The 288,358-nt window shown below is 39.3% G+C and overlaps 2 protein-coding genes across 14 annotated transcripts; one reads left to right on the top strand and one right to left on the bottom strand.

Annotated features, from left to right (window-relative positions):
* Positions 1 to 134,794: 134,794 nt before the first annotated feature.
* Positions 134,795 to 179,987, top strand: GATB (glutamyl-tRNA amidotransferase subunit B). 2 transcript variants are annotated; one of them, XM_048303321.1, is made up of 13 exons: positions 134,795 to 134,966; positions 136,922 to 137,072; positions 151,425 to 151,538; positions 154,592 to 154,790; positions 155,768 to 155,890; positions 158,739 to 158,852; positions 159,878 to 159,962; positions 160,323 to 160,367; positions 162,285 to 162,474; positions 171,221 to 171,354; positions 171,726 to 171,804; positions 177,130 to 177,264; positions 179,538 to 179,987. In XM_048303321.1, the coding sequence occupies exons 1-13, from the start codon at positions 134,809 to 134,811 to the stop codon at positions 179,664 to 179,666; spliced, it is 1,656 nt and encodes a 551-aa protein (XP_048159278.1). In that variant the 5' UTR covers positions 134,795 to 134,808; the 3' UTR covers positions 179,667 to 179,987. The 2 variants fall into 2 exon arrangements, with proteins under 2 accessions (XP_048159278.1, XP_048159277.1); XM_048303320.1 differs by having other exon boundaries at positions 134,795 to 134,996.
* A 10,934-nt stretch (positions 179,988 to 190,921) lies between these two features.
* FHIP1A (FHF complex subunit HOOK interacting protein 1A) lies at positions 190,922 to 272,036 on the bottom strand. 12 transcript variants are annotated; one of them, XM_048303310.1, is made up of 14 exons: positions 271,735 to 272,036; positions 271,387 to 271,475; positions 257,360 to 257,477; positions 225,239 to 225,471; positions 223,226 to 223,852; positions 218,366 to 218,524; positions 216,146 to 216,232; positions 205,649 to 205,816; positions 203,431 to 203,510; positions 201,807 to 201,994; positions 200,264 to 201,304; positions 196,631 to 196,809; positions 196,202 to 196,340; positions 190,922 to 192,192 (listed from the first exon to the last, which is right to left on the bottom strand). In XM_048303310.1, exons 4-14 carry the CDS (start codon positions 225,338 to 225,340, stop codon positions 191,942 to 191,944), a joined length of 3,021 nt encoding a protein of 1,006 aa, XP_048159267.1. In that variant the 5' UTR covers positions 225,341 to 225,471; positions 257,360 to 257,477; positions 271,387 to 271,475; positions 271,735 to 272,036; the 3' UTR covers positions 190,922 to 191,941. The 12 variants fall into 12 exon arrangements, with proteins under 12 accessions (XP_048159267.1, XP_048159266.1, XP_048159271.1 ...); XM_048303309.1 differs by lacking the exon at positions 271,735 to 272,036 and adding an exon at positions 239,788 to 239,842 and having other exon boundaries at positions 271,387 to 271,683; XM_048303314.1 differs by lacking the exon at positions 271,387 to 271,475.
* Between the last annotated feature and the right edge of the window lie 16,322 nt (positions 272,037 to 288,358).

Below are 288,358 nucleotides of genomic sequence, written 5' to 3'. Positions count from 1 at the left end.
GCACACTCACAAACAGAAGCTATGTGCAGAGTGCTCAGTCAAATGACAACTATATATATATAAACCTGCCTACTTGTCAGTGGTAGTATACTAGACAATTAAATACAGCAAGAGACGCAATTAAATTTGCTTACAGTACATGAGGGGACTGACTCCTTTAGGCCAGTATGAGGATACTGGCCTAAAGGAGCACTGTTCACCTGAGAACAGAAAGGTATGCCTACAACCCATCTGACACCAAAGGATGTTATACTTAGCTATTAATAAATGCAACATGGTATTCATAGGGGCACTGCTAATAGTAAATGCATGCAATGAACTTACTGTCCAATCAGTGCAGCTCACACTGAGGAAATGAAACCAGATTTGGGCATCCGCCAGTACAAATTCCAGTTTGGATTGTGTGCCTTTTTCTTGTTTTCCAAATTCTGTTACCCTGCATGTGTGCTGTGTTTGAAGCATGTTGACACCCTCTGTCTTGACGCAGCTGGTACCCCAGATCAAGTCCCGGATGTCCAACTTGAAAGCACTTGAAAGGAAAACCACAGGGCAGGTGATATGGTTGGGCCTCAAGGCTGCTGGAGTCTGGCTGACCCAGCATAGATTCATCCCAGCAGAGTTCCTTTATTTTGTATCTCTTCTCTAAAAACCATGAACATTTGCTAATATCCTGCATACTAATTTGATTTTCCAGTAGCTATCACAACATCAACATCATAATTAAAAACATAATTTCCTAAGAAACACTCTGAACTTTGAAAGCAGCCTTTTTTTTTTTTTAATGCCTATATTTTAGTCCAACTACCTCCAATACTCAACTTCCTTTTGATACTCCCCTGCAGAGATGCCCAGAGTAGCACTCCTGCATGTTGGTGATTCTGACCAGCAACTGATAACACTATCAGCACTCAGACTTTATCTGGCTTTTGTTATAGCTCCTCACAAGCTAGTTTGGATTAAGGCACAGCCCGCTGCATGTACAGATAGATTAAAAGACTCCCAGTTTTTGTACATCTTAGCTAAAAAAGCAAACGATCACCACTCACTGCAGGAGTGACGGCTCTATTGAAGATGTGGCTTTCAGCTCTGATTCTGCAAACAAGCTCTATGGCAGTCAAATAGCTCCTGCTAAAAGCAGTTGATGAGCTTAGGCTGTCACTATCACTTAGATGCAGCAGCTCTGAAATGGGTGTGCAAAGTAAAGCCCTGCTTTCCACCACCCAAGGGGGACAGACTCCCATATTTCCAATGTGTAAAGACAATAATATCCTGCTCTATCTCAATACCAAATATTGTAGTGGCAACAGCACTTCTGAAGCCAGCTCTCACTGTTTCTCTGCTCTCCAGAGAGCCTCTCTTTAGATGTCAAGGTACACTAAAGTCCTGTGCCTGAAGCTTCATGTCAGTTCACAGTATTAATGAAGCCATTAGGGATTTTCATTTTAGAGAATGCTTTCTGATTTTGATACCTGGACTGCTTCTAATCAGGTAAATCCAATGTGAGGAAAAATTTTAAAAGTTGCTCTCTCTCATTGTTCATTTTGTCTGCATGTGGTCCTGCAGGGTAGTTTTATCTTTACTTAAACACTAATAAAAAGTGACACATTATGAATATCTCCTCATTCTTCATGCACAGCCAACATTTTTATATATTCATAGCCAACTTGAAGGCAAACATAAGGACCTGGCTACTAACATTTTTCATTGAGAGCTGAGTGAGCATCATTCTCCCCTTAATATTAAGTTTTGTCATGATTTAAAGGACACTGAGTTAAGAGGAACCTTTTGTCACTACTGTGCCACTACAGGAAAAAAACCTGCTTGTTATGCTGAAATACCTAATGACACTTTTCATTAATATTGAGTTCTTTGTACTCACTTCTCTCTGGTTCTGGCAGCAATTCCCTATGACCACTGCATAAGGTTTCATTATGATACTTATCCTTGAGAAGCACTTTCATTTGCCACAGAAATGACTAGAAAGATAACTTTGTCATTCAGTAGTGGGCTCTTCTCTCCCATCCCCTTCCTACTCCTTTTATTTAATTAAAGGAAAACAATAAGAGAGACTTAACTCCACTTTTTTCCCTCTCTTTCAGATATGATGAAAATAAGATAAAAAACCTGTCAGGTCTGTCACTGAAATTTCCATTTATTTATTATGAAATAACATTGTTTTTCCAAGGGAGCATGCTATTCAGCATCTCCTGTCATCATTATATACTAAGAGGGAAGGAGGATTACCTACTTTTGATCAATAAATTCTTTTGTGCCAATAAATGTGAAAATTTCAGGACAAAAATTTGTAAACAACCTACTGACTGGCTTATTTTTCCCCTATAGGAACCTCTGTGCACTACTGCCATTGCTGCTCAGAGAATTTCTAGAAGAGATAATAAAGAATCCTGACAACCATTTGGACATCTTTCCTCCCCCCACCCCACATCTCTTTTTGCCTTCTCTTGCCTAAAAAACATGTCCTCTTTCCCTTGGCTGTATTTTACATTCTGCTTTTTGTTTTCTTATCTGCCCCTTATTCTTTGTCCCCATCCTCCACAAGAGCTTGGGGGCTTTCCTCCCTCCCTCTCTCCCTCACTGTGAATATCATTACCCCAGGGACATCAGGAAATTTTTCAGATGTAAACAAAGACATAAATCCCTTTGCTTCTCTTTTCCTACTTTATTCTCTTCTCTATTTCCTTTCCCCCCCACTTCAGAAGTACTTTTGTATGTTTAGCCACCTGCAGAGACTGAGGGTGGAAGACACAAAATCAGAAGCAAACAAAACCTCTGCTTGCTTTAGCTTAGTCATTAATAGCACCATTAGCTTATTGAACTCCAGGATATATCATGTCACAGTTCATGATTCAGGGTCTCTCAATTGCTCCTGCATTGTTTATATCCTGAGTCAGAGTCTTTCAGATAATTTAGGCTTAATCATTCTTCTGCAACAACAGTCTTATGGGTGCCATTTAATCAAATCAATCAGTTATGCTCCGAGACATCTGGAGGTTTCAGAGGAATCACCAGACACTGCCTTAGCATTTATTTACTCACAGGAGCAAAAATGTTATTTGTGCCTCAGCTTAGTGAAAATGCTAAATGACAAGGAAGCTGAGTGAACCAAGCTATCTTGTTATGTCGGTTGGGGAAGAGGGAGCTCGACAAGAGAGCAGAAATACAGGAATGAGGAAAGAACCCTGACCTCAAACAGCAGTCATGAACCAACCACTCTGAGTTAGTGCACACATTTTGTTTGGCTTTCTTCTGTGACCAGACCAATGCAGACAGAAAACGAAGTAAGTAGTTATTAAAACGGTAAACGACAGAAAAAAAATCCTTATTCCAATGGGTTGCTACAGCATCTGTCATCTGAATGCTTTTGAGAAGTGTTTTACAACATGGATGTGATTATTCTTATGCTCCCCCTTCCTCTTTAATTGAAAACCTCAACAGCCTGAATGTGAGTTCATGTGTGGTCTACAAGTCTACCTTTTGCCACTTCAGTCTTGCAAAGTCATCAAAGCAAAATACTGGGGAAATGGTCTAAGAGCCCTTGTTGCAGGGAAGAGCTCTGCCCTTAACTTCAGATTTGTTTTCAAAGAATTAAGAATACTAAGGGAAGCTCCAATCCTTCAGTACAAATAGGGTTTTTAAGGTTTTTGTGTTGTTTTGTTGTTGTTGTTGTTGTTTTTTTAACATGAAGTCTTACTGTTGTTTTGTTGTAGGAAACATTACATTCAAGCAGTGGTTGGCAAGGAAACCAGGCTCTAATGTGTTGTCTGCCAATTCAGATACACAGTCAACACAGATACACATGTATCCTCTACAGTCCAAAAGAACAAAACTCAAGAAAATTTAATCTTCCATTGTTGTTATTTATGAAAATGGTACTTAAGCATTTTTTCTGCTTCTGATTGGATGGAGGAGTACCACATATGACCTGGCTCCTGGCATTACTAGGAAGTTTACTTAATTTAGATGAGAATTAATAATTTCCCAAATCTAATTCATATCACTCACACACTTTTTAAAAAATTGGTCAAATCCAATTCCTCCACAGTCTCACCTGACTGACAAATTTTAGAGAAGTACTATTAAGCAAACAACATCCTTTTTCATACTCTATACATATTACAGCAGGATGAGAAGCTTGTTCTCAAGAAAGAAATTTCTCAAGCTTTGTAGAACAAAATGTTCTACTTTTAAATCACATGAAACCTACAGACAGTTAAGCAATTTAATTCACTAGTATTTGCAAATTTCTCTAAAGCATAGAATACTATTAATCTTTGGATTATGGATAGGGAAACTAACACAGAAATAATCGAGCTTCCCAAAGTTCTTGCAGCAAAACAAAGAACATAACTAATACCTCAAAAGTAACAGCTATGTATCTGGAGCCTACAAACACCCTTTGCTAAAGTGTCTCCATGCTCCTATTCATGCACATGAAATAGTTTATGCAGCGTGTTACCCTCTGGGAGACAACTCGTTTTCACTTTTTAGAGAATCCTGTTTCCTGCTCAATACTGTTGCCTGGTCCTTGGGAGCTTCTCAACAGCTATCTGCTCTGAGTCCTTCCCTACCACCCTTTGAATTACAAGTATTACATTCATCTGGTTTGCTTTCAAACCCTGCATGACAGGCATATATATATCTATATCATCCAATTCCTCTTTTAATCCTGCACTAAGCCTCAGGTCTGTTTATCAACCATAGAGGGAGGACTCAGCATCCTGAGGTACCAGACTACATTCAGTGCTCTCCTCCGCAGTCCATCAAAGATACGAACTGACAACTCCTCCCAGACATAAAGAACTAAAAGCATGCTGCTGGCTCAACTCTGTTCTCCAATACCTGTTGCTTTTCACCTAGCCTATGTTTGCCTGGAGTCTGTTAGGTTGTAGCTGCTGTTCAAAAGCTGCTGGGTTTCTTTTGTTTGTTTGTTTGTTTTCATACAGTCCCACCTTGCCAATAGACCTAGTCAAGGTAGTTGTCCAAAATAGTAGTCAGGGGAAATTAAATAGGTGAGAATACTACCTTTAAGAGGAATTTCTTCAGGCTGAATCTCTGATCCTTTAAAAAGCAGAGGAAACTGTTAGGGAGGGTGTCTGCCTCATGTACTCTCTAGATGCCTTTGTTCTGCTGCTGTGCACTAAAAGATATTCTTGGTTTCACATTCTTTGTGTCCTGGAATGAATGAAAGCAAGCCTGCAGTGCTTTTTATCACCCCTAATCTAATTGGCCCTATCCTCAGTTTCACTTGCAGGCAGCTGACTATCACACACTAAGATGTTCCTAAAATGTACGTCTCAAAATTTTCCTGGCATATTTCACTACTTTTTAAAGAAAATACCCGTTTCTCTCTTCAATAACAGAAGTAAGAGAGCAGCACTTGCCAAACAGTAATATGCGCACACAGTGGACCTCACGGCTGTTTTCCAAAACAGGGTTTGCCACATTTGCTTTGACCACGTTTTGCTGTTTAGGAAGAACATGCTCACCATTATCTGAAGTGATGGAATGAAGAGGTTTTGAAGTAATTGGTCTAGGTGGGAAATAAAAAATGCCATTTAGTGTAGGTTAAGGGGGTTCTGGGGTCCTGTCGGGACGGCCGGACGTAGACGGTGACGGATGGAGACGAGAGATCTCTATAGGCAGGTCTTGGGACACAGCCGGTTTATTGTAAAGGGCGTGGGTATTGGGGCACTGCTCAGAGCTGGTAGACTCAGCTCTGAGCAGGCCCAAGAGAGCAAGAGAGTGAACGGGTGAGAGAGAGAGAGTGTAAGAGCAAGAGTAAGAGCAAGAATAGAAGTGGAAGAGAGAATGAGAATGTCTGAAGTCCTGGTTACAATACAATAAATCATCTTCTGCACTGAATATTCTAATTGTCACTAACCAATCTAATACAAGATACAAATCCTATAGCATTTACATACAGCCTATAAGAGTTCTTATATTACCATAGAGTGTTACATCTTAACTTCTAAAAACTACTCTTTGGACCCCGTCTGCTGAGCTAGTAGGGTCTGCTCTGACCCTTGGACCTGTTTGCAAGCAGAGGGTATTGTTCCATCAAGAGGGGATTACTTCAGTCGGCCATACCATTGTTTTCTAGTTGTTCAGTAACTAAGACCTGGTATTTCAAAAGTGGCTTTCATTTCGATGTTGCCTGTAGTTTTCATATTCCCAAAATCTTTTGTCAGGCAATATTTCCAAGGCTTTCCTGTTTCATCTTCCCCAACAATTTAGGAAACAGACAAGACACTACTTGTTTACACATCTGTTCAGAAACAAGCTCGCGCTTGCTCATTCACACCACCAACCTTGACCCATTGCTTAGCAGTGCAGTTGAGCATAAGTAATTCCGCTACCTGACCAGCATGTTACTCACCATGAAAACATTCATGACAGTGCCTGCCACTTTTGCTGGCCAAGAGGTAACATTAACAAGTAACCAGCACTCTCAGTTTCTACCTTAACTGTGGTGGTAGTGATGCCTTAAATTTTTATGTTAATTTCACAGGGTTTCAAGCACTGCTGAAAGTCTCATAACCATGAGTTGTGTATGTATCTATTTAGTGATGCTTTATAGCAAGTATATATATAAAAAAATACTCTTTGGTTGCTTAATGCTTTAAATAATTAATATTCATTTTTTTTCAAGATTCTAGATATTCTTGGAAACCTGTAATCTAGCTTTAGAAAATGTACTAGTTTGAAAAATTAGGTTCATAGGTTCATTTGTCACAATGCCAGAAACAACTTGGCCCATTAAAATCATGCCCATACACATCAAAGACACTGTCAAAGACTAGAATGACTTGAGTGAGATGCTGAAACATTGCAAACAGAGAGTATGCTGTGCTCTGACTACCATTACAGAAATAAAACACTTCTTTCAGAAGGCAAGGGCTCTAACAGGGGAGAGGCTGTGGAGAGGCACATCTGAGAAAACACTATGAATAATAAGGATAGTAAGGTAAGGAATAAGTTGCTTAAACTGTTCTCAAATGCCTACCCTACCATGCTACTTCCATAGGCAAATGTTTTTCAAGAATACTCAGATAAAGCTGAACCTGTTATGGAGCAGAGAAAAAAAATCTGACCACCTCCAGCCTTTCCTGGGAAAAGTTTCAGTGTAACCAACATCAGCTCCTTGCCAGTTTACTCTGCCTGCCTCATCACTCCTTATCCCCTGCTCCACCTGTCTCCAGTATGTGTACCTTCTTTTGGTGTTCATGCATCCTCAGCCTCACGCCCAACCTGCAGACCATGTGTCCTCCTGAAGCCCTGAAGGTACCTTCTCTCAGCAGTGCCTCAAAATTGGGATAGGACTATGAAGGTGGGGGCAAGAAAAAAAAGTTAAGAGTTGATGCTGAGGTCTCCTACCTTTGAGGTGTGGAGGAGATACGCTGCTGCTTCAACTTGGTTTTCTTTCAGACCGTGTCCCTTTGTGACCTCCTGGTAGCACTGCCTTTCTCTGACAGTAGAGTCATGGGTACACAGCCCAAGCTAGAAAGGCAGGAATAGCCTTTTACTTTGCTCTCTTGCCTGTCTTGGCTTTAGTTGGTGTTCCTCAGCAGGAAGAATGGATGGGCTAGGCAATCTCTCAGTATCTCGTTCAGCCATATTTCCATTATTCTTTCTCCTGTGATTTATTAACAATAAGATAGATGCATAAAAACTGAAAAAGAGACCAAAATGAAGGGAACATCCCTAAAATAAGTGTGTGGAGGAATTAAAAAGAGGAAAAGAAAGAAAATCTTTATTATAAAGAAACACAGTGGCCCAAACATTTAAACATGCCTGTTTAAAAAAATTTCCTGGAATCCTGAATTTTCTAAGTGCTGAGTACTTTCATCTGCCAGTAACCCTTACCTTGGTACTTGCAAGCCCTGTCATTGAATTAACTGCTCTGAAAAACAAGACTTATTTTTTCTTTCCAGTGCCTGAAGTGTCTGATGTGGATGCAGGTGTTTAATTTTAGGCACACACACTTGAAAAACACAAGTGATTAGTTCCAGGGTTAGTTCCCAGATAGATTCACTATAGCTAGACAAACCCCACAATCCATCTGCTTTACATTTTACTAGAAAAGTAGGCAGGTAAGATAAAGCTGGTTTAGTGAACTACTGGAGAGCCTTCACCCTGCAAAACCACCAGACTCTGGAACATCTCCCAGGTAACAGATATCTTGGTTTTAAATAACATAGAACCACTCTGCTCTTTCATAGTAATACGAAGCACTTTTTATCATTTAAGTATCACACAGCTACTCTCACATGTGTATGAGAGCCTGGGCAGAATTAGAAAGAGCTGTGACCACTGGATTCCCATTAAACAGAACTGTGGCTCCAGCCCCCTGTCTTTGATTGCTTAATAGGAAGGGGAATGGTTACCCTCTCTTTGGACTATACACCATATCTGTGCCAATAGGAAACCCTCTCCTAGAAACTTTATTTCAGCCTTAGATTTAAGTGCTTCTTTTATGTTCTCTAGCTCTAAGTATCTGACACATGCAGACCTTCTCCGTTTTAGAAACAGGCTTCAAATGCTTGGAGATGCAGATTAACTTGCCAAAGTTAACAAATATTGTGCATCTTGCATACTTCTGTGCTATATTAATAACCAATGATAATTTACAGCCCTTCAGTAGGGAAAGCTCCAACAGACCAAGCAACCCTGAAGCATTTGAGTGTGAAACCAACCGAACCTCTCCATGACAGCAAAATTCCCAAGGGACTTGTCTGATTTATGAAAAAGTTACCTGTTAGAAATAGAAAACCACCTTCTAGTTCAGACATAACTTTAGTCTATACTGCAGGGTGTCTGGCTTGTGTGCTCAGGAAATGAAACGTGGAGCTCTGGTGCATTTGCCTGTGCTCCGTGGGAGAACATTCTGACTGAAGAATCTCCTCTCATGGAGCTTCTGTCACTGACTCACTGATTCCAAAGTGCAAGGGGAAACTCTGGACGGAGTCAATGCCAGCTAGGAAAGCTTATTAGTCTATTTTGTAGTGCTATTTTTTCAGGAAAAAAAAAAAACAACGAGGGACATGACAAGAAAACAGCAATGACACGGGGAAGTAGCACGTTCAACTCTCTCAACTTTGAAGAGCACATTTTTTTAACCCTCTTGAGGGAATGCTTACTTTTTCCATCCAGTTTAATAAAACTGATCACAGAGAACTAATTTCTGCTAGGTAAATAGCAACTGGTACATCAATTTCCTGCCAGCAGCTGCAGTTCCAACAGTTTCATTCTTTCATTCAAATGTGTGAATGCTTTGCTTAAATTGCACATTTCTCATTTAGTGTACCTTGAAAATACATGCTGTCACTCATTCAATCTCTGAGAAGACTTTGGCTGTGCTGTGGCTTGCATAAAGCAGCAGTAGAGAGAATCATTCAAGCAGGTAAGAGGTGACATTAGAACACACACAGGTAGAGTTCAGGAAAATTTAAAAAAGCTTCTGACTACAATTCTGGGTAGCAAATGAAGCATCCAAGAGCAGAAGTTCTTAATCAGCTCACCAAATCCATCTGATTTCTCTCAAGGGTTAAAGGCCAACAACTCATGTTAAAAATAAAATATTGCACAGACTCAAGGACCTTGAAAAGATAAAAGATGTCTCTTAAAAAAAAGTCCAAGCTGGGAGTCTTGAATGCAGCAATGAATTAATGCAAATCTTTAGAAAATTCTCCCTTGCAGGCCAGTTCCTGTAAGTAACCTTTCTTTTTGTGTCCAACTGCTCCATTATATTGACAGGAGGAAACTAGGACGCCATTTACTTAACCTAGCTAATATTTCTCATTTGTAATTCCTGGAATACCAGTTCTCTTCCCCTCCAGCCTGAGAGCCATGTGATTTTGTGTGTTCTTACCACTGGCTGCTCCGGGGATTCCAGGCCTTCTCATGTACCACGCTGACATTTTGCAATCAGCCTTTTTTGGAGCCCAAGAACAAGTTACAAGGGAGAAAAAATTCCCAAATGTGGATTTGTATGGGTTTATTCTTTTTTTCCCCACTACATAATGCCTGTTCACAGGTATTTCGTCTTTTTACCATAGTAGTCAAATTGGAAAAAATATGCAGATTATGCTGCAAACAATTCTGTTTTCAAAACAATTACTCAAAATAAAACAAAATTTAATTTACATTTGAGTTAAAATAAGCCTAGTTTCTCTATGATAACACTGTTTTAGGAAGGCATTTCACAGACTTTCCCCCCAAAGTCTTCATTCTTATTTTTGCTTTGAGACAAGACAGACTTTAAAGACATGAAACTTCTTATAAAATGAAAACTCCAGTTTCTGCACTTTTAGAATAAATCTAGTTATCTAGTTATAAATCTATTAAAAATATATGGTGTTTGCCTGCCCTTGGTCTTCTTTGATGTGTAGTGACTACATGTGTATCCATATTATGGATGCAACATGATGCAAATCCTGTAAGCCAGGGACTTTCTAAACCTACCAGTATCAATAGGTTATCTGAAGTCATGGTTCATTAAGGATAGAGTTTGTGATCCCATAAAAGAGAGTAGGAGTTAAAAAGCGAGCATATAATTATACACACCACCATGACAAAACTTCAGTACACATCCTTTTCCTTTTTTTCTTTGTAACATGTTAACCAACATCTGAGTGTTTTTCTAACATGTAGATTTATACTCTGTCTGATTTCAAGCAGTACCCCAGCATTTACCTACCAGATGGCAGAGTTCCTGGGAAGAAAAAAGACTGAAGATCTGATAATCTGACCTCCCAGAAGCAGCACCACTTCATGTTTCAGCGAGAGCACTGCACGCAGTAGAAGTGTGAGTAGAGCTCACATGGCAGCTATGGGTGCACTCTTCAAGGATGTCATCGGTGATGTTTCAGTTCCGGCTGAGTGAGCAGGATGCTCCTTCCCAGCTACCTCACAATGTCTTTTCACACAATTGGTCATCCAGGGAGAAACCCTCCCCATTGGAACAGATGGTTCCTTAGTCAGTTGGTAACGAACTCAAAAACACAAGTCTTCCTAAAGCACCTTGCACCGCTAGTGCAAACCAGACAAGGCAAATCTCATGTTTTGAGCATGCAAAGCCATCATGGATGGAGATGTGCAGCTCAGAAAACAAATGAAAACACAGGCAAATCAGTAGTTCTGCTTAGGAGAAATTACATTTAGTAAGAAATCAGAATTATTTCTGGGTCTGATTTTGTCCTTACAAGAGATTTAAGAGAATGTGTGATTAGTGCCTCAACTAGGTTCACTTTCCCTGCTAATACCCATCCAAGAAAGAGGTTTTCACAGGCCAACATAATAGGAAAATGTTTCTACAGATCTTAAGGTTCTTCCCATTAACAACATTAATGCCAAGGTCACTATTAGTTCAGAAGCATATGAGATGAGGGGAAAGGGAAAGTTAAGCATTCAAAATTCTGTGACTAGTAGGTAGAAATAATTTTTTTTAAATGTATCTGGGAATGCTGGACGGAAATAGTTACCAATTAGTTACTAAATTTTTACAGACACCTAATATTTTCAAATTAAATTATTAATTCAGAATTACCATGGATTAAAAGTAACATTCTGTAAAGATCAATTGCTTAGCCCCATTGCTTAGTCTTTCTAGTCATTTGTTAACTGCTGCTAACAGTTCGCTAAACCTTAAAAAAACCTAACATATTCTACCACGAGTCAAGAAACATCTACACAAGGAAATTAAAAACCCATGAGGCCAAACTAAAAAAGGGAAATATTTCTACAGATTCAAAGCTTCTTTCCACTGACAACATTAATGTCAAGTTCAATACAATGGCTAAGACACGCATTCTCTCCATCCTCTCTATGGAGTTTCATTTGTGTGTGTCATTAGGAAGGACCTTAGGAAAAGGTAAAATGCTTTTTTCTTTCTTAATGAATGATGTTTGCTACTTCTGAAATGGGAGATGGGTGCTGCAGTGCCCTGTTACTCTTAGACAGTGGCATTAAGCTCCCTAGAAGGAAATCCTGGAATGACTGCAACAATTGTGCTCATTAGAAGAGGAACAGCTTCTATCAAGAGGAATTAATGTTGGTAGTCAACCGGAAAAGCAGAAAGAAGATGCTAAAGCTTATCAGACTCACACTGGCAGGCTTTTTTTCCAGTGAGGCTATGTATGACTAACAGGTGTTGCAGGACACAGCAAAGAATTTATCTTCAATAAGATTTGTTTTACCAACAGCAATTTGGTGTACAGGTGTCCAAGCAATCCCAAGAATCAACTGAAAAATCAGATTTGTCTTTTTAACAACCAAAATAAAAAAACATCAAAAACTTAATAGTCTCATAATATTCTTCATTTGTATGGAACAAAGAACTGCTGAATGTATAGATGTGTGAACACAGGAAAGTGTTTTGATTTTCCAAAATTCCTAGCTGAGAAGTATTAATATGGTGTTAAAATGCATATAAAGACCTCTAAAAGACTGGATTGAACCACTCTTAGGAAAAATAAAATGTGGGTATGTGTCTGACAACAAATTTTGGCAGCTGTCACAAACCTAGGTAAAGCTCTCATAATGCCTTCATAGCTGACATCACTAAATACATCTTGCTGCATGTAATATAAGCAAATCACAAAGCAAAAAGTTATATTGTCAACAAAGCATTCTTTTCCTCTAAAATGACATGCCATCATTAGCATCCATGCTGCTAGCCCTGAATGATGTGTAACCTACTGTTCTAGCTACTGAGCAGAGAGAAAAATGGGAGCGAGAAAAGGCTCCCTACAGTTCTGAATTGATCCTATAGTCTGCCCTGGCACACAGAAGGGAAATCTTTTCAGGCATGAAAATTGATTCAGGTATTTTAGTCTTCAGTTTGAACCAGAGCATCTGGAACTCCTTTGGGCTGATTTAGAGGCTGAGGTGCTCATGTCTTCTGGACATGGTTGCATTAGTAAGTGTCTCTTCAGAATTAAGAATGATTCCTTCCAGATCAAGCTGTGTGTCTTTCCGGAGAGCGCTGTTGGCAGGATCAAAGGACGGATTGAAACCCTAGGGGCCCTTAATAAAGTTACAAAATAAAACTAGTTTAAATACATACCAGAAATCCAAGAGGAAAAAACTCACCTGCTCTGGGCATTTAAATAAATGACTCTCTCATGCTACAACACTAAGCTGGAGTGTCAAACTAAACTGATTGTTACAGACCTTTAATTCTCAAACACAGCACTAGTTAGGATAAAAGAAACAGAAAATTCAGAGTACACATAAAAGCAAAGCCAGCCCATTTTCTTACAGTTCTTAGAATAAAGGTGTTTTGACTTCTTTCTCCACCTACCTTTCTACTAAATCACTTAGTGGAAAAACACAATTTTCTATTTCTCATTTCTTTCTTTGTGACACACCCAGTCATGGCTTGCTGTCATCACTAAAACTGTTCCACTGGCCAGTGGTACCCAACAGCAGCTTTACTTGATAGAGGAAATACGTACCTGTCTTCTGCAAAAGAGTCTCATTCTAGCTTCAAGCCATAAAATAACATGCCATTTCTGCACTCTTTCCTTTAGACATAACATTGCCTTTCATATCATCCAGTCCTGTGGTTGTCAAGCACAGAAGTCCTTTTTACTCTTTTGTCTTCTTCTACTGTTCACAAAAAGCCAAATATCTTTGCAATGAAAGATCTCACATTTGGCTGTATCCTGAGAGAGCTCTGTAATCTCTCACCAGCATCCTGGATTCAGGATGTCAGCTCTCACTGAATCATGAAGGCAGCTTAACAGCAAACTAGATTCTTCAAAATACTCTTTGCATATAAAAGCCCCCCAGAAATCAATGGTCTGCTTTTCCTCAACAATATATTTCTCTCTTAGGATGCAGTAAGTACTGTCCCATTCCTTTCTATATAAAAAGTTTTATATACAGTTCAGGCCCAATAAATAGACAAAGTAAGGCAAACTAGTCTCTTTTTCCAATTACCTAATCAAATTATCTTCTTTCTTTACTGGTTATGGTAGAGAAAATCACTTCTGATTCTAAAACTATAGAATACAACCAATTACACTGTGCAAGGGACATCAGGTAAGAAAGAGCCTCTATTCCTAAGAGACAATATTTTAGCCCTATTTATAAAACAGTGAGGTTATAAATAAACTAGCAAGAAAAACCCAGGAATTTAAATTATATTTGAATAAATATTTTGCTCCTCCTTTGGCAAAAGGTCTCTCAAGCGAAAAAAGAACATTCATAGACACAAAGCAGTAGCTTGTGCAGCAGGTCACATTCTGAGTTTCTTAGTTTTCAGGCCTCTCTGAAAGATTGCTTTCTCTTTGCCAGCCAGGCCTTTGATATGCTTGTCATGCATTTAAAGCTATTTATGGATGGATATATAATCCTGTCTAAACCGATTAGAAAAAATTAAATCAATCCACCAGCATCTACTATATTAAATCATGTACTCATTAGGAAACATTTCTGGAACATCAAACCCACCCATCAACAATCTTATTTGGGGGAAAAAAAGCTGGGGTAGAATCCTAGACAAGTTCTCTTTCTCTCATTTCTGTGAGTGAGAGAATTTAACAAGCAACTGTTTTCCAGCAGATGACCATGAAATGGATCATGTTTTATTTATTCTGCGCAAATGGCAAATCACAGCAAAGTGTAGCCTTGGGATTAATCAGTGGGCTTTTATCACTGGGGCACTGGTTGGACTTTGGTTCCTCTCAGAGTGCCTACAAATCACTCTGATTAGATGCCTGTCTGAAACATACATCATTTGACTTTGCTAGCTTCAGGCATAATAACTGGAAGACTGTATAAAGGGGATGAGCTTCTACAGAGTGGGTCACTAAGGCTTGATATAAAGGGTGAAAATTAGTGTGCCTGAGAGAAGGCTAATGAATAACAGCCAGCAATGCTGTGAAAGTCTAATCTAGAAAAAAAATACTTACAGAGCCTTGAAACACTGAACTGCCCCAATTCCTGGATAAAGGCTTGGCACTTTTACAGCTGAGTGCTGGTGGTAGTCCTGGGGGTCACACAAATTGCAGCTTTCCCATCTCCACTCAGAAGAAGAAAAAGAACCACTATGGAGACGAACCAAAATTCAACACAAACGTTATTGTAAAATTGATATTTGTTAAGATAATTTGTAATTGATTTAATGATACCAGATGTCTTCTCTACGGCATGCAGGAGCACCTGGCCTAATGAAACTACCCTGGAGACATTCAAGCCTGCAGCCTCAGTCATATGTCCGTGACTTGGTCTTTCTGGAAATGTAGGCAGAAGAGGACCTTAACATTTAGCAATCCCAAAAAAGAATATGTGTATTTTCTGCTCTCATTAAAATATGCCCAAATTTGGCCTAATTTAAACACATGAAACATCCTGTTTTAGATATGCTGAAGCTCTTATTAAGGCATTTATGTTTTTCTACATTCCATTTACATTGTACATCTTCCCCTCCACTGATGATACCATGGCAGGTTCAAATCCCAGTTGCTTGATTTTCCAGTTCCCAAATCCAGAAGCTTCTCTACACTACCTCCAGAATAGGTGTCCTTCCTGCGGTGCTGAGCAGCTCTCCATTATGACTCTTCACACAGAGTGATGATTTACCCCTGCTGCTGTCAGCAAAAGCAATACTAGTTGCAATCTGATAGTTACTGCATCAACGCAAAATAACAAAGGTTGTAAATCTTGCCCTGAAGCTTTGGATTCAAACCTTACATAGCATGCCATGCATTGTAATGGTTTGCTGAAATTGTATGTACTTAATTATTTGAAACAGGCTTCCTTTGATTGCTACACGATACACAAATTTGCGGAGTCAATTTCTGGCATTTGGGTTTCCTGATTCGGCTGTATGTTTTTCCTGCTTACACATACAGATCCTATACTGTCTATGAATTAAAAAAATACCTTGGGCTCAATCTGGATATGAGGTATATATTGATGTAAACCATTTTCATTTGGAAAAGTGAATACGACAGTAATATTACTTATTACCTCCTGCAAGAACATGATAGGTGTGTTTCCTCTTCCCTTTGCATATTACTCACTTGGTTCTGTTAGCTTCTTGTCAATACCCATATTCACAGCAGCTGCTTCTGTTCACTGAGCAGAAAGGAAAAGTATTTTTCTTTGAAGATGATGTAAACACTGTTCAATGAATCATTCAGCAAGTACTAGTGCAGCTCAGTCATCCTACAGGCCATATTAGACTCAGGACCCTTGAATCTATAGGCAAAATAACCCTTAGTATAGAATGTCTTCTGTAGTTAAGATAAGCAATAGCTTGCAAAGTATTAAGGGAAAATCCTATACTCTGATCTGAGGTATATTATAATAGGATCTACTTAATATTCAATACAGCGCTTTCAGCACACTTTCATTTTAAATACAATTAATGTATTGCAATCTCATATTTATCTCTCTGGAGACCCCAAGAATATTTTCTCCATTGTACTGCAAATGGAAAAGAATCCTTCGGTGTCCTGACACATTCCTTTGGAGATTTTCAGTGCTTTAAATCAAAGCACCAAAACAAGAGTTTATTGTAGCAACCCAGAGGGAAGCATCATCTCCAATATCCTGATTCTCTGCAGCTGCTCATTCAGCATGGATGCAAGCTGCTTATTAACACTAACAAATGAGGACTTCCTTTGGAGAAAGACTATCTAGATGTCCACACTGCATATTCTTTACATGTAAGAGGTATCCATAAAAATTTAGAAGCATTATATCCAGATGCATACCAGCTCATATATTCTCATATTTTATATATATGAAGTTCTCATTACAGGAAAAAAAAGTATGCAAGGTGAAAAAGGCCATCAAGATGAAGAGTCAAGAGTTCAGAACAGGCAATAACAGAAGTCTTAATTCCACTATACATAGAGCTATGATATTGTTATCAATTACATGCATGGAATTTTTCAATTGGACTCCTATCTCATTTGCACTCAGGATAGACAGAGCTCAGGAAGTGAGTTGTTATAACCCCTAGGTTACTTTCGCCCTAATTTTGGCCATCAGCCTTATTACTTTCACAACAGTCTTTCCTATGCTGACTATAGAGTTGTTAACTTTCCCCTGGTTGTTTCTACAGTATTCTCCCCTAAACACCTCAACTATTCTAATTAATTTGGTTACTGTCCCAATTTTTCAGACAAAGGAACCAAGGTATAGCAGAAGTGAAAACCACAAGAATTTGTATCCTAAATTGATAGCACAAACTTGTATTTGTCTGCTTATATAGCCTTTTAAAGCACTTTGTATTTCAAAGCAAAACTCCACTAGATATCAGCTGTGGTTGTGAGAGATCAGCACTTTTATAGCACTGAGCTAGGTTTTTAGAAAGTAAGATCTATATTAAGTGACAACTTATAAAAATTTAAGAAACTTCCCCAAATTATCTTGTGGCAGATGCAGGAAAAGACTACAAGGGATAAGAATGGCATTTATTTGCTTTATCCATGACATCATTCTCCTAACAAACCCTTCATTCTTTCACCACACACCTCACTTCTGGAACAATGAATGATAACATTTTTATTATATGTATTTAATGAGGCTAGAGCCTTTTGGAGGAAAGAATAGTGCATTATGATGTTTATGCACATGAATATCAATTTAAGATTGCAGAGAATACCAACTGCAGTATTTCTTGACTTTCGGCTTCCTAAGTTTTACAACATTAGCATTGGTTTAATGTATGAAATCACAGTAAAAGTGCCTAGGCTATTAATATAAATTTCTTTATGCAGAACAATACTTAATAGCGAGAGCTCTAGATACAGTTTACTACAAGCTTCTGCTGCTTGAATTAATGATGCTACAGAGGTAGCAGGCCATTATTTCTCAGGAGACTAAGTAGTAAGTGTATTTGGAAGACAGACCTTTAAAGTAGATTTCATAACCATTTACTAGTAATAGAGGATGCTAAAATTAAGAACTCTCCATCATTTTTCAAATGTCTCAGGTTTCAGGGGGAATATGCTCTAATTTGTTGCTTCCTTCTGTACTTTTTAGTCTTTCTTTCATACTTGGCATGATGCATGATATGTGCAAGGAGCAATTGGAGGAGAAGTTCTGATCAATCAATGTAATCCTGGGACTGCACGTATTCAAGGACATTGGGGCAGAATTAATTTATGTTAATTGCAGCTTGAGTAGTGCATCTTTCACAAAATTGAAAATATCAGATCTTCCTACCGAAAACAGAATCACAGATTTTGCCAGCAGTACTACCTGTAAAGGATCAAACATTCTACTTAATCTAAAAAAATTAAGAAATCCAGTGTAGGAAAATAGAGAGGCATGTTTTGGTGTACCAAGACTTAGTTACTTTGGGATTTCAACAGAGATGACATGAGGTACCTTTGCTTTAATTCAAGTGATTTAATTCCGTTTCTGAAGTAGTACTACATCTTAGATCTTGGAAGAAAACCTAGACAGCAGTAATGAAGCACCGTGCAGAAGAATTTTGCTGAGAGAGAGAGAGAAAATGAGAAAAAGAAAGCAAAAGGAGCAAGGCTAGGCCATACTTCTGATAAAACATATCAGAATTAATTCAAAATTTCTTCAGCTTATTCATTGCTGTTCAGGGTAGATTTATGAAGAGTATAGGCATTCTTAACTCCTGCAAAAAAATGACTCTTCAGGTACATATCTATGCTGCATGAAGAATATGGATGGTGCCGTATTTTAACTCTGATACTCAGAAAAACATCGTATTAGATTATCACAACTTAACTGAAATCAGAACAAACAGGATATATGAGGGATTGTTAGAATATAATTCAAATGTTTCTGTTCAGAAAAGCATAGAACTTCATGTAATGAGACACATTTGTTTTCTAATAAAACCATACATCTCACACAGAAAACAATCTACCTCTACTTCCACGTACATAAAACATCCATCTTAACAGCTGGAGAATGCTGCCAGGCATTGATGTGGGCCATAGGGAGCTTAGCAGTTGCATTCCTTTCCTGCCTCTCCCCTGCAAATACTCTTGGACCCAGATAAGCAAAGGAAAACAGGCAGATTGTAAAACAAGCCATGGGGCAGTAAGTTATTTCTGATGTAGAAGTATGTCTTTAACAAATGGAAAATAGTAGTATGATACTCGATACAACTTTATTTTCCCTTCTAAGTTATGGAAGCCTCCAATGTAGGATTACAAAAAAATCACAAGAATGTGATGCTAGCCCTCATCCCAACTAACAGCAATGGGGAAATTCACCATTCCACTCAGAGGCACTGAGATACTCTGACATGCATTACTATGTTCCCTGAAACCTGTAGTCTGCAGATATGTGTGTATTTTAGATGGAGACACAATCCCAAACTCAGCAGGGACACTGTCTCTTGCAGAGACAAAATATAGCCCACCAGGCGCCCTACGGAGGCAAAAGCTTCCTGCTTACTTAAAGTTACCTTGCTCCTCTGTACAGGGGCTCTTCCTACTCCACACCAGTTTGCTTCCAGCACTGTCAGGAACTGGCTGAAGAAGGAAGGGCTGCCCTGCTTGGAATGGCTGATCAGTACAAGCTACTCCTGCTCCAGCAGCAGTGGCTCCCACAGTTCCTGTAGGTACTTGCAGAGCCACCGCCTGCCAGGGAACAGGGGTAGAATGAAGCTTTTCAGGATAGAAGAACGGTGGCCTGGTGTAGAGCCTCCCATGCCCCATTTCAAATGCTACTTACAGCCAAGTTCAGCTGGCCCTGAATCTCACTCTCCCTCCAGATGGTGATTAGTGCCCACACATTGGTCTCGAGCCATAAGGCAGCACGATCAAGGAAGGCCTGTAGTGAGATGTTCGCAGTTGAAAAGAAGCAGAGCCAATCATTGCAGAAGGGGCAGACAGCTGAGAGAACAGCATGAAGCTGTGCTCCATGGTCTGAGCAGTGCTGCCTGTACAATTAAGCAGCTTCCAACAAATCTGACCTCTGTTCAGCTGACTGCAGAAAGCAGACAAAAAGTATCCTCCCCAGGAATAACTGCTCTGTTCTGCTACAACAATGCAGAAATTGGCTCTGCCTTACAGGTTGTTCCACCACTGAAACCTGTTCACCTTTATAAAGCACAGCAGAAGACTTCACAGTAGTGTTTAGTCAAAATCTAACCCAACTGGAAATGTGCTTATTAATAGAATGACCCTCCATGGATAGCTGTAATGTGTAAAAAGAAGTGATCATGGTCAGACACTGGACTGGCACGGACAAGGCTAAGGAGTAAGTGAAGTACTGTCACTTGCTAATGTCACTTGCTGATATCACAGGAAAGGCAGACAGAGATGCAGGTTTAAACACAAAGGTTTATAAATACTCTTATCACACCCCAGAGGACTTCATCCATCTCCCGCAAACATGATTTCCACTTCAACACTTACCAGTTCCATTGTTCGGGTGGAATACCATTGACATCATGATACTCTTCAAGAAATTTCTTATGAATCCATTTCGTTTTAAATTAAGTGCGGGGCCAAAAACTTGAATTCAACCTATAACTAAATAGATGGGGCATTAAGAAGGAAACTAATCCAGATGGGTTTTTTTAAAGTTTTCCTTGTAGAAAAAGTGCACAGCATTTTGCACTTAGTACATCTTCAGCCAAGTGCTCATCTCAAGTACTATGGATAACTTGCAGTGCCTACTGCTTGTTCTGGGTATAAAAACAAGTTAGCTTTTGCCCATCATTGCCATTTTAGTCCACATTGCATCAAAACTGTTGCTCCTGGTGTTGCAAAGAACCAGGAGAGAAGAGAGAAGAGACGGATAATGGTAGCCAGGAAAGCTGACAGCAGGTGACAACTGAGAGAAAAGAACAGAGCTGTGTCACCCTACTGAGACATTAAAGCCAAGACATGAAGGTCCACCCAAATAAAAAAAAAGAAACAAAAAAACCCTCAAAGCATGAAAACTTAATGAAAGAGAAAAAAAAGAAAAGTGTGATGAATCAAAAAAGCACTAAGAATGGCCCAAAATAAATTCTAGCAAAACAAAAGTGGTTTGATTTCATATTTGAATTCCTAAATCAGAAGTAATTTTAAGTACTGATGAATTGAGTACATTAATACTGTATGCACTCCATGCCTTTGATTATCAGGACATTTTTAACTATACACAAAATTTTAGACTATCATTTGCCTCTGTTTAAGCAATTAGGACTGGATTCCCATCTGTGTTCAAAGTTTGTTCAGATCTGTCTGTTACACTTCCTAAAATCTATACTTCCTATACTATACTACTTAACGCCCTTTCCTCAGAAAACAAGACAGAGCTGCTGATAAGCCCTGCCTTCCAATGTCAGGTATATCTGAAGTTGTCTGGTGTTCTATTTAAGGACTCCATCAGCTAACAGCCCCACACCACCTGCCATCAATCACTGGAAAACAGTTTACAGAGCAAGGATGGCTCAGATATTTTTGAAGTGACTATAGAGTATTTTCCAACCTTTAATGTATTTTATGCCACAAATTATTCTAAGATTCTTGCTGTACTGTTTTTTAAAAAAAGACAAGCATCTCAAATAAAGTTTACCTACTCTAGGAAGCCCCTGGCAGGGCTATAAGCTGAGTGGTGACCACGGAATACACACCTCCTTATCCAATGCATTATGTTCAGTACGTGATGCAGTATGATTCAACAGAAGCTTTGCTCACTGCAAGACGCAGTATCTGTTTCTATGGATTCAGATTCCAGTTTGTGCAGACTTCATTTCAAAATACATTTTGTGCTTTTCTGAATAAACAGGTTTGAATTAGGTCCGTAACTCAGCCTTTATAAATTTAACTGTAGCACATAATAGGATTATTTACCACTTTTATAAAGTGACAAGTGTCTGCTACACAATATTTGGGGAATTATACAGCTTGAATGCCTTCAGTTAAAGCCAGCCTCCAGCCTCCATATTTTTGTAAGATCAAAGCTAATATTTCTCTGTTTATCCCCCATTCAGAAAGATGATGTCAAATCTCAGCCAGAGTTTTTTGCATTCAGACTTTAACAGACACCGATTATCCCCTATCACAGTTAAAACTTCTGGAAGCTGTTTGGAAAAATCCTCATGTATCTTGCATTCCTCATGTATCTGTGCCTTCTTCAAAATGCCATGAAGGATGCCAAGGTAACTCCCAACCCAGAAGGGAGCTCAGGCCAAGGCTGCCCCACAACCTCCAACTCTTATGGCTGTCATGGAGACCCCCTCAACAATTCATACAGCATAACTTTATACTTGTTTCTGCAAGGATTCTCTGCACATACAGATCAAAGATGTGAAGCAGGTTAAGTGTGATCCTATATTTGCCTCTAAATTACTACCCTTTGCTCCCCCATAGATTCCAGAAACACAGTACTCCTTTTGGAGGGACTAACAAAGGATGGGGAGGAAGGCAGGTGGTGGAAGGAAATATCTCCATACTCCATGCAGAAGAGGCTCATCCTTTTTCCTTGTACAAGTCTAAGGAGAGGGGGTAGATGTCAGGTAAATTTTAGCCAGACAAATCTCTTATAAGGGTGGAAATGATCCCTTAGCCCACCGAGACTAGATCCCCACCATCATGGGCAAGAGTACTACAGATATCTTATTCACAACATCTGTTCCACACAACACCATAAATCATGTATTTCACACACACACAAAAAAAAAAACCACAGAAATTTACTGTGCAAAAGGAACAGAGTAGAAGAGACTAAGGTCCATGAAATGGCACTGGATTGTTTAGATAACGCTTTGAATAAATCTGAAAAAGCTCATGACTCACATTACAGAGCACCACAAAAACCAAACCAAACAGCTGAAAAACCCAAACAAAAAAATTCCACAAAAATCAAATAACAAACAGCAGTATCATGCTAGGAGCAAATTTCCTGCTGAGCCTAAATAAGACAATGACAGTCTAAAAAAACCACAGCAACCAAGTAATAATTCGGTGGCAGGAGGAGCAGCCATATACCCTGATTCCAACTCTTCTCTAGCTGAAACCATTCTAGTTGACTCAGGGGACAAGAGAAGGCAAACAAGCCTCAAGACAGGCACCCACTGCAACAGCCCTGTGCCTCACTGGGAAAGGGGCAGGAGAAATCCCTCCTGACCCACAGAAGAACATCAAGAACCCCTGGTTCCTTGATGCACAGGGCTAATAAAACATAAATCCTCCAAAACTCCAGTTATTCAGATTCCTTTCAAGGAAGATAACCTTTTGATCCAGGAAGATAACCTCTTTTGATCCAGGAAGATAACCTGTTTTCCAAGGGAAAACAAACAAAGTCAGATAAGCAGGGACCCACAACAAATTTCTTGTGCCAGAAATTTCTCTTTTGGTTATACACTTATATTTCCATAAGATGATTAAGACTCATTTAAGACATTTGCCTTCACAGTACTTGGGTGCAAGTGTTGATTTGCTGGAGGGCAGGAAGGTTCTGCAAATGGATCTAGACAGACTGGATCGATGACCCAAGGCCAATTGTATGAGGTTCAGTAAGGCAAAGTGCCAGGTCCTGCCCCTGGGTCACAACAACTCCAAGCATCCTGGCTTTTATCAGGAATAGTGTGGCCAACAGGACCAGGACAATGATTGTTCCTCTGTACTTGGCACTGGTAAGGCTGCACCTCAAATTCGGTGTTCATTTCTGGGCCCTTCGCTTTAAAAAGAACATTGAGGTGCTGGAGCGTGTCCAGAGAAGAGCAATGGAGCTGATGAAGGGTCTGGAGCTCAAGCCTTGTGAGGACTGGCTGAGGGATCTGGGGCTGTTTAGCCTGGAGAAAAGGAGTGACCTTATTGCTCTCTACAATCACCTGAAAGGAGCTTGTAACCAGGTCAGGGTTGGCCTCTTCTCCCAGGTAACCAGTGGCAGGACCAGAGGAAATGGCCTCAAGTTGTGCCAGGGGAGATTTATGTTGGACATCAGGAAGCATTTCTTCACTGAAAGGGTGGTCAGGCTTTGGAACAGGCTGCCCAGGGAAGTGGTGGAATCATCCTCCCTGCAAGTGTTACTAAAGGCATGTGGATGTGGCACTTGGGGACACAGTTTGTTGGTGAACACAGTGGTGCCAGGTTAATGGTTGGACTTGATGATCTTAGAGGCCTTTTCCAAACTTAAGAATTCTATTATTCAGAAGGCCAGTCTCAAATGTCTCCAAGTTTTGCTTTTTCAATAGTTCACAGGATTTTATCCAGAATCATTATAATAATTTTTATCATGTAGTATCAAATATTTTATCAAATGTCTTGGAACTTGAAACATGTCTCAAATCCATTTACAAAGGTGCAGGGAAACAACAAAATGGACTACTGAAAGTTAGACAAAATTAATTCCTCCCTAGGGCTTTGGTGGCAAAATAATCCTGAGATTACCAAGTCTTCTGATGAAACTGTCACTAAGCTCCCTACACACATATATTACTCTCTGTAAAAAACCCCCAAGTTTCTAAAAATTGGTTACGTACTTGTAGACAGAACAAAAAGTATCAATGTCACTTCATATAGTCATTTTAGCACAGAATATGGTGTATTGATTTTAATGTCTTGAAATATGTAAAATAAATGGATTTTTTCTAACTATGCACCACAGACATGCAAGGTATGTAACAGCTGTACAAATTAATGAAATGTCATCTAAGATCTGATCTGTGTGCAGTAAAGTTTGTGACAAATATTGAAATAATGGTACTGCTGCCTTTATATGTTGCATTAGGCAGATATGTAAAATATCTGTACAGCATCAAAATGGGTGAAAAATTAACCACAGTAATGCTGTTGCTGAAAAGATAAGCCTTTACCTTCTCTGCCTGCATGATTCCACTGCCTCCTTATCACTGGCAACAGAATGTTTATTTGGGCATGCCATCATCTAGATTCAAAAACTGAACTGACAAAAAAAAATAGTTCTGAAGGGGGGAAAAATAAAATAAATACAATCCCAACCAATAACAAATCCATTAGATTTTGATGAAATGAGCTCCCTAACCCTAGGTGCTATTACCAGGACAGGTAGGGGAGCAGAAGACCACCATCTCTCCATGCCTGTGTGAACTTGGAATACCCTAAACAGATCACAGAAATCACGCTTACTCTGGTGTGTGGAATGAAAATGTTCATTGGTATAAGCTGGACAATTTATAACATGGTTATAGAACCCAAGTCCTCCACCAATTTATCCAGCACAAGAATATGTAACATGTTTGATGAAACTTATACAAGGAAAAAGAAAAATCCTTATTAACAGCAGGGTCTTGCATTATTTAAGTTCCTTTCTTCCCTAGTATCAGGGTCAGCATCTTAAGAAAAACTGCTACATTGATGGCTCAGGGTAGTAGAAGTTGCACTTACATTCTTATTTTCAGATTATTATAGTAAAGCATTTAAGAAAACAAAAAAGGTCCTCTATGAAATCATGCCCATTAATCCAAGCTCTTGTAAAATGTTCTGTATGTTTTGCACTTGCATATCTTGTTCTTGCTAAAAGCATGGTAGCTGAGCATATGCACTAGTCAGCATTAAACAACTAGCTATTTTTAAATGTTAACTGTACATGGTAGGGTAAAATTACAAATGGTCAAAGATCCTGTGTTTTGGCCAGAAGGAAGGAAAATTATACAAATGTTAATAAGAGTCAGACTTTTTAAGGTCATACTTGTAAAATTATCCCAGTGCAAAGAAAATGTGCAGTTAATATTCTTACCTAATGCCCCATTCCCTCATCTCCCTGCTACTTCAGTTGTGTAGATCTTGGTCAATTTTTGAACCTAACTATTTGCAAAGCTCTTTGTGGGCTCTTTTCTCTCCTCATATTGCTTTTTAAAGGAAGCAAAATATACTTAAATTAACCTCTGTTGCAACTGCAGCTGAGTCAGTCAAATTACACTAGGGATTAATTTGTCTGTGTCTAACCATGCTCTGAGCAGAGTTCTCTGGTCTGCTCAGATGAACTTTTGCAGAGTTGCTTTGTGTTTGGGCTTTTTAGGTGAAACAGCATGTGCACTTAGGTGTCAAGGTCCACAGGCAGCAGGAACCATCCAAATGTAAGGTAGAGCTTAGGTTTAGAGGTAGGCCACTCGATGTAGTCTTCAGCTGCAGAACTCCCTTGGCTGCAGAAATCAGAGCTCATTCACCAAGCTCTGATGGTGAGCTCTCTCAAACACAAGACCTTCTCTCTGCAAAAGCTCTTCTGCAGTGACGCTATGTCATGGGTTGGCATCAACTCCCCCAAGACAAACAATCAGAAATATTTCAGAACCTCAAATCATTAAGCAAACAAGAAGGAAGCAATGATCCAAGTATGCCAACTGCGAAAATACAAGAGACAGATGGAGAACAGAGCTTTTCAGGCAGAGATCTATCTATGGAAGCATTAGGAAGACCTGGAATTCATAAACATGGAACCAGAATCCAGAAATAAGGATAAAGTAAAAAAAAGTGGATATAATATGCACAAGATTTATTTCTCTTTGTTTGAAACACAGATTTTAACTTGTAAATTGTGTTGACATGCAAGAAACAGCATTCCTACAAAAAAACCCACCCAGGTGAATTATGTCAGTATTGCTGGCATATAGCACAGTGAAAAAATGAGCAGTGATTCCCACAACTGCTGGCATATAGAAGAATTTCTAGCCTCAGGGCTGATGTGTTAAGTCCTTTCAATGCTAAGTGACAGTAATATACACAAGTTGCATACTCATACCCATTAGGATACAAATACCACAAATGAATTAACTGATCTGAAAACATTTTTTGGTGGTAGGAAACAAGCACAGGATCCAGGAACCATAGTCTCAAATTGCACATAGAAAGCTGATGTCTAAGAAGAACACACAGTACAAAAAGCTTAAAAGGAAAGAAAAAGAAAAAGGAAAATCCACTGCCTAAACACTGTGGTGGTAACTTACACGTCTCGCAACGCTTCCCATAGTCCCATATTCATAAAGTTTCTTTCGCATTCTCACTGCAAGCTCTTTCATTATATGTCCTTTCCAAATCAATTTCTTTAAAAAGACTTAAGCACGAACTGTTCTTGTTAAACTGTTTAACACTCCAATTAAAACAGTATGAATAAAAGAACATTTTGTAACTCAAGGTGACTGAAATCCCAAATGACTGTGTGATCGTAACTTCTAGTTCTTGCCTTTTTTTTTTTTTAATAGTTCTTCTTTCTCTTCTGAGATCCCTTCTTGTTCTCATCTTAATTTAAAACCCAGTCTGTCAACCTTCTGTATGATATCAATTGTCAGTAGGGTACTACTTGGTACAAATCAGTGTCAGATGAAACCCTTAAAGAAAAAAATGCCCGTTTTGAGAAGAGCTCTACATACACACAGCCAGGTAAGTGATAAGCATACCGTACTAAAAAGAGGCACCTAGGACTATTTTGTTGGGGCTTATCTGATTATCAGCTATAAATCAAGAAATTCTTCCTTTCTGACAGTATGTTGTAACAAATCCTATTCAGCACTCTCAATCCCTTAATCCAGTGGACTGCCTCACTTGCAGAATAACTTTAATAGAAAGGACATAAAATTCAATGATGAGATGAATAAATTAGGACCTTTCACAATAGAGTGTGTGTGAAATAAATCTGGTGAGGATGTGTTGGGACCAAAACAGCTCTCTCATTCTTGAAAGGAAAAACATAATAAATATTTACCTGAATTAACAGATTATCTACTTAATTCCTTTAGGTCCTTCCAGAGAATCTCATGATAGAAGACATCTGTAAAAACTGAAGGGAGTTTCATAGACAAGCAGTACATTACCAGAATGAGCTTCCTAGAATATTCATGAGATTAAACAAAAAACCCACCAAATAAATAAATCCAGATCCATATATACACTGCTACAATTACAAAAACACTTTCATGCTTATAGCAGGAATTAATCACAATTCTCTTTCTCTAATAAATTAATAACTGGAAGGCAGATTTGGCATTTAACTTATTTCCACATTTCAGCATGACCTGCTACCTGTACCTGAGACTATCATCTCTATTTTCCTTCTCCTGATTGTGCTATTTCTTCTTCCCTTTTCTGGCCAATACTGCCATCCTATGACCACCCCCTTACTCTCCATAATGCCTTCTTTCACCTGACTTTTGAACTCCATGCCTCCTCTGTGCTCTCTAATCCCTGATTCCCATGCAGCATCTCCACCTACAGAAAGTGCAATCTCTTCTTGTCCATTGGGTTAATCTTCTCTCTTCCTCCCCTTTTCACTACCAGACCACCCCACAATCAGTACTTCTAGTTAGGCCATAACTCCTGGTGAGTTATGGCTAAGTGAGTGAGGCATTATCCAAAGTAAACAAGCTGTCACAATTTAGAGACAAGTTAAGCAGCTTAACCTTCTAGAAAACAACCCAGAGCTGTGTCAGACAGCGGGGCTTAAAAACTACTGGTAATGTCTGTGAAGGTTTCACTTCGAATCACTAGGCTTGCCAGACCCCCAGCTTCTCCAGGAAAGACAATGATTCATCTTCAACCTTTGAAGTAGGTGCAGAGGAAGAAATCTCAGCAATTACAGTCCCAATGCTCCATTTGCAAGGCTAATTTTGGAAACAAAATGGAAAGTGGGGAAATGCATGTGGTTTTACAAAAACTAGATTAATTCTTAGTTTGATAGTTTGCAAAATGGCCTTCTTGGACTCCAAAGCCTGACTCTGCACCAAACCATAGCATAATGAATACCAGAGGCTTAAAGTAAAAAAAAGTAAAACTGAGAAAAACAAAAGGATTCCGTGTAAGAATATTAACAGATTTTAAAGTTAGCATGTACACGAACACCAAAGAAAATCTAAAAAGAGAATAAGAAATTATTTGCTAGCCTTTGCTCTGTCGGGGTCTTACTTTTGTTCCTAGTTTTCTGAAAGGTGGAGTCCATGCTATTGGTGACAGTTTTTTGTGGGAAGGAAGAGAGAGATTATTATCATCAACAAGAAATGCCACTGCCATGCCAGAACACGTATAGCTGAGTATTAATCATGCTAAAAGATACAGCTCCCTGCATCTAGACAAACCATTACAGAAAACAATTCCTTAATCTTAAAATGGCAAAAAAATATTTAAAATGCATGGGCTTGATACTGGTAAGTTAAACTATCTTGTTACCAAAAAGTGTGAGCAATGCAAGTGAAACATGTCTGCATGTGGAATTTGTCCCGCCAGTGGCTCACCTGAGCCATGGTTCTCCTCCCCTGGGACTATATACCCTCCACATACAATGGAAACAAGTCAGGTCTTGCATCAGTCGTACACCGTGACTGAAAGTATAGTAGAAACTAGGAGTTCATATAAACAGTAAGTACCTTAAGGTGAACTATTTAATACCAGAAAGCTGGATTTTTGTCATCTCACTGTTTCCTTTACTGCTCCTCTGTTAACAGTCAGTTGTCATTTAAGGCTCCTTAAAGGAACATGAATAAATAATGAAATGTTATTGCCTTCTGCCTGTTGCTAGAGTTAACAGCAAAAGGTAGCAGCCACCAACTGCCCAGCAGTTCAGGAAGAATTGCTAAAGGGTCAGAAAGGTAGCAGGAATTTCAGTCAAAGGCTAGACAATCTATCTCTTATCCCCAAAGTCCTTCAAAAGTAAACAAACTACCGCACTTAGAATTTTCCTTCTGGGAAGACAATCAGAAAGTAACAAACCACATATGTCAGATATCATGCACATCACTTGGCATCCTCTGGAAAGCATTCAGAGAAACTATGGTGATGAGTAAGGTATAAAAGCCTATATAAACTTTTTTGAAAATTGCAAAGAAAGTCGTAGCAAAACCTTGCTTGAAGGGAGCTTTCTTGTGGTTTATTTCCAGAAAGGTTTAGTCCAGAACAGAACCGAAAAATGATAAAACCAAATCAGATTTAAATGAAACTAGCATTTTCTATGAAGGAAAGCTGTTTTTTTCTGATTCTCCTGGACCTAGCCACACCACTGTTTAATAAAGAGCAGTTTCTGATAGAATTGCCTGTATTAACCCCTGAGCTCCTGAAAGAGATGCATCACTCTCAACTCTTTACAGATCTGCATAGGAATGATGAGACAGTGATTGTTTGCAGAAAATGAAGTCCATATACAGCAAGAAACTGTTTGGTACCAAGAAAGCTTTCTGCAACATGAATGTGTGTCTGGGTATGACAGCTTGAGTCAGCAACATCAACCTAAACTAAACTAGCACACAAAAAAGCCCCAGTTTTGGTTGGGTTTCTTCAAAAGCATCTTTAGACTTCCCTAGAGAAAGGCTCTGCCTACAAGTGATGACCATGCATGATTAAATAGCGTATGAATTTACTTAACTGCTCTTCATGGAATTCATGAAGTGCAGTTAAGTAAATTCATACGCTATTTAATAAAGATGTAAATGAGGAAAAAAACAGAGAGAGAACACCATAATGTTAGCAAAGTCACACCAGAATAAAAGGTTCCACTCCCAGTAAAACATCAAATCTAAGAGAAATAAATTACTTTATTGCTGACTCTAAAAAAGAGTGCAAGTGAAATTGTTATGTTCACCTCAAAATAAATTACATCCTAGTGAAGTTACAGTAAGTTATTTTGTCTCTGCAGTTAACTGTGAGGGTAAATTTCACATAAGTTTTGAAGCCAACTTTTCATATCATAAGTAGATCTAGGAATAACTATCAATACATCTACCTTAACTCATAAAAAGCCCCAAAACACCAGGACATTAAACAGAAGTTTGATTACAGCTGTTTTGTAGGGATTTGAAGATAGACTGTAATTAAGAGATAGTGGGGTTTCTAGAAGATCCTAGTAGATGATGCTTTGAAATTTTAACCAGAAGGGAATTAACAGATGAAAGAAAATTAAAAGATGATTAGCAAACAAATAATTAGCCATCAAGCAAGATTTTCCCTGCAGATTGTCTTGTTAAAACAGGTCAAACAACCAACAACAGTAACAAAAAAGCCCCAAAAACAAAACCAAAAAAACCCAAACAAAACCTACAAACAAACAAACAGCAACAAGCAGAAGTCTGCAACAGTTGCAGAGATGAAACAATTTTCCTCAGCTGAAAGACTTTATAAAAAATGATGTATACACCCAATGGACTGTACTGGAAGCTGTAACTGAGCAAACACATCATTCATAGCCTCTCATACTGCAAAACACCAACAGGACTACTGAGGCAGGGGACATCCCAGAATCTGTACAGGAAAAATAAGGTCCTATGAAAGGTCCATGGGCACTGGCCCAGCCAGTTTCTCCCACAGAGGAGACAGCAGGGTCAGAATGGAGTGAGGCATTATCCAAAGTAAGCAGTAGCAGCTGCTCCTCAGAAACAACTGGATCCTGCTCAAACAGGTTCCCATAAAATGAACTCATACTTAGAGACCTGGACCAATTCATGATTGGACCTGAGGTCAGGGACACAGTGCAAGGTATTATACTTCATCCATTATAACTCACTCCTGCATCAGAGGTTAGCCTTGAGCTAGTATAACAGTAAACTGATCCTGTTCACCTTCCGACAAGTAATAGCTGTATCTGGCCATGCCAAAAGGACATACGGCTTTCCAAAGCTAGGGAATGTAACCTAGCAGAATGGTGAAAACTTCTCCTTGATTAAGAAACAGTAAGTCCAAGTGGGTCTCATAAATAGCTCTGTGCTATAAAAAGAAATTGGGGTGCTAATATGAGTCAAATAGAGGCATAATTTTAATTTCTTCTCTGTTTAGTCATCTCTCCAAGCTTTACAACTGTGTTGAGTTTCCTAAATAAACATTATTATTTTCTTTCATCTACCATTGGAAATGCAAAGTAAAGGACAGCAATTGATCATAATCATCTTATTGGCAAGGTGAACCCATAATCAGGATTCTGGTCTAAGTAGAATCCAGTGCATTAGAAAGCTCTTCCCAGAAATCCCTGTGAACACAGTAACAAATCTAAACACTACAGAAAAAAACATGGCACCCACTAAAGATCTTAGAGGAAACACTGCCAGGAATTCTGATGATGACAGCCTTCGTCTTTGCTGATGAGAGCCAAAAAGTGCCCAAGGTTTCTGAAAAACTGTCTGGACCAGTGGGCTCAAAGGCTACTGGCCAACAGTTCAAAGTCCTACTGACTGGCAAATAGAAGTGCCATTCAAAATGAGTCACTTCTGGGGCTGCCACTGCCTCTCATCTGCAGCAACAACCTGATCAACAGGACAAGAGGACCTCCCCTCAGGAGCTTCTCAGGTGACACCAACTCAGAGGGAGCTGATGGCTGCTGGAAGGCCCCAGCCCTACAGAGGGACTCCTGGCACTGGTCCCTCCCTGTCACTGCTGGCTGCAGGGGTGACCTGCCAGCATGCCCAGGAAGCTCAAGGCACAGGCTGGGGCTGCAGGCCAGGGGCAGCCCTGCAGGGACGGGGCTGGAGCTCAGCAGGTGAGAGGGACAGCACGAGTTGGGAGTGGATCCTTGTTGTGCTGGAGGCCAACCACATCCTGAGCACGAGTGTGGCTGCCAAGCACAGGGAAGGGGCTGTGCCCTCGGCTCAGTAGCTCGTGAGGCTTCATCTGGAACACCCTGTGTCCAAATTTGGGAGCTCCTGGGACAAGACCAGTCTTGACAGCCAGGAGAAAATCCAGAGCAGGGCCCAAGGGTGGTGCAGCATAGGAAAGAGCAGGCTAAGGGGAGGGAATTTTTCCCTTCAAATGCCTGCCAGGAGCCACAGAGAAGACAGACTCTTCTCAGAGGTACATAGAGGAAAAGGACAGGAGCCAACAAGTTGGAGCAAGGGCAGAGTTGGCTGGGAATTGGGAAAAAAAAGTTTCCCAGAGAAGATAAGCCTTGAGTCAGGCTGTTGCAACTGAGGCTGCAGACAGTCCATCTCTGGAGACCCTCAAGACTTCATGGGAAAAGGTCCTGTGCCACTTGATTGAGCAGGGGGCTGAGCAGAGGCTTTCAGGGGTCCCTAGCAATCTGCATTCCTCCTTGAGTCTGCACTGGGTTGGTTTGTTTGCCTTTAAGAGGGTGAGCAAATATGGGGGGTGGGGAGTTGACAGAGGAACCTGTGAACCTTTTTGCTCTGAATGAGAGGTGTCTGTGACAGGTGCAGGCACAGGCATGAGCAAATGGATCCACATGTCAGAGGAGGTCTGTGAGCTCTGCCAGCAGTGCACATATCTGTTATGTCCAAGAATCTGGACACCTCTCTTTATCTCTTGCTATTTTCTTAAGGAACTTCCTCCCAAGGCTTCATATGCCATTTGCATAAGGGACTAATTATAACCAGGGCTGTGCGAGCAGCGAAGATGTGGGTAAGGGAAAACCTGTTTGATCATCAAAATTGCTCACTTTGGAGAGGAGGAGTTTAGATGATTACACATGCAGATATGTATGCATATACACAGGGGTTATTTTATTTTGCCTTTTAATATTTACTTTTATCATAAGGTGTATCCACACGTCCTTCTCAGGCTTCTGTGTTTAGTATAATTATTTGCAGAGTGGTCCCATGACTAGAAAATTTCAGAGGTCCCTCCCAATGCAGTATTTTCCCCAATCCCATCTGACATAAATCCTGTGGATGCTTATAAACACAAGAAAAAAAACACTTCAGTCATAACAGGCCAGAAGCCAGGGACAAGCTTCTAAATCTGTTGATAGCAGAGATAAGGCTTCAGGTAGAATGAAGAAAAGGAAGCCTTATCAGAGTATCAATCTTCTAGGACCTTCCAGTAGAAATTTTAGAGCAGTAAAGATGAATGGGCAAGTCCTTAGCTTCTGTGTCTTGCTGATAGTCAAAAAAGGATCCAATAGACAGTTCTTTTTGAATCCCAGAAATCACAAGAACATGTGAAATACTACAACATTTACACTGGCAATGCCAGGAGATTAAACAAACCCCAGTTACTTCAACAGTATAACATTTTTCAAGAACATACAGAGTTTCTCCCTGTACAGCCTCAATTGACAATGGCTGACTTTAGAAACTTTCCCTGAATCCTTCTAATCCCACATATAATTCTCATTCCCTTTGGGAAAATGAACATGGATACAATTAGCCTGTGCAAGAAGAATTTAGCAGAATATCAGACTCGGTACAGTAATAAATAGCTTCTCCCATTTCACCGAGGCCCTATCCTTACATCTCAAAAATGCCAAAGTAATAGCTGACAGAAACAATTTTTCCAGTTTGCAATATCCAAGAAGAAATTCAGACAATGAAGGGGCAAGTTTCACAACAAAACCCAGTCATGAACTTTATCGTTTACATGGATCAAGTTGCTGAAAGCTACAGTTTACCATTTCAAACAAATGACCTGGTCCAATGATTAAGCCAGACTTGATAGCAGATGCTGAAAAAACCCATCAGCCATGTCACAAAACCCTAGACCAGCAGCTGCTGTCTGCCTTATTTAACAATAAGGATTGCTACCAAAATCCACATGCTTCTCCCTGGTCACATTTCTCTGTAACCACCAAGACATAGGCATCTTAAACCCAGTAAAGTCCAGCTATGACAAGCTGTCCTTGACACCACACCATGTCCTAGATTTAATATAAAAGATAAAAGACATGGTGAGGCTGGCCCAAGAGAGCCTGCTAGGAACCAGCCTGATTAGCAGGAACAATACAACACAGCAGCCTAATTGAGGCTTGAAGCATTGCTGTTATTTCATTCAGCAAAACTGTTTTCGAATGTGATAGTTGAATAACTGGGTTAAGTGCATTGCCTATGTTATGAACCCGACAAGAGGAACCAGCTGGAAACTGAGCTGGAGCTGAAGCTCTTTATCATCACAAGTGAAAAAATCTAGATACCATGGGAGACAAACTGTCACAACAACAGAGGGACTAAGAAGATCAGATAGTAAAAATGTTTGCAGGTGTCTTTTGGCTATAATCCAGAATATTCAATCTAATTCAGCATGAAAACTAAAGAAAATCCACAAACTTACCTGCAACTCTATGCAGTGGGTACATTAGAAACTAAGGGTTGTCATTGAAAAAGACGGGAAAAATAATATTAGTAAGAAGATACAATTGGAAAATACCAAAGCTCCCTCCTACTGAACTGGAATGGGGCAACCCTGAATGTACATACAGACTGGGGAACGAGAGGCTGGAGAGCAGCGCTGCAGAAAGGGCCCTGGGGGTCCTGGTCCATGGCAAGCTGAACATGAGCCAGCAGTGCCCTGGCAGCCAGGAGGGCCAAGCGTGCCCTGGGGGGCATCAGGCACAGCATTGCCAGCCGGGCAGGGGAGGGGATTGTCCCACTCTGCTCTCCTCTGCTCTGGGGCAGCCTCCCCTCCAGTGCTGGGGGCAGGTCTGGGTGCCACAGGATAAAAATACATTAAGTTGTTAGAGAGTGTCCAGAGGAGGGCCATAAGAATGGTGAAGGACCCTGAGGGGAAGCTGTGTGAGGAGCAGCTGAGGTCACTTGGTCTGTTCAGCCTGGAGAGAGGGGAGACCTCATTGCAGTTACAACTTCCTCATGAGGGGAAGAGGAGGCGCAGGCACTGATCTCTGTGGTGCCCAGTGACAGGACCTGAGGGAATGGCCTGAAGCTGTGTAAGGGGAGGTTTAGGCTGGATATCAGGAAAAGGTTCTTCACCCAGAGGGTGAACAGGTTCCCCAGGGAAGCGGTCACAGCACCAAGGCTGACAGAGTTCAAGAAGCATTTGGACAATGCTCTCAGGCACATGATGTGACTCTTGGGGATGGTTCTGTGCAGGGCCAGGAGTTGGACTCAATGATCCTTGTGGGTCCCTTCCAACTCAGCATATTCTGTGATTTTGAGATTCTGCATTTATGCACACCAGGTAACAGTTCAGTTCCTTTCCTATGACACATGTTGAAAAGGGCCCAGGGAAAGTTCAATAAATAAGTAAACCAGTTTCTATCACATGAATTGACAGACTGGTTTAACTGATTCCAGGACTCCAGAAATTTTAACATTCTCAAGGCCTAAGCAAGTTAAATAGGAAGTCTGAGCTTCAGCCACTTTTCAGAGGATTAATACACCTTTATTCTCAGGGTCTGTATGTTGCTCTATACATAAGACAACGTTAATTCACCTTCGGTGTTGAGTTCTGCAATATGAATATAAATGCTTCAAATACTAACAAACCATAATAAACATGATTAAGTTTAGGACTCCTCTCAGATGGAAAACAAAATCATGCCTGAGAACAACATATAGCAGAACTAATGGAGATGCACCTTTGCTGTTTCAAGCAAAGCTGCTGTCTTTAATAAATCTTATAACTTTACAGAGAATTACACTGATGTATTATTTTTTTAAATAGTGCCTGGAAATGAAGACAGATATTTTATTAATTTTTCTTACAGGAAACTGTGTGCAGTCTGTATTACAGTTACAATTTCAAATCAGCATTGCAAAACAGACTACTACATCTCCATATGAATCAGCAATGAAGCCAATCATTGCTGCAAAAGGTAAAATCTGAGAAACAGCATCAAAACTGAAGAGAGGCTCCAATATTCTCAGTGCATTCTGTCAAAGTGCAATAGTTGCCCAGCTGTGTTCTGTACAGGTTACGTACATAAAGACAGTGCAAAAATTATATACAAAGGGCTTCTTCAAGTTGATCCGCTTACTCTGTGAGATGAAAATTCAGTAGAAAACAGCACAAACTAATACTTACAGGAATAAGTTCAAGTACACAGACTTCAGACAAGGAACATAACAGACATGCCCACAAATGGACAAAAAGGGATTTGTAATTTGAAACAAGCCCCTAAGACACAGCGAAGATTTTTATTTTTGATTAATCCTTTGCAGAAGTCCCTGCAACTAGAATATTATGACAGTTGTGCTGAAACATGAAAACAGAGACTCTTAAAAATCACACAGAACAAGAACATGCAATCAGAACTAGAGACGTAAGTATGGAGGTATTTTCCAAGCACTTTACAAACCAGCACACTCTCCCTTCATGTCACTGGTCTACAAATATTCTCTTTTCTGTGATAATCAGCAACTGAAGAGTCCATAATTCTATCAACCCAAGAGGCCAAGCAGGCACAACTAGGTGAACACCACCATGTTGCTTGGTGCAACACCTACAGCACACAAACTCTTTTCCACCTGATCTTTCACAAATTACCTGTCTAAATTTACAATACTGAAACATGACTGACACAGCAAGTGTGTGCTTCGGCATAATTTAATTTCAGGTTTCTCTGTTCAACAAAAACTCTGGCAGAAGGGCATTATGTGGAAAGGTGAACAGAGAAAAGTCCATTTGTATCAAATGTTTACAAATTTTATCTCCTTAGTTCAGGTATCTATGAAACACCAACTCATTGAAGCATAAAACACCAAATACCTTCCCTTTAAAACCCATTCTTTGAATTAACACCATTCTATGACACAAGAGTATGATCTGCTACTCTTGGAGTTACCAGTCTTACATATCCCATTGTGTCTCAGTCATTAAAATCAGGTAGGTTTTTTTTTTTTTAGAGTTCATGCTATTCAGTTGTTCACCTCAATTTTTTACCATAAGCAGAAGCCCTAAGAATACTGAACTACTCAAAAGTGTTTGTAGATTGAATATACATCTATTTACCAATTACTTTTGTTACATTTACCAGGCATCTCGCAATGTTACAGGAGAATAACCTGCTAATACACTGCAGACTGAGTGCATGGGAAAAAAACAGCAAAGAAAAATCCACAAGTGACATCTATCATCTAGGTATGATTTCTCTCCGTGTAAAGCTAACAGAATCATAAGCTACTATTGACACAGAGCCAGCTGAAAATGTGAACTGCAGCAAGAGACATAATGCAGATAAATGTCCCTTTTTTGTGCTTTAAAGAGTTCCACAGGCTCTTTCTTCTAAATCCTTTCATTAATTACACTGTCTAGTAGAATCCAACATTTTTGGCAGAGGTTAACTTTTTCTTGTCACATATTGAGCCTGCTTTCCCCTTCCCCAGCCCCATCAGCTTTAAGAGAGAATGATTATTCTGTGAAAGAATATGGAATCTACATCCAGACACATGCTCTGGGCAGTAAACAAAATTACTATGGGCTACAAGTTGTACCTAACAAGTTGTTACACAGGAATTAGTTCAAACTTCTCAGCACTCAAATATGCATTTTTATGTAACAGTACACTGATTACAGTTACTGTTACCATCTCCTTCTAGAGCCAGATTTGCTGCTATTTTAAGGTCTAGTTGTATGATTACATCTTCTGACACAATGAAATCATCATCACTCAGTTCTTTTAGGCATACACATTACAGGAAGGTACAGTAAGTACAGCTAGGCTTCATTTGTGTAATTATTGAGGATTTTTGGCATGGTAGTTTAGATACAGTTTCTAAGAGAGCAACAATACCTTTGGGAGGAAATATTCCTCCACCATCAAATTCGTTGGTAAATGGAGACAAGTGCAATACCATAGACACCTGCATGTTCATAAGCAGAGCCTTGCTCAGTTGTAGAAAAAAGTGATGACAGCTTTTACAAGCAGAGGTGGCTAATCTCAAATCTGGGGATACTACAACACTCAGTTATAAACAGGCTTTGCTGAGGTGAATGTCACTATTGCAGTGGCACAGGACTGACTTTGTGCTCACTGGAGCAGCAGTTCTTCAGTGAAGGGAACCGATTTGTTAAACACCGCTGAAGGAACACGGCATAGACGTGGGTGTTCAGTGCTCTGATTTAACAGTCATTTGAAATGAGTATGAACAGACAGCATTACAAATCAGCAAGCTGTGCCTCAACTGAGGAATTAATCAGTGTGTTGTGATTTCTGGAAAGTAGCACTTACTTCAGTGGACAGGGAACTGCCCCAAAACGAAAGGATGTAAGAGGAAGGGAAGGGAGAACCTCTGTAGACTAATGTCTCTCTTGTCAGTCACAAAGGAAAATTAATATATTTTTATTCCTTTAGAAGTCTTTCAAGCAATTAAATCCCGTTTACTTTGGTGCCAAACAGTGCTTGCTAGAGTCAGGCCTCTTCCCATGCAAACAGCAGTACTCTTTAGCCTGCAAGTTTCAAGGTCACACACTATTAAACTCGCAAACACATTGGCACAAAGAAGGTAATAGATGTTGTCAACAATACTGACATATCTTCCTGAAATAATCCATCTTTTAATTTTCATATTCATTAGAAAATTCAAATGACTTTTAAATGTGTCATGACACAAAACAGAGCCCATAAACCTACACGTTTCTCAGTTAGGGAGAAGTTATTCTTATCTGTGAGCTACTTAGAAATCTGATAACAACTAAAATAAGTACTGTCATTTGACAGAAAAAGGAACCCAAGACATACAAATGAAAAAATCTTCTACCTTAAATAGACAGAAGATATGCTTGAACTGTACAGTGTTCTGGGATCTGCACAGAATGCACACACTCCTCTGTCTTAGACGGCCCAGCGCACAAAGTTCAGTATGGTGCATCTGAACACCAGCCAGTTCAACATAGTCTCTTTCTCAAGCAGTCACGGTTTAAATGCAGATTTATGCAATTTTTTAATGTAAATCTTTTAATACACATTCAATACTTCCTTCTTCTGTACTTTCTGTGCCCCTTATAGTACAAGCAAATCTAACTAAACCCATCTTCATTTTTTTGGCATTGTGAGGTCAGAGACTGTATGAACTCAAATCAATGATTAACAATTATTCTTGAAGTGAAGCAAATCAGTTTCAATAATTATAGCTCACAAAATTCAGTAAATTTGCCCTGTCCCTTTTCAGTGCAGTTGATCAAGTTTTACGTCTGTTTCCATGTTAAAATAAATTGTTTTGATTATATACATTTGAGGTTTTTTCCCTTTATTAAGTGAATTGTAGCTATCTAGAAATCACTGCATCTTGAACCTGGAAAACCATAAAACAATGGATCCCTATCTCAGTATCCCATTGCTCTTCGGAACAATTAAAAATTAATTCTGTTTTGATTTGGTTGTTCAATATATTAAATTAGCACTTCATTCCACAGGAAGAGAGGCCCCTGGATAGAGGGAAACTTTTTTGCTTATGCAAGTTGATACCTAAAGCATTTCAAAAGATTTCCTTGCCTACGAGGTCTGGGATGAAAAGTAACTTTTTATAAATATGTACATTTAACCTTAAAATATTGTGGATAAGAAGTGTATACAACAATAAAAGCTGGAAAAACAGTTTCCCAGTTTTAATCTGGACAAGACAAAATCCCATTCGGTCTCCAAAAAGTGAAGTTATCCAATTTTTACTTATATTGCACTCTCAGGGGCTTTTGTATCCCAGAACTCACTACTGGGCTGTAGTCTGTGGAAAGAATTCCTCCAGAAAATCCCAAAGGATGGAATGAAAAAGGCAGCAAAATTGTAACCAAGTAGAAAACACTGAACATTGCAAGAAGCATCACAAATACATACAGCTGGGTTTGTGTTTTTAATAAATTAGGGCTGGCCACTTTGTCTGCTTTGCTCAGTTTCTTTTTTATCCTCTCAGCTTTGCAGCTTTGGCTCTTTTCCTATCAACTCCCCAAACTAAAGCTAAATGGCAGTGATATTTGATAGCTGAATTGCAGTTCCCAAGGGCAGTCTGGATATAAATTCAGATCCAAAGTCCAACCCAAAACAGTAAAAATCTCTCAGAAGTCTCACAGAAATAACTCTGGTTATTTCTATGTCTTTCCCTTCTAACACCACTCTTGTCGTTTTCTGGCAGATTCATTTATGTTTACCACTACTCCACTATTAATATCATCTTTTGTTGAAGTCCCACACAACCAGGGTTCCTCACAATAAAGCACCAGTCAGTATTTTCTATAGAACATGTGGGCAGTTAAATGAATATTACTCTGAGATTTTAGAGACAGAAAGGTCCTAAAGTTAAGGATATTCATGAACATTATACACAGGAGAAAAACAGGCGAAAATTTCTCATTATTTAGTTATAAAGTTGCAACCTAGACTTGTATTCTAAAACCCAGAGTCTTCATAGTCCTTAAGAATCTGACTACAAACACTGTTCTTCCAAACATGATAGACAAAGGATAGCACAAAGGACTTGACTTAGGTTACAATGCAAGATGCAATCAAAAGTATGTATTCTATCACCATCTGTTAAAACCAGGTGGGGCAGTGTTCTTTATCTCTTCTGTGACATGTCCCTGATAACTCCCTCCGGAGAGATATTTTTCTGTTAATGGGCTATCAAGCCTCACTGCATGACTTATAATTGACATTGTGAGATGCTCCGCCCAGGGGGAGGAACGAAGCATTCCATCCTGGATATAATCTGAGGTTTGGAACACCACACTCAGCCCTTACCTACTGGATTCCCAAAGGACAAGAGCTACCACTGGACCTACAGGTGAAGCCCAGACCCTTCTACAGGATCACTGCTTCAATAGGACCACTTCATCTGGACTGCTACCACCACCCTGACTAACAGGGTGTCAGGTTGTATCCTGCCTCTGTCAGTGTGCTTGTACTATTGCATTTATTTTAATTTTCCTATTAAATTATAATTCTGACTTGCAAGCTCCCACTGGTTTGTTTTCAAACTAGTACAGGGGCTGAGAAACGGAATCACTCTTAAGAAAGACCCGCCCCAAGCAGGAAAAAATGTAAGGAGTTTTCTTGCAGTAGCTTTGGGCGTTTTTGTTATGTGCACATTTTCTTTGATTCATCTATGCTAGGAGAATGATGCACCATACACGCAATGCCAATGTTTTGTTTGCCCACTATTGGGTCAAACAAATGTGCCTGTGTGGAGTTTTTATTGAAAATCTCATGTAACTAAAATGTTTGCATGGCAGCACAAAGATACAAGGCTGAGTACAGAGACACACTACAGTTTATTCTGCCTTACTAACCAAGTACAATGAGTAGATTAAGGAAGGATTGTCATATAAGAATATGTTACACTCTGTTATTAAAGTAACTGTCCAAAGCTACATATCAAAATTATTAAACAAACAGTTTAGTGTTACAGTCTTACAGACTCAGAAAATATCCTAATAGACCAGTTTACTTTTTAACTATAAAAAAAAAAAAATAGAAAAAATAGAAGACAACAACTGGATCAAATAAGTCGATTACTCAGTTGTTGGTAAAGGACTGAAGAATAGTTTTCGTAATTTGCCATTTTGAGCCTGGACTAGACAATTCAACTATTTGGGTTCGTATATCACTTGTCCTTCAAATAAATTCCTAAGGAATTTTCCCCATCGTTAAATTTCCAACTCACATTTCTCAACATTCTCCTCTCTCTCATTACTATTTTTTTCTATATAAAAGTATTAAAGCCCATAATAACAGAACAAACCTTGGCAGACTCATTCTTTATCATTTGATGGCTGTTTTCTATAAATACATTTAACTCATGCACATAGCATCTCCCCTGATTTCAACTCATTCAAATTGCTGAACTTTAAAATGAGGACTGTGATCTGGGACAGTCTAGCTTTAACTGAAAAACCATCACTTCTTCTTGAATAAAGACATTGCATAACATAAAGAATTACATTGCTCTTGATATCTGTTGGAAACATAATCCATGGCTGAGCTCTGCACTGAGCTAACTACTAGTAACAGGTAAGTTCCAGCCTAAAAATGGTATCACAGTTTTCATAAATGCTTTGTCAGAAGAAGAGATTAATTATAAATAGAATGCACTATAAACATGATAGCAAGCCATGAAATTCTTGCTAAATTTCTCTTAAGGAAAAATGTTGAGCTTCAGTAAGATTTATGAACAAGCATAAACACAGAAAAACCCAAATGAAACTTCCAATTTGAACTATGCACTGATTTTAATTTTGATGAGGACTGAAAATATCAACCTTGCCTCTTTCTCAGATGTCAGTCACTATTTTGTCAACAACACAGACGCTCTGCAGAACCTAGAGTACATTCAGTGATACTAAACCAAGCCCACAATGTTTTTCAGTTAGCTACCAGTTTAAGCAGAGAGACTGAGAACTGCAAAATGTGGCAAGAAGCAGACTCCTATTTGTGAGTATTCCTGTAAAAGTTTTCATAGCATTCAAAAAACATGAAAAAAATCTTCTGCTTTATGTCTTATTCAGGTCATGTTATTAGGTTAGTAATTTTTATGGGAATCTTGAATGCTCTTTGTGTGTGTCGGGATTGCTTCTTTTGTGTTGTACATACGGTGCTTTTGAGGAATGCCTCATTCACTTGAAAACATAGTTCTAGAAACAATGTCTTGTCTCCTACTCTGCCCCTTGTCATGTTGCTTTAGAAGCAGAGAAGGAGAGTTGATTCAGACAGGGATAGCTTCCTAGTACTTTTCCTTTTGATTAAAGACAATATTATTCCATTCTATGCGGTAGGCAAAAAAATTCTGCTCTATTAACAGTCTATAGCACCCTAATGAACTCTGGCAGAACACAGAAGGAAAACCAGGTCCCTGCTAAGTTCTCTGAAGGAGCCCTAGTCAACCAAAGGAAAAACACGGGCAAGACGTTAAGCAGAAGAGCTCAGACACAAACCTGACTACAAAGAAAAATGAAAAGCTTATTCTAAGGGGGAAAAGTTTTCTATTATAAATAATAATAGGACACTTTCAGTGAAGGCTTATTAAACATGTTTTTTCTGCACCATTTGTGAGTCAGATTCCCTTGTCTATTACTATAAACATAGTGTCACCAGTTAGTTTTGCCTAAGTAGCCCCCACTGTCTTGTTTAAACTGGAGCATTCCTTTTTAAAGACTCATTTCTTTTTTAGTTACTTTGCATGCAGTGCGAAACAGTGCATGCTCTGCTAAAACAGAGCTGCACAGGAGGAGGCCAACTGCATAATAATTCTTGAAGAGACTGACAGTAGCTGGAATTAAATTATGCTTTCATTTTTCTTATGTGTTTCAATTTGATTTGTCTTAATAGCAAGTTTGCAACATGTTAATTATCAGGACTTGACACTGTACAGTTGGTATTTAGTAGAAGAGTGATTTGACTAGGAAAGTGAAATCATCTAAATAACTTATATGCACACAAATGCTTGGCAAAAAATCAGATTTGCAATTAAGCAATCTTTACTGCATTACCTACAAACTCAGAATTTCTAAAAATGACCATCATAAACCACCGTGTCTAAGATATCCTTTCATTTGTCTAGTGGTCCTACAAAATCACTAGAGACAACCTACACTGCACAAAAATCTACCCATTAAATAAAAGCCAAATGAACAGGTAAGAGCAAAAAATCCACAGAGAAACCTCCGAGCTGAGCTGAGACCTGTTACTGTGCTGTGTGCAATCCTGTCATTGGCCAGTCAATGGGAGTGAGACCCCATACCAAAAGCAGCACAGCATTAATCTAAAGTCAGTGTAGCTGCACCTTACTGCAGCTCTGAGTTTGGCTCACTAAGGTACAGAATGCACCAGGGAGGTGACAGGAGCAAATCTCAAGTGCTGAAAGTAACATATTCATGCATTCCTCAAGTAATCAGAAATTAGACTAAAATGTTATTTAAACAAAGAAGTGAGAAAGAACTTGCTGACATCAGTTTGTCCTTGAAATATCTTTAGGTAACATAAAAGGCTTGCCATGATACTTCTATGAATTGTCTCTCTCACCCAGATGCTGGCTATCAACTAGTCTCAGTTTCAAATATATTCCAAATGAAACACTTTGCACATCCTCCCTGAATGTATTCTTTTTGGAGTGGGTGTGCTGGGCAGTTTGGCAGAAAGCATTTGCTGTAATTAGACAAACACTTCAGGAGAAACAGCTGAATAGGTTTTCAAGGAACTGCTGTACCTAGTCAGATTTGTGCTTCTGCTAATAACAACCTCTACCAGCTTCAACCCTAAAGATCAGAGATGCAAGACAGCATGAATAATTCAGCAAGCGTGGGGTCCTGAACCCACCTTTCCTCTCATAAAGAGAGAAGTAATGCACCTCAGGTATAAAGTTTTACTCTAACAGGGCTTAATCTTTCGTTCTCTTTCAGTGCTTTGTTACTAAGTGCTGTGTAGGTGTGAAAAGCCTTATTACCATGTAATTTTGTTGGGATCAGACTTCCAACTACCTGCTTTGCTTCATGTTCATTTACACAGAATGATCAAAATCCGTTTTATTTCCTAACAATAGCAAATTTTGCTATAATTATTTTTAAATGGCAAATTTAAGGAATAGTGCCCTGGTTAATTCACACATGGCACCTATCCACACATGAATAAAATACCATATTATTTACTACCTTTCTCATAATGAACTTTGTAATAAACAACTGAAAAACTAATTTGTTTTTTGACAATGCCGAACCTTTGAATAGAGAAAATCACAGAGTCGAACACAGAGTGCAGTCCTGTGTGGCAAGTGGTCTCCATAGCAACCAATAGATTTTATGCTAAGTCTGGCCTTTAAAAACATTTCACGTTTACCACTGAGAAAAAGATGGCCTTGATTTAAAAATGATACAACAAGTATCTTGAATGTTCATGCTTTCTCTTCTCTCCTGCAAATAAAATTAGCAGACGTCCCTTTAACACTAAATCCTCTGAGAGCTGTGTGTCATCATTGACGTATGTGTGGGCCTCCTTTAGGCTTGGAAATTTTTTTTCCTTGCATATCATTGCAAGACTTGAAGCCCTTTCCCCCCCTATTTCCCCCTCCTTGTTTTTCTCTATCCAGAACAAAAATAGAACATCAAGTTCTTATCTCAGTCAGTGATCATGGTGACAGTGAAAATATTATTGCATGCTTATCTATAGCAGTTTCAATCATACAAGCTTATAATAACTTGCAATAATGGAAGAAGTAGTAACTATAGCTGCAACGCCTGCTACAGCCTAATTTACTTTCACTCCACATTCAAGTGACTGAAGCCCCTAAAAGGAAATGTATTTTTAATAAAGAAAGATTCCAACTTAAGAATGTGTGTATGTAATTACTGACCACGATATGCTATAAAGAGTTGTATGATTATAATCATTATCACTTAATGAGAATTTTTGTTTGCAGCACTGAAATTTGCGTAACAGGACATGAGGGTAGATGTAGAGAATTATAACTGAATTTATCGTTACCTTTTCAATTCTTATTACCTGACAATACAGGGTACGTGGCTTTAACATTTAATCCAAAGCAGAGCTTGCATGCTGAGGTTATTCTTCTTGGCACGGGTGTGGGATGCCTGCTTTTCGTTGATTAGGAATGCAGCCTTGAGAGCTTTGGATGAGTAGGAGGGGAAGATACAGAGATCATTTGTTGCTATTCCTGTAAAGGTAATTTCAACATGCATTCAGTCATCATCGTGACAGTAATAGCACTTCATACATAGCCTTTCACATCATCAAATGTTTGGTCTCTGTGTTCCATTCCATCACAAATGCAGTAAAAGCATCACTCTCCTACCACGCTGATTCCTTTCTCCACAATTTCCTTTGTGCAAAGTACACTTTCTTTTCACTCTAACTTTAGAAAGGTCCTGTGTTGAGCCTCAGTGAAGAAGGGATCAAAGAGTCAAGTTCTGTTTGCCACGAAGTAAGACAATATAACAGAATTTATTACCCTTTTTGTTTCTTTCTACTATGTGCTATTAGACTTAGGTTTCTCCAAAGATGATCATCAGTGCAGCAACAAAAATTAGAGCCTCCACTGTGAAGAAAACAGGCAACAAAACAGAAGCTAAAAGCTTTTGTATGAAGAAGCATGATCCCCAGTACATCTCTAGAGAAGATAGAGGTTTGCCCCCTGTAGAAAATAAATATGCTACACATCTAGCGAAGATACAGACAGCGCAGCCACAACAAGGCCAAAGAATTCTCAGGTACCGTGGTAGGGAAAGGCAGGGTAAACACTGCCTGTCATTCATTTTATTTCTTGCATCAGGATCCATGAAGAACACGGAGGGGAATAATTAATCACAATAACAATGCGTTACGGAACGAAATCTTGCTTGCGGTGAATGTTGTAGCATTAGCGTATCCTCACCACCGCCACCACCCCCTCCTCCCATGCTCTTTTCTTCCTCACAGATGGAGAAACACCATGCCAGAGTTATGATTAGCATAGGGTTGTAGTCATCAGAAACAACTGAGCAGTTCCTGACAGACCACTTTGCTTACTTAGAAGAGAAATCAGAAAGACACATACTGCAACTTCATTGCAAAAAGGTGAAAGATGCAAGCAGAATGCTCCAAGAGAGGGTCCTACCTGCCAAACACTTCCCTTGGTTCCTGATGTGCAGACAGACCTCCATGGAACTGGTAAAAACCATGGTGAGAACCTAAGATGCACATTCCAGACCTAGCAGCACCACAATTTCCCTGGGAGTTGTGATCCTACAGCCTGCCTTCATGCCCTGCTTTGAAGGGAAAAAGCGAGTATTAATGCTATGGGATGCAGCAGCATTTCCAGAAAGTTAACAGGCAAACCTAGGGATACCACTGCAAAAAGACATCTTATGCAAAACTCAGGATAAAGATGATGGTACTGTATTAGCATGCCTCCTACCCAGAACCTCTTTCCTTCACATACGCCTAAAAACTAATTTGCTTCATTTTGGATTTGTTTTTTTTAAAAGCACTTACTCTCTTATCATCATATGTACTTTCAGCATAACATGTACTTTTCCCTAGTTCTCTAAGAGAAAAAGTTTCACATGGTCAGTTTTAAAATGGAAGAGAATTGATGTGTTCTGAATTAAATATCTGCTCTTGTTTTGTATTATTTAGAGAGACATACATACCAGTCAGAAGTGTTCTCCTAATGTAGGAGTTTCTAATATTGAATATTCTTCTAATATTGAATATCTATTCTAGTGAATAAGCCTGAAGGTCTGTGTTTGGGGAAAATGAAATGGGTAAAACACCTGAAGCTCTCGTAAGGCAGATTCAACAGCTTTTTTTTTCTTGTTTCTAAATGGAGACGCAGAAATGAGATCTTTTCTCAAGCATGGCAGCATACTGATCATATTTGAAAGTGGCAACTTGTCATTAAATACCTGTCAAATATTCCAGCTTCCACAGTTAATTACAATATAATATTCACTGCCTTCAGAGAAAAAAATGTCAACATAAATTTGAATTGGGGGCTGAGAGGGAGCAAGACAGCAGGCACAGCCACTAACCTTCGAAGCCTACACACCAAAAGTCCACCAGCTGTTGTCCAGGATAAAAACAGTCACTCAGAACTATTTTGATAGATATTATAAAACCTTGTAAATGGACCCAACCTAGAGGTTCTATTTTATTATGACACTGCCTCTTCCACACAGAGAAAATGTGATTGTTCTAATAAAAACAGCTGATTGTTTTACATAATGAAATATCCTAGACCCTATCAACTTTTACATATAAACTGTTTGCATGTAGATGTGTCAGGAATCTGAAAATAATGCCTAGTGACAGCTCTAGGATTAAGCTCTTCTCACTTAGTTAGAATTGCTAACTTTGATTGTAAATTGCTTTTAAAGAGCAAAGCATATACTGTAAGTCCTCCCAATGCCTCCTACTAACTGACATCAACAAGGCATCTGGGACAAGTGTATGCTAGTAATTCATCTTAATAATCTGTCAGCAAAGCTGTCCTAATAGGATGTGTCTTTCATTTTGATTAAAATGACCCTCTGAAATGTGGTCCTCATAGAAAGTTGACAAGCAGAGGCAAATTTTGAACAGTCTGGCACTTCTAATTTTATCTCTGGAAACTGAAAGTGCTGTTAAATACTCTTACATAACTACTCCCTCTGTTTGGCTCTCTTTGCTCAGCTTCCACATGAAAAACCTGTTCATACCTCTTTGATGATCAATAATAAATAGTCCTCTTTGGTCTGTGTGACATTCTTTTTAATTTTTATTTTCTGCCTCCATGGCATGATTTTTAGTGTTACTTGAGATTGTCAGTAATTCAGTATTGGAGTTAAATGAACTACATGTTTTCTTAAACATATAGCCATGCTATGAAAACACTTCTCATGCCATCTGGAAGGTTTTAATCTTGGGATTTTTTTAATGTATGAGCTGATGGGGTACATCATGTTGTCCCAATAGTCATACACATTAAACTCTTTAATATCAGATTTTTATTGTGCTTCCGTAACATGGTATTTCTTTAGGAATCTCGTTTGTCCTATGTCCTAGGACCTATCATCTTGAGTTGGTACCAAAACCAGATCTAACATTTACTGTAAGAATCTAAGACCACAGATTTGACATTAAAGTTGTCAACACAGACTTTCATAAGTTTTCTCTTTGGACCATAATACATTTCACTTTATGATTCCTGCCACACATAAAATGCAATTTCAGTATTACTATTCTAGGTCAAGTTGTGTGTACATTAGATTGATAGTACCCTTAGAAGCTAGTTTTAGGCATCAGGTAGACCAAAAGTTGCATCAAGCAAAGAGCCCTGACTTGGAAAGACAGCTGGGGAAAGAAAATGTTGCCAGTAGGCTGTCAGTAGGAAGACAATCACTGAGTAAATAGTAACACCAACTGAAAAATCCATTTTAAAAAATCCACCAATTTTTTGCTTTTCAACTACCTCTCACAAATTGTTAGAGAGAAAAAATAGGTTCTAACATTTCAGCTAGCTCAAATGGGAAAAAAAAGAACAAGATACACAAGTATTTTTGAGGGGTTTATGCAAATTTCTTCCTCCACAATTTTGGAAGGGCTAGTTGGTAATTTCATTCATGCTCTACTTAAAATAATGGGAGAGTTTGGGCACATTCCAAGACAATGTGATATAATGCAAAACATATGTTTCATCTAAAATATACACATGCCGTATTCCCTGTTTTACTTTTCTAATCCCATACCTCTATCCTGTCAGCATCAGCCTCAAAAATAAAAATGATGAGACAAAACATTATCCTACAAATTCTGATTTACTGTCTTTGCACATGAAGACTAATGATTGATAAGGTTTTGAATAATAATTCAATACCAGGAGCATGGAAATATGGGAGAGAAAAAGAGAAGAAATACGAAAGTTCAGGTAGCTGTTTTAGTACGATCTGCCTTCCTAGACAGATCAGCTAAAGCCAGCTTGAAACACTTTTTCTCCCTCTTCTGTTCTAAAACTTGAGTTGTTCTCTCTAATGTGCAAGACAATTCCTTAACCATCATTTCATCTTTGGGTCAACTGGAGAGAAAGGTTCATATGTATCACATACAAGAAGTTCCAGATTCCCCAGCTCCATATTAGATAACGACATGTGAGTCCCAGAATCAGGCTTTGTACACCTCAATCCTATACTACAATAGTAATATGTTACCACTCCTCCATAGTGTAGCTTTCCTTGGTAAAGGACTGGGACCTTGCCTTTTCTCCTACATAGCTATGCAACATAAAACGGGATTTTGTCAGAAACCAAAGGAAAAAAGTATTTCCTTCCATCTCGTCCAGATTCACCTTCTTGTTGTAGCCTCCACTCTGCCCCTTCCTTTTGGCCAGCCTTTCAGGATCCGAGCCAAAATATGCTGGGCAGGGGTGGTGCATGTGTGGGTGTGTGTTTGGAGGGGGGTTAGTTCTAAGGACAAATAAGGATCTTCAGTGCCTTTTAGTCAGAGATGTACCAATTAAAGGAAAAAAGCTGGGAACACAGCCAAGGTGAAAGCAAAAGCAGGGACCACAACTTGTCATAGGAACATGCACAAAACTGCACCAAAGACAGTGAGCAAAAGAATGGAGCAGAAAAAGGCATAAAACTTCCTTTTCTATGTTTCGGGGTTTTTAATAAAGGCAGCAGTCTGATATTAAGCTGGATTTTCATATCTGTTTCCAGTATTCCAATTCTGAATGAGTGCTAAGATCAGATTTTGGATGAATACCTAGAGTATTCAATGGAATGTTCTACCCCTGCATGTATTCCACTTCTTTTGTCTGGCCTAGGATATCAAAACCCATCCTGAACACCGTATGGTACATTTCTTGTCATAAATCACACACAGATACTTGAAGCAGTAAACCAATACTGTTCCTGCCCTCTGCAAGAGGAACAGGAGGCTTACATAACCTCAGAGCAAAAGGGGAAACCTGCCAGCCTGCCCTGAACAGGACTCCCAAGCATCAGATTCACAGTCGCTGCAAGTTACCTCATTTGGCAGAAATTAAAAAAAAATTTTAAAATGCTACTTCTACCGACATTTCCCCTCTCCACAGAAACTGATTGTGTTTGTAGCATGTAACTTTCATAGACTGGCATCAACTTTCCTGTTCTTCAGAGAAAAAGACAGGTAGTAGAAAAAAGTAGACCACTGAAGGAGCAAGGGAGAAGCCAAGTGTGGCCTGCTCCAAAAGGCAAAAGGGAACTAAAAAAAAAAAGAAGGGAAAAAAAAAAAAAAGAGCCACTGATTCCACCTTCACAGATAAACTAGAAGTGCTTGTTGTCACAATCACTTCACAAAAGTAAAAAATTTATGAGGGAACAGGCAAAGCAGCAGAATTGATGTTCTCTGAAGTACTCAGTCCTCCAAGTAGCTTGCCAGTAAGTTAAGCAGAACTGTGTGAAATTGTACATTCCAGGTGATATTTAGCAATATTGCGGCATTTTTCAATTCAATTTCATCAAATGGCTTAAGGGGAAAAAAGGATCTTAAAAAAAAATCATAAAAGCTCAACTGTTTGAGCAACATTTTCTACATATCTTTTTAATTATTATTCAGATTTACTTATTTTGAATTTTCCTTCCATTTATATTAAAGAAGACCTTCAAATATCAAAAACCAATCAAATGAGAAATAAAACTATTTACTAAAGGCTCATTTAACCCCCTAAATAAGTGAGATAGATTTCAAAATTGCAAAGAGATTAAATATTTGTCATCATTCCAGCTCCAGCACTGACAGGCTAACACAACTCTTTTCTTTCTTCCCTTCTACCACAGAAAAGCTAGGAACATTAATCCCTGAATTGTATTAGCAAGAAGGTGCTTGGTCCCCAACCCCAAAGGCACAGAAACAAATTGTCCTTTACATTTGAGAGGATGAATCCTAGGAGACATATTGGCTCTAAGAGCATAGCATGCGAGGGCAGAGACAATTCATGTTTACTTCAGAACAAAGCATGTAAAGAGGAAAGGAAAACCTTTTCATCAAATAGAATGAGCCACACCGGAGCTCAGAAATCAGTTTTCTGGTTTTGGCTCTACCTTCATGCACCCTGGGAATATGGGCAAGTTCTTTGAATTTCTGCCTGCTTTGACTTAGCCCCATTTTAAAAAAAAAAGTACGATAATTCCTTGACAAAACAATTCAAGGCGTACAGGTGAAAAACTCTGTAACAGATTCTAGAAGATTTTCTGCATTTTGCCTAAGATCCAGAGTCTTAAAACCTTCTTTAATTCACAGTTCAGTGAATTATCCTGAAACATTAAAAGTCTTTGGATAAAAACATTTGCATTTAGATACATTTAACCTTACATTAAAACCAAAAGATGAATAATCCTTTAATGCTCCTGTCATATTTATTAGCTCTGCTCAAGGTGAGCAAAAGCTCTTGGGAACAGCTGTGCCAGACATTCTTTCCCTTCCCCCATTCACTATTTTTTCCCTTCTTTGACTGCAGGAGTTCAGTTCTAGCACTGTTTTTTCATACTAAGTTTTTTCCCTCCTGGCACAAAAATCAGAATGCAGCAAAGACATAAGGGATGAAGGATAAAAGAAATAAGACTTACACTAAATTAACTGTATACAGAGTGAAAGAGACACTAAGCTCATTGTTCAGAGATATATTCTGACCTACTGTATCATGAATCTCATAATTTAAATCCAAAGATTCTCTCCCAAATCTCAGCCCAATTATTGCTTCTACTTGTGTTCACAGAATCATTTAGGTTGGAAGGGAGCTCTTAAAGGCACCTAGTCCAACCCACTGCTCAAGCAGGGTTACCTGGAGCAGGTTGCTCAGAGAGGTGCTCAGCCACATTTTGAGTATCAACAAGGCCAGAGATTCCACAATCCCTCTAGACAACCTATTCCAATGTTGGACCACATGTGCAATAAAAGGTGTTTTCTTGTGCCCATTGTCACTTGTTGTATCACTGGGTGCCACTGAGAAGATTAACTCCCTCATCTGTATTCCCTCCCTTAAAGGTATGTATATAGGTTTATGAGATCCCCTCCAAGCCTTCTCTTCCCCAGGCTAAACAGTCCTGGCTTTCTCAGGCTCTCCTCACAGTAGGTATGCTCCAGTCCCTTAATCATCTTCACAGTTCTTGCTAGACTTGCTCCTGGAAGTCTGTATCTTTCTTGTGTGGGCAAGCCCAGAACCGGACACAGCACTCCAGCTCTGTAGAGGGGAAGCATTGCAACCCTTGGCTTGCTGGCAAGAGTCTTCCTAACACAGCCCAGGATTCTGTTGGCCTTCTTTGCCCCAAGGGTGCATTGCTGGTTGTCAGCCCACCATCTATCAAGACCCCACAGTCCACTCCACTGCAGAGCTGTTTTCCAGCCAGTCAGCCCCTGCACGTGCCAAAGGCTGCTCCTTCTCAGATGTAGGACTTGGCACTTCCCTTTGCTGATCACAGCCCATTTCACCAGCCTACTGAGGTTCATCTGAATGACAGCACCATCATCTGGTGTATCAACCTCTCCTCCCAATTTTGTGTAACTTGCTAATTTGGAAAGGGTGCAAATCTGTCCTATCACCCAGGTCATTAACGAAGATGTTAAACAGCATTGACCTCCATACATGTCCTAGGGTCCTTTATGCTGCTGATTGCAATCCTCTGTTCAACCAGTTTTACACCTCACTGCCCATTTATCTAACCTGTACTTTGTCCACTTTTCCACAAGGAAGTTGGAGGAAACAGTCAAAAACCTCACTTAGGGTAAGAGAAGGGCAACAGAGTGGGAGAAGGGTCTGGAGAGTAAATCACCTGAGTGGCTGAGGGAGCTGGGGCTGTTTAGCCTGGAGAAAAGGAGGCTCAGGAGAGACCTTGTAGCTCTAGACAACTACCTGGGATTTTTTTGCTCAGAAATCTCTCACCCACCATCATTCCTAAGGCTTGATGGTGCTTTATAAAGTACATCTGGTAGTTTCATGAACATAGTTATTGAAGGTAAAACCAGTTGTGCCTCTGGAGTTGAGAGATGAGTAACCAACATTTTACAGTGCATTAATTATGATACTGTGCAAGCAAGTGGATAATGCTGCTACATTACCATGGCACACTGATGACAACATTTGTACAAGTGATTCTACCAGCTCCAGGAATCCATGAAAGAGAGCCTCAGTTTGGGCCTAATGCTGCAGTATTATGCACATTATCACTGCTAAGCTCTTTTTGCAACAGTGAAACCAACTTGTTTGGGGGGTATCAACAAGTGTTTCTTTTAGGAATTGTACCTGTTTATTGATGCAGTGAATGAGAATACTTGGAACTGCAATGCACTTTCCCATACTCCTGAACATCCACAGACAGGATACTGGTGATACACTGCTCTGTATATCTGCTGGTGAAAATAGAAACTGTACAAACAATTGTCAGAAGCTGAACGGCAAACTTACGTATCTTGAAAAACCTACATCATAAAAGTCATTGAGAAACAACCTATGGAGAATACATAGACACTCAGGTTAACTTTATTTCCTTTCACAGGCCTCAGAATACATTCTGAGGAAGAGTCTGCTTGTTCCATAATATTTACCTGAATCCTTGCAAAGCTTTATGCATGTCACTACAACAAAAGGGAAGGAAACACAGAGTAAAAGAAACAATTAGGAGATTATACTACACTGACTCATTGCTGGGCAACAGCTCTACTTATGCAAAAGAAGTACTGGGGAAAAACATTATGAAGAGAATGCGAAGAGGAAACAAAATGAGAAAAAACTGTGGTGGAAGATGGAAGAATGAGCATGTCACCAGCATGAGAAAGGAACAAGGACAACTTAGCACAGACTGTCTTCTGGCTATGATCGGCTAAGGTCTTGCAGCTTACTTACTTTCCAAAATCTGTTTGTTACAGCTATTTCTTTTTCTTTTATGACAGCTACAGAGTACTGCTAAGACAACATCTACACCAAAAAGCCCTCAAAATACTCCTCATTCCTTCTCATTTTTCGCTTCTGTTTAGACTATTAGAGATGCGCTCAGAGTCTCACAACACACTGTGATCCCACTTTTCCACACTTGGAAAAGTGGGGTCCCATTCCTGACTGCAGAGAATATACAATCTTCAACTGGAAGTTTTTCATCAGCTACAGTGTACTAGCATCCATTATGACTAATTTGGTTCTTTGTACTGGTACTGTAATCAGGGTTAAAATAGCCCCTATTTTTACTGCTGTTATTGCCAATCAAACCAGTAGTCTGGAGCACTGTCTCCTATCACAGAAGTCCATCTGCCTCTAATCTATTACCAGAAATGACTAATAATTGAATGCTTAACACTATCTACCAAGATATGTTAACTGAGCACTGATCACCTTCAGGCTTTCCCCAGGCTGCTCATCATTGTCCCTACCTCCTTCCCACCATCTCCCTTGGCAGAAGGTATATCTTCCTACGGTTGCCACAGGGCACAGTTGTACCTTGAGGTGCTTCCTAGCAAGGCTGTTCCAGAAGTATTTGGCTTAGTTTGGATATACTCTAAATTAGTTTTTCTATTTTGAATAATATTGACTGAAAAACACGACAGAACATTTACATGTTCAGTCATGGAAGCTGATCAGACAGGACTGAATCCTACTAACCTGTCCTGAATTCAGTAAGAATATTATGTCTAACTGCAATCTCACTAGCAGTAGTAACCTTCTACATTAACTCACCCTTGCCATCTGCTAGACAAAATGAATAAAGGGCTTTTCTAGCAAGTATTTTTGTGTGATGGGTAATGGGCATTTAACTTCTGCATTCCCCCTAAAAGCTCATTCTCTGTATAATGAGCCTGACTTCAGCATCTGATTTGCATATCTAGACTTAGTATGAGTACTCACCATAACAGATCTGTAGCTGTAGCATGATTTCACATTTAAACTTAAGATGAAGAGAGCAGCTGGTGGCATACTGGGTGTACAGACATAGCAAGGTGCTCTGTCTTTATCTCAAAACCTTGAGTATTTTCATGCTGCTGCTGAGAATGAAGACAGAGAGCATTAGGGTGGGCAGCTGGCTAAGGCCAACCTGGCACTGAACCAAGTCTGAGACAGAAAACACAATGATGATGATACCAGAATTTGTAATTCATACTAACAAAACAAAACACTGGCCATAGAGCTTAACCTTGACTACATGCATTCCAACGTATTAAGGAGTATAAACAATATTTGTTGTTAGAGCTGTGCTGCAGGTCTATGGTTTCACATGGCAGAATTCAGAGCTTGCTCTTTGGTGGGAATGTTTGTTTGGATAGCATCATGAATGCCATCTCATTGGGAAGCACTTTTGAAAATTCACATTTGATGGGAATTTATTTCTGAAAAAATCTTAAGGTTCACTTCTGTTCTGGTCAAAGAAGCCAAAAACTTAAAAGTGAGCAACATTACTAAGACCTACTCTGAGGCATGAAACCCTTTTCAGTAAGGCATTAATATTTAAAAAAAAAATTATATTTAAAAGTTTCTGCTGCAATGGCAAGTGCAAAGAAAACAAAACGTGAGGTTTGCCTGATACATAATAAATACATATTCTACTCTCAGTTATGTTGCTTTAAAACCAAACTAATCCAATAGACCAGCAATGTTTCCCTGGCATGTACTGGTACAAGAAGGATGGAGGGGAAGAGCAAAAAGAAATGCAGAGAGATGGCCAAACAATATCATATGACTTAATGCCAACTGTGTCCTCCCTGAACAGAATAAGTTTAAGAGATATAATTTTTATGTCACCTGGCATTAAGTTTAACGACACAAATTTTGGTAGCCTGTTTTGCTAGTACAGAGTTCATCACCGTTTTTTGACATACACAGTGGAAGACATTGAAGGCCCTTTATTTTTTTGGAAGCAGCCCTGCCAGCTGTATTATATGCAAGAAACCCTTTCATTAATATTCCAGAATGAATTCCAAGTTTGCCAATTTACCAAATCTTTTTCCATTTGAATGTCAAGAGGAAAGCAAGACACACACAAAACCCAAACAAAAATAAAGAAAACCAAAACTCAAATCCAAATCTAAAATACTGTCATAAAACCCCAAGTCCAAGGTTACTACCCCCTCCCATGTCCTTTTCAAGAGGATGAAGCATCTTTGACAGTTTTACTGTTGCTTTCTTTAAATTTAATGTAGCTATATGTTTAGAGTTGCATCAAGCTGATCTCAAGAAGGATGACATCAGGATTTCTTTTCACATTTTGAATGCTGCATGTAGCCACCTCTGTGAAGCACTCTAACAAAAAAGACTTTCAGAGAAGAGACCTCAGTCTTATACTTAAAAAAATCTTTGAGGTTCACCCAGTATTCTGTGGCACGGCATTCTGTTTTATACCTGAGACCTAAAATACTAGAAGAATGCAAAAAAATAAAAAAATTTACTAGATCTTATAAGTGATCTCCTCTCCTGAGCAAAAAAGTATGGTTTTCATGGTATTCTCCCACCCTGAAATGTTTACCTTTTAAAGAAGTTAAAATGTAGGGAAATGAAAGGTGTCTCCCTTTCTTAGTCACACATACACAAAAAATCTATTCCTTCCCTCTGTTCCCCGAAGGCTGTGAATAAGGAATAAAGTCTAGTAACAGGAAAGAGCAGGAAATATTGAAGAGACCTAATGAGAATGAAGAGTTGCAACCAGAGGGCCGCAGTTGCTGAGCACAGACTCCACTGCACACATATCACTGGTAGGTCTTACATTCCACTACTCACAAAGCAACTCCAGCACCATACAGGAGGTGTGGACTCTGCTGCCTCTGCAGTGGCAGTCCTAGCAAAGGGCTCATGTCATAAAACTACCTTTGCTGGCACAGAAAGCAATACCCCATTCTGAATATACTCTCAGGGGTTTCTAGGTGTATTATATCTCAAAATATATTAGAAGTCCTTGCTTTCTGATAGACCTATGCATTTAGCTTAGGATTTGAAAGTCATGCTAAAAGCACGTTAATTATAATAATAAGGTGCTTTAAGTAGCGGGAAGCTATCACGTGGAAACCTGTCTGCATTCAGTAGTAACCCTGGTGAGCCTTGTAAATATTCAGCTGAACATCAGGACACAGGACACTGAACACACACAAAAAAATAAAAGCCCTAATGAACAGCCGTGCAAATTTTGCATTTACTTCTACGCACTCTCTAAATACTGCTGAGACTCAGTTACCCTACCATTTAATGAACTCTGCACCTGAAGAATTTACTGTGCTCTTGGGAATGGTATCTACACAAACACATGATCATGTCAATCAGCACCCTAACATATGCCAGACCACAACATTCCAGTATTGTAATAATTATTTCATTGGTGTTGTAATAATTATTTCATTTGACCATACCAACTAACAGTTTTTAAAGCTGTTAATAACATTAATCAGCAAAAAAATTGAGACTTCCTATTTCAGGTGATATGGTCTAAAAGGTAAAGCAGACAGATTTCCTTTTCTTAGTTTAAATCTAAGAAAGGAAATTGTTTACCAATTATTTTTTTTTTAAATAGTAACTTTTGAGTTAGCATTTTCTAGGGATTAGTAACACTTTTATGGTGACAGATAAACACATACAAGAATAATTTACTAAGTTCTTTAGTATCATGGAAATTTAATTAATCTGTTACAACTGATCTTTCACCTTACTATATATTTAGCTGTCCTATCCATTTGTAACCTGATGAAATATTATCCTAACATTGAATGCTGCTTTGGTGGATGTTTTGGCTAAATAGCTGAGGATACTGTAGCACAGAATTGTATCATATATCCTGTTTACTACAGCCCAAAGACAAAATTACAGGTCCTGGTATTTCAGTTATCTGGTATTCCTGTGCTCAGGAATTTTCCCATGGCTGTTTCTAATGCAGACAGTCTTTAGCAAGTTGGCCATACATTACTCTGGATGTAACTACGCCGAGTCTACAGCTTTGGCACAAGAACTTAAAGTATCTCCATGGCCAAATTTTGGCCAAATTCTGAGGAGAGTGATCACATTATTTTACTAGAAGCCTGATATAACAACAGAACCCTCACACTTGGCTAATTGCTCAGCAACCCTGAGCAAACTAATGGAGTTAAGACCAAAGATTCTTGTTCTTCTATCACTTGCCGGATATGTTATTCTTCAAGTTCTAACAAACTTATACACTAATACATTAAGTGTTTTGCTGAAAGTCACACATTATAGTAGGAGGGAAAAGCATGTTCTGAGACACTTCAGACAGATTAGTATCAATTCTCCTTCATAAACAGTGAAATAAAGAATTAGCCCTAGCAGTGGAAGAAGAGAGAATTTCTATAATATTCTTCTGCTTCGTGTGCTTTTATTATGGATCAGCTGTGGTCTGTGATCTTTCAGAAGTATTTCACACGTGCTGTGTGGGTATTAATGTTGAGGCCAACAACAGAGAAATGCAAACTGGGTGCATACTTCACCCCATGTGTCAAGCCAATCTAGAACACACCATGTTAGCAAAACCGCAGTTTTATGACATTTAAATTGTCTATAGTCTATAATTGCACATGCAGTTATTCTAAAATAAAGTCTTACACAGAAGAAACCAAGCCTCAGCTGTGAATGTAACATGCATTTATTTTGAAAAGTAACAATGTCATATTTTGAATCACAAGTTCTAAAGGCAGAGCTGAATTCATCTATACATGTCAGAATTAATCAATATAAGGAATTTGCAATATTTACGCAAGAAAATCAGAAACAGTCAGACATGTAAAGATACAGGAGCCATACTGTTGCCCACAAAGCAACCATGAATACAACACCAGTTTGATTCAAGCCTTAGTTATACCAAATTGCTTTGTTCTTTACAAAAGCATCAGGCTGAAATGATGAAAGCCCCTGTCTTAACTATCTGGGTGGCTTGTCACTTTGCATGGGAGGAGTTTGAAACCATGATACATTGTAGCTTCCAAAGGACTTGTGCATTTAGCATACAAGGCAAATCAAGAAACACTGTAGAAATTTGGGTTATTTTTAGTCAGCTATACTCTCATACTGCTATAAAACACTGCTAATAAACAAAGAACCGAATATGCTGCATATTGCACAAAGCTTTCATGTTTAAGAATTACAATCTATAAGACAAGAAGTAGATGATTGGGGGTTATAAGATCAGTAGGACACCAGTTTAATATGCAGTGCTCTTGGTTCTGTGAGAAAATGTTACCTCTTTTTTTTACAGGCATCCTGACAGAGAACTTAAGACAGGGTTTGAAATATGATTAGAAGGTGGCTTTATGGATAATTATATGAAGTACCTTCTAATCACAAGAAACACTCAGAGAAAGCAGAAAGTGCTTGTGTAGAAATGAACGAGTGACAAGGCAGACCAGCAGCACCAGACAACAGGTGCCTCAAAAACCAAATTAAATACAGTAGATAGGGAAGTGGATAGCCCTGAAGGTCTTGAAAGCAACAACTTTCAGGAACAATCTGGAAAATGATTCTCTAAGTTGGTTCTACCAAGAAAGTAAGGTGTTATTTTTCAGGGAATTACTACTTCAGCTGTACAAAATTACGTAAGAGTATCACATAGCTTTTTCTTTCCACACATCTCTCTTCTTTAAGAGGCTTAGAAAAGAGAGATAGCCACGAGCCACTCACTTTCTTTATTGGACTCAAATCTTTCTGATTTAAAAGAGAGATAAATGGAAGAAGGCAAAAAGTAAAGAATTCTGTCCTGCCTCTAATGACAGCAGTTAGGACTTTTGAACAGCTCAAGTTGCTGCAGCCTCCAAAATGCACTTCCACAATCACCTGGTTTGACAAGATATGGAGTTTAAAAAAAAAAAAAACAGTGAGAAAGCTTAGCAAGACAATTCTCTAAAGTTCTGTTATGGTTGAAAGCATAGACAACAACAACAACCATCACTTTCACACACTTGCAACAAGAACAACATGTTACAGCAGAACTCAACTGTGTTGAGTTGTAAGGATACAAAGACCTCCTTACAAAATAATTGCAATAAGATTTTACCTATTAATATCTTACCCATATTCCAACTAAGTTACAGTCTAAGTCTACAGTGGGACAGTATCTAACACACCAAACCTTCCAATATACCAAGTAATTGCACTTCAGTAATCAATTAGCTTAGATATGTCTGGGGGAAAGTTTGGGATTGGCTTTTTGTGGTTTTAGAGATTTTTGGGGTCTTTTGGTTGCTGTTTTTTTGCTTGGGTTTTGTTTGTAAGGGTTTTTTTTGGTTGTTGGGGGTTTTCCATAATTTTAAATTTATTGAAATTATTATTTTATTTAGGTGCCATTGCTGGTTTTGTATTTTGTTTTCTTTAAGATCAGTGGAACTGATGCAAGATTCAAGGCACCAACAGCAGACACAATCCTTATCCAAATGAATAGGAAGCAGACATTAAATATATCTGCAAACACATCATGGGGCATGGCAGTGTGCACCCACTCCCACGAAATAATGTCCGAGGAACAATATCTGAAAGCTAAAAACCCTGCCAACTAATGCTCTGCACCTGACACCTGCAAAAGGATGCATTGATGAGATTACCTCTGAGGTTTCCTCCCAAGAATTACACCAATTATTTAAGAACTTTCAAAGGATTAGCAGAAATCATCTATTTTGTTTGGGTCTTATTTTTCTTTAGAAAAGTTATTTTACTACCCTTAGAAAATGGTCTAGCAGCAATGCCTCCAGATGGGAATAACAGTAATTCACACACTTTTTTGTTTTTCAGTAGAACATTCTTTATATTAATGCCAAAAGATTTAATGACAAAATATATTTCCAAGGAATTAATTATCTCTCAAGTATACAGAGTGAATTAAGAGGTAGCATGAGTTTCAGTACTGCCAGCCTGGTGAAAACCAGTGGTCACAATATTCTCTCTTGCTTATCAGCTCTCAAGGAAGCCCCCACAGCAGCACCCTTCTTATGTATTAATGGTTTCTTGTTTTCCACTGTTCATTGATGGGACCGATGTGAAAGCACCTATGCTGGAGTCTTAATTGCTTTGCTTCAAAGCTGAGAACAGATCTGGAAGCTTACTGTTCCTAAAAGTTTGCCAGAATTTCCTTGGCGCAGATGGGCAGGACTAGACACAACTGATCGATCACTGTTATTGATAAATAGGAAAGGACTAATTTAATTTTAAAATGTACTATAAACTTCATTTCTCTTTACTGCAGTTCCAAACTCTTGAGTCACTTAATGGCTGGATATGTGTGTGTGTGTATTATTTTCATTTCACTCCAAACTTTCCAAAAGGAGAAGGACTAAAAATCCCTCAAAAAACCCAAACCAACTAAAAAAAAAGCACCCCACCAAAATAGTTTGAAACTTTAAAAAAATATAGGTTTAAATAAATGTGCAATAATTAACCCACAAAACAAATGTTTGTTCAGTTTTGCTGTGCTGATCAGTAGCCATTTTCTAAGTGTAACAAGCAGAAGTGAAAAGACCAAAATGGAGAAATAAGTCTTTGGGGAATTATTTACCTTCCAGGGTCCATAGCTAGTTAAAATGATCATTAAATGTTTAAAGAATAATTCCAAACACCTGAGAAAGCACTAAACCACTCTGGAACAGCTCCCTTCCCTTTAACACTGATTACGGATGGCTATAGAGTGGGATAGGTGAATAATATCCACTGTACCTATTCTTACATAGGTAATTCCCAAACCATAGGCATTTTGAGGCTGACATTCACATTTCCCGATTTCTATAGTGAAGATATGCTTCTATAAATAAAATCATTTTAATTTAATGAGAGAGTCTAAATTCACCTTCTATCTTTGCTGGAACTGATTATCTCCAAACACACGTCATAAGCCAGAACTAAACACAGAGAGATTGACTTGCACTTTGTTGAGACCTTTTCTTCTATCACTCGAGATGAAGATAAATGTTCAGCATGTTCATCTTTGGGTGTTTCTTTGCACAGTTTTTTGTCACTTCTGCACTGTTCTGAAATGCACACTATGAGATTCAAATATCTTTGTTGTCTCCATTTCAGGTCTTGACAGATATGTAAATACAAATTACTAAATTACTACAAACCACCAAACACTTTTGGTCCAAATTATTAGACACATTCCAGCTGCTTTGTAATTTTTGTAACTTGTGAGTCCTGCTATCTGGCCTCCTGGAATTTCCTCTTTTGTAGCAGAAGATTACTGTTGGCAAGAGACACCTAGGATTGTGCTTGTAGCGGATTTTCCTTTTCACAACCGGTGTGGAAAAAAAACACCAAATACCTATCTACATATTTCATTCATCTAGATTCCATCTGGATCCCACTGAGCACTTGTTTCTGAGAAGCAAAACAGTGTGGGTGACTCCAAATACCTTACTGCATTGAAATAACGCATTTTCCACAGCATTTAGAGATACAAACTCCCTCAAGATAGATTAAAAAACCAAGGTTGTTATCTTGCTCCATGTTTTATCCACTGCATTCACAAAGGACATTATTGCCGTTGGACACTTTCTCCAAAGACTGGCCACTGAAACTGTTGAGGGATGCAAATAAATAAGCTTACCCTGAATGTACAGCTATACCAACAAGTTAAGAACATGACACTGCCATAGCATCCTCATATCAAAGAGGTAGTACTATGCATGCAAAGTTAACCCTGAGGATGCACTAACGCGATAACATCATGAGAAATGGCAGAAATAAACACTATATAACAACCAAACAGGGGTACCAGCTTATGGGAATTGTTAACCCTAGCAGAAATTACCTGGGCAATGATATCTGAAATACCAAAGGTGTAAAACCCAGAAAAAATAGGACCAGTGGGAAAAGAGTAAATATTTATCTTGGAGGAGACAAAAGTGGTAGAGAGAGAATTGGCAAGTGGAAGAGGAGGAAGATGACTAAGAGACCAAAATAATCCAGTCGTAACTGACCACAGTACCTGTCAAGCAGTCATGTTCTTGATCACCACAGTTTGCACAGGTCAATAAAATCACTGCTTCCATCATGCCTGCCTCTGATTTACTTGCAGGCTCAAGAAAACACATGTATTTTCCTCGGCATCAGTGAGGGAATTCTTGGAGCACTCTACCTAATATCAACATCAAAACACCTCACCTTTTCCTCTCTTACAGAGAATATTTGTAAAATTGACAAATCTAGGTCAAATTCACCATGTTACAACAATTTTAAACCATATTTTTAGCAAATCTAGTGCTTAGCAAAAACAAAAAATTACCTGCTCTACATACAGTAGTCCTCTTATAATTCTCAGTGCATGAAGCCTTCTCCAGAAAATGTGTAAGCTTTGTTATAGAGGAACTTTGGAAAGCTTTTTTTATAAGCTAATGTTTATTACATTTCATAAAAAGAGAGCTGCTTATGATGAGGGAGAGGAAATGGATTACCAGTTATATGCTTAGCAGCAGACCTGTCACACACAACAGCGCCGGTCTCAAAATACTGACACTGACTCCATCTCAAAAGGAAGTATTTTCTATAGGATAAGGACTCAGAAAAACCCACAATCCAAAGCTAAGTGTGACTGTAACATTCTAAAGCTCTCAGATTCACAAAAAGCAGGTTTTTAAATCTCAGCTGCTCTTCCCCATGACCTTTTCAGCTTTCTTGGCTGAAGAAAACCTTTAGACAGAATGATTTGATCTTCAGGGATTCTAGACCCTTCTGATTTTAGATAACTGTAATTCTTCCATTTTCTTCCAGGAAGGTAATTTCCAGTTCAACGCACATTTTAGGCACTTTAAAGCTTACATGAGCCTAAGTCAACTATCAGCAGAAGGAACATGCACAGCCTTTTGTGTCACCTTCCTGCATAGCTACCTCTCTTCTGGCGCATACATTTAGGGAGCAGGATGTGGGAGCTGTCCTAAAGTAATGTAAACAGCTTAGGATATTTGTCAAGTTTTTAAATCCCCATCAACTCCCAGATCTCATCCGTTCCATAGCCCCACAAATATTCATTTATGCATAGAGAAAGATTCAAGATCAGTGCCAGTTTACGTCACCTTTTAAGGTCTGAGAAGCCAAGAATCAAGAATTGCCCTAAAAAACCCAAATAAATACCCCACCCCCCCCCAAAAAACCTACAACCCCCTCCAAAACTCCTCACCTCCCTCAAAAAAAATAAAAAAACCCCAAAACCTGCAAAAAACCAAACAACCAAATCCCTTAAAAACTGGTTATTTTCAAGATATTTGAGACTTACTTGTGCAGTTTGAAGAGTTTTGCATTAGTTTGAACTGCTTAGTCTGAAATTACCTCGTCATTCTTTAAGCTTTTTTGGGTGTGAATTAGTAAGAACTCAGCAGCAGCAGGTTTGCCACTTTGTATTAAATTAGTTGAACTTACTTCACTATAAGGCTGAAATAACCATAACTAGGACAAACAGATGCTCTTCTTGCCTACCTTAAAGGTTTGCAGCAGTATAGATCTTACCAATGGCTTCATATTAGTACAGCTATACCAAATAACAAACCCAAGTAAACTCATGTTCAAGATACACACCTAAACTTCAACTAAAATCTGTTTCTCTGTTAATCAAAGGCTTTTCAGGCATTCTTACTTCTATTACATCTAAGAATCTTTATGACCTGATTTTCAAAGGTTTGACACTTACATCTTCACAGGGAAAAGGTGAAGAGACTTCAGAGGAGAAAACCAATTCTTGGAAACCTGTTCTTTTTTCCTAGAGAATTAAGTTTCACTTCAAGCATAAAACACTCATTTAGGAATACTTTTTAATACCACTACATCTAAAATAAAAAAAAATTTAAAAAATCCAGATTTGGTTACATAATCAAACCAGAGGCTAAGTATCTTCTCAGCAAAGACAAGGAAATTTTTATATATAACCTAGTCCTACATTGCTTGTAACTTAACCATACAGTGTGTAAAACTGAATACTCACAGAAAAAAATAATTAGCACAGCAGAATAAAACCCTGAAAATTCTTAAATTCTTTTATATTTTCTGCCATATTGTGGAGAGTATCAGATGGAAAGGCCATGAATAGCAGATTTCAGTTTATATAATTTTTTTCCAAAAGCCATAGATGAATTTTGTTCTGACTTACCACAGACGAACTGAAAGCCTTGCCATTGAGTTTGTACAAGGAAATACTGAGAGCATGTACAAGAATCTCTTATAACACTTCTCTCTGGAAAAAGTGTTTTCTTATCTGATCAATGTGTCATAACAGTAGGCCAAAAAAACCCCAAAGTCTAATTCAGTTGCACGAGCGTATCCAGAAATCTCTCTCCAAATGTGTGGGTAAAAATTCCCAGATCCACCCAGGCTTTGTGCAGTTCAGCTCTTGCCACACATCACAGCAGAACTGTGACCATTCTCACCTATGTACAGCTGCTACGTGTAGGTTGAACACGCTACACAGATCCTTGGCTTGTTTTCCTATTTCAGTTGCTAGATATCATCTACAGGGACATTTATTGGAAAAGGAAATCCTTGGTCGTCAGATCCAGAGGTTTTGTGGCTTTTTTCTCAGAGAAAAAGAGAGAAGAAATAATAGTAACATTGTTCAGAGAAAGGAGAAGACAACAGAGCAAAACTTAACATGAAAAGGACAATTACTCAACAGTGTCAGAGGAGGAAAGCGAAAAGTCCCAATCAAATCCTGAGGGAGGAGTTGGGATAGTCAATCTTATGCATCTCCATACTCACAATCCTTGGCTGACTCCTGCACATTTAGAAGAGTAGCCTGTCTCACCGCTGTGCAAAACACACAAACCCAGCCATTTTCATGCCCAACCTACATCACTACATCAGCAGAAGTTCACATTTTACGACTCCTTAAGGTAACATTAAAAACACACAAATCACTAAAATACAATACTCCTTCTGTACCACTACACTACAGTTGAGAAACAAAGCTTATTCAACCAAATTTTTGCAATAAATCTACTTCACAGAAACAGATGCTATTTCATACACAGTGAAAAGGTTTCTCAATAGTAACTGTTGGGGAAGATGAAACAGGAAAGCCTTGGAAATATGATTGCCTGACAAAAGATTTTTGGGAATATGAAAACTACAGGCAACATCGAAATGAAAGCCACTTTTGAAATACCAGGTCTTAGTTACTGAACAACTAGAAAACAATGGTATGGCCGACTGAAGTAATCCCCTCTTGATGGAACAATACCCTCTGCTTGCAAACAGGTCCAAGGGTCAGAGCAGACCCTACTAGCTCAGCAGAAGGGGTCCAAAGAGTAGTTTTTAGAAGTTAAGATGTAACACTCTATGGTAATATAAGAACTCTTATAGGCTGTATGTAAATGCTATAGGATTTGTATCTTGTATTAGATTGGTTAGTGACAATTAGAATATTCAGTGCAGAAGATGATTTATTGTGTTGTAACCAGGACTTCAGACATTCTCATTCTCATTCTCACTTCTATTCATTCTCTCTTCTATTCATTCCTCTCTTCCACTTCTACTCTTGCTCCTACTCTCTCTCTCTCTCTCTCTCTCACCCGTTCACTCTCTTGCTCTCTTGGGCCTGCTCAGAGCTGAGTCTACCAGCTCTGAGCAGTGCCCCAATACCCACGCCCTTTACAATAAACCGGCTGTGTCCCAAGACCTGCCTATAGAGATCTCTCGTCTCCATCCGTCACCGTCTACGTCCGGCCGTCCCGACTGGACCCCCAGAACCCCCTTTAACCTACAAGTAACCTTACCCTTTAGTAAGGCACCACCTCCTCTAAATCAACAATAGCAATGTGCATTGGTGCAATACCTAACTTTGGGTTGAAAATGGTTATTAAACCTCTATTTTCAAACAAATACAATTTTTAACTGGCCTTCAGAATTTATTCCTAGGCACTAACCTACAGGAATAAAACTCAAGGCAAATACTGCAGCCTTTTTACTAGTGCAAATAGATGCTTTAGTGAAGAATATCAGTCATGACTCAGATGCACTTGTTCCAAGTAGGAGATCTTAAGTTTTGTCCTTTTTGAAGCCCTGCAGTCATTAAGCTATGTATTTTCTACACACATACACACACACACACTCCTTTTTTTCCGCTGTGTTCTGAAGTGGAAAAATAATCTCTCATCATCAGCAGCTTTCAGATGGAGCTGAGCATTACAGAAAGAGATCAACTATGACACAGTAAGAAAAAACAAGAAAAAGAAGCTGGAGCTGGCAGAAGTCAAACTACAAGCTAGAAAGCATTGTTTCTGTGACTAATACTTAAACAATGTTAGAGTATACAAAGGACAGTAACCTACAAGAATTACAGTACCAGTAAACCCAGTAAACTCAGAGAATTCATTGTTCATGGTGGGAGCCTCACAGCCAGCTCCAGCTTTCTCAGCAAGACACTGCCTCATGCTGAGCTGAAAGGAATTTCCATATTCTAAAATACCTAATTATGGCAATCAAAATATAGTGATTATATGCCCTTTAAACAGCAAACAAACACCTGCACACAGAAGAATAGGTTACAGGTACACAGAAACAAGCGAATGTCAGGATAAATGCAGGCTACACCTCTCTGGTGAGAACCTCAAACATGGAAAGACATGTTTAAGAACCTGCCTGGAAAAGAACAGGAGCCCATCTTCGATCCCGGTGCCCAAGCTGAGATAAAACAATCAGTAATTTTAACTACTTGCTTGACATAAATCGCATAGAAGTCAGCTAATTAGACCTAACCAAAATTCAGACATCCTGCAGATGCAGAAAGAAATAGAGAAGAGCCATTTTCCACAGGTTTGGAGTGCTGCCACTGCAGGGAGGTTGAGCTCAGCCCAGCTGACAGCATTGCTCAGTGCTGCTACAGAGACCTTTTCTATTGGAGAAATTTAGGACAACGCTTAGAGTCGTGTCAGCTCTCTTTATTAAGGTCCTCAGAGAGATTTGTTTGACACAATATATTTTTACCAGATCAAAGTATTCTATATGTATGTTAGGCAAAGTAGAGAGCATGCTGTACTTTCCTCTCTTCTCTCAGAGTTTGAAACAAAGCATTAAGAACCAAGGTATGAGCCGTTTATCTGTCAAATAAAGATCAAGGATGATTAAGAGCCTCTGGCAAATAAAGATCAAGGATCGTTAAGGGCCTCTGACAAAGCTGATGGTGCAGTGTGTCCCCATCCAGCTTTAAAAAGCATTGATACAGAGGCCCTTGCTGCTACTAAAAACCAGAATTTTTTGGAAGTTTGACGTCATTCCCTTCAAGATCCATGAAGTTCAGTACCTGTTCTTCATGCCTATGGTAACTTTTGCTTTTTCTTTTCTCTGATCTCCTGTAATATATGAATTAAAGTGTCTGTAATGGCTGATCAGTAGTAGGTTGACATTAATTACCATATTGCTACTCTGAAATACTGTGTTCTTGTTATTAAGACAAAACAAACAAGCAAAAAACCACAAAAAAATCCCTGAATGAAATAATTTACATTGCTGCCTGCCTCTTTATGTTCCCAACCTAATCCAAACTCAAATTCATACCTGGAAGGTGTTTAAGAAATGATGAATCCAGCTCTGTGGATATGGGCAAGTAAAAGTTGATCATAAAGAGTCAATGAAAGGGAAACAAACATAAATCCCATCAACTTTCATTTTTACTGAACACTTGGATTACACTAGAAGATAAACACCACAGAAATGTCTCTGGAGACTGCAGTTTGGGGACCCTTCATTATAGTCTGGGATGCTTTAACAGATGACAATTAGACTGACTAGAAGTTACCCAGTTGAACATTTGCTGTCAGAAAATGTGATCAGTGAAAAGTGAAATAGGCTGTAACTGACACTTTTTTCCTAAGAGAAAAGTATCAAAACAAACAAGGAACAGGGTTTTGTTTCTGACTTTTTTAAAAGATAGATCTCCTAGGGGATGCTTGTGGGAATTCTAGTATTTGCTGCCTCTTAAGAGCTGTAGCTCTGGTCCACTGAGGAAGGTGGAAGCACAAGAACTTCCAATCCTGATAAGACGCCAAGAAGTGCACCTCATATTTAAGATTCCAATACTTCAAGGCACATCTTTAAGTGGAAAAAAAAATCCATCCATATCCAGACCTTTCCTCTGAAATATCTTACTTCACTGCTTACTTCTACTGAATGATATGGAGTGCAATTTCAGCCAAATCTAATTTCTTTATACAGAGTCAAGCACAAAACCCAGGGCATCTCCATATAACTACATTTAGACAATTCTTCATTCCTCTGGAGGAAAGTCTCCTTCATTTGAAGGCATTATAGTCACTGCTGCTTAACAAAAAGATAAAGAACCACCCAGTTAACAAGTCTGTATCAAAGTCATGAGCAGCTGTGCTCCTCAGCACAACAAAGTGCTGGTTATTCCATGCTAGAGGAGGAGAAAATTTAATTCCTTTAATTAATTCCATTAAAACTGATGGTAGTGTTTACTGCTACTATTACCAAAACATCTGCCATTGCCTCTCACTTCAGACATTTCCTCCAGTTTAGAACCCCTTCATAGGAACTGTGCTCTTGAATGTTTTCATTCACCAAGCCTTCTTTTTTGGAAATCTATCATAGGTGTGACCATATATTGCAAGAAATTTGGGCATCTGAACAACAATTGTCTTTGTATTTGACCCAATGAACCTTGTTCAAAATTCCCAAAAAGCCATTAAATGACAGTTTCAGACTGAATATAGTGGGAACTGTAGATGAGGTACTCACATCCAAGTAGGAGTTTGCACAAAAATAAAGGGCAGAACTGTGCCAAAATCAAGTAGTGAGGTTCTGCAATCTTCACTGGTTCAGATAGCGATGATCTGAATTAGCACCTCAAATACATTTATTATGGAGTGTCTCTGTATTTGTTTGAATCTCTTTTTCCCTTGTTTATGATTTTTTGGGGGTTGGATTTTTTTCATCTGTCCCACTCCTTGTTTTCTTTTTACCTCTCGTTTTGAGTAGCAGTCACAGGAAGAATCACTGAACACACATGGGAACCAACCTTTAAAAACATTGCTCTGCAAAATCTGCAATGATAGTGTCTTTATGGACACAGGCATGGAAATTAAATTTTGGCATGAATTATAGAATACCAAAGTACATTGGAGTAGACCTGTGCATTATAATTCATATTGTAACATATTGTGCACTAGTATGAAAACTAATTTACAGAACAGATAAAGGTCTTGCAACTGTGGAAAGAAATAGAAGTAAATGCACATTTCATTCATTCTCAAAGAGAATAAAACTGTTTTCATTATATGGACTGTTCTTCAGAGATTTTTAAGGTAAATATATTTATATCAAACAAGTAAATACAGTAAAAATGAAAAGCTTTAAATGAATTCATGTTAAAATTAACCTTTCAGACCTTGTGTACACTCATTTACCTGAGTTAAGCCTAGCATAATGTTCAGAAATGTCGGGGGTGGGGGGTGGTGGGGCTTTTTTCACTTTTTTGTTTGGGTTTTTATTTGTTTTCTTTTTTAATGTGTCATTTTGTGTCAGAACTACAAAAACTTTTTAGGTACCTAAAAATATAATCATCCAACTGAAACAAAAATTTTTAAAATCAAAAATAGAATCTGCAGATTTCCAATTCCTATCTTAAAACCAAAAAATGCTACTTTTCCTAAACTCTGAAATAAAACAAAACTAACTGGCAGGACGCTTTTCATCAAAAATTATTCTATTTTGTAGAAACAGACAGCAAACCACCTTTCTTGGAGCTGCTGAGGCAGCTATTCTCTAGAGGAGAGCAGAGATTAAGATGAAGTGGAAATAAAGACAGAAGACACCACAGTGGCTTCTATTTGCTCTAGATTGATGCTTATACTGCATGCAAGTTTCTTTACATTGCCTGTCAGAGGTGCTCTCTTCCTCCCTGTTTTCTGCAACCTTCTTCTAAGTTCTGTTTCCTCTGCCAGATGTCTAAAAATTAGGCCCCTCAGAACATAATTCAGAAGCTCTTATTCAAACAATCCATATTTTGTAAAAACAGCCTTTTAAGTGGCAGCAGAGGAGCTACATTTAGAAAGACGAAGAGGAAGAGAAGAAAGCTATTTAGTAATAAAGCAGACAGTATATGTCAGCATTTTGTACATTAGAAGTGACAATACACCGTTCTTCATCTACCAAAAAACCAGAGTCAATGATTTAGCTCTTTATCCAGAGGCAAAAATGATTTAAAAATCTGGACACTGCTTAAGTGAAGTAACATTTCACGTCGTGAGCATATATATTTGTAATGACTCAGTCAAGTTTCACAAAGGGCATGTACACAGCTACCACTGTCAAGCAATGATAAACTTCTACAATCCCTTTGGTAATTCAACAAAACGAAACAAAAACACCTTGAGACAGCTAAAATACTGTCTCAATAAATATTGAAGGTTCATGTTACACCTCTGAGATGTCATTTTGTCGAATCAAATAAATCTTAAGTCTCAGAGGCAAACTAAAACTTCAGAATAATTGCAGATGCCTGGGACACTCTTAGATTTAAAAGGTTTTAAAATAATTTAGAAAATCAGAAGTGCTTGTATGTAATACTGTTGCAGTGTCCAAACTGAGCTCGAGAGGAAGTGAATCACAGTCCTTTTGTAACATGTTCAGAGGCCTCTCAAAACATCAGCAGAATCCATAAAACTCAAAAGACATTAGCTCCTCTTAGAAAATGGGGCTATACAACTGCAGCAAAATCCATCTCCTAATCAGATAATCTAGTTATTGCCACAATGACTCCATTCATCCCAAGATACAAAATTATACCAAACAGAAAGCCTTGCTTCTTTAATTTGCTTCCTGCCTGCAGGCTGAGGTCCTGCAGACAGACACACACAGAGTACCAGTGACCTCTCTTGAGCCAAGGCTTGTGGGCTGCTTTCTGATGACAGGCCATAAGGCAGCGCTTCTGTAGCTTTCAAGTTACTCTATGTCAAATGTAACAGTAAAAGAGGATGTTTCTGGTTAGTGCAAATTTAATAAACTAATAGTATTCTGCTTCTGTAAAATTCAGACGCATATAAATAACAAACCATTATGGTGACAACTACCAAATTTCTCTCTCTGTAGAAAACTGGCAGTTCATAAATATTAAAGTATGCTGTTAGCAACAAAAGTACAACATATAGCTGTTACTTTTCCTAAAGATAAGGAAACAGTAACCATTGCTGAAAAAATTCATTATTTATAGACCTTTGAATTTTAAAGCCTCATGTCTGCACTACAATATTTTCATTAAAATTCAAAAAAGTATCTGTTTGTTATCCCTTTGATGAATGTGCTGAAGGCATGGAAACAAGTAACTATTGCTGACAGATTTCCCAATGATATAGTGATATTTGCCACTTAATCATCAATACAGTGCTTTAAATGAGACTTAATGTTGCCAAATAACTATCGTGTAGTTTCATTAAAGCTAAAACATAGAAATGCTGTCACAATTGGAGATTGCAACCATGCATCTATAATTTGCATCAGGGAAGTGTCACAGGGGAGAAGCACACTCCAAGGCAAACTTCCCTTAGGGCTTACTACACAGAATTTCTAATGCCTTCAGAGTTAGGAAGAATAACAAACAAATTTTCTACCTAGTCAAAACATGCTTTGGAAGTATTATGATGGCTCCCAGAGCCCTTCAGCTAATTTGTATGACTTCTGTCGTCAGAATATTTTCCCTTTCAAATTCAGTGTGTGCTACCCACCTTAATTCTTGCTCAAAATAATTTCCTTCTTGTAATTTTATCAGAAAGATCCTGACAGTAAAACATGAATGGACTAATAAAAACATTACTCAAAGTAGTCAAACTAGCTTAAACAGAAGAACAAAACAGGAAAACTAAAAATATTTTCCATAGACTATCTTTCATTGCTACAATGATTTTGGATGTTATAACAGACTCTGGTCATACTGGAGACTTTTTTCTATTCAAACTGTAAGGAAATCTTGTATGAGTTTTTAAAATAGGGAGATGGGAGAAAAAATTTCTTTTACTGAGGTTTGTTAAAACAAGAATTTTCCATCTTATCTCAAAAATGACCTCTCCATCAGAGCCCAAGTAAAGTTTTCTTGAGAGATTTAATGATATAGAGATCAGGACTATTTACAAGACTCTGAAAGACATATTGTAAAAGTTTTATTGGTAGATAAATACACTAAGACTCCTTGATTAGGCTAGAGCAACCCTCAAAGCCCTGTATCCAGCATTGTTAGCCAATGGTTAAGGTTATGACCAGAACTGCCAGACCACCCAAGCCTGCCCAAGCACCAGCAGATCTCACAGATGGTTTTCTGGGTGAGGGTGTTTAACTACAACTCTCTCGAATGAACTGGCAAAGTAACACTTAAAACATTCTCTGAAGTTCCAGTCTCAGAACAGAAGTTGTTCATAATCTCTCCTGGGTGGAAAGCAGAATCTGGACACAGGGTGAACTGAAGGGGCTGCTTAGTTTTTGGTCATATGTGGCATCCAGAAATCACCTCCACTACAGAGAATGGCACATGTTCTATGTAGTAGTAACAAAACCCTTATTTCTCCACAGATACCAGGAGAAGACTGCAGAGAGAGGGAGCTCTTGCAGGTGAAATAAGAGGGAAAATTCCCTCCATATACAATCAGGATGAAGACAGATGGATAGCCTACTGTTCCCAACAGTTACTCTCCTGTATTTTCACCCAGTGGGTTTTTTGTTTGTTTTGTTTTATTAAGAGTATCAGTAATGTTCAGCTAATTAGGAAAATCAATTTGCTTCTAGCAAACAAATATGACAGCAACAAAGGTGAAAATTCTCATTAATCTCTCAACACGCCGTTGAGACTTGGAAAATACAGCCTATACAGTCCTTTATGTCAAATATAAGTGTGTGCATCTTCAGAAGCGCTTAGAATGTTCTTTTCAAAATATCAAACCTTGTCAAAACTTGCACACTTTCAGATTTTACAGTAACCTTGAATACTAGTCTGGGCTGTCAAAATCCTTTTAACCCAGTTCTGAGAGGATCTATGTTATGTTAAAACCTAAGCTGTTGGTTTTGATTTTTGGGGGTGGGAGTTGGGTGTTGGGAGATTTTTTGCGGGGGAAGGGAGGGGGGAGAGGGAGGTTTGTTTGGTTTTGTTTGTTTTAATAAAGCTAGAGTTGAACTCCAAATTCTAGATATGTGATTCTAAAAAAACCTATAAATTATTCAAAAATGCTAGAGAATTCATAACAGAAATCTAGAAGCAAAATCAGCAACTTGTGGTATATTCAAATGCTGCATTTTGGGGAATCTCCTCCAGTGAAATCTCCGAAATACTGTATTACTTGAACCTATTACAAAAATACCACAATGTATGTTGTCTGTGTCCAGATGCACTGTCTGGACAGCTAGAGAGAAGGGCAGAAGAGCTATAGCCAATACAGTACTTCTTCCACATCATCCTCTTCCATGTAGATTCATATAGACCTCAGGAGATCACTTTCAGGGAGCATGTTTCTATATATTTCTGAAGGAAGGGGTGTATGGCCTCTGTGTGTAAGCATTTTTATGCTAAAGACAACTGATAAAGGTCTTTTACTTATTCACAGGACATAATGATGTTCTTCAGTAGCAAGGATGGAAAATTCTCTCAGAATTCGGATTTGTGCTGAACTGCAGCCAATATAAGGAAGATTTACTTGTACAAAAGGCAACTGTTAGCTACTATGAGAAAGCATAATGCCAGTTGTAGTATACATAGCTCCAAAACAGAACCGGTCAGAGCACATTATCACTTAAATATCTCAAAGGAACTTCCATAATCAAAAGCAAGAATAAACTGCAGAGTGTGCTCAGGAGACTGTGGTCACTTAATGAAATCAAGAAGAGCCTCTGAATTACACTGCAAGCCTAAGCTGATAGCCTCAAAACCCCTGAGAAAAAATAAAAACAGTGCAACACAAGCACTTCTCCACTTTCCTTGGTGAGAAATATTCAAGATATTGATTTATATCCATAGCCTGCACTATAACAGGTAAACATCATTTTAGCAACAGAGGTTGTTACTTTTGTATGGATTTATCCTTTCTCACTGTTCAGACCAGCAGCTGATTAACTCATAGGTCTGTTTCCCCTAAATCAGATGCAAAGACAAAAACATGAGGACTGCAGCTTGTTTTTTCTCTTAGCTCTATGTCACTTTCCTTTAAAATCTCACAATATATTGTAGTACACTACATACTGCACAATGCATTAGCAGCAGGAAAGTGTTTAACCAGCCACAAGCTGAAATAGCATATACCATACAAGATTTACTTCAGCCCTCCCTTATTTCTTGCAGAGGTAGGTTTGAGCAAAGTTTCTAAGTCTTGTTCCTCAGTTTTCTAAAGTTCAAGAAGATTCAGAAGAAGGATATTTGTCCTGAAGACATCTCTGATTTATCTAGTTTGAAATTTCTGCCAAATAACTGGCTTTTTCCTCAACCTCTGCATGTCAACTAAAAACACCAAAAAAAGCCCCCACAATTGGAGTCTTGCAATTCCTTACTAAATCCCACAATACGTTGTTGTAAGTGAAGACCTAAAAACCTCTGAAGCAAGTGATCAGTTAATGTCTGCACAGAGACAAGCAGCAAGATGTCCTACAGTATTTAGGTTGAAGCTGACAGCTATCCCCAGCTGAAGAAGGCACACTCACAGATAGTAGTTACAACCAGATCACGTTTGCACAGGGACATGAGGAGCCTCCCTTCCTGGACATTCTCAACACTTGACTGAACAAAGCCCTTACCAACCCGATCTAGCCTTTGCATTGGCTCTGGACTGACCAGGAGCTTTGTCCATTTGACCTCCAGAAGTGCCTCCCAATGTGAATATTTTTAAGATACATTTTCTCAATGCACGAACCTCTGTTAAATATAAGCGCAAACCTGAATGGTGCTGGATGATGCATTCACACACTCGCTAGTTCTATTCTCTGTCAAGATTTTGTGTGTTAAGAGCCTTGCCAGGTACTCTGTAGCTGACAGCTCACAACAGACCACAACGTACAAAGAATATTTTTGTGAGTGTAGAGAAGATACAGGATAACCTATAGCTACAGCTAATAGTGATTATATGAACATTACTAATATCTTACCTCTGCAGAGTCAGAACAACTTAGAATGCTTATTGTCAACTCTGATTTCAGAGAAGAATCTTCACTGGCTACAGGAAAATCTGCACTGATGTGTCCATGCAAAATTAATATTCAGAAGACACCTGAGGCTCTCCTAGCTATTTACGAGCTAGCTACCTTTTCCTGACTCATCATGTTGTTGCAGCAGAGCTTCCCTGACTGTGGACAAAATCTGGTCTGGCCAAATTGCAGATTCTTTGCTTTTCTCAAGGCCAAGCCTGAATTCTGCACCATAATCTCAAAACACTATATGGCACAAAAGAAACATGGTTTGAAAATCATCCCTAAGGAGGGAAGAAATCAATAACTTCGATTCATATTTTTATAGAACTTGTGTAAATTCATGTCAGTTAATGAGGCTGAGCTGGTCTAAATCAGATGAGGAGAATCTGGTCCCGAGAGTCTCGCTTTCAGAATGTAATGTACCGTATATTTATCAGAGCAGGACTCCATTTTGTTAATGTTTGTTTATTCTGTTACCACAGCATTTAGAAAACTACTCTCATCTGCAAGACATTTAGTGCTATTGCTTGTTAGGGTGTATGTATATGGAGCAGTAAGAGAGCTCAGGGTTTGCTAAAACTAGTTAGGCGTGTTCTGTAATTTTGTCAAGCTGCAGTCTGTGAGCTTGATCCAAAGAACGGAATAACTGTAAAACATTAAAATATTGTAGAATGCTGGACAGGTGCTGAGAAACTGCAGCTCCACGCAGTGTTATGGCCTTGGGAAAACAACCCTGATAGTTTTAATGACATTGTCTCTGATTCTCTCTTTTTCCTCTTAAGATCTGCCCTAATTGCTTTTTCTCAAGATTTTTTAAGGTTGGGTCTTTCACAAGAGGTCCTTTCAAAGGCCGGCCCTTTACGCCACAACTTTCCCAAGTGCTCAATTGCAAAACCTGCTAGACAAAGGTCCATCAGCTTGGAGGGTCCTTGATTCCACACCACTTCAGATGTCCACCTCCCAGTGGCATACATAGATACTTCACTTACTCTCCTAGTAACTTCTGTAGTTTGTGACTACCTTTGGAAGCATAGTCTCCACCTCCAGGGGATGATGCTAAAGAATATCTTGCTTTTCCTAGGCACTTACCAGCATGTGAAGCGTGAAATGGCATCTGTAACCCCTACTTTTGGTCAGGTGCCCATACAGAATCCCAAACTCAGAAGAGAGCTAACTACTAGGTTGTAAAGTGAGAGAAGGGGGCATGAAACCTCCTCATTCTTCCCAAGCATAAGGGAAGATCAGTCATTGTCTACAGGAATTTAGAATACTCTTAAAAAAGGAAAATGCTGCCTATGTACCCATAGTCCATTTTGTCAGTTTCTTACATCAGCTATTTGTGCCATCTCCCCTTGCAAAATTCTTCCATCCCTATTAATATTTTTTAAAGTCTGCTAAGACTGTTATACTGAAAAAAGAAGAATCCTCTTATAATTTAAGACATATAAGTTGCTGTGTTTTTGGAAACCAAATAGAATTCATTAGAGACATACATTAACCACTAGTTTCTGATCTTCCTGCAATTACATCTTCTTCAGAAAACCATAATGAGAGTTTTAATAAAAATGGAATTCTATATGCTAAAGCATTAATTCTTGTGAAATGGAAATCACCTTATCCAAAAGAAGGAATAGAGTGTACAACATCATGAATTACCTTTGGCAGAAAAAGCCTCTTGCAAAATCATCAGGCAACTAAGATGCCTGATGTAGCGTCTGCTATCATTTTTTATGAATGGACTTACTTTATCAGTTTCATTTTCTTTTCCCCAGTCTCTTTTATATCATAGACCCCAATCCAGTTGGAAAATGACATATATCCTGTAGGTTTCCAAAATTCCTTCGGCTTTTCTTCAGCTTAAAGCAAACAAGGATTAATGGCCCAGCACATCTTGGTGCTCATTTGCATTCTTCCAAGATGAATCCCATGTATATTTTCAGCATCACTTCAATAATTGTGTGGAACACCAGGAAGTTAAAAACAAGTCTGAATGAAAGTCTGAATGAAAAGCCTAATGTCAGGATTCTCTCAAATCTGAATATATGTTCAAATTTTTAAACTTGTCATATCTTTCCAATTCATCAAAATAAATCTAAATTCATGATAATTCAAAATTGTTACAGATGGTCAGTGATTGAGGGGACAACGTCATGTTCGTATAATGCTCTTTTTGTTTTCAGAGCGCAGTCAGGGTTTTCTGCTAGCGAATAGGACATGTAAAACTCAGGAACAAATTTCAAAAGTACAGAAAATCAGTTGTGCAATTCTACATAATTTTTAAGAACCCGTGAAGATGTCAAAACTGAGCACATGCATGCAGCAAATTTGAAAGCACATGCAAGAACTGTTTCACACAGAAAACGGCACGCTCCCTTAGCCCTTGTGAACTGAAGGTTCAGTTTGCTACAGTCTGCTTTGGAGCACAAATATGTAGTGAGTACATTGTCTGTTTAGGGTTCAAAGTTATGGGTGTTTAGAAACATAATTTTCAAAGTCACATTGCTTTATGACTGTTCAAATGTCTAAAGATTAATTAACTGTGACAAGCTGACCATTAGGGAAAACCATTCATACACAAGATGACAGATGTTTTAACACAAATATAATACCACCTTAGTAATATATTAAAAAAAATATATATATATGACAGGTTTAAGTTTCAATTCATTAGAGACGTTTCAGACTACAGTAATCATTTTCAAACCCATGAACCCTGTTAAACTAGGAACACAGTCTTCCTTATTTTAAACAGTGATTCCACTCTCAAAATCAAGTGATTTAATAAGAAGCTATTACTTCTGTGAACTGCAAACTGTTCCCTTTCTCTATTCATCCTTGACTGAACGAAGGTATTAGGGCTTTTACTTTCTTTTACTTAGAAAAATGAGAGACAAAAATGAGAGACAGCAAAACACAGGATTTAATTCCAAATATTTTTGCAACCAGCCACATAAAATAATCCCAAATTTTATAATCCTTAATTCTAATGGCACACAAAATTGACCTTTTATTTCTATTTCAGAAATAAAACCTGGAATATTTGAGGGGACAAAAACTAAACAAACTACATCCAATAGCTCCCTTTCATTTGTATCCTTCATATCAAGGAAATGAATGTTTTCCATAGTATTCATCTATCCTAGCTTACTCTTCTACATTAGGGAAGTTTTGCAAATGTGACTTATTCTGAACTGTGGACTATTCTGGAAGCATGAAAGCTGTGGGGACAGCCTGGTGGGTGTGTGTTTAAGATGCCTCTGACCTGACTGTCACAGCTTGGCATCTGAACTACCACTAGCCCAGCTCATGCCATAAATTCCGGTAGCTTTCTAAGGAATTATTACAGCATCCAGCATCTATTGTAAGAAAGCCATAGTTGCATATTTTCTTTAAAAGCAGCAGCTATGCTCATGTCCAGAAACTACAGGCATGACTGCAAAAATGTCATGAATAGCCTAGGCAGCATTATACTTTGGTAAAGATGCACAGGGAGGAGTATTTCACGGCTAGTGCTTCTTGTGTGGAGCACATTCTCTTAGGATTTTTATTTGGATGGGGATTTTTTTGTGGATTGAGCTTTTGTTTGTTTGTTTTGTTGCTTTCATTTTTTGTTTTTGTGGCCAACTTTCATGTTTTCCAACATGAAAGACCACCCTCACCTTTTGCCTGGGCAAGGAGAATAAAATACAACAACCAAGTTTCATTTGTTGAACCTCATGAATAGACTCCCAGCACTGGTCTGTTACCATGCCTCAGAACACAACCTGAATCTAACAGAATTAACTTCCAGATTAGTATTTATCCATCCAGATTAGTACTCAGTCATCTCAAGCCTTGGACATACAAGCATTCTATAAGATTTCTAGTCACAAGATTGCACCACAAAAATAAAATTTTGTAAAGCTCCCCTTCTTGCAACTGTTCTTACCTGATAAGAGCTCATAACACCCCTACAAGTTCAAAAAGAAGAGCTTGGGTTGCCACACCATTTCTCTAACAGCCCCTGAGCCATATCAGATAGAGATTATATTTCAATACAACCTAATGGTTTGGGGTTTTTTGTTTGTTTGTTTTTAACAAACACCTCTGAGATGCAATCCCAGCACCATCTCCTTTATGGGCCAATGTGCAAAACACAGAGCAGGAGAGAACACCTTGCACTGTGTGAAGCCTGACACAGTGGAATGTATTCTTTTAGATCACTCAAGGTCAAGAAGAGTAATTCTTCATGTTTCCTTGCACTGAGATTACTCTAAGGCAAAAGGAAACTAATTTGTTTTCTTACTTGCTCTACCCTAAATGCACATTTTGTCCAATGCAGTAGCTTCTGCTTTTTTTCCCCACTAAGGCTAGACTCAACCCTAAAACATTCATGTCCATAGGCATGTTACTCCAAGTCCAGTACATTTGTTCAGGTGTTTAAGCGCAGGAAAAGAAGTTAAAGGAGTCAGCTTAGCCAGTACGAGTTTAACCTATGGTACTTCACACTGCCATTTTAATCCTTCTGAAAAATGTTAATTATTTCAGGGTCTGGAAAAGTCAACCGTATTAACATCAATGTGTAGTAAGTAATACTACTGCCATCTGTGATTTTTTTAGTTCCTTAAATATATGTTCTTTTTGTGGAGTCTGGTATCCATGTAATAAGCAGGGACTACCTAAGTACTACACAACATAAAGTATCAACCATATTATACAGCAATAATGACAGTAACAACTGCTTACATAGGCTTAAACAATTTTTTAAAGCCTGTTTACAGTGTGTAGTAGTTCCAAACAGAGGAAAGTTGAGGTAACTTGACAACTTCCATACGCTGCAGCAGTGCTGAGACTCTGAACTTCTCTTGGAGGGAGAAAGACATGCAGAAGCAGAGTATGAAAAGAACAGAAGCAGGATATAAGAACAGCTCCCCTGGAACATTTATTATAATTAGGAGTTAGTTATGGGACTTCTCTGAATAGTATATTTTATCCAGATCATCATGTTTAATAGCACTCAAAGGGCAGTCTTTACTAAAATTTTTTCAACTTTTTTTTTTAACAGTTCTATCGCTTTTCTGAATGTTAGAAAATCCTCTGACAATTGATGAAATCTAAAAATGCAACTAGTCATAGTGTCAAAAAAAAGCAAACAAAACCCACTTCCTTTTGTTTGTCTTAAGCGTTCAAATCAACTGTTTTCTAATTTGTGTGCTGCGGAAAATATTGAGCGATCTTTCCCAGGCAACTTTTTATCTTCTTTTTCCAATTTTACAGGCCTATGTCATATTCTCCGAGGTTGAGTCTTTTCTAGCAAGAGCAGCTTTAGTCTCTGCTCATGTAAAAACTATTCCATATACCTCTTCTCTACTCCAGTTCTACTACATGTTTTTCAGAGTTAAGCATAGTTAAGAACACTTTTACTTCATCCCATTTCCAGCTCATTCATAAATACGTTAAATGGCAAGCCCTCAGACTCAAAATGCTAGAAGGAAGATACTCAGTCGCCCCTCTCCATTGTGAAAGCTGACTATTTTTACCTCAACTTCATTTTCTGTCAAGTAACCATTCATCCACAGGAAGACCTTTCCACTTACTTCATCAAGCTTAATTTCTTCAAGAGTTGTTTATGAGGGCTCTTTTCAGAAGACCTTTGAAGAATCTCAGCATACTGCACTAAGCAGAGCACACACATTCATGCTCATTGACAATTCTAAAACTCTAGGAAAACAAAAGCTACTTGATTAGTGAGGCATAATTTTTCTTCAAGGTGTACATGGGATAAAACAAGTTCTTTTTATATGCATCTTTAAGCCATGTTTATAAAACAAAATTTAATTTCTTTTCTACTAATATGATCAGAGGAGAAGTCAGACCTTCTGGGGGGACTTTTGCCATGTGTCTTTAAAAATTTGCATAAATTTTCATTTCCATATTCTGAGGCCACTTTAAGTAATAGATTTCACCTCTTCACTCAGTAATTTCATGACTGAGAGATCTCTAAAAACTCTTGATTGGATAGTGTCCACCCTTGAGATTTGTAAATATTAATTTTACCTTTGCTTAATTTATGAAATTACATATTACTGCTAAAATCTCTCTCATTGACAGTTCAGCAGGAGTAGCTCCTCAGACCTGCCTCACGTAGGCAAAAGTTCCAGTGTGAGAACATGTCTATACTGTCCTGACAACGGAAGTGAATTGTAATGCTCCTCAACTTGGCTACAGACACTGGAATGTACCATAATTCTGTATCTCAGATTAAAACAGACTGCACCTCTACATCCTATACTTATTGGGTTGCAGTTTGTTCTCTTTGATCCAAATGCCAGACTATTTATATTTTCAGTAGGATTTTTTGGGTATATACAGGTTTGGATGGGTTTGGGTTTTTTTACCAAAAGCTGATGTTTGGGTTTTTTGGTTGGCTTCTGTGGGGAGTTTTGTTTTGTTTTGAGGAGAAGGAGTTTGTATGTTTGTTTCTTTTTTTTTTTTTTCCATTTAGACAGCATATTGTATATGTATAACACAAGCAAAATGACAAGAATAATGTGACCACATCTTCTGACCTCAGTGCCAGGTGTATACTTTCAGAATAATATTAACTCCAGTAGAGTTTCTCTAAATTTTCATTGGCATAATTAAGGCCAAAGTTTAGGACCACCAAAATAGAATAAATTTTTTTAAAAAAAGCAAACCCAAAACAAACAACCAAAACCAAACAACAGTCGTACAATTAATTCCAAACTTCACATAATCTAATCAATTTATCTTTGTAGTAAGATGATAATTCTAGCCTTTTGATTTTAAAGGTATGACTCTCTTATATCATATCTTCCCATGCTTTGAAATCGAAAAACATCTGCCCAACCCTACAGATAAATTCACAATCAACTTATGTGTCACTATTCAAAACCGTACTTCACTGAAGCCTTACAAAATCAGGCTGGGAGAGCTGTGTGGAACTAACATGGAAGTCCTACACCACGGCCCCATTTCAGCCATTACACGGCTGAAGGCTTCAGAGAATCACACAAAGGTTTGGGTTGAAAGGGACATTAAAGATCATCCAGTTTCAACCCCGCTCCCATGGGCAGGGATGCCATCCACTAGGTCAGGCTGCTCAAAGCCCATCCAACCTGGCCTTGAACATTTTGAGGGATGGGACATCCACAACTTCTCTGGGCAACCTGTGCCGATGTCCGACCTTTCTGAAAGTGCAGAATTTCTTCCTTATATTTTTTCTTCCTTTTATGAGGTTTGTACATATACTTATTTTTTCAGAGCATACATCCCAAGATGATGATCCTTCAGCTGCAATTCATTCTATTTTGCACAGAATTAAGGATAAAGAGGAAAGGTCTTGCACACAACCTAATTCTTGAATGACCAATATAAACAGAAGTTATAAATCAAATAGTAGTTGCAGGTGTTCTTCCTCCTGAGACCAGAACTTTGGCTGTGACAAAAACATAAGAATGATCTATGAAGTATATGAGGCACTTCCTTCTTCCTCTAATCTTTGTTGGCATTTCTTCCAGTGCAAGAGTAGTGTGCCCTTGGAGCACAATTATTTCACTACTCCTTTTAAATCACTGCAGTTGTACATCTTATACTACACTGAGCTCCACATAAACACTCAGCGGTTACTTTTGCATAGACTACATTAGGAACAAAATTCTTTGCTAGGAACCATATTAAGGAACATCTGAAATTACTATCAGCATTAAAAAGAGGCCATTCTACAAATTTCTGAATCACTGCATTAAAAAACTGCATCCCTGTTCCTGTCTTTTACCTATTACTGTTTATATTTTCTAATTCTACCAATTACACTTACTTAAAAACATTGTCGTTTAAAATACAATTGCTTAAATTCAATTGCATCAGCAGTTGAATGATCTCAAAATTCTGGAGTCAGAGGTAACCAAGTTTAGGTATTTTTCAGACAAATTGGCAAGTGATTAATTAAATTTCCAACATTTTCATTTGCTTGTTTTGAACCCAGATAAACTTTTGCTCTTTTCAGTTGACTTGCCTTCTAGCACTCACGAATGGAAAAAGAGAGATCAACATCATTAGGATTCTTTGTACCTCAACAATATATTAACACACTTTCCTTACTGTGTGTACAGTATTTTTATATACATCTTGAGGATTATATAGTAGTACATGATATTTCTGCAAGAGTTTTATGAAGGTAAAAGCAAATGAGGGAGAGCGAACAAGACTTTTATTATTGCACAGCATCTTAGGCAATTCCTTTTTTGTCTTACATTTTATTACAAAAACTGGTAACAGGCCAGATCCACATCCCATTATGGCAAAAGCAATTGCCACTAATATCAACAGGAATTGAAGTGTTGAATTTTGTTTAAGAATATTTTATGAAAGATCCTTGCTTAAAAACATCCTTTTAAATTGTTCCTTATGTATTTATGCTCAAACTTAGGTCAGATTTTGTCTTTTTATTTATTTACTAGAAACTACCTAACTTATATGGCTTTTCTAGTCTGAAATATTTCGAACTTCTTGTCAAATCAGTACTCCAAGCTCATTTTGCTGTACCAGCTATAAATATTGTACTCCTACCACTACACATACTGTGAGGTCACAGCAATAGGACAGACAGAAGGAAAGGAGAAATTTATGGCCCCCTACTACTCTTTAGTTTAGAAATGTAGCTAATTCTGCTTTTCCAGAGTTGCTTGTGTGTCTCGTTCTCAGGGGATAATTTCTTGCTTTTCTCAGAAACTAAAACCAATCCTCAAGACTACAGAACTGTCTGAATTTCATGATGCTTGTTCCCTTCTCAGGACTTTTTCCCATGTGTGTGTGATAGAGAGAAGTTCTTTCCCCCTCTTTCTCTGACAAGGCAGGCATTAAAAGGCAATTCTGAACAATTCCTCATATTGTAGAGCTAAGGTTTTTAGCAAAAGGAAAAGCATAAGCAGCTCACAAAATAAAATCTTTAAGGCTAGTGTCTCACTGACCTGGTTTAAAACTGCATAGTGACAAAGGCTCTCACTGCAGAACATTTTTCCAATAGTGTACATATGTGTATAAATACAGACAAGACAGAAATGAATGCTCTAAAAATAGTGAACTAGAATATTTGGAAAAATAAACTACATGTAGGATGTGCTTGAGTATCTGAGCACTTCATCACTATGCAAACACAAGGTTAGCTGAAATAAAGACAATGGTCCTCAGAAGCTTTCCCAACAGACCAATAATTTATCAGCACAAATGGCATTACTGTTCAGAAGATGCTGAGGTTGATATTTGTCATTCTCCAATGGGCAAAGAAGACAAGGTTAATTCTTGGGATCTGGTCCTCCACATAAGAACTCCATGCTCCCTCCACAATATACTGCCTTAACCAATGGAGTTTATGACCACGTTTGTCATCTGTTTCTGAGCCTGAGCCTTTTAATCTTGAAGCTAAAAGAACTCTCTCTGCCTGCAATATCTGAGGCACCTACATTCCCATGCTATAAAACCCAAAATTTACTGCTAAACTTACTCCAGTGTCTGTAAGGATAAACGCTGCTTGGAAGTGGCTGGCTCCATGGACCTGTTGGAGCAAGTCCAGAGGAGGGCCACAAAGAAGATCAGAGGGCTGGAGCAGCTCACCTATGAAGACACACTGAAGTTGTTCAGTCTGGAGAAGCAAAGGCTCCAGGGAAATCTTGTAACAGCCTTTCAGTTCCTAAAGAAGGCCTACAGGAAAGCCAGAGAAGGGCTTTTCATGAGGGCTTGTAGGACTAGGACAAAGGGGGTGGATTTACACTGAAAGAGGGTAGGTTTAGGTTAAATATTGGGAAGAAATTCTTCACTGTGAGGATGGTGAGGCACTGGAACAGGTTATCCAGAGAAATTGTAGATGCCCCATCCTTGGAAGTGTTCGAGGCCAGGCTGGATCGGGCTTTGAGCAACCCGAAGTCCAGTGGAAGGCTCCCTGACAATGGTGGGGGTAGCTTGTACTAGAAGGTCTTTAAGGTCCCTTCCAGCCCAAACCATTTTATATAATTCTATGATATTACAAACGAACCAGTGGATGGCGTTAAGGACACCTGCAAAATAAGTGAATCTGAGCATTCAGCCTGAAGCCTCCCCCTCACCTAGAAAGGTTGCTGAGCACAGGGGATATACTAATGTGGCAGGTGTAGTCCATAAAAGAACAGTTCTTATCCAATATTTATAGCATTTAGTATTCACCATGTCAGTGCTGTGCAACTCTTTATGTGTTTATTAGAGACAAAAAGAGAATGCTACATCACAAGCAAAACAGGATAACTTTCAGGACCACAAAATGAGTGTCAGTATTTCAGAGGATACATACAGGACCCCTTTTTCTGTTGCAGGCAAAAATTCTTAAAAATATTAATATTCAGCATATTCCCCAAGAAGTGTCAGCGAAACGAGCATCTCTCCCCTCCTTCACCCTTTACATTAAGAAAAGCCATGACAGACAAAATTCACATGAGAATACTGTCAGTCAGGTGCTAAAAGATCTCTCCTGAATCTCGGCACAACATGGCAAAGAAATAATGGCAGGTCACAAACTGGAATGCCTTCTCTAACTGAATAAGAGTGAAAAGGGGCTAAAAGGCAAAACAGTATTGTACAAAGTCAGGATGCTTTGAACTTTGAGCACTTCGAGTATACTTGTTTCTACAGACAGTTAAACTAAGAGTATTTTCCATTGCTGATAGTGCCCTTTTTCAGTGCTGTTCAAATCCTTTAAGTTTTCACAGTTTGGCTAATCCTATTTCTTTTTAAATCACATTAAGCCCTTCTATATGTCTTAGGAATAGTGAAAAGAATGAACACACACCTTGCAAAGACAGCAGAATAAGTCTCTCACATGAGGAGAAATGAGCTGGCTAGAATTCAAAACTACATTTACCTCCAATACCCAGCAGTGAAAGACATGGTTAAAGGATTGGGCAGTCTCCAAAATACTTTCCAACTCCAGCTCTTCGTTATGCTAGGTCCCATCAACTGCCTAAGCAATAGACTTTGCACAACACCATTTTTCCAGTGTTTTGACATCAGACATAGTAATTCCTTTACCAGTCAGAACATAAACTTTTCAAATGCCATTGCTGCTGAAAACTAAAAAGAAAAAAAAATTATAAATCACGGAACACTTGTGGATATGCTAACAGGTTTCAATTGAAGACAGTTTTGCTTGCCCTGCCACACTGTTCCAAAGCCATACACTGCTACAACCTGACTATCTGTAATTCTCTTTATTCTTACATCAAACTCAGCTTTCATGAACAGCAAACATCTGGAGTTTAAAAGCTACTACTAAGACAGAATTTAATTGAGAAGCTGAAAGATAGCCATACTCCATTTCCAAATTCCTAAACTCTCAAGCCTATCACATCTTTTGTTTTTGCTAGAGAAAGTAGTACCTGTTGTAACTGACATAAGTGACAGAACCCTGTTAGATTTTTCCCACATACAGCCATAACCTCCTCAAGTCTGATGCTTCACCTGCTGAAAATGCTGGGTTTCTGGGCATATAACTTGACTGCATATCCCAATATACTATTAACTTTTCAAATACCATGGAAAACTAATTTTCCTAGAGATTATTTTTTCTTCCCAGACCATAAACCTCTTTTTTTTTCTGAGCCACTTAATGGGTATGTTTCTCACAGCTCTATTCAAAGCAAAATAATTTTTGTACATTTCAATATTATAAACGTCTTCTTTTTATACCAGAAATCATCTCAGAAAAGATTAATAGGATATGCTGGGACAGGTCTTTACTATTATCTCTTATAACAGTAGCACTCTAGCTTTACTGTGTAGTGCTCTGTCTGCTAAATTCCAACGATAATCAAATATTAGTCCTAGAAAAAGGATGCTCTGTCATTAACACTGCACTGACTAATGCAAAACAATGGTTTTTTAATAACTCCTTGTCTAAAAAAACCCCTCCACCTACAATCTGTTCTTTTTGGGTTTGTGTGCTTATTTATGGTGTCTGTTGTAAGTATTGCATGGGAAGACATATTAGTTGAGCAAACAGCATTTAAAGCCAAAGCACCTCAAGTTTGGTATAATTGTATTTCTTCAACTTTAGAAATTCCTATCCTCAGAATTACAGAAAAAAATACTAAAAATTGTAACATGGATAGTAGGTCTCTATGGGCCAAACTCCTCTTAGACTGAAATAAATCTGTTAGTGCAAAGGAAATTAAATCTGAAGAAAGCTTGAACTGAATTATCTAAGCTTATTCCTATACATTTAATTAAAGATTTAAGACATTCAGCACCTTGTATAAGACATTCCATCTTTATCCTGAGGAGCCAGACATTTATTTGCAAACTGAAACTAAATGTCTCCTGGGAAATACTGGTTAAGTGCATGTACTACAAACAAGCTGCTAAGTAAGTAATGTCCAGTTATACCTGGAATAAACAATTTAGTCTAGCTAGAATGAAGACAATCTAGAAAAGACTACCAGAAACAAACATATATAGGGGTAGCTGGGATTCAGACAGCATAGACCAAAGCAAGCAATTTTATAATTTACACACATGATCAATGGAACAGAGATGAAATAGAAATTGGTTTATTGAATAACTGCCTTCACCATCAGCATGTTTGAAAAACACCCATGATTTCAGAGATGCCAAGAAGGGAGTTTGATTTATAAACAACAGCCATAGAATAGGTTTTGTTTGCCTGGACATTATTTGGTTTGAATTTATGGGACCAGACTTTTTTTCCTCTAAGAAAAGGAACAAGAAGTTGACAAATTAAATACGTAAATAAACCAAAGTGTTAATTAATGATCATATTTATTGTCCATTTATTGTCTGATACTCAGTGTTGGGCTCTCCTATAGATAACACAAAACTTGTACCCATTACAAGTTTAGGCTGCACAGTCACATTTTCTTCTCTTTTGCAAAACAGACCCCTGCAAGGACAGAAAGCCCAGCCCACTAGAGTGAAAACTGGGACATTATCTGTATTTTAAGTGTACAGTATGCTAAGTGTTTCAGTTTTACTTCCCCATTAAATTGCTAGTCTAGAGCGATGTGGGAAAAATGATAATTAGAAAAAAATAAATCAGAAATAAGGCATTTATTTGAAGCAGAAATCTGTACAGGAGGAGAATGACAAGAGCTAGGCCAATAACTGAGGAGACATTTTTCTCTGAGCCAAATAGAGTTACACTACTGTCTTGAAAAAATTTAGACACTGAAAATACATCCTAACAAAAAGGAAGAGGAATGACTGAAAAGTCCCCAGAGTCCCTTTGGGTTTCTCCTGCCCCCATACTGCTAAGAATTAAAAGAAAGATTAAGGCAAAGGAAGTCAAAATATGTTAATAACAATCAGGAATAGGGGTTAAATAGTAACAGTCTGTATACCCTCAAGTAAAAAAAAGAAAAAACCAAAAACATACTTGCTTTGAAAAAATTTCAGTCACTCTAATCAGCCACCAGTCTCTGGCTGCCAAAGAAGGGAGTAGAAGTGTGGGCCACTTCCCTTAGCACAGAAGGCCTAAGCGAAGGGCTACTCTCCATGCCTAAACCCAGCCCGAGGGGAATTGCATTGTTTCACCTAGAGATGAGACGTCACCTGAGGGCTGCGCTGAAGAGAAGGTGAAAAGGGAAGGGCACGGCCACTGTGACCACAACCTACGTCAGCCCGCTGGTTCAACCTAGAGCACAGTGGGGTCCTCTTGGGAAACTGAAGGGAGAGACTACAGGTTGGATATGCACTCTAATGAGCATATAAATATAAAATGAGCTAAAATAATATCTCCAAATTGCCTGAAGTTTGAACTTCTTCCTCATTTTAGGGCTTTTCAGCAGGTACCCCAAGTTACAGACGTGAAAATGAGCAAAACCAATACTACTCTGTGTCAACATGAAATTCAGAGGTGGAATGAAAGGGGAAAAGAAAAAATGAAAGAAAGAAAAAAAAGAACAACCCAGGAAGAGAGTAATTTGTTCTAGAGATTGAATGCACTGCCAATCAAATCTAAGAGCTCTTCAATCTGAAAATTACTCCATCTAATAGCATAAAAAAATGCAGAATTCATTTAATTTTTTACAAGTTGTTATGAACAAAGTGATATTTACTTTTTTGCCTTTGAAATATAAGGAAGCTTAAGAGTGTTCCTTGCATTAAACAATAAAAAAAGTTGAGAATTAATTTTTGAAGTGCAATAAGCTCCATTCAATTATTTGAAAAAGTTTCTCCATTAAAGCTTAATTTTTTGCAAACATTTTATGATTCTGACAGGCAGGCATAACCCCACTATGAGTGTACGGTACACTCTATGTCCAGGTGTCACCTTTTCAGCTCCATTTCAACAGTAGCAGCATTGCAAACCTTATCTCACCTACACAAACCAAGTCTGACACACCTTCAGTTGCCTATAAAAGCACATTTATTACCACAGAGTAAGCGAGAGATTTAAATCACATCTGGCTAAAGACACTAACAATGCCTCTCCGATTTAGAGTAGCAGATGGTGATAGCATAGATGAAAACACATTTGGCAGGACAAAGAGTCATCTGTCCAGCTATTGAAGCCCCACCATTAGTGGATAGCAAAATTCAGTTTGATTGTGTGAAATGAAATCAAACAACCAATGTTTGGGAATGGTTTGACTGCTGGACTTACTGATTACATGATAGCAATTCTGACTGCTTAAAATTCCCTGTAGTATTCTATAAATCCTTCTTTTCTTCAAGATATTTATTTGCTTTATAAGTGATAGGCTTGGATGTTCATTCTTGTCATTTTATTTCCATTGCACCAACTTATAAAGGCCCCATTTTACAAGACCAACTTTTTTCTACATTGGCATCATGCTTATATTAAGTTTCATTGTGCAATTTTTTTGGTAATAATTGAAAATTATTATAGAATAATAATTTCTATAAATTATTATTTATATAATAAATAATTTACAGAATAAACATCTGCTTCCCATGCTGTCATGATGCCTGGGGCAGCTACAATGTACAAAGTTTCTTATAAGGGATTCAAAGTACCATGAAAACAATAGAAGAGTTTTCCTATTAGACAGTATAGCATGATAAAACAAGCAGGAGAAGTATGCACTTTGTTGCATGTTGTCTTTGACTCAGCTGTACTTAATTCCATGTAAAAATCAGTAGTTCATCAACAGCAGCTGTCATTTAAAAGTAAAATTCAAACCTGTTTGCACTCTAACCCATTTTCTCTATATTAAAGAAGATGCTCAGTTGTCAGCAGGATTATGTGAAGTTCTATCAATACAAAGCATGCTGAAGTTGTAAGTACGGTATAGTATTTCAAATCTACATAAAACCAAACATAAACCTTCTGAAGTAGCAGTATTATTTACATGCCAGTTTACTCCAAGAATCTCTCTCTTCACAGCACCTCTCACTCTCAATGCCTGTTGTCTTCCTCTCTTCCCTGTCAGTGCAAATGACTTCCTCAGCTCTCCCTTAACCACTTTCTCTGCTTCAGTAGTTTACCTTCTCTCTGGATTGCTTGAAGATGAAGGTTCTACAATACAGCACTTACATGAAGTATTCTGAAGCACAGCTCTCCTTTAATAAACATCAACAAAGCGCTCATTAAATAAGCACAAAATCTTTTTCATTGTAACACAGGCTCAAGTCTAAGCCCATTCCTGGAATGCAAAGTATGACCAAGAAATTATAAATTCCCAGATATTAACACAAATCTGAACCTAAAAAATATGGATAATATGTCCAATCTGGACAAGAATACCACTGAAGGATTTACTTTTATAGCTATTACATGACTACTACTGCACAGCCAGGCTAGAATGCTGATATTCCTTGTCAACATCTTCCTGGGTATGCTTCATGAAGAAAGAATGTGAAAACATTTGTCAATGCTGTTATGATTATAGCACATGCCTCAGTTTTCCTACTTGTTTTGGTATAATTTTTAAGACAAATGACTGAGTCAAAATTCTTACATTAAAATTAAGATAAACTTGTGAAAATGTGCATGTCCTGTTTGATGTGATATGCAATCTGTCCTTCAGAACAGAATGAAACTCTCCCACCCATAAAAGCATACCTTGGCAGTGAATTAAACACTCCCCTCTTCCCACACATGCACAACTGGACATCAACTTTCAAAGTCAGGAACACTCTTTGCAGCAAGGATCAAAGGAACCATGTGAACAAAAAATCAGGAGATGGAATGAAAAAAATTGTTCAAGGATTTCAGCGAGAAATATGAGTGTTCCATCACTATATTTCTGAAAGCACTTTACTTAGGCACTCAAAACAAATCACTTTGACCTTCTATAATCCAGAACACTAATTGTTGGTTTGGTTTTCAAAAAACACTTTGTCCAGCTTGAAGGTCACCACTAACAGTGTGACCTTACTTAAAAGGTAGCCACCACACACCTACCATTGTTATCTATATCATGGGAAATGGAGACATGCAAGGGTGCTGGCCTACAGACCCAGTCCCACAGCCAGGGCACCTAGCAACAACAGTGTGTCCCTAAGAAGATGTGCCAACATTGCCTTTGGAGAAATATTTGGAAAGTGAAAAGGCAGAAAATCCTCAGCAGACATGTGGAACCCCTGGATGGGTATGTAATTCCAAAACCCGAATCAGACACCAAATCAAGTGGACCTGAAGGTTCTAGCCACACATGCTTAACCTCATTTATCAGGTTTCCAAATCGTATCTTTCTGCTGTTTCATCTTACACTGCAGAATCTCAAAGTACACAGCTGGTTTAAAACACAAACAGACAAAGAATCAAACTACTAACCCATTGTTTATTTCTGCCTTCCAAAAACTGACAAATAACTTAATTGAATGGTCTAAAAACCTCCATGGTTGTTAGACAGTTTATTATTTCATGTAGATGTATTTTCTGGTTTGTTCAGAGCACATAAAACATGCATAAGCCCTTAGCATCTATATGCAGTCATTAGATAACCTAATACCAATCAGCCTTCTCATGAGCAGCTAGAAACCTAGCTGGATTTCCAGGGTGAACACCCAATACTGCTAAATGAGAAATCAATACAGCTCAATAGCGTATTTTGCAAGACAAGTGCCGCTTTTACTCCTGACCCCACGTATGTAGCTTTACACAAAGACATCCTACCCAAGCAGAGAATGTCTCACCTACAGTCACAGCAGAGAACATGCTGTACAAGCAGGCTAAAATGTCAACTCAGTCAGATATTTGATTGCATGTACTTGATAGAAAGACAGAGTTTAATTTCCCTGAAGCAAACAAGATATTCTTGAGAAACTTGAATATGCACTTGAGTATCAGTTAGCAGAGATACTGCAGCTTATATAAAATGAATCACAGTTCAACAATTTAAAACAGGAATGTTCATAATTTTAAAGCCAAAATCAGCATTGTACACAGTAGTTGTTGAAGAAATATTCCTGGAAGATAGTACAGCTAGAAATAGAAGTATGTACATTATATATAAGGCCTACATTGATCAAAGACTGCTTCTGCACAAAAGGGTTTGTCAGATAGAAGAGAATCACAGTGGTGTAAAGCTACTGGTTTTAATTTATCTTCAGAAAAGATACTTTCTTCTTTAGTCTAAATTATCAATGTGGTGTTCTGCTCTTGAAATTCAGTGAGCAATGTACCAGGGAAGCCACAAAATACACCCACATGGCACGTCCAATCTGTGATGCAAGGTTTTGTCACTGTTTCCACAATCCCAGCATCAGCAGCTACCTCTCGCTATGCTGTGCTGAATAAGAGCATCTCAGGCTGCAGCAAAGAGGAAAATGCTCATCTCAATATTGACTCCACACACGTAGTTTAGGAGGTTTTTCTACCTTAACAGAGGACAGTGGAAAGGGGAGAGACTGGTTTTATTACATGCTATAGTCTCTCCAAAATTACTAGACTGTTACAAAATAAAAAGCCTTTAGAATTATCTTCTATTTGTGGTTTGTCTGAAGTTATTTTTAATGTCTCCTCCTCATGCACAGCATGTGTAACAAATACAGCACTGGAACCCTCACAGTTATAGCCTGAGTAATGCAATTTTTGAGTCTTGCTGCAACCATCTTGACATGAATCTCAATGGAGATGAGAGCACATGTATTTCTATGAAGAGTACATGTTCCCTCACAGTTTTTTCCCAAAAATCTTAACTACAGCCTCTCTGGCCTAATATAATACATGCCTTTGTCCCCAGTTCAACAGTAACATGCATATGCCAAACCCATATAAATTCTGCACTCATCAATAAAGTTTTGTATCCACAGCCATTATCTCCAGTCAGGCAATACCAACATTGCCACTTCCCTGCCTTTCATTGCTCATGGTGTGACCTCGTGCTTTCCCCCATGCATTTCATCCCACACGGGCTTTTAATACCGTTTTCACACCCTCATCTTACTTTTCTAAGTCTGGAAAAATGCAGTTTCAGGGGGTCTTACACTTTCATGGGATTTTCATGGGTGAAACTTCATCAACATACTTCCCTTTTTAGAGATTACTGTTACATATCTGGAAGAAAAGTCTGGGAAAAAATGAGGATCAGACGGACAGACCTGTTTTTTACCCAGTAAGGATGGGGAGAGAAAAACTCAAGCTTTCAGACTTGCTTAAGTGTTCCTATTGTAGTACAACAGAAATTCTGGAAATTTCAGAGAAGCAAGAGTCAAAGAACAATGCTGGTTTTCTTAAGTTGGTTGGATGAAGGACTTCTCTTTCCCAGCAGGCAGACAGGTAGGGAATGGGGGTCTCCCACAACCTCAGGTCCCTACATAAATAGTACATTTAAGGCTGTAATCACTTTATTAAACTTGGACACCTCACCAAGCTTTCTTTAAAAGCGAGAAGATAGGCAGCCAGCTCAGCAAATTAGGATCCAAAATGATCAAGACTGATCAACCCAACTTGCTCAGTAAAGCCCTAACAGGCATGAGTTTAAGAACATCTAAGCTTTTTATGATATACCACAAGGGTGTATCCCAAGAAGGGTCAATTTCATCCCAAAATCCCTATCAGATTAACCCAAGACAGCTTTTTCCCTGAGGATTTTTTGTTCCTGAGGCCACACACTTCCCAAAGATCTGACACTGAGCACTTCATTCAAAAAGAGATGTACGCAGGCATGCAAACAGTAGAAGGGCTGCTCTACACTGAAGGTCTGGGCTTTGCTATTCCAAACTCAGACTCCTGCTCATACAGGGTCACAAACAAAGACTCTGCCCTTCTAGTTTATACTAGAATAATACTACTTCTGGCAAATACTCTGCTCTTCTAGTTTATCACCAGGCAATGTTCAGCATTCCGTGCCTAATGCGTTGAACATATGAAGAAATGTATAACAAGGCAGAAAAAGGAAAGGAGGGATAGAGGGTCATCTTCAGTCATAAAACATCTTCATGTTATAAAAACATATCTGGACCATGCTCTTGAATAACTCAGAAAATTGTGTCCAGTCTCTAGAACTGTTCTGTCCTGACTGCAATAGAATTGAGTGAAATTTTTATCTGCTAGTGATCTTGGGATGAAATTTAATTTGGAAAATATCTAGGGATTTGAGGTGAGGTTTTTTTGAGGTGGGCTTGCTTTTGGGGTTTTCGGGGGTTTTGTCATTTGTTTTCCTAATAGAAAACTTTTGTACTTAATATAGAATACTCAAAGAAAATAATTAATTATATATAATAAAATCCTATCTACATATGAAATAATCAGTTATCTTCAAAATTCATTGATTTACTTTCCATGTTTCTTGAAAGCTACTTGAATGTGACTCTAGAGCAAATAACAATGAAAAGCTGACAGTAAGGAAATGCTTTCACTGTCTTACTTAGCATCACAGTCAAGAAATATCTACACTGGCATCCTTGCCAACTAGGTTCATATGTCAACTGCTACTCAGATTATTTGGAGGCAACAGTCCAAAGAAGCTGTCCTAGTGAGGACTGTGAATTAGTGGATCCTTATTCCTCATTTCAAAATACTTAGGAGTACTGTATGAAGTACCAAATGAAACAAAATTTGGGAAATACCACTGCTATATGGGCCTGGACCAATGTAGCAGCTAGATCTAACAGATAGATTTCTTGAAAGGGTTTTATCTGAAAACCATACACAAAAATCTGATTAAAAAATCTACACTGAGAAAAAAATTACAAGGTTTGTGTCTCAGCTTCAGCTCCCCTTCACTGCTCCCGCATACATAGGTAGCTCTGTTCATGGCTAAAAAACAAACATGCAGGTTCCATTTTTTTGACCTGTTTACAAAAAAAATCCATATAGATCTATGTAAACTCTTCCACAAAGACTGTTTGAAAGACAGGATACTTTAAATTAAAACCAAACCAAGCTCATGTGTGGCCAGCTCTGACAATGAGCAAGGCAAACCTGAGTCTGTTTGTACGTTACATTTGTCCCAGAGGATGGCAAAGAAAGGAAGGATCAGAAGAAATGCTGTGCCAGCTCCCCCCATCTCAATTCACTGCTTTCCTCCTGTCCTTTACGGGATCAAAAAGATGCTATTTCAGATTTGACAAAAAGATATGTATATCCTTCTTTTGATCTCTTTGGATTCTAACTTTCAGTTCCTGTCCTCCCACACACACCATTTCTGCATGGTGAAACCACGCCAATACCACTCAGAAGACTTTTGCACTCCTACAGACCAGAAGCTAGACAGGCATTTCATAAAGGTTAAAATACTGAAGCTGAACTGATCTTAGTAGTAGCAAGACAAATACAGTATTCCATACCAGATTTACTAAAATTTTTGAGGGCAAATGAAACCCAATTCCATCCCACCAGGGAAAATAAGAATGAATGTTCTGGGACAAAACCCAGCAAGGGCACTCTTCTAAATTAATGGTGTTACAGTACAATATATTAGAAGAGTAGCAAGAAACCCAAATACTCTACACAATTGAAACACATGCAAAATATTCCAACTGAATTTGTCTCAGTATTTAAAGATCAAAGATAAAATTATTTCAAACAGGATGCCTCTTTTCCAGACAACATGCTTAAGACTACAAAAAAAAAAAAAAGCCTGTTTTAATTAAGATTTTGGCACTGGCTTTTGAACATCACAAGTTTGTTAATTTTATGTAAAGCAAAATAAAATTATATTCTCAATGGACTTCAGCAAATTAAATGAAAATATTTCCAGCAGCTAACTTGAAAAGGGATATCATTAAAGCACTGAATTCAATCTTATCTGTAGTTACCACTTAAACTTCTAGTCACGACACATTCATTCAAAACAAAATAGCAGATTGTAATGTGGGCTGATATCTGAAGGCATTTCATAAGCATACTCATGCTGAAGTCTAAATTTTACATGATCACTAGAGAGATTACCTTTGAACTACTTACAAAAATGTTTAAATGTCTTTGTTCTGTCTCTGAATTAGCATGTGGCATCGGAAAATTCAATATTATTTCTTACCATTTACTTCCCTTGACTAGTTAGCTAAAATAATATGCAACACAAAACTGGGGATCATTTTCCCTTCAAATAGGAGTGGTATTAGAGGCAGAAAAAAGATCATTCAGCTATTCAATTTACATAGCTTTCAAATTTACTGTCCAAAAATCCCAGGTAATGGACATAAAGACTGGATATAATTGCCATTTGCTGCATTAGGATTATGACTTCCCTGTTTGTGCAGGGTAACACTGATACTTCAATATGTTGTTAAATGAAAAAATTGCTTTGACACTTGTCACTGTATCTTAAGCTAGAAAATCAGTGTGGTTCTTAATCAGAACAGACAAAACTACTGTACTGTTTGATGAAAATTACAATTTCTAACTGGCTCTGTGTAAACCATTCTCACCTAATGCCAAGTCCTTAATGATAAGTGCTGCTAGGAAACACTACTGGGCAGCTCTGTGCATGCAGTCAGTTAATTATGACTTCAGAGGAGAACAGTTCATGAGATTATGTACAGTTATAACACAATTAACTTGTTTAGCACTTCTTACATACCTGCAATGTTTGTCTATGTGTGGAGCACAGATTGTTTGCATATAATTTTAACCTTTGTTCAGAGGGGTCCAAATCTATAAGGATTTGTATGCCTTTTCTTTTTAATAGGAAAACAGACTAAATCACAATGTTTACAACCAAGCTTTGTCTCTGTCACTTGGTTTTATGATTCCGTATATAAAAATTAGCTAGATCTGTGCTTACTATAGCCACCTGCTGAAATTTCAACACCAAAATAAGATCTATAATTGGATATACAAAAACAGAATCTCTGAAATTACAGCACAGGCCTAAAATTTGCAGCAGGGGTAGGGAAATTCTGCAGCACTGTTTATATGTGGCTGTCAGTACTTGTACACCCACAGAATCTACTATTAGCAGTTTAAAAAGGCCAAGAAATAAAAGGATCCCTTGTACACAACCTTCTACTTTTAGCAGGTTTAATTGTCTGTCATTGCAGGAGCTTTTCTCTCTTCCCTCCACTGCTCTAAAAGGAGAGTATGGACCCCATGCTGTACAGGAGAAATGCATGCCATCTTCTCCATACCATGTTTACGAATCTAGACAAGGGGGAAATAAGAACATTTAATTCTTCAAGTCTTCCTCAAAATACAGCTGGAAAATACTGTCTTGTAGCATGACAACAACATTTTTAGCTAATATACTTCTAAACAGAACCCACTTATATTTATTAGCATGTCATATACTTCTGCAATGATTGAAATCCATATATAAGACACAGGCAGGGCACCATCTCTTCTTCATGTATAGCCTTAGTTTGTAGTTTTATTCACAGAATATCTCAACATTTCATTTTTTAACCTCCCACTGAGTATAACCCCAAAAGAGCTCTTTGTACTGTATCGGCAGAAGTGAAGGGCAGAGTTTTAGGACTTCAGCTACTGCATCACTTAAATTCAATCAAATCTAGACTCCACAATACTAGTGGTTAGAATAATACCAACTACTTTGATTGGCAGTCACTAGTTGCTACAACACACAGGAGTTTTAGATCCATTGGAGAAGAATAAAATAAAATAAAATACTTCTACTAGCAAGACATGGCATGGCTCTGGCATGTCATGGCATACTACATTTGATACTGGAGACACATCCAAAGCTCAATTCATGATCTAGATCTTATACACCCTGCTCCAGGTGGCCTCAAAACTGTGAGAGCAAACATCAAAATTCTCCAACACATATTGGGGATCTGGTCCAAGGTCTCGGAACAAATTTCCTCCCCAATGCTGATGGTAAGCAGAGAATTCAGACTGAAACATCTAGCAAGTATTATGCTGACCCTGTAGAGCTCTGGTATGACTCAGAAGAGAAGGACAAATCTACTGCAGGCTCTTTTGAATTTAAAGCCCTAGTGGAAAACACTGTGTATAGATGATTGTACAACCTCTCCTGACAGCTCCTTTTCCTCTGGAAGCAGAGAAATCAGTCAGAGCTGTTAACACAGCAAGGTAGAACTGATAAAATTATTAAGGATGTTCTCCTTTCTGCCTGTCCAGACAAGGTGGTGTGACTGGGGAGCTGTTCACACTATTTCCACAAGAACTGAGAACAACTTTGTCCCACAGAAAACATAGAATGCTCTGGTGTTCTTGCTGCTCTCTCTCTGGCCTCCAAGAGAAGCAGTGGCGTACAGTTGCCTATACAAGTATAATAGCGCAAGGAACACACAAGATCAAAGAAAACCAGTTAAATTGAGGGGGGACTGTGAAATTAAAGTTAGTAAACAGAGGCATAAAAAGAAAATTACACCACCTGAACCTAAGTGAAGCTGCAAGATGCATATGGCAAGGACATATGAACGTGTGTCCTATCACTTAGTTACACAGTCCAGAGAGGGCTGCTATAAGCATCAAAAGCACTTCACAGCATCAATCTGAGAGCCAATAACATTAGCTAACTTAGGAAAAGCTGGGAGTTCAAAAATGGAGGCAGTTCCATTTTATATTGTTAGCACATGTACCCAGCTTAAGCACCAAGCCAGTCAGTGTTATGCCTGTGAATGTGGGGGACTGACAATCCTGCTATTGACAGGTACTTGTGAGTCATTCCGAGTTGTGTGGTACTGAACATCACTGACCTTGGGAGTTGTAACACTGCAGGTGTTAACACAGCACAGGCAAGTGCTATGAGGCGGTTCACCAGCAGAGAGACTATTTATTTATTACATCACATTTCTGAACAATCTGTTCTTCTGCCTAATGGACCTCTTTTCTGAATGCTGAAATATTTCCCTCACACCTAAAGTTGACCAGATATGGAAAAGTCAGCTCTAACAAGCTCAATAGACTACAATTTTGGTTTCCTTTTTTTCTTCACTTAGTAGCATTTAGGTTTCTCACAAATCTTCAGTCATGGTAGCTTTCGTATCATTTATATGGAAGCTTAAGCCTCTAATCTATTCCCTCACCTTTGCATCAGTCAGATGGCACAGCAACTGTCACTTACTAACACAAAAAGTACATTGTAAGCTATAGTAACTGACTGAATAATTTATGAGTCATAATATCTTAGCAGTAACAATGCAACTTTTAAAATCACTTTTTTTCATTTCTAGAGAAACCAAAGTATTATCATGGCCATGTATCAAAAACTGTATATTAGCTTAGAGATTTATTACATTGCATCTTTATTCTTTCTCTCACTTTGGACCTTGTTGGACCCCCTCTATGTGTCAGAGGGACAATCAGCACTGTTCACGGGGCAGAGCTTATAGAAGACGGTAAATTTGCTAACAGCATATTTTCCACTGCACACATTCACATCTTAGCCCTACCTCTTCTTTTGCTGCTTCCATCTTCCAACCTCACAAAACAGTACTCTCATTCCCTACCACTGTGCCCACCATGACATTTGTGCTTCCCAGCATCCTTGTACTCATCCTTTTCATCTCTCTGTGGAACATCTACTCAGTTGTCTATTTAACCCACGATCCTGTCCCTGAGAGTGACATTAGGGAATGCTATTTGAAAAACACAAGAAAGCCTAACACTGCCTGCAACTCATTTCTCTGCATAAGAGAGGTTAAAGGATACATCCCTGCCTAGCCTTTCAGTATCCATTTATAGACCTGTTGTATGTTATTTAATCTAATCTCTTGCAAATCTGCTGCAATTGTCTGCTTCTGGAACATGCTGAAAGGAGCTTGTAGAAGTTCACTGCCTGCTGTGTAAAATACCAGGGCTTCATACAGTGCCAAGATCCTGCCCTCTGTCTTATTATAATGACCCCATTTTGCTGGGTCTTTTGGCTGCTGCACACTCAGCCAACAATTTCAGCAATCTGTATCAACTGACCCTGAGATATTCCTCTTGTGTTGCAATTGTTTGTTCTGAGCTGGTATTGTGTGGGAATGTTTTGGGTCACTTTTACTTAGATCCATTAGATGACCTTTACCTGTTCTGAAGCTTGATCTGCTGCCTTCCTCCCTCACTGCCCCTCCCTCCACCCCAGCACTTCCTGAGGTCCTCCTGGAGTTCCTCACCCTTAGTGTACCACATTCGACTTCTGAAACAAACTTAGTGACTACACTCTTGGGGACTTCAATATTTATCTCCTCTGATTCACTGATAGTGATTCCTGAAGATCCCTCTCTTGTCTCTTTTTCAACCCAGGAAGTGATGACTATTATTACACTCAGACCCCATAGCAACTTAGTTTCTTTGATCGTTGAGAAACCTTCACCTGGGTCTTTGCTGTTCTTTCAATTCTGGAAGAGCAGGGTGGGAAGACACTACAGAATTTCTTCTCCCTTGTAGATCATGATACTCAGGTTTCCTTGAGCAAGTGAAGCACAAAGCAGCAACATAACCAACCTGTTGCTTCCAGAGTGAGATCAAAACAGTGAGATTAACAAAGACAGAAAACTGACTGCTCAGATACCTGCCCCTCCCTGCACCTGAGGAAGCATTACTACATTGTTAAGAGACATCTTTCCGCATCTTTCCCCAATAGCAACTTTGATCATTGGCTCTTTTACAGGCCAGGCAAATGAGACAAGTAAAAAAATTGAAACATTTATTCTCACCATAACTGAAACCTCTTCTCCTACTATAAAACTTGCGTCAGTCCTCACCAAAAATACTCCTAAGATCAGGCAGTACTATGTCTGGATATCAACCCCACCTCGTGAGGCCACATGCGGTAACCACACACAGTTCAAGGAGTCCTGACAAAAAATTGGGTTCTCACAGGAAGAAATTTTTTGAAAGTCTAGTCATGCAAACATAGCTCCGCATTGCATGCAACAGAACTGAACACTGCAGTGACTTGTGGGGAAGAAAAAGACCCTTAGAATCAGGGTGGGAAATAAGAATTGGGTTAACATTTACTGCAAACTAGTAGGTAGAAATTTGTTGACTTGCAAGAGCTAGAAACATGTGGGTTTTTTTCCTCATAGTCCTGTACGTATACAGTCAAATCGTACTTGATTTCTTTTCTGAGAGGAATGAGCATGTCATCCAGACAAACATATTTCTTTATCAAACAAATTCCTATATAAAAGACCAAGACCTTTCCTTTAAGCTCAGAGAGAATCATGCTATGCCCATGTCATTCTTTGACCTTTGGTAAAATAAAACTACAGGTACAATATCCATTGAATGTATCCAAATAATCTCAGCAGTGTTGTTAGAGAGATGATGAAATGGATGAATTCTTTGCAAAAGCAATGCTTGAAGAAAGTAAAAAAGAATAAAGAACAGTGTTTACTTCCTTAATAAAATTGTGGCAGAGCCTTCAGGAGAGTGATTATTTTCTTCAGTGGAGCCTCATCAGCAGCTTCATGTGTTTGCTGAATTTGTTTGACTGTTAGCCTCAGCTGGGATGTGCACTTGCTGCTTGACTGGCTTGATGACCTCAGCTACAACAACTATGGGCAGCAAAGGGTCAAGAGTTTATAATGGCTTGTTCTCTTTCTAAAATGCCAGCTTCAGTTTGCCCAGAGCCAGGAGTTCATATACATACAGCATATAATTACATTTTAAAGGGTTATGGTTGAGAGACAAGGAAATGTGTGCATTTCAAAAGGGGAGGGAATTACTCCCGTGAAACAGTCGCTGCTTTCAGTTTTCCCTGGGAAACAATAAAAACATCACCTCTGCATCATGCAGAGGCAGATGTTCAGCGTCTTGTAAATGGAGTCTTACTTCTTTAGTCCACCAGATACTGAAGCATGTAGTGTCCTCAGTTCACCCCATTTTGTACAGCCACTACAGCACCTGAAACTGCCTGTCACACCACTGTTACAGCACATTTAATTTCCTTTAACTCTTTTTTTTTTTTTTTTTCTCTAATGACTGTAATAAGGCTCTTTGGTTGAGTAGGGGTTTGTACTCAAGCAGTTAAATGAAATTTAAGATTGGGACAAAACCTACAATGCATCAGAGCTGGCATTCTTAACAAACACTGTTTAACAGGAACATTATTATTTATGGGGAAATGGTTCTGAAAATAAACTCCTACGCATGTTTAATGTCTTCTTTCCTTTATTTTTATTCTGTGCAGCAGGAAAGATTTAGAAAAAGAACACCACTCAAAACAATGAAAAACTATTTAATGCCCAGTAATGACTAGCTATATGCAAAATTGCTTTAAAAAACAAAAATCAGTTCGAGAGTTCTTCAATCTACTATATATCAATAGATAAAACATGACAAAAATGTTCATTCAGAAGAACCTTAAATTAAATTTAAATCTAATAAGAGCCATTTGTCTTCTGGATGACTTATATCCAGGAATGAGGAAAACACAATGTAAATTCTCTTCATCATGATCTCTTTTTCATTTCTTATTTGCTGATGTATATCACATTATTGAATTTCAGAAAATGAGGAGGAGAAGAATTGGTGAGTGCTTCACCCTGCAAACTTTCATTATTTTTTTTAAATTAACATATTTGAATATGCTCAAGTATCAAATAAAGTTGAAGTATTTCTTTAATTAAGCCATTTTAGCTCTTAAACTTAACAGAAAGTCACCCATAAAGCCCAATCTAGGCTGTGTTTTCATTCTTTGTTCCATAAATCTGCAGTTATGTGCCTACAGGTCACCCCAGAAACTACAAATTGCTCTTCTATAGAGCAAAACAAATGTGGAGGGGTATCAAATATCACACTGCTTTTAAGAGGAGGTGCACATCCAGATCATAACCCATGATCCCTAGTTCTCCCATACACAAGCATTCCCTTGTATTTCAGTATGCAGTGGGATTGTGGAGCGTGAGCTCCTTGAATTTAGGGCCAGAAATACCTCCTTTGGCAGTCAATCAACACAGAAGCCAGAATCCACTTCATGTACACACCGCTAATCATAAGGAAACCACCGCGGCCAAGACGCTGCGTTGACAGGGATGCCCGGCACTCCTACTCTGCATAGCTGCTTCCTGCTTATGTGAGAAAAACAGGACTTGTTTGGACATCCTGTTTACAGCCTGCAAAAGCCATCCTCTTGAAACTAACAACTGGTAAGAACAGCTAATTTTTCTGTTGTTCAACTTGATAGTGCCATTACAGGAAAAATTGCAATATAGCCAGCATGGTTCTTGTGGGTCCCCTCCAAGGATATTCCATGACTCTATGACTCCAACTTGTGAGGTATCTTCAGTTAATTTAACTTGCAAAACTGCCAACTGCAGTTAGGTCCATCACAAAATTAATTCTCAAATCAATAATGAACCAAACATAAAATAACACATTCATCAATATGAAAGTTGACCTACTTGACATTTATATTCGTTAACAGATAGCTGGCATGTGTCTTTTCTATCAATATTGACAAGTCAGAGGGAAAGCACTGTTACAAAATTTTATGGTTAATGCTATGATGGATGATTTTAACTGATAATGCAAGCTCTAGACAGGAGATCTTTGTTTTTCTACTACTTTCTACAACATCCTGTGATATGCCACATCTCTCTGCCTCAGTGTCCCCAGAAGGAAAATATCTACTCACATCACAAAATGCTGTGAAACTGAATCAATTTATGCCTCATATAATCTAGAGAGTATCAATATAAGTGGAAGACATTCAGCACCTCGCAATACGTGCTAGCACCTTGCAGGATCTGTGCAGCTCCTTGAAGATCAAATACATAGTGACCAAATGGAATCTATTTGAGGGCAAAGTTTACCGTCAAAAATTAGAAGGGAAGTGGTACAGAAGGGAAGTGTTATATATACTTATTAATATTAGTCAAATCATCATGTATGTCACTGGTTTTACATAACAGCAATCACAGTAAGATCTCCAGATTTTCAAATGATACTAAAATTAGAGTTAGATTAAATAATGAAGAGTAATACAATCAGATTTCAAAGGATTTGGACCATTTTGGTAATAAGGCCAGCAGATGGCAAATGCAGTTGAGTGTAGAAAAATGTAAAATAATTGGTGTGGGAGTATGTGCTAAGCAGAACAATCATGTAAGAAAAACCATTATTTTGGGGGGAAAAATAAACCAGAGAAAGAGGGAAAGAGGGAGAACGGTTGTAGTTTAGCCCCATCCAGGAACTCAGTACCATGCACTCGCTTGCTCACTCCACACCTCACCTGCCCTGGGAGGAAGGGTAATGGTGCTGGAGCATGTCCAAAGAAAGGCAAGGAAGCTGCTCAAGAGACTAAATCACATGAGGAGCAGCTGAAGGACTTGGGGGTGTTTAGCCTGGAGAAAAGAAGGCTTAAGGAGGGACCTTATCACTCTCTATAACTACATGAAAGGAAGTTGTAGCAAAATTACATCCAAGGTTAGGTTGGACAGGGCTCTGAGCAACCTGATATTGTTGAAAATGTCTCTGGTCATTGCAGGGGCGTTGGACTAGGTGACCTTTACAGGTCACCTCAAACCCAAACTGTTCTAGGAATAATAATAATAGTAATGAAAAAAAAAAACAAAACAAAAAACAAACCCAAAGCAAAATATCCCACACCCCCAAAAACCCCAAAAACTGAGGGGACAAAACCCCACAAGTGATGCGCAATACAATTGCTCACCACCCATTGACCAATGCCCAGCTCATCCCTAGCAGCAATTTGACCCTGTCAGCCAACTCCTCCCGGATTATGGGCATGACATTTAACAATATGGAATATCCCTTTGGCCAGTTTGGGTCAGATGTCCTGGCCATGCTAGCCCCCCCACTTCCTCATTAGCACAGCATGGGAAACTGAAAAGTCCTTGTCTTAGGATAAGCACTACTCAGCAACAACCAAAACATCAGCTTGTCATGAGCTTTATTCTCATACTGAATCCAAAATACAGCACCGCTTCAGCTACCAAGAAGAAATTAATTTTATCCCAGCCAAAACCAAGACATCAATATATTAGCTAATTAAAAAAAAAAAAAAAAAAAAAAGTTAAAAGGATTTTTAGAAACTACAAGGTATTATGCATGTGAACCAGTTTTTACAATCAAGTGATCCAGTCAGGAAATTGTTTAATTAGGAACCAGAACCAACTAGTGTGAAAGTGCAAGTATAAGCAGAAGCATTCAACACCTAACAGGAGATATTTGGCATCACATAGTATTAAATCTAAAGTCAGTAAAGTTCTTTGAAGATCAAGTGCACTAGGATATAACTAAGACCTTTTGAAGTTTGAAACCACAAACAAAAACAAACCAAGATGAAATGAGAAATACTAACCTACCTGATTAATATTCAATATCCCGATGAAGAAATAACTTAGGAGTGTGTTTGTGTATGACACCAAAAGTGCTGGGTCCTCATCTAAGCTAGGCAGACCAAGGACTCTAAACACAGTCCTAATGACCATATTATCAGTTGTTTCAGAGTGAGTTTCCCAATTCCGTTCTAAAGCAAAGGTCCCTTTTCTTTATACAAATTTCATATCAAAGGTTGTAAGCTTAATTTTTGACAAAACCTGGAAAATTTACGACCAGTTTCTCTAGCTATAAACATTGTGGATCACAACAGCACAAAAATAATTCACACAGGAATAAAACCTTGGTTATAAGCACTGTGTTGTCCTAAAAAGGCATACCATGACAGCAACAGAAAGTAGTCAGATCTGGGTTGCAGCAATGCAAAAGCATTGCAGGGTTGCCAGTTCTGGTACAAACTGGTCTTCTTCAAAATGGGTACAATACAAATGTGAAGGCGAAAGGCTAAGTTAAAAAGAAAGATTTGTGGAACACTGACAAATAGGCACTGCTACACTTAAAGGATGCTATTATGTATGATCACTGACATTTCAGGACAACAAAACTTAATGCAGCCAAGTACAGGCAGCCATGGCCCATTTTCACTGAAAAAGATGGCATGAATATATGAAAAAAATCTCTACTTTGTCACAACTACCGCCTTTTGTTTGTTATTTTTTCACACTAGTAAAAGGTAAAAATATGCAATTAAAAAAAAAGTCAATCTTGTTTGTGCCATCAGGCATATTCACAGGTCCACAGAACTAGAGCAGTATTCAACTCAGAAGTTACAGAACAGGAAACAAAATAGAAAAACAGCAGAAAGGCTGTAAAAGCAGACAGGTGGGATTAAGATCTCAATAAATATTAAACCCCACATTTCTAATCCCAAAATATCATTATTTCTTGTAATAAAATGGCAAAGTTCTTCCCTTACACCATTAATTTCCTTTTCCATCTGAACCTGCTAACTTTATTTTGTACTGGCGCTATCATATAAAAGTGCTTTGAGTGCTTTTCTCTGATTGCACTGGCAGAGTTATATGAACCATTACCTATCATTACTTTTATTTCAAACCTGTCAGTTCTTCCTCTTTGTAGCCAACAAGCTGTATGAAGGGAAAAAAATGCAGTCTCTGTCAGGGAATAAAGCCACACATAAAAAAATGAGCTGAAAGGAGCACCTGAACAAAGGAGAAGGGAGGATGAAGAAAGAAAGAGATAAGAGATTGATAAATCTGCTCACCCTCTCTGCAAAGGACATTCTAATCTCCTCCCATTTAAAATTAATAAATAAATAAACCCATAACACTAACACACAATGCATGCTAGACCTGGCTTTTGCCCATGACTCTTCTTTATTCTGCCACACCATGTACTTAAAATACCTCAAACATTCCATAAATGTTATACAAATAAAAATAACATCGATACCACCTCCTCAGGCATGGAAAAATGCACATAAATTGAGCTTGAGTACATGAGAGAAGGTGCGCTTCCCTCAAAGCCACATGTATCTTATGAGGTGCTTTTCATCAAATCCTTTATGAGCCACACAACAAGCAAAGAGCAATCAGTGTTAATTAAACAGCCCCCCTAACTATAGTGCTGCCAGGGACAAGTTAATGACCTCAAAATGCACTTGGATTTGAAACTCTTTTCCCTCCGGGTGCATGCCAGGCTGCCTTACCTCTGTAGAGCTGCGGCATGCTCCAGCTGCTACCACACACGTCTGGAATGTCATTCCCATTTGCAGTAACATGCACCCTTGGCCAGACACTGAAGTAGCCATTAGAGAAGGGCACTGCAGACACAGCTCCGAGACTAAAACATGCCAGTAAGTTTTGATTTGTCTGCTTGAAACACCCAGGGAAGCCACATGCAATGGCAAAGTGACAGCGTACTGACAGGCAGGCCACCATGAAGGCAGCTGACTTAATGCAGCAGAAACACATTCCAGAAGCTTATTTATCACACTCAATGCCCCAGGTTAATACCATGCCTGCCTCTTAACATCTCAAAAATAAATAAGGAAATTTTAAAAAAAAATTAAATCTTAAGTAAAAAGAGTCAAATCTACCACCACCACCCCTTCCCTCACGCAGCTCATGTTACTCTCTTCATGTACCACCATGGAACCAACACCGGAAACTGAGGTGTCCTACTGTCTCTCAGAAAGTAGGAGACAAAGGAATACACAAGATCAGTTATCCCAGTGAAAGTATAGAGGAAGTCATTGAAAATGACCAGAGGAAATAATGTAATGAAGTCAGAAACAGACCGCTAAACTCATAGCTGTTCCTAATTTGGGTATTATCTACAGACTAGACTGCAAGCATTATAGGTACTCAATCAAACTGAATTAACTGTCAATAAAAGTTGAAGCTTAGTAGGGTGTTTGACAATTTTTATCTCCAAAGCAGAAGATGAAAACATGTGGAGTATGTGTTAAAGAATGAAGCCAGGAGCATCTGCCATGGCAAGCATGCTATTGGGCAGCTGCAAGAATCCAAAGGGCTGGCTCAAGGAATCTATCAAAGAAATGAACACGTGGAAAATTTATGGGACTTAACAAGAAAGGATGTGCAGTGGCAAAACACACAGGGACTGCTGAGCCCAGCTGGTACCCCAGAGGTCATACGATGGCACAGAAAGGGTTCACATTTCCTATCTCGTTCTGAAAAATATACCCATGCTCCATAGCCAGTATATATGCTCCTCCTGGGCTGTGATTTACTTCAAGAAAACAAAACCTAATCTGTTTGCAGACAGTAATATTTTTCCTCATGGTTGTTTTTTGCTTGCAGGATCTCTTCTTTCCCACCATGTGTCGCGAATGGCATAGTTCAGTTAAAACACAATACTTGAATTAGTTTAGTCTTAGTGATTTTGGTGGGGTTAGGGACAGTATAAGACATTTCCACCGCTTTTCCAAGATCTAGCTAATGGCAGAGTCAAGAATATTAACATGTGGGGAGCTTTTTGACACTGTGATAGAGAGAAGGACAAAGAAAAGCTGTTCCAGAAGCACATATGGTGCAAGAAAAAATCTGAAGAATAAAGTAGTAGCTTAAAGCACAGAAAAGTTATGATAATGGCAGTATAAATTTCTTGCAGCTAATATGCAGCTTGTCACAGCTCCTAAAAATCACAAGTTCATAAGAATGAAAACTAGAATGTAATAATGACTGTGCATTCCAGCCAAAACAGAATTCTGTTTTGAATTCTATTTTCATTTCAATACACGAATAATGTCCACTGAAGGATACAGACGGCGTACAAAAGACCCAGGTAAGTTCAGGTACTTTCATTTAAAAAGGAAAAGAAAGAAAGTATTTTCATGCTTGCATCCCAAAGTAATCAGTAAGAGAGAAAGGAAAGAACACCTTCATTCAGAGGCACAAAGGAAAAGACCATGTAGAAAAAAATAAAGAGAATTGCAAATTGCACTTCATTGAAAACACAGTAATTTGTTCACATTAGGCTTTGATACATGTGAAATTCCAAACACAGCTAAAGCAAAATGCAGCCCACTACAGAAAAAACGAAATCTTTAATTTGCACAAAGATCCAAATGTAACAAACATATCAAGCTATTGTCCGCTGCATTACATACAGTCAGAATATATCAAGTCTTCTTATTATTTCCATTATTTCATTTGAATTACAATTGCACCCATTGTCTAGGGGATAATTTCCAGAGATTCTATCAGTGCTTCAGAGGATTCAGAATCTAAAATAGCAAGCAGCATACACAAGAGGAATGGGAAAATATTAAAGCATATCAAGCAAGTGTCGGCTTCTTCCACCAGCAATCTATCCAGACAAAAAAATAACACCTATCTGGTACAAAACTCACATTATCGCAGGCTTGGTGAAAATCTATCATGTATTCACAAGTGCCCCCCTTTAAAGAACTGCGTATGGAGGAAATGAGATCTGCCTCAAATTTTCTATGCTTCCATTAAGGCTCTACTGAGTAGGTCTGAGCTCCCATCATGCATAGCCATGAAACCAAGGCATCTGACATATCTAACATTCTGAGCTTTCAGAAGAGCACGAGAAGACAACAACTGAGGAATATGCTTTCTGGAAGTGCCCATCTCGTAGCGTTTCACTGAGTGGCACACGTGCCACACTTGCACTTTCTCTTATGGACTGCAAAATGGGATAATGCTGACTGACACACAGCAATCAAATCATTAGCTGTTTCTCATTTGGGCTCATACAGAAACAGAGATGTTGAAGTGCTGCCTTGCAAATAAAAGACAAAGCCCAAAATGCAATAGGTACAAGTGAATTGTATTCCTCTCAGTGAGAATCATTTGAAAAGCAATCTCTAAGTTTTTTCAGCAATCTGACCTGTTTGAAGACAGTGTTATAGCAAAGTTCCTAACGGGACCAGGGAGCCCCATTTGTACATAGGATGCTTCTCTGCTACAGCCATGCATTTACTGCTGGAATACTAAGAGAGAAAAAACAGTCAAGTGAACTTCTCTTCCATAGACTGTGTCCTCTAGGAGGTTTGCAAACACAGTATACAAAGTGGCAGTTTATGGATGGAAAAGAAAGCCATAGTCATAAATACTGTCCCTTATAGCTACAATTACCATGGTGTGTGTGCAACCAAGGCCATTCTCTTAAGCACTGTATGAACAAAGATGAAGAAGGAAATATAGGTCCATTACCACAACTTGAATAAGAGACAGCAGATGGAAAAAGGGTAAACCACAAGAAAACAGTGGTCTTGGCATAATCCAGCTGCTTACGTGGTAGGTAACTTTTACAGGCACCACAAATAAAGAAACTTTTTAGAAAGGCTTTGGATGAGAGTTTGCAGGCAGTTTTGCATCTGTTTATGAAATCACAGAATGACAGCATTAAAAAAAATGCTAAAAACTTAAATGGTTTATGGAGATTAGCAACTGAAGGCAGAAATAAATGTTTTAATTATGCAGGAGATGAGATATGTAGGAGAGAATAAAGAGCCCTGAAAACAAGAGACAAACATCCTACATTCAGTGTGACAGGTTAGGTGGAGCTAGATGATGAAGTCAAGGAAGGAAGTGACAGAGGTCAAACTGAGAGCTAAGGAAATTATCTTTAGAGCAGCAATTACCACTGACAGAAGTGGATCAAACCTGCATTGCCAAGGCTAGGAGAAGTGCTGTTGGCATAATCAAGGCATACAAAAGAAAGCTGGGAGGATGGCTGGAAAGGCTAAGGGCTCTGTTTCAGCTATATTGAGCTTCAAAGGTGCATGTACAGGCCCAAGCAAAGATCAGACAGAACAAGGTTTTAGTTTCATCATGGAAGGTGTAGAACTTGGATGCTGACAAGACACAGAAGTAAAGTGTGTCCATTTCTATTCTGAAAACAGAGCTTCAAAAGGTGAGATTCTAAAAGACAGAGGGCTAATAGGAGGGAAGCTTTTGGAGATTATGGATTTGAATTATGATAGTTTTGAGAGGAGGACAAAATGAAGATTCAGGAAGTACAAGAAAATAATTCAGTGCATTCTGCATAAGAGCCATGACAATACAGTTAAAGGAAATATCAGTTGTTGATCCTTATTAATTCTCGGTCTCTGTGAGCCGCCCTATTACTCTGCATGCTTGTGTGTACATGCATTAAAAACCAGACTGAAAGTAGAATCTCAGCTAACAGACTGCTAACTCGTGACTGACAAAAGGAACCTACTAAACAACACAGGGAAAGCAAAAGAACTTTAACAAACCAGACCACGGCTAATGTAACCTGCTTATCAATACTGAAAATGTTTTCTAAATAGAGTAGTAAAAAAAAAAATTAAAAATTAAAAAAAAAAAAAAGAAAAATTCTCAAGTGTCACTTGCCAGTTTCCTACATCCTGTATCTCTTACATGGGCTTTATAGAATCACAGTATGGCTTTGCATGAAAGGGCATGGGCCCTTTCATCACCTCTGGGCAACCTATTTCCATGCTTTACCGCCATTGTTGCAAAAAACTGCCTCATTGCATCTAATCTAAATTGACCATATTTTAGAATCACAGGCAATTTTTGGGGTTTTGCATGACAAATCCTTTAGAATGTAGCAATGGACAATGCAAGAGCTTCTGAAGACATAATATCTCCATAACAGACTGACTATTTAGAGAAGCAGGATTTTTTCAAGTCCATACAGTCAGACAGAACTTGGAGCCCTGAAGCACCTGAGCCAGCCAATCTGATCACAACACTGTTAATATAATTTGTGAAAATTGACTGTGATCAGGCCACTGATAAAACATTTTTTTTTTTAAAAAGTGTGCTATGCTGATCCTTAAAAAAAGTAAAGAGTAGAATCCAAGGAACAATCTCACCTGAAGTCCTGGAAATCATGGAGCATCTCTTTGAGCACAATTCTAAACACACACTCCCCCAAGAAGGCAAACAGGAAAATCAGCATTGAATTATTGAGCTTAAGCAACACTTAGCCAACCTACAGACTAACTACCTGGAGAGAGTAGTGAAAATAATCTCTCCAGAGTTTAGTAAAGTTTTTGGAAGCTGAACAAGTATGGGCTGGAAGAACAGATTCCTAGGTAGGCTGAAAACAGGCTGGACTGCTGGGCTCAAAGAATACTGCTGGGCACCAACTGCTCAATGGTTGGCAGTCAAAAGTGAGAAATGTTTGTCAGTGATTGATACTGAGGTCTGTATTGTTTAATAACATCTGAGCAGTAACAATGAGCATCCAGAATAGTGCAAAGTTTTGCACCTGGGGCAGAGTAAACCCATGCTGGGAAGCAGATGGATAAGTTTCAGCCCAGTAGAAAAGAATCTGTGAGATAAAGCAGACACCAACCTGAACCCGAGCTACAAATACTCACTCATAATGACCAAGGCAAACTGAATACTTCACTGTATCAGAAGCGTGGCCAGCAAAACAATGGGAGTTATTACCCTCCTCTACATGGTGTTGGCAAAGCATCAGGAATCTCTGCCGAATTCCAGGTAGATATGGAGAATGCGAGAACATCCAGAAGAGGATCACCAAGGTGGTCATGGCCTAGAGAACATGATTCATGAGAATCAGTTGAGAGAGCTTCTGTAGTTCAATGAAGAGGCTAAGAATTGCTAGAAGAAATACAGTGCCAGCGGAATCAAATTCTCCTTGACCTTAGCTACAAAGTAACAAACTGTCTTGACCACAATCTGCAGCTTTGGAGACTCCAACTGGCCATGAGGAAAAGCACATTACAAATCTGTGTCCTAGAGCTGCTAAATTTATGCTAGAGGATCAACACATGTCCTGGTCAATCACCTTGTACCCAAAGTGCAGACAATAGTGCCACCAACCTTTTTGTCAACACTGAGCTTCTACCTGTTAGATTCAATAGGCCAAACATCTCCAACTGAAATACCTTTCTAAAAAAGGCATTATAGCAAAAGTTCAATCTGCATAAGGCCTTCAAAACCTGTACTGACTTACTCCGAAAATTTTTTGTGCAGGGGATGACAGGAAAAAGGAGTAGACATTGAAATAGGGAGCATGTCACCCTTTCTACATACATAATATCCTTGTGAAGTTACCACAAAAAGGGATTTGCAGGCTTGAGCTGTCACGGCATAACATTTCAAAGCCACAGTCTTCTTTCTGTGATTCCCTTCCAGCCCAGATCTGTAAGTTTCCCACTTAGAGAAGGAAAACCCAAGGCCCTCTATTTGTAGCTACACACTATGCCTGCAGTCAAACTGTCAACATCTAAACACTCGTGTAAACAGGCACATATTTTAATTCTTTCTCCCACAGGCATAATAAGTATTATTAAGACTAGAGCAGACAGCAGATTTTTAAAAGGCTTTAGTTATATCAATAGTACGTTTGAATGGTTTTTTAGTCTGCTGTAGTAAGGCAGTAAAATATAATAGCCACTTAACTGACACATTGTTATCAGTCTTATTATGGCTTTCTTCATGCCTGTCAGTGGATTATGGTAATTTTTTTAGTCACGGATCTAATCAAAGTAGAAGACTCTGAGCTACTGACAGTTCAGGAGAGAGATAACTGCTTACATAATACTGTCATGAAATTCTAACCCAGGCAGGAACTTCAGCATCTCTCCAGTCCAACTCTCCTCCTAGTTAAACAAAGCAACTTTTACAACAACAGGTTCCTTTTATGCCAAAGGAACAAAGAAAATTCAATGGTTTCCCTCAAATTACTACAGTATTCATAAAAAGAAACATTGCTTTTCTAGGCAGCTGGTGTGATGCAGTCTAGAGATGGCTTTGTGATCAGTATTGTAAACTCATCGTGATATCTACCTGTCCAAAACACCTCTTCTTCTTACTTCTGAAGAGCTGGTCAAGTTAAACCATAAACCCACGTGGGAAAAATTCCTTCATAAGACTGAAACACCACTTTCTCATTTGAGTAAGCAATGTAAAATTAATTTTTTCTTCAAAGAACCAAGGAAGAGCTTGGTGCAAGCATTACACAGCGGCTTAGAAGGGGAACAACCAGGACTGTAGCTACATGCAGGGTGTGCAGCATGTCTGAGCAGGCTCACACTGCATGCAATGGATATAATCACAGTGCAGGTGCTGGATTTATCTTGTGGGGATTTCTGTGTTCCTCAAGCTTTGTGGGTTTCTACTGAAACAGATACAAGTACACAGAAGATCCCAACATTTTTTATAAGGTTTTTTTTAAGGTTTTTACCTTATGGAGCATAACCTTTTGCATTCTAAAAACCAGTATTTCCAGTGTAATTTGTACTAAACTTGAGGGCCATAGATTGAAAGCTGAATTGGTGCATAGATTTAGAGTGTATACAAAACACTGCATGAAGGCAGGTCACATCAGCTCTTCAACAGAAGTAAGAAAGTAGAGGAGCTTTCACTTTCCATTCTGTTCAGGTGTACCTCACGTGCCAGCTGCAGTGATGGTCAGTGACCCACTGTATCCATCACTGCAATCATTAATGTATTTCAAATTGGCTCCTGAAGAACAAGATTATGCTAGTGCTTGAATCACAGCTGATAGGAGCTTGAAGCTTGAATATGTTGGATGTCAGAACACTCTCAGGCACAGGAGCCATGCACTGTGGAGGTGTCTATGAAAGAACCTAGTCACAGGATACAGCCATTCCTGAACATGACAGAATCGATCTGAAAAGATGCCTCTTACATTTGAGTATTTCCAAGTCTTCTCTTTCTCCTTCAACCACTTATTATTTCGCTTGACTTATGGACAGCTAAAAAAACCCAAAATCAAAAACAAGCATGGGCAAGTGAGCTAAGGATTTGATCTTCACATAAAATAATACAGGCAGCTACTGAAGTGCTGCCCAAGACCACATTTCTATTATCCACAATGGTACAAATCACACCCAAAGAACATCTTTATAAAGAAATGCAAAACACTCAGAAAACAATATAGATTTATTTTTATTGTGTGCAAGCTGAGAAGGGTTTTATTTTTTAAAATCTGTTTAAATTCCTGGCTACTTCAATGGTCACAATATTATCAGTCAAGTATAATAAGAACTCCACAGAGCTTCATGAGTCATAGTATCGGATAGAAAGCCGACTGATGTCAAGGTGAAATATTATCTTCTCATTGACTTTAAAGGGTTTTGACTCATGCCTATAGCAAAAGACATGAAGTGAAGCAATGCAAAAACACTTGAAATAAGATACCAATTCTTAAGATTAAAGACAAATTTTTATATGATAAAGAATCTCCAGCACTTACTGCTTATCCTTGTAGGATTTAATGCTATTTTCTCTAGTTTCTATTCTGCAGTGAACTAAAGTTATCAGCAATAAAGATTTCTGTAAGACATTTCACCCTGCTTTTGCAAATCCTTAACCTTTTCCATCAGATTTTGTTATAGACTTCAATCTCATCCATTCTTTTTAACAGCATACTAATTTCAGAAACTACTGAAACAAGCTTTAGCACAAACAAGTCAAAGTGTAACTTGAGGGCAGAAAGCAGTGAAATCTGAAATATTTTCAAAATAAAACTGATACAGGGTTAGCTTTTGTGGCTGAAGGAAAGGTGTTGCAAGTAGTACAATGCAGTTCAAATTATATAGGTGAACAAATACCTTCTACTAAAATACTTCTTTTTATAGGTCTCAGAATTTACTGTCAGAATTTACTGGGGGAAGGGGAGAGAGTCTAGTTCTTCAGTGACCAAGTTCTAACTGACCAGCACCACACAACATGGATTCTAACTAGGTTAATGAAGCATCTTGAAAGTAGTTTTCAAGTGGTGGGTGAATCACTGGACAAATACATGAGCTTTTTTGTTTTTTAAAAAAGCATTCCTTGTGAATAAAAAAACCTATCCAAACTGGAAGAAGCTTTTTCAAACCTCATATCAATACTCATCTTCTGTAAATTGCTATAAAATTCCACCTCATTACCATGTGACAGAAATACTGTTATAACTAATACTACAGAGTAGCTAGTGCCCAACAGTAATAAATGAGATACCAATAGAAGCAAGCATTGCTTTTCTAAGTGAAAGCCACAGAAAATGCCAAAACTGAAAAATACTGAGCTCTGGGATTATCAGGGATAATACAGTCATGTGCTGCACTGTAACACACACTAATTGCAAGTTCTGCTCTGACCACACTGTGCCCCCATCTTCTAATCACACTTTCCAGTCCGGCACTTCAGTGCATGTAAAATAATGCATTGAAGTACAACAGGATGCCAGCTTGACTGATATGTCCTGCCACCTCACAGCAATGCAGTAAAATTAACATTTTTGGTTTGCTTTCCCCATGGGGTAATCTCTGTCTTCCCAGTGACAGATTTCCTGTGGGGGCACGTGATAATTTAAGGTGCTGGAAGGTTTAGCTGATGGCAAAGCATACACTTCTCACTACCACAGCAAGGACAACTACTGACCGCAAAACTCATGCTAAACCATGCCCTTTAAAGATAACCAGCCAAATGCTAACAACTCTTCTGAATTCCCTGGAATAGAACTTATTTCCCCCTCTACTCTGCTACCACCCTATAAGGTTCTGTTTGTAAAAATGGCACAGAGTAGGCAACATAATTTATGCTGATTTGGGCCCAATAAAGGAGCAAAAGCTAGCAGAAGGAGCTGAGAGGAGAAAGCTATACAAATTACATATGGATTACCTGACATCAACTTTCACTAATGTATTCAGGGATTCAAGACTTACTCCTAAGGGATTGAAGCTTCAAGGTTGTTTGTTTTGGGGGGTTTAGTGGAGAGGGGTGTTCTTTGTGTCTGATTATTCTGTTGTTGTTTTTTTTTTGAGTTAAGATTCAGTAACACAGATCAGTCAGCTTTGAAGGTCACTAGACAAGGACATGACACTGGAGTGTTTTTCTTCCCGCTGTTTTCCCTGTACAGTGCACCTAAAATAACATCATCATATGCTACTTAGTGGAATTGAATCAATTATATCAGATGCTGTGTTGTGCTCAAATACATGAAGCCAAATAATGAGCATTTGGCTTATTGTTCGTCCTTTTCAGGAAACTTGGTCTTGTGGGAAATTGACAACCAAAACAAAACACCGACTTATAGCCTGTGGGGAGTGCTTCTGCTCCAAAAAATATTATAAATACCATTGTCTTTCATTGTGGAGGTATCCCCCACAAACACAGGCTACTGCTGATAGCAGGCAAGCACAGAATGAGCCACCTGTATGCCACACAACACATTTCTGAACAACACCACTTTTAGAGAGCCAGAAGTATCAGCCCACAGATGGTGCTTTAAAAATCATTACTAGGGCAATTTGTTGCATCTCACCTCAATCTTTATTGTTGCAATTATGCAATAATATATGCTAATCAGTCACGGAATGTTACAACAGCTATAGTTCTTTTTCATAAGATCCACAGGATCACAATCATAATAGTAAAAGATTAATAACCCACATCATTGTCTCTTGCTCCTGCATCACCTCCTCTGATCTGAGGATCAGCTGGACAGTGCAAGTCAAGATGTCAGACATCCTGGTCTCTACGGAGGGCTCAAAATAACATCTTTTTAGTGATGAAGTATGCTGATGGAAACACTCAAGTTACTGAGAGAGGAGAAAGTGCTTTAAGTTTTTGACAGTTCCTAGACTCCTGTGACAACTGGGACCACTTCAGTCTTTTTTCATTAATTTTTCTGGTTTGTTTTAAAATTCCCTGCTTAGAGGACTTTAAAACTTGCTGCTGCTCTTTTTAAAATCAAGCCTCTGAACAAAATCTAAGTATGCTATAATCAGAGAGGAGGTCATATTCTTTCCATCAAATCAACTGAGGTTGCACTGTAATGGTTTCTCAAACACTTTGGACACAGGAGGCCTTAAAATCTATTTATCATATGGAATTCAAGTGCCACAGCCAGGTGGGCTACAAAAACTTGGGTTCATTACAATCCTCTTTGCTAATCATTTTCATCCCTCTCTTGTTTTCCATAAAAGAATTTATTCTCTCTAAAACCAGCTCTTCAAATACATGCATTTTCTAACACTCAAATCTACACTTATATTTCAATCCTATAAGGGAACATTCTGAAAATGAAATGGCAGAAAAAATGAGTTGAAAAGGTCATCACATCCCTAAAATTCTATTTGCTTCTGAAATTCTAACAGAGAGTTTTAGACCTGACAGGACAAGCCATGTTGTGGTTGCTCCAGGAAATTTTGCAGTCACTACCACTGCCTACGAGTCCATTGTAAGCTTCCACAGATTTTCAGAACAAGTCTCCTCTCTCAACTATTTCAGAATATAGGGGGGAAAAAAAGAAAAAAAGCACCACTCAAAAAAGAAATCCTAATGTCTTACTGAAAAGTCCATTTGACTTAAATACCAGGAAAATTCCTTAGAGACAGCTGACTCGCCATCTAATTTTTTTTTAATTGCCATCATTAAAATTATACCTGTGTTGCAAATATTGCTCTTACATGGAAATTAACAGAACTTGCCTTCTCTCAAGCAGAACAGTTAGTCCACTCAGAAAAGGTGCATAACTTCTAACAGCAGTTGGAAAGTGTTTATACCACAGGTTTATACACTTAGGCAGGAATGACTAATTGCTCAAAGCACACAGTGGAGGACATTTTGCTAGATGTCACTTCTGTTGGAAGAATCTGGTTGTTACATTGGATCACAAATATTAATTTAATATTTTTTTGTTTTAGTACCATACAATAAAAAAAAAGTAGATGTGCCACTTATAGGAATAAATTTAAGCTGAAAGATAAGTGAAGTATCTCTATTCAGCACCAGTTAAGCCAGAATTCCCATCAAGGTATATTTCAAGGAAAACCTAGGCCACATGGAAAGAATTCAGAGAAGAACAGAGATCAGGAACCTAAAAAATACCAGGTTTGAAGAAAGACAGACACAGGACTATTTAGCTTTAAGAGATCAATGGAAATGTACTAGTGAGAGTCTTACTGGATTAAAAAGGACTGCTGCAAAGAGAAAGAGATTCATTTGTTCTGCCTACCCACTATGGACAGGACAACAAGAAGTTGTCTTAATCACAGGGGGAAAAAAAAAAAACAAAAAAGAGAGAGGCTTTTGGTAAACAAAATATTGCATTTAGTGAAGATAGTGAAGGACTAAAAAAGTAGGAAATACTTTTGCCCGTGGCCCTTGAGAACAGGTTAGACAAACACCTGTCAGGAACACCACTGGAGTACCGGCCCAGACACAGCTGACTTCACATGATTCAACAGTAACTCCCGATTTTCTGCATACTCTTTTTCCTATTCAAAGTGTTTTGCAGAATGTTAATATCTGTTACACATTTTAGCCCATCTCCACTTTTTGGCCTAGGGTAGTACAAGTGTTCATTCACTCACTGAAAGCTGTAGCAAGGTGAACCGCAAGGTTTGAGGACTAAAAAACAATGTCTAGTTTTAGCTGAAATAAAATCTATTGGATTAAGAAAAAAACTATAGAAAGTACCTGAATTTGTGAGGGGGAAAAAATATAAATATAAAGAATGAAGTAATAACTTAGGAAGTACATTTCACTATGAGATTTCTTGAGGGCTAGTAAAGGCTGAGAATATTCTTGCTAAACCAAACCTATGCATTACTGTGGCTGAGAAGCAATACATCAGACTTGTCAACTTATGTAGTATACTTCGCTTTATTTCTCTTGCAAAAAATTTGAAAAGCTATGTAAATTCTAGAAAGACATACACAGCATCTGGCACCTGACACTTACATGCACTTACTAATTGTACTTAGGGACTGAAATAAAGGAAGTTAAGAAAGAGAAATTTCAAAAGTGACAGAGCAAGAACACAGCAACATTTGTATGCCCTATCCTTCTCTGGGTTAATTTGTCAAATGAATCACTACGTCAAACAGATAATCTGACTCCCTTCTCAAAGCGTTGAAGAATTTGTTCATCCCTTACACATGATGTAGCAGCTCTAGCATTTATTTGTGGAAGAAGGAGGTGGCAGAGAAGCAGGAGTTAAGGAACAGGTTTATCAGTGGTAGCAAGGTAGCACTGATAAGTATGAGGGCAGATGGTGCAAATACTTTGGTAATAAATAATAATTATTTGGAGCATTGCACACAGGCAAGAAGTCTCTGGGGGTCTCTATAAAAATAGCTGTTGCACCACTGCACTGATTAACCTCTTACTTCCAGTATGTTATCTGCTTTTCAGTAAGAACTAAAAAATAGGATTCCTACAGGCTCCAGGAGTATGAACACTGCAAAGTTTCAGGCAACTACACACAACAAACCTGGCAAGTGAATCAATGTTATAGCTGGACTGCTACTTACACTTATTTTACGATAAAATCCTGCTACATTTTAAGCATATTTTTGTTTAATGTTTCAAGATACATGTGTCCACTTGATTAAATAGTCTCTAGGTGTGTGAAATCTTATGGGCCTCTTTGTGCAGTCAAGAAATTATCCAGGGCAGAAAAGACTGAAGGTTTGATCCCAAAATATTTTTTCCTCCATTCTAGAGATAAATTGTAGAATGAGGTAACAATTCGAGTCCAATACTGTTATCGGCATATGAAACTTCATCTACTTTTGTGAAGGATAGGGTCAAATAACATATTCAGAAAGAGTAGCAATTTACACCTCAGTCTCACCAATTTAAAGGATGAGTGTGAGGGACAGAATAAGTGAATAGCTTAATTCTACTGCTGGAGCAAGTGTAGAAGCAGCACAAGTGGAATCCTAGACAGGATGGCAAAACCACTACTGTATCTCAGCCAGCCCTCCAGCACAAACCTACCCACTGTCATGGCTTGTGCCAATACAGCAAAGCACAGACACGTGCCTCGTTCCCTGCTGCAGGAAAGGTGGTGCTTACACCTGGTGCACAGGAGCTGGTAGCAGAGGTGACAATGTTTCTGTTGGCTAGCAGAGACTCATTTGGTGACTGTATTTAGAGTGGGTCTGATTATTTTTCTCTTACACTCACTTCCCTTCTCATAAGGAATATCCCTAAAGGCCCATGTACATACATATACATATGGATACACATTTCAATAAACCACATTTCCTCTGCTGACTGTATTTTCTCTCTATTTCCATTCCAACCTAGTTGAATGGGTTGTCAGTCACTGTTTGGCTAACCCTGACTTGTCCCAATATGTAAATTAGACTTCCCCCCCTTACTTTAATTCCCTAGAGTGGTGTTTTTCATGTGTTTAAATATTTTTTCTACTTATTACATGGACAATGAATCCAGACCTGGGCATTTGCCTATGCTAATAAATATATAACAATGAAATGAAAATAATTAAATACTAGTGCTAGTGCAGTGACATGAGATAGGAAGTACAGGGAGAGTTCTAAGGTTTACTAACAATATATGTAGGAAACATGTGGACAAACTGTGACACTGAAGGTTAAAACACCTTTGAATCTTGACCAAAATCTAAATATACAAAAATCAAATCAAAACCAAATATGCAAGATGTAGTACACAATTAGCGTACTACACCAGTAGTAATTGCTGAGGCAAGTCTGTAGTCCAAGCAGGATCAGCCCAAGCCATAGGACATCAGGCACTGCATTCAACAGTTTACTTCCAGGCAGCAGAGCAGATGCAGTCCATTCATAAAATCCTCTTCCCAATGAACAAACTTTCCGGTCTGAATTCCAACCTTGACTACATTCACCTGGCTTCAGCTGCACCACAGTCCTGTTTACTGCCACTGATTATGGGAAGAAAACATTTAGCCACTTCACTAGCACAAAGAACTGTTGAGAAGCAGCATCAGTTTCGTTTTAAATCACATCTTTACATATTATTGCGTTACCAGTTTCTCTGAAGTCCAGGATTATCAACAGTCAAATGAACAACAATAATGCTTTATTTCTTCAGTCAAAACCATACCACCTCTTCAGCTTTCTCACACTAACTTTGTGACAACTGCTTACAACTGCAATATCTGAACAGGCTTTCCTAACTGGAAAATCCTCACAGATTTAGTGTTTTTCTGAAGGCCCCTCTCTAGGCCCCCAATATATTCTTTTTGCATTGTTAAGGCTACTGCCTCTGAAATTAAGGCCACTGGAGTTTTGTTTGTTTGATGCTTTGCTCTCCTTGGAAAGGAGCTTAGGGAAGCTTTCTTGCCTCAGCTAAGAAAAATTACTCTAAAACTGGTATGTGTTTGCATTACTGGTCAGCAGTTATTTTATTACATTATCTGCCCCAAAACAGAGGCCAAGAGTAAAGGCCAAGTACCCTACAACACTGTGCCTTTTGCAGTTATTTTTTCACATACAGGCAATGATGCAAGAGGAAACAATGTGAGCCTGAACCCGGACCTAGTGTAACTGTGCCGAAAATAAAAAAAAAAAGTAGAAACAATTCCATAACATCTGGGTGGAAGATTTACATTACTATTATCCTCTAGATAATTCCACTGTGGGAAACGAAAGTCAATATATAAAGAGATTTTCAGCTATCTCTTACAGAATTAATCTCAGAGAAATAGCCCAATGGACAAATACTGAAGGTCAATTTTTTTTGTTGTTAAATAAGCAGGTAGATAAATAGCATTAGACAATCCTTGTTTAGGAAACGTAGGCCAACAGTACTTAAGTAGAAGTGTGTTGAATAGATAGACTCAGAAGTCTTAGAGGAGACAGCATTTCTTGACATCCTGAACCACTTGGGAAGTTACAGTGGACGGTCTCCTCCAAAGTGCAGAGCTTCTGAAAAAGTGAAGCTACACAGATTTTGGGGAAAAAAATTGCTGCTGCTTGCAGACTGCGTTGTTGGGTGGCAGTAATGAAGCTTAGTGATTGCAGTCTGCTGGGCTCACCCATCAATCCGAAAATTCCAAGTAATATTAAAAGCCTTCCATTATCTATCCCAGCATGTACTTTTCTGGCCTAGCTTGGCCTGCCCTCCACCTCATGTTAGCGGCTTCCAGCCCTTGCAAGGGAAAGTTAGACCTTTTCATGTTCAAACAGGCATCAATGTGAGAGGTGTAGAATAGATATGTAATTAATCCAAATATGTGTGGGATGATACAGCCTGATATCAAGACCCCTGTGAGAAACCCACTGTCAAGATCCATTTATAGCTTAAGTGTCAAAACAGACAAAGGAATTGAAAGAACACAGAAGCACTACAGTATGGACTGGAAAGAGTCATGCAGGTACTCAGTGTCCATGAATTTAAGCCAAGGGAATTTGTGGGGATGTGTGTGCATGTATTGCTCGATCAATGCTCTCAACTTGGAGCAGTTGACTTGCAAGAATGGATGGAAGAGGCAGGAAGTCCAGTGCAATTATGCCAGGTTTTCATCATTACTATGATGATCATGCTTCTCCCTCTCACCCCTCAGATGGATTTAGAACAGCAACCTACAAACTTCTGTGTAGCAGCAAAGAACTATAAAGGTTCAGCTATGTTCTGACCTAATCCCATTACTACTAGAGACATACATTTCTGTGCAAGTGAAAAACAGGATGGCTGGCAGAGAAGAAACACTGTCTACCACCACTATCATACATCTTGTTGAATGTGCCTCACTAATACCAGGGCAGATTGTGTAAATTACCTGCCCAGGGCCTAGTAAATTTGATCCCTTGAGTTTACAGTTTGGTATAAACACTAGCTTGATTAATCATGTAGCAGTTTCCTAATCCTGCTCTGTTCACTCAGAGGATAAGCACTAGATACTAAATTTTTAAGGTTCTTTATTTAAAAGCTTCTAGAGGCCCAAGTCCATCTTTAATGCACTTTATTAGTTCATTCCTAAAATCCAAACACCTGACCCATTGAAGCAGGTTACAGATGCCCTTGAACCCTTTGAATAATCACATTATGCTCCTGACTTGGTTTATTTCCACTTCTATCAAGAGCAGTAAATCAACAGTTTCCATTATCAACTGAAAATACCTCCTGTCGTCCTGGGATCTCAAAGATTCAATTCTCTATACTCTCATTATCCTTACTTTACAACATTCATAAGAGTTAGTTCAGTATCTTGTAATTCTCAGCTACCTTTTGATATTTGGTATTTCATTTTTAAGTCCAGGCTTTAGGAGTCTGGTAGCTTCATGAGAAATCACACCCCTAAATGTGACTTTATATTGTGAATTAAAGTGAGTTTAAAGAAACACTGAGAATATAAATCTTAACACTTTTGAAAAAATAGAAGCCAAGTAATAAACATTTGCTACTATTTAAAAAAGAAAAGAAAAAATACAGTCTCACATCCCTCTTGATTTAAAGTTAGTCTTGTGATGTGAATGGGGGGTGGTTCAAACTCTCAACGCTAAGAACTGCCCTTTCAATGAATCCACATCCCATGAATTTGGATCCATATTTAAATGTACAATAGAAATTCAAGCCTGAACAGCTAAGTGAATACAGCCACACTGTGAAGAGATAAGCTGTGAATGAATAGCTTAATTGGGCACTTGCAAAATTAACTTGTCAAAAGTAATTACTCTATACAGGATCCAACTGGAAATGTTTTATATCAACCACAATTTGAAAGAGTATTTATGCTATTCCTTGGCCTTTAAAAGATACATTTACAATATGCTGATTATTTACTAAGCTACTATCATGCATTTGCAAACCTTTCAAGCATTCTGGTAAAAAGAGACAACAAATTCATTTTTGTCCTGTTCCAAATAGGTCAGCAGATACACAGACTATATTTTTTATGAAAACTCTAATTCTTTCTTCTCCTTGTTAGAGTAAAATCATCCTGGCTAAAGGTATATGTTTGTTTTCTGTGTGTAACAATAAAAATGGATTTTAAATCAAACAGCTGGATATTGGGAAAGACCAAGAAAATATAGTGACAAGTTAAGACACACAAGCAAGTGTCCATATTTCAAAAGACTATAAGAGAAAAAAAACCCACAAAACCACACATGCTTCGAGGAAGAAGAGTCCAAGAGGAAGTAAAAATCTCTCCCTCTCAGGACCTAAAAGAAACAGCAAGCTTTGCATAACCCATATAGAAGTAATAAAACGCTTCCTGAACTACACAGTTCCCATCTAGTACCATGAGATAGAAGATCATAATTGGAAAAATAGAATGTGTTGATACACAGATATATTTCTTCCAGCCATGCATAAGGCAGCTGCATATCTATTCAAAATAACCATTTTGCCGTTGAATTTCCCTCTCAGTAACACAGGAAGCAGTAATCCAAAGTGTGTCTTTGAGGCCAGGTACGTCACGTAACCTTCAGATACACAGTCGCCACTCCAGGCCTGGCCTAGCAGAAAGGTTCTTCTGTACATGCTGTAAAAACACAAGAATTGTCTAGTGACTTAGCAGAGTAGCCCTTCTCCTCGTACACATACTACCCTGATGAAAAAGGCTTCCTATGTCAGCACTCATGGATTCCCTTAATCTACGCAGTAGCAGAAAAAGACAGAAGAGAGATCAAAAGCATTGTTGGAACAAAAGCCAGCAATGTATTTTTATGCCATTACCCCTACTTTTTGGCCACAACAATGAGCATCAGCAGAAAGAAAAAATTTCTAGAGAGAAAGCTGTGCTACCATACAATAAATGCTAACATCTAGAGAGGAAAGAGAAGGACATATGGCAAAGCTGGAAAGGTTGGTCTCCAAAGTCGCTTTGGCAAAGTTGTTATTGCAATTATCTAACACATGCTACCTCCTTTGGGTTTGCTTTAGCAATGGTTTGGGGAGCCAAACCCAAACCCTTACTCAAATCCCCCAGAGTTTTGTTTGAACAAGGCCTGTAGAAGCAGCCAACAACAGTCTAAGTATCGTGTGCTGCTGTGAATTCCCTGCACGTGCTGCTATGCTGGACAAGGCAAGGAGGAAATATAAACTTCAAAGATTATCCAATGTATTAAAACTTAATGAGCCATTGCCCCAATATGTGCACAGCACACAACACCTCTTACATTCTGGCTTCAGACTGCAATTTACTAATCAGCTACTGAAGCTGAAGCACCTCGGTCCCAAAGCAGTTACTGACTGATTGGTTAATAAAAATTTCTACAGAGAGAATTTCACTTCCATAATGGAAGAATTTCATCTAATCTGAGACGATGAAATCACTTGCTGAAGCACTTCAGTCCTAAAGTGATTGACCAGTTAATAAAAGTTTCTATAGAGAAAATGTCACTTCTGCAATGGAAGAATCTAATCTCATCTAATCTGAGGTGATAGATAAAAAAAAAAAAAAAAACCACACACAAAAAACGCCTCAACTTCCTCCCCATCCCCCAAACAAAAAACAATCCAACATACAGAACAAACTTCAGACAAAATCAAAAGACCCTAAACCCCAACTTCTCCCTCCAAAAAATACCTCTTGACCAACAAAACCAAACCAAATATCAGCACTTAATTATTTTCCTTACCTTTAAAATATTGTTAAAATAGGTATTCTACTATCAATGTATTTTATATACTGGCATATGACTTTAAAATGTCTATTGTCCTCAAGACTGCATAATTATCCATACTTTTTTCAAAAAACAAGTTGGAAAACAAACTCTGTGATATAATATGTACGAAACACCACTCCAAGAGCCTTCAGTGGGCCACATTATTCCATGAGCAAGGGGTAACTCAGGTCAAGTTCAACAGAGGGGATAACTCCCAGGTGAAGTTCATAACGGAATAAAAAGGGTGTAGTTAGTTATCAGCCTATTTCACATCAGCTGTGACTACTAGTGGGTAGCAGTTCACACCAGTCACCATGAACTGATGGCACCACAGAAAGCCCAAGGAGAGAATAAACCACTCAAGAGGAAACCCTTGATTGAAATCTGTTGGCAGTACTTTCCATTAGGACACTAGATACACAAGTAACAAACCAGGAAATGTGTTTGTACTGCTTCTGTGTGTTCTGGCCTGTTTTGTACCCAAAGGCTCTCATTGCTCCAGGTTGTCACAATCTGTCTCCACTTACAAGCTCTCAGTTATGCCTGTGACTAACACACCATCTTTACCAGGTCCACGGAGAAATCATAATCTAGATGCAAAAGCAGTGAGTCTGCAGGAAAGGAAAAAAAAAAACCAAAACCCCAAAACTACATCACGAGATGGATGTTTGATTTCAAGGGCACTAGCATTCTCTTTTCATTCTCAGGAGAAGCAATGTTTACATTTTTTATTTCACTATAAGAAAAGGTACCAAGCACATAGGTATGGCATAAATACAGTGCAGAGGGGAAAAAAAAGCCAAACACACATCATAAACATTCTTGTCACTCATTACTAAAAAGCAGAACATAAACCAGATTTTGCTTCAAATGCCACAGGCACTGTGGGAAGATGAAGACAGCAGTACAACTATGTAATTAAAAAAAGAAAAAAATTGTATTCCAGAGTAAAAACATCACATCCAGCAGGACAAAGGCTTCAATATGTGTTCTTCAAGCCCATCTGGGTCATACATAACACAATGTATAAATGTATACACTTGAAGGCAAGGAATACAAAAAGTTTTGAAAATAACTAGCTAACTACTAAATCAATCGTAAACTAGTAAAACAAAAGTCTGTGTTGCTGCATAGGGAAAAGATAGGGCTGTCTCACTTCAGGATCTGCAACTTTATTCAAAGCTTTTGAACATTTCTCTGCAGTATTTTCCTGCATTTATATTTCTGCTGTTCTTTTAGTGAAGTAATACATCACAAAGTTCCATCTGGAAAACAGTTTTAGTTTACATCCTTATTACTTTAGACAATTAAAATCAATCCTTAGCATTAAGAACAATAAAGGCAGCCCTTAGAAGCACCGTGCTAAGTTGTGGAATAAATCTTTTTTAAAATAATCACTTTTTGAAATTGGCTTCAACCTACTAGTAATCTCATGTCTTAAAGAAATCCTTCTCTTATAAGCAGCAGCTTGACAGGATTTAACATTTCAGACTATCTTTAGATTGGTTTTGATTAAAAAAATTAATTTTACACTAAACTAATGACATTATTATAACCAGCTTACTCCCAGCATTATGTTGCTTGACAACTCCTTCAAACTATTCCTTCGCTTTATTCATGACAGAGAAATCAATAATAATTGAAGCCTTTGTTGATTTTTAATACCATCTCTTAGGGGAAACACTTTGATGTGTATTCCCAATTTGACTGTTCAGCTAAAATTTTTCTTCTTTAACAAATTTAGCATAGATCTTTGTGTCTATTTTTTCCTAGGTTGGGCTGTCAGCTGGAATCTTACAACGGAGTATAAGAAAGTTCCTGTTTGAGTATCAGTTATGTGAAGCTATATGCTGCTGAAATGTTAGACCCATGACGTTTATATATATAAAGTCATAGACTGCTTGCAACAAGAGTTACAGCTGTTAATTTGAGAAGTAACAGGTCTCAGATACAACACAGCTCTTTGAAAATTTCAGTTGAAAATTATAAGCAGAAGAACACTACACAAAAATGCAATGCAAATGAAACACAAGAATAAATTAGTCTCACTTCTACATGCTTTTTCCTCTATTCTCCCTTGTTCTGAATGGACCAAAGTAAAAAACCAAAATCGAGAAAGACATTTTAAAGGTTTTCTTGCAGATACCAATACAATTAGAGAGAACATACTAGTAAATTTTAGATCAGCTGAAATATTAGCCATCACTTCTGCATAATCATCACAGACAGCCCACACATAAGATTCATCCAATAAGTTTATTCGAGTTCAATATAGATGCTTTAGCCCAGTCTCTGCTGTTTCCAAATGCAGTTTCCATTGCTTGAAAAATAAACTATGAAAGCAAACCACTATAACATATTCCTTGTAGACTGAACTATATCTAAGTATAAACCTGATAGGGTTCCTGAATTACAGCTCAAACATTTAGAAAACATTGTGCATTATAGCAGGTCCAAATCAAATGGAGCGATCACCCTGGAGGTAAATCATACCGATTTTCAACTAAAAGAGATGAATCTGTAGGAAACAAGGAATCATACCAAAGGTAGCATAGGCTCATAATGTGGATTTTTCAACAACTTAATCAAGATGCAATACCAAGACCACAGTGATATGCTAGGAAATCCTCTTATGCCTACAATAGTGGAATTTCACACAGGAAAAATAAGAGTTTAATTTATTAAACAAGAAGATTAGGATAGTACTCACCCTCAGACAAGGTTAGTGGCACTGGACTTCCTCAAACACTGCCTCTGCCAAATGGGTTTTTGTGGAACTCAGCTACCACAAGGTCAGTAACCACTTCAATTCCAGCTCAGGGTCCCGAGACAAAGAAGTGTACTGTGCACCTAAGTGAGAGTTTTCAGGATTGCCAGCAACATTCAAATCACAGGTGTAGCCAATACTCAGTGCAGTGCTCCCAGGCAAGACACAACCAGGTGAAAACCAGTACAGAAAGGTGGTGATACACAGGCTCCTCATGGCTGAGCCAAGGATACCAGTTCTCTTCAACAACACAGCCTCTGAGGAACAGTGAATTCACTTTCTACATCAACTCCTATATGTAACTTACATGTTTTCATTACTGTTTATAGAAATTGCTTGTGCATACATAATTTTTGTGGGTTTGGGTTTTTTTTCCCTAGCCAAGTCTGGTCCTTATTTTCAACTCATGAGTTATAAAATTTTGTTAAATAAAATAAAATGGCACTATGTCCCAATTAGGAAATTGATGACACTTTGTACAATAATACACTTTGATACAAGACCCCCTCAAATCACGAGGCTGTTCATGTTACCCAATCTATCACTGCATGCATGCATACACACATGGTCAGCAGATCATACAGGCAGCTCTATTAGCTCCCTATATACTCTTTCCAATGGTCAATAGAAATATCCTTTCCCAATCCTCAGGATCAAGTACACATTTTTGTATTTGCCATGTCCTATTACTGGTAGATAGACAAGTTGAATCTATATTCCAGACTGAAAATCATTGTCACTATTAGCTCAAAGTTGCAGGACAAAAAGAAAATTTCTTTCTTTATACCTGTAGAGGAAAAAAAAAAAAAAAAAAAAGCTTTCAAGGTATAGGAGTGATCCTAGGGGCCTAAAAGTTTGAAAACATCCCTTAACATAGTTTGCTTCCAAATTTAGCAATCTGCTTCATTACTCTTCCCTGTTGGGCAATGTCTGATTTTTTGATAGACTGTGCATCTACTCTTCCAAAAGTCACAACCTCTGCTTCAAAATCTAACAGAGGTTCCTGTCTGTTCCTCATTTCACAGGCTGAAATAAGACACTGCAGGCAGCCTGTGAAGTATCTGTTATAACAAACACCCCAGTCTGAATATCCCATTCCCTGCTATACCAAAAGGAGAGCTCACAGTCCACAAAAGGAGTAACTATGCGTGCCAAGTATGACTTGCAAGAAAATAGATTTTAGAGCTCACACCCTAGAAACTAAAATTCAATGGGATCTTCTTTCAAATAAATGGGAGAGACTGCTTGTTTACGGCTTAGATGATATGCTGTTGGGTTTTTGTTCTCTACAAAATTCCAATTTCCTCTCAAACATTGGTTAAATTCTTACAGTAACAAGAGACTCAGAGCAAACTGTCCCCTGGGTCTACCCTCTCTAAGATATGAGTCTACATAGTACTGAACTATCATAGCACAAATCTTTATGCAGTGCTATTTTCCTATTCCAAGCCACAGCATGATCTACAAACACACTGCAATAAGGAACAAATATGTAGCCTCTCCCACCTCAAAGTAAGCTGCTGGGAAAGGCAATTATTCCCTGTGATTGAGCAGCTTCCTGTATCTGGATGTGTGAGCTTTCATTTATTACCTACGTGGTTACCGGCAAAAGGCTGCAAAGGAAAAGGTTCTTCTGATGGGATTTTTTTCTGAGAAAGGAATTAAAATAACATCGACACAACTTAAATCACAAACAATGGCACTTCCCAGTCTTCCTCTCTAAGTAAGACAACACCTAATACAGCTAGAAGTTCCAGAGGAATTGTCTGGGATGGATTTCAACCCTTTTGTGTTGTCTGCTCCCCTCTAAATAATATGACCAAAGGGCAGAAGTCTGTGCAATCAAGGCACAGTAAGGCTTTAAGTAACATGATTTTAATATTCATTAGGTTTTAACTTCTTGGTGACTATTTATGAAATCTTCTATTACATCAGGATAACAGGCTTAAAAGAAAGTCAAATAATCTCAAACTTACCACTTTTACATCAGCAGAAACACTTCAGAACTATATTTAGAATCTATCCTGATAGCTGGGTTGAAATGACCTGCCAATCCCTACCTCATAGCAAATAATAACTGAATCTAGAGTTCATGGAGGACAATTGTAAAGACAAGGAATTTGTCACAGAAATAAAAACCACATACTAAAGCTTCAGTCTGAAATGAATTTTTCATCACAATACATTGCAAAGGCCCCTGCTAAGTCCAAATGAAAATGGGGTTTTCCTCAAATCAGAATTATCAAAAGTTCTTAAATATTTCATTGGTTTAAAGACTGCTACACTGGCTTTATATTAGTTTACCTCATATGTGAAAAAGTTTCCAACAGAAGAGAAGGAAGAAGGCCACTCCAATGTTCTTTCCATCTCCACAACATGTAAAAGATGACCTGTGGTCAGTTCTTCTCTATTGGAAAGGAACTTTTACTTGGTCACTCTTTGTTGTACAAGGGAAGGCTATTTCCCAAGAAAAGGAACGTGACAGACTAATTAAAACAAGATACATTGCACAAGTACCTACAGATCAGTGTCTACAGAAGGGATCTCTCAACTGGTTCTTCTTATAAAGCACTTCCAGTTAATTTAACTTATTTAAAATATAAACACATCAGAAAATTAATGCTATGAAACATTGGTTATAAGACATTTTCTTACTTGGGTAAATTATTTTCTGCACGACTCAGAGCCAGTCAGCATCTCATATTAGAGCTTGGAAAGACAAGAGGTCATAAAGCTTCCAAGACGCTTTCAAGTGCTTGTGTGCACCACTGTCCCCTGCTGGAAGAAACCGGTCTCACTGACGGGTTTGTGACTGATCAGCTTCTCTTGGCGGTCGCTGACATAGCGCAAAGATGACATAAGCAGCAGCTCATGTTCATTCCCATTTAAGCTCCACAGGCCTGGGGCTTGGGATAGAAGGTCGCCAATTCTATCATTTGTGCAATGTAGCTGCGTAAACATTAAAGATGTTTGCGTGTGCCCTGGACAAGACTCTTTATTACCACATACCATCCCCAGGCCTTGCTGAGACTTAACCTGGCTGCTCTATGTATGAGAAGTTAAGCTCCAATACCTCAGCCGCGTGGGACAGCATCATTTGATGCCCAAGGCTTGCAAAGGGCCGCCAATAAAACAGCAGCTGGTTTTATGTCAGCGTGAGCCCAGAAGAAAACCACATACAACCCATTTTGGGGGCCTGAACCACCTAAGGCGTTTTAAACAACAGCCAAAAGCAATCCTAGCTCCTCGCTCCCGCATTCCCGGGATAGTCAGGGGACCGGCGGACCCAGTTCCCGCCGGCGGGGCGGGGCGGGGGCGGTGCCACCGCGAGCGGCCTGACGGGAGTTGTAGTCCGCCCACAGAGCCCGCGCTCCGCGCAGCCATCCCGGACTGCATTTCCCAGGGGGTGCTGCGGGCGCCTGGCAGCCGCCGGCAGGGCAATGGCGTCCGTGGCGGCGCGGGGGTGCGGCGGGGTCTGGCGCCGGGCGTGGCAGCGCGGCACGGGGAGGCCGGGGGCCGGGCATGGTCCTTCCCGCCGCGGGCAGAGGGCTGTCGCCTGTAACGCGAAAGGCGGGGAGGTGCCGGCGGGGAAGAGCGGGTACGGTGCCGGAACGGCGCGGGTAGAAGGGTCGGTGGAGCTGATTCTGTCGTGGGGCGTCCCGCCGTCGGGGCGGAGCCGCGGGGCCGGCTCTGGGGCCCCGGGCTTGGGCACGGGAGCGGCGGTGACGGCAGCGGGGTCCGGTGTAAATTCCGGGTTCTGAGCGGTGTAAGGCATGCACAGCTTACTGGCAGCTGGCAGCGCCTGCTCAGCACGCGTTTATCTCGCACCTTCCCCAAAGCGCACACGGTAATTGCTGCGGCAGTGGGGCCGTGACCCCCTGACACGCTTGGCTGCGATAAGAGCGTGCAGCTCACGAGGCCTGAGCGTTCACGTGTGCCGAAAATGGACAGCGAAGGCCGCACCAGCTTTCATGAGCGTGTTTTCAAGGGTTATTCTAGTCTAAAAGAGGCTTTTTCTTCCAGTGGAGTATTGTGAGATTTGGGCAGTGTGCCTGAAACAGCATTTTATTTCTGCTGCAACTGAAAGTCAAGACCTGAACAAGTTCTCCTGTTCTCTGGTGTGCTGGGAGTTTCTCTCTACACAACTGATTACTTCAAGAAAGTTGCTCAGGGAAGTAGCTGCTGATTCTTTAGAGACACAGATAAACACAGTCCTTGAACAAACACGGCGAGAAGTTCCAGGTGCCTCATCAGTGTTGTTAGGAGGATTGAAGGACTGACTGGCGCATGTACCTTTTTCTCTGAGTGTAAGCCAAGGCACCGATTCAGCAAAGCACCTGGTGTAATTTTTAATACCATGTTATGACAGAAAGGCATTTCTGAAGAATGCAGGAAACAATAGAATAAATTTGCCTCTAAAATGTAAAAGAAAGCCCACATTATTTCTTAAAACTTGAGGCATCTGTATGATTAGTTGAAAATACCAAAGAATAATACTATTTCAGTAAAAGAAAAATTACTAGCTTCTTTAAACATCTGAACCTAAATCTTTTACGATAATATTCTTCTTCCTAAAGCATCAATATAAGTGGCATCCGCATCACTAGTTTGCTGTTAGTAGGGATGTCCTCCGCTGTCGGAGGGCTGATGGAGAACTAAAACCTTGGCAATGGAGAAAGTTCACCTTTGGAAGGAACACTGTACTTGATATATTTGTTTGATGTTTTTCCACAGCTTGCTATCTCCTACAGCTATCTGGGTACTCATACTGCTGAAGGATTCTGCCATAGAAATGTGATTCCATCAATGAAATATTATTTGTGCCACTTCATTTGTTCAAGGCCAGATAATTACTTAACAGAAACTGTCAAGCAAGTCATACTTTAAAGATGACCTTTTTCTCTTGTCCATATAAAGGTTATGGATGTGAGAATTGCAATTACTTTTTAGATGATATGGAGAAGCTTTATTCTGCGGAATACATTCAGAGAACATTAGCTCTCTAGTTGAAATTATGATTTCTCTATTACCAGATTACTAATGTTTATGCTAATATTCTACTAATGCTGCTCTGGAGAGCCACCTTTCCCAGCATGCAAGTGTCTATCTGACAAAGAATACATAATTTATTATGCCACCTGTCTGTTGGAGATTTTTCAAACTACCTGAGAAGTAATTCATATTTATGATGATTTGGGGATTTTCACAAGGCAGCAAATTAGGGTTCATCCAGCATGCAAGTGTGCCTCATTAATTTCTCAGAGATTTCTCGTGTAAGGAAAAGTTAAAAGTTTCAAATCATTAAATTTTTTTATGACATTCTTTTTTGCGTACAACACTGCCATATAGTCCCTGTAGCCTCTGTTCTCCAGTATCGCAGCACAACCTTTTCCATTACAGTGTAGGTGCATTTGCAACATTGTTTACAATGTCTTTACAATCACAATTTAATTTTTGTTAATAAACTAAGCATTCTTAATTCTGTTTCTGGCTGTTCATGGTTTTTAATGTCATCTATATTTAAATTGTTTCCCCCTTCTCTTTCCTTTTCAGCCTTGCTCCGTGGATACCAGTTGTGGGTCTGGAAATTCATGCACAGATCAGTTCCAAATCAAAACTCTTCTCTGGTTCCCAAGTCCAGTTTGCAGCACCTCCCAACTCTTTGGTATCTTTCTTTGATGCCTCTTTACCAGGAACTTTACCAGTAAGTTAAGCTACAATTTCATTTATATCAGGATTAATGTCAGACGACTTTTGTGTATGTTTCTAATATTTTATTCTTCTTAGGATTTGACAATAGTCATATATATGACTACTTTTCCTTACCGTTCTGATTTCTGTTTGTTTCATAACATGAGATGCCTAGTACTGTTTCTTTTCAATTTCCTCACTCCCTAGTTATTGCCTCAGATACTTTATATCCCCTGCAAAGGAAAAAAATCAGGAGTGTCTCTTCAACATAGTGAATGGATTGTGGTATTTCTTTGAGGCCAGAGTGGGTGTGTTTGGTTAGTATGCCACACAGGAAATTCCTTAAATATGAGAGATGCTTAAAGCCCAGTGAGAGAAGAACATCTTTGATTTCTGAGTGGCCATTTGATGTTATTTTGCCATATGTTTGTTTATGTAGCTGTCATTTGCCATTTGGAATGTCTCACTGTGGAGTTACTTTGCTTCCTGAGTAGAAAGTCTCCAATTTAGGAAAGTGTCAACCATTCCTATTTCCAGAGCAAAGCAATTATTAAAAAAAAAGTAATCTGTGTGAAACACTGTGGATTAATAGGTCAGAATAGCTAGCTAGCACTTAGCAATAAGGTTTATTAGTGAAAACATAATAAGTGTTTGAATTCACAGCTTAATTATAACTGTGATGGCTATGACAGTACTGCTGTAAAATTCTCTGAGAATCTAACAAGTTTAACATAAAAATAAAAATTAAAAAAAATTATAACATAAGCTCTTACAATACAGTGAAAATAAATATTGAATAGGCTTAGCATTGCCACATGCAACAAGTGTGCAGAGACTGTAATGGGGTCCAATTATTTAATGCAGAAGTGTTTCACTGACTGTATTCATTAAAGTGCAGGTTTGAATTCCAGTTACAGAAATGTATTTTTAAATCTAGTTGAAACTTTTCATCACCATAAAACAGCCTCAGATAATCTTCTAAAATTGAGAACTAACTTGTGGCTGGATTTCTAGGGTCTTGATGTATGTCATTATCATTAAAAAGAGAAATTTTTTAATTACTATTTTATTTTTATTTCTGTGTTTGCAAAGGTACTGAAAACTAAGGAAGTGAAGTTTAGATGCTAATAAAATCGGGATTTCACTCTGGTTGCAGCGGCAATTCAGAGCTGAGTTTCAGATCTGACTATATGGAAATTCTGAAAACTTCATGGAGATAATGGGAATCTTATGCAATCATTTGGTTTTAGACGAGTCTAGCTAGACTTAAAGACAGAATATTAGTTCCTTTCATTTGGGAGCAGGGCTAGGTTAGGTAGTCACAAAATCCAAACAGTTGAAGGTTCTGGTTTTAGACCTTCTACTTAATCTTCTGTTAATGCACAGAAATTCTCTTGAATTGTCTACTGCTTATATTCAGTCAAGTAGAAAAGCTGTTCTTGAGTGAACAAAAATGAATATTTATGAGGAATTTAATTTTTCTGTATGTTACTATTTATCAAGGGTGCAGTGTGTGTGTGTGTGTGTCTTTTCTCTTTATTAATGAGGCTTTAAAACAAGGCTTGGTATGACCTTTGTGAGAAGACCTCAGTACATGTGGGCTTTGATGAAGACTATAACTGCACCTGAGAAGAAAAAATCCAGAATCGTTAGGTTAATTTTAAAGTAGCAATGCTATGTTAGGTTCTACCAGCTGCTTTTATCTAAAAGATAAGAAAGATTTTTCTTACTGTAGTAGTGGTGAAAATAGAGTTGAAAGTGGATGTTACAAAATACATGTTTGTGCATGTTAGAATGTGATGCAAAATCCAGTCAGTAGTCATAGCTTTACTTTCCCATTGTACTTGCTGCACAGGAATTAATGTGAGAGACCAGCATTTGTTCTGGAATCAGTTGGGCTTGTTTTCTGTATGTAAGTTTGTACATGGCAATAGTATCTGAAGCAGAATTGGATTTTGGTAAATTTTGAAAGATGGAAGGTCATTTTTGAAAATTGGAAATATTTGTAGAATAAACCCAAACAAAAAAAAAAAAGCCATTTTAACAAATATTTGGTTATTGCCTGATAAGACTACTTAGAAGGTAAATACTCGGCCTTTCCTTTGGATGCCGTTTTGTTGAGAAATGAAAAAAATAGCAGCAAAGTTTTTATACAATAGTTGTGCTGTCTCTAGAAGAGAAAGACTGCTGTTTTAAACTGAGAACTATAGGGACAGTTTTCAGTATCACAGGGATTTAAATTTACTGTGTGACTACGAGGTGGTTGTGATAGAGAGCCATGCTAGTATTTGTTCCTTCACAATGGGACCAGAAATGATGGTGCTAAAGGGAGCTTTTCAGGTTGCTGTGCATTTCTGGGTCACCAGTAAGTGTTGGTGTGAGCCTTTGCTGTGCTCTGCACAGGAGAGGTGAAGCTAGAAGAATGTGTTTAAGCCCTCCATCTTTCCTCTTTATATTTGCTTCTTGTAAGGTTAATACAGCTTATTTTATGCTTCTGCTGCAAGTAGGCCTTGGGAGGGTCATCACAGTGGAAGTGGCATAGCCATTTCACTGTGTTGTTCTCATAAAGTGCCTCTGAGAGACAGCTACAGGTGAGAAGAGCTATGCAGGTGCCCTTCTATTTGGCATGAGATGGAAAAAAATTATTATAGAGTAATAGAATTATGAGATGGTTTGAGTGCATGGGACCTTAAAGAGCATCTGGTTCCAGCCCCGCTACCATGGGCACACCTTCCACTAGACCAGGTTGCTTACAGCTCCATCCAGCCTGGCCTTGAACACTTCCAGGGATGGGGTACACATAGCTTCTCTGGGCAGCCTGTGCCAGTGCCTCACCACCCTCACAGTCAAGAATTTCTTTGTAACATCTAATCTAAACCTGACGTGTGTCAATTTAAAACCATGTCCTATCATTCCAGGTGCTTGTAAAATGTCCCTGTGGCTCTCTTGTAGGCCCTGTTTAGGTACTGGAAAATGCTGTAAGGTCTCTCCAGAGCTTTCTCAATGCTGAACAACCCCAACTCTCTCAGCCTGTCTTCATAGAAGAGGTGTTCCAGCCTTCTGGTTGTCTTCATGGCCCTCCTTGGACCCTCTCCAATAGGTGTCCCTCTTGTGTTGGGCGTCCCAGAGCTGGATGCAGCACACGAGGTGGGAACTCACAAGAGTGGAATAGAGGGGCAGAATCACCTCCCTTGACCTGCTGCCCATGGGGCTTTGGATGTAGCCCAGAACACAATTGGCTTTCTGGATTACAAGTGTGCTTTCCTGGCTCATGCTGAGCATCTTCTTCCCAAGTCCTTCTCCTTGGGGCTGTTCTCAATCCATTCTCTGCCCAGCCTATATTGGTGCATGGGATTGCCCTGATTCAGGTGCAGGACTTCACGCTTGACCTTGTTGAACTTCATGAGGTTTGCACATGCCCACCTCTCAGGCCTGTCCAGATCGCTCTGGATGGCATTCCTGCCCTCCAGCATGTTGACCACACCACACAGCTTGTTGTCATCAGTGGACTTGCTGAGAATGCACCTGATCCCACTGTCCCTGTCACTGACAAAGATATCAAACAGCTCCAGTCCCAATAGCAACCCCTGAACGCCACTCGTCACTGGTCTCCACCTGGACATTGAACTGTTAACCACAGCTCTTTTAGTGCCACCATCCAGCCAATTCCTTGTCCACTGAGTTGTCCATCTGCCAAATCCATGTCTTTCCAGTTTAGAGACAGTGATGTCTTGTGGGACAGTGTCAAATGCTTTGCACAAGTCTGAGTAGACAATGTCAGTTGCTCTTCTTATCCACCAACTCTATCACCCTTTTGTAGGAGGCCACCAAATTCATCAGGTGTGATTTGCCTTTGTGAAGTTTTTTGGCTGTCAGTAACCACCTAATTATTTTACATGTGTCTTGGCATAGTTTTCTTCTGCTCCATAATCTTGCCAGGCACTAAAATAAGATGGGCCAGCTGAGACTGACTGATGTGTCAAACCTTTGATTAATAAAGGGGGTTTGGAAATAGCAGGACTGCATGGCACATCCCATGCTAATCGGCACACTTTTTGTGCACTGTGGTGATGAAGCCCCTCACCACCAGATGTGATAGCATCTTACTCAAATTACTACAGTGCTCTCCTTTCTTTGGGACTGCATCTGACTATATACATTTCATTTCATGTAATGCAATTTGCAAAAGCCTGGGGCTTTTACCTTCTGAATGGACTTGGCAATGATCTTGGCTTGGTATCTTCAGAAGACCTATTATAAAGGAAATATTACTCTATACATGGTAGCAAACAGTGCATTATACCTGCAGACTGGAATAAAATTCTTCTGAGGATCCATAAAGGTGGTTGCCCTCCCAATCCAATTTAGCCTCTGAAAATTCTGAGAGGCTTTATAAAGGTTTTTAAAGCTAAAACTATGCTCACAGAAAAAGAATCCATGATTATCTATTTTTATGATGGAGGTGGCTGACTAAAAGTTAATTATAGCTCAGCCACAGAAATAAGATAGTAGATCTAGCAGCTAAAGGCTGAAACCTTTTTGTCAGTGCTTAGTCTTTGTCACACATTTTACGTTTGTCTCCTGCATGAGTGAAGTGAAACCGTGATCCTCTTGTAGGCAGTCGTTTGTAAGCAAGTATATAAAGAAATAATCTAGGATTTACATAACCAAGGTTTAAATTAATAAGATTTGAATGAATATTAGCCCTACAGTCTTAAATATTTTGAACTTTTTGATATCTTCTCATGCATTTGAATTTCATTCTCCTTGTAGTGTGAACAGCATCTGTTTTATCTTTTTTTTACAACAGACTTTTCAGAAACACTTGGTAATGATCAAGCTCTTTTTCCAATGAAGAAAAGTTGAATACCTTCTGACCTCAGAAGAAACAGAGTAAGAGCTGTAGAATGTCATGTGAGATGCATGGTTTTATCTGAACAAATAATTTTCTCCTTTTCCATCTGTAAACAGTATAGAGGGGCATGTTTTAGTTCTGCTTTATCTTCTCTCACTTGTATAGTGACAGTTGGGCAAGCAGATCACTCCTTTTCATGGGAGAGTGCAATGCTAGAGCAGCTTTAGCCCTTGTCTCTTCTGGCAGCGCAGCTCTGGCACCTTCAGCTCCAAGCTCGGGCTTGTCCGGAGCTAGCAGATGCCGGCGCAGCACTGCACAGTCGCTGACAGCGTGTCTGTCAGGCTGTTGCCTTGCAGTGCTGGGCTGCCCAGGCATGTGACAGGGCTAATACCAGTTTGGGATTAGAGAGGGTGTTTCCATCTGTTCTTGGCAGTGGCAGGTACCCAGTGTTCTTCTAGATGTTTTGGGTGATGGATTATCAGGATGGATTAAATAACATCTACAGTTCATCAGAATATACAGGATTTATCTGATGCGTTTTCTTTCAAAGGCTCTGAGAGGTTTGTGTGAGATTTTGGTGGATCTGTCTGTCAGCTATTCGTACTGGAACAGAGACAGCATTTGAGACCAGAATTTATACTTTACTAGCTTGAAACTAGATTTTTTTGCTATCCTGTGCCTGTTAAATCTGGAGATTGCAACAGCTGCTTTACCAACTTGTGATTTCAGTTTTGTTTTGACATTCCTGCCGGCATGCATGTGAATTTACTCCCTTCTTGTACTACTTTGTTTTGAAAAAAAGCCTGCTTCTCAGCTTGACTTTTGATAACTACAGTTTTAATTGCATGCACATTTCATGGGGAACTGAACAATCTTCTGATCATTATATGGATGTTTTTTTAGCTTCCATTACATAATTTTTCTTCTTTTCTTTGAAACCATATGATGGCTAGGTTTTGTATCCATGAGCTCTCCTAAAATCAGTGGCAATGCCTGATGAAAGAATTGAGTTCATGCTTGTTTTAAACCATTTGCCTATGTCTAGGTTCACTTAAACTCCTCATTACTTATTTCACTAAAACTGTAGTAATTGTACTTAGGAGAAAAAAGACTTTTTTTTTTTTTTTTTTTAGAATTTGATGGTACCTTTCTGTTGCAGTCCTTTCTTTCCTGATAATATTTGGGTTTGTGACATGCATTGTATGGTCAGTGCTTAAGAGTCTTTTCTTGCTCACATAGTCCCAGCTTGCTGGGCTTGCAGTCCAGAAAGCTTCTATAAAGAAAATCTCACATAATTTAGAAAAAGAGTAGAGGAGTGAATTAGGCTTTTAAACCATTGCTCCCTGAGGATGCCATTGTGGTTCATAGACCCTTAAATGTCCAAGTTCATGGTGAATTAAAGCCTGCCTACAGAATTTCAAACTATTAATCAGTTCAAAGCTGTTGTACTGGTCAGAAGAGGCCTTTGAAAGATGAGTGATGCTGGCTTTGGGTGACTTTCAGGATTGGGTTATGGTACAGGTTGTTTCTCATTCTATTTCTTTGCATTCCATAGGATCATTCGCAGCCCCGGGGTTACCTGTGGAACCAAACTCCTTCATTGGGGTCTGAGAAATGTAATAGTTCCTCCATTACTGCAGTTGCTTAGGTTGACTTGATATCATACTTAGGCCATTTCTTCTGGAGAAGTCTCTGCTCTTGTGTATTGAAGTATTTGGTGACATTTGTTGCTCCTCTCTCAAGCTTTGAAGGAGTCCCTCGTAACATTTTCTCTCAGTTTTTGTTATGTCTCATATATGTGTGGGTATTTCTGACACTCATTCTGGGTGTTTTAATCTTTTTGTCAATGTTAACAATTCAGGTAGGGCTGTCTCCTTAGCACCTCAGTAACTGTTGAGCTCTCTTTTCTTGTTGGCTTTATTGTTCATCCTTAACAAGTCCCTCTGGCTGATGCAAACTTGCCAGTTAGAATGACATTGAGTTGATTAAACATCTTGTTATCACCTATTTCAGTAGATCCTTCAATGTATCAATGATGCTGTCTATGTGTTTTCTCTTTCCTCATTTTGTGTTGTTTCTTTTTAATCACTTCACCTTTTGCTTTGCACAGGTATTTTTCCACTTCTTAGTGGGGGAGCAGGAATTGAGAGTATCTTGTTTCCTTTCTTTCACACAGTCCTGTTACTGCAGTTATTGTGCCATCTTTGACTCTTTTGGACAGCACAACCACTACATGACATGTTGGTGTCCCCCCTTTCTGAATTCAGGTGGAAATTGCTGCTGAAATGCACATTAGCTTTTTGCAGTAGCTTTTCTGAGTGGGCTGGGAATTTCTTTAAGTTGGACCTGAGAGGAGATTTATTGTTGCAAATTTCTATTACCTCTGTTATCAGTCACTATAGGTGCTCTGCTATCCTTAAGTGTTTGATTTGATTTAGTTTTCTCACAGTATGTAGACAGTCTGGTTCCAGGTGCCTCCATTTGAGGAAATCCAAGGTGGTGTGTTGTACATATGTGTATGTAAGCAGTGCTCTCTAAAGCAAAAGTTTCATGGTTCTACCAATTTCTTAGCATTTTAACTTTGCAAATGGAGATCTTGCTACCATTCTTCTTCTTAACAATTGTTTCTTTGAAGAGTTTTTCTTTAAAAGGTGTTTAGGGAAGCATTGTCCAACAGTAATGACCAATAATTTTCGACTGGATCTTTGTTCTCTTCATGGTTAGCTGTCTGGTATGTAATGTTGCATAACTGTCAGGTTTATGTATTTTGTTTGAAACTTATCTTGGTGCAGTTAGGCTGTAATTGGTTACTGGGGTAAAATTAATTTCTTTGTGGTCTCTCTGATTATCAGTCACCTTGTCACCTTAAATATGACTGATTCTGAGAGGATTATGTAAACTTCTGCAAGTGATGTTTATTAGTTACATAAGCAGATTTTGCCACAAGGACCATTGTTTTCTATACAGAAATGCTGGTTTTGCCACTTGCTGCCAAGTTCAGCTAAATTTCCCTCAAAAAAGTTTTAGGCTTGTAGAGGGTTTTTATGAATGTATTAGCAAGCATATGAAGAGGAAATTATCAATTTAGTCTCCCCGCTGATCTCAGCTTTATTTGGGCTTCTGCTCTTCAGATACTTGTGACACTTTATACTCATTTTGGGATGTTTGGTGAAATGAGAAGATGGGGGAGTCACAGGGGAGAGAGTTTTGGGGGTCAATGCTTAGGTAAAACAAACTAGGGATATTATTTAAAGGAAATTAGTCTCTGTTGGTTCTGCTGTTCCAGAACAACTTTGTTAAAAGCGAATAATTTCAGTTTGCTCTCTTATAATTTCTCTCTAATTTCCTAATAGCTCTTTGCAAGACTTGTTGCATTATGTCACCTAATGTTTTCCTGATTTAGTATCATCTTTTATCTATGTGTAAAAGACCACTTCTGGTTTACTCCCAATTTGTGTATTTTGCTCTCTTAAGAGATCTGAGTCAGGATCTCTTTCTGCAGGGAAAAGATGGCTGAGGAACAAATAACCATGTTTTGGGAGACAGCAGCTGGAGAAAAAAGGAATGAGGGAGTTGGAGCAAATGGCTGAGTGTTTAGTGTGTGTTTAGTGGGGGCTCTCATATACACAAAGATGGCAAGAAGGAGTAGATGGCAGATAGCCAAGACTTAGAAATAAGAGAAAATGACAGTAAATGGGTATCAAAGGTCAGAATTTGTTACAACTCAGAAAACCACAGAGCTGGCTTTCACCAAGGCTACAAGCAAAGGACCATCTGCAAGGAGAAACAGGGCGGGGGTTGGTTTACAAACTATTTTGTCCTAAATGCTCTGAAGTGTCTCCATTTAAGAAATCAAACAATCTATGTTATGTTGAAGAGGGCAGATGATATTCATGTTGAAAAGCCTTTTTTTTCTGGAACTCAGCGTAAGAAGAAAGATCTGAGACAATTCTCCTCAAACCTCTTGTGCCTTTGGATTTGATCATAGTCTGTAACTTAAGTTTTAGCCGTTGCTCAGTCTCCTGCCTCCAGCAGCAATCAAATGTTATCACTGGATCTTCCTGTACTAAACGTGCCCTGGATCAGAGAGTATTAGCAGTGATTTAAATTTCAGCTGGCATAAGAGAGGGAGCATCCTTATGACAGGTCAAAAAACACCATGTGGCAGATGCAGAAGACTGATGTCAACGAGGAGAGCATGGATGTTAGAGGGGTACTGGACTTCTTTATGGGAACACCACACAAGCACAGCCTTTGCTTATGGATATCACGAACCACTGTATCACCGTTGTATTGTCCTGTCTTCCCTGTGGGCTCTCCTGTTTGGAACTGGTTCTGCAGGGTGGAACTTCATTTGGTTTTAGATACTGCTGATGGGATCAGAGATATGATCTGGATTGGCTGCTTCCCAGAAAACAGATTTATTCTGTGGTTTGCCCACACAGCAGTCTGAATGCATTTTTCCTTCTGCGTTTCTTTTAGCAACTCCTGTTGGGCTGAGAAACCTTAAAGTCTGTCATTATTGAAATATCTTTGCATCTGGTATTACCTTCTGTTTTTCTTGCTCCTAGGGGTCAGCATTTCTCCCTACTGCTGCTGCATTTTTCTCATAATCACTGACACTGGAAGATGCTTCCTCCATCCTAAGCCTTGTGATACAAGCTTTCAGGCTAGCTCTTCAGCTTTGAGAAAGTGTGCCCTCTTACTGTTTTGAGTACACCTCAAGTAGTGTGCTTGGGAGCTGGGTACTTCTTGATGTCACAACTGCCTGGTTTTAAGATATGACTGGAATCAATGCGTGCTGCATCACCGTAAGCCAGCTTTGCCATTAGACAAGGTTAGCAGTAATATGTTTTGTATAGTACTGTATAGCTTTGGTCCCAGACTGTGGAAAGGTAAAGTTACAAAGTGCATTAGGTATGTTTAATGGCCCTCATCGCCTTTGCTGTTTCAGCTTCTGAGTTGCCATTTTGTTCTCTTAAGCTGGAATCTCTTTTGATAAAGCTGAGATCTCAATTTAAAATGTCTGGTGCTTCTTCCCCTTCTGTCTTGTCCCTTTCCTTAGGGATAAGAACATAATGCTCATACTGGGGCAGCAAACATGCCGTGAAGTAGATGCTGGACTAAGTGCACAGGACACTAAACTGAGGCTTTTAAAATTTTCCCTGAAATTTGAGACCTAAGTTTTGGAACAGAGGTTCTTTGAATACCCAAGAAATGACAGGACTTAGGTTGTCTTGTTTTTTTAAATTTTTACTGTATTCTTCGGGGGATGGAGTCTGATTGTAACCTATTGAATTAAATGGCTCATTTGGGAATGGTCAGCTCTTGATGTATTGTATGTACATTGTGTACATGCATAGCTACAGTTGGTCCCTTCTCTGTGTGTGGGAGGATGCCAAGGCAGAATGCTGCAGAGCAGTAAGTACTCATCTACAGTGTCAGACTGAACAGCCACAATTACACTGGGACTAAATACGTATAAGGGTATTTTATTTTGAAGTTTAACTTATGATTGCACTTCAAAGAACCATATATTGCAGCAATTTGGTACTTTTAACACAGCTAGAATAGTAAGACTGAGTATATATCCATTAGTAGAAGCAAATAAAAATCAGAGTGAGATGAAATAGGAGTACTTGAAAATGTGATTAGATATATCTGTTGAGGTTTCTGAAGATTAGTGTCTGGTCTACAGAGAGCTGGCTGAGTACCTTGTACTACTTCCTTCTTTCAGATATTATTTTGAATGAAAAGGAGCTAAAATTAAATGTTTCTTAGATAAACAGTCCTGCAGTTAATCTGATTAATGCTGATTTTTTCATGATTGTAAGTAGGACTGAAAGTCTTAAGATAGCCAATGAATATTAAATCTACTTTATTGAAATGCGTGACCTAGAATCAAAAACGTTAAAAATTTCTGGGGAATTATTTTGATTTTACTGGTTTTAGTACAAGGAATATTTTCTTCTGTAAGATAGGCTTCCTGGGTACAAGTGTTATTGCAGAGATTACTGTTTTTTTGTAAAAGGTAGAAAAAATAAACTTTTTCCAGGAGAGTTATCTAGATGTTTCTTCTTTTTTTCTCCCCAATTATCCTATATAATACTCATTAGCAAAACATACCTACCCTCTTTAAAATGTAAACATGGTAATTTACTAAATATAGAAGCCTATACCTTTACTTAAAAGGGTGCCAAGTTTCTTTAATATATTAATATAAGGAGTAAACCTGTTGTTAAAGAAAAAGCTGTTAGAAAATTGCTTTTGGTGGGAATTTGTGCCATTAAAGGTACTGTATATAGTTTTGTATAGCTATTGAATATTGTATTTGAAACTAAGGTCTTGACTAAACTGAACTTGCAAATAAAGATAAATTTTTTAAAGGAGTCTTTCCACTTGTGGACTAGATGTGAAGAATAGACAAGTAGCAGAAAAAGAGAGATCTTGGCTGGACTGTTATTTCATTCCTTTACTGCTCAGTTACCATGGTGCTGTAGCAGGAGACCGTAGCTACAAGGGAAATGGTGCTGGTGTTGTGATGCCATTGTTAAGGTTTTTCATGAGTTTCCAATACAAACAACTTATATTTCCTTTTGTAACAGCTCTCTAGTATTTTCTTTAAATACTAGGAGGGATGCTTCCAATTTAGAAGACCAGAAATATTGAAGAAGTCTTTATAGACTACTGTATTTTGTCCATAGCTACTGCAGGAACTACACAGCTTGCTTTCAAGGCCAGCACTTTGCTAACACACCAGACAGGCAGCTTGTCAGTTCAAGCCAGTAATTTAAATCTTTGGTGCTAGTCAAAGCTGTCAACTTAATAACAGCTTCCTGCATAAACAAGCTGGAGGACTTACTCTAGGTCATTAGTATGGGAAGTTTCACATACTGAATTGATGTTTATCACTGCAGATTATTTGAAAAGCAAGGCTTGTTTGAAGGAAAGGTAGTAGTTTGCTTAAACAATTCTGCTTTGTGTTTACAACCTTGGTCATGGGAATGGGTAGTAAAAATCACTTCAGAAATGAAGCAGTATTAGATAAGTTTTGATTTTTGAAGAAGAAGAGGGTCATCTGGTTGGTTTTGGGTTGTTTTTTTTTAAAGGCACACAGGGCAGAGAAAGCAGATTGGCATGGTAGCCATCTGAGTATGCCATAGCAGGAAAGATCTGCTTTGCAAGGCCTTCTCTCCCCACTGAGATCGGTGAAGGAATAGCACGGGAAGTTGAATGAGTAATGGTGCATATACAACAATTTGGCTACTATGATCCAGTACGCTGGGGATACATACACATCAGAGTCATCTAAATGCTTAGTAATACTACATAAAAAATAATCAATACTTCATGTTTTTATGCCAGTTTTTCCCCAGAGCCACCAAAATGTTTCATCAGCAGTCGAGCAAAAGGTTCTCTCTGGTATAAGTAGTATATACATGGGGATTTTTTTTTTCACCTCAAAACAGTGTTATCCCTTAGGACAATGAGTAAGATACACACTACCCTGTTTGAAGTAAAAATTGAAGGGCAATGAAGTGCTATGAAGCTTTCACTGGTTGTGACCCAGGAGCTGGGTTTTGTCTTGTTCACTGGTTGCTGTCAGTCACAGCCCCTGCACCATCAGGAATTGTAGCAGGATACTGGTTCACTGCTTTGAAGCAGTGGTGTTTTGAGTCCACCAGTCCTTATGGAGGCTTATGGGTTTCTGGTGGCCAGTTTGTAAAGGACTGACTGGCATGGTCCTCACTAATTTGTAAAGCTGAACAGGATTATGCCATAAGGCTTTAGTAGGAGGAAATTTGCCTGCATATTTAGAAATAGGATGATATTTTAAACATTGAACAGTTTGACTAGCACTGTTACAGAATTCCTTAAACAGTAAAAAAAAAAAGTGTCTGTACTGTCTGGAGGCATTTAATTATTGAAAACAGAAGCATCTACTATATAATGAATTGCAGTTATGCTACTAAAATAAATTAATATTTTGTAGTTACCAATTTTCTTTAGATTAGAGTCAGGACTAATTGTATTCGTTTTTCTGTGAATCAGTATTTCAAAGGGAGATTGTTCTTCCTTTTTTTTTGTCTAGAATTTGCTTTATGTATCTCTTAAATTTTTTAATAAGTAAAATATGCCTGAACAGATGATGTGTTCTAGTTAGCCATATATAGCTACACTAAAGATCTGAAAGTTCCCTTGTTAAATGTCTTAAATATTTAATTTCTTTTCTGTATAAGCAATTTTTAAGTTTTGGTTACATGAAGAGTTGCCCATATCCTCTCTTACTATTTTGATTTTTAAAAACTAAATGAGTAAAATATTCGTTTTCTGGCTGAAGATGTGGGATGATGGGAAATGTACAGCTGCTTAATATGTTTTCAGAAATCAGGCTGGAGAATATAAAAAGTAAATAGTGTCAGAAACATGGAAGAAAACATTATTTAAGCCTTTTATGTTCTGGTCAATGCAGATGAAGTCATGTACATTCTTTTACATAATGTGCTCCTTTAATGGTCCTTCTGGAAATAGACTTCTTGGCAGCTGTACAGTGCAGAACAAGATGGATAAAGTTCTGTTCCTGTTTCAAAATGCTGTAAGTGTGAGCATGTCAGAATTGTACTAAGACAAATTCAGTCTTTTTTCCTTTTCAGTTTCATCCATTTGATGTTAGTTAAACGAACTGTTAAATTAATGAGAGCACATCTGAAAAAAACCATCATTTGTCAGGACTTTTTGGAGTGAAATTTTCTTTCTCCTCTGGATCCTGACCCTTCTGGGGAGATGGAAGGGTGTAGTGTGGAGAGTGATGGGTCCATGGTGAAGAATTGCATTTAACTCCTTTATTTCTTTGTGAAGGCCTTTCTGGGTCTTAAGACCACATGGCATTCTGCAAAAACCTTAATCACATGGGTTTCTTGGGTACTGGAAACGTGTATACTTGTAGCCATGGGATCAATTGCTGTCTTTTGGGTTCTGTTTTAGCAAAGATGTAAGTGTGCATCATTTCATCCTGGTTAAGCAAAGTATTAAAATCTGTGGTATGTGTAGACACTCCTAAATTCACTGTGGCTCTGTGGTTACAGGTGTTCTGAAGTGTTCTACTGTAACAGCACTGCAGTCCCTAATGCAAATCCCCTGTGCTTCAAATTCCCAGTATGAGCTGACAGCTGGTTACAAGTCAGTTATCATGTGCTGTGATTTGTCTCTTGTACCCTCAAAGATTCAAAAGCACTGAATTTTTGCAAAAGTAGCAAGCCAGAACAGTGCACACCTCCATATGTGGTATGACAAAATGACTGAATAGCTTGTTTTTTCATCTTAAAGCTTTGCAGATTTATAGCTACCACAACTTTAATGATGAATAAGAGCTACCCACGCAAAGAAAGAGATCTAATGATGACTGAAGACAAGAGAAATTGAATATATGCTCCTTATAAGGCAGTGTGTGGGAGACACATTTGTAACATACTGAGTATCTGAGCAAAACCATGTGTCATGTTTCCTTAGGTTCTCAACAGGAGATGTGTAGAAGCAGCAGTGATGACAGGCCTGGCACTCAACTGCAGCATAAACAAGAAGTCCTTGTTTGACAGAAAACACTACTTCTATGCAGATCTGCCTGTAAGTATGCAGTATGGCTGGTCCCTCCTGGGCTGTAGGAAGGACAAGTCTGGAGTACGGATGGCAGCAGGGGAGGAGTGAAGAGATGCTTTTTCTGTTTTCAGTCAGTGCTCTGCTCACCCCAACAGGATGCTGCACTGTGCCCTGATGGAATAGGCAGCTGTACCCTGGTGCTTGCTGATTGAATATGATTGCTCTGATTGCTGACTCCTTGCTTAGCTGCACAATTCCAGTAGCCTAATGTAATTGAATTGGGAGCTGGAGCTGCTTTGTCCCTTAAGTTGTCCGTGCCTGGTGTTTTGTACCAATCGTCTGTTAGGGTAAAAGCAGTCTGGTAATAGTCCTTCATTTAAAGTGAATGTATAACAAACACAGGTTCCAGTGGAATAAACACAGTAGTGGCTTCTTTGTGTGTGCTTAGGGACCTAAAAATATTTAATTTCCCTTCAAAACTTTCTCAGTCATAGTTCTAATAAATGAAAAAACCAAAACAACTGAGAAATCGAGTCTTTGCAGTATGGTTTGTTGGTGGATTTCATATTGGGTAGAAGGTGCCACTGGAAGTCAAATGCATTTTGCTGCACTTGATATGGATGTTGAAATACTGAAATAATTAAAGAACATGACTTCTGTCCTTGCAACAGGATGCAGCAGTGTTTGAGCCTCTTTTTCTTTCTAATGACATTAAACGCTTCTAATTTTTAACTTATTTTTGCATCAGCTTATTTGTACTGAATGTTTCAGTTTAACACTAATCTGTCAAAGGGAGGAAGCTATTTCTGGTTTCTGTGGTTTTGGGGGTGAAGATCTGATGACATTACAATAAAAGTATGTGGGTTTATTTTATCTGGGAAAGATCAGGCATGTTAGCTTATCCTCTCTGTGGGTGAGGAGTCTCAGACATCCAGAGAAGCAGAGTGGGAGACCTCTCAGATCCCAGATGAATCTGTAGAGGTGCTGTATTATTAACCAAATCATTTTCTTTCCCACTCTTGTTCAGACATTGAAAGTATTTTGAAGTTACACAAAACATTTTCAAATACAATTGCTCCCACCTTAGAATTATATTATAGTTGTCCACTGGAGACCTGGATCTCAGAAGAGATTTCTGGTTTATTTTCTTCTAGGTTGGGAACTTGTGGCTCTTCTGTGAAGTTGCTATAATGTTGATTTGGTTTCTGGGGATAACTTTGCAAATATTTGTAAGCCATTAAGAGGCCCTTTTATTGGGAGCTCTGTAGTGACCTGCTGGGAATGTGAAAAACAAACTTAGGAGTTTGAATTCTCAGTACTTTTTCTTAAACTTGTAGAACTATCTTAAAGCCCATTTCAAGACCTGAAGGGAAAAAGGTGAAATAGCAGGAAATAAACATGATTTTCGAAATTCCTTTTCTTGAAGAAACATCAAAAACATCACAGACTTGTTTGCAAATTACCTTTAGTGCTTACTTAACTAAATTGAAATCACTCTCATATTCTTGTGATGTCTGCTGCTATCAGTCTGCTGCATAGCAGCTATATGGATGAATGTTGTCATGGGAAAGAATCCACATCTGTGTGTCTGAGAGAACAGTTGAGGTGGAAGAAACTGTGGGACTCTGCAGACATGAGTTACAGGATCCTCTGGTCACATGAGCATGGAAATTTGGTCAGGGAAATGCTGACACATTTTATTAGCTTGAAACATGTAATTCTGGCTTTTTACTGACTGACTTCTGCAGTTTAAACACTGACAATAAACTGCCTGACCTGCGTTTCATAGTGAACAGTCTAGAGAGGAACCCTGTAATAAGATGCAGAGTTTAGGCTAATGAGCTGAATAGAACAGATAAATCCAGCTCTTAGGGTCATTTGACAATGGGATTATTGTTACTCTTGAAAATGGGGCTTTGGATGGGAAATGGGATTCATATTATTTATTGTCACTCAATATTTCAGGCTTTAAAAAAATCATTTTAATGCTAAGTTTTAGGAGATGAGAAGAGCCGTGTTATTAGCATAGGCTGCAGAGAGTCAGTTATTTTATTTTTCTTACAGTGATTATGTCTAGAAGGTCATGCACTTCACTGCATATATAAATTGGGGTGTTGACAGGGCCAGACTGTTGTTCTCCACTCCAGTGCCCTGGGATTCACCATCTCTGCATTTCAGATTAAGCTCGTCATCCCTGCAAAATATGCAGATACTCCTCCCAAATCACTTGCATCTGGCAGATTTTTTTTTAATTTTCACCACTAGTGCCATAGGCAGGTGAGGAAGGGGGAAACAAAGGGGACCCCACCTCAGCTGTCATTGATTTGCTTCTGTATTTTTACATCATTGCAATTATTCCAATACCTTGTTACTGGCAGCCACTTTTTTGGCCAGCAGTTTCCCTTTGAGTGGAGTCCCAGGCATGAGGTGGCATTTATCAGCTGTGTGCCTTACCTGGGGTTGCAGTGTCTTGTCTTTTAAATTGCTACATTAATGAAATGGAGTTTTCTCATTTTTTTGATTTCCACACCTGCACCCCTTCCCTCTCCTCCCCTCTAATGAGTATAGTTTGAAACAGACAGAGAGGGATATTCAGCCTGTTGGGAGGATGAGGGATAGCCCCAGCTTGGGAATGGAAGTACAGTAACTGGCTTCAAACAAGATCTAACATCATCGTGGAACCACAGGCATGGAAGAACCTCCTCCAGTCCATATCCTGCACCAGGGCAGTATCAGAGAAGTTTGTCATCCTTGGCAAGAGATTGTGCAGTTGATTATTGATAACTTCAGCATTAGTAGGGTATCATATATTTGTCTGTATTGAGGAGTCCTTGTATTTTTTCCAGACTTCCAGCTTCTTACTGTTATCTTGAATTCTAGGCTCATCTTCTAGCTTGCCTCCTCTTCATCTGACCAAAATAACTTTTGAATTTACATGTCCTTGTATTCTCTCCTCTTATATAGGTCACTATAAAAGATGTTGCATTTTCAGTTTTGTTCTTAGTCAATAATACTTGCACTTGGTCTGCTGTCTGAAAAGTGAATGTTTCATTTGAGTATAAAGCTAATTTTGTTGACAGGCTGGCTATCAAATCACTCAGCAAAGAGTTCCTATTGCAGTGAATGGAAGTCTGTCATACAGTCTCTGCATAGACAACAAGATGAGCCAGATGGTCACCAAAACTGTGAGGATCAAACAAATTCAGTTGGAGCAAGACAGTGGAAAAAGTCTCCATGATGACACAAGGAGCCAGACTCTTGTGGACTTGAATAGGGCTGGTAGGCTTGGATTATTTTCCTATTTTTCTCCTCCTTTTGGGGTAAGATGAGTCTTTAAAGGTAAATGGGTGACAGGAGACAGACAAAAAATAAGAACAGCTTTATGTCTCTCTCCTTGAAAAAATAATTCGTAAAAATGACTGCTACGCTTGAAACAGATGAATACTTGATTTTTTTAATGGCCAGTAAACTTTCCCATTTGCTGTTGGTTGATGGCAATTGGCAGTAGCAAGTTAGAAATCTCTTGGCTCAAGTTTGCTCAAAACTGTGTCAGTCACATAGAGCCACTCAGCTATTTAAGCTCTGCACTGTATGTGTTGTTAAAAAAAGTAAAATATAACAGACCTAGTGAATCAACTTTGTGTATAGAAAGAGCAGCTGTTGGAATTTGTTGGTGCATGAGTCAGACATTTCTTTTAATTATTAGCTTTGAAGAAATGTAGATTTTCTCTTTTAACTTGGAAATTGTAAGTGGAGTGGTCCAAAGGAGCACACAACATGGGCAGCAACCTAACTGGCCTAGCCTAACTGGGGCAAAGCACTCTGGTGTCTATTGAAGCTGAGGGCTGTGGCTGCTCTGCTTCCTTGAAAGTTAGGTCCTGAAGCTGAAAACTAGACTACATCTGTTTACAGTTCTGCCTGCTCCAAAATTAGTTTAAAATAAATAAATTTATGTGGAACCCGATTGGCTTTAAATTAGAGTTCTCAGAGGAATGGGTCCTTAATGATCTGCATGTCATCAAAGGGTGGAGGGCTGTCTGCAGTTTGTCTGTTTCTTTAAAAAAATAGAAGGAAAAGTTTTTTAGCAGTCCGCAGCTAGGCCCATTGTGACAGTTACTAAATAATACATGGGGGTTTATGTATTTTTAGTATTTTCTTTAAAAAAGCCCAGGTTCTTTCATGTGTTTAGCCAGTTGCACTCTCATATGCCAAGATCAAAAGCTGTTGTTGAAATTTCCTGTCTCTTCCCCTGATAGGAGTCGGTCTCATGGAGGTTGTCATGGAGCCTGATATGTGCTGTGGGGAGGAAGCAGCTGCAGCAGTCAGAGAGCTTCAGCTCATTCTGCAAACACTTGGGAGCAGCCAGGCAGTCATGGCAGGTACTGAGGGGAGAAAGGCATGTTCCCTTGTCACCAGTAATTCTTTGCATTTGCAGGGGTTTTGCAGCTTCTGGTTATTTTGCTCAGCAGTTGCTTATAATGTATAGCCTTTTCTAGCTGTTGTTTTTACAATCCTCAGAGTCTGTCCTAGTGTCTGCCATGCCTATAGGCCTGCCTTTGTCTGCAGAGCTTTGCCATGCTAGATGTTCTGTTTCCTCACAGAGTAATTTTACGGGGTAAAGCTAGGCAGGAAGAAATGTCCCCAGGGCTCTTGTGGTGCTTCTCCCAGTCTCTCTCCATCTTGCTTGCCACAGCACTGCAGCACAGAAGATCTGTAGTAAGGTTTAATTGTAGAGTATGGGAAGGACAAAGGGACAAAGTAGTGTGAGCAAGGATCATCTTCTAAGTGTCAGGTCTCAGCTAGTCATAAAATTGATGTAGGCAGTAAACTTGTGCCAGTGTCATGGATGAGACGGAGTAAACAACAGCATGTACAGAAATGGGTGGTGGGGTTAACTTTAGCCAAGATTGCCTATCTTTCTGAGACCACTTCCTTTTGTAGGAAACATTGCTTCTGGCACCAGCTCTTCTTTCTGTAATTTTAAGGCCCCAATTTTCGTAATAGGTGATGTGCAGAAGCATAGCTTGCATTCAGGCAGGTGATTCTGTCTCATTAATTGGAAGATTCAGGTCATGCCATTTTCCTCAGTCTTAATGTTACCAAAATTTACAACCAGCCCACGGTTACAGGTAGCACGTAGCAGACATCTGCCTAAGAATTTAAAAGTGATTTCAGGCATTCATCCTCTCCACACATACCCACAATTAGCAGCTGCTTATTAGTGTTCATAGTGTAAGCTATATTTTTGCCTGTGACAGTTGGCCTCACTGTCTGGCAACAAATTCAGTCCATTATACAAGTGGATGTCTCCTGAAAAACTGAGTCAGAGTGGTCCATGCATTGCACAATAAATGGGATCCAATAAATGTTGGCTACTGATGCAATATAATTTAATGTAGTGGGAAATAATAATAGCTAGACATTATCTATTTCTCTGAATCTTTTCTCACACAAATGTCCCACATATCAAATAAGGCACAGTTGTCAGTATTAAGCAGCCAGTTTGGATGCTTCTTCAAGGGCCTTTGTGGGCATACATATGTACAATATATACAGTATTTAACTACTGAATTTGGTCCTGAGATTGCCATTGGAATTGCTTTATGATACCTTTTATCGCAGGGAGATTTCTGACTTTATAGGAGAATCCCAGTATTGGAAATATGTTTCTTCCAGGATAGTTAGCTATAACAGTATTTAGATATTTTTTTTCTTTCTATGTGAAGGTTTTAGGGGCTTTTGCATGTACTGTGAAGACAAGTGCCCAATTTTATCAGGTGTTATTTCATTACCAACAAACAAATGAAAAGATGATTTCATTGTAAAGTGAAAGAAAAATAAGCTGGTCTTAAAGAAAAAAAGTGTTTTGTTTTGTTTTTTTAAGAACATTTTCAGCCTGCGTCTCCTTTTGCTTATGCCTGATTAAGTTCATTGTCTGGTCACACTGACACCTACATCCAAGTAGAAACAGGTCACATCTCAAATGAAGCAAGAGCAGGGCAAGACTATTCCTCCTTTGGAACAAGTACAAGTTTCACCCCAAAGAGGGAGCACATGCAAAACACTTCCCTTGAAAGAGATATTGGGTCATTCCAGCATCTTTGTCTCATTTGCATGTCTGGCAAGGCTCTGTGAAGGCAGAGGAAATTAGTGTGCTGTCATCCAGCCTGCTTTTACAAATTGTACCAAGGCCTTGCCGGTCAATTTAAATCTATTGACCGGAATGGCTTCTGAAGCCGTAGCATCTTCACAGTGTTAACTGTGAGCCATTTTGCACTCTCATTTATAATGCTGTTGTATCCAATCAGTAGGCATTTGTTTCTTTTTATCTGTATTTGAAATTTAAAAATGAATTTAAAAAAAAAACCCACAGGGAAAGGCTACAGATGTTCACTGTGTAATATGGGGACAATAATGTTTCTTAACATTCCAGGATGTAATACAGCCTCTCCTGTTTGTGTATTCCCAGCAGTTGATAACTGTGGCAAGCCTTTTCTTCTCAGAAGAGATGTCTTTAGAGGGACAATACTTAGAAAGATACAATTATGATTTCCTTGTGGTTGAGTCATTAAAAATGTTTAAGGACATTGGTCCATTTTGGGCTGAGGGTGCATGATGCTTTTATATAAAACTTTGTACTGTTTTTGGCAGCCAGGGACATTTCGGGGGGTAAGATTGCAATTTCCTGAAGGAGAGGAAGAAAATTACAAAAAAATCCACTGCTTCTCACATTTGTCCTTGAGCTGTAAATTTCCAAGAACACCTTAGTAAATCTGCTCAACATAACCTTAAGTTCTTGTGTTCCATGCTAGGGTAGTATATATCCATCAAATTGTAATTCCAAAAGGTATTTTTGTGCTGCTTTGAGAGGAAAGGAGGCTCACAATCCACGACTTTGCTTGTCTAATTCTGCCCTTTATTTAAGAGCTGTGAATCAGAAGCTCTTTTTACTGTATGGCTTAGAGGATCTGTGCTGCACTGCATCATGCAGTTTTCTGAGAGGAATTACGAGCAATGATTTAAAACTATTTTGAATGATACAAGGCAGTGGCTTGAGATGGAATGACAAACAGAAAGCTATGATGAAGTGGTCATTACTCCTTTCTGAACATAGAGAAATCTGCTACTAATGCTCTGCACATAACATGCAGTTTATTAATGCATGCCACGGTTTTTAACTCTACTGTTCAGGGCAGACTGTTCTGTTAATAAAATTTCCTTTTCCAGAGGGTCAGCTGAGAGTGGATGCCAATGTTTCTGTACATCACCCTGGAGAACCTTATGGAGTGAGGACTGAAGTGAAGAATATCAATAGCATACGATTTCTGGCAAAAGCAGTAGGTAAATGGCGGTTGTTTCATTACAATATTGTAGATATTTTATGTGGTCTGAGATAAAATATGTCAGGCTTCTGAGTGCAGTAATTGGCCTTAAATGCCCTGACTAGCTATGCCTGGGTGTTTCTTTCATGTGCCTTGCCTATGGATACAGGAGTTCCATTTAGGCTCAGGCTGGGGCCTTCAGACCTTGCCTGAGTGGCTGTGTCACAGGTGTGCCAGTTTTCAGTCCTCTCTCCTGAAGGACCTTGGACCTGTTCTGTAGTCTTGTTCCCAGTCCTGTCTCAGGACCTAGCTCCTGCTGCTTCTCCCTGAGCTCCCTGAATGGACTCTCTTAGTAGCACTTGCCCCTGCTCACACTGTCCAGACTGGTGGGACTGCATCAGACCATGAGGGCATGGCCTGGGCTCTGGTCACCCTTCATTCCTGGCTTATCCCTCTTTATGGAGCAGCTCTTGCTGCTCCCTGACAGAATAAATCTTAGTATGGGATACTCTGGGAAGAGCAGGCATGTTAGTCCGCAGGTTTTTTGCAGTAAAATCTCTGCCTACAAGAAGAATGAAGCAGGTGATTTGGTCCCTAGCATGTACTGAAATATGGTAGCGATGGCTTTGTATCCTCCAGTGGAGATGATTGCTTTCCACTGAGTATGGTACATGATGTGTGTGAAGTTCAGATGCAGCTTGGGTATGAGCAAAAAAAGCTGATTGCTACATCTCCAAAAGAAAACTGAACTGGGTGACTGCAAGGTCACCAGGAACGTATGACTTGACTGCAGTCCCTGGGAGAAAATGGTTTCCATTTAAAGGAAATGAAAGAAGATGAGGAAAACACACAAAGAAAGAAACAGTGCTGGAGAGAGAGACAGTGACTGATAATTCTGCCCGTAACTACTGCTGGTGATTTCATTAAGGTTAAAACAACAAAGTATTGCATTATTGCATAGCAGTGAAAAATGAAATAGTGGAGTGCACTAAAGCCAATAGTGTAGTCTAACAAGCTTACTCTTTTTTCTTTTATTACTGTCAGACTATGAAATACAGAGGCAAATTGAAGAACTTGAAAATGGAGGGACAATTTTGAATGAAACAAGAGCCTTTGATTCCAAGCTTGGGTGAGTTTTTATTTTGGAGAAACACAGAATAGCCACTTTAGAGTGCCCACATATACCTAGTGACATGATCAGGAGATGTAATACAGTATTGCTCAACTTGTGTCTTCTAGAGCTAATGTTCACAAGGGTAGTCTCCTCATAGGGAGTAATTTAAGGCTGAGGCTTTTTCACAGCAGATTGTGTGCTGCATCAAGCAGTGTCTGTGTGAAAATGACTGCCCTCTTACATGCCCTTATTCTTTGAAGTGGTTTTAAGAGGCTCTCCTAATCTTCATGAGGCAGAGGTTTTGGTTTGTGTTTTTGCCATAAAACTAATTCTGTGGTGTACCTCTTTTCACATCTTGTTTTGTTTTTATTTTAGGTGCACAGTACCAATGAGAGACAAAGAAGGAAAACAGGATTATCGGTATTTTTTTTAATAGACATAACATTTCACGAACTGGGGATTTATTCAATTTCTGAAGTGTAGCCAGTGTAATAAGGATGTAAACTTAGTCAGTGCAGTGAGTATGTGTTGGAAGTTTACCTTCCACTGGAAGGGGCAGAGACCTACAAAATCAGTGCTAGTCTGAGCAGTTCAGATCTGGATTTGTGTCTCATTTCTGGTAAAACCCCTGGAGCTTTCCCAAAGACTAGGCTGGGAATACTTCAGCTCAAAGTGGGAAAGTTGAAGGTTTACTGTATGGCCAGTATAAGTGCATTCTTAAGAATGCCTGACATAAAACATCAGAATATTCTGAGTTCAACATTGCTCCTGCTTTAAGTAAATACAAAGGGAAATGGTTTTCAGCTAGCAGGCCCTGCTCCTCCATGCTTGGATTCTCTGATCACAGGTCACAAACACTGTTTGAAAATCCTAACTGCTGTTGAAAGGTGTCAGCATTCATGGGCTGGTTTCTACTTCGAAGTTTTTTGTAGACCTAATGAAGGTGTTACCTTGCTAAGTACTTTGCCTTCCCTAAGAGTGAGATGACAGCCACTGAACCATAAAGTCACCCAGGAAGGATTTAGCTGTGGGGCTGAGGGGACAAGGCATGAGTCCTGTTGGAAAGCAATGCTGCTGGGAACAAGTTCTGAGGCAACACTGCAAGGCAGCAGCACAGCTGCTCAGAGCCATCTTCGAGCTGATCCTCCTAGTAGTTCCCTAGCTTTGCATCCCAGAGAGAGCTTCCTGTTACTCCCAGAGTTCACTTTCCAGTGGGAGAACTGTAATTCTGCAGGAGAACTTTCAGAGCCTCTTAGTTTTGTCAGCTCTGTGTTCCTGTTAGATTTTATATTCTAGCACTGATCTTGCTACAGCAAAGCAACAATTTTGAAAGCATCCCACAAACTTTTAATTTAAATCTGCTTTTTAGATTATGTTTTTGTAGAAATGCAGCACTGATCATTTTGTGAATTCCTTGTTATGGTAGGGGCAAGCATGAGGCTTATTTAAAAAGACTAATTTGAAAAAATGCAAACGAAAATTCATGAAAACTAGACAGAACTGATGAGTCTAAGATATTTCAAATAAAGACCATAAAGATTATTACTAGTACTAAGATTATGAACAGTATTGAACTGTAAACTATGTTTTTTAGAGTTTTGTGTAACTTAATGCTGCACATTATACATTAAACTTAAAATCTATGTTTAGGCAGATTTTAAATAGAAATCATTATAGCCCCAAGCCCTTTTTTCTGGTGGTTTTGAACCCCTCATTTGATCATGTAAGAGTGAAGTTTCTGCTTCAATTGCAGTTATTTGAGTAGTTTGAATTGGCCTTCTCTTTAAGGGAGCCTTTTGTTCTGTGATGGCACCCTGCTGAGCACAGTAACTTTGCTTTTAGCACAGCATGAGATTTCATCAAGATTTTTGAAGTTTGTCTGGAAAAGGTTACAACCTGCCCAGATCACTCCTGGCAGCTGGCTGTCAACCCGAGTTCTTCCCTGCCAGCGCAGGCCCATTTTTGTCCAGGTCTGTAATTCATGCTTGATGCCAAAAAGAGTGGGCTGTTTCCATGTCTTTTATTACTGGTGCTATTGGGACTTTTTATTATTCTTTTTGGTGCAGAAGTGTTTGAATTGTCCCTTTTGTATTATGAACTCTTTGACAATTCGTGGAAAATACCTGAAGAAAAAAAATGGAGACTTTGCAACAGTTTGGGGCCTGGTCTCTTTCCACTTACCAGTGATACACCAAGTCATTAATTTTTAATATTTTGTTTAGTTGAAAGGGTGATAAAACTTTCAGGAAGTATAAAATTGTGGTATCAATTTTATTCCTTGTTGTTTAGCTTCTGAGGGAAAATAATTATAAAGGAATTTTCCTTTGTTTTTGCTAGGTTCATGCCAGAGCCAAACCTTCCCCCATTGATTCTGTACGATGCAAAATCTTTGCCAGCTAATATGAACCATCAGCAAGTGATAAATATTGATTGGATTCATGAGAGACTTCCTGACCTCCCCAGTGTGAAGAGAGAAAAGCTTGTTGAACAGTATGGGATTCTTCCTGAACACAGCTTCACCTTATTGGTAGGTCTATTGATCAAGTGCTAGAATAAGCCTAGAAGCTTCAAAGTTGCATGGTTCTTGAAAAGATTTACAACTGTCGTATTAACCAGCTGTCAGTCCTTATGAATATTCTTATTTGGAAGTGTGTCCAATGCATACTTCATGCCATGGAGCCATACACACAGAATGGTGGGGAAAAACGACCTCAGTGCGCCAGGAAGCGTTTCTCATGCAAAGTGCAGTCAAATGACTGCTATTTAATATCGATCTTGTCTGTCTACACATTGATGCACGTGACTGACTGCAACAGATGTACAGCTTCTGGATACAGACCCTTGGCTGCAAGTGCCTGCTCTTCAGCTTTGGGCCTGCTGCAAGGCTGGGCACATTGACCATATTTAATGAACACGAATCAAAATCCAAAGTCTAAATATTTCAGCTTTGTGTGCTCCCTGACCTACCTTCCACATTACTGGAAGCAACCCCCCCTCCCCTCCTTTACTCTTAGGGAATTATACCACATGGTTGCATAGTATCAACTTTGACCTCACAGTGCAGTTTACCAGGGGTAGGTTCAGAAGAGGAGATGAGAAGGGAAAAGATGTGGCAAATACAGTTATAAATAAGGAAGTGAGAGCAAAATCTTGTAACTCCCAAAATTATTCTAGAGGACTTTGAGCTTCTTAAGTGCAAACTCTCATCTCTCTTTGCCAGTGGTGACTCTGGGGAGGGAGTCAGTGTACTCACCCTAGATTAGACATTTCACATACCCAGCGAATCTAGGAGAATGTCCTGCTTTGGTTACCACTGTCATTAGTGGAGACAGAAGGCAAAGGATTTTTTCAGAGTGAGATTCAGAGCAGAACTGTAAGTACTTTAAATTGTCCTCTGGAGGAGATCCTTTCCCTTGACTATAAATGAAGGGAAAGTAGTGCACATAACTACCTCATATCCCTTCTTTGTATCTCTGTAATTTAATACACTTGTACAGAGGCTGATTCTACAGGAAGAAGGCGATTCTGTGTTCTGAGGAAAGCTATTAGGAAAACTGCTTTTGTGCTGCTGTGCCTTTTTAGTGAGTTGCAGATTGTTTGGTGGGTAGGTGAGTCATAAGTCTCATCAAAGTCATAAGACTGCAGTCATAGTATTGAGAGGTGTTAGCAGTTCTTACCTTTCTATTTCATTGCATAAGCTGCAAAATCATGTTTTGCAGCCAGTATTCCTGTTCATGCATGCATTTTTTCACATTAACATATTTCTCACATATTAAAATAAGCATAGGAGTAGAAAGGGTAGATAGGTCCTGCATAATTTTTCTCTGAATTTTTCTACTTCTCCCTCTCTGTGGTGGGTTGGCCCTGCCAGCTGCTGAGTACCACAACTGCTTGCTCATTTTCCATGTCAGCAGTACAGGGAAGAGATTAGGAAAAGCAAGTAAGACTCGCAGTTTGAGAGAAACACTTCAGTGAAGGAATGGAGTAGGGGAAAACCTAAAAATGATGCAAATACAGTCACTCACCACTCCCACAAGTAGACTGATGTGCTGCCAGTCTGCAGCCAATGACACTGACTACATCCCCCAAAATCCCCTTCCCTCAGTTTTCCTTGTTGAGCAGGGTGTGGAATATAACCAGTTTGGGTTTTCTGTTGGACTGTGTCCCCACCAAGCTTTGTGCCCATCCTTGGCCTATTTGCTATGGGGAACAGAGCAGAGAAAGAAAGTGCTGCTCAGCAGTAGCCAAAACACCTGTGTGTTGTCAGTGTTGCTGTGGTCACAAATCCAAAACACAGCACCCTCTTTAGAACATGAACTCCATGGCAGCCACACCCAGGGCACCCACTCCTTTCACTTGGCATCAGCCCACCTTTTGTGCATATCAAGTTGCTGGTATGGGTGGTTTCTGTCATCTCTGCCAACTAGCCCTATATATTTGCCTCATCAACTGCCCTTTCTTTCAGCTGTTCTCTGAAATCCTTTATTGCCTTTGCTTTTCCCCTTTCTGCTTTTAATCGTTTTTGCAATGTGTAAGACAATTAATGAGCTCCAACCGGAAGTTTGGGATTTGGCTTGTAATAAGCTAATGCATCCATTTGAATGCATGAAGTGAGCACGTTCTTCGTTGCAGGTGTCCCTTTACTGTGCATTAGAATGTCAGCCTGTGCACTCCCCACCAGAGCTGCCTGCCTGGGCACGGGGAGACCCGTTCACCTTAGTTCATCGGGAAGCGCTGCGTCTGTCGCTGCGTTCCGCTTGCATCAGAAGCTGCACGGCATTGCTGATAGGGCCACATGCACACATCTAATGAGCATTCTCTCAGGTTAGAGCGCCCAGGAGTGCTCATTAAATAAATGGCAGTTGTAGAGGCATGGCTCTAAAATGCCAAGTCTGTTCTGCACCAACATGTTAGAGAAAGCATTTTGTGCCCAAGTTACAATAAAACATACATACTCCAGCACGCAGGCTAGCTTCTGAGCTTGCTTCCAGAGCTTTATCCTCGTACACAGGAGCCGCCTGTACATACTGTGGTGCTGAGAAACTGAGATTCCTGCTAATGACACATGTACTGAAAGGGAAGGAGTACCCTATTAGTATCTTCATAACTGAAATTCCTTTAAGTGTAAACAGCTACATTTTTGGCAGTTTTATATAAATTGCAGAAATAAATGATGTTTCTGATTTTTCTTCACGCAGAACTATTCTTACTCATAAAGATATAATTCTTTGAGCCATGTAGACTCCATGGTATTTGGGTACTCAACTTCTGCATGCAATTTCTGCTTTGCTCTGCAAACTGATAATCTGGTAAATACATCAGTGAGAAGGATCTCTGACAACTTTGCCAGTTACGGTACTATAGTATTTTCATCTTGCTAGCTATTGAGTAAAAAAATAAGATATACTGGCATAGATATTAATGTATTAATGTGTTAATGTGACGTTTTGTTTTCAAAATGTGTGCTGAGGTCCAGGGAGGTCCAACCAGAAAATACATCAATTGTCACAGTACAGCACGAGAAAAAAAACAGTCTGATCGGTTCCTTTGTCATGTGAATTCCAAGTCTTCCTGTGCATCTACTGTTCCTCTGCTTACTCTGATAAAAGTGGCTGTTCCACTTGGGCTGATTGCCCTGGTGGAACAATCACATTGGTGACTCCTTCAAACAGTCAGAAGTGGGTCTCTGGAGAAATTGGTTTTGACCATTTTGTTTTATGCCGTGCCATTCTCATACATGTTAGTGTGCAGGTAAACTTATGCTTATTTTTAGAATTCAGATCATTTTATAAGAAGCTTTAGGAAAAAGTTTGAACTTTCTTTGACTGGTCTGCTTGTCTCCTGGATGCTTTGGGGTTTTTTCCCCTGACAGTCTTGTACATTTTTGCAGCAGTTGTTACCTCACAGTTGGTTATTGTTGGAACTGTGATGGCGAAAATGGGAATAACAAAGCCGCAAATGACATTTTATTTGTGAACATTGAAGTAGTTTTCTTCTTTAGTTCTTTGGGAAACATTACTGGTTTTAAAAAGAATAAGTTTGCATTACAGTCCCAGTGTCTCTAAAGATTGTACCCATGGTGTTCTGTAAAGTATTATTTTAAACTTGTTTAAAAGGTACCTGAAATCACTACACCACTAGGAGTTTTTACATCTCAGTGTTATGAAATGATCATTTTAAACCATGTTTAAGAAAGAAATTTGCATTTGATTGAAATGTTGGTATGTCAGGTTTCATGCCAGTGAAACTCACATGAATAAATCACAGCATATTTGGTCTCTGATGGGAGCACTGAGTGGCCTGGATCACAAACATGGTGCTGCTATTCCAGATTTCTGGTCTTCTGTTAATGACGTTTAGAATAGAGTATTCAGAATGAAGAGAGAACAGGCAGTCAGCATTCCTGTAAATCCAGCATGTTGGAGCATGCAGTGGTTTTCAGCTCAGATTTGCCGCAAGGGACAGGTCTGTGTGTTGGTAGTTGGAGGGAATTTGGCAGGAAGAAAGTTTACCAAAATGTAAACCAAATTAAAGTCAAGTACTGCAGTATGTAGAAATTGAAGCTAATCAAGTTATGCCTACATTTTTTTTAATATGACAAGAAAATAAGGAAAATGTTTCATTTCTGTCAGTCATTCTGATGTTTTGACATTCTGCCTTACTCATTTCAGTCTAGCATTACTGGGTTTTTTCTTCTCTTTGGCTACAAAAAATGACAGTCACTTTAAAAAACCCAAAACGAAATGCAAGTGAATTTTGGGGTATGTGTCTGGTTATGTGTGCGCAAGTAGTGAGTATGGGGTTCAGATGTTGCAGTGGGGATCCTGCAACACGCATATATCAAACCAGGAGTCCCGTGGAAAGGAAATATATATACGGACAGACAGATTCTTGATAGCTGTTTCAGAGATGTTTATTTCTCCAGCCGCATGGCCGGGGCTCTGCTCAGGAACTGTTCCAGTCACGGGACCAAGGGTCCTTCTGCCCGCGCAGGGAGCACAAACCAACCAATGGGAACGAGGCTGAGCAGGGGCAGGGGAACCCCGTGTCTGTGCCCTCAGGGCCCCTCTCCCAGGGCTACACGGCAGGGGAGGGACCCCAACACCTCACCCGTTTTATTTTAATAAAAGGAGAATGAAAACAACTGGATAAACATAACAAGAACAGTTTCAAAACAAAACAAGCCACCCTCCTGAGTCTTTAAATGTCCAAACAGATTCTCTGGAACATCTTAGGGCTGACAGAAGGGAGACAGAATTCTCTGAGCATGCTTTGTGGGGAAACTGAGGCAGGAGAGGGTTTAACTTCTTCCCTCCCCCTTTTCATCCCCCACTCGGCATTGGAAAGGGATTTTTGGGGAAACAATTGGCAAAAGCATGGTTTTGTGAGGGAAACCATGGATGAAAAAACGGATTGGGAATACACTGGGGGTAATAGGACATAGGGTAAAAGGGAAAGGTGGGATTAGGAAAGGGAGACTGTAGGGGGGGCTTACAATGGAGATACTGTCTAACATGACTACGATTTTTTGCATATATACTGCCTTTTACAGGAACACCATCAGGCCCAGTGACCTGCGATGCTTGTAACCCTTTTCTCCCTAGTACAATATTAAATTCCACCATTTCTCCATCTCCCAAGCTTGGGATGCATTTTTCAGGGTTATTCTTTTTAATAGCAGTTCTATGCACGAATATGTCTTGCTGGTTGTCACATCTTGTTATAAAACCATAATTTTGCTTAACATTATACCATTTTACTATCCCTAAGATCTTAGTTACTATGATTTTTTCCTTTTTCCGAGTGGCTGCTGTTTTCTGTCTCGCTGCGTCTTTGCTCTCTCCTTCGGTCGCTCCCGTGTTGGAATTGTCGGGGCTGCTGGTGCCTGCGGGCTCTTCCCAGGGTCGCGTTCGGGGCTGCGCGGGCCGGGCCGGGCCGCGCCGCTCAGTTCTCCGTGCGTCGCCTCCTCTGGTCGCAGCTTCGCTGCCGCTGCCGGGCGCTGCACCCACGTCTCGGCCGGGCCCCCGAGCGATGACTCCCCCGCGCCCTGCTCCAGCGCGCGTCTCGGCTGGGCGCGGCTTCGCTCCGCCGCCACCGCCGCCAGCCGCCGCCCGCGCACCGCCTCTCTCGGCCGGGCGTTCACGGGGCTCGCTCCACCACGCGCTGCACAGGACCGGGCAGGCACCGCCGGGTCCCACCGCTCCCCGCTCCGCCACCGACACTGCGGCTCGCGTGGCTCCGCCCGCGCGCGGGAACTGCCTCGCTGCTGCTCGCAGAGCGCTCGGTGCACGTGGCCTGGGCCGCACGGTCCCTGCGCCACGCTTCCCTTCGCCAGGACACAGCTGACATTGCTCAACAGTCTCGGTAACTAAATAATATTCACGAAAATATTCTTCCATCGGCATATATTTTGACTCCAGTATTAACTGTGTCCAAACGGTTTTCCAAAAGCCCTTGGTAATAATTAAATCCCAAGAAACATAGAAAAAGTTCTTAAACAACCATGCCAGGAAGTGTTTCAGTTCTTTTTGAGCTTGAATCAAGCTAAAATTCACAAATCGTTGTTCAAGAATCATTTTAAGTTTAAGATAAATGTCCATATGCGGCTCTGAGAGCCAAGAGTCTTCCCACGGTTCCTCCATAGTTTAGATATGGAATAGCAAAGCAAAACCAAGAAGAGGAATCCAAAGTTTCCAGGGTTTACTCACACAAATCAGTCGCTTAGGGATCGGGGATCGTTCTGCTCTTAAATCTCCACCATTTGTTGCAGTGGGGATCCTGCAACACGCATATATCAAACCAGGAGTCCCGTGGAAAGGAAATATATATATACGGACAGACAGATTCTTGATAGCTGTTTCAGAGATGTTTATTTCTCCAGCCGCATGGCCGGGGCTCTGCTGAGGAACTGTTCCAGTCACGGGACCAAGGGTCCTTCTGCCCGCGCAGGGAACACAAACCAACCAATGGGAACGAGGCTGAGCAGGGGCAGGGAAACCCCGTGTCTGTGCCCTCAGGGCCCCTCTCCCAGGGCTACACGGCAGGGGAGGGACCCCAACATTCAGAGACTTGCATATATAAGTCTGTCTCCCTGAGTTTTCCTGGGCTTTTCTGCACTTGTTGCCTGGAAATCATCTGATTAAAATGCGAAGGCTGCATACGTTTGTCCTTGATTTTTCAAAGGTCTGGCAGCAGGATCAGAACTGTAACTCCAGCCAGGCTGTAAGTATCCAGAAATCTGGATGTGCCCACTGCGAGGGATACACTCTGTAGCCTGTACATGATGGAAGCACTGGACGTGCTGCGTCTGAGCTCTGTAGCTGCATTCAGACATGTGGCATCTGCAGACATTATTTGCCTGTGCATAATGTTGTAGCTAGACCTACTCTGCCTGGAATGTTCATAAACCTTCTGCAGCATGTGTAAAGAAACCAGCACTCAGGCACGCTCACTTTTCCCTACCTAGAATGGGCAATTGTTTCTGTGTAAAGGAACCCACTGTTTAAATAATGAGTGTTTGTTTGTGCTATTGAATCCTGAGGTGAATTAGAAAGAGTACAGTACTTGGCAGTGCATCATTGTAGGAATTCTGCTTAACACATACAGTTTTTAATCAAGCTTACTGTGCTTTGGTAATCATGTAATTCCTTTACTGTTTTTTTTTAAGTTAAATGTGTTCCTCCAGTCTATTTAGCCTTAGTTTTGCATAGTTTGATTAGAGAGTAACTGTTAGTTAAATCAGAACACTGGAGAAGAAGAGAATTATGTCTGTGTATTCAGTAGATAACTAGTGGGAGTTAGAAGGTTTATCTTGGTTCACAAAAGACCTCAGTGGTTTCCAGAACTTGGTTTCTTTGGTCATGGTCTCAAGGTGAAGGGGATGGGTCTGATTTTTGTCACACGAGTTTTACAGCACATCAGACATTAATCTAGATAAATTTTGTTCTGTTTCACAGAACAGAGGTCAGTAGTTTGCAGTCTTCTCAAAAGCCATACATAATTACCAACAAAAAATGTGGTATCCAGAACTTTTGGAAGTTTGTCTTGTGAAAGTTTGGAGAAGGAAAGTCTAAAATTCTGTATTGCTATGGCAGTAAATGGCCTTTAGAAACAAGGGCAAATGAGATTGTTTTGATGGAATGTGAGTGGAGAACGCAGGCTTTGTTTTTTGGTTACCCTGCAGTCTTTTTGCTCATAACTGTTCAGAGATCTGGCTACAGTCAGTATGTTTTCGAGAAATGTTTTTTGCTGCGATGACTGTATTCTTAGAATAGCTCCTTGGCTATCTCTAAGCCGTTATCTCCTGACTTCTGAGAGCTGGCTTGTCCTCCTGTGTGTTTATGCTACATACTGCAGAAGTCCAGTGGCATGCTGGATTTGAATTCCTCCTTGAAAAGGTGGAGCTGCCACTTCAGACCTCTTCAGCCTTCAGTAAACCCAGTGAGTTCTGTGCTGCATTTAAAGGTCCATCAATGCCTTGATGACAAACACCACAGCATTCAACAGACTGTGCAGTATCTGTTTTTCTAAAAACAATCTCAGATTTCACTTAGGCTATAAATTGAATCCCCCACTGTGATATCTTCTGAGCATTTAGTGTGCTGTGTAAAAGCTTACCATAGCTTCTCTGAAAAAAAATGGAAAAATAAAACCCTGCTTCTTACATATGACCTTTCCATATCACTGAAGGGTAAATGCAAGCTAAACTTACTCACTCAATCCAAAATAAATAGAAGTGATTGCAAGATCAAGTGAATTATCTGTAGACAGTTTCAGAAAAAGGCTCTTCTTGGTAAAAGGTAGCATGACAGCCTGTGAGATGGCAGCATTGTATTTTCTAGCATTATACATAAAACACTTGCAAAGATGAGAAAGCTTCTCCCCAAATGCTAATTTTAGGGAGGCATTAAGAGAAAAATGATCGCTCATTTGTTGGAAGTTCCACTGAAACAGACAGGCTGACAGATAAACTGCATGTTCCTGTTCTAGGCATAAGATTGTTTGCTGTTAATAAAATTACTCCAAAGTTTTGTGACTTTGCAGTGAATTCACAACCGAAGTTTACTTTAGGACTGAGCATTTATATGCTGAGTGTAATTGTATAATTAATTGCAACCTGTAACCTTTGTCACCTGCTCCAGGTGACCGTGCCTTGGCAGAGGGGTTGGACCAGATGATCTCCACAGGTCCCTTCCAACCGTGGCGATTCTGTGATTCTGTAATCATGTTTGCACTCCAGTATCCCTTTGACACATTTAATTTTTCTTAAACAGAATGAAGATGGACTGGCAGAATTCTTTGAAAGTGTGGTAAAACAGACCCAAATGAAGCCAAAGAAAGTGATTGGCTGGATTCTAAATGACCTGCTCAGTTACTTGAAACAACATTCCCTTACAGTAAAGGAAAGGTCAGTCTTCTTAGAGACAAAGTGATCCTTTTCTCATGAATGGTACCGTGTCACTCCATTGCTCGTGCCTGCTTTAGTTGCTACCTGTGAAGTTTGTTACTCCAGGCAGTCCTGCACAGGCCTTGCCTCTGTCCTGCTAAATGGAATTAGACAAATAAGTGGCAGAGACGAGGATCATGTAGTTAAGAGCAGCAACCAGTCTTCAGTCTTTAGAGTGTGATGATGGTAAGGCATAGTCAGGCCATTAGTACCAAACATGAGGAAAAACAGCTTGTCATCCTGAATGCTGTGATCTTTAGGCAAGCAGCAGTAGCATAGATACATTACAACACCTTATTCTCTGAGGTAACTTCTGCCCACTTTTTCCGTAGCCCAGTCAGTTCTTTTGTCCTGGCTGACCTCTTGAACCTTCTAGAAAAAAAAGAAATTTCTTCTACAGCAGCAAAGCAGGTAAGTACCTTTTTGATTTTGCTTTACTCTGAATCTGTGGCTGCTTACTTTGGTTGTGTAGCAATTTTGTAATCATTGTGTACCAGTACAATGGTTGCTTTAAAGGGAAATTACTTAGAGTGTTGATAAAGGATAGCTTCTGTATCTATATTATATACATATAATACATACAAATGCCTTATGTGTGTATATAATCTTAGAGATATATCTGCATATTCACTGTTAGAAGGGGGCAGAAGCCAAATAGTAGACTTAAACGATGTGAACTGAACTCAAATAAATCCTGCTTCTGAACAGAGCAGACAGTAGATCTCAATTTCACTATTCCAGTCAGGCCTGTGTGAAAGGTCAGTGGGAGCTAATCCATGGCTTGCAGTTAAGATGAGAGTATCAGTTACTAGATTCTTAGGGACAGTAAGGTCTACGTTCCCAAGCATTAGCACATGGGAAAGGATAGAATTCATCCAAGTGTAGTCACAAAAAGAGTTCTGCTTTGGTGTACCTGAGTCAAAAGTGGGAGAGGTTTGGCCTTTCTTTTATCCTTGCTTCTTTGAGCAAGTGCTGTCATGAAGCTCTCAAGCAAGTAAAGCTGGGGTTTTTTTAAATATCATCTTCCTTAGGACAGTCTGAAAAATCAGCTCTTGATGATTTATATCTAAAATTGTGAACTGGTTATGATGGGTATGGTACTGCTGTGTCTGTAGACAAAATTTAGAGGCTTTTTTGTGATGGGCCATAATCAGTCATTCACCTTAAATTGCTGCAAGCTCATTTATATGGAATGATTTGTCTTTTCAGATTAATTTTTGTACTCTAGATAAGTGCATTAGGTGACTGTTTCAGTGTTTATCAGTGAAACCGTTCATGAACTGTGAATGAACTTTCTGGTTTGTTTTCTCTTTTTGGAGATGCTTGTGTTTCTTAATTAAGTTGGTCTGTGTCTGTGGATAGCCAGCTGCATAAGACGGGCATCATAAATAGGGATTTAAGTGCCTGGCTTCAGGCATGTGTGTTTGGAAATTTTGTATTGGAAAAGTAAAAGCTTCAAAAAGGAGATAAGTATTAATAGGAAAAGCACTGGAATGCAGAGCAGTTCTGTGCCTGCGGGGTTGTGGCACACCCATCAGTTTGGTGTCTGCATTTGAAAGGGAAGCTTCAGAACTCCAGTCTTAAGTCTCTTCCTTGTGGAGGTATGGACAGGGTACTAACGCTCATCTAAGGGATTTTCTGCTTTGTGATATTTTTGTGTGACAGGCACTTCTGACAGGTTGTGAAATGTCAAGAATTACAGAAATGCATTTGTTGTTTAATTACCAGCTCCTTGTAATGTGCATGTTGTCCTCAGTGTTCTGAAACTGGACCCAGAAATCGCAGTACTGTTTGCCCTCACCGAGTGATGATGCTATCAAACTGCAGAAACCTTGCCACATTTAGAAAAGTATTTTGGTTGCCTGGATGTCAGAAGAGTAACAAATGTTTATAACAATCCTCAGCAGTAGGCAGAGACGCTGGATGGCCTGAGGGCAGAAAGGGCTATATATACACACCAGCAGATGAATTGCAGCTCTTGGGGAGGGGAGCATGATCTGCAGTGGCAGACACTGATCCAATGGGAAGGGATGGAAGAAGTTCGATGGGGTGAGCACGCAGACATGTGTACACATATGTGCTCGCTGCAGGAAGCTGTTAACCACTTCAATTATTGAAAAGGTTCTGTGTTTGGGCTCTGCTGTCTAAGGCAGTAAAACAGGCAGATAAAAGCCGTGAGCACTGGCTGTACACGCAGAGCATTGTGTGGTGGGATGCAGTGCCAAGCTAAGGGCACTGTGTGCTCACGTAATTACCATGTAGGTAATTACAGAGCTCATGCCCAACGTGCCATCAAACACAGCGTCCCACTCCAGAGGTCTCTGAAGCAGTTCCGGGCTGGTGTGCCTGTGCAAAGGGGGGGAGCAGCTTCCAGCTGCGCTGGCATGTGGGGCTGTGGGGTGAGCATGTCCTGGATCAGATGGATACACACTGCTTGTGGCCCAGCCCGGAGGCACCATTTTGAAGCCCACAGTGGGACGTGTCACTGCTGCTCACGCAGGGCTGAAACCAGTCCGATGAGGAGTGTGCCTGTGATGGGGCCTTGCTCCTCAAGTTGCCAGACAGGCAGCAGATCCATGTCTGGCATAACAGACCTGCCTGTGAGTTATGGCATTGTGGGAGGAGGCTGGTTCCTGGGCCAGGGAAGTGGAAACTTGTCCCTACTGCCAAGAGCCATGCTGGAGCAACTCCGTGTGGACACCCTTGTCACTAGTTCATGGGGGATCCGTGCCCAGCAGGCCATGGAGCAGAGCAGACCTTGGGTTTTGCTGGGTTCTGCAGTTGCATAGGTACTCACATAGGAGTAACTTCAACAGACCTCCTTTGCACCCCTACTTTAAAGTAGATAGCAGGGAAATGAGTACAGTACACATATCTAAACAGAACCATCTGCTTTGACAATTATGACTACACCATCTGGAGGACTGGACCCAGCCTGCCCCCTGCTTCTCTTGAGAGGCTGAGGGACACCTGCCAGACATGAAGGCTTCCGTCACTGGAAAGGAGAGGTGCCCACAGGACTTGCTGGAATGGTGCTGCCTGCTGCTTTCCTCCCGCCCTTGGCAGCAAATCACTGCAGATAAGAGTTTCCAGTTGGAGCATTCTTAGGCACAACAGTCAGCTGGCACGGTCACCAGTTGCAAAATGTTTGATATGATGCCCATGGCAGCCAGACATGTAAGTCCTAATTAATTCATCTTGACCAATGCTGCTATGCCTGCATAGGTGGAGACCACAGAACATCATTAAAATCTAATCACGCTCAGGCAAGAATCAATAGAAGAAGCTACTGAGATTTCAGTGATGGAAATGAGGCCTGAGATTCACGTTTTGGCTCTGGAGACTTCATAATTTGATCCTCCTGTGCTGGTGCAGGCAGTTTGTGTAAATGAGTTGAAATCATTTTTTAAACTGCTTTCTTTAGATTTGTACTCCTTGCCAAGTGGAGAAACACATTTTTAAAAAGTGCATCTTTTGACAGGCCTTGGCCACAACTCTTTCTGCTTTCCTACATACCTGTAAACAAGCAAGGGCCTTGATAACATTGTTGCTCTACTAAGTGGAGGTGCTTGTTACCAAATGGGAAGGGACACATGATGCAGCTGTCACAGGGAAAATCTGGTACCTTCAAGGTTTCTAATGGGCAAGCTTTCCTCAGTGCCAGGAAATATTTGGCACAGGCATAACAGGGAATCAGAGCTGGATCTCTGACTGTCAAGCTGTCCTGCCCCTGATCTAAGTCAGCCTGATGTACGAGTTGCTCCTGCATGACTCTGCCATGATTGGCTCCGTAGATTTTGTTCTTTGCAGATTTCCCCTTCCTGCAGCCCATGGCATCCTGTTTTAATACATTCCAGTCCTAAAAATCCCATCTGCCTTTTTCCAGGAGAGGGAAAGGGCTTATTCATTGTCCACCCTGATTTGTGCAGCACTTTAGACTCTCCAGGGTGTTTTGCTAGAGGCCAGGTGTTGTGCGGCGAGGACAGGGCTCATTCTAAGAGGTGACATGCAGTATGGGTGCCTTGGGAGGCCTCCAGGAGAGAAACCTTCCTGCTTCATCCCTCAGGGAAGAAGCAGAAGGGCTTCCTGGAGTAGCAATGGAGTGCAACAACAACAAATCCCCAAAACACGAAAAAACACCACCACAAAAAAGGCAAGCAGCTGCATACAGGCTGAATCTCTGTTGGATATTATGTATTTATTTCTAGGGGTATTCCAGGTAGCACTGGCATGATGATTTTTAAATTTCACACTAGAAGGAAGATCGTGTAGAAGACATCATATAGAGCACTGATTTATTCAGTATAAAGATTCAGTATAAAGATCTTTACCTATAGCTGTTGTAACGCTGGCTGCTTATCAGTAACTTCAGTATTGTGATCTGCCTTTGGCCCTCTCACAAGGAAAAATTAAGATGTAGCTGCCACAATACAGCTGTGTATCATTACCCTCTCACAAGGTCTTGAGAAGAGTGATAAGATGCCATAAAAAGCTTCAGAGTGCCACTGGCAAACAAATATCCTCTTGCAGCAATTCTATGAATGCATGGTTCTTAAAATACTTGCTGTGGATATAGAACTCTTTAACCAAAGGTCTTTTGTACCTGAAAATTTGTCATGCTGAAAAAAATTGCTGGGGTAGTTAAGATAGCATCCCATGTGCTTCACTTTACCAGAGTTCTCTTGCTGCCCTGCGAATTACTCAACATGCAGTTTGAATGCCCCTCCTTGTCTCCCCATCTTGGCCTCTTCTTCATCCTACAGGGAATATTTAATTCTGAAATTTTGACAGGACATTCATTTCCATATTGGGGCACAGCAATGGCCCAAACCTACAATTATATCTTCAGCTCAGGATGGAGCACAATGAGCTGTTTTAATAAGGGTTTTCTTACTCTCCTCCCACAGCCCTGAAATAAAAGCAAAGGGAATACAGAAAATGACTGCCCAAGGAAATTGGTTTTTTATAAATGTTCTCTCCTCTCAAGTGTATTCCAGGGCAATAGCCCTGCTGCAGTGTAGGAAAACACTAGCATTAACAAGTGATTATTCCACAAGCCTGGGTTTGCCCAGCAGTCCAGTACTTGGAGATGATGCATAGGTGGGCTGGAGCTGCTGCATTCATTCTACTTGGCAGCATTTTTCTTCTGCTTTGTCATACATATCCTCATTACAGCCTGCTGGCGAGGACTGGTAATGGGATGAGTTACCTGGGATTGGACTTAGTACAATAGTCAACTAATCATCAGTTCCCGGGCAGAGCCATTGCTCATGGAGATGCATTTCCCTGCTGCTCCCAGGCAATTCTGTGAATGATGTGAGAAGAGCAGGAATACTGGCAAAGAGCAGCCTTGCAGCCCTGCCATCCCTGCTGTGGTGGCTCCTCTCCGTGCATGAGGAGCAGGGGGCTGTGCTCAGCAAACCCCTCTGGAGAGAGCCCGGCCCTGGGGGAGCAGGCAGGGCCCGGGCTTCAGAGGCTGCACAGCCCCAGCTGTGAACCATTACCCTGGACTCCGCAGGAGGTGGCAATGCTTTGTCTCAGTCCAGGGGGCAGAAAAGGAGGGGGGTACAAGGGCTCTTTCAGAGAGGCACAGGATTAAATCTTGGGCTTGTTCACATTTAGACAATCTACTCCTAGCAAAAACAGGGCTTCTTGGATCCATAACTGAAATACTGCATGTAAACAATGTTCGTAAGTCAAGCCACTGACCTTTGCTGCTTTTATTGTGATTTTCAGGTGCTTGCAGAATTGTGGAAGGGAGAAGGGAAGACTCCTCTTGAAATTGTTAAAGTACAGAAACTTGAACTGTTACAGGATCAAAAAGAGCTTGAACAGATCTGCCAGGCAGTGATTGATGGACAAGAAAATGAGGTGATTATGATGGTGCCAGGAACCTTCTGCACGGTGGCAGTGTGTGGCACTGAAAGGGGGTTAAAATAGCCTCTCTTTTTTTCTCTTTTGATGGCATTTGAGCTCTAGAGCCAGAGCAGTAAAGCTGCTGCCAAGATATTATCAGGCTTTTCTTCTCCTTTCTTATTTTACTAAGTGGGTTTTTTTGAAACTGAAGCTTACACAAAATGATCAGCAAAAGAAATGACCAGTCTGGCTAATGTGCTAAGTCATTCTGAGAGCCCATAAAACTTTAATGCAGGAAACAAAACTGCAGGGCCCTGTCCCTCTCCAGCTGTACTGCCATTAACCTGACCCTGCCACCCAGCCACGTAACTCTGATTTTTATGACATCTGTTGTGATATTGGGTCAACACTGTTAAACTGTTCTGAAGCCGGAGATGGAAGTTAGCTGCCAGCAAGACATATATTAGTTATGGAATTAGAGACTGTATCAGTGCTGGCAAGGCAAAAATTTTACTTGAATCTGACTTTCTGCCATGTCCATGTCTCTGTCCACTGCCAAAGAGAGGAGCCTAGCTGGCTCTCCTGCCTGACAGTGGCTCTGGGGTGGGGAGGAGCCAGAGCTCTGTGGCAGCAGCAGCAGTGGCTCTAGAGCTGCTGCCCACTCTCCTGTTCTGCCCACTCTGCAGTGGCAGCCACACAAATGCTCCTCTGTGGGGATGATGGGCTTTTCCCCATCTCCTTGGAAAGACACACAGCAGCCACTGTGGCTCAGTCTAACAAGGTCTGAGCTGGAAAAAAAGGGAAAAAACCCTTGTTGGTCATGAAGGGGAGGAGTGGGAAGGGATCTTGACAGAGTCTATATAATCTGTTTTATAAAAAGCAAAAAGAAAACAAGTGCTTATATGTTCTCTGGAGCAAAAATGTAAAAGCAGAAGTGAATAGCTTACTTCTGATACGAACAATGTCTAGCTACATTTGCCATTTGGAAAAAAACATTAATATCTTTTGAGAACAATACCACCCCCTCCAGATCTCACTGGGGGATGCTAACAGCTCTGCAAGAGCTTTAGATAAAATGAGCTTGCAGTAGATCGGCATGACCTCCATCCAACTTGACTCATTTGCAGAGCCTGATAAAAGTGCTGCTGTATTTCTAGGCTGGTATGAAAGCACAGGATGGGAGGGAGAGGAGAGAACATTAGAACTGACTGGGAAGTGCAGGAGCTGAAGGTCCATAACCACACTCCCATTTCAATGTGTTTTGAGAGTAACTTTTTTCAGAACGAAATAGCTTCCCAACAGCTGCTCAAACCAATACTGAGCACTTTACGACAGTGAAGGATCAGGACTGTACCGCACTCTGCCCTGCATAGTAATTTCTAGCAGATCCAGAGTAATGAGTCCTTTCCACAGTGCAACTTAACAGAGAAGACTTTTGACTGACAGTAATTCAGACACTGTAATGAAAAGCATTATTTGTATCTGAATTTGGTATTGGCACAGTGCATGGTTCCTGCGTTTGCAACTCAGCCCTGCACATATATCATCCTGTTTCTTCGCAGCAATTGTGTTATGCCCAGGAACTCCGACAATGTCGAGAATGGCTTCCCTGCCACACAAACAGTAGGAAGGCCAGATGCTTGTCTTTCAGCAGTAGCATCTCCTTTAGGAAGGCCCAAAGGTGAAATTTCAGATCCTTTCAGCTTTTAGATACGGCCCTTGCAGTGCAGCAGGTGATTGTGCATCAAAGGCTGTCTGATAGGAGGTCATATATGACCAGTTTAATTAATCGTCACGTTGCAAATTAGATTACGTGCTTGAAGGAAATAAAAAACACCTACGTCTGTGCTTGAAGGACCTCACCAATATTATCAAATAGATTTTGATTTGATGCAAATTACTTGTTATAACAGGACATTATATTCAGTAAAATGGTAGATCCTATTAGCAAGGAAAGTCCATCTCTGGCTCTTTCCAGGATGTTGCCATTCAAGTTGCAAACGCTGTTAAAATCCAAAAGCGTTTTGTGACTCTTCAAATAAGAGGAGCTCTTTCTATTAGTTGTAAGGCCCTGCTGCTGTACAGACTTGCTGTTCTCTCATGGGAGCAGAGGAGGAGCTTATTGCAAGGCTGAAGGCAGTTTTTATAAATAACACCTTAGCCCCAAATGCAGTCTTCTATCACAATAGTCTAACGGACAAAGATATTCCTACCTTGGTGTTGGGAATGAGTGAAGACGTTCGCTTTTCTTGTAACAGTGCTATCTGTTGGATTTTTTTTCTTTAAAGGTTATGGCGATAAAGGCAGGAAATCAAAAAGTTCTAAATAAGTTAATTGGTCTGGTACAAAGGAAGACACAAGGACGGTCCAATCCTGTTCTAGTGAAGCAGTTATTAGAGAAGAAGCTATCAGAGTAGCCACAAGAAAAAAAACACACAAGCGACTACAGAAATACGTGCTTCGTTCTGTCTGCAAATGGTGTCTCCTCGTGCAGCATCGGGCTTGTTGGTTGTACTTCAAGCAGCCTGACGTCCCAGCCTTCCCTAGATGCGTCAGCCAAAGGCAGATGGGCCACAGAAAAGCAGGATACAGCCATTTGCATCGCCCTCGCTTTGATGTGGCACTTGGAAATGTGATTTCCACACAGCCCTGGGAAACAAGCTCCCAGAGGTGTCTGTGAGTATGCAGAGAGCTGAAACTACATGCGTTAGTTTTCTAATAAAGCAGGTACAAACTTAGCTTTTCTTGGCTGTGTGTTTGTGAGAAGGGAGATTCACAATCTCAAATACTCTGTCTGGGGATGCACACCATAGCTCACTGTCAGTTTGAGCACAGCAGTAACAATGACTAAAACACCCAGCAGTAATTGAGGAGACCACATGTGCCTCAATGCCTAACACAAGATAAAAAAAGTTCACTGCTATCATTCTTCCTGGTTTCTGAGGAAAGGATGAAGTAATGAGCTGCTTAAGTGTGTTCCTGAGGTAGTGCCATAGACAGAAGTGCCAGCATCTCGCCATGTCAGATTTTTTGCTCCTTCCCCCAGTTATGCATCCACATACCTGCTTTGCCTGCTTTCAGTTCTGAGGAGTGCCTGAGGGATGTGTGCCTGAGCCCTTCTGAGGGCCACATCCCACTTTGGCCTCAGAGGTTCAGAACAGCAGATGTGCTTCTGCCAGCCCTGCACAATCTACACCAGAACAAGTAGAATCGTAGAACAGCTGGAGTTGGAAGGGACCCACAAGGATCACTGAAGTCCAGCCCCTGGCCCTGCACAGAACAGCCCCAGGACTCACACCATGTGCCTGAGAAAGTGGTGTCTTTTTCTAATGCAGTAGCTCAGTAACGGGACTGCTTGCTCCAGTTTGGTTTTTTTTCTCTGCAGGCAAGAATTTGGCCCTGTGTTACAAATGCCCAGGGCTGCTGCTTCTCTCGCACATGGTTTTCTGCTGTCACCTGGAACTGCACTGCTTCGGGGAAGGAATGGAACATGCAGTTGGCTTACCAAAACTGAGCTGGATTCAGCTGGGGTCCAGTCCTGCTCCACTACTTAATCCAAAGAGGTGTTTTATGCTGGTGGTTTTTATTTTGGGGTTTTTATATCTTTTTTTTTTCAGTTCTGGCTTTCAGTACTCACTGAAACACAGGGATGTGGAATAAACTTCCCCATCCCAACCAACTTTAGCTGATCAAGCCATTAACAGGAAATGCAACAAGAAGGAGCCTGTCAAATTTACATTTGGGAGATAAATCCCATTTAGTACCAGGTGCTTGAAGTTCTTAAATCCCTCCTGGAGACTGCTAAGCCATACTTTTTAAAGATCACATCTACCTCAGGCCTCATAGCTGCTGCTTCAGAATTGTTCTTTAGGATGTGCCTGCAGGGCAGACATTGTCACAGGAGTGCAGCAGGTGTGGCCCTGGGACTTCAGTCACCTTTGGCAAATGTGATGCTTGCAGCACTGGTTCAAAGTAGGTTGATGGCAGTTCCTCCTCCTGAGTGCCAGTGCTGATGTTATGTCTTGAGGAGGACATTGCTATACAAACTGGCTGAGGTTCAAGTACGAACTCTTTCATTAGAAGGAAAAAACCCTTTGGTTTTCAATACATTTAATGAATAAAATGTATACCCATTATTCACAAAATGTACCTTTACAATTCAAGCATCAACACACAGCTTACAAAAAGCAGTAACATGACTGCAGTCAAAAACTGTGACCCTTCAAAAACCAGTCAACCAAACAAAAAGCCTAAACCTCCGAAAACTCCCCCCAAATCACACCCCGCCCAGGATTTTCAGGTAATTTGACCTTCACACTAAGACTTCTACTATCACCTTTCACATCATGAGCAAAAAGTACCATTTTTGCTTAAGAGTGGTGTGAATTTTCAGGTAAGTGTTCAGTCAATAAAGGTTTAGATTATACAAGAAACTAAGTATTGGAATTCTGTTCAACTCTTGCCATGGCAGCAAGAAACAAGAAGGCACAAGGGTTTCTGCATGAAATCTTGAATATTAGAAATACTCCCTCAGTTTAGAAAAACACAGCTGTTTCCCAGAAGTGTTTCCCAAGGTTAGTGCTTGTTGTGGCACGGCTGGATGCTGCTGTGCTGAGTTCCCCACTGCTATAGTGGGTACCTTTTAAAAAAGAGAAATCAAAACAACAATGTATTTGGGAGAGTAAATCAGCTAAACTGATTTAAAAGAAGGAAGGCTCTCAATCAATGTAGCAAGGCTACTGCTGATAATTCTCTCTATGGGCTACTTCTTCTTAGCCAATCTTTTACTGTAGAATTATATTTCGCTAGTACGGTGCAAAACCTGTTAAAAGTCACCAGCCAGGTTCTCTCTGAGTAGAGTCTGTGTCAGTATATCATGCAGCTGGGCATATGCAAAGCACTTGACACTGTCCTGCATAGCATCCTATCTCTAAACTGGAAAGACATGGATTTGATGGGTGGACCACTCAGGGGATAAGGAACTGGCTGTCTGGTTGCACTCAAAGAGTTGTGGTCCGTATCTTGATGTCCAGGTGGAGGCCAATGATGAGTGGAGTCCTCCAGTGGTCATCACTGGACCTGGCCCTGTTTCACATCTTTGCTGGTGACAAGGACAGTGGGATTGAGTGTTCCCTCATCAGCACGTTCTCTGATGACACCAAGCTGTGTGGTGTGGTTGACACACTGGAGGACAGGGATACCATCCAGAGGGATCTGGACAGGCTTGAGAAGTGCGGCTGCACAAAGAAGTGGAACTTGGGGGTGCTGGGGGATGACAAACTCGGCATGACCTGGCCATGTGCACTCGCAGCCCAGCAAGCCAGTTGTGTCCGGGGCTGCATCCAAAGCACTGTGGGCAGCAGGATGAGGGAGGAGATTCTGCCCCTCTGCTCCACTGTGGTGGGACCCCACCTGCAGTGCTGCATCAAGCTCTGGGTTCCCAGCACAGGAAGGATACAGACCTGTTGGAGTGAGTCCAGAGGCCATGAAGGTGATCAGAGGGCTGAAACATCTCACCTGTGAGGAGAGGCTCAGACAGTTGGGGCTGTTCGGCATTGGGAGGAGAAGGCTCTGGAGAGACCTTAGAGCACCTTCCAGTACCTAAAATGGGCCAACAAGAGAGCTGAAGAAGGACAAGGGCATGTAGTGATAAGATGAGCAGGAACAGCTTTAAGATAAGAGAGGGCAGGTTTAGATCAGATATTAGGAAAAAAGTCTCTACTGTGAAGCACTGGAACAGGTTGCCCTTAAAAGCTGTAGATGCCTCATCATTAGAGGTGTTCAAGGCCAGGCTGGATGGGGCTTTGGGCACCCTGGTCTAGTGGGAGGTGTCCCTGCCCATGGTGGGGGGGGGGGGGGGGTTAGAACTAGATTAAGGTCCCTTCCAACCCAAAGCATTCTGTGGTTTACTGTAAGTCTCCATCTGTTTTCACCTCCACCTGCCAGACACGATGGATAACAAGAAAGATGAAAAAGGGATAATTGTAATATTCTTCCCTTCCAGGGAAGGGAAAGAGCAGCCATAGTCTATAAATCTTGCACTGTATTATGAAGCAGTCACTTCTGAAATTTTTTAAGAACACTTTTGCAGACACACACAAAATGGAAATTTCCTTTTGATAGGAAAAAAAGTGGTTTGAGTCAATTGAGATCAAGATAATGAAGCTTTTTAACATTTGTGAAGATATCAGGTACAAACTTCAAAGCAGTGGTAGCTGGCAATACTCAGACCTAGTGATGGGAAGGCTCAGTAGGGCCAGCTCATGTTGCTGCCACTATCCCAGCCTGCATTAAGGGGCTCATCAGTCACTTCACACCCTTTTGACTGAACCAATACAACCAAAACATGGGATCCTTTTTGGCTGCCAAGGGCCTGATACAGCAACCTAAATACAACCACCTCCTTCCCATTCCCCTAAATGGAGCTCAAGGCAAATTTGAAATACTCAACAAGTGAACACGCTACTGAGCAAAACAAACAGCTTTGGTTTATATCTGCTTAGCAGTAGTTCCTGAGCACATAAAAAAAGCAGAAGCAACAGCCTCAAGGAATTTAGTGTCTGCTACTGTAAAGACAAATAAAACAACCCTACAGGACAGGTGGGTCTGCAGGAAAGAAGGCAAGAGCCTGACTGTGAAGTGTTGGATGTAGAACATTCTGCAGACCAGGAAGCTGTTCCAAGTGTCATTGTACCGAGGCTGGAAGTCCAGAATGAAGATTGAGGCTTTGACCCCAACTTGGAAGTCTCACTTAGCTACTCCAGTGCTCTCTGATCTAATGATTGCAGATGCCATCTGTGCAACAACATCAGGCAGGGTGAATTAAGGACAGTTTCATGCAGATTTTCAGCAGTAACCATCCACGAACAGAGGACCAAGGAAAATGCTCACAAATTGAAAGCTGACACCAGACACTGTGACCATCTCATCTACTCATTGCTGGAAGTCTTCTAGGAGGTCAGGCCTGAGGGTGGAGAGCTGATACTTACTCCTATAGCTGAAGTATCCTGTATCTGAGGCTGCAGAAGAGGAGATTGAAGTTGTCTAAAAAGATGCTGGCAATGCTGTAAGTAGCGAAGAAAGAATTTCTAGCGCTCAGCCTTGGCTGCAGAGTTTAATTTTAACTGTGTTAAAAATAGAAGCATACGAGAGGAACCTTAACTAAAAGATTCTAGCAGAGCATTCAGCTGCGATTTCAGTGCAGCCCCTTTCCACCCTGCTTTGTGGTGTGGCGTAGGGGTTCTGGGATGCACTCGTTTCTCTTCTGAGCACCCTCTCTCTACCTACACTTTCACAACCACTGACCTCAGCAGCACCTTCCCAGGGATTTATGGCCTTGGGTGCATGCTCAACATGGAGAGCGCTTGTTTTTTCACACATGAAGAAAAACAAATTGGGTTTACAGTCAGGTCTCTTTTCTCAAACTGCACGAAGGACAAGAAGGAATAGCACACTGCTGGTTGGTTTGCCCTCGTTGCCAGCATCTTCCTTAAAATGCTATTTACACATACTCATACACAAATACATTGGGTTCTGAATCAGGTAGTGGCCGCTTAAAACCAAGTTACAGCGACAGGAGGTCTACATTTATCAACCCAAAGGCTCAGAAGCTTCCCTGCATTGGGTTGGCTTCAAGTGCAAGTTGTCCTCTGTCCCCTCAGAAGCCTCAAATATGCAGGTAATACACAGACAGAGAGGATTCTATTGCTGAACGGTGTGAGGAATGCAACAAAATGCAAACTCCTAGGTTGTCATGACCTGTAATTTGCTGTGCCTTTTTCTGCCCATTGTGATGGCAAATTTAGACTCCATCTTCAAGAGCCCCTGGGCCAAGCCACATCAATAACTAGGGATGACTGCAGTGGAAACACAAAACCATCGGGAATGCTCCTCCTCTCCTGACTGTACTCCAGCACACATCCCACATTAGGCTGTACAGCCTGAATCTTAACTGCAATAAAGCAAACTGCAGAAATGCTCAGGTGCCACCATGAGGGAGCAAAGCATCCTAGTCCCAGATCCTTAAGATCTCCTGTAGGGCGTACAGGCATTTCACAACTGTCTGCAGCATTTGCTGACCAGCTGCAGATATAAGTGGTCAGGGACCCTGACCTTTGGTTCCTCCCCTTTATCTGTGTGGGGGGAAGGTCCAATTCATGACCCTTTGAACAATTCCCATCTTGCCTGCTGGCTTTGCCCGAGAAAAAGACTGGTGACAGCTGTGGCAGACCCCATGTTATCCCACCTCATACACAGGCAGCAAAGTAATCCGTGCAACATTCCCTGCCTTGTCATTGCAGCCGCTGGAGAAAGGCCTCCATCTGAGTCCAGTACTTGGAGCTGCAGAGTTGTACTGCCATGATCCTCACAAGAGCCAACAGCTTCACTGTAGGGAATGCTCCCTCCATGCACAGCCATTTTGTGTAAGCACAAAGCAAAAGGTCTCCCAACATGTGGCTGCATCAGCCACAGCTGTAATTGTCTAACCCAGTAAGCAGGCATAACCATCAGTAAGCTGTATTTCAGCTGCTCAAGAGGCCACACTTTCAGGCTGGTCTTAGAGGCTGCTAGATTTTTTTCACACTGAAGCTCAGGAACCAATGTCATGACCCTGGAGATTTACAAAAGACACTGATCAGTGTTTCTAAACAGCAAGCTGTGCTTGGACACCAAGAGACATAAGTCGTTGGCTCAAGCTGCAACAAGGGACACTGAGACCCAGGGCCACTCCCTCTCCTTTGAGTACGAGCTGGCATTTCGTCTGAGCTCTGGCCAAACTGACACAGCAGCACTGAGCTGGACACAGTTTAGTTGTCTTGGATTTGACTCATCCATGTTATTTTTTGGTCTAAATCCAAGCTAGTTATTTTTAAAGAAGACTGCAATAAAACACAGCTGCTGTGGAATTGGCTTCATCAGAGACATAAGTTTGCAGGTATTTAGTCCACAGTACATAATTGTATGCGGGCAGTCTGCTGAAGTGCCAAAGTTGAGAAATGCAGCCTTTGCACAAAAGTTCCATCAGGGCTTTTAGCCCAGAGACTTCAGTCTTAATTTAATCCAGCTGCCACACAAGAACCATTATAATCAATGAACAAAAAGAAGATTTGCACAGTCAGCAACAAAACGCCACTTTAAGCACCTACATATTTGAGAATCCAAGTAATGCTCCTTTTCATAAATAAGAGGCTTCCAACTGAGCATTTAACAAATGAAGTACATTGATGCTGGGCCACAACATGTTTAGAAAGCTGGGGGCCACTAAAAAATAAAGTGCATTTATTCAGAGCAGGGCTTTGACCGCCAACAAAGTCACAGAAAAAGCATTGCATTCTGTGGCTATCTGCTGTCAGACAGCTGGCACCACCATCATCTTATCCAAGTACCTATTTATGCAAGTCTGACACCACCTTCACAAGGTGCAATTTTTACGCTCCTTTGCACATTCCTGTCCCAAAACATCACACGGCAGTGCTATCCACTTGGACAGGTACTATAGGACATGGACAGGTACTGTAGGACATGGTCATATTCACTTTTCAAGTTTGAGCTTTTTCTTTCTAGTCGCTGATAAATCAGAGCAACACAAATGTAAATTCTGCATTTCACACAGAGGGAAGTGCCCCCTGCTAATCTGTGGTGTTTTCCCTTAGGTCTGCTCATTAATATAAGCAGCCCAGGTGCCATGTACCCTCCATTTCTGCTGATAATGCTCAAAGAGTGCAAGGAGGAACATACTCTAATTAACTAAATCAGATCTGGACACAGCAGCATCGTTACTGTACAGTGCCAGAGCTATCTGAGTTAAAAGAAAGAGGAAAATCCCAGTATTCTACTCATAAACACAGACGCAAGTTAAATGTTACAAATGTAATGGGAGCTGTCATAAGAACTGCAGGCATGACATAGCAATTTCAGTAAATACAGCAGAGTAAATTGCTTATTAAATCAAGCCATCCTCAAACAGGAGCTGTGGCTACAAATTCAAATGATACAATGACATAATTTAACTGCAACAAATCACACTGCTCCCATCCTTTTCTTTCCAGCCCTGAGGTTTTAGAGCGTCTTAGGGGAGCTAAAAAACCTTCCTGAAGCACAAAACCTTCTGAGAGGCTTAAGCAGAGTGCACAAAAGGGTAGTGAGTGTGCACATGCTGTGCTGGATGGTGAACTTCTCTTGGTAAACAGAACTTAACCTGTTGAACTTAAAACCTTGGACTCTGCAGGACGCTGCAAGTTTGTTTGCAAATGTTTTTCTCTGAAGGTCTGAACAGACCACTTGGGCTTTGTGCACAGGCCAAAGAGTGGCCATCAGTGGCAGGAATTCTGCTCAGGTTTATTGTCTATCCAGTCCTATTCCCATTCCAAAGCATGGACCCCTGCTGATGTCCGAGGTCCACCTCAATCACACTTTGTTTTCTCCCATTCTAGGAAATTTACCAATCTTACTAAAAATACCAAATCACACCTGAAAGGCAAATGCTCTGTACCACAGCATGACACCATTGAATTCAGACTTTTTACAAAGTGACAAATCCCAAAGAAAAAGGAAGGAAGTAATTTATGAACTGGATGCTGGGAAGGATGTACCTGGGCGTGCTGGTGGGAGGGACAGTCCGTGCTTGATATTGGAATTTTCTCATGTCTACAGAATACAGCTGAAAACAGAAGTTCTCATTTCTGTTCTTCCAAACCAAGGTCAGAAGTTACCAGGACAAAAAAAGACAATGCATTTTTCACACCCAGAACTGTAACACCAACTTGATCTCATTTGAAATATCATAATATTCTTTAGGGCACACATGGAAAAGATCAAATTAAAGAAAAATGCCTAGAATACAATAATAAAGGTAGTGAGCACAGCCAGGAACACAACACATGAACTGCACCTGACTATACATGTCCAAAGATCAGCACAAGCATGACTGAAATTGCTCAGTGCTTTCGTCCAATTAATACAAACCATATGTATGTTTACTGAGACTAACCCAGAAAGCATCCAAAAATGGCCGGTAAAAGAGAATGACTACAACTTTTTGAAGACAAAGTGCTCACTTTATAGGTAGGTTGCAAAATCAAAACAAACAAAAAAAAACCAAACCAAAAACACACACATGCACAAAAAAGCAGGTTGAAATTGCTGGAAAGATTCCTTGCTGTAGCAAAGCAGCTTAAAAACACACTCCAAGGCTACATCATTGGAAATGTGGCATTCACGGTTTGAAACATCTAGTAGGGGACTGGAAATTCACTTTGGTATCACTGAGCCACCACCTGCGCTCTTTGGAACAGATCTGCCAAGGCACTTCATTTGGGACTGATGCTGAGCCAGTGTGCCAGAGGGACTGCTCCACTCACACACCCACCTGAGTGTGGGGAAAACCAAATCACAGAGCACCTCCTTGTTCTTGGAAAGAGCAGCATAAGGCTGTTGTCCTCCAGGGACCCTAGAGGCGGGACTAAAGCTTGGACCACAGGCACAGGTTTTTTTGGGGAAAGGATGTGTCACTGGTGAGAGACAGGATAACACATTATCTAACAGGAGGGAAGAAGCTTATTAAACAAGCATTTGGCTGAAGAGTTTATGCACACAGATGTGATTCATCTCAAAAGATCAACATTTTCAAGCTAAATCACAGGTTCTGCATTTTGAAGGCAGAAAGAGGCAACTCCCACCAATAGTTTTTGTGCTGGCTGCCAGACATCATGCTGCTATCACAACTGAGACACAGCTGCAAGTCTGATTCCACTCAGAACCAAGCAATGCAAAGGTACACGTATGATCTCCATGTTTACATTTTAGGTCAGGGTCACTGCACTCATCCACCTCTTCCTTATGGGGAGCTGACAAACATTTCCTGTTTGTGAGGGGACACTGTGCACCAACACAGCTCTGACCTTTCAGCAAGAAGCCTTCCACACAACTCCAGATTTCAAAGGCTGACTTTACCCTACTAGATGTAGAGCATAAGCTCTACTACAGTTTGAGGAAAATCCTCTCCTTCCTCAAATTTACAGATGCTTTTTTGAGCAGTCCACATTTTAAAATGCTCATGTAGCTTAAGAGACCTGCTGGGATGAAACTGCAGTGATATTTGTTGAAAACACCAAATCTCAAAAAAAATCCCTTCCACACAGAAAATAAGAATTCTTAGTTAAGAATACAAACAAAGGAAGGGAGTGTTCAGGTAGGAACTTACTGCCTTAAGCACTGGTCTGCAGAGTTCTTTATTTTTACATAAGTGAAATAATTCTTTACAATTTCTTTTTAAGACGTCCTTCAAAAAAAGGATTAGGTTGCTTCTGCATTTTAGCACTTGTTTCTGAACGACTAGAAGCCAGTTGATCACACTTTCCTTTTGCTCAAATGCAGTTCCTGCAGAAGAGGTGAGAAGCAGAGCAAGCACTGACCCTACATCCATAATGCTAAAACACTTCCAACACACACACTGAACCCCCTCAGGCCAGGCCTGTGAGTACAGCATGGAAGGCAGCAGTAATGGGGGAGTGGGGAAAGGACCCACCATGCCCTAGGGCAAGCTTAAAAAATAGAATCATTAAAAAACAAAAAATCAATCAATCTCATTACCCATTTACAACAACAATGCAAGGGTGAGAGGAACTGAAAAAGAAAGAGCTCTCTTCAAACTGGATAACTTAAAACTTAAGAAAAAACCCACAGCTTTTGCTTCAGCTTCCAAGAAAGCCTGAGGTGAAAGAGGGCCATGTGGAGATCAGCAGGTGGTTTACAGAATGGTGATGCAGTGGCACCGAAAAAACTAAACAAGTTATAAGTGAAAGCAAAACAGAGAGAGTCAGCTAGGAAGCAACATGACCCCCAGCCATCATGGAAGTGAAGACTGTGCAGCAAAAAGTAAAGATGGACCCAGAGAAGTTCTGGAGGTGATTTTGTTGGAGGTAGACTTGGAGATTTTTTTTTTTTTTTTTTTCCCTTGGAATAGCCTACAGCAGGCTGACACAATGAATGCAGACAATTTAAGCTATACCTTGTAGATTAAAGGCAGAACTTTTCAGAACTATCTAAAGGATTTAGGAGCTTAAACTGCACTGCACATTCCAGAGGAATTTGACCTGCAATTAATTAGACTCTTCTGGAATGCCTTTGCTTTTAAACTGTTTTTTTCCTTGAAATCTCTGAGAAAGTGTGCTTCAAAACCACTATGTGACTAACTGGAATTTCACATTATGGAATTACAATGAGCAGGAGAACTAATGTATGCAAGTCTTATTTCTGATTTCTGTTTCTTCACATTTTTTGGAGTTACTGTTAGTTTGTATCTTGGACAAAAGGGCTTATGGCTTTCATGAATTAAGCCTCTCTTTATGTAGCCAACTACAACACCCTGGAAGCACAATTATGCGGCTAAGATAAGACAAAATGCAGTGGTGATGCACCAATTCATCATGTTTGGGTTCTCCTAATGAAGCCCATTACTCACAGAAGAGAATTTTCTCAGGCAGTTAGTCACCAGCAGACAGCTTTCCCCATTACTCCTTCCTTTTCTGCACTGGTGAACATCCTGGTCCTCCCCTCACCATCCCAGAAGTGCAATATTAGGAAAAGTCACCTAAAACACCTAAATTAAAAGTAAACAAACAGTACTTAACTTTCCTTTAACCAAAAGAAATTAACAATAAGACAGTACACCTTTCATGAGCAAGCAAACCTTTTTCATTTAATAAAAAAAGACCACAAAAAGACAGAAACAGCCTGCTGTCCATTGAACACTGCAGAAAGATACTGAGTATCTTTCTTGAGCTTATTAAAACAAGCATACAAATAAACTAGACACTAATAACAGCTTGCATAGAAACATTTTGTTTTGTACTTTGTGCAAATCTTACTAAATAAGGCATGCTCGCGGGCTTAGGTAGCAATGCAGGAGCTATCAAGGAATGCCGAGAAACCGCAAGGAAAATTCCAAGCAGTCTGCAATCCACATCCACTTATACAGTTCATTGGACTTCAAAGCCCAACAGCTGATAGCTGCAGATCTGTCTGCAACATAAGGCAATATGGTATGTGTAGGGCCCAGCACCTGCTTTTAGCTACTCATGGGTTTACTACACATAAGATCACTTGAATTCAGAAAACCTGAGCCAGTAGTTAAAAAGGGGGTTTCGGATGTGGATTGGTAAGAACCCAGCTTCAGGGTTCTGAAGCAAGGGAAGAGGCAAAGAGGACAATGACACCGAGATGCACAGCCCTTCACATAAAGGGGTTTTGTGCAGATTTTGCATGTCTTTTTATACTGTGAACCTTCCCCGTGGGGCAATGTTTTTTGAAGCAAACTTGTCTCCTAACAAGTTACCCAAAAGAATATTTCTGGAACAGAAAAAGATAACATGTTTGTGTCTCTTAGCCAGCCTACAAGTGTCTATTGCAGAAATTCAACAGGAATTACTGACACTAAAGAAGGGTGGCTCTGTAAAGAGGAAGGGATGAAGAAGGAAGTTGCAGTAAGAGCAGTATCAGAAATCTCAAGTAAGTTATATAGCACAAAGGGAAATTATAAGGCCTAACTGGAATAATATTTTGCCTCCTTCTTTGTCCTCCAAATCAAGTATTTTCAGGAAATATTGAAGTACAACCTTCTTTTGAAAGCAGCTTTGCATTAAAAATCTGTTTAAACTCCAAGAGCTTTTTTAAAACACATTTAAAAAACCCACTAATAATAATCTTCAAAATCCCCCAGTATTTTGTAACATAAAATGGAATGTTCCTGGGCTAGAGCTGCCAGCTCCTTCAGGAACTCTGGGAAAAGGGCAGCTGCAAGTACGGCGTTCCTCACGTGCGCAGGAAGGCTGGGATGAGCCAGGCCTTTCTTTCCTTTCTGTCCCAAGAAAGGCTGCAGTACAGCCGGGTAAGCTTCGGAAAGATTCCTTCCTTTCCCCGCATTGCTGATGTGCTGGACATTACCTAGAGACAGGAGGAGAGGGAGAGGAAAGAAAAAAAGACTCTGTATATTAAGCACACAGAGTATCTGTACAGTGTCCAAAGCCAGTTTACAAGGATTGTGGTCAGAGCTGTGATTCACAGTACCCAGATTGTGCAGAGAGATACTTCACTAACCCAGCATTTTAAAGTTCTACGTGCCCCGGTTCTATTGCATTTTTTATTACCTATCTTTCCCCAGGTTATATATTATTCAGTTCCAGCTCTGATGAGAGAAACATGTGGGCAGAAGAGGAGTCAAGGGGCAGAGTAATATGGATTTACCTTCTGAAACAGTAGATAATATCTACGCATCTAGAGCCAGCATGGTTGTCTCCATTTCAACAATACTGTGCTCTATCCCTCCCCCAGATCAAACTGTTGTTTTGATTTTACTTCTCTTTCTCTATCCTCTCCCTGTGAATCACCATGTCAATGGGTTTGAGGCCGAGCTGTCATATCACCACGAGTTTGAAGCAAGCTAGAAACTAAGGGAAAAAAACCATTTAAAAATTGGATTTTTCTGTAGCTATAGGCCCCACTAACTACATTTACTTCCCTGTAAAGCAAGTAAACATTAAAAAGAGAGCAAGTGAAAGCCACTGTGTGCTCTGCTATATGATCTCTGCTGCCAGAGTTCAAAGGATCAGAGCTCAAGTATCAGAATGCATGGAATTACAGTGACAGCAACACTTAAATTTTAATCAATTGCTCCTTGTTTCAACCTGAAGCAGAACTGCCCTTTAATTAGATGATAATTAATTTAGTGAAACTAAAAAGGTGACAAAATTTAACACTGATGGAAATAAATACTCTACAAAGAAAAAATAACCTGTAGAACTCACTGCTACAAGATAGAACTCACTGCTACAAGGTACCACTGAAGCCAACAGTGGAGACAGATCCTGTCTAACTAACAAGTGGATGTTCTCCTGAGATGTGTAAGTAAATCATTAAAAAGAAATAAAAGGACTATTATGCTAACTCACATACTGCAGACAAACCCAACACTGCACTGCTGCCTTCAGAAGGGGCTTCCCTTAAAGTGCACACAGTTTATATTAAAGTAAGCCTCAGGTGACGCCAGCCTCGCTCTGAAACCTCTCCAAGCAGCAAACAGGGGGAGCTGTAGATGAAGGCCTCACTCATGCTGCACAGCAATCCCTCTGTTCAACAGCTCTGCACTTTTGTTCCTTGCCTGTACTTCACCCAAGGCACTGTGGAATTACGCTACTCTTCCAAACACTTGAAAAAAAAAATCATCTTAATCATTTAACAGATTTGTACTTTTCTTGAGTTTAAAACACCTTTCCAACTCCAGACTTATCAATCATTCATGTTGTTATTCTACAAATTTCTATCTACTAGAGACAGAGTACAGGAATTTCAATTCTGTGGGAAAATCTGACTGTGGGAGGAAAAACAACTTAAATTATAGATTACAATGAAAAGATAAAGTTTTAAGCTTCCCCTGAAGATTTTTTTTCAGATTTTCTAATGTCAAAACATTTCATAATTAAAATTTTAAGTTTTTAAAATAGTTTAGGCAATATAACCAGAATGCTAGTCTACTGTCAAAGCTTTGCTTTTGTTTCTACTCTTCCTTTAAAAAAGCCTCAAAATTGATACATTTCTAAAAATAATTTTGGTTTAGATTTAACTGCTTGTTTGGAAAAAAAACCCCCGAAACACCAGAAAAGCACAGAAAGCTGATATAGGAACTAGAGATTTGGGTTTTTTCCTTTGATCAGGATTGTTCCCTTCTTTCTAGGGTCAGGATGCAATCTGAGTCACACAACTGAAAATTGAGCAAATGAGTACTCTGAAGATTGTTACCAACACATTGAAAGAGGGGCAGCTTGTACACGAGATCTGCATCATGACAGCTCTACATGTGTAACCAGAGCCCAAGCTGCTGTGGAAGAACCACATGCTACTGCAAGCAAAAAAGAACAAATTTTACCATTTCTGCTCAAACACCTTTAGAGACCAACCCCCAAATGAGAAAGAAAATGCTCTAGAATGTTTTGGTTTTACTTTTGTCTTCCCCACTATCTCTGGCTTCAGGTTTTCATATGTGAATTCTGTAGGAGGCCAGCTATGCTCACACCTGCAGAGAACACTGGGGTTATTCACCACTTCTGTTCAGGGGAAAAAATCACTCAGAGAGCAACCAGTTTGTGTGACAGCCAGAGGTGGTGTTCAAGCTAATGCGAAGACACCCATGGTGAGTTCCTAATTTGTTGTTTCGTTTGGGTTTTTTTTTCATTTACTGTTATTGCAGCAGTTCTTACCTTGCACTTCTTAATCAATATAATGAACTACTTGTTGATGGGCTACTGAGTCAACTCTCCCCCAGGATTATAGTTTGATACTTGCATCACCAGTCCTGTAGGGAACCAAGTCTGCAGTTATCCAGACATTAATTTACCCTCCACTTATTTGTCAAGAGAAGCTTTCTTTGCAGGAGTTGCCACTATACAGAAGACAGGGTGACTAAGCAGCCTTGTTCCAAATTCCTAAATAATGACCAGCATGAGTCAACCTGGAAAATTCTGAAGCCCACAGAAAAAAACTGACGTAAAACAGGAAGTTTAAATAAATGTCATCAGGAATGCATTATGTAAAAGTTCTTATTGCCAGCACCTAAGAAAAAAAGGATTCTGAATGTTGCCTCCTAATCTCATCTCCCACATGGTAGCTACAATACCGTCTAATTGTGTCTCATATTTATGGACCAGAATGCAGAGCCTAAAACACTACTGACACTTGCAGTACACAGCCTTTTTACAGCAGGCATCTTCCACAGACTAATTCTTCGAGAAGCAGCCTTAGCAAGATCATAATTTTACAGACCAGATGTACTGCAAACCTTAGAAAGACATGCTGACTATAAACTAGGTAGATTATTCTTCAGAGCCTTGAAAAATGAAAACACAATTAAAATGGTACATAAAAAATCCTGATTTCCACACCTCTGGAAATCCAAGAAAAGGATCAACATCTTCACAGAAGTGTGGGCAGAGTGGGTGATTATTAATGATTCCCAATGATGAGTAAGCACACACCTGTAAATGCAGCCTCTCTTGAACCCTCTTGCGGAGTCAGCTCTTAATGACTCACCAAATTCGACACATTCCCATCATGTGGGAAGTTGGCTTTTAAGGGAAGCCTGCATCCAACACTGCCCACCCAGCAGCAAGCTGAGAGCAAGCACGTCCTCACAGCAGGGCTTCAACTCTACCCATTGCCTGGCTGTGTCTGAAAGGTTCTTAGTTAGCAGCTAAGACTTCATTTTGTTTATTTTTACTAGCTTGCCCCACAGTAGTATAAATAAATACAAGTAACTGTAAAGACAGGTGCAGTGTGCACTGTGCTTGAGAAGCAGCAGATGTTACAGAGCCCCCTGCAAAGCTGGCTTGGTGGGATGTCTAATTCCCCACTGCTCTTAGACACACAACTTTTGGTTTCTTCTGTTTGCTTTGCTTTGTCTGTCATACAAGAAAGACACTAGCCAGAAAACTTTCAGTGTCTTATCTCCTTCAGTGGTAGCCCAAACCATGATACCAAGCCTTATTCAATTGTTGCAGAAACCAATTCATCCTGGACTTCTGTCCTCTCTAACATTTATCAAAAAAGAACCAATGACTAGCTGAAGGTCAAGCTAAAAATAAAATGAAATCCTGCACATATGCCACCTCACCTCAAGCTTTGAAAGCCAGTTTGTTTACTGACAGCAAGCCAAGAACTGATTTTGTTACTTCTTTAAATAGATATTTTATGTAACAAGTAAAAGCTTCTAAAAAGCAAAGAATATCCAAATAGACCCATACACTGTGGTCTACTGGGCATCATCAGTTTAAAGTCAAAAGGATACATCTGGCTGATAATATTCACAATGCACCACACCTTCTTTTAATCATCTGAAGAAAAGGAGAGTGGTAGCTGGTAAGTCATTCCATCCAGCCCTCCTCTGAGTGTGGTTAACACTTACCTTTGGTGAGCAATTCTTCTGCAGCATCAGACATGTCCACACGAAAAAGCAGGTACTGTTGGGCCTCCAAGAGAAGACCTGGAAAGTCTTTTTCAACAGAAGCAAAATGTTCAATCTTATTTTTCACAGATGCCAGCACCTGCCAAAACAACAGTAACAATTACTTCTTCCTCCTTTGCTCCCAGTACAGCCACAGACTGAATATTCAGGCTTTCTCTACCTGCATTAAAAAACAGAGTTCTGACAAAAGCTATGGTCATACAGAGTTTCCAGTTCTTTGCACAAATGTAATTAAAACATGGAAATGAAATAAGAAGCTCTTAGACAGGTAGGGAAGCTACATGAGAAACTGAAAGGAGCTAATGTAAGGTTTAAGGAGACACTAAAGACACTGCTCCAGTAGGCATGGCTAACACCTGTGGTAAATACCTGATAGAGTGAGCGCACACTGGGCTGAAACACCATGTTGGTGTTGAGCAGAAAGGAGCGAAGAAGCGGCTGTGGATAACTTGCCAGCTGAGTAATAATCCCAATAAGCAGCAAATTTACATGCAAGGAATTCTCCAGCATGTTCTCCAGCTTCGACAACACCACGCTGATGAATGGTCCTGCAAGAAAATAAGAAGGAACCAATGTTTTTGTTTTCACAGAAGAAAAACCCTAAGATCCAGGAAAAAGGCATTTAAAGGGAATTTTGACCACCACAACCACACACTAATTAAAGACAACAGGGAGAAAACTCAAACGGTAGCTGAACAGAAGAGCAGACTTAACAGAGGTGTTAAAAGCTTTTGTGGTTAGCAGCACATTTGCTAGCTAGCCAATCAGTTTACATTAACCACATATGTAACACATGTGACTATTCCACTTTGCATGTGCCAATAAGGATTTAGCCTAGGACATTACCGTCTACCACGCTATTCCCCTTGAATAAATTGGAATGGTACTACTAGTTCTAATGCAAATAGAATCTGCTCTTTTTCCTCTTCCTGTGCCTTATTTTTATGTAAGGACTGGGCAAAGTAAATTATCGCTAGCTTTCTTGTCTTACCAAAAAACTGGTGGTACAAAGAAAATAGGAAAATGCTATTCTAACTATAAAATCCAAGCTGTGATAGTTCCCATCACAAGAAAAGGCATTTTCAGTACAGCAACAGTCACACAAAGCAGGGAAGACATTAAAATAGATTTATAAGCATAATTGCTGGTAGACATAGGCATTATCATATAAATGTCACCAATAAATAATAGCTTTAGTTTGTGTATTCATGCTGAAGGACAGCCACTGAAATATACAAGCATTTACCATGAAGTACATAAACCCTTAGGACTCCAGCTTAAGAAACCTTTGCAAGGCTGAGAACAACTTCACCCAAATACTAGGCTGTTAGACCACACAGCTGGGGAGATGCTTGAGGCAGCCAGTACGAGTGACCTATCACAAGTAAAGTCTTAGAAATGTGCCTTGTCCCACCCATAATCCCACCACACTATTCCAGTTCCAGAAGAGCTAAGAAAACCATGCAGAAGAATCCCTGGATGATTAGCACTGCTAACTTTGAATATCCCACTCTCGAACCTGGCAAAAGATGCATGCCATAGGCAATTCTAGGGTCAAGTAGGTGGCCATAATCCAACCCCGTTCCAGCTCCCCTCAGCTTGCACATGGCTACCATCTGAGCAGGGCACAGTGCAGCCCAGTGCCTGCAGGAAACTGCAGCAGAGGCTAAGGCAGTTCTGGGCCAGTGCAAAAGGAAGGATCAAATGAGGAGTACGCCTGTTGCCATTCCACTTAACAGAGCTCCACTAAAGGCTGAAATCTGTCATGCTTTACAGCAACTGTGAGTACAAAGCAAGCACTCCTTCCAGACTCATCTCTCAGGGCTAATGCTGGCACAGCTCCACTTGCAAGAGGAAAGGTGGGAGGGCCAGTGTTGACAAGGCTTTATGTGGCTGCTGCCTTTCAACCACCACAACAGCCATCACAGCCCAGGTACCCAGTGGAGCAGCCCCAAACCCTTTTGTTGAGATACAGTTTCTTCTGTCCCAGCGTAAGCTATCCTGTTCATGGTGACATTTTCACACAGCTCCTGAGAGGAGCCCTACTGTATCAAAAGGGATGGCAGAAGGAGCTGAGATGTGTCACTGTTTCTCTTCTCTAGGTAACACTTCAAAGCTGAGTAGGTAAAGCTGAAGCTAGGTACTTGCAGCAACTGCTGCTTGGCACTGCAAGAGAGGTTACCAAATACATAAAAAAAATTCTCAGTAATAGCATGACTTCTACCCCCCAAGAATTTATTGAAAGCAGAGTTTAGAAGCCTTGTAAGAAACAGATTAACTAGATGAGAAGTCAAAAAATTACTCCTTTCGGGGCCATGAAGTCAAGCATTGATACATGGAGAGGAAGGGAGTAAAATAAACACCTGTTCCTGAACACCACAGGTAAAAATAGGGAGGAGAGTGTTTAATGCTTTTACAGTGGATATAAGACACTGAGAGAACATTTTCTTCACAGATACATAGGCCTGAAGAGAGCATCTTTGCATTGCTGACACTTATTGGCTGTAGGAAACTTCTGTCAGGTTATTTGATTCTGCAGAGAGAGGCCCCATCCCAGAACAGTAAAAGCAACCTAAAACCTTTATCAAACACATCTACAAACATAATACAGCACCCCAAATTAGATAAAGAATCATAGAATGGTGTGGGTTGAAAGAGACCTCAAAGACCACCTAGTTCCAAGCTCCCTGCCCTGGGCAGGAACACCTTCCAGTAGACCAGGTTCCTGTCTTTGAAAGGGCCTGCAATTTCAACATTTCCAAGGTGTTGTTATGAGTACTTCCTTACATGCAATCACTAAGATCTCCATTAAAGCAAGGTAAGGAGTCTAGATGGGTACTGTAGATGGGTAGCAAACATCAAGGTTTATTGTGTTTAGCTTTTTGTCTTAATTTTCCTCAGTTTTGGGGTTTTTGTGGGTTTGGGCGAGGGATGGGTTTTTGAAAAAGAACAAATGGAGAGAGGGACCAGATGAAGAACGAGAGCCAGAGAGAACATTTTTGAGCTACATTTGACAGCAAATAATGGGAAACAGAAATGGGGATGCAATTAGCTTCTGGTACAAGGTAATTGCCACCACAGCAAAAATAGAAAATTAGTTGAAAAACAGAGTGAATTTTTCAATTAAGGAACAGTGCCAAGTATTTCGGCCACAGCTGACCTAGGGCTGCTTTTCAATGAACACACACGTTTTCCCCCTCCAAATGAACAAGAAGCCATCTTACAGAGGTTTTGTGTTGGGTGAGGAAACCTAGTACATGACTATTTTTTATTATTTGCATTACTCCGGTATCTAGGAGACCTAATTAAAGACCAGGAGCCTGCAGTGCAAGGAGCTGTACAAATACAGATCAAAAGCCCACTCTGACCTCCAGTAGTAATGTCATTCCTGAATAGTCTGGACAGTCAGCAGAGACCAATCTTAAATTGCTGCCTGGCACTAGACAGAAAAGCATGCCAACAACGAGGGCAGACCTGACACTGGAGAACAGGATGCCAGGGCAGAGCATGGAGACAGGCACGTACAGACATGGCACCAGTGCTGACACCTCGTGCTACGATGTGGAATAGCAAAGAGAGGAAAAATGGCACTGTGATGCTGCATTCATCCCATCAAAGTCACCAGAAAAACAAATTATTTACCTGGGCTCTGTATATCAAAACAGCTACTCTGAACACCTTTCAACTGCAAAAGCTTCCTCTGGAGTGACAGAACTCTCACATACAAACAACTTAACCCCAGCTCAATGTTTTAAACAATTACCAAGAAAAAGCAGCCAGAAATAAACCCCTGAAACACTGATGACTCTGCTGTATTTTCACACTGGATCTCTCACTCTGCTTGGAGTGGTTTCAGCTATTCGGGCTATACCCTGTTTAGTGCCAGGACTCTTCCTTGGTCTATGCTTGTGTTGTGTGCCACACAGTGTGATCTCATTTGGCCACCTTTAATCCCCATGCCTTCCTATATTTGTTATGTATGTAATTAACAGGACATTCCACCTGTAAATGGAGCACTCTGGCTCCTTGGAGAGTGCTTTGGAGAGACATCCTCCTTTGGTCCAAAGGGAGATGATATACTCTCTGCAGAAGGGGTATCTGCTGAGAAATTCTCAAAGTCCTCCTCTTCTTCTGCTGGAGAGACAGGGTCAGGAGTATCCAACTTCTGCTCCTCCAAGCTTGTACTGTTTGGATCCAGTTCCTTAATAATTCTGTCATACTGTGCAATGAAATCCTCACCATCTGTGCTCAGCAGTTTTACACTTAAGTTACAATCTGCCTCCTGAGAAGAAGTCTTCAACTCTAAGTCTGGCTGTGGATCAATCTCAGTCATTTTCTGGTTTATTTGTTCTCTCATTACACCTTTAGTTGAGCTTGAATTTCTCTTACTGTGCTCATCCAAGTCCATTTCCAGCTGGGTCTTTGCAAGAGACCCATTGACTACTGTCTGGCTCTGGACCTTGCGTTCTCTGGCTACATTTAAAGCTTTCTCCTTGGAGCTGTCATCATCTTGAGTATCCTTCTGGGCACATAACCTGTAAACCATAACATCATCCTGAAAGTCTGACTCCTCTATGTAAGAGCCTTTGATGAGCATAATGGCATTTTTTTTCATTTCTTGAATGTGTTTTGGTGGCTCTGCAGGTGGCTGCATTTCTATGCTTCCCAGATCATCATACGTCTGTGGTGAGCTCACATTAGACCCAGGAGAAATCCCTGTGTCATAGCTATCATCCCATTCTAGATCCAGCTGCATCTTCTCACTGAATGGAGTTGCTTGAGCAGAGCTACATGTGCTAGGTGTCCGTTGCTGGAGCCGAAACATGGGGTGTTCCACATCTGTACTGTTCTCCTCTGCAAGCGTCTGGATAAAGGTGTCTGGATCAGGATTTACTCCATCATACAAGGCAGACCAAACCTTACAATCTTTCAAGCACTGGATGATGGCTTCTTGAGCTTCCCCCAGGTACTGCAAGTAGCTGATGTCCACAGACCTTCCATATTCCACAATGCAAGCAGATTCAGAAGAGCGCCTACCAGGATCTGGAAGTAAAGAAGATGACTCATATCATGAGCATTGTATCAAATTTTCTCCAGCAAGTAATACACTAAAACAGTGCAGGTAGAGTCTTTAACCCTAACCATCCAATAAGGCAAGAAGACCAAAGCATAATGATTGAGATTTGCTCATAAACACACAATTTCTTCCTATTGCAAAGACAGAGCTGTAACTCAAGATTTCTTAGAGAGCAGCCTGCATTCAAACCTCAATGAAGCAGCAGAAAACCACTCTGAAGCAGCCAGAGCTGCGGCCATGCACCTGTACACTATTTTCATGAACGTATATTCAAGCTGGATAGCTGTTAAAATAAGGTTTCGACAGACCTGGATATATGGAAGGAATTAAACTTTCTAGTCCAGGTTTGCCCAGTTTGTTGTTGCCCACCACGTTTCCTTCCCCTCCTACTCTTTCCCCATTCCTTCGACAGGGTGCTACCAGATCAAACTCAGTTAATGATTTGGTCTTCCCCTGAGCACCAATTACCTTTAGTTTGTGCTGGTTTTGTCCAGAGAATATAATCTTTTCCTTGGCTTTCAAGTGTCAGAGTGATTCCAGTGGAGCAGCAGAGAGGTGTCAGGGCCAGCAGTTTTGCAGCAGATACAGAGTAACAGTCTCTCTCTTTCACAGCGTGTCGCTGGCTCAGCATCATGTGGTTGCATGGGATCAGATACCTGAAACAGCAGTGCCCACAGCATTACTGATCGTCCTTTCATGTTAGAGAAAGCAACAACATACAAAATTCCCTTCCCACCTTCCTGCTTTCTCAAATGAAAGAAACAGCAATAATAATATTTACAGTGATCCATTTTCTAAACCTCTCAAGAGCATGAAACCATGACTCTTTATATTGTGATGCTTGGTTTGATGAGGAGCTGTCAAGACAAGTAGAGATAGGAAACCAGTTGCATCAGAACAGGGAATCCTTTGCAGGTCAGAGCAGAGCTTTTTTAAGAAGGTATGGAGGGAGTGTGGCATGGGCAGATGCCAAAGGCCAGCAGAACGGTTTGGTCCAACTATGAATGCATTCCTTCTCAGAATCCTCAGTTTATTTGTTTTCCTGGGAAATCCAGAGAGAGGCAGTTTGTCATGCAAGCAGCCAGAAAAAAAAGGAGGGAAGGTCATCCAAGTGTTTTCCTGCAGTAGATCAAGACTAAGCTCTTAGGCAGAGGAGAGAAGAAGCTAGAGGAGGCTAAGGAACAGAGAAAGCACAGTCTCGTGTTGAACTTCTTCAGAGCACTTTTGTTTTACTTTTTAAAAGCACTTTTGTAAGAGCCCCAGTGTTAACTGGACAAATGATTTGCCATTTAAAATGCAAATAAATTCTAAAGGATTCCCTAAATAAACAAAAAGAGCATCCCCAGCACTCTAATGCTAGAGCAGTGATGTACTAGTGTTCACAGAGATCCTAGCCGTATTCCCAGGCACAACTGCCAGGTCTATAGGGAATTTCACCTTAGTGCCTGTGTGTAGAGGGACAGACAGTATCTGGAACATTCATGTGATCTTCAATGCTAAACGCCCAAGTCAGTTACGCCAATATTTCCAAATAAATAACCAGTTCTCATCTAATAAACACACCCAAATTATAAGTATTTTGAAGCAATGTACAGAATCACAAGTTAAAACAAAAATAATCACTGCATTTAGTATATCACTTAACAATCTACCTAAAACAGTTCAGGAACCTGAAGTATTCTCTTTGAGAGAGGAATCAAAGAGGTGGAAAACAACAAGAAGGGTGGAAGCTGCAAATAGTATATAGGTCTGTATCACAGTGCATAATACACTAGAGAAAACATGCTGGAGAGAAAAATTTTGCATTTAGAAGCAGGGAATAAGGAGTTTGGAGGTGATAAATATATTCTTAGCTTCTCTCACTTTTATAGAAATAAATCACAAGAAAAATCTCTTGCTCTGGAGATCTCAGGATGTAAATCAAACTTTGTCAGGTCTGGTAGACTTTTGTGAGGACCGTAAATACTTTTCTCTCTGTAGTTACTTGGATTTCTGCTCCCTTGGAGAACTCCCACCCAGCTCTGCATCCACAGAGAGAGACCATACGTCCCAGAATTAGGATGAAGAATGGGAAAAGGAGTTTGGGCTTTACCTTAAAACTAGCTGTAACATCACATCTTCACAATGCAAGCCAATAAGTGTTCTGAACAATGCCAAGGAGACCACACAGAGCTGGAAAATGATAAACATTGTCAGATTTTGATCTAGAAATTCTATCTTTCCAATCTTCCCTGCATCCTACATTACAAAATGGCTCTGCCAGAACATTATGATTTATAAGACACTCTTAGAATGATATTTCATTTCGTCAGCACCCCATGAGATCCTTTTTTCAAGTTGTCTAGAGCTATACACGTAATATGTTATATTTTAACAAAACACAATCCAGAATTTTCCTTCAAATAAGCTATTTAAAAAAAGCAGTATTAAATATTATTCAAATTTATTAATTTGATTTAGCATGAACTGAACTTTTTAACTTCCAATATAATGTTTTAGTTTTTACCTCTGACACAGAATTTGAACCAACTAAAGGTCTTTTCTGAAAGAAAAGCCATAAATCACCTCAGGTTTCTGTTGCTTTAAGGTTAAGGAATGACTAGTGTTCTGCACTTTAAGAAGCTGAATGGTTGAAGAGCTTCACAACAACTTTGGAAGAAGTCAGATTCTTGCATGAAAGGTGTATTTCAACTGGGGAAGGGACATAGGAGAAAAACAGGAAATCTCTTTTCCTCAGTGAAATTTACAGGGAGTCAAGCATAACTTTTCTTCATGCCATGGAAGTTCAAAAACACCTGCTGCTGCCTCAAATTATCCTGTATTTAAGAAATTTCAGTTTACAAGAAAACAGTAATCATTAGTCTTTGCAACCATTTGCAAATCCACAATCTTCTGAACAAATAAATCTAAGTCTATTTTTATATTGTGAAAAAAAGATAAGATTTAAAATACACTCAAGAAACAAAAAGGATAGTATTTCTACAAGTCCTTTTGGGCACCTGTCTGTAAATAAGTTTAACTCTGTGAATTATTAATCAGTATTTTCATCAATAGTAATGTACACAGATTTTGTGCTATGTTCGCACTTGGCTGAGCTATACTGCAGAAAACTCCTTTAGCATCACAGAACCATTTTGGCTGAGATCCTGAGTTGCTCAGGGCTGCAGAATTCTTTACAATTCCCATCTCGTTTGCCTATGGAACAGTAATTAATGATTAGCAGAGACAACAGCATTTGCATTTTTGTTGACAGAACTTTCAGTTTTCAGAGTTAATCCATCTTAGAGATGCACTAACAGCAGCATGTATCGATATTTGCATGCACTTACATTTCAAAACAATTTTCAGATGAAGCTACTGTCCCTAATACACAAACCTAATGCATATCCTGGTGTTCTGGCTTCTCTAAAACATTACTGCACATTCTAAGCATTCACTTGCACTAAAACAGTATTGTTAATTTCAGCCATGAAGCTGTGCATCACCGAAGAGTCAGCCAAGGCTGCCAGCCAAGGCTCAGAAGGGTAGTCCAGTGCAACAAGTACTCATTTTCTCATCCAGAAGATCCAACTGTCCCTGGCAGGCAGCTCTCCAGCCACTGTGGTGGACTGAGCCTAGGCTGAGAAGGGGCTCAGCACAAATCTGGGATAAACCCTACTGCATGAGGGAGTGAAGGCAAAGAGAAGGAAGCAGCAGCCTCATCATTCGAGCAAGGAAGTGTGTTCTTTTAATCAAATAAAGCAAGCAACATCATAGGTAAGCAAGCATGCTACAGTAATACAGACTATAGATTCCTGAGAAATAAATCAGTGAAATCAGGATTAACAACTGGGATCCATTTGGAGACATCCTTAGAGGGGCTCCCATTGTTTCCCCAGATGGACTATTGGAAAATGCTTGTTGCTTGGCAAAACTCCAAAGATCAAAAACACTCCTCACCGCAAGTATATTTATAAGTCCTAGGGAGAGTTATCTATGATACTATTAATCCAGCACTGTTCAGAATGAAAGTGCTTCCAAATTTACCTGTTATCTTCTAACAGGATTCAGACTTCCAGAGGCTCTCATTACCTCTATCAATTTCCTAAATGTGTGAAACCACCTCACAGGTTTATCAGCTTTGTATAGTGGTTGCTAAATGTCATAACACACACACAAAAAATTATAAGGATGGAGAAGTCACACCATTGGGTGAAGGGGATAAAATTCCTAGTTAAACAAGTACCCAACTGTAATATATGAAACCTCCCATTTAACTATTGAACCTACATCTGTGCTGAGTACCTGAACTTCCTTTCTGCTTGTCTTACCCGGAATGGTGTGTTGATCCTGCTGGTAAGTGAATCCAGGATATGCACATTCTCATGTCGGTGCAGCAAAATAAAGCGGAGGAAAATCTTGAGAAGGGCTGGTTCCGAAACGCTGCGCAAGAAGAGATCCAGGTATGCAGTAGTAGTCATCACTTCCTCCACAGTCACCTGTAAGCAAAAGTAATGGAAATGCAAACACACTGCACACACAAAATATCCATCCATCCATCCATCCTCTGTGACTGTGTATCTGGCAAAGCTCTCCATCCATAATGCTGCCACAAAAACATTGAGTCTTCACTGCTGAATTTGCCTCTCTAGCATTTTGAACCCATTTCTTACCTGTCTTGCAACCCCAGGAAAAAACATCCTCCCTCTAAGCGACGCCCCAGATCTCACAGTGAAAATCAAAGACCAAATCATGCTAGAAGATCCCCACCACCTTTCTGCCCATGTCCTCCTTTGCATCATGCTTCTTTTGTCCCTTATAAGCATTTTCAGATGTTGTGAATGTCTGCATCTACCACTTAATTAAAAATAAATGTCAGAGCAGAATCAAAGCACATTACAAAGTTGTGGTCATGAAGCTTTAAAGAGAAAATTCCCATAGATGTCCAGAATTCTGTCATAATTTTCCTTCTTTTTAATTTGCCACAGCAGAATTTCTCATTTTACTCAATTTTTAAGAGGTGTATATGTACAAATATATTCACACATAAAGCCCAACCCAGAATCTTCACTACTGACTATTAGTAGATCAAAACAGAATTCATGATCCACGTGACATTTGCATACCATAACCCACGCTGCTCTGCTTATTGCAATCCCTTGGAGATTATCTATTCACAGAACACACTGGCAAAGCACAGAAGATTCCAAAGCCCACCTCTGCACCATGCACTGCTCTTGCAAAGTCAGCATTTTTCAAATAGTTACCCAGGAATCTAATAAGCTTAGGTGCACGAAGATAAACCCTTAAATACAAGAATCTGTCTATATGAAAGGAAGTATTAAACATCTTTTGTTTACCAAACTTAGCTGGATAAATGAAAAGACTGATTTTATTAAAAAAAAAAAAAAAAAATCAATGCTGTCACTTAAGACCTAAGAGGATTTAGAAAATACTCAGAAGGGCAACATTTACGTAACATGCTGTAAATATTAAAATCCCTGTTCCATTATGCTGCATGTTAGCCATGTACACAGCAATGTCATGATGCAAACATTCTCTTTAAAGCATTTAAGATCACAAGCTGCTTCTGGGTGGTTACACAGAACATAGGAATGGGGTATGCAGCCTGCAGACCTTATGGAGAGAGAAGGTCTAAAGCTAAGGTCATTGAATCACTCTCAGTCTGAGGCTTTATTCTAATACTCAGCTACACCATCATTAATACAGTGGGATACTAGCTCATTTTAGCATTAGAAACAAAGCACCAGTGAAGTAGCAACAGTCAAATTTTTCATCAGGAAACAGAAGCAGCCCAGCTCCAATCAGAAAATTTTCTTTTCTTGCAATAGGTTTGGGGACTTGTGGTGTAAAAAGGAATAGCTTTCTGGTGAAAGTTAGTGTCTGTTGTCCTAAGAGCTGGCTTTTCTTTTTTTGCCTTTTTTTGCCTTTTTTTTTTTTATTTTCCCTTTTTTTTATAGCAGTGAGTGGTAAAAAGCAAAGCCCACGAAATCCATCATGTGACATCATTATGACATCATACAGTTCATGGACAAGTTTAAACTCTCTGCCAAGGAAAGGCCAGACAGAAGTAATACATCGTTATGTCTTCACGTCACTTCTTCATCCTTTATGGGGTAAAGTAAGCACATTCTTGGCTGCAAGTTTCACCCAAGTTTGCTGACAGAATGTACTTGTATCAAATACTGCAGCTGTACATGAAAGCAAGAAAAGCCAGCAGATCCACAAGGGCAGTGACCCTTTTCTAAAACCCACACTCTTTGGGCAACTCATCCTACATTTCTATCAGTGAGAGAAACCCACACGCTTTTTAAATTGCGTATCATGAATGAAATGAAGAGCAGGAGCAGAAGAAAGCCAGCTGGAGAGCAGTTTAGAAAAGAAATGTTACGTTTTGAGAGCATGTTCAGTGCTCCTAACAGCTTGGGCACTAGACAAAAACAAAATCATGTTTAATAGCCAACATTTCACTGATACCACTAAGCAGAGCTAGAAGAACCAACCAATGATTAATGAAGCCCTAACAGGTCACAAATGAGTTACTTAAAATCTTGTTAAATCTTAGTTTTTTTTGAAATGAGGGGTTTTGTGAAGGGTATCACATTATGCTTAATTTTTATTCCTTCTTGGGAAAAAAGTTGGTGCATCTGAGTAACCGTTTTCCAAGAAAGAGACAAGATGATTAAGTTTTGTCAAGATTTAAATGGATTTGTCAGAATCTTTTTCAATTTTCAGTGAAAATGCATTGCCTTATCCACAACACTCCTTCAAATTTCCTCAATAAATGAAGCTAGGATCTATTTTGCAGGGTCACTGTGCAACACTCAAAGCAGGCAAGTTAAAGTTGCACAAGCAACTTCAATGCTATAGTGTTCTAGAAGTTCTAGTGCTCTCTCAGCGTGCCTTTGTGTGCAACTTGTCCCTATAAACCAGCAAGGAGACCAACCTTCTGCTTCCTTGCCAGGGCAAATCAAACAAAAATATTGCTTTGGGGCACTTAAATGCCAGGTATGCAGCTTAGGAAAAAGATCGATTAACCTGGCAAGCAGATGTCTGTGCTTTTACAATTAGATCTTATTTTGCCACCTTGCATTCTGGGTTTACTTCTCCCTTTTAGCATATCTGATGGTGAGCGTAACTTCTGAAGATTCAAGGCACCTAGAGAAGTATTCAAGAAAGCCAATTTGAACTCCACGAGGCTCATCTTCTTTTTACTCTGTGGGATACATTAGTCTGCTCTGATTGAACCTCTGGAGAACTGACTCTTTTTGCAATTAACTAGAGAAGGACGCTGGAGAAATCAGTAAGATGAGGTTAAACCCAACCCTGGCAAAAATCCTTTTAACTCTGCATACCTTCTCTACAGACTGCATCATACATAAAACATGGAGTGTTGAAAGTGAGACTGGTTCAATTTGTGCAGTTATTATTGAAGATCTCTGTTTTCTATGATACCAAAGCCATGCTATTAAGCTTCATTCAGACTACCTGCTGGCTGTCTCCTCTTAAACAAATGTCTCGTGAGACAGATTTGGGGGAAGAGGGAAATCATTTCTAATAAATTCAAATCAGTACTCAGATAAACAACAAAAGAACAAATGCTCCCAGAGAACTAAACAGGTACTACCCATGTCAAGTATGTCCACTACAGTCAAATCCTGAGGCAGTTTTACAAAATCTGTTATTGTAAACATTGATTACAGTATCATTTGTCCAAGTAAGCTTTCAGCTACTAGCCCTCAGAATTGAACATCTTTGAAAAGATGATAAATAGTAAGCCAAAACTTAAACAAATCTGATATTTAATTTAAAAATTCTTCACCTTTGATAATTCAGATGTCAAGAAAAATACCAAAACAAAGGGAGACTAATAAAATCAAGACATGGTAGTTTTCTAGAAAAGCCCTTTGTTAAGTAATTAAATTTCAAGCTATGTTATGATAATACCTTTTTGATAAAGATATTTCAGCAATACTAAAATCCACCACTTCCCCAACAGCAAAAATAGAAACCCATCAGTAGCATCCCTTGCATTAGAATCTTTCTGCTAATGGCAGAGACCAGAGTTATCTCTGCTGTTAAAATAAAATTATAGGATTAAAAATAAAATTTAAAAAAAAAAAATTCACATCGATTGCAATAATCAGATCACTACTCTACCATTTCTGACTATCCAAAAATTTAACAATTAGAAGTTGCTGGATTCCTTTTTCAGTAAGCATATGAAGTGTCTATCTAAAAATACCATTAAAAAAGCCTCATCCACGTTTTTCTATACAAAATCAGCTGTTACAGATCTCTTTTGAGACATAAACTGCAATGAAAAGGACTAGCTGAGAGTCTTCATAGCCAGACAGATACTTGACTGGAGATCATTGAAAAGAGAAGGCCACTTTTAGCCATGTAATACCCTTCTATAATTACGTAATAATTTTTAGGAAATCTTTTCTCGCCTCCTCTGATGAGTGATTAGATGGTGAGGGAGAACACTGTAAAGAGATCCAGCTTTCACAAGTTACTCTGCTGAGTAATAGCAAAGAGCTAGAAATTACTGTCATTGTGAGTTCAGTTTAATATATTACACTCACTGTGTTAGACCAATTGCATGGATTCTTTACTACTGGCCATTTTCCCTTGGGAATCACATAATATATTTTCTAATTTACAGCTTCACGCCCACTTACAGGAATTTGCCTACATGATTCCTCCTTTCCATCACATACCCCTTCTTACAAGGACTTCATATTGCCCACAAAAAGACCACAAATGTTCTTACTTGAATTTATCCTCTAGATCCATCTACAAGCAGTTTTAACCTGAATAAGTTCACCTCACTGATAAAAGAAATCCAACCATTTCCAGTCTCTTCCGTTAATTTTCAACTTCTTTCCCCCTGCTTATACAGGCAGAAGGGTTCATGCCTCACTTTGGTGCACAATGAATTGGATCAGGGAATTGATTCAGATTAAAACTATCCAGAAGTAAAGGTGAGTTTTAACCTCAATTAATTTCAAGTATGAACAGCTGTCCTGGCAAAAGAGAGGGACAAGCAGGACCAGGGACAGAGGACATTTGCCCACTTGGGGAACCAGAAAACCCAAGCTGTTTCAGCTTCCTTCAGCTTATGTTTATAAACTGCCTCAGTTTACACCAGGTTAAAATTCAATTGAACTGTATGTCTGAAGCAAGAGGTGAAAGGCATTTTACATATATCCACACCACAGCTGGTAAAATTAAATTTTGTAGCTATTAATGGGCTTCTGCAAAGCACAAGACTATTCAAAGTTTTGCAGCAACACTTGGTTTACACGTTTTTACAGCAGCTGTCCAAACACTTTTCAGTAAGGTGAAGGATGGCATTATCCTAAATGGGAACTGACAGTCTTGTAGGATATTTATAAAGATGCTCCTTCTAATCTGTACAGTGTAATTTACAGGTCATTTCCCCCTAGCTGAGCTGTGTAATCATCAAGCAAATGTTATTGAATTATCACAGTAGCACACTATGTCAGAGGCTTTTGTTTGGATGGGTTATGTGTGCAGTTGACTTGAGGTCCATTTGACAGAGCTTATTTGACAGGACATGCCAGCACCTCTACTGAGCAATTCTGTTCACTTGGCCAACAGCAATGTTTTACACTAAAAAGATGGTATAATTTTCCATTATTCAGACTAAACCAAGCCTATTCAGACTGAAACAAGCCTTCCAAGTATAAAAATAATTAGATCATAGTTAGCAATTAAATGCCATGTAGTAGAGCAGTAAATGCTGACATTAAAAATTTGCTTTTATCATATAATTTGTCAAATTTGAGTGCTTTCTTCAATAAATTGAAGTGCCACAAATTACATAAACATTCAAGATGTTCTGAATAGCTGCCTTTGTCAACCAAATTCTCTGAATGCCAAACTAAAATGAAATCACATGCCTTGACAGTGGAAGGACGTATATAACCAATCTGAATTGTATCAAAGAAAACATATTTACAAATACCAAAGTGTGGCTCCTAATTATCTAGTACATGGGCTTGACTGCAAAATATATACATATTCAAGACCTTCTGAAAAGGATTTCACTTCTATTTCTACAGAATTGCTGTAGCCACCTAAAAGAATAAGGTAAATAAACACTGTCTACTAACAAATATATAAAGACCAAAATAAGGCAATAGAGCCTCTAGCAGAATCAGTAAAAATTACTTCAATAGGGTTATTCTGGATTCACTCTGGGATTTCAGTTAGATTTCAACTGAGGAGAAAATTAGCTTTATTCGATTACTTAGACCCGTGTATAATCTGGCCCCAGAAGACCTTGTATTTTATTGACAGAGCTCAATGTTAGTTTTGAAAGTGCAGCAGGAAATAGCCAAGGAAATATGTCACAGAATTTAATGGTACCATTCTCTGAACAGAGTTATACCTTCTCACAAATATTTTCTTCCTAAGTATCAAAATATAGGGAAGAATATACAGAGATGCATAATTTCAAGTTGTAACTGATGTGCCATCAAAAGTTACCAGTCTTACTTTAAGAACAGTTTCTGTCAGATAGTCTTAATTTTCCTAAATGCCAAACACTTACATCAGAAAGAATAAAAGACAGGGCAAAAATTTTAATAATGGAGAAAACCTACCAAATTAACATTTTCTTTAGTTCTGTATCTTTACAGACAAACCATTTTACACCCTCTGTTTTCAAATGAATTTGTGACCTTGCACAAAGACATGCCTTCCTCCCCCCTCCATAAACAATTTCATTGAATCACTTTTTTTGATGTCTCAAGCAACTTGTATGTCAGAAGTAAGGGAGGTAACTCTTCTGTAAAAAGTACAGTAACATCCAGACAAACAAAGGACAAGGCAGGGCTCTCCAGCACAGCTAGTTAATGCATATCTCCAGCTACATAATACAAATCTGGGCTCTGACTACCCATTCAGCAATGTGCAGCTTTGGAGATAGGAACATACTTGTCAATCGCTCATTATGCGTGTAGGTGGGATAACCCACACAAAGTGACAAGACTAGGACAGACAAGGTATAAATTAGGCTACAAGAACATGCTATATTTAGGATACTTATCTTTGAGAAATGAAGTTAGGGAGTCATAAGCTTCAGAATGTTTGGGTGATTTAAGCACATCACAGTTAATCTGCTACATAAATAACCTTCGCAGAGCTCACTGTGAAAAACAGGTTATTTCAAGCTAGTTAGCTTGCCCAATCCATTTGAAACTTCCTTAACTGAAAAAAACCTGAACTACAGAACTCTTATTATCAACTCCATACTAGTTTCCCGAGATAAAACCAAAAAATATCACATCAAGAAAAATATATTGGTCTCCCCACCCCCTGACTTTTTCATAGAAACACATCCCCATCCTCAACAGTCCTGTACTGTTTCATTCACACAGTGAACTGTGTACATAGCAAGTATTTATAGGGAGACAATCTGCAAAAATTTTTAAAAAGCAGAGCTTACTACATGGTTCCATAAATGTTACAAACATTTCAAGATCACACATAAGTATATCTCAAAGTTTTGAACCACATACTGAAACTCTGAACTATTTTTAATGAAATTCTACTTACCGAAATTTTTATGCTACTTTTACCAAAAGTCTTGTTTGATAGTCAGATGTTTTAAGTTGGGAAAAGAAAAGGAAATCAGGGAAAGGAGATAAGAGGTCTGTGTGGATGAATTAGGAGCTCCTAAAAAGTCCAAAACATGAAGAGATGGGAGCACGGGAAGGTGACCCAAGAGGAATATGGAAAAAGTGCCTGAGTATGCAGAGAACGGATTAGGAAAGCCAAAGCCCAATTGGAGCTGAAGAAGAGCTTCAACAGTAAAAGAAAGATCATGAAAAATGCATGCTCACTGCTGAATGGGGATGGGGAGCTGGTGACAAAATAGATTAAAAATGTCACAGTATTCAATCACAGAATCACAGAATAGCTAGGGTTGGAAGGAACTTCTGGAGATACCTAGTCCAATCCCATTCTTGAATGGGACTGTCTTTGCAAAAACAATTAATGTGAGTCTGTGTCTTACTGCAAAGCAATTTTTTTCCTCAGAACATACTTCTTGAAGAAAAACTAGAATTTAGTACAGAAAGACCAGGTTTGTAGTAGTCTGGCTACCCAAGCCATTCAAGAGCAGAGCCAGAAGCTCATCTCCTGTCCAATTTTTACATTAAGATTGAAGCATGAGTGCCAGATTGAATATGGGATGTTAAGACCTGTATGCCCCACGAGGTCTAGACTGACTTCCATCCTTACTCACTTTCTTCTTTCCTTCCTTCCCTTGTTTCCCACCCTATCACCAAGAATTATCAGAAGTAGCTGTTCCACACCAGTTAAATTCTAGAAATAAGATGTACAGAAACACCTTAGGAAGATGTACCAGTAATCATCATCATCTCTTCTTACCACCCCTTAACCTTTCACTGATCTGTCTTCCTAATTAGGTATTTATACCATACTCCATTACACACTGTATTTGAACTCAAGCCAGAATGAATCAGAATAATCCAAACTCAATGACTGAATTAAAACTAAAATCTTCAGCCACAAGTAGACTTTATGACACCAAACCTACTTAAGTGAGTTTAAAAGAAAAAATCAAAATCCATTTAGTATTGTGTTAAATGAAAGAACTTCTGTTTTAAAAACATTATATGTCTGGCCTCTCATTTTGGCCCTTTCCAATTTTTTATTAACCTCAAGGCTAATTACAACATTAAGTCCTCAAATGGGAGATACAGTTTTCAAAGCCCACTCCTCCACATAGCATTAATGTTTTCAATGGCAATTAGAAATTATTTTAACGTATAAAAGAGCTGTTGCAGCATAATTATCAGAGTGCACAGACATCTGTCCCAAAAGCAAGAAGGTAAAATATTTATTTTTTGTTAAATTAACATGAAGTACAGGACAGAAAGACTGAAGAGGACAAATGTGCCTCAACTTACGTAATTCCTTTTGCTATGAAGTTTTGGTCTCACAGATGTGAGAGCCTTGTATCAGATCCACTAGATGGTGCAATCCATCTTCTCCAGTAAAAGCATTTGAAGTTTATACACAAGAAGTTAATTTTTAATGAGGAAGAAGCCAATTTTAATGCTAATCAAGGAAAAGTTTATTACTGGAAGAACAAGGCACCAAACAGAATATGAGGGTTTGAGAATGATCTAGGCTTTGAAAGTCACCTATGGTAGCAGCTAACATCCCCATTTTCAAGAGAAATATGATGTCACCCAATTTCAGAGTATATAAACAGAATTTTCATCAAAGGAAAAAGGGAATCAGAACAGCAATCTTTAAATTAAGTAACATCAACAGGGAAGTAATCAACCCAATATCAGGTTAGCAGATTTACTGACCAATTAGAATGGCTTTCAGAAGCATGGTAGTATTCAAAACAATCTAAGATTAGTCTTGAATACTTCAGAGATAAAATAGTACTCACTAAGACTAGAATCCATTCTAATATCTCCCTTGTCCATAACCTTGACCTAAAACCAGTTAGGCTTTTCACTTCTAATTCCCAGTCTTGCTAAGGGATTAAGTCCAGATACAGAAATAGAAAAAATTACTACCAGGTAAGGAGGTGAACTACCTCAGGACAGACTACAGCCTTGATCTGGATCACAGCCAAATTTTACTTCAACTCTCACCCAATTCCCAAGTGTTTGAGGTCTGCCAAATCATTAAAAAAGACTTTACATTGCTTATGACTTTCTTGGTGACTATTTACCATGAACAATTTTGTGTGCTACCAAAACAAGTTGTGAACAAGGAAGCAGGGTATGGTGTTTCCCTGTCCTCTCAGAAAATGGAACAGCTGCAATGTTTTCTGCTTGGTAGGCTTAGTGAAAATTAGGAGATCTTACAAACAGAATTTATTAGTTCTCTTCTGGAAGGTCTTTGTGAATTTTTACCCTCAGCAGTTCCTACATTTTCTCCTCAAAAGAGGTGTTCTTTCACAGGGCAATGAAGGCTTTTAATTCATAGAACCACAGAACCATACAATGACCTGGTTGGAAGGGACCTTAAAGACCGTCTATTTCCAACTTCCCTCCCAATGGCAGGGACACTTTCCACTACACCAGGTTGCTCAAAGTCCCATCCAACCTGGCCTTGTTTCAGGGATGGGAAACTGACATAAGTGACATATTCTGCAACAGCTGGAAATGTAGTTTCTTGTAGCCTAACCAAAAAAAAAAAAAGTAAATAAATAATTCACTAACATTGGTGACATATTTTTCAAAGGATACACCCTAAACTTCAAAGAAAAATTCAATTTTTTTTATTCAAAATAACATAAACTGCACACTAATATATTATAAAACTGATACCAAACTCTACTTTAGGAAAATAGCTCTACCAAATATGGTAAGGAACTACAAAACAATAACACCTTTGCTAAGACTAGCATAATATTTCTTGACTAAATATTTTCCTTGTGGGCATCTTCCTTTAGAAAAATATTCATTTAGGAAAAAAATGCTCATGGAAACATGTCTGCCATGATAAAATGTCTAAAACGTCACTGCTTTTTGGACGATATGTGAGTCTGGAACAACGCAAATATTTTGGTTCTTCATTACACTTAAGAATTTTAAATGTTTTCAGAAATACCTGTATGTTGCTTAAGAAAGTATATAGAATGAAAAAATGGAAAGTTAGTCTAGAAACTTACTGAATTGCATGGAAGTCTGACAGTACATTTGATAGTATCCTTACACAGAGATCTTCCATAATACTTTTGCCCGTTATTATTTTGTGCCATGCTTGCAAACGTCACTGACCTTATGGAGCGCAGGAGCCATTACTGGCACCAAAAATCCATTGTAAATGTAATTCACAAGCTGGTTACGTATCAAGGGATGTGCCACCTAAGAAGGTGGAGGAGAGAAAGACACAGAACAGTTCCAGTGAGATTTAAAACAAGACAGGGCACAGAATGCTATTATTCACTACCAAAACCCTTTCCCATTTAATAAGACACATTCGTTTGTCCTTCTCACCAGCATTTGATATGATTCAGGTTCTTAACGACTGTTCCTTCTACAGAGAAATACACACACCATGTTTAATTACAGTAAGTCTGCCAAACTTAGAGACACGGCTTTTCAATCTTCCTGCATGCTGACAAAGATGAATGGATGGACAGAGAAGTGCGTATAGCCATGTATCAAAGCAAGAGCTGAAATTCTACATTTAGCTCCCGCAACCTTGTCAGGGTCACTTGAAGGTGGATTTGCCATTGTTAACTTGTCCTCCTACATTAAAGAAAAGCAGAGCAGCTGCTTTCCTTTATTTCAAGAGTAGGTAAACCAAAGCACTCAAGCTATGCGGTAAGAACATACTGTTCACATGCCCTTCTCCCAGCCACTGTAAAACAAACAGAAATTACAACAAAACTTGCATAATTCACTCAATGGGATGGTTGAGAGCTTTAAAAAAAACAACCAACTAAACAAAAACCCCCAAACTGCTACTAGAAGCCAAAAAATTTACTTTTATAATGAAGCATTCATTTTGTCTTTGCAGTAAAAACATGTATATAAAAGCAAAATAGAATCCCATTCAGAAGCTTTCAAAGCCAACATATTATGTTTGAAGCTCAATGAGACTGGAGTGTCACAGCCTACTCGTGGCCTCAAATAGAGTCTCCCACCTGCAATTCTTACCAGACTTCCTCTAACTTGTAACCCTTAATTTGGTAAGAGGAAGAAAAAAGGTGGCCCTTCCTATGCTGTGGTCCAGGGAAAAAGTAGTAAATGGCAAGAAGTCTTGGCTACACAGTTCCTTTTTAATCTCTGGCCAAAGTTTTTGGGTCAACACAGACCAGTCCATGCACAGAGCAAAAATTCCTACAGTAACTGAGCTTTCAAGTCAGCTGAAGACTATACAGACACAATCAAGCAGCAGTCAGAAACTGCTCATTCTGCATTTCAGCTGAAATCCTCAACCATTTTGCATCTATTCGAACAGGGGTTTTAGAATAATTCATTCTTTAATTTTTCTGCAGTGCCCTTTATATAATTTTTTTTTTAAATGAAGGTATCAATTATGATCTCCTGCAGATCTGTAGAATAACTGGTTAGACACCAAAATGAATATTGTCTCCTCTTCATGTTTAAACATGCATGCTAAAAACCTTGTATAGTGCATTTGAACAATGACAGCTACTATTATTTTTGCTTGTTCAATGCTTTAATAGTCAATCAGTTCCTTTACTGTACTTTGCACACATTGAATTGAAACATATCTTTTATTTAACAGAAAATGTGACTAAATTTTCAATTCTACCCAGCACATTTCTTCAAATAACACAAATCCCCAGTATCTGCAGAATTTTTATCATGTTTTAATGAAATACTGGATTTGGGTTCTATAGAGTATTCAAGCCTTAAAAACAGTATGTAAAGACAAAAATTTCATTTAACATTTAAATTGGAAAAAACAGTAAGGGAGCAAAGCACTGAAAAAAAAACCCTGGAAGGACAAAATAGATTCAAAACAGGCCAATCTAAAATGAATTTATATTTCTAGGAGAAGACCTAAATAATTCTGCTTGGAAGGCTTTCTTTATGTTGTATTCACCAACAGGAAAAACGGACTATTTTCACTATTTTCTTTTGCACACCATTATGAGAGCTTGAACAAACACAGATATAAACCCTACATTTTCCCACATGTAAAGGCATTCAATTTACTTCTAGGATCAACAGCGGTATTAAAATGCAATAAACATTTCTTTTCTTTTTACAGAAAATCCTCCCCATTACATAAGATAATACGAAGCTCTCATTTGAAACATGTGGCACCTGAAAACCACAAGTATATTAGTTAATCCTTATAACCAGGAGAGACAGCACAAGGCATTCATTTTACAAGCAGGTTGTTTTAGTCTAATAGTTCATGCCATTATTAAAAGTAAATAAACTCTGTAACTAACAAACTTCTGCAGGAGATATAACTCACCACTACTTCTAAAGAATAGGCTAACTCAGTTCAATTACCTGTATCACAGCATTGCAAAATTCAAGGGAATTCATGAATTGTACAAGGGCTGGTGACAAAAGCCAGTCGTCTTTCATCAGACAGTGCCACTCTTCTCCTTTTTCTTCCAGCTTTGTAGGCAAAGATGAATAGAGGCCACTTAGTCCTGTTGCCAGCACCTTCATTTCAGAAACAGAAGAGGAAATAAGTTAGCTTTCCACCTGTCCATCTGCTTGAATGGCAGTACCATAAATGGTTTCTCCTATTAGTTTTAGTAACATAATAGAGTGTTAAGATTAATTTAATTTCCTTTCAAAAAAGTCCTGTGGCACAAAGACATAAATATTTTAAAGAGCCTTCCATATAATATGTTTCTTCCAAGATCTGGTATTTAGGAGAAAGTGATGGAGAAAATCAGGTTGTCTTGTCTTCTTTTTATTTTAATCCAAAGTTATTTCTTTTTAAATTTTTCTAAGCTTACTTTGCACTTTCCTTCAGTCCCTTTTAAAAACAGCCACCGGTACCATATATCTACAGCTTGTCTTTTGTTGGTGATTCAAATGTTACTGCTCACACATGTATGAAGTCATTTCACTCGGAAACATGAAACATCAGAAATGGAGGGGGAAAGTGCCCCATCAACAAAAATGAAGTTCAGCCCCACTTAGATCACAGATACATGCTGACTTCAACTGCCAGGCGCTTCAAGTCAGCTGAATCCACTTAAATTTAACTGTTCAGAATTTCTCTTTTTCCTTTCTTATTTATTTGGAAGAGGGAAGCAAAAAAAGTTAAAAAGTCTGAAATTGGTTATTATTTAAACAATGTTTCCAGTAATAGTAAGCCTTACAGGTGATTTACATAGAATGTATCACTTAACAACAAGAGAGCATTTCTAGTTACAATTTAAAAAGCATACTTCCAGAAAAGTTCTTAGATTTTGCTGAATGCATCTGGAGTATGGTATTTTCACATGCAGCTGTTAATTATTAAAGTTATTTGAAGCTGGAAACTTTCTAAATATTAATCAGGACTCATCCTTCTGAGATGATTTCATACAACTTCACGATAATTTTTTAAGATGATTCTCATTTTAATGGGAACATTACAATTTGGCCTGATGGAAATCTTTTTAATTTTCATTCAACAGACTCTTCTAAGAATATTTCCTCTTACAAACGGCTACTTCGCATCTACAGAGCTAGACTGTCTAAGCTCAGATGAAATACAGCTCTTGTGTAGTAGAAAACACTAGAAAACAAACAGCTGACAATGTCCAGATCAAAGACCAAGGGCTCACACGAGGTGATCAGGTTTTGATCATACACATGCACAAGCAATTGTAACTGTTAATCCATACAGTCAGACAAAGGGTGTCTTTCTGAATACTTGTTATTCCTAATTCCCATAATTTTGAAGATGGATTTATTCTGTCACAGGTAAGGAAGTCAAATATTAAAGGGGAGGGAAGAATACTGTGGAAACTCACTGCTTTAGTACAGTGACATATACACAGTTCTATATACGCAGATAGATAAAGGACAAAGCTGGACATACATTAAGAAGCTAAAACTATTGAGTAAAGCATTATTTTTACAATCCCATTCTTCTGTAACCAGAATCTCTTTGGGGTTTTTTCTTTCTCACAGTAGAAGAGCTCAGAAAAAAAGCTCTTCTAGAACTACCTAGACCTAACCCACACAAGCATTTACTCTCACAAACCCAGGCTTCAGACAATGAGAGAATTTGAGATTCATTTGTCTCATGAACTTTTAATTAATGCACACTTGATCTTCCATTGTTGGCTTAAAATTTAATTGCTATTCATAAACACAAATGCACCTTCTCAGTACACAATCTGATTCTCAAAGCTGTGTCCCATCCACGTTTCTCTTTCATATGGGTATTAGCCCTTAAGCGCAAGAAGCTGACCTTGAACAAGACATACTGGTCTCCACTAAAAGGAGCAGTGAATGCACAATCCGTCAATGTCGTGAATTCTTTCGTTTTTCAGACTTACTGAAGGAAAAAGTGATAGATGTAGCTGCTAAAACCTGTAAGGTTTAGGAAACTCTTATTTTTGCTATGAAGTACAACACAAATGGCTCTATAAAATTATGTTTCTTAAGCACTTGAGAGAGAAGCCGCTGGAAGCAATTTCATCTCTTTAGATAAAAAATATTTTAAAATGTTCACAGAAGTATATGGTGTAAGTAGGGTTACCATTTGAAATTACTGATTAAAATTCTGTTCTGCTGGTAATGAAACATTAATGAAAAAAAATAATCTAGAAGGGAAGGAAATGAATGCATTCACATCCTGAAAGATGTGCAAGACTGTTTTATTTTTTGTTTTATGCAAAGCAGTGTCCTTTTAAAATACTTCCAACATTTGTCATCTCAGCCCTACATGCCCTACTTTTACAATCATCTCCAGCAGTTTCTTTCTTACCATTGAGTCATGAGTCTCTCTACAAACCAGTTTCCTTGATCTATTCACTTTCTCTTGACTCACAGAAGACACTGACTACACGATTTGTAATCCCAGACACATTAATGTGATCATAATGTGTTGTTAATGCATAGTCAGTTGCTACCTGGACAATTATTTCCTTTTAATAATTCTCTTTCCTCCCACATCCATAGTTTTTCTATATACAGCCTCAACTTTTCAAGGGCACTACAGAGCCGTCCCTCCTCCTGCTTTAATAGTTGCTTTCCTAAGCTGCAAGGTATTTACAAAGTTTTGTGAGGGACTTTCAGTGATTATCCTGCTCAAAATTCTTTGGAAACGTTTTTTTTTTTTATTATTATAATACTGAATAGATAATATCTTCAGTCATGTCCAGAAAACTTCCAGGTCAAAACATGATAATTATTTGGTGTAAAATCAGAAAACTTTACCCAACAGTTTGCTCACACATTCCATGTTAAAAACATTTGTTAGTGATGTATCCCACTGCAACCTGTCTCCTTCCTTCTTTATAGTTTTTGCACCTACAGTTTTGAATAGTGTGGATCTACGGACAATCCAGGTTTTAAAAAGCTCTTAACCAAAGTCATGTCAAATAACAGTACCATGAAAACCTTCAGGTTCGCTTTGGCACAGATCTAACACTGATCTGGGTACATAAGGCAGCAGAGATTTATGGCCAGACCCCATCCCAGGGGATGCCTATATTATGCAACAAGGCATGGTAAAGAAAACCCTACATGCCAACCTGCCCCCAGAAACAGAGATAACATCAACACAGTGCCACCCAAATGTCTTTGCTATCAACACAGGACTGCATTAACTGTTTTGCAGAGTACCTGAGGCAACATTTGCACTGATTTCAGTGACATACAGCAATGTCACTGACACCTACAAAATCCTCCATCAGAACAAAATCTGGTTTTCAGCTCATCACAACTTAAATTCAAAAAAATGATATCGTGCTAATAAGCTAAATCTATGACATTACATTAAAGTCTTATTATAGACTTAGGCCAACCTCATTACTGTTCAGAAAAGTCTGATTTTAGCACATTTTGACAACAAGCCTTCCTAATTGGAATGATTGTCAATCATGGCTCCCTGCTGTTGAAAGCTGGCTTTAATCTTCAGTGTAATAAAGCTGGTTCTTTTTTTCATTTTTTATGAATTGGAAAATGTAATTATGGAAGTTATAGCATGGATCCAGTAATGGTGTCTGTCTTGGGGACAGTTTGAGAATCAATATCATATTCTTTGGCAGTATCTATTAAACAAGGTCAACTGGAGTCTCAAATTGCTGCAATATTTACAACTGACAAAAGAAACCATTTATAAGTTTTGTTTTGGAATTTGTAGGTCTCACCTAGCCTGCCCTACTGCTCAAAGCAATCTCAGAATAAATGGAAACCTAAGGCTGGAGCAGCTGTCAAGCAGTGGCAGGGATTCTAGAGTTCTCTCTTCTACAGCTCTCTGCTTTAGTAGCTATGTAAGACTGTCCTTCACTTCATTTTTCTGGCATTTTTAAATTAAATTGCAAGCCATGCAGAATATAGAAGAATCCATCCAAAAACTGACCCAAAAGAGCAACTTTTGTACAGAATGATATTTGGGTTTGAACACATCCATTGCAGATCTCAGACTGTGATAAGACCTGAAGAAGCAGGTGTTGTTATTCCAGTCTGCTTTAGCTTTAAAACTGCAGTAGGACGGCTTTGCTAGCTCAATCAGATTACTTACTTAAGAGCAAGGTAAGTAAAGGTTTTCTATTCATGTAGCAAGATCAATTTGCCAGGTGTAACAATGCAACAGTGTTACCAAGTTTTATAACATAGAACAACATAGCAAGATGGTGGTTACCCTGAGTCAGCAATAGAAAAATCCAATTTTTTAATGAGAAAATCTCCCTTTTATGTTGCAAACATTATTACACTTCTATAACACTCTCACTATTCTCACACTTGTTTTTTGAACTGTTGAACTGATGTCGGTGTGGGAAGCACAGCCAGCTTAAGCTTGTGCTGCCACCAGGAACAAGCACCTCAGGACACCTCAATCCCCTTTCTCACTTCCTTCAGCCCCAGCATCTCAAAGGGGCCTCACAGTGACACAGAACAGATTTCCCTCCCACTAAGTTCTGCAATAACTTCCATCAGTTTCCTGATCCAATTCACTGTGTGACTGCAAAATCACTGGCCCAAAAGCACAAGACACTGGTATGGAAACAAGAAGCAAGACTGTGTCCGGCATTAGGGATGCTTCAAACAGCATCACCATTTGTGAAATAGCTGTTAGCAGAAACAAATGTGTTACAACACTTCTTTACCAAAAATGACAGAAAAGGATGAAAGAATGCAGGAAAGACAGTTAGTATGGCACTTAAGACCTTGCAAAATAGAACAACTTACTGGGCAAAAATAGGTGTTTTCTGCTATGTGGTTTGCAACAAGGTTGTTTTCTGCAGACAGAGACATTATGAAAAGCAGCGCATCCCGGGCCTGTTGGCCTACTGTTCCTTCTCGATGGATGAAGGGGATCAGCAGGGAAAATATGAGGAAATTGGCAGCTCCTTGGTCCTCACTAGTGTGGAAAAACAGTTCTAAAATGGAGGGATCTTTGGCTATTATAGAGCAGAGCTGGTTCAAGAGGACAACCAACTCTGTTTCCACTGTTGGAGTGGTTGTTCCTGAGCAGGAACTCAGCAACATCATCAAAGGCTTCAAAATGGGCTTGTGATGCAGCAAAGGCTGATGAGACTGCGTTACGAGCATTTCATACATTTTGAGCTGCTCAATTTTTGTCTCATCGGTGAACTCTCGCCGTAGGCTCCAAAGGAAAAGCTTCTCCATGATGTTCTCTGAGACCACAAACTCCAGAATAGGCCCCATTGAGGCATCCTTTGCTTGTTCCTCAATTAATAAGAAAAGCATGTGCTCCACATAATTCTGGACAGTGCTGGCCTCATCAGGTGAGATTGCCCCATACTTTGCCTGAGTGTTTTTCAAAGGATCATGCTTCTCTAAGATTTTCAGAACCTAAAGAGAAACAAAGGCAGATCAGTTTTAATGCACTTGAATGCATTACAAAAAGCATGCACTTATCACTACAAGGAAAAAATTAATCAAAATTCTTTAACACAAAAAGCGTTAAGTCTTTTATGTTTTCAAACTCAGAAACTTTGACAGACAAAACCTGAAAGTTTCACATTTGGCATGTACAAGGCAAAATTTTAATGCTTTTGTTCACTTTTTTGTAATAAGCACCTAAATTTGTTATTTACCGTATTCCTGAAAACCAAGGGTTCTCTGAAATAGGGATAAACCAGGTTTCCTTAAGTGTTCAGAAATTGAATTTCAATGACGTTTGAAACAAGTTTGTCACAGAGGACTGAAATTAAAATCTCTCCAGCCAGAGTAACTATGCCCAGGAGTATCAATATCATGGGATGATTTGCAGCTGTAAGTGTAGTAGCAGCCCATAGTGCTGCTCTTTGCTTGGCACCTTTTATATGACACCAAATGGCCACTGATACCCACATACTCTTACAACTTTCAATAAAGTAGTGATAGTCATCCCAACACTTCTAACTCTGAATTACATTCTGTTGGGCATGCAAACAATAAAGCTCATTGTCTGCAAAAAACCCATTGTCTTTAGACTTTTTGTGGAAGATAATTGCCACAAAACCGTAAAGGAACAGCGGCTCTCCTAACATGACAGCATCACTAGTTAGGTGAGAAAAGGTGACACTTGAACAACAGCTCCTCTGACTCTGGAAACATCTCAGAAACACCACCACTTGTCTGGCTGGTTTCTTGGGATAGCCAGAGAACAAAAACAGCAGCATAGAAATAAATTTTATCTAAATTGTTATTCATATTACTGCAGCAAGTAAGTCCTTATACTATGGTGCTCAGAGTAAAACACCTTTGCCTAAAAGCAATTACAATGCTGATGACATGCAAACAGTTTTTAGAATATGCTGAAGTGTATCATCTACATCTATCCAAAATAAACAAGAGTGCATATAGTTTTGCACTGTGCATCTAATTTACTTTACAAAGGATAGGCAGGACTTACCCAGCACAAGGAAAGGAAGCACAGAAGTTTGCAACAGGGTGCAAGTCACAACAAATCAACAGCAGAGCCAGTAAGAAGATCTAGGCCTTCAGTAAGATATTACCATGTCCTACCACTTCCCATTTAGATGCAAATATGGAGTTCAAAGTGCTATTAGTAAAGGCTAACCTTACCTTGAAAGGTCAATTATCTTTGCATTTTGAAAATAGTTCAGTGTCATCTACTACATTCTGCATGAAAGACATTTGTTCCTGAGCAACTGAGGATTATCCCAAAAGAAAGAACGAAGCAAATTTCTATTAACGCAGCTTACTTCAATCAATAAAACTAATTAACATTACCTGTGCCCAGTGTGTTCTAAACACTATCATGCATGTTTCTGGGTCAACACCCTGCAGGCTGGGAGCCTGCCTGTGTCTGCTGATACTTGTTCCAGAGGACATTATAAAATTTCCAAAGGTCAAGCCAATTAGGCCATGCTGAATTTCTTTTTCAAATCCTCTGGTGAGCTACAGATGTTGAAGAATCATGATGAGATTGATACTGTGTCCTGAGCTCTGGCACCCACAGAAATCTGTTAAAAAGAAAACAAAACAAAAAAACCCCACACATATACCAGTGCACATCAAAATATAGTGTCTAACAAAAAAGAACATCTTTATAGAAAACACAAACTTTTCTTCTTTTAATTCAGTTTGAGGACAGAATTTGTTAAAGCATGTTACATAGGACCATCTTCTCAGACTTTTGCTCATGATAATGGCTTATAATGCTCAAACTTTTGAGATCAGTGACTGAAATAAGAATAAGGTGCTACTTAAATAAACAAGCACAGCAGAAGTTTATGCAATAAACATTTTGTGCATGTCACTGCATTTTTAGTTTCTCGTGATGACATTTTTGCCATCTGACCATGTCTCTTCAGAGTTGCTTAGTAACTAATGCTGCATAGACTGAATAGATAAAAAAAAAATTGCAAGTTATTTCTCTATTTTTTTAAAAAAGTATCTTCCGATAATAGATATAATTACAAGTACTTAGAAGTGTTCTGCCAGCAACCATATCATAAACAGTTGGAAACATCTGTAGAGCACCATATTCACGTAGAAGGGTGCATCTGTATCCATATCAAAGTAAGCAAAACCAAACAACATAAAAGATAAAACCTTTGTGTATCCAAAGACAAATAAATTGAGATGTCATAATAAAGACTATGAGAATGGGATCAAACATTGAAACATTCTTTTCATCCATTATTTAATATCCTAGATATCTGAGTATCAAAGTAGTTGCAGACCTGCAGGGGAAAGTTAAAATGAAACAGAGATTGATACCTCACAGATTTTTGATAGGTTTAGGACAACATATTCCCTCACACACCAGTACCTAAGCCACACAGCTCTCCCCCGCCCCACCCGCCCCTTTTTTTTTTCTTTTTATAAAGTTTACATTTTTATTCTCCTTTTTGCAAACCAACTAGGCATTTATTTCAGTTTGGGACCATAGCAAAAAAAGCCCAACCAAAAGCGCCCAACAACAAACAGAATTTTTTTGTACCATAAGCTGCCAAATCACATACAGCAATTCTTTGCCAGTATAGAAGGGATTTCTCTATGCATATCTTAAAAGATGAAAATCTTTTCTCTGTAGTGGACATTTCTGCTCCCTGTATGTGTGCTCTGTCTATATTCTTGAAACTTCGACCACAGAAAACATCCAGCCTGTCTCAAAAGTAGCAGCAACTTTTGCCATTTTAAAAGAGTTCAAAAACATACAGGGTACAACTTTTAAGATTTCTGAGGCAAGCAAAGAGCAAAAACTCGTTATGCACTCCCCTGTGTATATATATACATATATTCATATGTTCAAGATTCAATTGCATGATCAGCCTCTCCCCTCCATCCTAATCCTGCTTCTTTCAGCACTTACAATGCATTTCCTGTGCATTTGCTAAGCACTCTCACGCAATACAATTAACACAATCTACCCCATCCTTTTTGCAGATAACACATCCCATGTGTGGAGAAGCCAGCATAACCAGCATAAATCCTGTACACTTTATCTGTTTGGGTAACACCACTTCCAGAATGAAGCACGCACTCCATACAAACTACTCTCCAGATTATGAACTACCTGGAACCAGATCCACTGGAGAGGACTGTGCACAACCAGTAAGAATTAGCTCACAAGAATCAGCCAATGCTGGAAATAGAGGGAATCACTTACAAAATATCATCAAAGTCTATACTCCTTGTCTCCCTGCTCCAACTACACTTCTCCCCTGTCTATCTCCTCCATGCTTATACAGACCTTACACTTCCAAGCATTCTTCTTCTCAACAGCTTGTTTCATGTCCTCATTTACTTGAAGGCAACTACCAGTACACTGCTACTTCTTAAAAAGTCCTGTGAAAGTGAATTGTACTATTTCTACATTACTAATGTTCCTGCGCAGAAAAAACAAAGCGAAACAAAACAAAAACAAAAACCCACAACCCACACACCAAAATAATCAAAGTAGCAAGTAGATTTGAGAACCCAACTTGAGAGACCCGGGATCTGGGTGCTTTTATCATTACTGACTTAAGCAGATACCATTATAATGCACAACTCCTGGCAACGTGCTCGCAGCTCTGCGTGCTCAGCATTTCTACCAAGAAACACTGGGAAAACATGATGCATGCTTACACACCATTTAGAAAAAGCCTGCTCTAAGCACTTTGTCTAATACCATAGCTAATAATCCAAGGAATATTTAACTGAGGTATACTTCAGATCACCTGCCCACTTCCTGCCAGTTTCCTCTTTGCCAGCACTCTCCTTCGAACAGAGATCTTTCCATGTCAGTAGAAGTCCAGCAGACTCCTCTGGGCAAATGTGTCCTTCACTTTACAGCCCTAATTCACCATTTTAGCAGATCTGCCCTGCGCACGAAGCAAGCAGCTTTGGAAAAACTAATATGATCATGTAATTAAAGATGGTATCAGAAGGTGCAACAAGAGAACTTAATTAACAAAGCAGAGGCAAGCTCCATTCTGGAATTTATGAGTTCCTTCACTTGACAACTTACAGGTTGTTTCAATGTAGCCTTTGCATATTGTTTGAGAATTTAAATAAAAGAAACTGATAATACACATATACCTATCATATGACAAATTCTGTTAGCAGCATAGAATCAGAAACTTCAGATCAGCCTCCAGTACTTAAGATAATAAACAACAATAAGGGAGACTATGGCTTTCTTCACAAATTCTGATAGAAATCAGTGATGTAAGACTCTCCAGATGCACGCAAAGTTCTAGGATGTTACCACACACAGCAACCCAAAGCTATTTAACCCACTACCCTCCCTTCTCCTCTAATCTGTTTTAATTCTCTGTCTTTCGTAGCCTTTGCAATTTTCTGTCTTCTTCATCTTTTTTCTTTTCTTCGTGCATCTTTCCTATCCCAGCCTCAGATGCTACTCCACAAAGATCAAGACAGGATTCTTTCCCTCACCGCCAGACAGGCCCTACTCTATCTTTTAGCTCCCTAAACAGACTGCTTGGGGGTGGAAGTTCCATACTGGAGTTCAGATTCCTGAAATACTGCCTGCTTCTCTGCAGCTAGGAAAAGACCTCAAGTGAATAGAAATGGTACATACCTTGCCACCCATTCAAAATACACCAAGATGCCAAGAGGTCCAGTGACAGAGCCACTGTTATGTTTCTGTGTCCAGCAGGAAAGCTCACTTTCCACAACAGTGCTATTTAGTTGATGTTTACGTAAGAATTTATAGCCATCACTGTGGCACTGAACATTCAAGTCCTGCCCTTGTTAACAGCTTACTGCCTAGGCAGATGACTGCTACAGCCTGCGCTTGGAGAATGGACATCTTTTCCCACACAAGGATATTCTAAGTCCAGCCGCCACATACAAAGAACAGATACAGTCCCGATGAAAGACGCCTTCAAGACAAGTAGATGCCCCCTCATCTCCAGCATAACAACCCCTAAGGTCCTATTTATCCAAGATACTTAAGAGCTTCTTGCTATTTCCAAGTCCCAATTTGGGCACACTCAAATAGCAACACAGTGAATTCTCAGATACACAAGTCACCAAAAACATTTTGATTCAAATTGCATCTTTGTCAGAGTTAGATCAGAAGAACAAGGGTTTTCAGTGTTGCCAACTCTAGAAATGTCTATGCTACCAATCACAGAAACCTTTTAGGAAGGTCCCTTCAAGCTGATGTTTCATGAATCCTGCCTGGTCCACCGACTGTGTTTGTTATTACAGACACAAACAGACCAAGACCGTGTTGCTTGGTAAAGATCTTAAGGAGTATGCGACCAACAAACTGTAAAACAGCAAATTCATCTCCAGAATTTATGTCCTATAACTAAAACCTGCACCTAGCAGAATACTGCACATACATACAATCCCAACATTAAAGCTGCTTACCTCTTTAATAAGATAATCACCAAAAAGATAATTTGTCCTGTGGTGACAAACAATAACATCTCTAATGTTTCACTCTGAATGTTTACTCCTACTTCAGAAAAGTCATCATAAACACACTATACAGAGAATCAAATGAAGAATAAAAATGGCAAATTTAAATTACTAGTGGAAAACAACTTGCCTGCAGCAAACGTTGACAAGGGCTTAGTTCACTTGCCTCTGGCCCAGCTATTGGATCAGAAATCTGAGAGCAGTTGAAGAATGCAGACATTATCCTCACAGCAGCCCAACTATGGCTTTTTAATCATCTCTAATCTGAAAGTAACAAGACAGCATTGCAGACTGCAATGTGCAACAATATTTCTAAGTTCAAATCAATTCCCCTAAGGAAGCAAATATTTCCAGTTTCAAAAGCGTCTTGGGATGCTGGGATTTCCTTACTAATACAAAACACTAATAGACTGTGTAGGCTTCAAAGACTTCAAACTCTGTAATAGTGTTTCAAAAAGCTTTTGACAACTTAAGTGGTCACAGAGTAGATCCTAAAAACAGCATCCCTATTTAAAAAAGGTAGTCTCTCTTCCAATTCAATTATCTTGTAAGATACATTTCAATCTAACAGCATGCTGTAGTTACAGCAGTAGCAGACAGACTACATTCATTGTAAGCAGATTTTGTTACTGGATTAGGTTTTCTTGATTTTATTGCAAGACTAAATGTGGAACAGTAACTGCAACATCACATCATTCCCTGTGAATTAAATCTCACTCCAATTAAACAAGACAAATAACCCGACCATAATGAGTCCAAAGGTGACAAAGTAAATTAATTAATAAAACGCAAATTCATGGAGGAAAAAGTAGAAGTGAACTCAGGGGCCACTAAGAACAAAAGTAACCATTATTTTAATCAGTTCATTATTAAAATTTTACAGTAATTTAGCCTTTTGTCTCTGCTAAATCCTGATGAAGTTATTACTCCACCATTTGATAACCTGACAAGTGTGAATATACCTCTCATGCAGTCCATTCAAAATTCTACTTCCAAAAGTCACTACTCAGTTTAATACTTTGACTCTGCCATACAGTAACAGAACCTTCTTAGCAGGTAAATCTTTCGTATCTTATCTATCAGTTGCTTAACCCTATCAGAAGGTCAAGTCCACTTACATATGCCTTCTAGAGCTATTTCAGAAAGCCTTACTACAACTCGGCCTATTTCCAGGTGAAGAAAAGCAGCAGTCCAGAACTGCACGGGGTAGCTTTAGATGAGATGAGACCCCGTCATTGGACTCATGGGAGGATATCTGCATTCAGTTTTCCTTCAGAAGCCTAGAAACCATCAGCTCTTTTTACAGGGCTGAACACCCCAATCAAAAGAAGTACTTATTTTACTGCGAAGTACACTGGAAGAACAGCCTAGCAGAGAATCCCTTGTGGAGTCTTCTCACACTGGAGTGTCTCTTCTCAAAAATTTCACTTTTGAATTAAAAAAAAACTAAAACAGAACAGAAGTTGGCAGGATTGGGATTTCCCAGGCAATGTATAACAAAGACAAAAGATACACAGCCTAATACAGTAATACAGTAAAGAAGGCATAAAACATGCTGCAAGGCTGTGCAATTTATCAAGGTTGTCTTCTGTTGATTCATTAAGATGCCATGCTCAACAATTCACAAACACAAATGAACCTCTGTTGTCAGATACTACACACCCAAAGCTTTCCACCCTGTCAGTTCAGGTACACAAGAGGCAACAGAGAAACCTCGATGGCCATGAAAGAAACAGCTTATATCAAAACTTTTTCATGGATCAGTGTAGCATAAAGGGGCTTGAAATTACACCACTTCAAAGAAGCAGAGGAAAATTATATGGTCTTGCTCTTAGCTATGCAAGTCTCTGATAAGTGAATGAGGGGAGGTAGGAGAAAAATGAGTGGCAAATTTTAGCATGCCTCAACTTAGTTTCAACTTAAAAGGGACCTTGTTCAGGATTTGTTTACTTCTGATTGAAAAGAAAGCCTTTTGCATGAATTTGTTGGATTTTCTTTAGGGACTATGATCAGGGAGAGGGTTTAAATCTTATTAACAATACTGTTTCAAAGGGAGACATCAATCCTTTAAAAAAAAAGGATTCATCCTGCTTGTGGCAAAGTTTTGCTGCAAAAGCAAAGCCTGTGAAGAACAGCCACGTCCCCAGCCTTAATGATCCTATACAATCACCACAAGGGTGCAGAAGGCTTACAGGTTCTTTACTGGAGAGCAGGTGGACTGCTCTGGGCAACTGAGAAACTGTCAGTGGTTAAAAGTCACTGCATCAAGGAATCCTCATTTTCATTAAGTCCTACTATCCTTCAGAAGATCTACTAGCAAGAAAACTGAAGAAGATTACTAGAGGAACCATTTAAACTACATGAACAATTATCTTCCTTCTTCACTTGTCCTTTGATGTTTCAGTGCTGCAGTCCCAATTTGTCCTGTCTTTTGTCCACCTCAAGCAAGCATTTCACATTTAGGCAGTTTTCCTCAATCCAGCTTTTCTACTCAGTATTTGCAAAGATGCTAAGCCTTCCATGTGTAGGTGGGACAAGATATGTTTTACACTGACAAAGCTATCTGCTTAAAAGCCTAACAGAGAACAAGTCACCACAAATTGTAAAGCAATGTAGTTAATCAAAGTATCAATCTGTTCTCATCAAGCACAATTTAATCCAACCTGCTAACATGAAAGTAAGAATGTCTTGTGCCTTGTCCCCACAGAGACTGCCTAACGATCCCTCTCATGAGAGCAACTACACACACATATTTTATAATGAGAAAAAAATCTTCCCGTCCCATCTACAGTCAGCCTGCTTCAGTTAAAAACCACAATTCATCTTTTATCAAATGTCTGGGGAGCTACACTACTCACATATTTATTGTAGATTCACATTAGCTCAATTGGGCTACCACTAAGCTCTTCATGTGATCTGTATAATCCTATGGTATGATAACATTAGGAGGTCTGGGTTCCAGCACTAAGTAACTACATGGTTCTTCAGACACATGAACAGGCAATTCCCCCACAGCAAGCAAGCAGCAGGGACACCCCAGGGCCCAGCTGACAGCCCCAGCCCAGCAGTGCTACACTGGCATAAACAGGCTTGCTTCAAGGGCAAGCAACAGCATCAACTCCTGCTGGCAGCCTATCCACTGGGACACAGGCTAAGCCACATCCCAAGCCCTCAGAGACTCCTGCTGCATGGGTCAGCCAAAATGAAAGAACAGAGATGCCAGTTAGGTAGCATGGTCCAAAATGCATTGATGGATTAGGCTGAAATTACAGACAGTGTATCTAGGACGGTAAACAGCTACCCAGAAAACACAGTTCATCAAAGGTCACATTACCAAAGTACAGAAATGGCACTGATTGCTCAAGAAAACAGGAATTAAACAACATAGAAAACTTGACAGAGACCTTGACCTGCTCAGGAAAGGCTCGATTTACCTGTTACACCACAGGGTATCTTCATCTACCACACACATTGTCCCAGAATGAATGAACTACATAATCATATCCCTAGGTCACAATTCTGAAGCTAGAGAGACAAAAAAATATGGTTGTTATTCTAATTGTATGACTTGATCCTTTTTATGAGAGATAAGGAATATAATAAACCTGTTTCTCTGTTGTATTTGATGTCCTCACATTTAACCTACTACAGAAAGCCAACAATTCAGTAACAATTAGTAGCTCAAAACACAGATTACATTGGTTAAAAACTTAATAATAAAATAGCAGCTAGGGTTCTTAAAATCCAAGGTAGATACCTCTCTATTCCCAATAGCATTCTGGCACAATATGACTGAGGTGTCTAGTCTGCTAGTAGCAGACAGGTGGTGCAAAAGGGATATTAAAACTAAACTTTAAAAAAAAGCCTTAAAAATAGCAGTTTAGAAAAGTTCTTTTCTACCTACATACTAAAGAATGCAGATGTCATTGAACTGAAATTAGTTTAAAAGCTTTGCTTTGCTGGTTCATTTCCACATCACCACCAAAACTGATGATCCCAGAAAAGACTGCTTCCTTAGAAAACCAAGTCACAAAAATGTCCAGGGCCCACAGATCAAAGCATTTGGTGGTGTACTGTGTGAGACAGACATTACAAGCACAATAAACCTCAGTTTAAAATTTCGGACTGCAAGTGTGTTTTCACACCAAGTTTCAAAGAGAAATAAAACAACCCCAAAGGGCACAGCACACGTCACTGAGTGAAAGAATCTACCTTTCATTACTTCATTTATAGGTGAATTGCAAATATCACATGCTATGTCTAGACTAGTAATTTTTTGTCATAATTGAAGTGAATTATTGCTAAAAAACAGTTGTTGCCAAAGTCCTCATCTTTACTGAGGATCTGTAGAGGGTTTATTTCCAAACTCATCACTATCCAGGAGTGGGAGGGAGCAACACATCAGAAAGCAGACATTTGACAAAACCTACTTTGTGTTCTGATAATGCTAGTGGAAGAAAGAAATCAAAATGATCCATGCATTCTGTGCATCAATTTTGCTTTCCAAGATAATTCTGACACCTTTGTGACACACAAACCTGGCCCCAACATGCTCATAATTTAGAAAAACCACATGTTTCCTGAAGTTGTGATGTTGGAGTGATGGAACATTTTTTCTTGTTTAGATTGTTTTTGAGAAAGGTAAAACTGTTTCTGAAGCTAAAAGTATAGAATAAATTCATAGGAAATTATTAAGTTGCCTTTCTAGAAAGCCTTCCTGACAGGAAGATGAATGAGACCAGCAAAGCAATAGAAGACTCTATAACCTGAAGATTTAAAACTATTTTCAGAACACTAGCATACAGAACAGGAAATACTACCTTCCCAAGAGAAAGATGGTCTAGAAAAATGTTATCAATATACCTGTAAATATCATATGTAGATTACAGAAAACAAGATTAAGCTATATGTTTTATACTAATTTGTAAGACAATTTTTCAAGTGATTTGTACAACATGTCAAATTACTCATTATAATAAGCATAAGAAGTCCAAGAATAATGTTCTCAAGCCTACAAAGTGACACTACAGAAGATGTGTGTGCTTTCAGCACTAATCACAATAAAATGCAAATACACACATATTCTAAACATTCCATGTTTCATGATAAAGCCATCATAAACTTTTTTTTTAATTTCCACACTGAGTTTATTTTGCAGGTTCTAGATATAGTTCAAACACAAGAATCAGCAGTAAAACACCATTAAGACTATCATGATTATTTGATCAATAAAGAAACAAACCTAACAACAAGCTTCCCATGAGGATTGTTGCCAAGTTTTCACCGAGAAAAGAACTTCCATTCTGCAGATGGAATTGCTCTCTTGTTCACATGCACATGATGCTTTTCTTTATCTTTCTCTTTAAAACTAAAAGTACCAGAAAAGGACAAAATATTCCACAAAATCAAAACTGTTATGTATAGAATGGTTACTGCATAGTTGCTAACATAATACTTAATCTATAAGGATATTTATTTCTCCTTCCAAAACTTCATTCACAATACAAAGTTCTCTTTTTCCTAGAAAAAATCAGTTTATAACTCTATCTAAATTTAAGTAGCTATCACACAGTAAAACCCTTTTATACCTCTCAATATGTTCATTATAGTAGATGGACTATAATAATTGACTAGATAACTCGAATCTGTCATTTATCTTCTGTACACAGTTACTGAAACTACTCATTTTAGGGAGATTATCACCCCAAGCTACTTATCCACCAAGTCAACATTATTTCCTACACTCTGAAATTATAGCATGTTAGTGACACGATGAACTAATGAACAAATGGACTGAGCAAAAGCATATTGTTACAGAGCTTTAGGACAACCATCTCAGTGCACTGTAGGATGGCAGATGCCTATCACAAATTACTCCTCAAACCTACTCAATTTAATGAGCTACTAAAATCTGAAAGGTTATTTTCTTATCTTGCCCCGTGTACATCTCTTGCCTCATACTAGGTAGGGCCTTGTGGCAAAATGTTATATTTAGTGGATTGATACTTTTAAATATAAATGTATTTTTGTCAGCTTTCTTCCCTACTTTAAAAGAATTAAAAGAAGGATAGGAACAACAGAACACTGTGAAGCAATATTGTTTGCATCAGACATTTCCACTTTAGCTCGGAGAAAGCTCCAGAAGCTAGTGAACTTCCTTTGTCCTAAATTATGCTCAAGTTTGACAAAGAGAAAAGCACTTGCAAAATTCTTCTTATGATTTTCAATTGTCAAATTTGGGCAAAACCACTGAAGTGTTTAAAATGAGACACAAAAATCATTATATCTCACTGTACACTGAAGAACAAAGGGGTGGAAGAATAAAAAGCGGGGGGAAAATGGCAAAATGAACACTCCTTACAAAATCCTATCCTACTCCTCCAGCTCCCTATCCCCAAAGCACAAAATCCCAGGTATTTGTCTCATAGGACACTGCACTGCTCTCCCTCTCCCTTTCTATTCCAACCCAGAGCAGACAAACAGAAGTTGAAGACACATGTTATATTAATTCTTGTAACAAAGTCAAGAACTTCAATAAAATAACACATCTGTGAGCACAGTTCAATGAAAAAACAACCTCACCCCCTGCAGTACAGATTTTAATAATATTAGTACAGATTTGCATGTTGGGTGGACTTTGGCAGACTAGAGTCTTCTATATGTAAGTTAAATTTTTTGCTTTTAACACATATGCTAATAAATTACATATGTAATATTACCATATTACATATGGTAATAAACAACAATTGATTGTTGGCATTTTTATGATGTTTAGTGCATAAAAAGCCAGATCAAAGAAAAATCTACATGTTGTTTATATTTCCATTTCTATTTAGTTACATTGCATTTTATACAGGTGGTAGGTGTCTTTCCCTTGAAGCTTCTCCAGCTTTCCTAGGAATAAAATTATTTGTGTCATGTAAACAGTGTTAAGTTATCCATTATGCAGAGTGCAAATTAGTTCTTCATCTCTGATCTCGTAACATAAGGCTAGTCTACTATGAAAATATTTTAAACTCTTACACCACCTAGTCTTCTGCAATTGAAAACTGAGTATCATTATGGCATCTCCCATTCCTGTGAATGCCTTTCCCTGGATAATGAAATATATGAATGCATTGGCCAAAAATGAAACATATATAGTCTATACAACACCTGTCTTGGATATATTGCCACCATGCAAAAATAAAAACTGATAAACAATCAAAGGAACAATTAAAAAAAAAAAAAAGGTTGAGATAATCTGACACTTTAATAACAATTCTGTATAATTTTTTTCAATCTTGCCTTTGAACCTTTGAGAAAACATGAACAGAAATACATGTGTCTTTCTAGTCCAGAAAGGAATGCAGATAACTAGCACCTCTCACACCCTGGAGAGTAAAAGAAGGCAAATAACCTAACAAATTGCAAATGAAGACTATTCTTCTTACAAAAGGAGTGTTCTGCACAACACAGAGCCTCACAAATGTAAAAGGTGGAGCAAATATCAGATTCAGGTAAAATAAAATCAAATTACTATTTTTACTTTTTAAATAGTAATAAACTTGGAATGACCAATACGGAAACCCTAGTAAATAAGAGTTGGATGTCAGCCCTGGCAGGAACGCCTCTCAGCACAGATAACCAAAAGTCAAACCACAGCCTCTCCCACCGAATTTTGTAACACCTACAGAGGCTTCCTCCGGCATGAGAAAGCACAGCTTCCACCCATCAACAGGTTGTTCATTCCTGCCTGCACAGTTCTGAAAGTGGGGAGTGTCTGTGTATATCTTGGGGAAACCTGCTGCTTCTCAGCTCCACTTCTGTCCTCCCACGTAAGGCTGTCAGAGCTGCAGAAGCTACATTATCCCACAGTCAGATCTGACACCAGTCCTCAGAGATCTCCACAGGAGAAGTGCAAGCTGAAGACACAAGCAGTTCCAAGAAGCATGAGAAAGTCTGTGTATGCACAGGCCTTGAACAGCTGTCAGCTATAACCACAGCATGTTTGGAAGTGAGACCTCCTACTTTATTCCTGAGGACATGATTCTTGACAATGAATTGAAAAATTTATGATTATTTTTCCAGCCTCTGAATTGTAGAAAGCGTATGTCAAACCAATTTTTTGTTTTGATGCATCAGTTATGAAAGTACTCCAGAATATGCAGAACTGTTACATCGTTCACCAGCTATCCCTCTGCTAAAACAAAACTTACAGTATTTCTACTATCACCACATATACTGCCGTCTCCATTCTCTGTTTTATCTTCACCTTGCCCCACAGATAACATTACACTTGCACAGTAATTCATGCCACAGCCACTGCAATCATAAAGTCCTTCCCTGCTGTTTCAGAACTGTTAGGCAGTTCAGACATCCCTGCTGTTCTCAAGCAGACTTTTACTCTTTTACTTTTACATCACCCTCAGTCCTGAGTGTCACAGAATGTCTCAGGAAGCCCTTCAGTGACTTTATGAAGCATTTGCATACAACCAAGTGTCTGTGCTGAAAAAACTACCTGAAAATAAACTGAGTTTTTAGTAAGTCAGCACAAAACCAAATATATATGACTAATGACAAATTAATGAAGGACAGAAGAAAACCCTGCCCTTGTGAGACCACACCTCGAATACTGCACCCAGGTCCACAATCCTCAGCACAAGAAAGATGCAGACCTGTTAGGGCAGGTCCAGAGGAGGGCCACAAAGATGACCTGAAGGCTGGAGCACCTCTCCTACAAAGACAGGCTGAGAGAGCTAGGGTTGTTCAACATGGAGAAGGCTCCAGGGAGATCTCACTGCAGCCTTCCAGTACTTTAAGGGGGCTTACAAAAAGGAGGGAGAGCAATTTTTTACAGACAGTGATAGGACAAGGGGAAATGTTTTTGAACTACAAGAGGAGGGGTTTGGATTAGGCAATAGGAAGAAGTTCTTTACTCAAAGGGTAGTGAGACAGTGGAACAGGTTGCTCAAAGAAGTTGTGGATGCCCAATCCCCGAAGTATTCAAGGCCAAGTTAGATGAGGTCCCAAGCAACCTCATCTAGTGAAAGGTGTCCCTGCCCATGGTGGCAGGACTGAAACTGGATAATCTTTCAGGTTCCTTCCAACCCAAGCTATTCTATGATACTATGAAAGCCTCTCTTCAGGAGTGCCAGTACCAAAGGCACATACAGCTGCAATTACGGATACCACAACAATCAGCCTAACTGGAAAGAATCAGTCCCCAAAGTTGCCAACACTTTAAACTGAAAACCACTGGATCCCACGTGTACAGATGGAATGCCTCTCCATCATCAAACTCAGCAGGACTGGGAGCCAAAACCACGGTTTTCTCTAAATAGGAAAGAAACTGACTTTTCTCTGTGACAATGTATCTACCAACAGACTTGACCATCACTAAGATCAATGCAGAAAATACAACACAGTACTGTGATGGATGACTACTAGCATAGTCCATCTACCCCCGAAAGTAGTCAACAGGCTCTGTGCATCTGTGCGGGCAGTAGCTATTGCTATTAAAATACACTGCTAGCAGCTGTCCCATCTCACATTCCTCAGCAACTACAAAGGGATTTGAGTATCAATTTAACACAGTATGGTAAGACAAGAGATTCCCCTTGCACCTCTAGCAACCATTTAAACAGATTCTCTCATGACAGACCATATGTATCTGAAATACTGCTTTAATGTTGCTCTAGAAAGAGATGCAAACATTAAAAAATTCAACCTGAGAATGAATAAATTTTTCAAAATAAAAGACCACATGGAAGCAAACCTGAACCAAATTAGCTTTCAAGTGGAATGACTGAGTTTTGTTGCCTCAGACACCAGAATCAACCCTGTTCACTCCCAGTCAGTGAATCTTACCAACATTTACTGGGAAACCTTCAAAGCTTAAAAATTTCTAGAAGAACTGAACAAATTTCTTTAGACTTAGACAACACTGTATGAGCAACTTGCTGGGAAAAAGCATCAAAACTGGACTTGCTAGAAGAATTCAAATGCGTTCAATTTCCTCTTACTTGGTCTGAATAACATGCAGGGCACACAGTGATCATCATCACGAGCTGCAATGGTAACTGCTTGCACACAAGAGCTCAAGCCACTAGACTTTACTTTCTCCTCCAATTCTCTTCCTTTGTACGCAGGCCTGAGGCAAATCACTCAGCTCAGTTTCTCCCTTAATACAAGGGCCACAGACTTTTGGAGAGCTCTGATTATTATTAAGGGAGCAAGTCAACATTGTTCAGTTGATTGTCTGGCCATTTACCTGTACCAAAAACTCTCAGAATCCCTATGCACCACACTCTTAGACTCACAGACTACACACTTAGACTTACAGCCTGCATCACAAACTCCTATTTGGCAAAACACTTCTAAACCCAGAGCCTACGGGCAATGAATTCTCATCTTACCTTCATTTCTATATTTTGGCATTGTGCAGAAGAGGTAAGACACAATCAAGGCTCCCTAAATGAAAAAAAATAAATACATGAAGTGTTTCAGAACACCAGTGGAAGAATTTCATGCAACGTAGGGCTATTATTAGATTGCTATTTTGCTTAGCAGATCAGAGGGTATAATCAGCAGATGATGCAGCCATGATTTGCGAAGCACAGCCTTATTAACGACTAATGAGATAAATGAGTTAAAATTTACATTTTGCTCCACTGATAAGGTTCATTGGCACACTTAACTCCAACACCATGGTTTGAATATTAAACCCACTTATTAATGTCTAGTAAAGCTAATTATAATGCTGAGTGGCATTAAACTGTAATAACCAAGCAGGATGTTAGAATCACATCCTTTAGTATTACTGTAGCTCTGAAGTTAAGTCTTCTGCACCTGGAAATAAGCACCTGTTGAGCTCATGCTGTGAGGGAGCGCAAGCCTTCTGTGCCTTTTTCCTGATCCTTCTGAGAACCCAAAGCCATGTTCTAACAATGCAACAGGCAGGTAAACATCGCATGTTACTATGATTTCAACAGTGTCTCTCTTACTGCAGTAACAATAAGGATTACGTGACAAATATTTTTGTATCTACAATATATTAAATTACACTTGACATATACTTTCTAATCCTTAACAGAAAAAGAAAGCACCGAGATACTAACAAAATTAACAACAAAACCCTGGAACCACAGCTGTTGGGTTTTTATCACCTTTTTCACCATCTTCTGTCAAAACTACAACTATAAAAGCACCTCCATTTACTGAAAAGGATACTGGAAATATACTTTAGACCTTAAACTAGCCTATATATTTTTATGCCACATCTATGTAAGCACTTAAACAGACAAAAATCATTTTTAAGGATAATGTAAGAGGACAAGGGCCATAATATTCTTTCCATTTTAATCTCCACAATGTATTTGTCCTGTGACAGCAGTGAAAAGAAGGCGAGATGGGATAATTAAGTGCCAGCTATCCATGGATCAACAGTAACACATATGAGTGTGAGGACTCATATGTGCCAGTCCAAAAACACCTTACAGTCACAGCACAAGCTTGAGAAACACAGCTCCTCTGGGATCTCTCCATCCCAACACGAGAGTGGTGCTAGCTCTCCCTCCTCTAGGAGAGTCATACACAGGACTGCACAACTGCCATCATTATCTTTTCAAAGGAGAATATAAAGAATGACAACACAAAGCATAAAAACACTACAGATAAAATCTCCACTTTTTATTTGTAAGGTAATGCTCAAAAGAAGACATTCATTACACACATAAAAAAGGCACTGCAGAACAATTAGATTTTTTTCTTCTGTGGGGAAAAGTGAAAAGGCATTTGCACTGTGACAGTAAAAGAAACTAGCAGAGCAAATCATGTGTGAAACATTAAATGCAACTGCTTTTTTGAACACACTTTTGTTCCTTTCAATTTATCACCCGAATTAAACATTCAGCTTGTAACACAACCCATTCCACTTTCTTCAGCCCAGCTTTAAAATACGGGCATGCCGTGTTTCAGCAGTAGAAGCAAAGAAATGCTGTGGAGGTCAGAAAGAGAAGATTTGGTACACAGCTTTCTGTGGAGCATTCCACTGCACCCCTGCTTGTAGGAGGCCATGGCATCACTGCCTGGCATCCCCAAACCTGTGCTGCAGATGGGGGGAAAAAAAAGAGAGCAGTCTACTTCAGTGGTAGATTCTAGTGCCACAAGCTCACCAAGACAGCTAAGCCTCCACCAGACCCCTTCGGTATGAGTTATGCCAAGGGAGCACACACCCTTATCCCCTCCCTCCCACTCTGCCATGTTCCTGTGGCGCACAGCAGTTCCAGCAGCCAAACCTAGAAAAGACTGTTGAGAGCTCAAAGTATCCCTCACAGAAATCTGTCTTGAAAATGGATACTTGTGACTTCGGAACAGCAGAAGCATCAAGTCTCTTTCCCTAAGGGAAAACTCTGCCAGCCTGATTCCACAGGAGCAAGTCTCTCTACACAGGTTCTTCCCACAGAGTAGAAAGTGCCTCTGCAGTCTTTTTCCTGTAATACATTGTGCTGGATGTGGCTTTTCCCAAGCCATTTTATGAGTATGGTTTGTTTACTAAAAGCATAAACAGAGAAGCCCCTCCAATTGCTATTTCAACTATGCTAATACTAGGTAGGCATTCTGAATCTAAATGTTTCAATACTTCTCTGCATCTAAAATCAACAGAGACACCTAAAGCATACTATATTTTTAAAGAGGAGACAGCCAACAGCACAGTATTCCCACAGGCAGGCTTGTCGGGAAAAGATGTGGTAAATAATTAATTTTCCTAGGTTAACTTGAGTTCCAGACTAGCATCTGTGAGCATCAGTGCCATGGAAAGGCAACAACTCTAGTTTGTATTCTTGTCCAGTAAGGAGCTTTGCCTTAGGTGCAAGCACTGACAGCAAAAGTTTTATCATCTCAGAGACAGAAAAGGTAAGGAACACTTATACAAGTCCAGCAAAATCTCTTCTGTGAAATTCAAAGAAACCAGAAGTCTTTGCTTGGCTACTACTGTTTTTTGAATTATTTCCTTCTTTGACAGATAATGGGCCAAACACAGATAGATGCTGAGCACTGATGTCAGACTGCAGCACACAGAAACCTCCAGTATAATCTACCCTACAAATAATTAAAGACATCATTCACTGCATACCATGCTTTCCTTTTCTGCATTACAGATGTTTGGCAGGAAGGGTGGGGACAATTCTCAATACAGGGAAAAGGCAGAACATTCCAGACAAATCATCTTTTTAAAACTGATCTTAAGCTTAGCAGTTTAACACACTGAGGTTTCAAAAAGTACATAAAATGTTACAAATACTACTGGAGTACATTCAGTATTCATGGCTTGAAGTGACCAAACTTTTATATACACTATCAACTGTGATCTAATTCTTCTGCTGCTTCTATTAGTTGCCTCAAAGGTGCTAGCAGATCATAACAAAGAATAGTTCATACAATCATGAATAAGTTGGCAATAAAGAGAAGATTTTGCAGAAGGTAGTTCATTTTCCCTGGAAATGGTCCATAAAAATGGACTAAAAAAAATCTAAAAAACTATTTCAGAAACAAACTTCATTAACATATTGTTTATGCATTAATTTTCTGACAAATTAGGTGTTTCTTAAGTAATTCTCTACCTGCTGGTACCCATAGAGGGGATGGAAAAGTCCCTTAGGCTTAGCTTCCTCTTCAAGTCAGGGAACTGAATCTAATACCCCAGAAATTTTTCTTCCAAGTTTGATTTTATTTCTTGTGCATCTAAACTGCCTTGACTGTGTTCAGGAGCAAAGTTGATGGCCCTCAAGATCCTATTTCCTATCATTTCAGTCAGCTGAATTTTTAGAGGATCAGAATACAGTTATCTATTTCTTTATAATGGAGCTGCATTACAACCATGATAAAAAAATAAGAGAAATGTTCTGCTCTGTTCATTCTAATCAATAGATTATGTAGCTCGGTCACAAAGCAGAAGGAATTATGAAAAAGAAAGTAATCTTTAAACTATTAATATTGCCAGAACAACTTTTCTTTCAGATACACAGACTCCCACCTCCCAGACACAGCTAATAATGTCAGAAGCTCTGAGATTCATACGGTCAGAATGACTAATATTTACATTAAGCAAATGTATTGCCATAGTAACATAGACACCACAGAGCTATCTACCTGCCACAGCTCTCTAAATTATTTAGCATGCCAATACTACAGTGACACTGTGTAAATGATCACATTCATTAAGAGCAGAGTATGTGCTGAAAAACTGAATGTTAGACAGCCATATTTACTGCCAGGAAAAAAAAAAAAAAACAGCACCAGTATTTAGAAAAAAAAAAAAAAAAACAAAAAAACCCCCAAAGAGGTATAGAGGAAGGTTCCAGCCTGTAGCAGAACAACACACCTTGAAAATCGTCATCTAAAAACATGTTCACATCTGCACCCCTGCGCAAAGCAACACAAACAATAATCTCACTTACGGGACATAAGGCTGACCCACTGTGACCAGAACAAACTGAGATTTGAGTTACTTCCCAAACTACATTTTTGGGATAGTCAATAAATTTGTTTAATTTGCATCTTATATTGCCAAAATATTATTCTACATTGTCGGGTTCCAAGAGCTAGTGCATAGAAAATAGAAATAACTATGACACACCCTCAGAACATGGTTGATCTTCAACAGTTGACAGATTTATAGTGAGGAGAGAGGTGCAGTACTTTGGATGATGGTCTGCCACTTCCTCCAAGCAGTAGATGATGGCAGGGATCTGAGTGGTTTGTGTAAGCCACTATCCTCATCCTGAGTTAACACTGTTGGAAACCTCAAGCACTTTCTGCACTACGAATATGTATGCATATCCTCATCATCTGCAGTGGCAGAATCAATGACAGGTGGAGAAAACAAAGGGACACTTCAGGTCAACTCTTGCAACCAGATGGATTTCTTAATAATTTTTATCAGCTATAGCCCCTTCTTTTGTTGGACACAAATCACGTTTTGTTCACATTTCTCTTTGAATTCAAAATAACAAAAAAAAAAAAACCACCTAAGAAGCACAGCACAAAGATCCAGGCACAAAATTAATCCAACCCAGCTCCAACCAACTCCTGTTCTCTCTGATTTTTTTAGTGCTTCATAGGCTTAATTTTCAGTATGTCAATGCAAGAGAAAGCTTTAAATAATTTCTTCTACTACATTTTTATGAAAATAAGTCTGGCATACACCCATCTCTTATTATTCATTTGCACTGAAATGCCACAAAGTCCTACTTAAATACATTTTCATGGCACTAGCAACAAGCAAATCCAATCTCAAACCAATAGATTACTGTAACAGAGACTCATGTAGAATTTAATCTTCAGAAACAGAATTTTCAAAATAACGAAGTGTTTGGAACATGCGGTTCTCCAGAGAGAATACTGCTTAAATAACAAGAGTCTGCTTTTCTTAAGCAATTTACTTTAACTAAGACTTGATCAAGAACTGACTTGATCCTCCACAGAATGTCTGGAAAGTATAGAGAACGGCACCTTGCTTTGAAAGCAGTTTTAGAAAGCAGCCTCATGGAACCCAATAGCCAGACCAGTGAGGGCACCTCAAATATTGGTGCTGGAGGGCACAGGTGTGGTGAAGAACACCAAAAAGTTTAGTGCTGACAGAGGTCAGGTCACCTCCCTAAAATATTTCGGTTGTGAACCTCTGTTTGGAGCCTTCACTCAGTATCCCACTTGAGACTCTAACAGAATGTCTGCTGGTTTTAGAGAAATGTCTGTGAAAGATGAATACTGCTCTTAGGACTGTCAAAATATAAAGGATCATATGAGAAGCAACTGACTAGTGGACTAATTAGCAGTAAGGAATAGAATTATGCAAAGCCTCCAGATTCCAGGCAGAGCTATCAATTACATTTACATGTTACAAATCACCTTGCTGATGAAGTGCAAGCTGGAAATAGGAAGTCACCTTCAAGTATTCTGCACCTTAAGGCATATTTGTAATGGAGCCAGGGGGATATCTGCTTAGTTGTTGGAATTATTTTAAATGTGCACTAATACTCAAAATGATTCTATGACAATTGAGCACCCAACTAAAGTGGCTGAGATAAGCCTTGACAATTCTAGATAAGAAACACTAAGCAATTAATAGAGGTATCCAAACACTAACCTTTAAATCCACTTAGGTTGAATTTTCTCTCACAACTTGTATCTTTCAAGCTTATAACTGAGAGCACTAGGAAGGTCAGTCCTGCTACATAAACCACAATTAATTCTAAACACAAACCCTGTGTTTTGTTTTCAAGCCAACAGTGAGTAGATGAACCAAAAAGCAACAGCAGCCCACAGTGGCTGAATTTCATTAGGTTTGGCTCAGCATCACTACCACTGAATCCAAACTGTTTTCTACAGAACAATTCAAGTAGCAGCAACACAAAGCACTCATCTCCACAGGAGTCCTTCATATATCAGATGTGGTACCATTCACAAACCAAGTCTACGATTCTGCATGTTGCTAGATTATGTCTCCTTACCAATGTGGCAGTACAAAAAGCAGAGAAGGCCCTGGCTCTGTGTAAGTCCTGCTCAGCACTAACTAAAACATCTCAATTATCATTAGCGTGTTCTGCACAAATCCAGAACACAGCCTCATATTTGTCACTGTGAAGAAAACTAACTCTACCTGAGTCCAAAACCAGCACAGTACAAAAATCCTAGATCTGCAGAGCACTTTGTCAAAGAACCAAATAACTTCATACAAATCAGAGTTAAGAGCTGATGCTGAGGTCTTGTTTGTTTTCGAGGTGTTGCAGTATTTGGGTAAATACAACTTGCAAGAACATCCTATGTGTTCAAATGACTCATCAAAATCCACAGGAAACAACCACAGCAGACTCTCTAGCTATAGCTGCAGATTGAGACCTGCTTTTATTTTTACTAGAAGCCCAAAAAAACTACTTCCACATTCTCCTCTCCTTCTCAGCCAGGATGGGAATAGAAACCTTTGCCAGGGTTAGCTCAGACAGTGCCCTCTCGCACGCTGGAAACTACTTTTATACATAGCAGGGAGACTGAAGAGGTAGAACAAAGCTTAGTATTACTGCCTCAAGCTCAGGACTTTAAAAGGAATACAGTCTTTTCCACTCTGCACACCACAACAACTCAAACAACTCCCTAGTGCAGTGAACTGTGTCCTTTCCCCTTCCCTTCTGCCTCAACAATAAAGAAGTATCACTGTCACATCCTCTGACAGAAACTTCCCACCCAGACTCAGCAAACAGGATTAATGAAGAAAACAAAACCAACTTTTTTTTTTAACAGGCAAAAAGTGATGGGAAGAAGTAAAGAAAAACAAAAATGGAAAACAAAAGATAGAGTTATATGATTTACAGTGCTTAAAACACTAATCAGCCTCTTCTGTACTGTACCTGAGTGTTAAAACCCCTACCATCACCCTGCACATACACAGCAATACACATCCAAGCCAATACACGTTGCTGTCAGGAGTTGAGCTGCTGCATACTTAATATGGAGGCAGACTTACTGAATATGAATTTCTAAATTCATGGTCAAATCCCATAAGTGCCATACCTAAAGTATATCAAGTACTCGATATCTACAACTTGAACATAAAAACTAGAGTTTGAGATGCAGACATCTTTCTGTTCAAAAAAAATTGAACAATTACATATGCATTAAATAAGCCTTATGCCATAAATCTCCTTGATTCTTGATGTGCCAAAACATTAAAAAAACCAAAATAAAACAGATCCCCCATAGAATAAAAAGCAAATAAAGAAACAAAACCCCCAGACATGGGACCAGCTTACTATACATTATTAAAATGCTAAGCACAGTAGGTTGTTAATTTTTCACTTGAAGTAACTGCGTAACTTGGTTGGGGAGTTATTCAGTTCTAAAAACTCTGTAGCCATTCCGTTTTCACCTTTCATTTTCTATCATCCACAAGTCAAAATCATGTATGCAGTTTAATGAAAAGTGCATAAGTCCTTGAATACCAGATACAGATGGGATGAGCTGTGAGTGATTCTCACCGAAGCTAATAAGCAAGAAACCAAAATAAAAATTGAAATATACAGAGATACTAGTATAAGCATAGTAAGTCAGTGGTATTTTTATCAAAATGAAAAAATAATTTTTTCTTTCTAGAAACCCAAGATACACTTTCAACCTTTCTGTCATCTATCCATGCTATGCATCACAAAGATAAATGGTGATAAGCGAATGGAAATAGAATGGTGATAGATGAAAAACAGTCCCACTTAGAAATACAAGCAGCTTAAAGAGTACTTTGAGTATAAACCTAAGTGTATGAGCAAGAAAATAACTACCTGTACTCCACAGACAAACACAGCACATCCCCGGGGATAGATTCCTTTTCTGTGAACACTCTCATGCTAATTGTGCAGGAGTCAGGAAAGGATGTAGAGTCAACTTGTGGCAACTAAAATATTTAACCACAAGAGATGTGCATTTACCTAACCACTGCTCTCCTGACTCACACAAAAAAGGTCTCTGAAAACCTCTTAGGACTTAAGCAGTCTAGAAGATGGAAAATGTACACACACTGATCTCCTTTCAAAAGGATGTGATTGGAGATCACAGATTGGGCTACTCCACCTGGGCAGCAATTTAGAGGCACAGAGGCTGTCACCTGGTCACTTCCACAAGTAAGACCCTATCTTTGCATTCTCTGCTCAGGCTGCAAGCATGCTGAGGGGAGGGAAGATGGTGGCATCTTCTCACTCCTGATGAACGTAAGTGGGAATCCCACTTGCAGGGATCAGTTGTTCCAACAAATCCCCTATAGATAATTTAAAGACAATTATTCTACATCATGAGATGCTTACGGCTTTTGTATGCTACTACAGAGAATTTTGTTAAGAGGCTCAACTAAGATAATATACCATACAGGTTTAAAATGTAAGATGTAAAAAAGTATCACCCAACACAAATTCTCTAACTTGATAGGAGAAGGGGAATGGGATCTATGTCCTCCAAAAGTATCCAGCACCAGGCTTGTCTCAATTAGATTCAAAGCCCATATTGTTTCAGAATACTTAAGAACTTCTGTGGAAGCTAATAGTGACATGGTAAATGAAACATGATGACAGAGCACGTTGTCTTACTATTAGTAACATGCTAGGCAATACAAAAAGAACAACACATACATCTGAAAACTGCACCTACATGACCTCCCCACTTTGCATTTTAGAAGATACAGATATAAGACACACTGCCCTATAACAGTTCAGATGTTTTTCTGGAGTACATATTTGTAAGATAATCATGCAAACACTAAAAAAATTTCCATAATAATAGGAAAAACCAAAGTATTCATAAAAGAGAATAAGTAACTGCTCCAGATTTTTTGGTTTTGGTTTGGTTTTGCTTTTTGTTTGTTTGAGGTGGTTTTTTATCATTTGGTTGAGGGTTTTTTTGTTTTGTTCCCCCCGCCACACTCAGGAAGGGTTTCAGGAAAAGCCACAAGTTCTGAACAGGCTCATTCACAATACTGATTCAGCTGCTGTATTGCCTTTCAAAAGTGCCAGACCAGTTTTACCTCATTTCTTTTAGGAAAGCAATGCAATGGGACAGTAACTTCATCTCCCACATTAACTATTGTTAGATACCCAGCTCTAGGCAACTGGCTTACTCGCTGCAAGCCCTTTATTCCTACCCTCCTACTAGTTTGTATTTCTTAAAATGCAAGATATGATTCACTTTGACTGTAGTTGCTTCCCACATGTTCATTCATCTTAGTTTGTCTCACTGGATTTCTTCAACTGCATCTCATTAAATAGCCTGAATTTTTCTTTCCAGCTACATGCTAGGCTGACTTTCAGTGAAATGAAGGTAGATTTACACCAATAAAAGGAAAACAGAATGCAGTTGCATGGTCTTAAAGTTTAAGATGCAACAAAGCTTTCTAGGCTATGAATTTTAATACCCAAAGATTAGCAATTCATCTTCGTTTCAGTTGTATCCTTCTAGGACAAAACAGTTACCTAGAGAATCCCTGATAGGTTTTTTACTAAAAGCATTGCTCCAAAAGATGCGGTGAAGGAGCAGAACAGTTCACGGCTCCCACAGGAACGAGGTCCTATCCCATGTCCCACATCCCTGGCACACTTACACAGTACTTACTGCTCAGTTCACAAGCAAGTCAGTTCAGCAGCAGCTCTAGGAAGAGTAAAACAGAAGGGAGTAAGCCCATGTCACTGCAAACTGGGAACAGAGCCTGGGAAGGCTGTGCAGCGTCCACCCTGGACAGAGACTCCATCAGCTCCGCTGCTCCTAGAATTATTCCCTGATTTTTATTACCATAACTGCATATTTAGAGTCAACAAGCCAGATTCTGAAGATTTAGAGACAGTAATTAATGCTGTGTTAGTTCTTCAGCAATAATCTTAGAATAATTCAAACTTACCAGCAGCAAACATGTTCAAAATATCACCAGAAACACCAGATTCCAGGTCTCACCTAATTCTGAACTGACTAATGTAAGAACAATATTCTCTGCCCTAGCAGCCACTGTACCTCTGGTAAGGGACACAAACTGATAAAAGAGATGTAAAGAAATACTATATGAAACACTTGCAGAACTGGACAAAAATTCATTAGGTATACTGAATATGACCACTAGGGAAAACATTTCCAGAGATTAATCTCTTTTTGCAAATAAATTAATAAAAAAATCATTATTTTTCTAGAGTAAACTTTTCGCATCCTTCCTCTGGAATTGAAAGTCATCTGGTTTCTCAAAGATTGCTCTACTGTTTTATTTCTCCAAAATTAAACCTTCAATTCTGCATTTAGCCAATTCCAAGCTAAGCACGACCCTTGGAGGCCAGCAGATCATCTTGCATCTCACACAGCTAAAAGTAGGACTGTGCCTCTCCCTACCTGGCCAAAAAGAAAAATAACCATGGAGACAGCAACTTCTCATCTATTCTATCCCACCCTCAAAGATTCTTGGCACGGAGGGAATCAATTCCAAAATGCATCTACTACGGCACCAGTAAATAGACTAGTTCCCACCTTAAAATGCACTTTGGTGTAGAGGTGACACAGTTTTGAAAAGGAAAACAGACCGATAATATTGCAGTCTTAAAATAAGGAGAGGAACAGGAAAGTAAGTTGTCCCTCTAAGGCATAATACTTTTCTGACTTGCTCCTGGGATGATGCCTACCATTACTTCCTTAATCCCAGCAAAATAAAGTTTCTGTCTTGCCATCCATAAATTGCAAAAAGTTATGCTGAAGTTTCTAAGTTGTTTTCAGAAGATAAATACTTCAATTACTTTGGCTTTTGAAAGATTTTCCCTGTGTCATGACCTTCATTAGGACTTGGAACTGAAAGATTTCCTTGGTTATCAAGTCCCCCTTATCTGTTATCATAATTTATAATCCTTCATAAATTGATGAGGCTCCAGCTTTTTAATGTTCTCTTGCATTCACTGACGATACTATGACATTTCCAAAGCAGTGAACTATTAGTCCACACACTTTTTGCCCAGTATCATATTATAGCCTACTTACTCACTAGAATCACCCACAGAATGACATTATAGTCAGAGTGTTTTACGAGTCTGTTTTTGAAATTAGAAGATAAGTAATTAGATCTTTAATGACTGCACTGCAACTTAAATGTTAAGGTTACTGAATTCACTGTAAAAACTTCATTACCAAAGCCTCTTCAAAAGATTCATTTTTTCCGTTGCAACTGGTTGCTCAAGGGTGTACCTGAGCAATTATATCACGAGGCTGAAATGAAGGTTCCTCTCTCCAGCACATCCTACAACAGTAATACTCAGCTGCCAGAGTGTAGAAAGCATATTTTGCATAGGTCACTTGATAATCCACAACATTTTAGAGATCATCAATGTAATTTCAACACAGAGAGAACAAACTCTCAACTCAAGCAAAGCCCATTAGGATGCAAAAAAAATCAGCAAAACTGATTAAATAGCAACATCCTGAGATAGAGTTGCGGGGTAGGGGTTTTTTTTTAATGATGTTACATGTCTTCCCAGTATAACTGGGCAGCTATTAAGTGAACAACAACTATAAAGTGAAAAAAATGCTGTTGAACAGAATCAATATTAAGTGGTACTTACACCAAGTTAGTTTCTAGTACGCCTTTTTATATCTGAAGGATCCCAAACTTCTTCAGAAAGCTCTCAGATTTCAATTGATACAGTGATTAAACTGACTAACACCAACAGCTCTTCATTGGAACAAAATATTGATGTTGGTAAAGTAAATCCCAGAGTAGTGCCAATCAAGTCAAGGAGTTACAGGAATTTTATCTAGAAGAATACCGACTCTCGGTCAAAGTTTCAATATCATTTCAGGTTAGCCTCCTTCTGTAGTAGGTTAGTCCCTTTAGCAAAAGATTCAAGCAAAGACATTCACATATTGTCACACACTGACTCTGTGCCACATCTAGAATACAGCGAGAGATTTTCCCTTCCTCTTGCATATTACGTTCCTACTAGGAGAGAGGCAAAAATCCCATGTGTTTCATAAAGCAGTTTCTGTGCAAGCTTCAAAAAAAAAATCTTCAAATGAGACTAGCAGTTAGCTACACACCTTTGCAATATGTGGAAACAGCCTACAACAGAACAGCTTGTGTATAAAATGCACTGCAGCACTTTACTGGAAGAAAGGGGAAGCTTTCAAACTGCATGGACATAAAAAGAATACTACAATAAATCATATTGCAAACTACATGCTAGTTTCAGTAAGCAATGCATTATATGCATTATATCAGGCATGCATTATATTTAAATAATCACTTCCACCTTTTGTTGGTTAAGATAAGCTACAGTTTATTTCCGTTAATAGAGCCACAAAGTAGATGAAACAAGTATTCTGCTTATCTTGCATTTTGCAAACTTGAGCATGTGTGTGGCAATGGAATAAATTACTTTACTCCCAGCCCATTTCTTCACTTTAAACCTCAAGCACTGCCAGAAAATCTCATTAATCTAATCTGGGTAGCAAAAAGGTTTATCCAAAATTTCTTTTTAATAATGTTATACTTACAGTGTACAAATCCTTGTTTTAAAAGACTTACAATAGAAATATTCAATGTGCATTTCAGAACATTGAACTTTATATGAAACAAAGGCCACAAACAATGCTTTAAAAAGCCCAACAGTACACTTGCAGTAGATGCAATTAATTTTTCATTAATCCAGTTCTATTTGTAGCAAACCAGAGTTTTAAAAAATTCCGATTAATCAGAAAATTGAATGACAATATACCTTCATAGCTCTGAAACATACAATACACAGAGTCCTTAAAAAAATTAAAATTAGTATGTGATACACAATTTAGACACCCGGAACTTGGATCTTGCATTCTCCCTCCTCTGGATAGCTCTTCTTCCCATCTCTGTTCCTGCTCAAGTGACAATTTGTGACAAATTACAGAACTCATTGTTACAGGCCATAAGAGTTACCAAAAGCACTGATGATTTTTAAAACAATTTTGAAAGAAAAAGACAAAACCCACTGAATTTATAGAATTGAAAGACTACTAAATAAGACCATGGACTGCAGGTGGCCAAGGACACTACCATATGCTGGGACTACGCACATATTCTCCTGCCCCCTTCTCTCCCATCAACTCCTACTGTGAGGACAGCTCAACTTCAAAACCCTCAGTGATCCCCACTGCTCCATATACAACAAACATATCAAACATCTCCATTGCTTGTCTGATGAACAAGAAGCTTGTCTGATGAACAAGAAGCTTGTCTGAAAACAGCTACAGAGAGGTTTCTATGATATGTTTCTATTCAACCCAACGGATTCTAGCGCTGCAAAACCAAAATCAAAATCTAATGAACATTTAGCCTTCCAATTCAATCTGTTCTTGCAGGCCTATATATTAACAGCGTATCTTACTCTTCTTCTCTTTCATTTCTTCTAAGTTTATATTTTGAAATAATAATGCACACTCTAAAACCATTTAACTAACTGACACTAGCTTTACCTGAAAACCCTCTTTGTTTTAAAAAATATCAGGATCTAAAGAACAATGATGCACAGGAAAACGTGTCAATTGAAAATTTGATCCTTCGAGATTTTGTTCTACAATCTTATTTGGCATGAATCTTTTTCCTTCTAAGATAGCTGTAACCACAATGGTGGGCTTTTCCTCCAAATAAAACATAAAACTGCTATGTTGATAATAGTCAGTTTTATTATGAAAAACATAATCAGTTTTTTCCTGGTTTTCTTTTTGTGGTTTCTTTATGTCTATCATAAAATCTCTGAATTTCTAACATCACATTAACCAAATATCCTTTATTCAGAATGGTTACAAATTCCCTTAGGTTTTATAGGGCTGCTACCAAGGACAATTTACACTGATTTAGTACTAAGGTGTAGCCAATTTTGAAACAATACCTACTTACCATGTTTATTTCCACAAGACCAAAGTTAAGAAAAACTGTTGTCACTATGATCAGAAAACCAGTTGTACTTTTCTATCTCCTCATGCCAGTGGCCTCTATCCACCATTACACACTGCTAACTTCCCTGCACTGTGCTTAGTTCTTCAGGGCAAAATATGAACTTACCTAATTAAACTCAAGACACAAGCAATGACAAGTAAATCAAGATGGTTGGACAAAACATTCTTTATGACTTACCCTGAAACTTAACAATGAATAGCTCACATTGTGTGATACATACATGAGTTTTTTCCTTGTTTATCTTGAGCTGAGAAAGAAAAAATGTCTTATGCATTATGAAAGCCACATATACATCTTTATATTCTGTGAACTGACAGGTGGATGTGTCCTTTACAGATCTCTCCCTCAGCATCACAGGGAGAGCAAATTTGTATGCTAGTGTATAGTGATGAAAGATTAGAAATCAGAACCATTTGAATTATTTATAGAACATCACTGGTTCCTCAAGAAGGCCATGCAAAGTAGCCTGTAACTAGCCCAAGGAATCCTATGAAAGAGTAAAATAATGTAATAGCTATTTTCTATTAACATTTTGTGAAACTCAAGGCAGTTTAAAAATTACTTACATCAGTAAAACGGGATCATGCTCTATAATATTCATTTCAGATAACTGTCAGTAATCAAGCTTTTACTGGCTTGCTCCTAATATCAAACTCACTGCTGAATGAAAAAGACATTTTTCTCCTCACAAGTCTGAGTCTTCATAATTTTTGTAATTTTTTTAATGAGAACAAACTCAAAACTCTACAAACTGACACCAGGAAAAAAAAACCAACAACAAAAAAAACCACAAATAAACAAAAAAACCCCAACACCACAACTCAAAAAGAATACAGCTGAAAGGAAACACGATCCTAAGATACTGCACATAAACTAATGGAGTTTTTTCACTTTGTGTCTTTGGTCATTCTAACATTCCAACCTGAATATATTAAAGCCTTATGCAGAAAAGTTTAATTGAAAACTAAAATTTATGGGAACATATTTGCTCCCGATGCATTAATATTTTCCAACAAAAACCACTCAGGATTTAAGAACAGTTGGGACTAGAGTTGATAATCACAGAGACTTAACAATCTTAGACTAGATACTAAAGCTTTTATGTTAAGGAATTAGGGGGTTTTTTTCATTACTGCTGTTAGCTAAACCAATAGGAATTCAAACACATTAGTAAAATTGAGGAGTTACACAAACACGGATTAGGAAGAAATGAGAACTAAAGAAAGACTTCACATCATTGTGTTGGTTCATGTCATGTCCTACCATTGGTGACTGTACTGCCTTTCCATTAGCATAACTAGATTTTAAGTCAGGGAAAGAAGAAACAGCCAAGTGAAAGCTTTACACTGCTAGAAATAAAGAGTAAGACCAGACTCTAGTTTAAATTAACAATTGTTCTTTTGTTTTCTCTTTGGAGAAAGAAATAGAATTCTCTTCATTGTGCAAGATATTAAATTCTATTTCTACAAACCATCTGAAGAACTCTTACCTACAGCAACTGAGTGACAAACAGTCACTTTGGCAACCAAAGCTGCTTCCATACAGCCACAGAATCATGGATTAGCTGTAGGGTCAGTACATGTAAAAGCTTATACTCAATAAATTTTGGATAAGGTGCCATTAGTCTTGGGAATATGTAGTTCTTCCAGACAAACACCCTGCTAGCTGAGCTTTTAGACAAGGCTTGATATTCAGAAACATTTGAATGATCTGCATTTAATAAAACAGGATTGCAACACTGTCAGAGTTGCCAATGGATTCATTCTGATAGTGGAATCAATAATATACTGAATACTTAACTTGTCAAGCATCAGCCTATGTATAGCCCCTCATTTTCCTAAAGATACTTTGATATGATACTTTGGGAACTTGTACAAACTATTACAGAGAAACCAGGCGCCTCCCTAATCTTTACAGAGCAGTGCAGGTTATTATGAGAAGAATAATATCCTTGCTTCCCACTTCACAAAACAGTCTCCCATCAGCATCAAGAATTGCAACAAACTGCTGAAAGATAGTGTTCATTTTCATAAAGCAAGAGTTTGGTGGTTCAAAAACAACAAAGCACAAGAGTTTACCAGACAGTTAATATTTAATTATAATCTACCAGCTATTTGTATTCTTTCTAATCAATTTGAAAGAACACCTGGGTATATAAAAACCAGGAACTAGTGGTTATTATGAAGTATCATTTCATATTTCTTCCCCTTTCTAATGTTGTTTGATTGGTATAAATGCTCTACGTGATACAACAAACACAACTTGGGAAACCAAACACACTGTCAGGTTTCCTGTTGATTTCAAGCCTGTCTGCACTAATCCCAGTCTCATTTCACACCCACACATCAGGCTCCCTCCCTAGCTAGCTTGGGCTTCTCTTCTGTACACAACTTCCTTATGACAGTCCTGCAATTAACACCCACATCTCCTCCCCAAATGATGCCAACTCTTCTATGAAACATTCAGGCTATGAAAACCACACCCCCCTTTCATGCTCTTTCATCAGCCCCTTTTGCAAACTGAGAATAAGCATCTCTTGGGGAGGTGACTCATAAGTGTTCATCCCTTTTCACGTTGTAAAACATCTAATAAAACAAAGCACATGTACGACGTTGCATCAAGAACCAAATTATATTCATGCTTGTAGATCAGGCTGGGGAAAAGACTTATCTGCAATTTCATCTGTCAGCTAACTAGTTTCAATGCAGAGTAAGATGAAGGAAGATGATCCAATGACAAGCCAAAGGCTAGGACTTCTAGCCCTTATTCAGCTTTTGTTGTAAAAGGTTTTCTAAAGTTTCTGTGCTCAAGTCTTAATATCAGATAGAGAATACAAGTGTTTCCTACTTCAACTCTTTTTCTATCCTACATTGTACCTCTTAAGAGTCAGGAGAAAAGAAAGAAAACATACATTCTTCAGATGACAAGCATTTCAATTATTTCATATCCCATAAGCCAAACAATTTGGAGATATTCTGCAACAAACAAAAAAGAAGAGGAGTCTTGCCAACTTGAGAAAATCCTGCTGTACAGGCTGTCGGATTCTCATCAATGTGCTACTGGTAGCCTGCCTCTGATTTACAGGGTATATAGGTCACAATACATTTTTTGTTCTCCAGAAGTTATGGGGCACTGAAAGACAGCTAAAGCACCTTTGATAACTGCTGTATATTCATGTCACATGTAAGCAATTACTGTGGTTGCCACAGGAGTATTACACAATAGTTACACTGTACAGGTGTGAACACAAACAGAATTGAAACACGAAACACTGACAAGGATGCTCCAGAGCCCACGGTGTCTAAAGGCAGCTGAGTGCTACTGGAGACTCCATCAGGCAACTGAAGTAAGACCGAAGTCTCAAGCTTACTCTTCATAGGATGGGTGTTTGTACCACAAAAACTGATTGTGACACCCAGCACTCTAAATAGAAAGCTCATGGCTCAGCAAAGAGACTTCTGTTCTGAACTACCTATTACACACACACACTCTTATCTTACCTGCAATTAAAGCATGTCAACAGGTCAGCAAGGAAAAATCGGCTCTGGCAGCTCTTCCATTTGGTCAAAAATCTAGACTTAAAAGTTTCTTCAGCTTTCAGCAGCATTCAGCTTTCCACTACAGACAAGGAAAGGCAGAGAAAGTAGAAAATTATCATTCTCTATTAACAGAAATCTGGCAGTTTAAGAACCGAGAAGGAAAAACCTCCATCTTAAAGAGAACAAGCTGATAAAATCTCAAATACTCAGGAGAAGCAGTAACACAGCATATTTCACAGCACGAGACACGTCCACACAGACAAGCTCAGAGCCTCCAGGCCTTTCACCAATACCTTACTGAGAAGCCCTTGAAAACATCAAAGGGCATCATCAGCTAAGAGCCCACACCACTGCAGAAGCAATCTATATTTGCCTTCACTGCTGCCTTCTGTTCACTGCTGCAACTCAAAAACACTTGCATCCACGCTGCAACCCAAAAACACTCATGCATAACACACTGAATAAGTCTGAAGCAATTAAGAAACTGTTCTGGCTAAAAAGTAACCTCTGAGGAAAAACAAAACACAGAAGCAGAAAAAAGTGGTATTACACCGAATATTAAAGCAGGCTATGCTGCCAAAAAGCTGATTACAAAACTCACTCTTCAGAAAAGAAATGCATCATAACAGCATCTTGTTAAACAAGCTAAACACATGCAAGGGAGAAGGAGAAACCCACACCTTTCTGTCAACACTGAAGTAGTTTATATTAAATTTATATTTGACATGTAACAAGGCTGCACACATACAAAAAAATGCAAGAATGAAAAGGGTGTCTACTCATTTACACAGTGCTTAGCATTCAAAATTGATTTCACAGACATCCTGCTAACCTGTCTGACAGAAATTCCTCCAGACTACACAAATTAATTCAAAATAAAGAGGCTGTTATTTTTTTGTGTCTTATAAGCAGGGAGGTAAAACTCTGAAAGTTTTCATTATGCTGAAAGGAATCCTGCAAAAGTTAAAAAAGTATATACAGCAAGGGAAAAAGTAATTTTTTATATAAACATAGTTTTTGACCAAGAACTCATAGTTTATAACAGGTTCTTAAAGGTTCTCAGCTTTCCCGTCAGGGGAGCATGAACAAAACAGCCAAAAATTAAGGGCTTATGGGAAGACACTGTTTTTATATTGCAAATATAACATGGTTTTGGTACATGCTAGACTAGATGACCCCACAGGTCCCTTGTCATTTCATGCTCCTGAATTTTAGGAATGATTATATCAGGTTCCTCCACAGATGCAACTAGAAATTTCATAGGAGACTTTTAGCGTAATTTCCCCCTCTATTAAAACAAAGAGGTTGTCCTAAAAATTAGCCAATTTCCAAGTGAAAGGATAACAGGGTCAAGCTATCCTCCAGATCATCTCTAAAATGTTTCTTGTAGTAAAATACTGTTCACAGAATTCTACCTCACTAAACCATGCTATTTTTAATATATTTTCTTATTACTCAAAATAATTGCAAGTGAGGGCCCTAAAGGAAGGAGATTTCTTCATAATTTGTAATTAATACTAACTTCTCTCCTGTCTGTTTCATACATCCATCACATCTGGTCATAAAAATAACAAGTTTCATTTGTTAAACACAGTCTCTCTATATTTGTTTTGCTGTATCATTTATCTGGGTAAATTTTCAAGTGGAGCCTATAATTATGTTCTTGACCAGACTGTCCTTTAGCTTAAACAATTATTTTCTCCCTTGGATTATCCTCTTTAATTTGCAGCACAGCTTAAAAACTACTGTCATACGCATAACAAAACAGGTATAGTCTAAATGATGTACTCCTCTTTGAGGTTTGCAAGTTGCCTGGTATTTTTATTTCCTTTTACTACACATGAAATAATCCATCAGAGGGAACAGAAAAGAGGAACAGGGAAAAAAAAATTTAGAAGAGAAATTGCCCCTACCCAGAGTCAAAACTAAAGTCCAGCACTAAATGTAACCCACAGCCTCTCTAGAAATCATTCTTTTCAGCAGATGTGGGAAAGGACTATGCAATAAGCATCTATGGAGGGGCTTCAAGTGAACAGAATTAAGGGGGCATGGGGGGAGAGAAAAACCTCTCAGCACATTTGGTTTAAAAATTCCAGCCTGCTTCCATCTAAAAATAATCTTTTATCTAGAACCACAAGCCTGAAATTGAAAACTGGTATAAGAGACTGAAACCAGAGCCAATGAAGAACAGTCACATGAGGAACAATCCCATTTCTGACACGGCTAGTGCATGTTTTCAAATAAATGCTTAATAAAAAATTACACAGTGGTGCCATATTATCCAAACTTATTCAGTGTTTCAGCTTCAAAGTCCTGCAAGACTGACTCACTGAATCTTTGTCACTACTACTGAGGCAGTAAAGAAAATCACAAAGGTCTGTTCTTTTGTAGGCTACAAAGTTCTTTTGCAGTCTACAAAAGATTTCTCTATGATATGCAGTTAATGTGCAGGTTTTAGAGAGAAGGCATTCAGAACATGGAACAATTCCCTGATCAAAAATATGTAAAAAATTCTGAATCTGAAACCTTAGCACCAAGCTACAGAAAATTTCCAGAACCTAAGTGTGTTTAGTTTCCCAAATAATTTGGAAAAAACCCCTAAAACCCACACAGACACCCCTTAGGTTAGAGTGCAAAAGAAGACTCAGTCTAGTACAGGAAAGAACAAAAACTTGAATAATTTAGCAAGTTCCAATTTTGAATCATCTTTTTAAATATTATTTTTAAAGCTGTAATTAAATTAAAGAAGCATAGTGATAATTGAACAGAGAGCTTCCTGTAGTTGTGGCCCAGGAGAGTCATATTAATCACACAGTATCACCAGTTCAGTATTGCCAGATAGGAAATAATACATCCTTATCTCCAGAGAGCATTGACACTGGAATCTCTTTCTAGGCACTGACAAACCATTACTGCCAAGCACAGTCTTGCCTTATGTAAGATTCTCGGAAGAGCAAATATTCTGCTTTTGCATCAAATACACAGCTTTTTAAAAGCAGGCAACATAGGCACCATGTAAAAAATAATACACATCTGCAATCTGTATCCTGGATGGTAAGGAGGGGAACAGAGAGAGAGAGAGAAAATAAAAAAAGGTTCTGCCTTCTCATTTCTGAAAATTGAGACAGGTAAGGAAAATTTGAAATGGTAGAAAAACTGCTCAAAAACTTTGAACCAGATATGAAAACATTATATTTTATCTAATATTCTCTGTCTCATGTGATTATGAATTTTATATAGTATTTTTTGGATCACACTATTCGTATGAATCGTATGATTGATAATTATAGGAATATAAGAAAAAATATATATCTCAGCTCACATTGCTTGGATAGCCTGAAATTCTGTCCTAAAATGGGTGTGGCAAGGCATGTATATCAAAAAGCTTTAGACCATAATCAATTCTTATCAGTACCCTTCATGAATTAAGATGCTGTACTTTGTATCTTGAGATCATCAAATCATAACACACAGCAGTTTTCAATGTTTCTTCAGGCCACCACAGAGAAGACTGTCGAACTTTCTTTTAACAGGCAGGCTACCAGGACATTCTCAGAACAGCAAAACCCTTTTCAATGATTTGTACATTCTCTCTCTCTCTCCCCTCTTTTTTTTTTTTTTTAACACAATTAATTTTGAGCTCAGGGTTATACTGCATTTTATTTGAGATGAAAGTTGTCCTTAGAGACTGTATCACATCCCATGCATCTTAACCTACACCACTACCCAGGCTAGATACTATGAAAGATGCATAGCTTTGTGGTTTGGGAAATTCAAATTGCTTTCCTTATCTTTCCCCTTCACGTGAAAGCCCAAGAAAATAATCCTAGAAACCACAGTCCACAGATATATGAATCAATACAAACACTCCCAGTAGCAATAGATGCCATTCAAAACAGCAGATGGACTTTAAAATACTAAGAGAGAAGTACGTTCCGGTTTCATACATGCATGAATTAAGATAACAAACACATCATAGAGGTGATACCTCCTGGAAAATTTCCCTCGGTGAATAATAAAGCAGAAATCTTCTAAACTGCTAATTTCACATAAAGATGTGCCTATTTGCTTTTGATTTAAAGATCACCTGACACCACAGGACTTCTGCAAATCTTTATTTTCCCTCGCCTACACACAGTTTTGCCCAGTAACATGCAACTGAAATTAAAACCTTTGTTTAATGTCACTGTTTTTATCCCTATCATTTGGACAAGAAATCTCATGCAGTGAAGAGCCCCTCCTGTTCTGGGCTGTTACTGGACAATTAATTAAAGAAAAAGAATTAGCGTACTCAAATAAACACAGGCTACAAGGGCAGCACAACAGAGGGTTGTTTACAACATACAGCAGATTACATGAAAGAGTTTTCCAAATTTTCACTAGCACAAGCTGATTAAGTCTGCACGGCAGAGAGCAGGCTAGCACAGGTCTGGACGCAGTAAAACCCCAATGCCTTGGATGCAACGCCATACAAATATGACAGAATTGTTTTCAAAGCTAATCCAGGATCTTCACACCCCAATTCCTTGCACTCCCTGTTCTAGGATTTGCTCCTGCAGAGCCAGTGTGGCTATAGGCATGCTCACAGTCATTTTTTCATGTTGTTATCTCTAACAGGGAGTACTTTTCAACAGCCACAGCACTGGGAAGCTACAAGTCTCCCCCATCTACTCCATGCAGATGGAAAGTGAAAAAAAAAAAAAAAAAAAAAAAAAGCCACAACAGAGAAAGAAGCATAATGTTTCGATATCTTCTGGATCCTCCTTGTCAGTTGAAATATAAGCGTAGAGGTACCAAGAAAATGAATTCTCAGTACTGTGCTCTCCCTGGATTTCACACATCATGCTGCACCACAGTAACCATCTCCATTGTGCACTCAAAGGATAAAAAAAATCACCTCAAATTACCTTTTTTTTTCTTTTTTTCTGTTTTAATTACTTTTTAATTAATTCCAGCTTCAAAATACAACACTGCAACAATATTGGCTGGGAAGATTACTTCATTTAACTTGCAGAACATAATTCTATTTACACATATGTGATGCAGACACAGGATCCCACAACAAGAACTGGAAAGGTCCTTAAGGTTAACTGAAGCACGCCTCAGGGAGAAGCATTTGGTCCTTGTGGCCTTCTCCGATTGCTCCCAGCAACCAGAAGGCAGAAATTACTTTAAAGCAGCCTTGATGTGTTTGAAGTAAGAAACTGTGTTACAGGGTTTTGCAATACAAACTTCAGTCCCAACCTAAGAACCAGCTCTATTCTAAATAACCCAAACCTTTTCTAAGAGCAGAATTCAATCATTTTGTGACAGTATCTTGGTATGATATTCTCTAATTTTACAATTCTATAGCAATACTGGCTTCTGTTATTCTTGTCGTCCACTCAAATACATAAATCCTTCATATACATATATATATATCTAAAAAAAGCCTCTCACCCCTAAAAAAGCACACTATCTCATGAGTCCATTTCTAGGGAAAACAATGTTTTTCAAGCAGTTTAGCATTTGCCCACAGTCAATTCATCCAGACATTCTTTAAGAAGAATGAAGTTTTGACAGTTTCTATCATAGAGTTTCTACCAGAGAGACCTACAGCTCCTCTTCTGTTAGCATTTTGGAAAAATAAATTCTATTAGTCTAATGGCTTAATCTTAAAAACAAAATCATATGGGCTACTGCTTATTTCTTTGTAATCTTCTACTGCTTTGGGAGGGTTTAATTCCCAAGAAAAATACAAGAACAAATAAAGATAAACAACTGGGTCTACAGTTGCTCATTTCCACTTGCCCCTTGCCCCGACACCTGTACAGACACTACAATCGCTCTTCTCAGTGGCACAGTGTTACACATACCCTCCATGAGTTAAGTAACTGCAGCAGCTCAAGGATTACATCAGCCAGCCCTTACCCTTTCAACAGTGTTTCTTTAAACACTTCAAACTTAAACTTACCTAACTGCTCTAAAACTCACTCTTTCCACACACCAGCTTAAGGTTTTAACACTTGCCTTGGACATCATGTTCACCTCCAAGTCCCAGTATATTTTATTAGAGCTGAGGTGAACAAACAAAAAAAGACCTCAGCCTGCTTTTTATTATCTGTCCACAGTTCCACTCATCAAACAGGAGCAAACTTCCTCTTTCTTTTTACTAAATTTATATTTCTATAATGATTTCTCATTATTCTGAGTTGGCCATTCTGAATGTTGCATTCTAACTATATGTGTGTGTGCTTTATTTCCACACCTGTCCTTGGCAGTCCAGCTGGGAACTCCTTTCCCTCCTTGTGTTTGATGCTGAAGAGCTCACTAGCAGCCAAGCCAGTCTTTCACTACTTTTCATATTTTCCTCTATGGAAGAATAGTTTCAATTTCTGCCATTAATATATGCCACAGACTCCAATATTCCTGTTCCTGAATAAACAATATTTTTATCTCAGAATATTTGAATGTACTTTGACATTATAACTTATGAGATCACACTGTCTCCTTCCACCGAGCCTAATGCCAAGTGGTCCTGAAATGCTGCTGTTGACTTGACGCCTCTTTTAAATCTGAACTGTTGTTACTTTACATGTTTGCAAAACAAATGTACACTAGTAACAGAATATGCCTTGCTGCCAATACAACAAAATTTTATCCCCCTCACTTGCTGCTACTTTAAAATCAAACAGTAATGTTTCACCTACTGAATCGTGACCCATGTACCTGCTATGGTAATGATGCAATGCACACGAAGTACTAAATTTAAGCCATGCATAGTTTTTCACTTCCTAAACTAATACAACATACGTGAAATGGGAGGTATTGCTATCATGTTAGAATTTTAAATTATCAAGAGGATGAATCAGGTAACATGTCATTCACCTTTAATTCATTTAACTTTTTAAGATGTATCTGCACACAAATTAATTCAAATGCTGCTGAATTTCACTGAAGGCTAATGGGAAAAGTTCATGCAAATACAAGCCCCAAAGTCTGCTAACAATTTATTTTTCCTTATAAGTAAAGGCTAAAAGAAACATTAATACCTGGAAAAGTGTTCAGATAGCTTCGACAGACACCAAAAGTCAAATAATTCAGTTGATTTAACTAAGCTGATTTGAATGTCAGGAGAAACAAGGGCTGTGTGCCCAAACTTTGTCTACTCCCTCAGCTACAGAGGCTGATCTAACAAAGAGCATTATCGCTTCCTTTGACCTTTATCCCTAAATCCTTAATGTTGGGTTAATATTTCTGATTTACTCTATGTCACTAACACATAGTGTTAAGTTGCTAAAAACACTACTAGCAAAAGATATGTTTCCAATAAGCATGCATTATAAATGCAGTCTTTGCTAAACTACCTTAGTTGTTGCTCTCTGAATATTTAATTTTATTTTTTCTAACAATAAAGATTCTTGTGAGAAGAAAAAAAAGTTCTCCAAGTCCAAGGATTCCACTGATATCCAAGAAAAACAAACCTAGCCCGATCTAGCTAAATGAAATTTTGCAAAAACATCTCAATACTACTGTATGCTCCACTTTAACAACACTAGCAAGTCAGGAACCCATAAGCTCTGGGCTGTTGCTGGCAAACATCACCCCTGTAAAAATCATGCCAGCAAACTATGCTGAAAGCAGATGCAATCACTGACAGCCATAAATACCTCTGTGTTATCTGGCAGCCAGTTTATGGAAATATCTTTCAGTGTTGTTCACACTGGTGGGACCAAAATATTAAGAACAGAATCATTGTGAAGGCAAATCAGTTTCCGCCCTCCATGTTTTTCCCCCATTCAGAATATACTCTCACTTCACAGGCTTCTCATCCTATGAATATGTTTCAAGAAGCTGATAAAGAACTTTTTAACTGTTTACCTGAAACCACTCCAAGCAGGCAAGCATAATTAATCTTACTGCAAGTCAGCAATTCAGAAAGGAAATTATCCTGTTACACCTATTGCTGACTGTGTTCTTATGTGTTCTCTGCTTCCGTGTACTGAATGGCAAAATGGCCAAGAAAAAAAAAAAAAAAAGAAGACCATGTCAAAGTAACAGAGTAGCTAAATCCACTACTTCCTTGAAACTCAGAGTCCCAATATGACTGGTATTCCCAATCCATACCAAAGGCATTCCAAGAACACTTGGGTGATTTGAGAACATCATCGGAGCCAAAAGAAAAAGCAGCAAGAGCAACATACACTTTTCTGAAGATCTTTATGGTTTGCTGTAAAATTTTTGGCTGCTTAGCACCTGTTGTCACTGTACCTTGGTCAGGCACACAAGGCAGAGAAAGCAGCACAATTCTAATTCCATTCACGGAGAGGAACAGATGAGATCACACTGCAAAACAAATCCATATTGTGCTGTGGTTGGGGGCATGCACTTCTTGCAAAGTCTAGCATTGGAAATCAATGCGTTCCTCAAAAGGGGAGATAAACTTTTGACCTCCATAGGTTTCCTTACATGAATATTGAATTTATAACACTGAACTAAAACACATTTATGGCACAAATGAAGTGTAAAAGTGCCACAAACGTGCAAGGAAGAAACAGCACAGTTCTGTTTAGTAAGAGCCATGGGTCCAGTGTAACAGTGTACTGATGTTTCATCTTCAACTTGCAATTATGAGAGGCACACCTCCCTTCTCAGGCTCCCTTCTTCCCCTATATGTTTAAGGTACCCATGCTTACAGAAGCACTACTCTTCATGTAATGCCAGTACAGTGATGAAGCAGAAAGCCAAACTATCTCTCCCTCTCAGGTTTGCTGTGTTAGGGCAGGAGCCTGCCACAGCAAAATGAGTTAACGCAATTCAATAAAAACCCATGCTACTTTTTGGACTTGGCTGCACGACAGCAACTTTTTAACCACAGCACTCTCACTCGTGTGTAAAAAACCTAAACATCTGAAAATAATTTAGTTATTACAATTATATTAACTGCTAATTGTTAATAAAACTAACTCAAAAGTATAATACTCTCTTCCCTCCTGCTCAAGAGTATCTGAGGTTTTACAGAAAATTTTGTGAATGCAAGTGGGATTTATTCTTCAGCAGTTTAACTCTTCAACTGTTAGCCAACAGCTAAATTTAAGTTACAATCTAAAGGTTTACTGGAATATAAGGACTGTCAATACTTTACAGATTTTATTTTTTTCACATGCATTAGGAAATCCTTCCAACTTCGAGGGCATCATTTGATCAGTTCCCCAGGCAAACTCCACTATTGCGAGAATAGTCTTTCTACATAAAAATTTTCACAGAAAGAAATCCTACCCTTCACCAATATACAATACAGGCAACTTCCAAAAATGAGCTAGAAACAGAATGATAATGGGCACAACTGCCTTTCAGTAATTTATGCAAAGAATCTAGCACATTTTTATTACCACACAGCTTTCCCATCTTTAAAAACAAAAAACAACGGACAAGATCTTCTAAGGCACGCAAATGTTTAAATAATAAAAAAAAGTGTCTGTCATATGCTTGGAGACTACAGTAGAGGTACAAGGGGAGAAGACAATTGACTGTGCTTCTAAAGCTAAATGGCAAAAACTACATGATAAGAATTTGCCTCATACTTTTAGAGCTAATCTAGCCATGCTATGTATGTTCTCACACAAAAAGTAGATAACACCATGCTCATTATGATTAGACCAGAATTAACTGTCATGGTCTAAAGTTACTGTACATGTAGGCAATTCAGCATTGCATCAAAATTTGACCTTTTTTAAACGAAAAAAAAAAAAAGATAAAGAAGTCACTGATTTCCCAGTAACTCACCACCCATGGGAAGCCACCAGCATTTGAAACAGAATAAATTTCAGGGCAAATTCTCCTACTGCTAGAAAAAGGTGCTACATTTGGTTCAGAGATAATCTGAGTCAAAGTCCCAACTACATGTTGGGCCTCCTGCATGCAGATAGCTATGCTTGTGTCATGTTTCCAAATCTTCCCATTAATTAAAGGTAATCCCACTTGATATCACAGGCAACACATTCATAGATTATGTCTTCACATGCCTTGAGCCTATATCACCACTCTTATCAGCTCTTATCTTACTTGCCCTGTTTCAATTCCACATGGAATTGCCTGACCTGGATATGTCCTTCAGGATCACCTTTGACAAGAATTTTTTGGCCACATGGTTTAACATGCAAAGCATTCTTATCATACCATCAGTGAGTCCTTGACTGAGAGATACCTACCTGTAATAATAGGAAGTCTTATGATCAATGCCTACAACCGAAAGTAAGGGAAGATGCATTCCCAAAGCTCCGCGGTGTTCATAACACTAACTTCAGCTGGTGAATGCTTTGTTATCATCACAGCACCTCCACAGTTAAGCTGACACTTTAAAATGTACTGGCATGTGTATACATGTATTACAGTGGAGTGATATTAAGCCAGAAGCACTTATTGTTGTACACATTCAGAAGTGCATTCAAAACTGTTCTTTTAATTCATTAGATTCACGGAATCATTAAGGTTGGAAAAGACCTTCAAGATCATCAAGTCCAGCCTGTGACTGAACACCACCATGTCAACTAAACCATAGCACCAAGTGCCACATCCAGTCATTTCTTGAACACTCCCAGGGATGGTGACTCCACCCCTTCCCTAGGCAGCCCCTGCTAATGCTTAACCACCTCTTCAGTGAAGATATTCTTCCTATGTCCAGCCCGAACCTCCCCTGGCACAGCTTGAGGCCATTTCCTCTGATTCTGTCGCTGGTTGCCTGGGAGAAGAGACCAACACCCATCTGGTTACAAGCTCCTTTCCGGCAGTTGGCAGAGAGTGTAAGGTCTCCCCCGAGCCTCTTCTCCAGGCTACACACCCCCAGATCCCTCAGCCACTCCTCACAGGACTCACTCTCTAAACTTTTCACCAGCTTCACTGTCCTTCTCTGGACATGTTCCAGAACCACAATGTCCTTGTAGTGAGGGGCTCAGAACTGGATCCAGGACTTGAGGTGCAGCCTCACCAACTCGATCCAGGTCCAACTGACCTGCTACCCATGACACAATGAAGTCCTAGTTCTACTTTCCAAATAAATTAATCAGATCAGGAAATGGCACTGTTTCTTGTAAGCTGTTTGCCTGAGTTTTTAAAGACACAGACATTCTTACAGAACAGCCATACCAGCATCCACTTACAAGTCTTCATTTGGCCACTACGCTGTATTGCAAAAAGGACTGAAAAAAAATTCAGGATTTCTAAGTAACTCATGCCCAAACTTTTAACCAGTGCAGACCTTTGTAGCCTCTTCTGGAAGCACCCCAAGACTGTATGTCTTTACTCAATACTATCAGAGCATTAAAAGTGCAACCATAACATACCAAAAGTACAGGCATCTGCTGTTGTGTACTGAATTACCTGAAACACACCCAAAAGTAGGTCACAAAAAGCACTATTTTGTCAACGGCCTTCCTTGACTGCCCTCTTTCCTAGCAATTATTCATATGGGGATACAGCATATGACTGTTTTGTTGGGGTTGCAGCTATTTAGTATAAAACTCATCTATCCCATTAGGCTAAGAGACCACAAGTAAGGTAACAATGCCAAGCCAGCATGTCTGAGTAGAAGAGTCTGAGAGTTTAAGTGTCTGTAAACCAAAATATAGCTATAAAATTGTTACTAAAAATGATAACTGGAACAAGAGGTCAAAAAAGCCTTGTTCTCAGCAGCATATAACAAACACCACAAACATACCAACTACACTAAATATGCCATGAGAGAAAGAGAGAGAGAGAGAACATATCTCTCTCATGTTTGAGGGAAACTACTGCTCACAGTAACATCGGATCACGATGTGGAGAACTGCATCCTCAAAAAGTCAAGTATGCTACTCAAACATTATAGAACTAAACAAGATTCCCATCAGACTAATTAAAATTTGGAGGTCTTTTGCAATGAAACCATCTTCAGGCATCAAAAAGCAGCATTTATATATAATAAATTAAGTTATTCAAGGGAGGAACAGCAGCACTTGTGAATAAATTCTTTGTTAAAAAGAAGTCTTAAACTGATGTATATCAAAGTAATCTCAATAATCCTTCAATGTACAGTTTAACAGAGAAACATGCTTCAGAGTTTGAGAGTCTGTAAATCTGAAGACTTAAGCCTGACAAGCATCAATGCATCTTTTTGAAGAGAAAACACAGCTATAGATTTCTAATACTCAGTCTCATGCCAGGATCAAATAAAATCACATTAGCAGCAGTTTCACCAATTTTGGTTCTCTTGGCTTCAGATTTTATGAATGTTTGTAACCCATTTAGAGGAATAAAACCCCAAAAAAATAAAACAAGAAAAACAAGTCAAAGCCAAAACCCTTACAGAGGACAATCCAGTTTTTACCAGCATCACCATATCGTTTAGACACACTAAAGTTTCAAGAAAAAAAAAAAAGGAAACTGTGTACATAAAGCTAAGTTTCTTCCATGGGCTTTGTCCACACATTTTTCATCATTCTGATAGGATTCACTTCTTTTTCAAAGCACACATCGTCAATCACCATGGGTCAATAAACAGACTAAAACAGCTGTTAGCAAAAGTCAGTTGCAAACATTTGTTTTGATTGAGACAGATAAGAGGAAAAGGCATCTGGATGTTCCACAAGTTTCCCAAGTGCCATCACACATCAATATCTCACTGGTACAATCTCACCCTCTACAGTTATTTATAATTTACCTTGTAGATTGTAAGTTTTTCTGTCTTTCCCTTCTCCCTTTGACCTTCCATGTTCATTAAAGCAGAGCCAGAGAGGAATAAACAAATTACAGCATTAGGTCCTAATTCTTAAATTAGTTTCAAATCAGGAGGACTCTTGTACACACACACCCTAGCAGAAGTAAAGCACTACAAATAATGTGAAAACCCTAATTTGACGTCACTCCTTCAGGTATTACAAACCCTTTCAATTAACATTTTTTCTAAAAGGTTTACTTCTAGAAATTATGATATAAAACCAGCACAAGGCAGAAACACGGGTCTGTACTGCATGACCTAACACTACTACCTATTGGTGTATGAGAGATCTCTTTGAATAGAGGCTTTATTATCACTTCCTCTTCTCTCTGAAAACGAAAACAAAATTAAAACGTAATGCTTTCCCGCTAAGAAGATGAGGCCCTAGATCCTTCTTACTACTATAAGAGAGAATAAAAACACTGTTGTACTGAAGGAAAATGCAACTATAAACTCTTGCACAGCATCAATTTCACACTGATCAACAGAAAATACCTAGGCAGAGAGGGCACTGGCAGATTCTGAAGTCACATTCAGTTCAATTAGAAGTAATAGGGTGGCATATAAAATTACACAATCATTTTTACGCATTTTTTCTTCTTATCGCCATCGTATGAGATATGTTAATGCTAATCAGAAAACCAATCAAACAGGCCAGGGAAGAGAAAAATCAGAGTAAAACAGAAATCTCCAAATACTGTCAAGTGTGCCTTAGCCTTTCTCAGTTACAAGAGACCACATATGCCTCAACCTGGCAAACTCCTATACTGGCAGGCTGGCCCTATGCACAATGTCCTAGCAGACAGTGGGCATCTGCCAGCACCTATGTACTTGTCCATATGGAGCAGTTCAAGCATGCCGAGTTGTTACCAACACCCTTGAGTGACAGAATGGTTTACATGACCTTGCTAACAGCTCCTCAAAAACCAGAGAAAGCAGCATAGCAATCACTTTGTCAGGGCACGCTGCCTTCTCCAGTTACCAGAGCCCCTAAGTTGCCGAGACCTCTACTTTCCTTTGGCATCCAAAGTAAATACCAAAACAGCCTCCAGTGATTCGGTGAGTGACGCAACGACAAAGCAATAATCAATGTTAATTAACCTGTTAAAACAGAAGTCCGAACCCAAACTGAGCACTCATGCACAGGGTCACGTGAGTGACAGCCCTACGCAGGAACACCTGGCACTCTGTGAGGCGCCACACTTGTGAGGAAAAAAGCTTCCGGAAAATAAAAGCGCGTATCCCATGCTCTCACCTCGGCACTCGCCCGCTCATACAGCCCTGCGCGAAGCCCGGGTCCTCTCTCTCCCAGAAGTTTGCGACCAAAGCTGCCCACGGGTCGCCCTACAAAGCAGCAGCAAAAAAGCCGAGCCAAAAAGATAAAGGGGATTAGGCGAGCATTACTTCCACTGACCTATATACTGCCCACGGCAGCCCTGCGGCAGACGGCAGCTGCTCGGCCGGGGGGGACACTGGCCTGACAGCCCTCCCCGCCTGCCGATGAGGCCGAGAGGCGGCGCGACAGCCCTGAAACTCGGTCCGGGGCCCGTCCCAGCCACCGCCGCGCCCTCACAGCTCCCGCCCCGGGGCGATCAGACCCTACCTGGCGCGGGCGGCGGCGGAAAGTTTCTCCGGGGAGGGGCCAGGCGGGCTCCACTCCCTCTCTGCCGAAACCACCAGCTCCGGGAAGGAAGAAAGAAAGGAAAGGGAGGGCGGTGGCCACCCAGGTGAATCGCCGTCCGCGACAGGACAGCGGGGCCACTGTTAATCCCTCGGACGGGAGCGCCCTCACGCCCGCCCGCCCTGAAGGCTCCGTCCCCTTAGGGCGGGCATCTTGCCCCACGCTCCCCCCGCTCCCTTACAGCGGGCGGCCCCAGCTCGGCACCGGCCGCCGAGTTTGTGTAAGTGGGGCCGGGCTGTGAGTCAGAGCGGCAGGGAGGAGCGGCGACCTGCCGGGTGAGGCCTGGCCCAAGGCGGCCCCTGCCGGGCAGGCGCCCGCCGGGAGACGGTGCGGGGAATCGACCCTGACTTCAGAAACGATGAGCCTGCAATTAAGAAAGCTTCCTGGCATCTCTGCCTTCCTACATGGAAAACCCGCAAGCCAAAAGTACCATTTTAAATCTATCCCGATCTTACGAATGAAAATTAGAGGTAGCTCCCTAATGATACAAGCTGCAAGGTGATCAGTGGACTGGAGCACCTTTCCTCTGAAGAGAGGCTGAGAGAGCTGAGGTTGTTCAGCCTGGAGAAGAGAAAGCTCTGGGGAGACCTTATTGTGGCCTTCCAGTACTTGGGAGCATCTCTCATGCGGAGAGACTGCAGAAGCTGGGCCTGTTCATTCCAGAGAACAGAAGACTAGGGGGAAATCTCATTAATGCATATAAATGTGTCAAAGGCACGTGCCAAGGGGGTGGTGCCAGACTCTTTTCAGTGGTGTGCAGTGACAGGACGAGGAGCAATGGCCATAAACTAAACCACAAGAAGTTCCACCTCCACATGAGGAAGAACTTCTTTATGTTGAGGGTGGCAGGGCACTGGAACAGAGGTCAGGGAGTCTCCATCTCTGAAGACCTTCAAAACCTTTTGTATGGGCAGATAGTAACAGGACAAGTGGTAATGGTTTTAAACTAAAAGAAGAGAGCTTTAGATGAGGTGTTAGGGAAAATGCCATATTCAGAGGGTGGTAAGGCACTGCAACAGGCTGCTCTGAGAAGCTCTGGATGTTCCATCCCTGGAAGTGTTCAAGGCTAGGTTGGATGTGGCTTTGATCAACCTGGTCTAGTGTATGGCCATGACAAGGAGTCAGAACTGGATAATCTTTAAGGTCTCTTCCAACCCAAAATTTTCTGTGATTCTGTGATACTATATAGTTCTTAAATACCTCAGTGTAACTGTGATAGACTGCTGTGGTGAATAGTTAAGCATAGTTCAATATGCCACTATGTTTCCTTTCTTTTCTTTTTTTTTTTTAAGGCTTCAGATAAATTAATTAGACTGTTAGGGTTTTGATTATGGTTTCACTACAGACTCAAAATAGGAATAGATGCTGGCCTATTAGGGTTACAGCTCATTTAAAGAAATGTATAGTATAATCTATCAAGTGTAACGGCATTGTGTTTGAGCTCAGGAAGCATTCTTTCCAAAGCTCTATGTAGTTAAAGGGTAATTTACTGAGATTTCTAACTAATTAGACTCACACAAACTAACACACACCTAGGTATGCCAGAGTTAAGATTTCCCAACCCAGGATGAAACCATCTTCTAAAAACCCACAAAGAAATAAAACTGATCTAACATAACTGAGGTTCCTCCACTCCTCCACTTAGGAAGACTGGAAGAATCATTGGCTCTTGTACTATATCTTGGCACACATTGAAACTAAATCTAAACTTTAAGGAGCAGGGAGTACAGCCATTTCCAGAAACTATAATTCCTCCCTCACATGCTGTTGTTTATTGGTTTTGGAACTGCAAGATGAAATATTAAGGCCATATAATTCTTTATTGCAAATGCTATGGCAGAGGTGCTCGGTGCTCAGCAGAGCTACTAACATCATCCCCCTCACAGTCTGAATCCAGAATCTATTGCCTGGATGTCTGAGCATGCATGTCTCTCTTTGGAGAGCTGTTTTCCAATGTTCCATCTGGTATTTCTTTACATAAATTCAGGGAGCAGCTTCCAAGTGCTGATGTTGAGCCTGGGTGCGGAGATGGATGGCATTTGGCTGCTGTCTAGGACGGCAGAGCAGGGGCCAGCTTAGGAATTTGGTAAAATTGTCTGGAGGACTTAGGAGAAAGTGAGAGGACGCTTCTGTTTAAATTGTTTGGTCTCAGAAGCACAGGAACCATCAGCCAGCACACAGATGAAAGATGCCCTTTGTGTGAAACCTCTCATCATAAGCAGATCATTAAGGAGTGAGCCTCTGAAGCAGTGCCTGTTACGGATGCCGATAGAATCTGTTTCACTTCTTTCTATTGCTGCTCTAAGCATTTTAAAAGCACTCTATAATTATTTTTGCTGTGATAATTAGGTCGAATCCAAGATAGCTGTCCTTTTGCATCCCTATCTCTTAATCATTTGATAAGCTGTTCTATCACACAGAGTTAGATGAGATGGAAGTGTAAAGATGGCTTATCACAAGCTCACACTAATCCTCCTACTCACCTTCTTTGTTCTGAAGGCATTCTTAGCTACTGAGAAATACTTCACCCAGGTGTAAGAGTTAGAGGCATAACACTTGAACCCAAACACAACTGACTGGCAGCATAATTGCAAGTTGTAAAGGTAACATGAGATTTCATGACCGGCACTTGCCAGTCTTGAATGTTGTGTCATTGGTACAATTGTGCAGTACCTCTAGTGAAGTTACTAATAATTACAACTAACTTTGTATTTACAGTAGAGAACACAACAGCATGTATGCTCATACTTTTGGTCACCAGTTTTACTCCACAGAAAGCTCAGGCTTTCTAATGAAATTCCAGAAAATTTCTGCTTTCTGTGACCCAGGGCATGCCTGCAGCATCAGAAAGATATTTACTGTTGCAGATAAAAATGACCAAGTGTATCTACATGGGTAAACCAGACAGCTTTTAGAAGAGCTCTCTTACTGTAGATTTCTTTGCCATTTTTTCAAGTTACATATTTTATCCATTTGTCCATAAAGAACTGTGCTTTATGCAAAGAATTGAATTACACTCTCCAATTACTAGTCACAGGTGTACTACAAAGAGAAAATCCCCAAGATAGAAATAGTTTCATTAAAAGAAACCCAAGTTACTGTCAACAAACCAGAATGCTCACTGTAAATTAAGTGAGCCCTGAACTGCCCCATTGAACACAGATTTTTGTTAGATGTGATCTAGATACCACTTCAGTAAAACAAACCTATACCACATTTGCTTCTTAGCAAGAGATCTGATTTCCAGGAAAGGTGTTAGAAGAGAAACATTTCCCATTTAAGAATTAAGAGAAATACAGGCAGTTTCCAAGTCCCGTTATATGATTTGCTACAGCCATTCTTCCTTATTTTCTCTGAGCAACAGGAAAAAAGAAAGTTTGCTTTAAATCTTCAGAAAGGTACTTCAGAATTTTCTCTACACATACCTTAAAACCTTCATACTAAGAAAGGAAAGCACTCTAAATGCCTATGAAAAATCTTTGGTTACTTCTGCCTAAATCATATTTCATCTGAATGGTACAAGCCACATTCATCCCTTAATGTTCAAAGATGTCCCCAAGCTTTTTTTGAGATACAGTTTTGTAGATATTTTGCTGCAACACACAATTTGCAATGTAGCACCATTCTAAAATCATTAGTACAGGAAAGATAAATGTTGCATTTACATGGATAGAATCCAGACACTTGGCTAGGCTGGTAACTAATACAAATATGTATATAGATTGGAAATTACTACATTATCTTTAAGTGTTTGTACTTTGATGACAGAAAAAATGGTAAAGATTTCATAAACTATCTTAATTGGTATGTATTGATTTAGCTGTTTCAAGACAACTCTTTAAATAAAAGAAAATTTGTTTAAAAAGTTGTATGACAGGATTGAGTTAAAAGGACTTACCTGTGACTATTATAAGTTAGTGATTTATGAGACAAACCAAAGTAAGTTCACTGCCCCTTTAATAAAATTATTTTTCCTCTTTAAAACCAGATTTGGTTATCTGTGATACATTGTAAGGGCCTGACAGTAATTTTGAGAATAAGTTAATTCACTGTGCTCCAAAAGTCAGTCCATTCACAGTCTGTCATTTCTTATGCCCTGTAAAATGTCACAGGTCAGCACTGCTATCAAAAGAAGTAATCTTGCCTTCCTCCACCCATTCTGCTCCTCCTTACATTTCCATCTTCCCTGATCTATGCAGCTGTTTAATAAATGAGATCAGTTCCACGATCCAGATTAAAATTAACCCCCCCTTTTTTGTGCTTAAATTTAACATGGGTCAGTTTTTTGATCTGCTTCACCTGCCACTGCATAAATCCTTACTCTGGCACAAGAGAGGGAGCAGCATGAGGGCAAGAATGAACTGGGGCACCATAAATTAGCGTAGAGAATATATGAAGCTGAAAGTATAATTCAAAAAATGGCTTTAACAGATAGGCATCTAGAAACAATTGTGCTCTATTCTATTGCTTGTGAGGGCTTTTTTTTGTTTGAGATTATGTGCCCAAAGCATATGAATATAATACTGCCACTGCATTATCTGAGAACTTGCTTGTGTTCTCTTTAGGTGCTCGCCTTTTCTCTTTGTGCTTTAAAGACACAGAGCTGAACCCTGGACTTGTGCTTTAAATCCTGCAAGCTGTGTCTTTGGGGAGGAGGAAAGTAACTGACAACTTAGAAAAAAATCTTTCCTTCTGGCAGAAACAAGACAAGACTTCCTTCCTTCTCCACAGGCTGCTAGTTTTGCAGGATAGAAATTTTTTCTGTCTCTTATAGATTTCTTTCAGATTTGCTAAACCATCGTTGCCAGACAACATTTATGTCTGGACCATTGCAAACCCCTTACCTTAAGAATACAGCTGGAGGATATTTAACAAAAATATATCCCTGGAGGCTGAGTAGCAGTAGACAGTCCTCCTTTTCTAATTACAAGTTGTACTCCAAGGTCCAGTGGGAGATTTGGCCAAGAAGTACATAACAGATTTCTTAGTGAAAATTAGGTTATCAGCATTACTCGGCTCTTCTGGTTATAAAAACTGTGATTCTAGCAAACATGGTATTTGAGCAACTAGAGCCAAAGCTACTCTTCTATAGCTATCTGTATCACATCATAGTCAATAGTGAAAAACATCCATGTTTTCTAATGCTACCCCCTCAAAAGTCATCCCTGAAAACCTGAATTAAATTATTTAATTGTCTTAGATTTAAAAAAAAAAATAATGTTGACAGTTCACCAGCAGAGAAAATTTTAGTAGACCACAACAGCAGTGCTGCACACTGGGTCAAATACAAGGCCTCTTCCTAGTTAATTGCAATGCAGCCAATGAAAATTCCCTAGAGAAGCACTTGCTTATTAATACCTACATAGTATTCTCTGTTGCCATAACATTTCCCTTAGTTTTCACCATCATATTGCCCTTCCAAAGTCACACCTCTCTCTGCTTTCATAAAACTTTCTACTTTGTCCTGCTGATAGACTACCCTTTTGGTGGTGGACTCTAATCACTGAGCTACTGAGCTAATGACAATGGGGAATAGGTTACCTGTGATATGAGAAAATCCCACAGTCCGAGTTACACAAAGCCTATCTACCAAATGTGAAATCAGACATGCTGGAATTTTGGAATTTTTTTTTTTTCTCCTGAGCTAATACAAATTTTCGTCTGCTGGAAGCTGAGGGAAGGAAAAATAAAATGTCATACTGTACAAGCTGCCCACTCTCTGAATACAATGACTGTCCAGCTGCATGCCTGGGAAGATGCAGAGACAAACAGGCAATGGAAGTTCATATAAGCTGGCATGTCTCCCTTATATTACTTGAAATACAATGAAATATTATTAAGTAGCATTCTTGTGTGAGTATATGAATGCTGATTTTCTCTATGAATAGACCAATGCTAGACAGGAGATGAACCATTCAGCTGCAAGGCAAAAAAAATCTAAAAATCAGAGAGTAATTGTTAGTAATGTTTTGTTTCTCTGCAAGGATTTTTTTGTTCCTTGCTTTGGTCTGGAATAAAGTGATTCTTCACCATTTTCAGATATTTTGCATAGCCAGTAGCTGTTACATTCTACAGAGAAAATAAGAGACAGAAGTAAGACTTGCCAAGGAAGAAAGCTTTGCTTTGCATTTCTTGGATAGGATGTACAGAAGATAAAAGTTTATTTCCTGGAAACTGAGCTGGTTTTTAATGTTTTGCATTGTAGCTGAACTTCTCTTCAGAGTTTGTGGGTGGCTGTTAAGAGTCTTAAGTATAAAGTACTTAATTGATAGAAGTTTTTACTTAATCTTTTGAAAATTTGTTTTAAACTTTTTGCCAATAATTTGATCTATGCCAAATAAATACTTAGTTCAAGCAAAAAGCTGAGCACCTATCTTTGTGTGCAATTAGACACTTCAAACTTTCAGAGTAGGCAGCTGGAGAGAGACAAAACCTCCAGTATGACTACCAGTCAAATCACAGACATAAAGCCCCGTGTTTTAAGGTCCCTCCTTGTTTTGCAAGCTATTCAATAGGAAGTTTTACTGAAATTCTCATAAATTTGCTGAACTAGAGTTCAATGGCTGTTGGAAATTTGGGGTCAAATATCTGCATTGATAGGTGCCTAAATTATTTGAAATAAAATCTTATTAGGATTTTTTCAAGAGCATCTAGCATGTGAGAAGCACTCACAACCCTTTGCATTTTAAAATCATTGGATAAAATTCAAAGACTAAGCTCCAAGTCTCTTTCTCACCCTTTGAGAGTTAGTTCCCAGCTGCCAGCTGATACAATCATCCTCCCTTTGCTTGCTCTTCCAGGCTTGTGCTCTTTGCAGCGTAGAATTCCAGTTCCAAAAGACTCCCTAATTTCCCACTTTGCATAAAGTGATGGGTAAGAAATATTGGTGCAAGGAAGGGAAGGTGAGTTTTAATTTTTTTGGCTGAGTTAAAATTAAGTCCTGATCTTTTATATTGCAGGCAAATGATCTATTAATATACTATATCTAGAGCCAACAGCAGCTCCTCAGCAGATATGTTCTGAAGAAAGCTCCCTTCTGTTCTTTCTAAGAGCAGTTTCTAGGCTCTGGGTGCTTTCTAAATAAAAAACCTTCATTTGCAGCCCTAATTCATACCCTTAATCTCCAGGGAGTACAGAATTGCAGTTACACTGTTCTGTATGACACAGCCCTTTAGCTGGCCCAGCACAGCTCCCTGCTCACAGGCACTTGCTGGATGGCCTGTGTAGGGTCTTGGCTCTCCCCATGCACGCCGAGAAGGACACGTAACTCAGGTGTGAATCTCACTCCATGCACCTCAAAGTTAGGCGCTGCCACCACTGTTGGAAATCTGGCCATTAACTGTTTTGCTGAAGGCAAAATAGAAAACCAGAAATAGTCAGAATTGTAATTCAAGGGAATTTGTCTTTCAGCTGCCTTTTTTTTGGTATTTCTGTTAATTTTTTTCACTTTTGCTATTTTTCCTTATATTTCTCTCACCAAAATGAGATTTTGTAGTATTTTACCTGCATTAAGGGAAACTTGCATATTGTTGCCATTTACTAAGACAAATGAAAAGAAAACAATGCATAGTTACTATCCTAAATAATTTGGATGATATATTAAAATGTTTTTAACTTTGAACGTGGACTGTTACAGTTCAAGAAATGTGGCCTAAATGTAGGGCATGAGTTGTATATACTTGTCTCTGGGAAACCAGTTTCACAATGAAGAACTCATATATTTAGAATGTAAGCTGCCAGATACTAGCACCTTTAGATTCCTTATCATAATAATTATTTAAGTTCAAGCTTGACATACTTGTTTTAAAAAAATATCAATTTTAGGGACTCTGTCATTTAAGATGTAGTCACTGGAAATCACAATCCTGATGGAATTCAATGGTTTTTATTTGTTGGCCTCGGCAGCTGTGTATTAGTAAAATAAATAAATTAAATAAACAGCAACATCTGTTCCAGTCACTAGAGGCTTATTGCTGGAGTTATCTGCATCAGATGGGATGAGATGCTCTAGTAGAGGAGCTTGGCTTTCCAGAGCAGAGATTAGTGAAATCAGTAGGAATAAATATGTAGAATTGTGTGACCTGTGGGAAATACCTCACCTGCCAAATGATGACGCTAACTTGTGTTAAAGTTTGAAGTCCTCTAGTATCTATTCTGCATTATTCATACGGGTAGAAATCCCATTATATTCTAAGAGCTAGTACAGTCTCAGTCTGTATGTTATTAAAAGGAAAATCTGTGGCATAGTTGAAAACCTAAGCCTGTAAATTTTTTCTTTTAGTTTATTATTATTGGATCCAGGATACCTTACTCCATATATGTGTATGAAGAGTATAAATGTGTGTGTGTATATATATGTATGACCATACACATAATTGTGTGTATGTGGGTGTGAGTGCAACTGAAAAACACACGTATGACCATACTTGCTGTAGTCAAGGCACCTCCCTGTTTTGTTTTGAGAAACTAAGCAATAAACACATTGGATAGTTGTGATGCACAGAAAGTAAGAAAAGGCAACCTAATGATGCCTCAGGATTCCAACTCCATGAATATCTCAATAAACCTGAGAGAGCAGACAAAATAGGTATTCCTCTGCAAGTATTCCGATGCTGGTATTCTTACATGATAAATTAATCAAAACTCTGGTACAATTTTTAAAAAGATGCAAATTAAATTCTTCATCAGCTGGACATGCGTAACTTGCCAATTTCATGAAAATAACCTGGGAAAGTTGCATATATCTGTAGGAAAAAAGTGGCAGAATGAACTAGAATGTTTCACTTTTTTATTGGAATGTGGAAAGTTAAATGGAAGTTGCTTACTGGGTTTGCAACTGTATCCAGGAATATATGAGAATAAGAAATACTAAAATTGGAATGAAAACAGAATTGAAGTTTATAGACTTCTTCCAAAGATGACTGTGCTGCTGAAGGGCTATAGTTATACAGTGCACGGTTGTTTCAAATGGCAAAACCAGATTTCTTTGAAACCAATTCTGTATGAATCCTAAGCACTTCAGAAAATAATTTATGGTAGTTAATCTGTTCCTAGCTGGAACTCACAAGCAGGCTTCTTTGATAGAAATTGCTCTCTCTGGGAATCATGGAACCATGGAATGGTTTGTGTTGGAAGGGACCTTAAAAAATCATCCAGTTCCAACCGCTCTGCCATGAGCAGGGACACCTTCCACTAGACCAGGTTGCTGAAAGCCCCATCCAATGGTCTTGAACACTTTGAGGGAGGGGGCAGCCACAGCTGCTCTGGGTGACCTCTTCCAGTGCCTCACACCCTCCCAGTAAAGAATTTCTTCCTAGTATCTAATCTAATCTAATCTAAATCTACCGTCTCTCATTTTAAAGCCTTTTCCCCTTGTCCAATAAATGCCCATATAAAACATTCCTCTCCAGCTTTCTTGCAGGCCTTCCTTAGGTACTGGAAGGCTGCTATAAAGTCTCCCTGGAGCCTTTTCTTCTCCGGGTCAAAGAACCCAAACTCTCTCTCAGCCTTTCTTCATAGGAGTAGTGTTCCAGCCATCTGATCATTCCATGGCACTCCTCTGGACTCACTCCAACAGGTCCACATCCTTCTTCGGTTCCCCACCTTATTCCTCACCTTCTTCTGGTTCAATTGTAACAACCAGAGATGCATAGAAACACAGAATCATTCATGTTTGTCAGAGATCTCTGGAGGCCACCCTGGTCAACACCCTGCTCAGAGCAGTGCCAATTAAATCAGGTTGCTCAGGGCTTTTTCCAGCGTAGATTTAAATGCTTCAAAAGTTGCTAAGGATGGAAATTCCACAACCTTTCTGGGCCACTATTCCAGTATTGGACTGCCCTCATGGTAACAAAGTTGTTTCTGATACCTAGTGGGAATTTCTGTTTTCTAACTTAACTCCCATGGCCTCTTGCCCTATCGCTCTGCACCTTCAATAAAAGATAAGGGCATGCTGCCAGCTACATTCAACTCAATCTCAAACAAACTCCAGCAGTATCTCCCAATCCTTTTATGCAGAGCTGCTCTTTACCCATCTGGCTTCTAGCCTGTCCTATTGCATTAAGTTACTCCATCCCTGACACAGGACTTTGCATTTGCCCTAGTTAAACTTTATGAGGTCTCCATCAGCCCACTCATCCAGGATACAGAGGTCCTTCTGAATAGCCACTCTGCTCTCTAGCCATGCTCTCCAGTTTGGTATCACTCACAAACGTGTTATACATACAATCCATCCCATCATCTGGGTCTTTATTAAAGATGTTATACAGTATTGACCTTAATATGCAACTCTAACTGAAGGCCCTACTAATAAGTGACAGCTAGCTGGATTCTGTACCCTTGGTCCTAGATAGTTTTCTGAAGCCTTTTGATGTTTATTCCCTTAATTTCAGTCAGTAGAATCTGTGGCACCATTATTCTCATAACATAAGCACTAGAGTGCTGCCAATGGAGAGATCTGGTTGCAGGTTTAAAGCAAGTGAGTAAGAAGCAGGTAGTGGTAGTGTGAGGGATAGTAACTGAAGCTTAGGAGGAGGTCTCAGGATCAAAGGGGAGTAAATAAAGTGGAGGACTAGTCTCACTGATTATAATTGATATGGAAAAAAGTACTTCTGGCACTTCCTTGGCTCAGAAAGTTTCTGAACAGCTTGCTGCTGGAGACAGAGGTTACTCAAGCTATTTTCATACTTTTCCTGGAAGTATGGACTTTTTGCTATTGTAGAAGATAGGATATCAGGCTGGACAGACCCATCTGCGGCTCACTTTGTGAGCCATTACTGTGTACTTGACTTTCATCTCTTTTCACATTAAAAACATGAAAGTATCAACAGGCTAAGTGGTAGTGATATAGAAGTTGAAGAAAAGAAGATGTTGACTTTGTTTTGATAACCAGGAAGATACTGAGAAGGTTGGAGGTTCCCACTATTTTTTTAATTCTTTAGAAACATCCATTTATTGCAAGTAACTGTTACAGTTCTGGGAAGTATTGAAATTCTCTGAAATTTAGTCATTGAATGTCAGCCAAGTAAGTCAGATGGGTATGTGTGGGTAAAAGGGATATGTGGTACTTTGAAGGAACATGAGTTTGCCAGCAGAGGTTTCCTCAACTTTGTGTGAGGGTACTCTTTAGTTTTCAATTTGTTTCTCAGTCTGATAGGTAATCTTCAGGCTTGCTGAAGTCAAAGTTGTTCACTTTAAAGTATAGTGCAGCCAATATTTGATTACTAATTGGTTGGCATTTATCTCTCCACTTTTCTCAATTTTGTATTACACCTGGTTTCCAAAGGACATAAGTAATATGTGGACATCACAGATACAAAACTCAAGAATTGCAGCATGAAGATATTTATTGTGTAATAACTAAATTTGATAATTGCAGCCATTTGAAGTAAAATTATAAATGGTTCATATAAAATAATTTTGGTTTTAAGGATAATGAGCTGTATAATTTAGTAGCACTGGGAACTAACTTCTTTAAAAGTTGCTGTGGCTAATGCTTTTCTCACACTAATTTCATGCTGTTGAAACTCCACCAGCATTAATGGAGTTAATCCTAGTTTTCATTTACATAAATGCAAAGAAAACTCAGCCTCAGTGATTTTTTACATACTGTTTCAAAGGTGCTTGAAATTGCTAAACCCACTTAATTCCACATAAAAATAAAGCGTAATGCAGAGACATCTAATTGTTCTTATTTCACACATAAAACTCGATGGCAAACAACGGAACAATGAAATACTGTTCTTTGACATTTTAGATTTGCAATGCTGGGTGAACATTCGGAGGCTTTTTGAGCTGTATTTTGATCAATGAAAAGTCTGTGAAACTGCTTAGCTAAAAAATTAGCTTGCATTAACGTTAGCTTGTCCACTAGTTTCCACAGATGATGGAAGTGCTTAACTGCCTGTATCAAAGGGAAGAAAAAGCATTTGATTTTTAAGATATAAGTCAAGTACTTTGTGTCTTACTCTTTGATCAGCTTTGCTTATACAGGCACTTTGCCAGCCAATTTTCAACCTCTTTCCCCTTCCCTCCCCTTAGTATTGAGCTTTTATCAAGATCAGATTTCCCCCCCACCCTGCCCCCCCCCCTCCGCCCCTCCACCTCCGCCACCAGGGAGTAGTCACGCCTCCTGCATTTTTCTCTCTACTGTTTAGAAACCACTCTGAAATGTTAAACCATTAGGAAACACCCACTTCTTGTAACACCAAGTGCATCTTTTTTTTTTGTTACTAGGCTGCCGCTCTATGGCCGTGCACATAAACTACAGCTTTAGTTCCACTGGACTAAGTTGTACTGCAGGAGTTTCTGGCAATGAGTAAGAGAACATCTGGGCTTCATGTCCTACAAGGAAAGTACGAATACCTTAAAAGAGGACGAAGGGAAAATCTACCATATCACGTGTAGGCATCTACCAGACTGGTATCTTAAATACGTTACCAAGAATTTTTTGATCATTAATAATGTGCATACTGTAGTACCGTAATACAGACCCTGCTTGTCCTGGCTGTCTAAAATAATGCTAATTTGAATTGGATTTTCAAAGGAAAGCACAAGGATAATGCCTTCAAAATACTGTGGCCAGGAAATCAAGTAAACACTTAGATTGATCCATGCCTGGTATCCTTCATAAGTATGAAGTTTTGATGATTTTGAATCTGTGCAATAACTAAGTCAAGGAAGTGAAGTGTTTTATATAATGTTTCGATGTTTATATGTAGCCATATACAGTGGTGTATAAATGGGCTAAAGGGGCATTAAACATCTGTTAAGAATGTTTTCACTTACGCAAGGTTAGAGTATGCTGCCTAGTAAGTTATTATATAAGGCACTGTTTTCATATCTGCATCTGAAAATGGAGACTATTGAAATTTAGCGGATCTGCCTTCTGGAGTGCTGTGAGCAAGTTGTAGATTTGTCTGCCTGTAAGCACTTTTACTTGAGTTCTACAGTTTCAAGACCTTTCATAGCCAAAAGTAATGTTCGAGAGTGTGAGAATGACACTCCATATGTACTAATATTCCTCATCCTTGGGCAATTTTGCATGTTTCCATTCAGAAAGTGGAACAAAAGCAAACTTGAGATGTGTTCCTGCCATCATTTTTACCACACCCAAGTTAAGAGGAAAACTCCAAGGCTGATGGAGATCTAATTTCTTGTAGATGTTAACTTCTAAAGAACACAGTCCCTGGTTATGACTTGTCAGTGACCATCAGTTACTACCTAAAATATTGTAAGGGCTTCAAAATTTTATTATTTTCTGTATAAATAATACCCACTGTTTGAAAGCAATCTGAAAGACTGAGTCCAAAGAAAATTCATTCGAGTGAATAAAAGAGGTCTTATTGGCCAGAGAAGCCCAGTAGAGGGAAAAGAAACTCAGAATTTTTAATATGTGTTTTGCTTTGAATATTCTCCTGTATGCACTCCTAGATTTTCTGGAGGGCAGAGAGGAAGAAGGATTGTTAAAAATTAAACAGCTTGCTCTTATTAAATAAAAATCCATTGTACAGTTTTCATTGATTTAAACTAAAAACTAAGGTGCTGACCTTTGGCCATGTTAGTAATGTTGTTCCAGACACTCTCTTCAGCATTTTAATACATGTTGTTAATGTAGGTTAATATATAAGAAGGGACAAATCTTCTTAGAATAGTATTTTCCAGGATGCTCAGCCATAAGGCAACTTAGGTTTCTAAACAGAGCCAGCTGTTAAAAGTGCTAATTAGTTCTGCCAAGAAGGTAACAGTGCCCATGTCCTAATAATCTGAACTCTTATATATATTAAGAGGCTCTCAATGCCACAGTTATATCCCCCCATTTAGGAATATTACAAGAAAATTTTACTATGAACAGGAGATTAAGAAAGAAGGGGAAATCATAGAACAATATAATTAAAGATCTCAGAAAGAAGTTGGACAAGAAACATCTTGGGTATAGGAAATAAACCAGTATAAAAGGAGATATAGGACTACCTGATTTGCTAAAGTATTTCTACAGCAGTCAGGCAAGCAAGAGCAACATAAGTGGCGTGACTTAAAACCATACGCTGAAGTTCTAAGTGACAATATTGAAAGATAATTAAAGCATTTTCAAAGAACAGGGATGCTGACCAAATAGCTAGAGGCTGGAATGCAAAAGAGAGTGAGTTTGCCTGAAGCATGATGCAGACAGCGCAAGATCTCTCTCTGTAGTTTATTTGTTGCAGCAGAAGCTACCATCAGTGCCACATACAAATCTACCAAGTGCTGCAGTTGCTGCAGTCTTTGACATCTAACACATGCAGCTGAAACACTCAAATCTACCAGCAAGGCTAAAGAGTGAGAATTAGAGCAGTAGACAGTGAAAAAATATCAACACATTTTCTGTGGCGCTGTCAGGTAGATGCACATCAAAATATATATGCCGAGACACAGAGCTAGCAAAAGCCAGGTTAGCTGTCATTTGCAAGAATTAATTTAACTGTTGGTTTATGAAGGTGAATTGAACTGCAAACCAAACCTGGTCCTGTAACAGTCAACACTGGTTTTGAGCTGCTGTAATAAACTGAACTATTTCCTGCACATGGAGCTCCTAAAAGTGTCCATCTTGTACAAAGTGTTGTATTTTTTTCCCCTGAAACTTTTGGAAAACTTTGTCACCATTTACCATACTTCTTCTGCATTATTCCTAAATGGTTGTAAATGCCAGTGTATTTTAGATATAGCTGCAATAGGGCTGCAACAGGACTGTATAGAATATTATCTATTCTGCTGAGCTCCAAATATGAGCCATGGCTATTTTCAGAATGCCACTGTCTCTTTGGTTTTACAATGGCATCACATAACAGACTTGTATTTAACTGCATACTTTTCACCTGTCTGGATTGGGTTCTGAGACCATAGGTGGCCAAAACTGGCATGTTTTTTTAAAACAAAATAATATGCCCTCAGTATTTTGGAAATGTAAAAATGTCTTAGAAAGGGGCCTTTTTTCCCCGTGCATCTAAATTAATCAAAAGGAGAAAAGGCCTATAAAACCAAATTAACCTTATTGTCAAGACATGAAAATATAAATAACAGCTTTTACCTTACATTTCTTTTCTCTTGTTCTGTTTACTGGGAAATAGTCAGTCAAACAGATTCAGTGCATTTATCTTATCATAGTTTCCAGGTGATTTAATTATATCCAGAATCCTGTTGTGGCAAAACAGAAAGTGCCTAGAGGTACCCAAAAGTAGTTTTCCCAGTCTTCCTGACCTTTGCCACTAAAGACATTGGGTAGTATCATTGAACTAGCAAGGGGAGAGCCTTAGAGAGGCTGAGTTAATTACCCGTTTCTCCCATTCCTGGTGAAATGCTGTTTTATTTTTCTGTATTTCACTTTCCTCATGCCTTATATTTCCTTCCTCTTGTCTTTTTTGGCTTTTGTTTGTTTGCTTGCTTGCTTTTTGGTGTCGTTGCTTTGGGTTTTGTTGGTCTTTTTAAAATATTTGTTTGGACAGTAAGCTATTCAATGTAGGAACAGTGCATCAAAACTGTCCAATATGAGTTGGAATATCTTTGTGTCAGTATAATCACACTAATAAATTCTTCAGCTTGGCTACTCTAGCTCACTTTATTTCACTCATAGACATACTTCCTCACAGCACTTCCTCCTCACTAATATTCTGTTTTAGTGGGGATGAGCAGATTAAAATGAGCATGTCGGACACCTGCTACCACCCTTGCAAAACAGTGGAAGTCATGGTCCAATCCAATTAAGAACACAACCCTAAGAGATACTGAAGTATCCCCTTGAGCTGCCCAGTGCTCTGCTCTGTCTCACCTCAAATCAAGTTTTGCATTGAAATAATCTTCTGTCTTGATTCTTCTGCTTTGTTTAATTATCTGTACTGTTTGTACTATTTCTTTTCATGTTACGCCTATAAGGTTACAATTTCTTTTCCTTTGGCTTGACTGCAAAAGTCTTATCCTGAAAATGCATGGAATCTAGCACAACCTTCAGGCAGTGGTGAATCTCCAATACTGTTATTTATAAAAGAGATTTTTTTGGGACACTATACACACTGTAGTAGATTTATTGAAGTGTAAAGAGAAAAATGGCTCACTACAATGCAACACTTCAGGAACACATTTTGATATAACTCTCAATCACACACAAACATGAAGTTATACTGACTGTCATAAAAGAATTGGATATGATAAATTCTGTGAGCAGTATATTAAATATAAGGCTCAAAAAGCTAGCCTCTTTCACAGTACCAGCTTCAAGAAGTTGGCTTGATTTCTCTTCAGTCTTACATTTAACAAATTGCCACAAAATTATGCGGGTGTTCTTTTCTTTCCCTTCAAAATACAGCTTTTTGAAACATCGCCCTTTATTATTCTCATTTCACATCCCAATGGATAAACATTCATATCTCAGAATTTCTCAGCTGGCAGAAATTGGCAGCCCTGTGGTTTGCTAGAAGAGAGGCAAAGGACTGAAATGGAATGGCACTATTGCCCCACAACTATGATCACATCAAATCAATCTGCAGGCCTGGAAAATACGTAGTTTTCCATTGAG

The sequence above is a fragment of the Corvus hawaiiensis genome, chromosome 5, assembly GCF_020740725.1.
Source record: "Corvus hawaiiensis isolate bCorHaw1 chromosome 5, bCorHaw1.pri.cur, whole genome shotgun sequence".
In the NCBI taxonomy this organism is placed as follows: Eukaryota; Metazoa; Chordata; class Aves; order Passeriformes; family Corvidae; genus Corvus; species Corvus hawaiiensis.
Note: the sequence above shows the minus strand (reverse complement) of the source record. Positions and strands in the feature narration are given on the sequence as shown.

What these genes read in the sequence shown, in the direction of transcription:
- FHIP1A (XM_048303310.1), bottom strand. Translation starts at nt 225,340, where the DNA reads ATGTCCTCTGGAACAAGTATCAGCAGACACAGGCAGGCTCCCAGCCTG. An exon ending in ATGTTACAGCTAGTTTTAAG is followed by an intron (nt 201,995 to 203,430) that starts GTAAAGCCCAAA and finishes CTGCTGTTTCAG; the next exon opens with GTATCTGATCCCATGCAACC. An exon ending in AAAACCAGCACAAACTAAAG is followed by an intron (nt 201,305 to 201,806) that starts GTAATTGGTGCT and finishes CTTTACTTCCAG; the next exon opens with ATCCTGGTAGGCGCTCTTCT.
- GATB (XM_048303320.1), top strand. Translation starts at nt 134,809, where the DNA reads ATGGCGTCCGTGGCGGCGCGGGGGTGCGGCGGGGTCTGGCGCCGGGCG. An exon ending in GGAACGGCGCGGGTAGAAGG is followed by an intron (nt 134,997 to 136,921) that starts GTCGGTGGAGCT and finishes TTTCCTTTTCAG; the next exon opens with CCTTGCTCCGTGGATACCAG. An exon ending in TTGATGGACAAGAAAATGAG is followed by an intron (nt 177,265 to 179,537) that starts GTGATTATGATG and finishes TTTTCTTTAAAG; the next exon opens with GTTATGGCGATAAAGGCAGG.